At 43.0% G+C, this 288,358-nt stretch overlaps 5 protein-coding genes and 1 non-coding gene across 10 annotated transcripts; 2 read left to right on the plus strand and 4 right to left on the minus strand.

The window, feature by feature from the left end:
* Positions 1-24,253: 24,253 nt before the first annotated feature.
* Positions 24,254-24,355, minus strand: LOC147880808 (U6 spliceosomal RNA). The gene has a single exon (XR_015540613.1). It is a non-coding gene; the product is annotated as a U6 spliceosomal RNA (small nuclear RNA).
* Positions 24,356-26,480: 2,125 nt separating this feature from the next.
* On the plus strand, positions 26,481-39,441 carry LOC147880809 (uncharacterized). Of its 2 annotated transcripts, XM_087371223.1 has the most exons (7): positions 26,481-26,680; positions 26,799-26,848; positions 26,943-26,999; positions 27,156-27,253; positions 27,368-27,476; positions 38,840-38,911; positions 39,002-39,441. In XM_087371223.1, exons 1-7 carry the CDS (start codon positions 26,545-26,547, stop codon positions 39,137-39,139), a joined length of 660 nt encoding a protein of 219 aa, XP_087227349.1. In that variant the 5' UTR covers positions 26,481-26,544; the 3' UTR covers positions 39,140-39,441. The 2 variants fall into 2 exon arrangements, with proteins under 2 accessions (XP_087227349.1, XP_087227350.1); XM_087371224.1 differs by lacking the exon at positions 26,943-26,999 and having other exon boundaries at positions 26,799-26,827.
* A 24,044-nt stretch (positions 39,442-63,485) lies between these two features.
* Positions 63,486-182,022, minus strand: LOC147880810 (putative oxidoreductase At1g06690, chloroplastic). The gene is made up of 8 exons (XM_087370668.1): positions 181,920-182,022; positions 181,168-181,280; positions 123,869-124,050; positions 104,757-104,844; positions 89,853-89,972; positions 81,566-81,713; positions 81,353-81,398; positions 63,486-63,849 (listed from the first exon to the last, which is right to left on the minus strand). The coding sequence occupies exons 1-8, from the start codon at positions 182,012-182,014 to the stop codon at positions 63,739-63,741; spliced, it is 903 nt and encodes a 300-aa protein (XP_087226794.1). The 5' UTR covers positions 182,015-182,022; the 3' UTR covers positions 63,486-63,738.
* On the minus strand, positions 156,281-157,177 carry LOC147880811 (uncharacterized). The gene has a single exon (XM_087370356.1). The coding sequence runs from the start codon at positions 157,175-157,177 to the stop codon at positions 156,281-156,283; it is 897 nt and encodes a 298-aa protein (XP_087226482.1).
* A 45,556-nt stretch (positions 182,023-227,578) lies between the features above and the next one.
* Positions 227,579-242,914, minus strand: LOC147880812 (5'-3' exonuclease family protein). Of its 4 annotated transcripts, XM_087370784.1 has the most exons (15): positions 242,558-242,609; positions 242,307-242,428; positions 241,936-242,055; positions 241,721-241,844; positions 241,432-241,569; positions 241,102-241,311; positions 240,654-240,830; positions 240,231-240,302; positions 239,967-240,081; positions 238,823-239,058; positions 238,559-238,601; positions 238,089-238,387; positions 237,918-237,987; positions 228,052-228,274; positions 227,580-227,886 (listed from the first exon to the last, which is right to left on the minus strand). In XM_087370784.1, the coding sequence occupies exons 3-15, from the start codon at positions 242,037-242,039 to the stop codon at positions 227,736-227,738; spliced, it is 1,962 nt and encodes a 653-aa protein (XP_087226910.1). In that variant the 5' UTR covers positions 242,040-242,055; positions 242,307-242,428; positions 242,558-242,609; the 3' UTR covers positions 227,580-227,735. The 4 variants fall into 4 exon arrangements, with proteins under 4 accessions (XP_087226908.1, XP_087226910.1, XP_087226906.1 ...); XM_087370782.1 differs by lacking the exon at positions 242,307-242,428 and having other exon boundaries at positions 227,579-227,886; positions 238,823-239,052; positions 242,558-242,914; XM_087370780.1 differs by lacking the exon at positions 242,307-242,428 and having other exon boundaries at positions 242,558-242,914.
* A 24,670-nt stretch (positions 242,915-267,584) lies between these two features.
* LOC147880813 (G2/mitotic-specific cyclin-2-like) lies at positions 267,585-270,843 on the plus strand. The gene is made up of 12 exons (XM_087370519.1): positions 267,585-268,036; positions 268,122-268,185; positions 268,301-268,430; positions 268,559-268,615; positions 268,700-268,757; positions 268,860-269,123; positions 269,214-269,351; positions 269,454-269,543; positions 269,640-269,861; positions 269,970-270,068; positions 270,189-270,367; positions 270,468-270,843. The coding sequence occupies exons 1-12, from the start codon at positions 267,950-267,952 to the stop codon at positions 270,598-270,600; spliced, it is 1,521 nt and encodes a 506-aa protein (XP_087226645.1). The 5' UTR covers positions 267,585-267,949; the 3' UTR covers positions 270,601-270,843.
* The last annotated feature ends 17,515 nt before the right edge of the window (positions 270,844-288,358 follow it).

The following is a 288,358-nucleotide window of genomic DNA, read 5'->3' on the forward strand; positions in this document are numbered from 1 at the left end:
TGCAGCTTATACCGGATCAATGTGCTTCCAAAAGCAAAGTTGTAGTATGTTCTGTAAACTACAACTTTTCAGTTTGGAGCAAAGTGCAATTCCACACCAGGAAAGAGATATTCAGTCCTGAAAATGACTATTTTGTCATAAAAAACAGCAACAGCAGCAATTGTAATGTCCTGACCAATGGCAAACACAATGCCATAAAATCAGCCCCGAATACGGTAACAAATCAGCCCCAAAATGCTGAGCTCCAAACAATGCTAATCTGATAGGATCTCAATACATCACCATACCACCGTATGTATTTAACATAGACAAATAACCATGCATCCAACGAACTGTCAATGCATCTCAACCAGGCATGTACCACTATCAAAGCATGTGTCACTGCCACTGCCAAAGTGATGTAACTACAGATTGAAAGCTCCTTGTGCAAGACTGCAAAATGGCATATGACCAGCCCCGCAAAGTGTCCAAGCAATAGCCTCAAATCAGCGTATCCACAGCTGATGTCCATACTTCACAGCATCAATGGCAATCTGCTCGGCATCCAAGCGCATCCATAGTTCACTCTGAGTGGTCACAAGCTCGCCCACCAGAAATGACATGTTCTTGTAGCTTCCTTGTCAAAGATATATTTGCTTCCACGACAGGAAACTAAGTTTCTCCAATTGAAACAAACATTGACCACAAACTGTGCCACCACAGCCACAATATAGACTAAATTGCAATGGAAGGAGCTCTCATAGAAGCAGCCCATCAACTCCAACCTTTGTTGAAAGAATCAGGTATGTAAGCAGTGCATACGTTGGAAAACCAACACCCATAATTTGCTTTATAGAAAAAACCTGACACAGTTTAAGCACTCTTAAATATAATAGATGATAGCCTATGAAGCAGAACCAGTTTCGACCTTTGGGTCACTCAATTTACAACAATTCCTTTTACTTAGCCAACATTTGGTTCTACCAGACAGAGATGCAAGACCCAAAAGCGCAATCACTCTTCTTGTTACAGCAGTTCCGTTTTTGAAATAGACAGATTGTCCATGATGGCTTGATACAATAGTCGAATAGATTCTGTATCACAAGAAAAAACCTGTTGCAATCCCTGCCTTACAGGCCCTTCATCTACATTTTCATTAGCTATGTATGGAAGCTCTACCTACCCTTCTAGTTTGGCATTGCTATTACAATACCCATCCTTAGCTTCCGAGGTATTCAAGAGCTAAGCAGGTCGATGACAAGCCTAATGTATGCAATCTATTTCCACAGCATATCATTGGAGTTGGTCTGTAGTCTTCAAACTGCAATAGTCTATAGCCAATGCCACTCCAACAAGTTCTTGAGTAAGGAAATCGTTCAGTTTTTCCTGCTCCTTTGTGCAGATCACAATGGCAATAGCAGCCTTGCCTTCCTTTAGCTTCACCCTCAACAAACACGGGAATCTACCAAGCTCTCCTTCGGGCTCTGGGCTTCCTCCACGCTTTGATACCAGTTGTGGGAGAGGAGAGCACGCACAAAGGGTTAAGGAGACACTAAAAGTGGTGGAGCAAAAGCTACTCCAGCTTATTCCTCTATCATATATATATATGAGTATACATGGGCACTGTACAAGTGGGTGGGCACACTGCCCTTTACCCCAACAGATACCACTTGGCTTACAAGTTCTCTCGGCAGGATCCAGTTTTCTTCATCACGCAGGCCATATGGGCACACATGGAAAGCTTCCCCTGGCATCTGACAGAGACAGATGTAGGAGCGATGACTCGGCACCCAGTTTGGGAGATCATAGGGAGTATTGTAGGCTGGCATATCTGGACTTCCAGATGCATGCAGACCCTAGGAGATCAGGCTTCTTTTGCTACCCAGACCCTAGCAGACATATGGAGCACGATCATTCACACGCTCAAGGGTCAGTGGGATCAGATTCAGGGGGACTCCCGAGCAGGGAAGGAGAAGAGACGGACTTCCTTCACGACTAGGACCATCAAGAGCTTTTCTTCCAGCACTCTGCTCAAAGTCTTCAGTGGCATTACTCGCCCCCACTGTGGCTGTTTGTCCACACTCAGATGATTATGCCCTAAGAGGCTTGTAATTATTTTGTTACCACGGGCTGTTTCTGACCTGTGCATGAGTTAGGATGTAGATATGAGGTGCTCAATGCATAGAGCACAATCTAGCATCATTTTTTCTTTTTGTATCACTGCAAAAATCCTTTTGGATCAAAAGCTATGCTTATTTGAATTTTGAGACATACTTTGTCCAATGGAGTGGCCAAAATGATGAGGTGGCTTGTGGTGAGGTGGCAAGATGAGGTCACATGCTAATTACAACTGTGCCTGTGTGGTACTATGCTGAGGTAGACATGTTGACATGGCACTGTGTGCTAACATGGCACATCACTAATGATGTGGCCATGCCACGTGCCCTTTTGATGTAGCAAGAGTGAATGGACAAAATTGATGTGTCACAATGATGATGTGGTAGGTAGGCAAGGCTGCTGATGTGGTAGATGAGTGATGTGGCACTAGGGTTGCCACTAATGACATTGCAAAATGTATGTTGATGTGGTCCTTAGGCAATTTCTACTCGGCCATAAGTTTGAGCTGAAGAATGATCATGCCAGTTTGGAATATTTGTTAACCCAACCACAGTTGAACAATAGCCAACATAAATGGATGAAGATTCTTCGTGAGTATGATTTTGATATTAAAATAATTGCACGGAAGGGAAAATACTCCAAGGATTACTAAGTGGATGCTCAGTTTGCAGGAGTTTGAATTTACCTTCTTAAGGGAGGATTCTATGGCAGTCGTGCCACATGGTAGAATAAGTTGCCTTGTTGAAGTATGTCTACTTCTTCAAGATCAAGGAACACCCAATCATGGTTGGTTTCGGTACCCCTTCTTTCCCTTTTCTATTTCGGACATGCAACTATTTCAAGAACATATTTCCTTGTCAATGGATTAGCATGTGTAGTCCTAAATCATTGTACAGCAATCAAAGTCACTTGACATTCCATAGACTTTTGTATTTGTACCAATTTTACAATCCAAAATGAATGTCTAAGGGGATCCTCTTGAGCAAGAGTTGTAATCACTGATCCAACCTTCAAGTCTTGTATTAAACATGCCCACATTTCAATGGAACCTTCTCATCTTTAGCGAGATCCTCATGCATCAAGCTACATATCTCGTGTAGCTATATTGATTAACGCTTCTACCTTAGGCAGTAGCATTAGGAAAAAAGGGAGCTCACTTCGGGGCCCTGTGAGAAATTCACGATTTCTTCATTTTTCTTTCCTCTAAAATAATAAAATATAACACAACCCCACTAATGTACGGTGCAAATTTTGGTATTTTTGACATCACCAGTGCATTCAAAGCAAGCCAAAAACCTCGAAAAGGCTTTTGAAATGCTGAAACCAGACCCTTGAAGGCCCGAAAAATGCCAAAAAGTCCCAAAAAGCAACTTGTACAAATGAAAGCAATTTGACAGGTTGGACCCGTCGCTTTCATTTGTACATGTTGCTTTTCGGGATTTTTTGGCCTTTTTTTGGCCTCTGAGGGCCTGTTTTTGGCATTTCAAAAGCTTTTAGGGGATTTTGGCCCACTCTGGATGCGGTGCCAATGATGTCGAAAATACCAAATTGTGCACCGTACGTCAAATATAATAAAGTAGCTCAACTTGTGCAAATGAAAGCGATTTGACAAGTTGGACCCGTCGCTTTCATTTGTACAGGTTGCTTTTCGGGATTTTTTGGCCTTTTTTGGGCTCCGAGGGCCTGTTTTTGGCATTTCAAAAGCCTTTAAGGGGGTTTTGGCCCACTTTGGATGCGGTGCCAATGATGTCAAAAATACCAAATTTTGCACCGTACTGCAAATATAATAAAGTAGCTCAAGTGTCCTCATTAAATGCAAACTCGACTGCATTTCTTTTGTTTCATTTTTCTAAAATTTTCAATGTTACATTGGCCGTCCTTTGATTGGTGGAGGGCTATTTTCTTTCTTAGCTAAAAGGCCCCAAAATGAGCTCCCTTTTTTCCTAATGACTCTAAGATTGTACAAGCTATTTTGAAGGAGGAGAAGATGTTGACCATACAAAAGGATTGTGTGAACTAGTAGTGTTACACTTGAACTCAGATGAGGCCTTGATCTTCAAACAAAGTATTCCACCACACTCCAATATCTTGACTCCTAGAGTATGTTTTGCCTTCTCAATCAAATTCTCTTCTCAAACATGCATCTTTCATAGTCTACATCCCTTCTTTGAGCTTGTGTCTACTTTTGCTCACTATCAACCAAAAGAGGTTCTTGCAGGGAAGCATGAATTTCATGGATTAGAATGAAGGACAAAAATTGTAATCCATCCATGAGCACGCAATCTAGAGAAGATGTATATTTCTTATCATATAGATATGTTCTTTGATCAATTTTTGGCTTTATGGAAAATTGATGCTGAAAGCTCAAGTCATTCAATTTCTTGGTACAACATTCCTTGTTGTATCCACCTTGAATAAATATTTGAAGTCATAAATCTCTTTCTGGTGATAAACTCAAGCCATGGAGTATAACTTTCTTTCACTAGATCCATCATCTTTACCAAATGGAATGCATCATTTCTTCCAAGCTTCTTAGAGAATCTGATAAACATTTGATCTATTTGATTTTGAGTATGGCCAAATAAGAGGAAGAGGAATCTTATCAATAATTGCCTTATCCCAAGCATACACATATACATGAGAAATGTCTAGCCTTAATTTCTCTCACAATACTATTGAGCTGGATATATAGTATTCTTAGAAGAGGGCCTTACCATGATGTGATAATGCAATGAGTTATTGTGACTAATAGATTCAGATCATTGTGAAATTGGGATTATTGAAAAACACCTTAGCTTTGAGTTTCTTGTGATATAAAAGACATCCCACAAGATACATTTGCACAAATATTTCTTCTTTCATATCTTTTGGTGCTCTCATAAAGCATGGCAAATAGGTTATTTTTCAATCCATACCATCCATAAAGATGCTAGTATATTTATTGGGATTCTTCAAACACTTTCTTGTATGCTTCACCAACTTTGACCATTCTTGAGTTTATTGCTCTCTATAGTGCTTAAGAGCCCTATTGACTTGAGATGCATGTAAAAATGCACAAAAATTATTCAACATACTCAAAATCTTTTAGACAATCAATATGTACATGTAAAAAGATTGGTACCTCATTTGCTTGAGGTTTCTACCCTTTATTGTTGAATCTTGAGCCTTGCACGTATAATACATACTCTCATTGCAATATGATTTTTTCTAAGGGAATGCTCCTGCGAATGCTCCCAGCCCCCCCGCTCCCATCTACCTCCCTCGTGCCGTTCGGCCCCCTCCCCACTTACCTTCCTCCCCCTCCTCCGCCTCTCACCATGCTACCACCGCACCACCCTCCCTCTGCCCCTCCTTCCTTCTCCACCTCCTCCTCGTGCTGTGTTGCCACACCCCCACCTCCCTTCCTCTTCCTTCCCCTTCCCCACCTCTGTGCCACGCTGCCACCCCCCCTCCCCTCCTTCCTCTCCTCCTTCCTTCCCCGCCTTTGCCTCGTGTCGTGCTGCTACACCCTCGCTTCTCCTCCTTCCCCTTCCCCGCCTTCATGCCATGCTGCCACCACCTCCCTCCTCCTTTCCTTCCCCTCCCTCGCCACTCTCTCCCCGCTGCCATCTCTCCTCCCCCTGCTTCCTCTTGCGCCTCCATCCCTCCTTCTTTTCTTCCCCTCCTCCGCCTCCATTCCTCCCTTGCCTTTGCCGTTTCTTTTCCCCCGCCTTTTGGAGCTTTTGCAGTTTGTCGGTGCAGTATGGTGACCGTAAGCCCGAAACCGGTGGCCCAGATGGACCCCCCCCTCGTTCAGCCTATTGCATAACACTGACAGAGCATCAGGTCTCCTTGGTGAAGCAGGCTGCCAATGACTTTTCCCAGACTTCCATTTATGGAAGAGTCATTGGCTACACCCCTTCACGAGCAGACATCAGGGACTGCTGGCTGTAGTCCACCCTATACCTTGAGGACAACCACATTGAGGAGGTCGCACTCATGGGACGTGGTATCTTCAGGCTCAAGCTCTCCTCGGCGTAGGCTACAAGCGATATGGTCAGATGGTCCCCTACCTCTGTGGGTGGGAAGATCATCCTTATGGTCCCATGGTATAGGGGTTTCAGTGTAGCAGACTTCAATGCCTGCTATCGCATCCCCCGCCATCCAGTTACTCTCATCTTCCCAGGCCTCGCAACAGAGCTTCACCCAATCATCAAGGACTTGGGGGCGCACTTTGGCTGGCTCATGCAGGACATGTTCGTTGATGCAGTGGCAGCCCAAGGGGTGCCACACATCAAAGTGGTAGTCCTAGATCCGCAGAGTATCCCCTCGAAATTCGAGATTGAGACGGACACAGGTGTGGCGACGTAGTGCATTATGGTCACTGGTTACCTAGATCAGTGTTTGAGATGCTACGACTTCGGGCACCAGGCGCACGCTTGCCCTCGCTTCACAAGGACAGAACCTCTGATGGCCCCCAGCCAGGCAACTCAGGATCCCCCCGCCAGGCATCAACAACCCCTCGACTGAGGTCAAAAGGAAACAAAAAGGAAATAAATCAATAACCAAAAAGCCCGCCTCTCTAGCAGGAGACCCCTGAGGTCACCAGACATCAGCAGCCCAGTAAGGGGAAGAAGAAAGGGAAGGAGAAGGTCAGCTAGCCTCCTCCTCATCCTTCACCCCACCCCCCCCTCCTCCTCCCCCCTTCTCCTCGGTTCCCCTACCTCCCCCCCCTCCAAGACCCCCCCCAGCACATTTGGTTTCAGCCCTCCCCTCTCCCTCGAGCATGATCCCGTGGGGACCCCCCCTCCTCCTGTGGCCCCGAAGCTAGCATAAACCTCTGCCGCGCCTACCCCCTGGCCCGATGGAGGGGAGAGGCCCTTCCCTGCAGACGGCTAGCACCACCCCAGTTCTTCCGACGACCCGCACCCCACTTTCTAGTTCTGACTCCTCATCTTCGTCCCCCCACCCAAGGGCAGCTCCTAGAGCTCTACCTTTGGAGTTCTACTGAGCAGGACCTTGGGATTACTTGGATGCAGCTGGTATTGGCTCCTTCCCTGCATGCCTAGACATTAGCATCTTCTTCCTCCGAAAGGGGGCGGAGGGTAAGGTGTCCGTCCTCACCCCCCATGATGGTCCTAGTTATTCCTTCACTATCACTAGTGACGAGAATGAGCAATGGACGAATGAAAATGTTTGGGAGATGATTCATGATCAGTCCCAGGAGCAGGTACAGGACTGGATTGGTAGCAGAGCAGCGGAGCTTCTTCAGCAGCAGTGGAAGGAGGGTGACATTCGTCTCAGATGGCGCCACAACGCCAAACGGTTCCGCCTTTTGGTCATCATTCAATCGCCTCTAGAGTGGATCTATACAGAAGGGCTCCGCCCTTGGAGGACCTCAAAGGTAGTGGGCTTCTATAGTATTTCCCTGGCGGAGGCTTCGAGTTGGTTAGAGAGAGCTTACCACCATGGGATGAAGGGCCTTTCCCCTCTGCTGAAGGTTTTAGAGGATGGGTCCGATGATCCAGCCTCACGTTCGAAACCTTCACAGAAGCGCCTTCGTCTGCACACTGGACATCCTCCAACCACCTCGACATCGACCACAAGCACATAGCTATTTGTGGTCCATCTCTCCTCTTCATGAGTATACACATTGTCTCTTGGAATGTCAACAGGTTCCACTCATCAGGAACCCGCAGCCCCAAGAAGATGGTGCTCAGACAGAAGCTTCAGCCAGCTTTGGTGGGAAGGGTAGATGTGCTCCTATTACAAGAACACAAGCTTTTAGCTTCTCAGACCAGTACGTGTGGGAAGGTCCTCAGAGGGCGCTCCCACACCTATTGGGAACCTTTGATTGGCAAGCAGGGGAGGAGCAGAGGTGTCTGTACCTCCATCGACACTTCTCTAGTTCATTATGTGTGTGGTTTTGACACCTTGATTCTAGGACAAGCGCTTTGGGTGGGCTTGAATATTGAGGGATCCCGCATCGGCATCCTCAATATCTATGCCCCGATCGACCTTAGATGGAGAGCCGCTTTCTAGAGCTTTCTGACAGACTTATTGCCAGAGATGGATTCTTGGATTGTAGGAGGGGATTTCAATAACCTTGAGGCTCTAGAGGATCAGCAGGGACGGGGCCCAGAGTTCCTCAGTATAGCTCAGGCGGAGCAGGTGGAATGGGACTCTTTCTTGTTCACTATGGGAGGTTGGGACAATTGGAGAGAGCCTTCCTTTTGCAGATGAACAGGGAGCTTGGACTTCTCTTGGGGTTATAGGAGGGAGGGAGGTAGACTTTTGGAGTGGCTGGACCGTTTCTATGTCAGTGTTGTGCGATAGGCAGAGGTGGAGAGTTAGGAGTGGTTCTATGTCAGTGTTGTGCGATAGTCAATGTTGTGCGATAGGCAGAGGTGGAGAGTCAGGATTGGTTCCAGGGACGACCCTCTCTGACCATGCCCCAGTCATGGTGCTTCTCGAGATCGTACATAGCCCAGCTGAGGAGATTGGTCCGAAACTTTTTGTGGTCTGGCTCAGACGGTTTCGGCACCACCAGAGCCCGAGTCACCTGGCAGACGGTCATTCTCCCCCAGACAAAGGGCAGTCTTGGCATCATAGATCCAAAACTTTAGAGTCAGGCATTACTTGGCATGTCAGTCATCTGCGATCTGGCCCCAGGAGGGCAGACAGGGAAGCTCTTGCTTCAGCATGGTATCAGCGCGTGTATCCCCCAGAGAGGGGGTGATTGGCAGCCTTCTATCTGATGGATTTTCACTTCAGCCCCACTCCCCCTTCCTCCGTAGCCTCTTCTCGGTCTGGAGGAAGCTGCGGCACAGCCTCTCCCAGGTTCCCTCTAGCTACCGAGAGGAGATAGACAGATAGCCCCTGATTTGGAGCAGCCAAGTGATGGATGATATAGGTCACCAGCTTGGAGAGAGATCCCATATCCCATGGGTGCTCTGGGCACGTGGGCTTGCATGCTCACTCTGGGTTTAGAGGGACATCTATAGCCAATTGGGCCCAGACGAGCTGGTAGCAGTAGTAGGTATGGCACGTGGGATCCAGGCTCGGTGAGAGGAGATTGATGCTGCCATTCCTGCAGGTTGGAGGATTCCCAGGATCACCAGACATCTCCTCCCAGGAGAAAGATCTCTTACTTTCTTTGGATGGTGGTCCATAAGGGGCTACCAGTGGGGAGATGGCTAAGGCAGATGGGGCACTGCTAGATGTGTTTTCAGGAGGAGGAATCCCTGAAACAATGCCTTTGGAGCTGTTTGCATGCTCAAACAGTGTGGAAGGGAGTCATGGGGATCTTAGCGAGGGCTGCACCCGAGCTAGGACCGGTCACTTGGGGAGCTGTTTGCTGGTGCAGCACCGAGGTGGGACACTATGGGGGAAGAGGGAGCACTCAGAAAGGGATAAGAGGAGACACCAAAAGTGGTGGAGCAAAAGCTACTCCAGCTTATTCCTCTATCATATATATATATGAGTATACATGGGCACTGTACAAGTGGGTGGGCACACTGCCCTTTACCCCAACAACCTCCCACTTAAAGGCAGTGTGCCTTTAAGGGAGTATAGTACACATATAATACAATTAGCCATAGGCTGAAAAACAAGATGACCAGACTGTCATCCTATGCCCATCGGCACTTTACAATGTGCAAAGTGCATAGAGGATAAGCTGCTAGCAGACATTAGGTTTGTAGGATAGAAAATGACAAGCTGTAGATGCCTGTCAACCAAGATCTCATGCCAGATCTCACTGGGAGAGTGAACTCTCACCACCACGTGCTCCTGTGCTAAGTCCATAGCACCCGAACTGTCACTGTGCAAAGAAAATGTCTCTGTACCACCTGTGACCATAAGCACATGCCCTAAAATAGACCTCTGCTGGTCTACCCAACCTGCATCACCTGCATGCTACTCCTGGAAGCATAAGGACCTAATGTCCACAACTGCTTCCCTACTGCCAAAATCTGCCATAATCATGCTACTAACTCCCACTGCAACGGAAGCAAGAAACGGAAGCAAGAACTGGAAGTGTAGCCCCAATGGCAAACATGTGAGAAACAAGTCTCAACATAGTCATGGATGCATGAAGTACTATGGCTACCATATCAACCATAACTTGCTACTCAACTGATCTGTGATCATCAAACCTGCTGTGTTTTAAGTATGGAGCCAATATAGGCAATGGAGTACTCAGTAACTTCCCCCTCTCCATACTGAAACAACCAAGTATCTGACAAACATCATCAAGATCATGCAACTCCCACTGCAAAGCATCCCTGTCCATAAGGAACCATATGGCAAATAACCTCAGAAGGATAGCAACCTCCTGAATACTGAGACCATAACCTATCTCATTGCGCATCACATCCTGAGCTCTCATAGCAGTATCAAACCTATGAAGCCAAGCTCGAGGGGATTGCTTCTGGCCATGGAGGCACTTACGAAGCAAACATATCAATGATTCCTGCCCATGCACAATATGACCCGAGTCAATAACTACAGAAACCACATCTGTCCTGGCATAACCAACCAATGGATCATACCGGGCATCATTAGCCAAGGTATCCTCCTCACCATGCATAGCCTCATCCTCATCTGCAAGAGGCACTCCGCATCCTGGGAGTAAACTGTAACTGTCCATAGAAGATGCATCAACAATCTCCATAGGAGTATAAACCTATGGAATACTTGAGACATCTAACCATCTCTGACCAAAATCAGGAAATAATCGTGGCTGTCCCAACTTTATAACCTACCCACTGTGGGAAAAACCTCCCACTCCAAGGGATATGCACTGCCCCTGCAAAGAATTCGGAGATATCAGTGCACTTACACCCTCTTGGAATACCACTCTCCTGCTATCCACAGTCCTGGGCTGTCTAAACATAGCATCCTCTCTGAAACAGACATTATGGCTACGTATCAACTCTCTAGTTGAAGAATCCCATAACCTGTAGTCCCTACTGGACTCACTATATCCAAGGAAGATACACCTCCTCGATCGGGAACCATGAGCATAAGCCTCCAGCCAAACACACGTAAATGCTCATAAAATGGTGCCCTGCCTGTCAAGAAGTCAAATGGCACTCTACCATTCAGAGATCTCTTGGGTGACCTGTTAAGCAAGTATGCAGTTGTCTTACTTGCCTCAGCCCAATAGCATTCAGTAAGACCTGCATATGGTAGCATGCTACCAATCTTGTCCAATAGAATCCGATTTATGCCTTCTACCAAGGCATCGTGAGCAGAAAGATGAGGAGTGGTCAACACCCTCCTGATACCAAGTGTATCACATAGATGCTGAAATCTAAAAGAGGTAAACTCTGCATCACCATCAGACATCAAGCTCAATAGCTTCTTTCCTAACTGATTTTCAACATTACCCAAGAAGCGCTGAAATGTATCATATACATGATGCTTTTGCTGAATTGGATATACCCATATGTACTTTGTAGCAGCATCAATAAATGTTACAAAGTAGGAGGCGCCACCCAGTGAAACGGTAGCCATAGGCCCACAAACTGCACTATGAACCAACTGCAATGGCTCAACATACCTCTCACTGACTATCTTCCTCACAAAATAGGATCCTGACTGCTGATCATCATCACAATCATGACATAAAATTTGAGAGACATCCATAACAGGAATGTATCTCAATGTTGTAAGGGCTTCCATACCTGCAATAGACATATGTCTAAGTCTGGCATACCATAAACTAACTGATGGCTGCTTACTAATCATAAGCATCTTATCTTGGACACCTGATACATGCAATGCATAAGAGAATCCAACCCGTGATCCCCTTGCCATAACTAGATTGCCTCTAGCAATCTTCCATGCATGATCACCCAAAGAGACATGATAACCTGCCTCAACCAATTGTCCAGTATTGATCTTGCTTGTAGCAAGTCCTGGTATATATCTAACCCTCTGTAGAACAAGAATAGAGCCACTAGGCATAACAAGGTGGATATCCCCATAACCATAGACATCCATAGAATGATCAATGCCCATCAAACCACTCTCCACAATGCATTCCTGATATGCACTGAACCATGACCTATGAGGGGTCATATGACATGAAGCACATGGATCTAACATCCAATCACCGAGAATGGGTACATCAGTGGCCAAGAAGGAGGTGTCAGACATAGACAAAAGAATGCCTTCATCATTGCTATTGTCAGTGGAAACCCTGGCATCCACGCCTTGAAGCTCAACATGCTTCTTCTCCTTCTTCCTGTCATTCTTAACCTTGCTCTTCTTCTTGCATTTTCTTAGCCATTTCTAGTAGTACTTTTTCATGTGGCCATACTTTCCACAATAGAAACATCTAACACAAGTCCGAGAGCTAGACTTGCTCTTGGAATTCCCCCTTGAACATGATCTGTTTCTACCAATTGATCGACCTTTGAAGTGCATATCAAGGCTGTATTTCAGCCCATCAGGGCATTTCAACCCATCATGCTGTAACATAACACTATCATGGTCATACATCCAGCATATACAAGTATAGAACTCATATGAATGGCAGTCTACACCCTGTACACCATCATATACTTGCAAGTAGACTGACTTCGAGAGTGATGACTGAATGATAGAGCATGCTTGCTCATCCATGTCATCCCAATCACTCTGTTTAATGCTATTAGGCTTGACACCTTTGCATTGAATGGGCTTATGCTGCCTCTTCCGCACTAACACATCATAAATCTGCTCTTTCCAATACTGAAAGTTTAATCCATCCAACCTCTCAATATCAAAGAGGGCACTACCAGCTGTAGATGCCATATCTGTGGCACAATAGCTCACAACCAAAGAGCAGTATAGTGCAATAGGCAACCCAAATGACCAAAAAATATAGTGTTGTCGAGACCAACATGCTTCAACTTACAAAGGATGGACACCTAAGGAAGAAGACAATAGATATCCTCTTTGAGAAGGTTCCATCCCATGCCACACATCTTGTTGGCTCCTCTTGCAAATGAAAGGAGCATTAGGTCATCATAGGGATGAAGAAATGTTCTTATTCATAGTCTCAAGGAGGATAGGATCATCCTCTTCTAGATTGTCATACAATTATGACAATAACCTTGATCATGATGAAATTATTGATGTTGATACAAAAGAGGCTGCACTCACAAAGTGAGAGAGTACATGTACACTATTTGGTTGTGTAGATATACCAAAAACTCACTTCTTCTTTTTTTGGGTAGAATTTTAAAAAAAAATATTATGATCATCATATGATTTGTACACATAAGGTCCTCAAAAATAAAAAGTCCCTCTCAAGAGAGGAATATACAATCTGTATCCAAGATATCTCCTGATTAGAACAAAAAGACCAAAAAAAGCTGCTTCTAATGACGTCGCAGCATTCACATAGCTTTATGACAGAGGAACAAGGTGTCTCTTTAGACTATGGGTTCTTCCTTGATAGGGAAAAGGGAGGGTAAGAGCTGTGCTTGAAGATCAACACTGGAGTTTGTGCACCTCCCAACATCTTTGATGTGGTCCTCCAGTTCAGCTTATAGTTGTGAAATCTATTCATTAAAGTTATGGAATTCTTGATCCAACAGGAATTTGGCTTGGACCACAGAAGGTAGTGTTCAGTTAGTAAGAAAATACCTTCCATACCAATTCAAAAATAATTGATCAGCATGCATGACCTCATCATTAAATTGATAAGCATTTCTGGCAATCCAAATAAACCATAAAGCATGTGCCCTGATGTACATCCATGTGGCATAGTGCAGTTGAGTGCATCCCCTAAGAGAAATGACTTCCGGTTGATTGGTTCCCCTAGCCTTAACTGAACCACCTTCCAATCTTTTCTTGCCCTGAGGCATGATATAAATAGATGGAATACGTCTTCTTCTCCCTTACCAATCTTGAGGCTTCTACAATTAGTACAGACAGCTTTATGCAGAATTAGCCACAAAAGAGTGGACATTTTCTTTGGTATCCTTCTATCCTAGATCAATGAAAACCTCTTATCCCATTTCCTTTCATCATCAGATAGATTCCATCTAGCATTGAGTGTGGAAACAACCTCTTCAATGCCCTCAGAAGGAGTAGGTATAGGTAAGAAAGATGAAATGCCAACCCAATTGAACTCTCTAGTGAAGTTTAAGACCCTGCCCCCTTTCCAGGTAATGTCTTCCTCCCACAGTTGTAATTAGCTCATAACTAGCTCTTGATCTGCATTATTGAGTCTATATTCCCTTCTTATCTCTAGCCATGTCTTCCATTTGAGGTTGGTTTTGTCCCACAAATCTCCCCAGTTGGTTAGCCCCTTCTTTGAGAGATGCCATGATTTTGATCACTTAATTGTTGTTTAGTAAAGAAGACAGACACCCAGATTGAATCTAAAGTCATGAAACTCCCTTTTCTAGAGAGAACAATGTGACTCTTGATCTGTACAAAGGCCCCCCATAAAGTTTTCCAAAGCTGACTCCCCTTAGTCATGCAGGGTTCTGGGTTACTATAGTTGAGAGAAGAGGAAAGTACTAGGGGCCCTGTAGGTTCTGACATATTTAAAGTTTCTAAGTGGGAGGTTAGCCTAGTCACTATCAGGAGAGGTGATAGCTTTTATTATCCACATGGCTACCAGTTTGTATGCTGCCAACTGTATATTAATAACTCCCAACCCTCCTTCCTTTCTAAGTCTAGTACAAAAGGACCATTTGACCTTTGATATTCTCCTTCTTGTGTCACTTCCCCCCCACAGGAAGGATCTGCAGACTCTTATAAACTATTCTAATCTTGTTTTGGAGGGGCACCAACAAGAGAAATAAAAAATAGCTATTGGGTATATGCAATGGTTTAGAACAACCCTCCTCCCTACTAGATTTGGCTGCAACCCTTTGAGCCTGTCTATTTTTTTTTTAAGTCTATCTAGAAACCATTCCCATATGTCTTTCATCTTAACTTTGAAGCCCATAGGAATACCCAATAGTCTAAAGATTTGACCATGTGTAATTCTTTTGCAACCAATCTGTTCCAGAAGGTTTTGAGAGCCACCTGTTAGCAATGCATAGCCAATTTTTGTGTGGTGTGTTTTAGAACTAGATGCTAAACAAAAGATGTCCATACAATCCCCTTTGCATCTGTGTTTCTAATGGTAAGAGTGGTGTCATTTGCAAATTGCTGATTCACTAGATGCTTTCCTGAAGGGAGCTCAATACCTCTATTTTCACCCATTGACACTTGATATTTTATAAGCCATCCTAAGGCATCAATAGCTATGGCAAATAAGAGAGGGGCCAAATGGCACCCTTGTCTTATTGATCGCTTCAACATGAAGCTCTGAGACATTTCTCCATTCACACAAACTCTTTCTGAAGCATTGGAGAGTAGTAGGGTAACAAAGGAAGTGAACTTGGTTCCAAGCCCCAAACTGTTAAGGGATTGCAGAAGAAAATCCCAATTAAGCCTGTCATAGGCTTTGTCAACGTCAATTTTTATTTGACAAACCTCTTGATTACTCTCTTCAGCATGTGTGCGACCTTCCCATAAATTGATAATTGCCTCCAAAAGATGCTTGTTTTTATAAAGCCTTTCTATTCCTGCAGAATCCAATTATCCATTTTACATCTCAATCTCAATGCAATAGCTTTGGCATAGATCTTGTAGGAGTAGTTTAACATGGTGAGGGGTCTCTTTTGGAATGAGTTTTATCACACCTCCATTTAAGTGGTTGGGTAAAGGGCCATGTTTAGCACTCTCTCTCCAAACTGCCAGCAGAGAAGGTCCCAGTATGTCCTAGAAAACCTTGTAAAACTCTATAGGAAGTCTGTCCTCCCCTGGAGTTTTGCCATCAGCCATAGAGAAGGCTGCCTCTTTAAGTTCTTGCAAAGAAAGGTCATTTTCTAGTTGCAACCTATCTAAGTTGGAAACTTTATATTGTTTGACTGTTTGGCATCTGACTCTAGCCTCCAAAACTTTATCTCATCAGTTGTGTCCACTGTACTTAACAAGTTCTTGAAATGACTCACAATAATATCCACATTTTCTTCTTCTGTTCTGGCCCCCTCTCCATCTTCCTTCTATAAAAGAGGAATTTCCTCTTGGTGTCTTTTTTTTTTTATCCTCATGAAATTTTCCTTAGTTGGTCTATCTACTTTTCTTGCCCACCATTCCTTGAAATATATCTTGGCATTATGAATTTTAATCTGCTCTTGGATTCCGATTTCCTTTCTTTTTTCCAGAAGTTGTTGTTGAGCATTAATGTCATTCATTCTTGCTCTTTGTTCAACTAGTTCCACCTCCATCTTCAGCTTATCCATTATCCTTGCCCCGATAGCAGCCCTGCACTTTCTAGCCTCTTTTAGAATTGTTTGTACACCTGGTACAGCATCTTGCCATCCCTGAGAACATGATTTTGCTGCAAAGAAAGCAAGGTTCCATCTCTTAATAATCTGTTTTTGTACAATCTAGAGCTTGAAAAGAGAGGGGTCTACCTTAAACCACGAGTTTCCTTTTTTTCCATTTCCCAAATCAATCCAAGCTAGAACTTGCTTGTGGTCTAAAAGAGTGAGAGAGGAGAAAGTTCTTTGTTTGACTTCCAAAGCCCGCGATCTACCAAAGATTGAGCAATGTAAACTCTATCCAATCTAGCTTCTCTTCTTAGATTGCCTATTTGTCTATTGCACCAAGTGTAAATGCTAGGTGAACCTATGTCAATCACTTGTAGGTTTTCCTTGAGGTCTTCCCAAAGTTGAAGTTCAGGACCTCTAATTACATACCCTTTTGTAGCCATCCCCCATAATAACACAATCACTGCCCAAGTTCATCATTGAGTCTCATGTGGCTCTTCTGCCCATTGATCTAGCTAGGGCATATACTAAAGCTACAATAAAAGAAATTCTTTTCACCTTGCATTCTACAGCCAGCCATCTGTGGTTTAAATCATGATGGCATTAAGGACACAGTCTTTGTAGTGAGATAGTATTCCAATTGCAGTGCCTCCTCTGCCTACATCATGATTTGTAAAGAACCATACCCTTCTGTTATCAATATTTTTTAGTATGTTTTCTAAGATATCATTGATGACTTTAACTTCTTGCAAAACAAGAAATGTTGGAGAAAGAGAGTTTCCTCTCAGCCAATTGGCTAACTTCTGACCTCTCCATGGGCCCACAAACATTGAGTGTGAGGAATGAGTAGGGGCTATTTACCATTCTTACTTTTCCCCTTTTTTACCTTAGGGGCAGGGCTTTTGGGGGGGACACTCTAGCCTTTGACCTGAGAGATTCTTCTCTTGTTTTGAACAATGGCTTGAGGTTTGATAGGGGCTTTAGAAGCCTTTTCCTATTTTTGAGCCAAAGGAAGTTCTTCCTCAGATTCCCCTACCTATGCTAGCATCTTATTGATTGACATCCTCTTCAAACTCCTTAGACCAGCCAGGCTGAATCTCAACCTCTTCCATCTTGGCATCCTGTATCCATTGCTTAGTTTCTTGGTCTGTTAGTGCCTCAAATGCATTGTTTATGGCTAAGGAAAATGTGACTCTGTCCTTCACTTGGTGAACCTCAAGAATCTTCTGTTCCTCTGCCTCCTTGTCTAACACATTACTTGTCACTGTATCTGCACTCTTCTCTTGATTTTGACTTTTTTGTTTACCTTTAACAGCCCACTTGGGCTTGGGGGGTTGGCTGGCCTATTGTTGATTTTGTTCCTAATGTTGCTTAGGCATGTTCCTCTTCAAAGGACAACTTTTCATTGTGTGGGTTGACAACCCACACAAAAAACAAGAATTGGGAAGGTTCTTATAAACTAGAGGTTGTTCCATGAAGACACTCCTATTCCTGTTCACAATTACCAGGGTGTCTGGGAGTTCCTCAACAACATCTAGCTTGACACAAACTTGAGTGTGTCCTCTTGGATTAATAAATTGTTCCTTCTCTACATTAATGACCTGGACCTAAGCTTCTGCAAAAGTTAGGAGCTTAGTTTACCAATGAGAAGGGGAGGTTAGGGAGTTCAACCCACACAGGTACAAAAGTAGATCTAGGCTTATCAGGATGAAATCTTAAGACCAAAATTCTAAGCATAGAGGTTGATGTCTGATAGTTCAGAGGGCATGGTGAAGGGTCTTCCAAGCCATATCCTTAGTCTCAAATAAAAAGAAAAAGAAACCTCCTCAAGAATCTCACACTAGTGACCATTAAGCCTTTTCTAATCCAATAATAGAAGATTAGGGTGTTTTGCACCCACCTAAACTTGTGTGGCTCTCCCTTTGTCTCACCTTCTTCCATTCTACTTCCATTGTTGAGATATCTCAACAGGCACCTTTTTTTGAGCTATAAGGCAATACTCCTCTTTTCCCCTATTTCATGGGTCATCTCCTTAACGAAAGGTATAGCTGTAGTGTTTTGACCTCTATAGCTTACTTCTTTCTCTTCTTCTCATCTCACGTTAAGAACACTTGAGTTACAATAACATAGCAGTAAATAAAGATGGCAGGAGATCCCTTACTTGGTTCAGGTCACAATGCTCGCCATCTCACGAGCTTTGCGAATGCACATTCAAATATCTCGAACCAGGAGGACTACAGTTCAGGTGGTATCACCAAGTCAAAGTAGAAGTAACATATAGATTAGGCATGGCCTTCTTGGATATACTTTCTGCCATGCAGTTCATGCCTGCAAGTACCATTGAACTGCCCATTTCTAGGACAGATATAGTGTAATCAATACTGCTCTAGTTCATCTGCCAAACCTCGGTTGAGTACAAAGGCTCCCATCATACAACTATGGGATTCCAATAATTATCCTTGTGACCATGTCTCTCTTGCCTTTTCTTAATATATATCTATATCAAGTCTAAAGATTTCGCAAGTCTAAGGTCATGCCTAGTAGTAGCTAAATGAATCACCAAATCTTGAGGTTTTGGGGTCGAGCATTAACCCTCTCTTCAATTAATGAGCAGGTCTTCAAGATAATGAATCTATCAAATCCCGATTGGGTATGTGGATCCCATCGTCACCACTACACAAATCATGGGACTTTGACTAATAAAAAATCACACATCTATCCTCAACATATCCTCATAGTTAGAGAAATATCCACCAATAATAAAAACCATTCTATAAAGAATGTATATTCACATTTATAGAGTCCAAAGGCCATGTGTGCCCATATGGGAGGATTGCACAGGGGTGTCAATTTATAGACACATCCTAAGACTACAAAGGTCCCTGAGGAGAGATGTGTGTGTGTGTGTCCGTGTGTGTGCGTGCGCATGCGCATGTGTGTGTGTGTGTGTGTGTGTGTGTGTGTGAGAGAGAGAGAGAGAGAGAGAGAGAGAGAGAGAGAGAGAGAGAGAGAGAGAGAGAGAGAGAGAGAGAGAGAGAGAGAGAGAGAGAGAGAGAGAGAGAGAGAGAGAGAGAGAGAGATCATAGGAGAAATAATTAAGAATTTTATTAATTTAAAAAAAATTGAATTGAATCGCATATAAATTAAAACTTAGGTATTTGTGTTCTTTTCTTATGGGTGAATGATATTTTCACAATAGCTAATTTTTTCATATGTCAAGGGCTGAGATCGGTGGAGCAGAGGTCTCCACCGTCTGATCAAAGGGTCCTCTAGTTTTCCCTTAAGGGTGAATGATATTTTCATAATAGCTAATTTTTTCATATGTCAAGGGCTGAGATCAGTGGAGCAGAGATCTCCACCATCTAATCAAAGGGCCTTCTAAACAAACAAAGGGTGAAAACACAACTTGAGCATATTAAAAGCCCAACCGAAAAATTTTAACTCCAGTAAAAACTAACACATTGGTAGTTCCCAAACAAGAGAAGGAACTAGGACAAAATCACTATTGGACAAATAGAGTAGATTGATACATGTCAAAATTGAATGATGCCTAACATGCTGCGATGCCATGTCACCCCTCTTGCTAGAACACATGCCACAATATGGACTCTAAACATTCATAATTCATTGTGCCATGTCATCTACATCACGTGGGTAGAACACACAGTCATCTAACCACCCTACCCAATCCTCTAGGGGGGGTTTCACACCACCAACTTGGACACACTCAAAGTCGGGTGAAAAGATGCATCCTCCCACATGGAGGAATCAAATAAAACGGCCCAGACTAGGTTTTCCAAAAACTATCTGACGTCGCCCATCCAATGGGCGGCTAGAACTCATAGCCCATGAAACAATTTCAATGGGCATTTAAATTGCACTAGCTAGTAGAAAGTGGCCCCTCTTTCCACTTAGCCAATTGCATGTTGATGTGATAAATGGGTAGCTTTTCTTAAAACTTTTCGTCTAGGTGGTGTGAACCACCACACCCACCCGGACATCCACCAATATTTTTTCTTTCTCCATGAGTGGGCGGGTGGTTTGAACCCACCCTGACTAGCTCATCTGATTGTGCAAAATAGGTTGTGCAGTCCGAGATAACATAGTTCAACAGCACAGTCATAGACTAATTGTGGCACCCAAGGACACCTAACACTTACCCTAAATCAAACATGCTAGCCATTTTTCCATGTCACATCATGTGCTTGCTCATCTCACATAGTCAGACCCTGTGTGGTGCTCAGAATCAACTTTGGCCACACCATGTGATTTGGGTGCACTGAGTTTAACCGTGCCTCCCCAAGCCACTTCGTCTCACACTGTGTCACATCGTATGCATGCAACCTAACTACCCCTGTAGGTTGACAACACACTAGAAATAGACGATTGACATGGCACATGGGCATTGCATAAAGGGAGCATGGCAACAATGTTGACACGTGTCGTATTAAAATAGACCTTGTGGAAAACACATCCCAGCTTGCATCACTAAGATTATCACTGCCACCAGTAAAAATGAAAAAAACCTCACCGAAAACTCAAAATTATTGCCCCTTCCACCTCCCTTGGGCCCTTGATGGCTGGGAAAGTGCTCTAGTTGCACTTTCCCAATCGAGAGGCCACCCAAAAAGGTGGCTTGTGGCCTACCGGCCGCTTGCCACTTTCCTATGGCTTCTCTCCCAAGAAAGTGCACTTTCCCTCCAACCATGATGGATGTAAAGGAATCAACATGAAAGCCACTTTGTACCATAGAGTAGTACAAAAAATATTTGCTTAATGGGATATTGATCCTTGTTTTCCAAAAGGTGATATTTCGCTATCATAGATGCTTGAGAATGTGTACATGACCAGCCTAGATTAAGTTTTGAAATTCAAAAAGGAGAATAAGCCACGTGTCATGATGCTAATGGTGGTTAAAAGAACATAAAAAATAGGCCTTAGATTGAAAAGTGTAAACCTACTTTTGGATATCTTTGTCCATGTAGCACCGCTTTGGAATTCAACCTATGAAGGGGAAGAAGCATCTGTGGATTGATGCAAAGAGAAATTGCACCGTAAAGACATAAAAAAGGGAGATATTTTGATTGTAGGGCCACCCTCGAATTCGACCTATGCAAAGAAGAAGGAACACCTGATCCGATTGATGCAAAATAGCAATTGCAGTGGAAATGGCGATGCTAGCAAGGGAAGACAATAAGCCATAAGGAAAGGAAGAGTCAAAGCAATCGCTACTAGGAGGCTCATAGTGCATAGAAGGCAAGGCTACACGAGGTGAATTTTCCAAGAAAACTAATCTATAATCTAGGCTCTCAAAAGGTAGAAAAGCTCCAACAAGGAGTTTAACCCCCAGCTCTCACTTAGTGTTAGGGCCCCAACATAGTGATCCCTCTAGTTCTCGGACGAGACCGAGAGCTTGAACAAGGAAATGCAAGAACCCTCTCGCTCAAGGGTTTTCAAAGCCCCCTACACTAGCATAGCTCCACCTGATTCCCCTACTCCTTCTGTGGCCTCTAGATTAAGGGAGACTATATCCAACATGTTTGGACGGTTAGGCCCATCAGATTTAGCAAAAATGGAGAGCACTTTCGCTAGCATGCCCACAGAAAGGGGAGGCCAGCAACACCCAGTCTTTGAGCCACAAGTAGGGACTGAGGCTGTCTTTGTTGACTCAAGACCCACAGTCTTCATGGGGCACCTTGACTCAAACCGCATGGAAGACGAAGATAGTCCGAGCCAAAAGCCACTCCTCCAACCTCAACTCATCACAATCCAGTTATCTTGCTGTAGCAAGTACAACTTCCAGTTAATCTTGTGAAAAAGAAGACATTGGCGATGATGAAAGTTCTCTCTTGGTGATTGAAAATTCCTTTTTGTGATTGAGAATAGGATAAAATTTGAGATTTTAGGGACAACTTACAGCCAGGATTTCGCAGAGAGAGAGAGAGAGAGAGAGAGTGCCATCACCATCACCATAAACATGGTAGCCCTTGAGGTGGAGGGCATTGATTTTGAGCCTGACAAAAAAGGCGATCTCCTAGATGGTTCTGATAATGGTCCTAGACCGCAATGCTCTATCAAAGGATGGGATAATCCTGGCTATTGGAGTTCATGAAGATGGCCAAGAGGATGATCTACACAAAATGTTTGGGGTATTTGGAGAGATGAAGAACTTGCATTTAAATCTTTACAAGAGAATTGCAACCACATTCTACAGTCCAAGCAAACCACATTTGGATAGTTTGGTGGGTCAAGCACTATTTAGTGATAGTGCGGGGTTAGTGATAGTGGGTGCTGATCTAATTCTAGATGTGGAGAAGCCCTAGTTTGAGATCCATTGGAATACCAGTACCTTCTTGCAACACTTTGTTGGGACTTTTTTCTTCATTGACTGTCTATAGATCACTAATCTCCTTCTATTTAGAGGAGGAAGCAAAAGCAGCCTCCCAAACCTTGTTCAAAGCAATCCTTTTGAGGAATTTTCGCATCAGCATCAAAACACTGTGTCATAGTCTGTAGTCTTGCACATCCTTGTGCAATGAGACTAGAGACTCTAAATCTCTGACATTCTGAGAGTGAGATAGAGAGAGGCCTCATCTCATCATCAACCCAATTCCATGTCTAAATTAGCAATGCATTGAATGATCAATGATTGATGAGTCCTTAATTAGAACTTACTTATTTGCCATATCTCGTGTACCCAAGTGACAAAAAGATAGATGAGGAAAAAGAATTGGATGCCACAATTGAGGGAATTAACATGGCCAATATCAAGAGTAGCAAATGATTATAATCACCTATGCTAAAGAGGACATGACTTGGAAAAAAAGAAAATGTCTCATTCAAGACGAAACATGGCGGAAAGACAATGTCATTGGTGGGAACACCCCCTTTGCTACCTAATTCTTGGCTACAAGTATGTTGAACAATTTTTCCCAGACCCCCAATCTTGTTTTTGGATCATCAACTACAAGCTTTGTTGCACCCACCCATTCACTACTAGTGTATTGCTACTCCATCCAACGTCGAGGGCTGGGAGATTAAATGGGAAATACTTTTTGGCCTAGTGAAGTCATGCATGAAATTGCTCATGGAATTAGGAGATGCCCATCTCTCTTGCCAGAGCGATCTCTTGGACCTAGTCTTTGTAGACAGCAAGATACATAAGGTTGCATAGATCATGGATGAGTGCAAGCCATTCTTCATTGGTTGTGCATGAAACGATCGCCAACCTGCTTGCTTGGACGATGACATTGAGTATGGGGTGACAAGACATGGTGGAGGCAGAAGTATTGGAGGTCTGTGGAAACAACACATAACAACCAGATGCTTGAAAATCAGTTTAAGGGGCTATGCTTGCAAGTGCATTTTTGAAGAAGTGAAGAAAATTAAACAAAGCATAAGCTTCCCGTCTTTGCATACTAACTTCAATCCCATATTACTTGACTAAATTCCTTCTGAGCAAGGGCTATGAGATCTCCTGATTCTTTGATATCCTCGACAGCCTTTGCCTTACTTGGTCTACCTTGGTTGGTTGTCGCAAAACTGGAGGTCCACAAACCCCCTAGGTTTTTGTGGTGAAGATATACTTCCCACGTTCCAGGATAATCATCACTCGCATGGATATTGCCCAAGTAGTACAAGTGGTTCGATATAAGGTAGATGAACTTGCTTGTCAATACAGATATTCTCTGTAGCGATAGCAATATATTTGCAAGTTTCACTCTGGCAAGCGAAAGTCCTCTTGTCTACCTGAAAGTAGAACTAAAAACAAAAGTTGACGAGAGAGGAGCATGCTCTCTCATATTATAAATAACCAGAGAGGAAGTGTGCCACCTCTTCCCATATGATTTTTTTAATAAACTTTCTCAATTTGTGCATGTCATCCTTGTGCAAGGCCATGCTAATCTTCTTTGTATTGTTTCAATTTTATTAGATGTCTCCGAAGAGACTTTTTAAAACTTTCTCGTTTCATATTTCCTATAAACTTATGATTTTACCTAACCGGTCCTTTATTTTTTAATGCACGTTCTTGACGGTGAGCGAGCATTGTGCAATCAAACGAAACGATCATGGTGGATGCAAATTGACAAACAATAACACCAACATTCACGTGGTTGTAGTCCATTTCATTACAGTAGGCAGCCTAAAGAGATGTTTTGGTTTTCTCCCACCTCGTTTAGCCACTTGTCATAAATATGAGCCATTGATGTTCATTTTATTGTTTAATCTGAACCATCGAGGTTTTAACATGAAGCTTTCAACTTTTATCCAAAAAGCGGAACTAAAGTAAAAGCATATCCTTCCTTTTGAAACGCAAAACAAAAGAAATCTATATAAATGTTTGAATAAAGAGTTCGTTCTAAGTAATAGCAAGAAACAAGAATTTGTGACAGGAGGTGCAGGAAGGACAAGAGTCTTTGGTGCAGCTTCATAAAGAACTCTTTTGAATTATTCATCTTCTTTCTATCTAGATTCACAGTTTAACATAAAAGCTCGAGATGTATGCATGACTGATTGTTGAAAACGTGAGTTTAACATAGACGTGAGATTGAATGCGAATCATCAGTGTCTGGTGCGAATGATGAAGATCTCCTTTGCAATTTCTTTATCACATTTAGCTTCACTTTTGCACTTGGTGCACAAGCGCACATCTTCTCAATGATCACACGAATCGCTCTACAATCTGGCCGTAATTCAGTTGCAATTGCTAGATATCATGAGCTTTTCTACTAGAGCAGTAAATATTTGAAGCCTCTTGCCATTTCTTGGACCTTTGCCTCTCCTTACAACCAGAGCTACCCGTGTGGTAGAAGCCTCACTCGTGGACGGGCTGGTAGATGTAGAGGATGAGTGCTCAAACGGATTGATACTCAACTTCTCAGACGAAGGTTCATGTCGATCAGGGTTCCATATATAGCATATTGATAAAGAGAATTCAACCATGCTGCTATATTATGCAATAGACAAGAAATTCACGATTGATTTAAAATAATACTCACAAAGTCTCATTTTGTAATCAATTCTGACAAAGCTTACCCACCCATGTTCCAATGAGTGGCATTGTGCCTAGGACCAATGTTGCAGTGGGGGACTAGAATGCGGGCAACCAGCTCCAATAGGTAGCGGCCCTACTCTTGAGTTGCTGTTGCATTATAGTGCTTTCTTGTTAATCCCTAGATAGGATTCACCCCCGCTCTGCATGCACCTATTGCCTTCACCCGCCTAGAGGGCATCACTAGAACCACCAGGAGATGGCCTACAAACCCCCCTCCATGGGATGGGCTGAAGTATTCTGGAAATGTCTCAGAATACCTGGTAGTTTCTGGTCATGGTGGCACATGTTCATCCAAAAGGATATAGCCACCTATGAATGTACAAGAGATGTCAGATCATGTAACAAAGGGAACCAAGTGTAAAGCCTATCGGAAGACTTCGAACTTGGCTGCTATGTTGTCCTTTGTGGGAAGATAGGACAACTCTATGTCTCCTGCTGACAACCGCTCCCGAACATAATGATAGTGAACTTCAATATGCTTGGTACGCGCATGAAACACTAGGTTACGCGCAATGGTCAAAGCACTTTGGCTGTTAGTGTAGACAATAGCGGAGGATGTCTGGCAAATACCAAGATTTGTAAGTAACTGTCGAAGCCAAACACACTCTACTATAGCAGTGAAAGCTGCCCTGTACTGAGCCTCACAGCTAGACGTGGCAACTATTGGTTGCTTCTTGCTGAGCCAAGAGATACATGAATTGCCAAGCAAAAAACAATTGCCAGTATGTGACACTCTGGTGTCAGAACATCCTGCCCAGTCACTATCCGTGTAAGCATGCATGGTAAGTGAACCCTGATCACCATAGAGAATTTGAAGCCATTTTTTTTTTCCAAAAAAAGGAAGCTTCTATGGATGCTTGAAAAAGACCATAGAACTCATCTGTCAAAAGGAGCTAAGGAAGGTAAGTACATGAGAAACAACTCATATCCTATTTCCTAGAGAACCCAGCACACTACCTACGGAATCTCTGGCTAACAACCAAGGTGGTTGTTACATCCAGCAGATATCCCGTTATCTGCTCGGCCACAATCACATTGTCACACGTTCATAGAAAATAAGACGCGCACATAGCTATTTGGAGGATGGTTTTTCGTTTATACAGCGCTCTTCTTGTGGCCCTCTTGTTGCTTCTCTGCAAGCCCTGTGCTGCTCGCACATCTTCGCGCGATGGAGCTTTCATTGGTTACACCGAGATCATATTGCCGAATCATCATTCAGGTTACGTTTTCTCGCTGTGATTTTCAAGTTTTCAAGCATAAGTAAGCAGATCTGAGGCCATGACCTGAATTCGTCATTTGCAGCTGTTTGACAACCTTTTTGTGCATTTCTGTTGCAGATATACCCACCAAAAAGCACGAGTTCCTGGTATTTACCACCAGATACGGGGTGCGTACCTGCTGGTTCGGATTAAACAAGAGAATCTTCTAATTTTCACCGTTTGCCCACGTTGAACTTAAATAAACTCTTGCGCAATTGGCAGGATATCAAAGTTCGTCTGTTTACGAAGACAGCTCCCAAGGCCGTGCAATACTTAAAGGTGCCTTTTTTCATTCTATAGCGAAGGGATCTCGGCGTAGACAAATAGGACTGGTCCAAGTCAGTTCTGGTGCGCTTGTTTACTTTATCAACTAATGTGAATTGATTGTCCTGCTTTTCTCATGCAGGGTTTCCTTGGCCTTGGTTGGAATTGCAGTCATTAGTGGAGAAAAAGCTCTTCGATGGATGCGCATTCTATCGTGCGGAACCGCCGGGGGAGACGACGGATGCAGGCCATGCCGGCTCTAGAAAAGGGTAGTTATAATTTATCATGAAAATTGTTGTTTTTTCAACTCTTGCATCTGCGTAAAGATTCAAATATGTGCGATGCAACCACGTAGTTATTGATGGCTCTAAATTATACCTTAGGTATGCTTTGCTACAAGGAGGTCTATATTCATGTGGAAGGCAACGTTCTGATATGCTGCCAGTGGAGTCAACTACACCTAACACGAAGGGGACGGTCTCCTTAATTACTGTGAGTTGCATCGCATCAAGCAGCAACTGCGAGACTTTGACATAAAATAAGCCATATGAGAAATGCTTGTCAGTGAACGTATGTGAACGTAAACTCTTAGCAAGGATTGGCCTCACACAGAGTACAGGAGCCAATGAAGGCTTTATCCACCCACCAAAAGAGCTTTTTTGTGTCAAACCTGGTAGTCTACTTTGATTTGAGTCATTCCATTGAGTGATTCTCCTTTTACTACCCTTTATACAAAGATAGACCTGGAAGGTCTGAAGTTTATAATTAAAAAACTAATGGCTGAAGTTTTTAAGCTGAGATTAGATGCAAATTGCTAAAAGTTGAGAAAACAGCTTTATGTTCTGACATTTTGTGGCTAAACATAAACATCACGACATTGATTCTAAAATGAAAAGATACACAAAGGTCGGAAGTGTTGAAGATGTTTGCTCTTGGATAGATTTTCTTTTGGATAATCTTTACATCACAATAGGCAATTCTTTGTTTCGGAATCCCTATTGGAAATTTCTTCCCTATTCCATAGAATTTCTTGCCTTTGTACAACTAAGGAATCTTTAATCACTCAATGTAGTAATTTTATCACTTTGCCAATACACAAGAGGTACGATCCAAGAAAAATAATGACAAAAGTACGCACAATCTTAGATATGAAGTCTTTTATCTATGGTGTATCGGCCTTGGGCACGCTTAGAATGATTGAACATAAGCTGAAAACAAAAAGCGGAGAGCTGAACAGCCCGTTTTCTCAATATGCATGTGTTTTCTAAGTAAGGAATTTAATACTGCATCATTGTAGGAAGCGGTACATAAGTATAAATGGTTCCTTTATTTTTTATGTTTAAATAATTTATTCTCTTTGTCTATAGAAAAGGGGGTAGGGTTAGATTAGAGAAGGGGGATAGAAGAGTGGAAGGGAGGGAGGACGAGGGGGAGTAGGAAGGAGAGGGGGTAGGATGAGAGAGAGAGGAAGGGGTAGGATGGAGAGAGAGAGAGAGACAATAGGCAACAAGTAGGAGGAGGAAGGTGGAGAGTAGATAGATAGAACAATGGGACTGAGGTGGGCTTATATAGTCCGTTCACCACTTAGACCTAGCCCACACTAACTTGGGCTAGTTTTGGCCTTCATTACAAACCATCCCCACCAAAAACAAATTTGCCCTCAAAATTGCAATTGCTGGCTGGAAACGAAGGCCCTTGCTGCTATAAAAAAAGGTCATGCATGCCACTCGGCTCAAATGTAAAAGTAAGATACTTCTTGTTCCCATAAGCTGTAGCGCCACCGAGGTCACAGCTTAGCGCCACCGGGGTCATGTAAGTGTCTGATCCCACCTAGCATGCTGTTCATGAAGAAGCTCCAAAATCACATAGAGATTGGCTGTCTCCAAGGCAGTTATTTTGCGGACCTCTCTGTGCCTTGCTGTCCACTTTTCCTGGAAGCATTCATTGTTCCTTGCAAGGCAGCTTTGATCAGCTGTTGTTGCATTCCATTTTTATCTGTGCTCGCCTGCCCAAATGCTAAGAACTGAAAATAGTCTCATTATAGCTGCTGTATTTAGGCTCCAACAGCTCCTTTGCTTTCTCAATATTTGTTGGGAGCACAATGGCTGTAGCAATGCTCGCCTGCCCAAATGCTAAAAACTGAAAATCATCTTCATGATGGATGCTATTATCACGCTCATACAGTTCCAGTAGTTCTCGTGCTTCCTCAGCATTCCAGGGATTTCCAATCCTCACATGTAAGGCCTTCAGCCCTGGGTTGGACCACTGTAATTTCCTTCTATCCATGGCACCCATGCGGTCTTGAAAGCTGCCCATGTATAGTGCTTCCAAGATGAAGTACTCATCTCTAACCAGATGTGGGCATGGCGTAGACCATCATAAAAAATCTTGCCCTCATCATTTATTGGGATATATCCTTCCAAAGCTGAGAGCCATTCCTCCCGCTTATTGGTTTCTCCTTTGAATTTGTGGTCCATCAAGCTATCAGTGCCCAACTAGGCCCCTGGCATGATGTAAGAAATATAAATTATTTTTTACCTCAGATGGTACGTCCATATAGGCATGGTGTTGATTTGACAAGGCAACATCAATGTCCCACTCGGCCTGCAAACTCATGTGCATATTGGGCATATCACATAAATCTGTCCAGGCTGCATTTCTTGTCCAGGCTGCATTTGAGGTGATCTAGACTCAATGTAGAGCCTCTTGGGCTGCTCACTAATAAGCTTTCCAAAGATGGAAGGATCTTGCTGGTTGTGTAATATATATTCTGCTTGTTGCCCTCCTTGCATCTTATGCGGAATTGCAGTAGAATCCCCATGCAGTAGTGCATCTTATGTTCCTGGATTCATCTAGGTATATATACCTCGGGTGCTCTACCAAACAGGATGTAGCATTATTGTGCCCTGTAAGGTCACCCTCCTTGGAAAGAAGCTGGTTGCCTTTGTCCTTCACAATTCTCAACTTCGGTTGTGGTAAGTTTGCCTCATCCCCAACTGTAGTCTTACCTTGATCTCCTTCAATAGCACTTCCATGTGCATCCTTTTCATCATCTTGCTTGTATGTATTACCTTGCTGCTGCCCACCAATGTACTGATCGGAACAGTAACTGTTTAGACCAATATGGTGGTGCAAGGGCTGCTTGCCAACAGTATTATTATGGCCATTTTCAAAACTGTCATAGCAGCCATCTTCCTTATGCTGCCTGTTGTTTGCAGCATTTTGGCTGCCATTTTCAGGTTCTACTCTAGAAGTGCTGAAAAGGAGCCTCCAAAAGAATGTCCTCTGAAGATCTGTGGAGTCTGCCTCCTGCATGAACCTGAAAGACAAGGGTATCCTCATGTGCATCCCGAAAGGCTATAACCTGCAGAGGATATGGCTGCATCTATCTGCTGCATCCTGCCTGCACTTCCTCTGAGGTGACTAACTGAACGAGCTCTCTGATCCTCTGGAAGCATCCTGAAAGCTTTCCAAGCACCCACCGTGGATGCAGGTCCCAACTCCCATCTAGACCACTGCATATAGTGTGACATGCCCAATGATCTGCCATGCTCATCTAGTATGCAATCATTCCACATGTCGGGCTGCCTGTCAATTTCTCCACGAGAGGAGGGTAGAACTCTCCGAAGAGTACTTTTGAAGCTGTCCCAAGCTTTTAGAATGGCAGCCATGAGAGGGGTAGGAGATTTGAGACGGGTTGACCTAAAGATCCATCTAGGGCTGTCCATCCAATCTCCTCCCTGAGAAGGTGTGCATGTCTGTATACTGCGTAAGAAAAAATCCTTCCATGGCTCCTGACCAGGCATCAAACCTCTGACCACCATCTTGCAGAGCAAGGCTCTACACATCAATGATATTGAGACCCCCTTCCTCCCTTGGCTATCACATCTGAAGTGCCGTCTAATCCACTCCACAAAAAATTCCTGATAGGTCTCTTGAGCTGAGTGATACTACTTGTAGATCGGCACCAACAAGAGCAAACAAATCAGGCTGTAGCCAACAGTACCTGGTTTACAACCACCACTCTGGATGCAAGGTCAAGTCTGGCCGAACTCCAAAATAGGAGTTTCCTCCTGATGCTCTCCAACACAGGAGCGAACTGCCGTGCTGGAGAAATGCCCACCCCAACCTAGCATCCAAGATACCTGATGGAGACACCCCTCTGAATCCAAGTAAAGCCAATATCAGCACCCCAATCTAGAGTGTCCTCATCACTAATCCAGAAACCATTGGATTTGTTCCAGTGACTCTGCTGCCTCTCCCGCTCCCCTCCCTCCCCCTCCTGCTGCCTAACCCCCGCTACCTCTCCCTCCCTACCCCCGCTGCTTTCCCCGCCTCTCCCTACCCCCCCCCTGCCCCTCCCTCCTTACCCCCTGCTCCCCCTACCAGCCCCTCCCTCCCTACCCCCGCTGCCCTCTCCCCTCCTCTCCCTACCCCCCCACTGCCCCTCCTTCCTAACCCCCCACTCCTCCTACCCCCCGCTGCCCCTACCCTGCCTCCCTCCCCCCCCCCCCCGCCCCTACCTTTTGCCCCTCCTTCCCTCCCTCTGCCCCTTTCTCAACCTCTGCCTCACCTCCTCCATCCTTCCCTCCCCCTCCCCTCCCCCTCCCCTCCTTCCCTCCACCTCTCCTCCTTACTTCAGATCATTTTCAGGTTGTTTTGGTGGTTTCAGAGCCTTGGGTGAGAGGCCGCTCTGCCAGTATCAGAATTCCAAATGCCTTCTATGCAGAGGAGGGCCTCACAGAGGCAGTGCTACGGATTTCGGTTTCTCACCTGCAAGGTGGGCAGTCATTCCTGTCACATGTGGCTGCAGCCCTCACTGACAGCCCTTCAAAGAGAGGAGCAGAAACGGCCTACAGATGCTTGGATTCAGGAGCGCCTTGCTGCAGCAAGGGCTCATCGGCATACACTTTTAGATCAGAGAGCAGAGTATGCCTTTCACGCCAGAGAGTCTTTCTGGACACAGATCGGAGGTAGAGTCAACAAACAGTTCTTCTCTACTCTCGGCCCTAGACATAGTAGAGAGAGTGTTTCGCAGCTTGTTGACTCAGACGGGATACTTCAGACACATCCAGATGCCATCATGCAGATTGCTTCAGATTACTATGCCTCTCTTCTGACTGCATATCCTGATTCACAGGCCAGAGATGATGCTAGACAGGTTATTTGGCAGCATATTCCTATGTTGGTGGATAGAAGTATGAGAGCCTCACTTGATGTACGCTTCCCCAACATAGAGTTCGGGACTGCTCTTACTGCCCTTCAAAAGGGTAGTTGTCCAAGGTCAGATGGACTTACACCTTCTTTTTTTATTATTTTTTGGGATCATATTGGGGATTACATCACCTCAACCCACCAAGGCATTTGGGACTTGGGTGAGATGCCAGACTCACTCTCGGAGGGTCTCATTCATCTTATCCCAAAAGGAGGTTGCAAAAATTTAGTGTCTCAGTGGAGACCAATCACCTTACTGGGCACTTTGTATAAGATCTTGGTGAAAGCCATCAGCCTGCGATTGCAGCCCATCCTGCCAGATCTTATACATGACACACAAACAGGCTTTGTCCATGGCAGAAGCATTTTTGATAACATATTCTCGTTTTGGGAGGCTTCTGAGTGGGCTATGCATGAAGGCCATAGATTGGCAATTCTACTCCTGGATTTCGAAAAAGCATATGACAGGGTAGATTGGGGTTTTCTAGAGGGAACTCTTCTTCGCTTTGGATTTTCAAATTTGTGGATTAGAGGGGTTTCTGCTCTTTACAGGTCAGCCCATAGCCACGTACTCATTGGTGGAGTCAGGGGAGATAGGTTTCAGATATCCAGATTAGTCCGACAGGGATGCCCTCTAGCCCCCTTTCTATTCTTATTTGTGACTGAAGATATGAGCCTCTATATTAGAGCTCAAGCTGATATTTTTGGGCTGAGACTTCTGTTAAGACAGGAAGAGGAGTTGCTGGACAGTGAGCTGGCAGATGACACGGCTATTTTTTTAGATGCCACTCCACAAACACTTGCCTCTTTCAGGACATATATATACCTTTGTAAGACTAGAATAAGTCCAATCATACAAATTTAGAAATTTTGTTATTCTAAAGATCAAAAATCTGCGAGGACTTATGCCAGGACAGGAACCATGGAAGGACTTTCTTATCAGCAGCATACAAAGGTGCACACCTTCCTCAGGAGGAGACTGGATGAGCAGTGTTAGATGGATCTTCACCACAGCACACCTCAAATCACCTTCATCGGGAGGGCAGCGGGAGAGGCAGCAGGAGGGAGGGCAGCAGGAGAGGCAGCAGGTGAGGGGGCAGCAGCCCGGGAGGAGGGGCTGGCAGGGAGAGAGAGGAGGGAGGGGAAGGGAAGGGCTGGGAGGGAGGGGAGAGGGGTGCAGGACGGAGGGCAGCAGGGAGCAGCAAGACGGGGAGCTCAGCAGCTCAGGCAAAAGGATTTTGACATTGAGGGAGTCACATGATTTCTTTTCATGAAATTATGACATGAAGGGTACGTATATTTTTCCCCATTGGCATATCTATCCCTTCCATAGGCATTTGAGTGTCCCTTGGTGTGTAATAAAGATTTGCTGCTGTCCCACTCTCCCAAATGCATGCATATGTGATGGATTCCTGTCAATGCCATATGGCTGCCTGAAATATAAATGGAGAGGCTCAAGAGAAAGACTGATGAAAAGGCTTCCAAATGGAGCCCAAATAAGCCCAAATGGGGCAGTGAAAGGCCCTGGAAAGGGGCTGTAAAAAGTCTCTTTTTTACCTCTTCTTTTTTTTTTTTGGGGGGGGAGGGGGAGGGGGTCCTTAGTCACCTAAGACACTTAGGACTCCTAATCTAGGACAGCTAAGACAGTTAGTACACCTAAAGCATCCCTAGTTAACTTAACCTAAATCAATAAAAGATTTACCCAACCCTAGTCAGATTAGCCAACTAACCTAACTAAACCCAAGCCTAACCCCAACTACTAAGCAAACCAACCAACTAGCTAAATCTAACCCTAACTAACTAACCCAAGCTAATCTAACCTAACAAATAAATTTAAAAAACCCTATGACTAAGGATTGAAATGGCCATGGATGGTGAAAGTGATGGACGGTACAAATGTGACAGCGAATTGCAGGCGGCGCTATCACATTTGTGATCTCATAGGTCGAGGTGGGGCTTCTACAGTCGGCTACTACTAGAATTCGGATAGGCATCTCGGATGGTGGATTGGTAGCAGGTTGTCGGATGGGTGCTCAGCAGCTCAGTCGACGAGTGGCTCACCGCAAGTTGGGTTGCCCGAGCGGCAACTCCCAGAGTTTGTTGCTCTTGCCGATTCATAGGTTAATTGGCTAGAGTCGGGCTGAGCGGCTCTGAGGGCCTATCCCACGCAGATAGGAGTATGAGTATGATTAGTCAAACCACAGCTGCCCCGAATAAGTGAGTATGGCTGAGTGAAATTTCTTGTAATGACATTGTTGTTGCGTCAAATCCCAATCACCTGTTGCTGCATAGTTTCTTTCCTTGTTTGTTTGATTTGGGCCCTTTCTATTTGTACATTACCCGCTAGGAGGATAGCGCATAGGTCCTTCGATGGACCTATCAAGTGGTGGCTATGGCGCTGTTGTCTACGTCAGGCTGCATTGAATCGTCCTTGAGTCTTCCTCCAGTGTTGGTGTTGCACACTATCTGCCCCATGTTGGCTTTGGCGTTGGTGTGCTCTTGGAATTAGGAATGAAGGTGAAAAGGGGGAGCAAAGGTGCCAGGGGCAGAGCTGTGATATCAACGTAGAAAAGGGGGTAGCTGTCACGAGGACGTGAAAAGTGATGCAAAGTATCTTCATAACTCAACCTACGCTTAACCCAAGGTTAACCATGGTTAAGTGTTGTAATGGTTTGGCTGTGAGGGACTGGCTAGAGGAAGTGCACACTTCCTAGAACTTTCTAAGGGCAAAGTCTAGGTGCACCATTAGGTCCTAGGGGCAAGGCAAAGGCTTTAAAAGAGGGGTCTAAAAGTTGGGCCCAAGGACAACTAACGTTGTCCTTGGTATGGGGGTTAGGACTTTAATGAAGGGGCAAATGGCAAGGAGGAGATTCCATTTGTCATGCATGTGTATGCATGCCCTTCCCCCACCTTCCGTCTCTCTCCCCTCACTCTCCCAAAGGTGTTGGACGTTTTCAGTTGTTCTTGTGCAGTTTTTGAGCTGTTTGAGCTGTTTGAAGCCTGTTTTCAGCCGTTTTAAGCCGTTTTAACTTTGTTTTGACTGTTCCAAGGCTAGTACGCACTTCTAGGAAGTGCCAGAAGTCATTTTTGAACTTTCTGAAAATTTTCGTACGGACGGCTGTACGGAATCCGTACAGACGTATACAAGTGCCTCCAGCAGGTGCCCGGGGTTGTCTTTTGCTGTGTTGGACCTTTGTGCACATGTTTTTGGCTGCGTGGTGGCTTCTGGAGCTGTTTTGGACTAGTGTAGGCTGCAGGAGGAACTTTCCCTGTTGCTTTTGGCACCTTCTCTTAGGCACAGATCCCGAGGCAATCATTTCAGGGCAGATCTGTGAACCATCTTTCCTCTACCCCTCTTTCTTGTTCACCCTCCGCTCTCTACTTTCATTTCTCTCTTCTCCTGATTGTTGGAAGACACCTGCACCCTGCGGGGAGCCTGGATCCCAACTAAGTTATAACCTAACCAGTGATCAAGTTTTCTAATCATAATGACTAGTAAACCTACATCTAACCCCATAATCCATCAAAATCTGTGACTCTCCACGAAGATATTAGATCAAGGTGATTGTAAAACCAAAACATGAACAACTCAACAAAATCTAGAATCTTGCCACAACCTACTCCTCTCTAAAACCTATGATCATAGAGCTCAAAGAGGTTAAATTTTCTTTGTGATGATGAGCCCAACAATCATGTCAACTCAAAATCGGCATTTGACGTGTGTGTAAATATATAACCACCAAAATCATTATCCATGTGATCATATGGATCCATTCAAGTGGGTTGGGACCCTTTACCACATCTCAATGAACATCTCGATCATATATCACCAAAACATGCAAGTGCCCAATATTACATGAGTGCATAATAGAGTGAATATATCACCATAATAGCCTTCTCCTTTAGTGCTAGCCTTCATCATGGTTGAGTCTGCCCTTCACCTTCGGAGTGCCGACAGAAACTCAGTACGAAGACTTTGTATAAATGGATGCTCAAGTATGTGTGGGTGTGTGGATTTGTATGTGTGAGAGCATATTTTTATACCATGGTCTACACCCACTGTTGGGCGCTGATGACGTCAGTGGGGATGTCATAGTAGCTAGTCCCTGCTATGCATGATGGAGTTTATGGTTTTCAACCTTGTGAGTGACTATCATGAGATTGAAACTGCACTATGTTGTGTTTTTAGAGGATGAGTTTGGGAATGTTCCTGGATTCATCTAGGTATAGTGCATAATAGAGTGAAGCATGTACAAAGTATGTGACAACATCCAATAGAAATGGCAAATGCAAATGCATGGGAAATTGAACCCATAATTTCATCCATAATAAACCCAACTACATAATGCTATTATGGACAACTACATTGAGGGTAATGTATGCATGTATACATTGAGAATAATGTATGCATGTGTAATAAAAACATGAAAATCTATACATTTCCTGACTAAGGTCAAGATGCTACCATCAGCTCTCACATCACTCAAACATTCCTTCTTTTTTTTTGCAAAAATAAAGATCAAAATTTTACTATAAGTTCGCAAAATAAAGGAGACATATAGCCACCTATAACAGGTAAGCAAAAAACAAAATTTCATCGATGATTCTTCCTATCATAAGCATATTTCTTAATAATTGTATTGTGCCAGTGCATGCATCCAGCGATACCTTGAACTTCGCAAAGCTCCCCTGTTTCTATCACCTCATTGGTTGCTGTTTTGACTCCTCTGATTACTGATTGGACTCCTTCCTTCTCTTTTGGTCATCCTTCCTCTTTCTACGTTCCTTTGCAAAATGTCTTGGCTGGTCACAGTAGAAGCATTTGTTCTTCTTCTTGCCTCCACCAGATGAAGAGTCCTCCTCAGAAACCATGACGAGGAAATGAAGGGTTTAGGATGAGTACACCTGTCTGAATCTGGATCAGCCTCCTCCTCGCAAGGGTATGTGTCCTTCAGAAGTAGAATTCGAAGAGGACTCAACATGTATCACAAAAGGTGCACTCCCAAACCACACACTGTGGACAGCAGGGTGCTGCCCACTAGTGCTGGAACTCCTGCTGCTGCACACCTCTCAATGACGACTTCAGTCGCTATGGGAGGAGCCTCAAAGCTCTGTCACTGTCAATCCATTTCTGCACTTGTGTGTTCTGTCCACTCATTAGATGAGCCCTACACGTGGAACAGGGCTGGATCCACTGCCTCTTGCTGCTGCACTTCATCTGACTCTTTCTAGTTCCTTGGGTGCACTCTCAAAGCCTTGCCTGCAGCCTGCAAGGGGCTCTGCTGAATACTTGTGGCGCCCTCCAATGGGAGCCTTTTATAGGGCTGGAAATGCCCCAGAAACAGGCTGACTGGCCCTTTTGTCTGCAGGCCACTAACCTGGCGGACTGCTGTATACCTGACCAGACCAGGTTTTGGACAACCAGTATATTCTGCTTGCCGACCAGGCCAGGCCACGGAGTCTGTAAAGGCCCTGCTTACTTACACGTGTTTGCCAGGCTGAGCCCCAGCTCTGCTGCCCATAATCAAGGCCTATGGCTGGACAATGCCACAGCCTAGGGCCCATGGGAAGCCTCAATAATGGGCAGCCACATGGCAGTGGCAGTTCTATGTGGCCTGTACTGCCTGCTGTGGGAGTCCACTCCAATAGAAGAAGGGTGTTTGTATACTGCCCATGTGGCGGCCTGTCTGCTGCCGACATGGCAGCTTCTCTCTCCTTCCATGTTCCCCCTATCATGCTACAGGTGTCCCTCCCCCATGCTCTCCTCATTCGGGAGCTTACAAATGGGTAGTCGACCCTTAATTCTCTGACAAGGGGTGAAGGGGAAGCTAACATAAAGCTCCACTAAGAAGTTTAGGTTTTTAGCCCCCCCATCTGGCATAGACATAGTGTGTCCAATCAACACACATTAAACCACATGCACAAGTGACAGCTCTCATTGGGTGCATGTCCATTAGCACGTGATATAGCCACCTACCAGACTGGTGAGATAGTGCCATGTAGCACTTGTCCCCTCCATTCATGAGGGATGTGTGGGGGGACACGCCACATCATGTGGCCCCTGTTTCATGTAGACATGAAATACAGGATTCTTTATAATGGCAATGCAATAACTTTCAAAATGCATATTGAAATTAATTTATACTACACTGGGATGGGTGAAACTATAGTGCGTGTAGTCACACTGGTTTCTTTCCACGCATAATGGGGTTGGCTATTAATAACGTGCCTAAGGCTGATTACTCATTCACCTGTAAGGTGAGCCCTTGAATGAGCCAGGCCATAGTTGTCCCGTCTGTTTTTTTGGCAGACTGACTTGGACCTGTCTTGCTTAATTTGGATCTTGTAGCTCAGTGGGTGAGTGAACAGCTTTTCCGCACTTGGCCACAACCATCATTGGATTTTGTCCACTGGGTAGATAGTTCTATAATAGTTGCCTCTATGTTAACATTTTTACTTGCTACATGGCCATTGCTTTCATTGTATGTTTCATATTCATCTATTCTTTATCAAAACTCCCGAGACTAATTAATTATACACATGGTATCAATGGATGAAAAAACGATTATAGTTTCCAAATGGCTCATCACTGTAAATGAGCTTAGCTCGCTCTGCTGACACTAAATATGTCTGAACTGCAGGGAACCAGTGAGTTTTTTTTCAATCTGGAAGACCATATTGAGTGGAATGGAAGCTTTACAGCCTGGGGAGAGGTGTTTCTCATGCTTATATTGTCAATATTGTCCACTTGTTAGGCTTGCCAGGCGATCTTGTTGGCTTACGTTGGAAGGGTCTGTCGGCAGGTTGTGGATAAGCTCAGTTGGCAAGTTCTGCAAACAATCGTTTCACTTCCAACCCGTGAGGAAAGTCATCCCAGTGGTACTGTCCTGCGGATTCTACTCGAAGGAGTTGAGTTTTCAGTGAAGGTTAACTCAGAGTAATGCTTCAAAATAGTCTGATTCCTAAAGGCTACCATCGACCAAGTGAATCGAAGTATGAATGCAACAATTTACTCATGTGGGCAGACTTTCAATGGTCATTTTGTGTCCACAAGTTCCAGTTGGTTGTCTGATGTATGGTAAGCGTTTGCAAATCATCTGAAAAATGAAGTCAATCTACTTGGGTTCTGCAACTTGTATTCAGAGAAAATAAAAGCATACCTATAGAGGATGATTAATACATACTCATTTAATCTTTCAATCCATAATGAATATATGCTTGATGGGATTGTTGTGAAAGCACGAAAGACAGGTATGTGTTTTGATGCGGACTAGAGCACATACAGCTTTATGAAGCTTGCGTACCCTCATTTCAGGTTTTAAAGTAGCAACTGAGGTAGTTGCTAGCAATACAAAGTCACCATTACATTCGAATTCAAATCCACTCCTAAGCAGCCGCAAATTATTAGGTTCGAATATTTGCTTTGGACGATTATGTACTAGATACGACCGAAACCGCAGCTTATGAAATCTCTTTAAGCTAGAGCCACAGAGCTCTCTACCTGCCTGATCGCACGCACCAACCTTGAGCAAATGGTGTGGCCTACCTACTTTCTGCAGACAAGTTCCTTCTAGTTATCACGGCAGTAGGATTGTCATAAGGGGAAGTAAATGCCCATGGGTTCGCTACTCTTGCACACAAGTGAAGAGCGGCGGATAGAACGAGTTTCTGATTACCGAGATATACAGCACAGATATTATCTCCTATAGCATATATCATTCTCCGGTGAGGAAGATAAAATAATCCAAGGGGTCGGTGTCTACAGAAAAAGCTATGAATATTCTAACTAAAAAAAATTTTGAGAACTAACAATTTCTGAAAAACCCTTTCAAATATCGATTACAATGTAAGTAGTTCCCACACGGCTTCACTTGGAAGCAGAGCAAATCTATCCTCTTGTGCATAGCTTTATGCAATAAGTTGCTTTGGCTTTTTGAGCTCAACCATCTGCATGGTATTCTATTTTGCCGATCCATTTTGTGCCTATCACATTCTTCCTAGAAACAACCAATTACTATGTTCAAATTAATGCTATATATCTTGCGTGGCTTCGTTTTGGAATTTCTCTTTGCTATCTTATATGTGGCAACTAGGATGTCATGCGCCGTGTTGCTTATGCATAGTGCCATTTATAGTAATAGGCCCTTGTTTAGTAAACCCTTATACTTTGTTATTTTTAACAAATTTAAGTGATGATCTTGGTTGGTATATTATGTTGCTAGTTGCTCTCAGTAGAAATTGATAGTATGTTCATTGCAATACAAAATGCATTACCACTTGACAAAACAATTAAAGTGTTTCTATGATAATACAAGCTATCAAAGTGAAGTATTGAACTTGGACAAAATAAGGAATGCCCCTCAACTAGGATTCCATATTTAAAAAAATATGAGGTACTACAATATAAGGTGGAGGAATCCTTTGCTTTGAGTTGTCCAAAGGATTTAAAAAATATGAGCTACTACAATATGAGGTGGAGGAATCCTTTGCTTTGAGTTGTCCAAAGGACTTGAGATTCAAAGACTACCTATAAATTGCAAACCTCTCAAGCAATTACATCGATCCATTCGATAATTATGTAGAGGCTTCAAAATATGAAACAACTCCATCACATGTTCTCCAAAGTAGAATTGGGCGAAGCACCTCTAAAAGAGAAATCCCTTGAAAAAAAAGAAGAGGACAAGAAGAGGGGACACAATGTTAGCCTTGTGAGAGCACAAAACTCAGGCATTGTTGGCAATTGGGTGCATTGCAATAAGAGACAAACTCAACTAGCAAAGGGCATCAAAAGGATGACCAATGAAAACCAAACAAAAGTCAAAAGAGGACTTCATAGGCTACATGGGGGGAGATTTTGTATTTTGAGGATAAATGTGTCCAACGAGTAGTGTCAATAGCTTGAACAAATTTGAGGTGGTGTTAATGAGGAGAAAAAGCATAGCTTAAAGAGAGATGCTTGGTGATATAAAGAATACTATCCCTACGCAAATTGAATCTTATTATAAAGGTATGTATGTATATATGCATATATAGAATGTGGAGTCGCATAACAACTTGAAATATAGTCTTGTTCTCTATTGTAGAGTGATGGTTTTATGAAAGGCAAATGCATACCAAGGCAAAGAAGGATATCGACCTCTTCATCCTTATAAGTCTCACCTCTTACTGATCGTACTGTTCCTCAACTTGCCTGTTCATCCTCCTCGTCCTCCCCTTCATTGCCACCCAGGTCATCGAAATTGCTACTACTACATGTGTGTCTTTGATTGAGTTGCAAGAACACAGTGTTAACTCTCAATTTTTGCAAGAGGTTTTACTGAAAACCTTATTGTTTCTTGAAGGTAATGCAACAAAATTGTTTGTTCAAAAGAAATATTTATCTCATCATAAATGAAGGCTCTTCTCCTTTTGATCACAAGTTATAAGACGGAAAAACTCAAAATACATTTGAATTTACAATTATGTGATCATGGCAATTCTACTTCCCTTTCCTAATCGGGTTGTGATTTTTTTATTAGTCCTTCCGTTAGCTAGTTTCTTTTGATGACCAAACTATATGTATGATCCTATTTCTTCTCTCAAAATAGGCCATGATTCCTACACTCAAAGCTCTTGTATTCTTCTTCCTTGCACTTTGCCTACAATTCACAAGTAAAAGCTTGAAAAAAAGTAATATTTGTTAAAATTTGCAACAATCAAATAGAAAAAATATAAAACATATTTATTGGCATCGTCATAGATAAATGCAATACCATTTGTGTTGTGGTTTTGTAAAAAAAGTTACAAAAATAAGGAAGCAACATTAAAGAAATGTCAATGTGTGCTGTGGTAGTTTTAACCCAATGAGTATGGTAATGATGGAATAGGTGATAGCTGGATCAAGCTTGTTGTTGATCTTTTCCATGTAATCCACGAACATCGTAGATTGTTTGCCCAATTTTTAAGAAGCTAATATCAACCATTTCTTCAAACAAACACACATACCACCCTTGAAGAGATATGGCTATTTAAAAGAGGTGACTGGTTGTCTAAGCATCCATTCCATGATACTTATTCTTTGTTTTGATTGAGATGGAAGAAGGTTTAGGAGATGGATGTGTTGCAAGAAGGTTTAGGAAATTGATGTGTGAACTTATCAATTTATTTACTAGACATGTTTAGCTACATAAATTATACATTTTAGTTTACAATTAGGTTATTGCATAGTGGCTAAATTTGTATGTTTTATTTTGAAAGCAACACAATGCTTTAAAGAGTAATGTGATAGAGCAATTAGCAAAAGAGAAGATTAAAACATTTGAGCTTGTGAAGCATCGATGCCATAAGGCAAGTGTATACTTTAGTTTCTATGTCTATATTATTTTATTTCAATGGAATTATAATTAAGATCTATATGAAGCAAAAAGGTATGTATGCCTATATACATATGCATTTGCTTCTTTGTTATGTATATGTTGATGCGTCCATGTATGTATGTATATGTTATTATGATTGAGATCTATTGCACAATTATTTGTGATAAGATTGAAATAAAAGTAGTGACAAACTCATGGAAGAAGTGTACATGAAATATATAAGACCTACGTAGACCTTCTAACATATTTGTAAAAATAATTAGAATCCATGTGGTATGGTGTATGCATATGTATGTATATATGTATACATTTACTATTTTCAAGTCAGACCAGATACTTAGCCAAAGTTTGACAACAAAATAATGTTCCAAAGACGATGGATTATGGGAATGTTTAGCAACACTTGTCTTGCCACTTGGCTATCGGCATCATCTAAAACTTTAAAGCATTGCTTTCTATGATTTGTGCAAATGATATTTTTTCTTGATTGCCTAAATAAAATGCTATCATTTACCTCACATGGATCTGTTTTGTTCCATAGCAAAGCAAGCATAGAACTTGCTTTTGTCCTTGATGCTAGTAAAATTTTCCATGTGGTAATGTTTTACTATGCAATAACTTGCAATCATGGCATAACATACTGAAAAGCATTTTATACAACCTTTGTGAAAAGAATACCATGCATATCATAGAAAATCTCACCCCCAAAGAACAAGTTTCTCTTGTGCAAGAATTGCCAACACTAAGATGTTGCTCCAACCATATTCTTCTTGAATATCCTTGATGAGAAAATTTCTAAGAAGCCTGAAAATTTCCACATTTTATAGATTGGTTTCTTTGCTTCTCATCTAATTTGATCCAAGGCTTCTTGTTTCTATTTTGGTTTTGGTCATGTGCACCATCTAAAGGCTATTAATAGCTCATGAACCTATGGATCAAACCAATCATGAAGAATCTCCTTATATATGTCATCAAGATGAGCATGGTCTATGCCTTAGCATCTCCTAAAGATCAAGCTAAGAAATATGGGTTTGTTGTGAAGATCATGAGTATTTTCACGCTTTTGGTATTTTCATGAAAGCTAAGAAATATGGATATGTTATGAAGATCATGAGTAACATTGACATGGACTTGTCAACAAAATCAATGGGAAACTAGATATATCAAATACGAGAGATAAACATATGTTAGGACACATCAAACTATGAATTACCAAAAGGTCATTGTATATCATAAGGTACAATCATCATAATAAATATGAATGGAATACCATGGGAGGAACTACATGACTACCTATAGGAGGACATGCACATGATTACATGACTGCCTACGTGTTACTCGATGACTACATTACTGCACATACATATAGGAGGAACTACATGACTGCATGCCACTCTATGATGCTCATGGTCCAAACACATGTACATTTGGTGCTTTTATAGGCATTTCTAATGCATGCACCAACACATCCCCTTCCCTTATCTACATGCTAGTCTTATTGTATGGGTAGAGGTGATGATTCCGATTGTGTAGGTAGTGATAGAGGTGTAACCAATTCCATGGGTGGAGTGGACAACATTGGTGATGGAGTGCTACTACTTGGTTAATATATTAGCTCTTGAACTACAAGAATCACAAATTCCATTTAGCTATTTATCAACAATACAAGTAGAAATGTAAGCCTCCACAGTGAGGCATCTCCACTCTTGCCTATTGAAACAAAGCTACCAGAGTGTGAGTCTTATCTAATTGGGATGTCATTGTTTGATTGTATTGATTGGAGGAGCTTAATATCATTCATAGTAGAGGGTGGAAAATCAGAATAGGGAGTAATGGGAGGTACCTTCATTTTAGGTGTCAAAGTAGCAATTGAGGTAGTTGCTATACATTTATCTTTCCTTCAAGGTCACCATTGCTTTTGAATCCATTTCAGATACTGACTACAATGAAACTAGTTTCCACACAGTTTCACCATTGCGTTCAAATCCATTTCAAATACTGATTACAATGAAACTAGTTTCCACACAGTTTTACTTGGGAGCAGAGAAAATCTATCCTCTTCTAAATGGTTTTGTGCAATAACTGCACTTTGTTTTTCTGAGCTCAACCATGTGCATGGTATTTTATTTTGCCAGTTTGTTTTGTGCCTATCACATTCTTCCTCAAATTACTATGTTCAAATTAATGTTATATATCGTGCATGGCTTTCTCCGTCATGGAATTTCCCTTTGCTATCGTGTATGTGGCAACTAGAATGTCATGTATCATGTTGCTTATCAAAGCATAGTGTCATTCATGGTTATAGGCCGTTGTTTAGTGAACCCTTCCAATTTGTTATTTTTATCAAATTTAAGTGACCATCTAGGTAACCATCTTTGGGGGCTAAATGCCCTCCTTGAAGTAGTAAGCCTTTGCACCTCTTTTGAAGGTAGAATGAATATTTTAGTGGCCCTTAGGCTAGTTGGTCAAATAGGTTGCTAGTTGCTCTTAGTAGAAATTGATAATACATTCATGGCAATACAAAATGCATTACCACTTGACAAAACAATTAAAGTGCCTTCTTTGATAATATAATGGCATCAAAGAACAAACAATTAAAGTGACTTCTTTGATAATACAATTGCAACAAGAGACACAAACCAAATTACAAAATTGCATCACCAACAAAACCCACATAAAAGTCATAATACTATAAGCTACATTGGGGGAGAATTTGCATTTTAAGGATAAACATAGGCAAATGAGTAATGTCCATAGCTTGAGGTGGTGATAATGGGCAGGAAAAATAATAAAAATGCAAGGTTTGAAAGTAGAAAGCACTCCAGTATTGTAAGCTTAGGCATCAACCCAAGCAGGGTCACCAATCTAACAACTAAGTCACAGATGGGATGGCTCATGAAAGAAGAGCAAGCAAATGATAAAAACCATCAACAATGGTTGTAGTCGATGGCAAGTACACATTGCATAATGATGGAGAAGACCGAAGAAGAGAACAAGTATAGATACACTGACGAGGGCAACAATGTAGCTACCTTAACACAATGTAGAGAACATATGTTTTTTTCGGTAGTCTTTATGTTCAATATATTGTCCAAGAAATAGTAGAAATACTTGCTTGAATTTTATGAACTTTGCTCAAGATAGCTTAGTGCATAATGGGTCCGCTCGCTTCCTACAAGATCTAATGGGTCTTTGCGCTCCACCACCTGATTTCCATTGAATTTTTTATATCGTGATTGTAGTTTTAAGATCTAATCCATTGCGCATTTCAATTTTGCATCGGATCAACTAATACATAGAAATTTATAAAAGAAGTATCTAAAATCCATTGCATTAATTAAGGCTATTAACCTAAGACTATAGGGGTTATGCAGGAAAAAAGTAATCTAAGCTCATGCAAGAGATTAAGCCCCAAATCTATGTGATTTGAGCTCCTTCTTCCTCGTGGCTTCTTCTCTGGTGACTTATCACTGGGGCTCATCACCCCTCCCCTTCTCAACTTCTTCCCCTACTCTTCCTTAGGGCTTATCACTTGTCCCCTGCTGCTCCTCCTCTTGGCAGCTCATCTCAAGCTCATCTCTCTCCTCTCCAGCTCTACTATCTCTCCCTCCTTGCTCCTTCTTTCCTCGCTCCCCCTGGCAGCTCACCTCCCAGCTCCTTAGTTCCTCCCTCCTCCCTGCCCCCCTTCCCCTAGCCCCCAACCCCATCTCCTCCCACCTACAGTGGCCAAGAACCCCCCCCCTCTTCCATCCACTCCCTCATCCTCAACGGTTCCCTAAGCCCTTCTCCACTCAGCCAATTCCTAGGCCTCCGTTTGGACTCTAGAATCTAGAATCCCCCAGCCTATGTACGAAGCAATTCCATTCCCCCAACCTATGTACAAGGGGATAATTCAATGCGCAAGTTGATCGGTGAAATGATCAGACAAGAGAGATTTTGCATGAGGGGCTCGTGAAGCGATCTGTCTGTTGGTTTGATCATGTGTAGCCGTTGAGATTGGCTTTCATGCAGGGCAAGGATGGTGAAGGGGAGGGCATGTGTGTGAGCGAAGAGACATTTGTGGTAGCTCCCGAAAGTCTTGCTCCGCCGCAAAGAGATGTGAAGCTGCATTACTACAACATCTTGACCTGCGTGCCCCATCGACGCTGGTCCACCTCTCTTTATATGTACTCCGCAAGACGGTATATAACTTTTTGGAAAGGGGGCACGTGTCGACTTTTCCTGCCCCTTTAATCTATTTCTCCCCCTTCCCCTCCTTCCCCTATCTTTCATGCTTCCCCTCCTTCCCCCATCTTTCATGCTCTAATACGATTTTTTACCAACTGGGCCCCCCTATTTTGGAGGACTTACCTTCATCCTTATCCTTTTATACGAAAGGCCTTTAGTGCACATTTGTCTTACACTACAAAGAAGCATGGACCCTCAATCTTAGCAAGCATCATGTTGCTCTTTTCTAAAATTTTATTATTTAAAGCCCAACTTATACCTTGAGGATCTTTTTTGTACTCAATGGTCACATATATGGTTCATCCTAATTTTCAAGAATGACAATGATGAAGGTGGGACAAATTAAAACCCCCAAGAAAAGTCAATGGGAAATAGGCTCTCACTATTTCGTTTGCCATAGTGAAGGGCTTAGTGAGGTCGAGTATGCATTGCATGCAATAAGCGACTCCCTTAGAACTCCTGGAAGGGCGCGTACAAGTAGGTGAGGATATATTTGAAGTAGATGGAGGACGTGAGCGATGATGATTGTACTCAAATGGAGCGCCGAGCATTGTAATGCAGTAGAGCAATGAACAGCCATATCCTCTACTCAGCAGATGGTGCTGGCGCATCTAGAAAAGGCTAACCGTGACCATTCTCACGGTCTATGGGACTTGCAGTCCAGCCAAACCAACTTGTGAGCGTGGCTTTCAGCTGCGCCATAGATCATACCTTGAAAGAGAATATTATCGTCCTCCTTCGACGCTGAGATGTTAACTTGAATGCCTTCAACTCGATGTATAAAGTCGAGTGTTAGCGTGGCTGCATGTCGATTCGCCTTTTGGAATTGCTGGCTAACGTTTGATAGTTTTTTTTTCACCTCCCCATTCGCCCCATCGTTTCATTGGTTCCTTCCGGAGAGCTACACCCCCTATATTTTTGGTCGCATCACATGGGAATGCCATGAAAGACTCTACCCATTTAGCTCATCCTATTTCCATTGATCGAGGATGACAATGCCTGACAAGAATTGTCAAGGATTGTGTTTTGTGTGTGTGTGTGTGTGTGTTAGTCTCTTGAAAGATGTTAAGAGATTTTCTCTTAAACGTATTGTATTCCACACCTACGGTTATCGCATATTCTTGTATTGATCTTCTTCCCTCCTACATATGGACATTCTCTTTTATGTTCATAAATATGGAACATTGTACTGTAAACAACATGTGTGAGTTAGAATTTAGGAGTTTCTCCTATTATCCATGTGTTTTTTCTTTAAATAATTTCTTTGAACATCAATAACAAGTCCAACAATGCTACGACACATGTCTTCCCTTGTTGTTTTAGTCCTAACTTAAACTTTTTGGTTGTGGCACGTATCAGCGTTGCTGGTTGAGGTTTTGTGCAAAGGTTCTACCACTGAATTTTTAAATTGAATCCTATTTTAAAAAAAATTAGGATTCAACTACATCAACTCTTTATAAATACCTTATAATCATTTCCTGTTAAGTGGAGTGCATATATTCTTGGATCTTCTTGAGGGGTTCTAATCTAATCTTAACACACACACACACACACACACACACTTTTTTTTTGGGTGAAAACTTTTGATTGATTATATTACAAGAGTAGCGACCTAAAACACACACACGCGTGCGCGTGCGCGCACGTGCAGAGAGAGAGAGAGAGAGAGAGATTCATTATTTTAAATCATATTCCCATAAATACCAAAAAATCCTTAAACATTGAAGATTATAAGAGATGCATATATTTTGTCATCTTATACTTAATTTCTTAGATCCTAAATGGACCCCATTGATCAAATTTTTACTCCTATGCAAAATAAGGATTTTTGTAAAGTGATACCTTTGTCATCTAGCTATGCTCATTATGTCATTCGAATGGCATCCACAACTCATACTTCTTTTGAAAAACATGATATCTTAAAGACATGTAGAGTTCTGTTTTTTAAATCAAGAAGTGAATCTTCTAGGGTGAAAGGCATAGATACATTTATAGTGGATCGTACCTAGCTCAAAAAACTTTTCATTATATTCTTTCAATAAAACTTCTTTAAGAGACTTTGTTACTATGCCTATAATTGCTTTTGTCCTTGCTGCAGGTGAAATTTTCCATGTGGTAAAAGTTTGCAAGAAATCTAGCATTTGTTGAAATTTAAAAGTAAATAGCAAAAAAGCATAAACAAATTTATTGGCATTGTTTTAAATAAATGAAATTCCTTTTATGTTGTAGTTCAAAACCAAAAATGGCACAAAAATAAGAACGCAGTTTGAATGTTAAAGAAATGTCAATGCACATACCATGATACTTATTCTATGTTTTGATTGAGTTGGAAGAAAATTTAGGAGATGGATGTGTGAACTTGTAAATTTATACATGCCACCCATCCATTTACATTGAAAGTAAGACATGTTTAGCTATATAAATTGTACTTTCCAATATACAAGTAGTTTATTCCATAAGGGCTATTTTTTATTTTTTATTTTAAAAAGTAGCATAATGCTTTAAAGGGTAATGTGATAGGCCAATTAGCAAAAGAGTTGCATATGGAAGATTAAAATACGTGAGCTTCTGAAGTGTCAATGCGAGAAGGCAAATGTGTACTTTGGTTTTCTATGTTCATATTATTTTATTTTAATGGAAACACAATAAGGATCCATATGGAACAAAAAGGTATGTATGCCTATATACCTATGCATTTGCTTCTTTGCAATGTACATGTTGATTGATGCATGCATACATGTGTGTATGCATGTATGTATATGTTACTACATTGAGGTCTATTGCACAATTGTGTGATAAGATTGAATTAAAAATAGTAAGAACTCATAGAAGGAGTATACATAAAATATTTATAAGACCTATTCCTCCTAATGTAGTAGTAAACATCATTAGAATCCATGTGATATGCATGTATACTTGGCACATAAGTGCCAAAAGTTTCATGGTGTTCAAACCCTATGAATGGATCTTCTAAGGGTGGGGGTTCATCCTGTAGGGTGGCCCCGTGTGCTGTGTACCTGACCTTCCATTTACAAACTTTGTAGGTGTTGGAAGCATTAGTCTTGTTCCTACCCATCATGTTGCGGTGTCAAATGATTGGTTACCTTATGAAATAGTTCTGATGAGGGAGGCGCAAATAATGGAGACATAGGGAGGTTGGCCTCTATGTCTTGGGTAGCTCGAGGATCCCACGGGGTATTCATATTTGATCCCATGCTCATGGATTTCTTTGTATGTGACATGTAGGCTTGTTAGTGGCCAATGTTCTAGATATGAATTGAAGTCCATGTATGAGCTTCCATGTGAGTTGGTAAATCTATACAATGTGAAGCTTGGGTATGGCTTGATGAAACTATGTTTGATGTGCAATCTTTAGGTGTAGCGTCAATTCCAAGTGTTTTTCTTAACCTCAGTCGCATATGAGAGTGAAATTCTACTATTGGGGTACTGGTGGATGAGTCTTGGAGAGCTGCAAGGGTAGTTCACAAGTTCACATTGTGTACTTGCTAAGTACATGCGTCTACTTATGAGATGCACTCCTGGTTGGGTTTGATTCTGGCAATAGATGACTCCAAATCTTCCTGGACTAAAAACAAACACTTTCACTAATCAACTCACATACTTGGGAGGTCTATTTCCTCCTTGAATTTTGGTTAGTTTGTCCATAGGGGGTTCAATTTCTAGTTTACACATTGTGACTCTATGAATACTTTGGGCAATTTTATGTGTAGAAGTGACAATCGAGTTGTGCAATCAAGTTCCTAGAACATCACTTAGCTCTCAGCATGAGTGGATTTTGGCAAAATTTTCAAGTGATAGATGGTTTTGGATTGTTCTGGGGGGATCAAAACTGATCAACTATGTGTTGGGTTACTCAAGTTGGTGGAAACCTGGTCAACAACTTGTATCCTTAATAAGTAAACGTCATGTATTTAGTAAGTCCGCAGGTAAAGACTGAAGTTTTGTTCAAGTTTTAGTTTCCAGAGATCAAATAGAGTCTTAGAAAATACCTTGGGTACCTTGGATGAATCATGTCGAAATGTTTCTAAATCCACATGTGTACTTGGGATCTCCATCGGATGATGTATTTTTAGATGGATAAGTGTTCAAGGGTAGGAGGGTGTGGATGTGTTTGAAAACCAAAGTTTGTCAGGTAGATGAAGCTGACAAATCCAATGGTGGATTTAGAACTTGGGTATTTGGAGGATATATTGATGTTGTGTTGGATGTGCAACTAGTTTTACATAAATTTAGCAAGTTTTTGACATGGTTTGCAAAATTCAACATGTATTTTTGTAGTCCATAGTCAAAGGGTTCTTACACATCTTGAAATATGTGTAGTTTAGTGAGGGGGACTAGGTTTGATTACCATGAATCAACCTGACAAGTGGGTGAGATATTCCCTAAGTCCACACGTGGACTTGCTGACTCCACACCGTGTACTTAGGACTCGAACAAATTTTGGCCCAAAAAGTGTCCTCGGCCCTTTCAACTTAGATCTACTCCAAAACATGTTCTTTTTCGAATCTATGATTAGCTAGGGAGATGGTGGGTGGTCTAAATTACCTACCTCTATCAAATTAAATAATAGAAAACAACAAACTTACTATTATTTATTAGCTTGTTGGTGATTTCCATCAAGTCAAGCACTCTTCCTAATGACCCAAAACATGCTTAAATCAATTTTCATGTTTGTTTTTCTTGTAGTATAACACTACCGGGACCTTAGTAAGCAAGAGGAGGGAGGAGGAGGAGGAGGAGGAGGAGAAGGAGGGAGGAGGAGATGATGGAGGAGGAGGAGGAGGGAGGGAGGAGGAGGGAGGAGGAGGAGGGAGTACAAGGGTAGAGAGTGCAAGGGTAACAGCATGCTAGAAGACGATAGTGTAAGAGAGCATGGATGCAATGGAGATCAATTGCATGAACACAATAGTGAGCTTGAACACTGAACCCCAAAGAGTGGGAGCTTCATTCCATCGAGAGATATTTATACTGCGATCTGTAGGTACCTCCGTGGTGGGACCTCTTTTGTAGGAGACCTTTTGGACAAGAATCCCTCCACTTTTGGGGGGGACCTTTTCGGTCTCTACACAAAGTGGGGGGACCTTGGAGTCTCTACACAAAGTGGGGGGATCTTTGAGTCTCTACATAAAGTGGGGGGACCCCGGGAGGAACCTCAAAAAGTGTAGGCTTTAGTATTTCTCTCTCTAGATTTAGTCTTTCTCTCTCTAGATCCTGATTTTGCAAGTATGATTGGATCTTTTCTAGAGAGAATTTTGGCTATCCTCATCCTTTAAGATTCATTATAGCCTTCCCTATGCACGATCTTAATCCTTTCTAATGCCTACAAGTCACTCAAATAATGATTCCTTGAGCATCAAGCTCCCAAACTCCAAGCCCTTTCGATGGTCAGGCAATAGGTAGTAATAAAGGAAAGAGAACAAAAAACAAATGGCATTTCTTCATTCCTGGCAACGGCATCAAAAAGGTTAAGGTGGTTTCTACTAACCTCCTAAATGTGTCATGGGCATCTCAAAATTGTGCCGACGAGGTGCTCAACCTCACCACCAGCCATAATTCATGAAGGCGTCTCTTCTTGCTCTTTGATCTATGGCTCTCACCTCTGTAGCCTCTAGTATGCCTCTTATGTCAATCCACAAGAAGAGAAGAAAGAGGGGTAAGAAAAGAGTGACTGAGAGAGAGGATGTGATGGTGAATGGAAGGGGATGTGGCAACGATCAATAGTATGGAAAATCAAACACTCATACACTCATAACAACAAGAAGGATTGGAGAGAATAGAGAGCTTGTATTACATCAAGATTATAATGATTACTAAAAGTCAAAAAATTGTCTTTTATACAAAACCTTTTGAAGGGAGGTCCAACCCTAATTTCACCACTAGACCTAATTAAGTCCAAAATGACCCACAAAGTGGTCCGAATTGGCTTCTAATTGGCTCTACTTTGTAGTGGTAGTGGTTACAAGATTATGAGGCTCTTTGTGCTCTCACTATTTTAATTAAATGATGATCCCACATATATACCCTACAACACTTTTGGAAGAATGTCCATGAGTTGTAACCTGATGTTGATTCTTGGATAGTTGGAGGAGACGTCAACATGGTGGAGCACCTCACTAACAAAAGAGGGGGAAAAGAAGGTGGCATCCTTCCCTTTGAGAGGGCTTCTTGGGAGGATTCTATTCTCCACTTTAGAGGCAAATATTGTTGGTTTGAGAATGAGTTTCATGTAGAGTAAGATGAGGGGCACACTCCTATTTGACTGGATACAATGCTGCAGCCTGCCCCTCACCACATGTCATCGAGGCTCAAGATTGACACATTGCAATCAACTAGGACAAAGGAGCTAGATGCATACTGATGGGGCATAAAAATGAACATGAGGTCAATTGAACATGTGGACAACAACCCATTAGGAAAAAAGGGAGCTCATTTTGGGGCCTTTTACGGTTTGGAAAAATAAGCTCTCAACCAATCAATAGAAGGCCAACATAACGTTGAAAATTCACGAAAATAAGAGAAAATAGAAAAAAGAAACAATACTTTATGTAAGTACAAGCGTGCTACATTAATGAGGAGATTGGTTTTTTATTCTCAGAAGATCTTTGGACAAGAAGATAGAATCTAAACTGACATTTTATTTGACAAGATCCTTCCCGCTTCCACCTTTCTTTGAATTTTCAAATGTTGTGCCGCCTTTCGTGCGAAAGGTCTACCATTCTACACCATTGCCTCATTGTGCAACAGCCTTTCTTTTCCAAAACTGCTCCCTTGATCCTGTTTGGCGTGTAGAGTAAGATGTTTCTCGTTAACTATCTGTTTGCCCACTTTCTCTTTCTTGAAACTTCAAATTGTTATCTTAGTTACATTACTTTGCTATTGTTACAGATTCAGAAAATCTCCATGGTGAACCAAAACCACGGCCGTTCTTGTGGAAGACGCTCTGTGGATGATAATGCTACGAAGGCAGAATTATACCAAACATCCTTACCCCGTCGACCTGTTTCTTCTATTTCGTCGGTAGAGAATTCAAGTACAGTCAAAGTACAGTCAAAACGGAAGGAACTTGGGAAAGGTTTAGTGTTTCGAAAGGAGCATGGGTGCTCATGCAACCTAGCAAAAGAAAAAGACCCCAGACAAAAAACATTTTCTTGGCATCGTGGAAGGGAAGAGTACGAGATTTTAAAATCACCAAAGGGAAGATATCCGTGAAAGAAGTTTTGATTCAGCACGTGTACATGCATAAAGAACTTGTCTTGCGAGACTATCCAAAAAATCTTCCGCAACACAGGCCTAATTGTATATTTTTCTATTGTGGTTTTTTTCTTCATGAGGTGTATGGATTTTTAAGATGAAGCTTTCTCTCTTAGCTTATTGACATTCTTGTGTTGTTTTATTTCAGATTTATATCCTTCATCGTATGAGACATGGCAAAACATCGATTGTATTATGGGATTTATAGATGTTCTGCATGGATCAATAGGAGAACAACAATACCAAGGTCGATGTGCAACAGAGCTAGCTCAATCGGGTATATTTTTTACTGATCATTTTTATCAGTTGCTGGACAAAGCTAACACACATGGTGTATTAATAAAACAAGACCTTCCGGCGTGGAATTCGGTGGATTGGCCTCACCCACATTCTAGTGTTACAGAGGCATATAGGGCGAAGCTTTTTACAGAAGTACAGAAAGCTCTGAGGCCCAATATTGCCACTAGGATAGTAAAAATTTCTTTGTGCATGCCTCTCACAGTTTTTGTAAACTTGTTTAATACCTTTCTAGTAAAGGTTTCAAAAACAATGTTCACAGTTAAAGCAACAAATTCGGCATGCATGCCACAATTTTTGGATAAAGGTTGGGATAAGAAGACATGTAGTTCAGTGTTTTGTGAGGTGGTCCAACCTTCTATGCAACTGAAGTACATGGTTGCATCACAAAATTTTATTTTCTCTTTTTATTACAAGCGCAGTCGAATGCTAGGCACAAAGCTTGTCCCAATGGATCAAGATGAAGAGTCTTTTGGTGCAGAAAATAAACTTATTGATATTGATGTTGTTGAGAATGGTGATGTGGTAGCCAATATCTCATTAAGAGAATGTTGCTCCCTAGCTCAATTGCGCAGTGACATTCTGTTTTAGACTGAAGGTTCTATCTCAAACGACTTTTTATTTATCTACAACAACAGAAAGGTACACCATCTGATTTATCCTAGTCTCATTAAGCATTGCTATTAGTTTAATTTACCACTCTAATTCATATTGCTTTTTTGCAGTTACTCAGAAGAAGAGAGAGCTCAGTTAAATGCAAAGACATAGAAATTTTTAAAATTGAGATAACACAGACTCCATAAAGAAAGGTTTTGTATTCAATCAAGTAAGATTTTGTACAGAACTGTTTAGCTGAATCTGTAGAACATATTTCTAACATCCATTTTCTATTTATGTACAGTTTCATCCAGAGGCTGCTCTACATTTTCTGGAGGATCTTCTCTCTGCTGCTCCATCCTGTCCGTGCTCCATCCTGTCTCCTCCACTGCCCCAGAAGCCTCTCTTTGCTGCTTCTCCACCTTCTCCTCAACATCAGCAGCAGGTCTTTGCTCCTGTGTCTTCTCCTCCTTAGCACTCTGTGATTGCTCTTGTGGCTTCTGGTCCTCAGCATTAGGTGCTTCATCTGTGGGATCAAGGTGTATGACACCTTCTTGTACTTTAGAGCTTTCACCCAGCTCCACAGTAGCTGGTACAATAGGTTTGGGGGAGGCATAGCTCAAAAACCTCCAAATTGTATGAGCTCTAAAATTATGTACATAGTTGGGGCTGAAGCTATCCTCTTTCATCTGCAATGGCAGAGGATAATTTAGAACACTTTGTATCATTATGAATTATCTTCAAGCTAAATGAAAAGTATTTTTCCTTACCAGATCTGGCTGTTCCTTCTCAAAGTAGCTTGAAAGTATATATTTTGCATTGATCAGCACCCTCCATCCATAGCTACTTGAATCATTTTGTTGTGGTGTCTGTACAGTTAGAAAAAAATGTTAGAAACTGTGAGCATCAGCACAAAACAAAATTATTCAATAAGTTCAAAGACATAGCATTTAATAGACTTTTTACCTCTAGACTTATTGGCTCTATTGAATCCAAAAGAGAGACATTTGGAGGACAATGATCCAATGCATCTAATAGCCTTCTAATACAACTGCAATATGTATAATTTAGTTAGTATGGTATCAAAATAATGAAGTTTTAAGTTCAAAAAGCACACACAGCACTTACAATTTCAGCTCTCTGTGTGTGTTTTTTAGAGAGTTGAATAGAAAGCATTGCTTCTGCTGGATGTCAATAGACACAAAACTCCAGTGGTCACTGCATAAGGAAAAAAGCATAAGAAAATGAAAGGCTACAAGAGTTCCCAATATTAAAGAAGAATCTTAAAAGAAGTAGTCACCCACATACCTGCTATGGTATGGAAGTAGCAAAATATCAATTACTTCAAAATTGCAGTGTGTTTGAACCAGCTGGAAATACTCATGGGAGTCTCCTTTGCATCTCTTAATCTAGAAGAAATGGCTGGATCAACAATATGGACTGTATGCTGTACAGAGGGGTGAAGCCAGCTTCTCATCATGCTGCATAGGATCAGAACATAATTAGGGTAGGTTATAAAGGAGTTACAAGGAGGATTGATTTGCAAAAAATGTAAAATTTATAGACACTTACTAGAGCATTGCAAGAATGATAGTATCTGAGCAATACTCATTCTTGTTAGCCAATGCTGCTAAGCATTGTTTTGTCAAATCAAAATCATTGACTGAAACTTCATCCTCAATATGTACAACTACATCAGGGCCCATCTCCTTCAACCTTCTATGTATGTGTAGCTCCTTCTTTCCAATCTCCACATCTATAACAGATTTTGTTTCTTTTATTTGCTGCTTCAGTGAGTCCTCATAAGCAGCCTTCCTTCTGGTGTTCTTTGAGTGTGTTACCTCAACAACCTTTACCTCATCAACCTTCACCTTCCTTGTAGGTGGAATTAGCAATATATCTCTTATTTTGATGTCCTGCCATTCCACAGGATGAACCAGCTTGTCATACCTCCATCTCACTCTGGACAAAGTGTTGAAGTCTTTGGCCATCAAAGTCACCCTGTGAGCATGGGCTGCTACAAGCATTGCATCCTCAAAATATTTCTCCAGGTAATCCTCTGCCATTTCCTGTAAGGAAAGAATGGCAGTTCTATTCCACCTGAACCCAAGGTTCCAACTGTCACAAATTTCTCTCACCAGTCTTTGAAAGGGTGCTTTGGGTATTGCAAAGCCTATAGCTTTCTGTTGCCTCCTTATCTCCCTTAGCACACCTGCACCCTTATTCAATCTTTTGGCCTTTTGCTTGAGCAAGCTCATTGGCTTACCCTTCCTGCCATGTGCAGCTCTTCCCTTTGGAGGCACACTAAACTTCTTGGTACCTGCCCCAGCTGCTGTTGCTGCAAGACCTGGTCCTTTGCCAACTTTCCTTGCAGTTGACTTGGTTCTTGCCATCACTCTGAAAAACTGCATACAAAGGATTGGAAAGAGATCACAGACATGAAGAACATGTTCTAACAAAGAAAAGGCAATCACAGGGGTGGAAGAAGCCAAATAGAGAAATTTGCAATAAAATGCGATATGAGCAGTTTGGAATTTCAAACAGGTCCACATCGCATTTTGCTGCAAATTTTTGAAATGACATGCTGGTGCACTCCTACAGTGATTTCTATGTTTCTCCAACCAAATACAGTATGAATGGAGTTTATGCAAGAAGATTACAACTATGGAAGTCACAAAACCAGAACATGTTCTAACAAAGAAAAGGCAATCACAAGGGTGGAAGAAGCCAAATAGAGAAATTTGCAATAAAATGCGATATGAGCAGTTTGGAATTTCAAACAGGTCCACATCGCATTTTACTGTAAATTTTTGAAATGACATGCTGGTGCACTCCTACAGTGATTTCTTTGTCTCTCCAACCAAATACAGTATGAATGGAGTTTATGCAAGAAGATTACAGCTATGAAAGTCACAAAACCAAAACATGTTCTAACAAAGAAAAGGCAATCACAGGGGTGGAAGAAGCCAAATAGAGAAATTTGCAATAAAATGCGATATGAGCAGTTTGGAATTTCAAACAGGTCCACATCGCATTTTGCTGCAAATTTTTGAAATGACATGCTGGTGCACTCCTACAGTGATTTCTATGTTTCTCCAACCAAATACAGTATGAATGGAGTTTATGCAAGAAGATCACATGCAAATATCACACTTGAAGATCTGCATTCCTACAGTGATTTCTCTGTCTTGGTTTGAGTCTATGCATTTCCATGCAGGATGTATTTTTTCTATTTTAGGCAAGAAGATTGCAGAGACTAAGGGGAGAACCCATTGTTACTGACCTGGAATCTATCTGTGGATGTGCTATGCTGCTGAGGAGTAATCTGTGCCGAGGATGAACCTGTGCTGCTGGACAAGATGCTGATGCTGCAGAGTATGGAGGTAGGGAGGCAAGAGAGCAGAGACTGGAGGGCAAGAGGTCTAAAATAGGATACCAGAAATAAGTGCAAATAGAATTAAAGAATCACTAAATCCCACACGTGTGAAATGTAGTCATTTTTCACACATGTGGATGGGACCCAGATCTCTTGGAGTTTGAAATTTGGCACGTGTGAAAGTACACTTTATTCCTTGGAACTTGTGCCATTCATGATTTCATCATCAATACCACAACCACTTTTCCCTCCCCTGGATCCCAATCTTTCATCCCTGCCACGACCCTCGCATCTTTCATTTCCTTCTCTCTGATCCTTTCCTACCCAGCACACTCCATCCAGACTGCAACCTGCCTGAAGACAGTACTGCCAGATCTCCAGGTTACCTAGAGTGCAAAGTTCAAGCTAGAGAAAGAGCAGGAGATTTACCAGTGCAACTCAATCAGCATGGAAAAGGAAAAAAAAGGTCAGAATTCTAGTTTGGTTTCAATGTTTTTCAACATTTATTTCTTCCATCCATTGGATTTTTGATGTCCCAATGTCTTCACTCAGCTCCATCCTTCTTCTTACATTTTCAATTAATACTGTTCAAGAATGTGGTAAATCACCCAGAAATTAGATTGTAGGTTAATATGAATAGAAACAAGAAATTTGCAACAAAATGCGAGGAGAGTGGTTTATAATTCTCTAAACAGCCCATATCGCATTTTGCTGCAAATTCCTGTTGTTGACTCCTTCCTCATGAAAAGTTTCACTCATTCCATTATTTCTCTTGCATATGAGATCATAGTGTCCAGGAATCACTGAGATGAACCAAGTGCTTGATTTGACATGCACATGAACAGAACTTGAGAATTTGCAACAAAATGCGAGGAGAGTGGTTTATAGTTCTCTAAACAGCCCATATCGCATTTTGCTACAAATTCCTGTTGTTTACACATTCCTCATGAATAGTTTCACTCATTCCATTATTTCTCTTGCATATGAGATCATAGTGTCCAGGAATCACTGAGATGAACCAAGTGCTTGATTTGACATGCACATGAACAGAATTTGAGAATTTGCAACAAAATGCGAGGAGAGTGGTTTATAATTCTCTAAACAGCCCACATCGCATTTTGCTGCAAATTCCTGTGTATTATTTATTTCTCACTTCTACCTCATTAATTTGCTATCTTTAGCCCTGTGGAAATCTTCCTTGATGATGAGAAATGTTTTTGTTTTGGAACAGCTGGCTCCCAGGCCCCACCTTTCAAGAGGAAGCTGGACTTTTCTGCTGCTATTATTAGACCACAGCAATCACCAGGTGAGTCATGAGATGTCATGAAGGAATTATCTGGTGATATACAATGCATTCATTGATTGCATATGTCAGCATATAGAATTCATAGTATATAAGTTTTTGAACAGGCAAAAAGAAGAGGCTGGAGCAGAGTGCTGATTCTTCCATCAAAAAACAAATGGAACCAGAAGAGGACAGTTCTCCAGATTTGCTCCTATTTGAGTTTCTTCACAAATGCAAGGCTCAGAGTAACTTCCATATATACCACAGTATTTTCAACATGGAGTTCACAATGAGCTCTGTACTGGAGCAGCACAAAGATTTTCTTTCAGACTATTGGGATGCCTTCAAAGAACTGACAGAGGCAGGAAGAATTGTGGGAGGAGAAAAGGTTTTTGTGCACCTAAATCATATTGTCTCCAATGACAGGCTGAGGTACCATGTGAACAGAAGATTTGACAGCCTGCCTGATCACTATAAATTCAACTATACTTTGCACACCAGAAAGTGCAGAGTGCTGGAGGAGAGCATGGCATTTCTTATGTACATTGTCTTCAGTCAGGAGTCTTTGGATGAACAAGGGCAGGAAACAGAAGAAGAAGACACATCTGAAGCTTCTGAAAAGGAGGATGTTTCTTTGGTCACATAAATGGCAGAGCAAGAAGAAGATATCAACCTTCAGGATGAGGGGCTGCAAGTGGCTGCTCTTGACCTTGTTCAACTGAGGACAAAAACTCTGAGGGGAGCAGAGCCAGTTGAAGATTTTGATGTTCAGAGCAGCAACTATGCAATGCCCATGCTTCCAGGTGTGTTGATTGGTGGAAAGGATTATGTTTTCCTCCATGATATAGAGTGTATGTTTGATTTGAGGGAGGACTATGCCATTTCCCTTATTGCCCAGGCTTCAAGGCTTGACAAGGAGGTTGGCATAGAGGATGACCATTCACTACTGGCTTTGGAAACAATGTTTGATCCTGTAGAGGCCCTTTCATTTTGTTTCAAAGAGGCTGAAAAGTTCCAAGAGCCAGATGAAGCTGCCTTCCAGCTCACACAGGAAGCTATGAATCTCTCAGCACTATACACAGAAAAGCCTAAAGAAGAGGCTGGACAAGAAGGGAGAGGGATAAATCTTTGGAAAGATGAACTGCTTGTTGCTGATGAAAATGAGAAGGTACTTCAAATCATATACTTTGACTTCTGCTTAACTTTGGTTTTGTAGGTTGTGTATTGTCTCACTCCAATCCTTTGATATGTTGCAGCTACAAATTGAGGATGACACATTCCTCCAGAGATCAAGTGGAAGCAGGCAGGTTGGGTTTCGCAAAATGTCAGGCCTAGCTCATTATATTCATGATCTAGGCAGTGCCAAGATCTTGATTTACCATAGGCAGTTGAGCAACAATGGAGAAGCCATTGTTTACTTCCTAAAATGTTTGTCCAGGGCTTTAGGTGGACATGTTCTTTCATGGCAAAAGGAAAAGATCATTTTGATAGAGAGGTTGTCTGCCATAGATATATTTGGAGATTATGTGAATAAGCAGGCCTCTAGGGCCGCTTACTTTTTGTCTTACACTTCTTATGCATTAGCATGTGGTGTTAAGGAGCCCAAATATCTGGAGGGCTATGGAAAACACCAGCTCGTAAGGTTTCGAGAGCCACCCATGATTGCATCAGGCCACACAGTCCAAGAAGAGGAACAGGTGGAGAGAGCTGAAGAAAAGGATAAAGAGACAGTCGACATCAAGCCAATAAAGAAGAAAAAGACTCCAATCAAGATCAAAAAGAGAGTTCCGATCGGCAGGCCCTGGGAGAAATAGGATTTAGTCATCGAATATAGCACAAACATTATATTAAATTTGAACTGATTTGTATAAAGTCTTTGATATCTGGTATGATCTTGTATAAATGATTAATAAGTTGATGATGAAATGATTTGTACACTTTTGGAGACGCCAAGATGCCTCTTACATCTCAAATTTGGTAACTATGTGTGGGGCCAGACATACAAACTGTAATCTAACAAGGCTACACACAAACACTAATATATTAACATTTCTCTCTCTGAGGCTACATACAAGCACTATTATATTAAGAAGTAGCTACTCTAGCTAACATACATAGCTTCATCATCCCCCTTTAAACAAATAGTAGTAGCAACACAAAGGTAAGACTACTCCTTTAGCTCAAATGCTTTATTTTTCCACACATAATTGAAAAACACTCCAAAATAAAGGCAAAACTTCAAATATGCGGAGCTCTACTACATATCCATAAACATCAAAGATAGTTGCTTATAGAGGATATAAAACAAGAACATGTAGTAACTAGACACGCTAACAATGTCTCATAGCTTAACGCCCATGAGCACTTACCCCTTTCCCTTTCATATCTATCCAATATTCATTCAATTTCTCCTCTTCGACATCAACAAAAGCGTCTTCAATCCTTGCTTCATCAAATATGTCTTCAATTTCCACTCAATCAATTGACTCCACATGCTTAGCTAACATCAAATCTTACACACAAAGAAGTAAAGCTATTATCGCTATCATTTACAACAACTAGAGGCATGCAAAGAAACTCTTCCATTTGAACTTAATGCCTCTATTCCTCTACTTCACCATAGGCCAACTTGAATTCCTTTGTAGTATAATGTCACTAAGTAGCAATCTTTCTTGAAATGCCCACATAGATGGCATCTCATGGTCCTTGTTAGTATGATTGTACTTCGTACAAAAGCCTATGTCATAACTAACATGGCACTTGTTCAAGTAAAACTCTACTGTCAAACCATCCCAACCCGCCGGACTCTTCCATTTCCCACATTCTCTAATGGCATCTTTCAATTCTCTCTCTTTGAAGGAACCTCTAGCTGCAATGCTTGCTGTGGAGAGAGAATGGGAGTAACATGTCGAAGGAGCTCTTGACGAACTGACAGCATTGCATGCAAACCTAAATCAGCCCGCCCAAATGTGTAGCAAAATAAGTAACCCATGCCTCAGCAAGCTGTGTTCTAGAGTCAGTCCAAATACCATCGAGAAATTTCACCCAACAAATACTAGTAGTTTGCCTCTTATAATGCAAACTCTTAAAAAACTAGTAATTTGCCTCTTATAATGCAAAATTTCACCCAGCAAATACTAGTAGTTTGCCTCTTGTACTGCAGACTCGTAAAAACTCTTTGGAGGATCAGCCTTTATCAATAGAAGCTCTCAACCTGGCCCTGGTTTCCCATTTTTCTAACTTTCTGTGATCATTGCATCTAAGAAAGCGAGTAGCCTGACAACACAAGCAGTCTCGCTTGAGATAAATGCGAAAATAACTGATTCTATCAATTCTTGACACGTGCATTTAGCTTTCGCAACATCTTCCCTGAGATTATGCATATTAATCTTTCCATAGTCCCAAATGGCATGTTGCATGCGAGTTACAAAAGCTGTCCAGGCATAATCTGCATCAGTGTGACTTTGTGCCCAAAGAAGAGCAATGGCATGGAAGTAGGAAATCTGCTTCTAGATGGGGTGAATATTTTTTATGGTTTGCTAGTACTGCATGATTTTCCTAAGATTTGTTTGTCCAAAATTACACGCCTTCGGCTCTTCCCAAGCGGGAGGGTCTTTCTAAGGGAGTGGTATCATGGAGAACTTTTGCTTTGAAAAGTTCAAAGTTACAGGCCTCTCATGGCATTTTGATGCACCTCACGGGCTATGTTGCTTTCATTTTCAGCCTGTTTATCATTATCCATCGGGATGCTTTGTTCTTCACACGAGTTCTTCCTAGCTTTGATGTATTTGGTCATACTTCCCTTTTCCAGAAAAAAAAAAGGTTACAGGCCTTCAAATGTGAGTACTTTTTCTGAGATGACAAGAGATAACATGGGTTTTACGTTTATTATCTGAGAAGCTTAATCAATAAATAAAAGAATAGTTGTGTTTGTTCATTCACCCTTTTCAAAATGATACCTGTAGGCGAGAAATTGTGTTACCATCCACAGATAATCAAAGTATCATTCCACTCCAAGCACCTTCCAATCGACCTATCATACATCATTTGAATGCAAATATTGAATTGCACAAAACAATTATAAGATATTTTTGAATTGAAGAGAATCAGAGGAAGATCCTTGTCCAGATTTCATCCATGTTGCCAAAATGGTGCGCTCTTTCCCAAATGCCCGAGCCTGTCAAGTTGTTGAATTTCTTCAGCACTTAAGCTCCACCCTAAAGCCCCTGCATTCTCCTCTGCCTGAGAACATGAAGTAAAACCTTCCTTCTCATTAGTGTCTGTAGAGTATAATCCTCATAAGGACAAATCAGAACTACCAACAGATCTTTTCCGAGTTGAAAACTTATTAAAGCCAACAGAAAGACTGCACAAGCTTCAAGTGGTTGCTTTTTATTAGTGTCATTCTTACATGATGTGGCAGTCCTCACATACATCTATCATGGATGAAGCGGATGAGTGGCACATGGCACCAATCCAATGATCTATCTATTGTGGCCTTACCACGTCACATAGACATTCACTTGCCATCTCACCCACTCTAGGGCAGCCAATCAGATGCAAGTGATGCATCTAGTGCATGTGTTTCATAGATTTTAATTGGGCACACTGTGTCACTGTGCCACATAGGATGAGAGTAAAGCCCTTGCTTCTGTGAGAAGCCATCCAAGAGGCTTCTCCTCATCACCTCCTTAATTAGGGTTTGCTATTTGTAAGGTTCATTGTGTGTTTGCAGTTCAATTGTTGTTACATGTACAATTGCTTTTGTTCCAGCCAGTATTGGCATTTCGATTGCAGCAATTCTTGCCAATGTGAGTGGCCTATAGTCAATTCTATCTGCCATTGATCTTGTTTACTAAAGGAGATATTACATCTTTTATGTCCGCCATCATGGAAATATTCTGGCGTTTAAAGCTTGGCAGGAAAAGTTTGTGCTTGCTTCCAGTACAACAGTTATGTTCACCAAAATTGCATGGGGGGCTGAATATTCTCAACATTCATGTGCACCTTCTGGCTCATAAGGGAGAAATGATGCTGCAATTTTTACAAGGAGATCATCCTTGCGCTGCCATGATGCGTGATTTACTTCTTCAACTCACTACTACTGCATTTGGCTATTAGCAACCCGCTCAGTGGGATTTTCTATATTGAAGGCAAAATCAAAGGTTGCCCCATTGTTACTCAAATGTTTTTGGATTGGAAACATCTAGCTTGGCATGGTAGTACTAAGTCCTAAGTACTACACATAGTCATGTCGATGGTCGACTATATAAAAATCTCAGCATCATCATCAACATCCTCATCATCATCATCAGCAGGACATCAGGGTGGATGAAGCAATGGGGGCATGAAGTCGTCAATAGAGTGTTGTCGGCCACTCAAAGGTGCAGTCCTCGCACATCTCCTGGTCGTAGCTCTACGTCTAACCAGGGCTATTGTGACCCCAGTCGGTCGGGCTCCGACTCTAAACAAGAAGGGGATGTCCCCAAGTGTGATCTGTGTGTCAACCCCCTGTCTGAGCCGTTGGGTCATAGGCTCCGGGTCACGATCATGTCGAGGCCTTGTCTCGTGGGAGTCCATGTGATCTGGCTGAAAGAACTCCGTGATAGAGCTTTGAGAGGGATCAACCAAGGCAAAAACCTGCTCCTATCTCCGTGCTCGGAGTATTTTCTTGCGGTGTCTAAGTACCTCATGAATGAAACTTGCCAAACACCGTTGGTTTGGATAGGAGAGGAATCAGGCTAAAATTCCATAGCTATCTCTGAAGAGGCAGTAGAAACACCCTCGGATCTCATAGTAAACAGGACACCTGAAGATGAAATACTCCTCTGTCTCAACCTCATGCATGTCACACAGTGTGGATATGCGCCTCTCCCTAGGTAGTCGCTTTGGTCTGCCGCTCTCGATACGAAGTTTGTGTGAAGAGACCCGGAACTGCCCAAGAGAGATCCTCAGCAAGTGGGGTAGGTGAATCTGCGTGTATCCTGGTGGGTCAATGAAACCCTCCGCTGTGATATTACAGTGATCTCTGTAGAAGCTAAGATTCACTGGGAGTTCACTCGGTCCCAACCAGGTCCGAAATGTGTGTAGCTGTAATAGATCCTCACGGATAACTTGGTTGACCTCATGTAATAGGAGGGGAGAAAACAGAGCGTCCATGCTGTACTGGAAGGGAGGTAGTCTATCCATGTGGAGCCCCAGTTGCTCAAACCATCTCTCTGTGCATGCATACCAGCACCTCTGGTCCCCTCCTACTGCAAGTGCCATAGAAGAGGACAAAGCTACATGGTAGCTTGCTGCACCTAGAGATGTAATCCCCATATTCCCTCACTCAGTATAGATACATGATGACCTGAAATGCAACATCTAGCTGTAAAGGGGGTGACCCAAACTCAGCCTGAATGATCTGGTGAGGAACGGATGGCTTACCATGAATCATCCATGATAACATGAGAACCTGTACACGGGCCCACTCTGTATCCGACAAGTCTAGTCCCCAACATGGGCTGCCGTACATCCCCGCTGGGCGAACCAAGGAGTTAAAAAGAAACCCCTTAGTACGTGGATCCTGAAAGTGCGAGCGGAAGCACTGCCTCTCTAGTCTGGCCAATGAAGCATACCCTCTGCTCAAGCGTGCCTTTATCACGGGTCTCATAGTGAAGATGGGTCCAGAAAAGATAACCCCAAGATAAGTGTATGATGAAACTATCTCAACAGGTGACCCATCAAATGTGAACTGCTCCTAGCGCATGATGGCTCGAGATGTATTGAAGATCATGACCTTAATTTACCCAGGTTGACCTTCAAATCATGAGACTCACAAAAGGAATGTAGTGCATCAAGGTATCTCTTGAGCCCCTCTGCTGAGGAAGACGAGAGCCACATCCTCTGCGTAAAGCAATATCCGGATCAACGTGCCCGCAAGACAGCCTCCCTGTGTCTGCATCACTGTCTCAAGCTCGTCAATATAGCGGCCAAATAAGGTAGGCGATGAAGGATACCCTTGTTTGATCCTGATAATGCTCATGATCTCGTCTGTCCATCCAGATCCTTCTTGGACTCTGCCTGAAACTCTCTCGTAAAGTGCCATGACAACCCAAATGATCTTCTGGTCATAACCCAAGTCCTATAGGCACCATATGAGGTGGGCTCTTGGAACCGTGTCAAATGCCTTGCAGAAATCCAAAAAGCAACAATAAACCCTCTGCTTCTGTGCCCTTGCCTCCTTGATGATACATCTGAGCGTCAGAATGTGGTCCATGGTTCCATGATCGCGCCGGAATCTGGCTTGTCTTGCTATAAGTCCTCGACACTCTGCAAATTTGCTAACCTCGGAATCAAGTACTGATGCATGAACCTTAGACATGACATGTCCAATCATAATGGTCCTGTAGTTCTCCGGACTCGTGGGATCCCCTGCCTTGTGGATGGGTGAGATAGTGTTAATGGTCCAGGTCCTTGAAACCCCAAACAAACAGCTTCATTAAAGAGCTTTGCTAAAATCGAGACTAGGAGGTTAATCCCATATGCAATGAACTCAGTGCATAGCCCCTCATGATCCTTTGCTCGGCCATTATGAAGTTTCATTACGGCATCCTTTACTCCTCCTCTAGTGACGAGGGTGCAGGATGTGGGGCGTGGCATGTGTGAGGTTAGGGACTCGCTGATTTGGGATGTCATAAAGTGTGCGTGCATAATCAAACCAGATCTGAGTCTCAGTGAGTGGTGAGGGGGACCGTCCTTCTAGAAATCTCTGCTACTAAACAAAATGTTCAGTAGCTCCTCCTCGTTCCGACAAACGAAGTCTAGTTTCTTTCTCCGTACCAGTCTACAGTACTCGCTTAGCGTCTCTGGTTTGCTCGAAATACTGTTTTTGATTCCGAATCTGAGCTGACAGCGTAAAGCCTTACACTCATCATCGTACCAGCTATTACACGGTAGAGTGCCAGGGGGTGGTGGGCAGGTGGAGCGGGTGGTGTGGGGGAAAGCGTGAAGGGTAGCCTCGTGTAGTGACCAGGGCAGCACGACCCTCTAAAAGGAATATGAAGTCAATATAAGCGAGAAGTATGTTTAGACAACTACAGTAAGTAGGTGAGTGACCACGGTCAAAGCGTATATCATGGTAGTGGGGTGGAAGGTGCTATGCGACGGGGAGTGGAGATGCTAGAGAAAAGATAGGTATGATCTGCCGCTAGAGGGAGAGGTGCTACATTGAAGTCAGTAATGTGAGATGTGAAGGCAAGGGATCCCATGATGTAATCAACGCTGGAGCCTCCCCCATGTGGGAAGCACGTGAAACCACCTGAGGCGGGCCATCTGTCAAGACCATTATAGATAATGAGATCATGAATCTTGCCAAGGTCTAATAGGGCCTGCCCATAAGATGTGAATGGACCTCGTTTGTCAGCCGAAACCCGTAGCATACCTACCTCCTCAAGCTCAATGTATGGCGGTAGAGTGGAATCATCTGAAACCGGCCTCCAATCACTCAGAGGGCAGTGCAACTAAACCTTTAATCACTTCAGCACTTATTTACAGCTCACAAAGCATATATCACAACCATTAACCATTGCATGATCACCATTTGGCATTTACCCATTTGTTCACAAACAAAACCACTGAAAAAGGGATGGAGGCTAGAATGCCCCTGCTCAACAAACATAGACAAGTGCACCCGATTGGCCCCAAACACCGTGGCGCCCCTTTCGGTATTTCTTTATATTTCAAAGTGAAATGATTACAAGTTTCATCTGGGAGACCTTCCCTGCAACTGAGCACGCAGCCCCAATTCACTAAGCCTTCGCAAGGCTTTCAAGCATAGAACACCATCACATAAGTGCACTTAACCCATAGGCTCAATCCAAAGGCATTCTCTTTTCCGAGTGCAATTCCATTGGCTGTCCAGATGCAATCACACTGCACCCCAACTGCAGTCTCTTTGAGTGGTTTCTAGATGGCATTCACAAAGCTTTTCAAAGCTCCAAAATAAAATCAGCAAAGTATGCAACCAAAGAATGACTCATGTAGCACTGCCTGGGCACCTGTGAGCCAAGAAAGAGGCGGCACATGAGGCCAACCAATAGCTTATGGCAAAAAGAAATTGCAGCAGCAAAATCACAACTCACCAAGCCCTGAAAACTCGAACCAAGACCTCAATCGCCAAGAGGACATAGTAGCCAATGCCCAATTGCATTCTCAGCCAAAGAGGAGTGCAAACGCATGAAGAAAGAGCATTTACAAGACCCGAACAGCAAGAATTCCACTGAAAAATGCGAAAAGAAGCACTTCTGTTGCGAAGAAGTGGGAGTTCTTGGGCTCAAAAGAAGCGTGCTTCAGAGAGGAATGCATTGAGAAGGTTTTCGAGAAGTTTCATTGCCGGAAAGTCCTTCAAAACTGAGAAAAACCAGTCAACCAGCGCGTGGGACCACTCGAAATTCAACAGAAAGATGTAGCTTTGCAAGAGGAGAAGCCTAGGAGCCGGTAGAAGCAAAAAGGTCCAGAAAAAGCCACTTTTGCAAATTCGACCAGCAAAAGAAGTGCTCAGCTCTACCCGTTCTACCAAACGCACGGAGGGAAAAGCATATCACTAAGAAGGCGAGGCAGAGGGGAAGCAATCGGGCCAAACAGAAGTTGAAGAATCCAAACGAGTGAGGAGTTATGAAGAAAAACGGAATTCAGCTGAAGGAGGCTGAAAAACCAGTCCAAAATCTCAACAAAGGGAGAACATGAGAGAGAAAACCACACGTGTGAAGTTTAGAAGGCCCAGGAAGGTCCAAGAATGGCAAAGGAGCATGTAGAAGACACTAGAGCCACCTCGAACTCTAGGGGCGCCACTGAAGGTACATGGCCCTCTAGGGAGCCCATTAAAAATGCCACATCATCATTTCCCAACAACCACTCTTTTAATTCCTTGGAATGCCTTTGGGCCTAGGGATTAATAACGCTTATGTGCTAGGCATCATGCCGCGTTTAATTACACATTATTAAGCCCATGCTTGGACTTTTAAAACCAAAGTTGTTACGGTCTTGTAGTACATTAAAGTACTTAGAATTTCATGCCCCCGTGACATCATCCCTAAAGTCGAGGAGTGGTACCTGACAGGCGCCTGTCCTCGCGTTGAAGTCCCCCACTAGGAGGACTTCTCCGCAGCTAGAGAAGTCAACAATGGACTGATAAAGAGCAGTGAATGGAGATGTCTCATCCTCACCTCGAATATCTCTGGCAAAGTGGGAGGTCTCAGGGGGGAAGTAGCAAACTGCAACAAACAAATCCCAGCTGTCCATGTGCCGAATCTGGATCCAAAGAAACCTGGAATGCGCATCTCTCTGCTCCACTGAAATGGTCCCCAAAAGTGTGGATCTGAAAAGGACTGCAACTCCACCAAACCCTCGAACTCCCCCTGTATCCCTCGTCTCATCTTCGTAGGCAAACTCCCATGTATATCCGCTGACTATTGGAAGTGGGCACTCTGGACTCTGATTTGTCTCTTTTTTAAGACTGTCGTGACCTGTATAGGATTCTGAGAAGGTTCTGACCATAAGGTACCATTACAGTTCCAAATGGTGTTGGATAGGGTCTCGGATATCTAAGTCTCATAGACCCCGCTTCCCTATGTAGGGAAGGGGGCGGGTACCCTACGGGGGTCTATAAGAAGTCGTCCCTCTCGTACCACTGCCCACTTCCCCTCCTTCCGGGCCTGATCCCGCTGCTACAGCAAAGAGCGTCTCTCCTCAACCTGTAGAGGGGTGAGGTCCTCATCCATGAAGATCGCTGGTTGATCTCGAAGGACTAACCTACGTCGTAGAGCTAAAAGTCATGCTTGAGTGTCATGGAACCGTATGATCAAGAGTTGCTCTCAGTTGGGGTCCCTCCCCACCCGCCATGCCCTCTCTATCTTGTGCTCAGCCACACCTACAGTAGCGGCCATGAAAGCAATCGCATCTGCCATCGGTGTAGCATCAATGCGTGGGATCCCGCGTACTTTGATGTTGAGAGCTGTACTGGCTCTCTGCTGTTGCTCCATGAGGATAGCCGAAATGATTACCCTTGCGGGTTCCCGTTTGGCCACGTCAACCCATATGGATGTCTCCTCAATAGCAGATTACATGCTCGCAATCTATGCCTCGACCACCGAGGTAGTCCCATGAGGCCAGCCTGCTCCCGAATGGCCCGAGTCTGCTCTTGTATGATGCAGCTCTACTCCTATTTGAAGCAGACCTACTTCCGTGCAAATCGTGTCAGCTCCATCTCGCGCTCACAGAAACTATGTACCTCCATGAGCAAGCTGTGATGGTTGTGACATGAAAGTGTGGGGATGAGTCCAAAAGCTGGGCGGTGACTGGGTGAACTGGGTGAGGTACGGAGATGACAGTGGAATGGATGAGGCAGTCCCAATGGGATGCGGAAGCGTGCGCTGACTGAGAGGGAGACTGATAGAAAATTGATACAAATCAAGCAGAAAGGGTGGAGCTACTAAACGAGCATCATCACCCATGCTGAATGCTAAGTGCTAAGCAATACATAGTCATATCATCAATAGTGACATCATCATCATCCTCATACTCGGGTCAGTCACCATCAAAGCTCAAGTGGCCCCACAGAGGTATATGTGTGTCAGGGGGATACTGATATGTAGCTAGTGATGGAGCAACGACTATCTGTGGGTGCCGCCCGTCTCGGTCTCCTAGCAATGACTCTGCTCCAAACCAGGGCTATAGTAACCCTTGTGGGCCGAGCCCAGGCTTGAATAGGGATGGAAGGTCGCTCAGTGTGATCTGCATGTCCGCCCGCTGTCGAGTGCAGTGTGCCTCAGGCTCTAGGTCTCTGCTACGTCTGCTATTAGTGACTGTAGGGCGCGTGCGGTCTGACTAGAAGAACTCTGTGATCCTGCTCTGAGAGGGAACGGGTCCTGTATCTGAGGACTGTCTCTACGTCCTGAGTAAGTGCTCCCTATTGCAGACCGCCTCATGGATGAAGGCGACGAGGCATCCCTGGTCTGGGTATGAGAGAAGTTTGGATAATGGCCCAATACAGTCCCTAAAAAGCCAATGGTATCGACCACGGATCTTGTAGTACACGAGGCATCTAAACACGAAGTGCTCCTCTGACTCCACCTCTTGTCGATCACATAACGTGCATATGCGTCTCTCCCTGGGTATCCCCTCAGCTCGCCCACTCTTAGTACGGAGTCGGTGTGATGTAACTCAAAACTGCCCAATAGAGATTCTCAGTGAGTGTGGCACGTGGATCCGAGTGTACTCTGGTGGGACAATGAAACCCTCCTCAGAGATGTGCAGACAGTCGTCTCTATAGAAAGTGAGCTTCATTGGAAGCTCCCTCGGCTCCAACCAGGTTCTGAATGTGTGTAATTGTAGTAGATGACCTAGTTGACGTGGTGGTATCCCAGTGGGATAGATGGAGCGTCTAAGCTGTACTGAAAGGGAGGCAACCTGTCATGTGAAGCCCCAATCTCTCAAACTACCTACGTGTCTGGGCATACCAACCTCTCTCATCCCCACCTTCTGTGAGGCCCATGGATGAAGATAGAGCCAACCAACAAGTGGTGGTTTTTGATCCTGTTCTCTGGGGACTTGCGAGAGGTAGGAGCTGCTTGATGAGCTTGCCCCCCCCCCCCCCCCCGCCGCGGCGGCCTGCTGCCCTACTACCCTCTGGTCCTCCTCGCCTCCCTTCCGCCTCACTCTCCCCTCAGCCTCCGCTCCGCCCTGCCTCGCCCGCCTTCTTGATCTCCCGCCCCCCTTGCTGCTCCTCCGCCCCCGCTCCTCCCCTCCCGCCTTCTCACCTCCCCACCTCCAACTCTGCCCGCTTCGCATCTCCCGCTGTTCCTTGCCTCTCCCGCCCGAGCGCCTCCCCCCGCCCTTCCGCCTCCCCCCTCCCTCTTCCGCCTCTTCCTCCCCCCGCAGGCGCTCCCCCCCAACCCTCCTTCCACTCCTCCACTCCATCCTCCTCTTCTCCTCTCCTTCCTCTCTCCTTCCCCTTCTCCCTTCTACCTTCCCTCCTACCTCCTCCACCTCTCTCCTCTGCCTCTTCACCTCGCCTCCCCCTCGGACACTCTTCTTCCTCTTCCTTTTTCTCCTCTTCCTCCCTGCAGTGGGAGCATATGCGCTTGTTCAGGTGAAAGAAAATCTTGGTGGTGACCCTTGGTCTAGCCAGAGGGGCTCTATGGCAGCACCCTCGACTCCCACAGCCGTTAAGGTTCTTCTTTCCCTAGCTGACAAGCAATAGGTACAGTAGGTAGTTCAGTCCCTCCAAGACAAGGCGCTTATGGGCAGAATTGTGGGCCTCACGCCTACACGGAGACAGGTGCGAGAGTGGAGCAGATTTAGAGCCCCGACAAGCCTGATCAGTAAGGGGGGGCTTGAGGTCGTCCTTATCCCTCCCCCTCCCCCTCTAGACCCCTCCCCCTCTTCCTTTCCACTTCCCCCTCCCCCTCCAGAGTTCCCCCCGCCCCCTCCCCCCTCCTCAGCCCCCCCTTCTATGGTCACTCTCACCACTCGCCCCCCTCCCTCTACCCCTCGCGTCCCTACCCCTCCCTCTCCCGCCGCCCCTCTCTCCACCTCAGCAGCAAGTTCTTCCACCTCGACACCCCTGTCAGCAGGCAAGGGAACGCTGACGCCCCCTTCTGCTTCCTCATTGTAGCAGCACGTCCATTCAGGGAAGGATCCTGAGGGACGAGGCTCGTCCTCCCGGTCAGCAACTCCCAACCTCCAGCCTGGGCGTCCCTTACCGCGGGACTTCTAGAGGTTAGGACCCTGGAATTGTCTGGAGATTCCAGACTCATATCCTCTACCACTGGAGGTAACGCTCATGGTCCTTCAGCCCCGGAAGGGGGGTTTGATCAATGCAGTGGGATCTCAGACACACCCCGTTTGGAGATTTCAGTTTGCCTCCACAGGGTTGGAGAAGTGGTCCCCAAAGGTGTTCGATGCTATTTGGGGAAATCAGATTAAACTCATGATGGACGAGTGGATGGGGCCACAAGGACTGGACCTTTGGTACACCCATGGCGCGGAGGTGAACTTCCAATTGAGCTTCATGCACGAGGAGCCAGTGTGTGGTTTGGCGACAGGAGTTATCAGATTGCCGCTGGAGGCAAAGGTGGTGCAAGCATACTTATGGCCCCTCCAGAAGTGTGTGGAGCTGTTCGAAGTGGAAGCCTCCTTCATGATGAAGTGGGCACAGAAGATCGGTATTGAGCCGGTATCCACCCTAGTACGGCACCGCACAGACAGCGACTACTCGCCTCCAAACCCCTGGCAAAGTCACACAAGGCAGTCTTTCTAGAATAAGCACCCACTCATAGGAGAGCCTTGTTCTCGACACCCCCGTCCTCATGAGTTGAACCATAGTGAGTTGAACTCCACGACCGTGTTTGTAGCCAGCCGCAGTACCTGATACTCCAGCAGGAATTGCAGAGGGCAGTGGTAGGGTGAGCAGTGGACATCCTTATGATTCAGGAGCACATGTTTTCAGCCGCAGACATCAAACGACGTCATCACCTTCTTTTCGATGGAAATACCGACCTATTTTACACTAAAAAGTTTTTTTTTGATGGGCGCAAAGAGGGAAAGGTCTAGAGGAGTGGTCCCCTGCAGTAGGATGGAGCGGAGGGGTCTGTATCTCAACCTCACAGACTTTGGCTCCAGGTCTACGATCAAGGCCAGCTCATTCTAGGACGGGCAGTTTGGATGGGAGTTCGGACATGAGAGTCCAGGATTGGGATCCTGAACGTGTATGCCCAGCATGTAGACAACACCGCCCGGCCTTTTGAAGGAGGCTATCAGAGTGTCTTCCGGATGTAGACTCTTGGATTGTTGGAGGTGACTTCAACAACCTGGAGTTTCGGGAAGACAAGTAGGGCGGCGCCTTGTTCTCTAAGATGCTAGCAGCAGAGCGTAGCACCTGGGAGCAGTTCATTTTCATGATTAGTGGCAAAGACCCGTGGAGAGAGCTAGATTTAAGTAGGACACCTGGCAGCCTTCTCTTCTCCTTTGGACAGAGGAGACACGATGGATTGCTAGAGAGACTAGACCGTTTCTATGTTGGGGACTCGGACGACTCCTATCTCCCAGGTCTCATCCTAGTATATTGCCTCCCATGCGGGGGGCACTACACAAAGGCGGATCTACCAGGATTCTGGCAGGTACCACGATGTCAGACCACTCTCCAATGGTACTTCACTTGGATCAGCCCCACCGAGGTCTCCCCCAGAAGGGGGTCCGCATTCCAGAGGACCTCCTACAGGACGAGGAGATCCAGCAGGTCATGGCACGGATTTGGGAGCGACTGCATGGGTGGCCGATGCGATTCAGAGGTGATGGGATTTATTTGATCTCGAAAGGGAAAGATAGGTCAGACATCTGCCGACAGTGGAGGCCGATCACTCTACTTGATACTGCATACAAGATCCTCGCCAAGGTCTTGAGTTTGCGGTTACGGCCCCATTTTACCGACATCATCCACGACACACAGACTGGGTTTGTCCACAGGAGTGCAACATCCTGGACATCTTCACATTCTGGGAGGTAGTGGATTGGTCTAGGGAGGAGTCACAGCCGCTAGCCGTCCTTCTCTTGGACTTTGAGAAGGCCTACGACAGGGTGAAGTGGTCCTTCCTAGAGGTAGAGGGCACTATGAGGAGATTGGGTTTCTCAAACAGATGGGTCAGAGGAGTTTCAACACTATATGCAAGGAGCTCTAGTCAGATGCTTATCGGAGGACACACAGGCGAGGCCTTTCCTCTCTCTCGCTCGGTCCCCTAGGGCTGCCCACTCGCTCCCTCCCTCTTCTTGTTTGTGGCGGAGGCTTTGGGCTACTACTTGAGATCACAGGTGGCGGGTCTCATAGGGTTGAGGCTCCCAATCAGATAGGAGGAGGAGCTACTTGACTCGGAGTTTGTAGATGACACAGCCTTGACCACTACGATGCCCATGGAGGAGGCGATCACCTTTGTGACCACCACCATGGGGGTCCCCGACCATGGCATAGAGGGAGCATGGCGTGTTGGGACAGACCCCAACTGAGAGCAGCCCCTAGTCATTCGCTTCAGAGATTCACATGCTCGACTAGCGACACTTCGACGTCGAGCCGCTCTACAAGAGCATCCCACTCTGTCCATAGATGAGGATTTGACACCACTACAGATTGAGGAGCGACGCGTTCTTCTGCACCAGCCCACTCCACATCTCATACAAAGTCAAGGACACGACATTGAAACTGCACAATGGATGAGCTAAGGATCACGAGGGGCTATGCACTGAGTTTATCGCATATGGGATCGACACGTTAGCCCCGATCCTAGCAAAGCTATTCAATGACGCTGTTTGCCTTGGCTTCCCCTGCACTTGGACACTCAACACCATCACCCCCATCCACAAGGTAGCATGGACTCGAGTAACTACAGGACTATCATGATTGGGCATGTGATGTCCAAGATCTATGCAGCTGTATTGGACGCGTCGGTCAGCCTGTTCGCAGGTTGAGAGGGCTCAGAGCAAAGGGTCAGGCCGGTTTCAAGCAAGACCGTGGGACTATGGATCACATACTCACACTCAGGAGTGTCATTGAGGAGGCCAGATCACGGAAGGAGAGGGTATATTGCTGCTTTGTGGATTTCCGCAAAGCCTTTGACATAGTACCTCGAGCTTGTCTCATCACACGCCTACAAACACTAGGATTTGATCAGGAGATCATCTGGGCAGTCATGGCACTTTATGAGAGAGTCTCAGGCCAAGTTCGGACAGGCGCAGGTTGGACAGATGAGATCTTGAGTACCATAGGGGTCAAACAGGGTTGTCCCTTATCACCAACCCTGTTTGGCCTCTACATCGATGAGCTTGAGACTTTCATGGGGGCATTCGGAGGGACCGGTTGCTCACTTGCCGGGATCATCATCAGGATTCTTCTTTATGCAGATGATGTGGCACTCTTGTCGTCCACACCCGAGGGGCTCCAACGGCACCTGGATGCACTGCAGGCTTTTTGTTTATCCCATGATTTGGAGGTCAACCTTGGCAAGACCAAGGTCATGATCTTTATCACCTCTCGAGCAAACATGCAACGGAAGCAGTTCACTTTCGGTGGGTCACCAGTTGAGATCGTATCCTCATACACTTACTTGGGGGTCATCTTCTCTCGATCTTCATGATGAGACCAGCGATGCAAGCCAGATTGAGTAGGGGATACGCCTCACTGGCTCGGCTAGAGAGACAATGCTTCCACTCCCACTTCCAGGACCCTTGAACCAAGGCTCTTCTCTTCGACTCCTTGGTCCAACCAGCCGGTATGTATGGCAGCCCTTGTTGGGGGCCTGACATGTTAGAGATAGAGTGATCCTCATGCTCTCACGGATGATCCGAGGGAAACCATCTGTACCACATCACATCATTCAGGCCAAGTTTGGTGCTTCTCCACTCCAGCTAGATGCAGCCTTTCAGACCATCATATATCTACACCAGGTTAGATCATATGGGGACTGCACATCAAGGAGACAGAGGTTTCCATGGTTGGCTCTCGATTCCTCCATGAGGTTGGTAGCAGAGGGAGACGAGCGATGCTGGTATGCACGGACTCACAGATGGTTTTTGAGACTAGGGTTTCACATCGATAGGATACCTCCTTTTCAGTACAGTTTAGATGCCCCTCCGGTACTCCCACCCACCATCCCGATCGGGCCACACACCAACCAAGTCATTCGAGAGGATCTCCTGCAGCTACATACCTTTAGGACCTGGTTGGAGCCGAGGGAGCTTCCAATGAAGCTGAGTTTCTACAGAGATTACTGTCTTCGTATTTCGAAGGATGGATTCATCACACCACCGGAGTAAACTGAGCTTCATATGCCTTGGACAGTTTCGGGTATCATCACACCGTCTCCGCATGGAGAGCGGCGGAGCAAAGGGGATTCCTAGGGAGCATCGCTTATCCATATTGTGCGACTATCAGGAGGTTGAGTCGGAGGAGCATTTTATTTATAGGTGCCCAATGTGCTACGAGATCCGAGGTCGCTACCACTACCTCTTCAGAGACGGCTCTGGGCTCCTTTCCAGATTCCTCGCCTACCCAGATGAGAGATGCCTCGAGGCCTTCATTCACGAGGGGGTCCGACACAGAGAGTACTTACTCAAGCGACGGGGCTTGGCCACATCATCAGACACCTCTCAGAGCAAAATCACAGAGTTATTCCCAATCGTCCAGTCTCTAGCCGCAGACGTGACAGAGACCTCGACCCAACGACCGCAGCACGACACACGAGACATCGAGGGGACACACAGATCACTCTGGGGGACCTCCCGTCATTGTTTAGACCCAGGATACATCCCACGGAAGTCACGGTGGCTCTGGTCTTGCGTTGAGCCTCGTCCAAGAGACCGAGACGCACGGCACCCCTTGACGGGCGCCAACGTCCCATCACCGGCTATGCACCAGCCAGGGCGACATGACATACAGAGGATTCCACTCCGCTCCAGTCCTTTTCTTTTCATTGTTACATCCAGATGAATTTGATTATGTATGATCAGACTTAGGATTCAGCACGGGTGATGATGCTCATTTCAGTAGCTCCACCCTTCTGTGATTTGTATCAGGTTTTCTTTCAGTCTCATAGATCCATCGGTCTTCCGAAGACTCTAATAAAATTTCTTTCTTTCTTTCTTTCTTTCTTTACTATCCTTTATTTGCTGCGCTTCAGTTTCAAGAGAATGTATCCTGTCTTGGAGCTTGTTTTTTTCACATATCCATTTCTTTCTCCCATTCCTCCTTTTTGCCTTTTTCTTTTCTCCATTCCTCTTGCATTTTACCTCCATGTTTTTTCACTTCAGCAAGTGTCTTGTCTACATGTGCTTTCTCCGCAAGCAGGGCCACGTTTGTAGATTCTAAAATGTCAATTTTTTCTATCAATGCAAGACATCTTTTGAAGGCTGTTGAGAACATTGGATGCAGAGTTTGGAATTGTCCCTGCTGTGTAGGCTGTCATGGCCTTGTCAAGTGCTTGTTTCCCCCAAATATCCTCTACACATGCTCGCGTAGGCATTGTGCAAGTTCACTATTTTGCTAATGTGTTGCGACTGTTTACAGAAGCGTTAAAGTACAGAAATAAGTGGGTTCCTCACATATTTATTGTCCCGACTGATCTTCAGGTATGCTGGTTGCTATCTCCTGTCCAGGGCTGCATTGCAGGAGATTGACGTTGAGGTCCGTCCTTCTGGACTTTCTTGATTCTGAGGTTATCTTTCTTGATTTTCTTGCAGGTTTTGCGGCTTGTTGGAGTCGGGCAGGAGCAGGGCTGGAGCCATTGGAGCGCGAGGGGGCCTAGGGCCTGTTTACAGAGCTGGCGCAGGCCCCATGTGACCTGCGCAACTGTTTATGCCTGGCACCACTTAGTGCAGATTATTGGTGCAGCAGAGGCTCCCTGTGAGGGACTGTGAAGGGATGTGGCTTGGCCTATGCCAAGCTATAGGCTGCTGCGGGCTGCCCAAAACTGTCGCATAGCATGGCGCACAGCACGTGGCACAACAATAGCATCCTAGAGGTAAACACGGGAGCTCCAGTTGGCATTGCTGAGCAGGAGGGTCGCACAGAAGGGCGGCATATGGTGCAACAAAGCTGCCGCTCGGTGATGCAAGAGCCCATGGGGAGGGGGCTGTGACGATGGCGTAGTCCACGAGGGGGGGGCTGTGGCAATGGCAAAGCAGCAAGGGGGGGGCTCTGTGATGATGGCGCAGCCCACCGGGGGGGGGGGGGGGGGGGGGGGTTGTGGCGATGGCAAAGCAACGTGCCAAGGCTCATGGAGAGCACTGGCTCATAGGATGGAGATGAAGAGGGGCTGGCAGGATGGAAGTGAAGGGGCGGGAAAGGGCACGGGGGAGGCGGACAAACAGAGAGAGAGAGAGAGAGATGCTGGAGGTGGTGGCCTTCACCCCTCGTTTGAGTTAGTAGTTTGTTTGAAGGGGTAGCCTCGTGTGTCGATCCATGGCAATCTACATGAAGAAATCCCATAAGCATATGGGGACTTTGGACATCCTTGAATATAAAAGGCCAATTGAACCATCCGCAGTAATCCCCTCCCGGGACTTTTTGGGGGACTGTGGAGCAACACGTGGCTATGGGGCAGGGCTTGGTGATTTCCGGAACACGCAGTAGTAGCTGCATGGCCCAACATGGTATCAGAACACGTTTGAACCTGCGGACTGTCTAATGGACTGCGTGTGGCGAGAGACTGACTATTCGAGCGCATTGTTTACAATAGCGGAGGCAGCGCTTACTACGATTCGACTCCCTCTCTTTGGCGGCGGCTACCCAATTACGAACTAGCCTTTGTCTCCTTTCGTGGACTTTGATTTGTGCCACGCGGGTATTTGGTTAGGCCCCCTCTTGATTTGGTTGAGGGTCACCTTTGGTTTGGTCAAGTTGTACCTCAGGGTTAGTCCACAGGGGGGTGTTGGAGGTGGTGGCCTTCATCCCTCATTTGAGTTAGTGGTTTGTTTGAAGGGGTAGCCTTGCGCGTCGACACATGGCAATCTACATGAAGAAATCCCATACACATATGGGGACTTTCGACATCCTTGAATATAAAAGGCCAATTGACCCTCCACAGTAATCCCATCCCGAGATTTTTTGGGAGACTGTGGAGCACAACGTGGCGGGGAACCCCTGCACCTAGCGTGATATCCGAGATACATGGCAGTAGCTACGTGGCCCAACGCAAAAGAGAGAGAAGAAGAAGAAGAAGAAGAAGAAGAATATATTATCGTCCTCTGAAGACCAAAAATCGGCCTATGGGACCTGAAACAATACAAAACCTTACATACATAAAGACTCCTCCCTCAAAGGGGAGGGTAATAAGAGAAACTACCTTTATGTCTAGGTGAGTTTCTGTGCTTGAAAAGTTTAGATACAAATGTTCCTAAAGCTGAGGGTGACGCCTTATGTAGCAAATCAGCCAGTCTGTTATGTCCTAAAGCTGAGGGTGACGCCTAATGTGTGCATAGTAAGGGCATATCATTACCATGTGTTCTTCTGTTTCTGGCATACCCTGGTCACATAATTGGCATATTCTGCTCTCTCTTGGCATGTCTTTCCATCCTCCTATTTCAATTTGCAGCTGGTGTGATCGGGTGCGAAGTGAAGCCAAAGCCAGAGACAGAAAGAAAGAAAGAAAGAAATTTTATTAAAGGTCCACGGAAGGCCATACATGGCCTATGGGACACAAAATCATCCGAAAGGAAAATACATCATCAACGATGCGCCAACTAGGTGGCCTCATCGTAATACCGCTAAGATGCCAAAAATGGCTACAAAAATCCTAGATACAAAATGAAATGAAATAGAGTACCAAAATTGCCTAGATACAAAATGAGAGAGAGAGAGAGAGAGAAAGAGAGAGAGGACCATCCCTACCGTACTTATTGGGATGGACAGCAGTAGAAGTTCCAAAGATGTGACCTTGAATCATTGAGAATTACTTGCATAGCAAGGTAGTGGATTTTCAGGTAACCGGTCTACCTTTGTCCATCTAATATGTTGACACTATCGGTTAAGAATGTTTCCTTATACGATATGTGGGGGAACATAGGCAATACATTGCCATCTCATGGGAGTTTGTTCCCGCATGCCTATGATAATATTTTGATGCAATTGGGGTTTGTTCTTATCTTAAAGCGAGGGGGGAGGGGGTGGAGTGGCAACCATTATTTTTGCCTTGAGTACAAGTGCCTAAACATATATTACCTGATTGGCATTCTTTGCTCCAGGTATTGGAACTGCTCCCTTACATCTGTTGATGGCAAAACAAATATTTGGTAAATCAACATTTCAAGGATACAAAAAACTTTGATGAATATAAGACCACCATAAAGTTCAAGATCCTTTTTCAAATGCAGAGTAGCTTGGATTCCGATTCTTTTATAATCGATAGAATGAAGGTTTGATGGGAATGCTTACATGCACCAGTTTAAAGCAACTTGTGCTAATGATTTATCCCTCACAGCTGCAATGGATTTCATCTTCTCAAGCAAGGGATCCAATTTATCCATCGGAATATTGCCAAAGCGCCTTCCGTTCGGAGGAGGATTCATTGCTGAGTATTTACCTGAAAATAATGAAAGCTAAACAGAATTTGTTCACTTCTTTTGACAAGTGTAAAGGAACTGAAGTCCTCATCCACATACATGGATACAAAAAAAAAAACTATGCATGTGTGGTGTGCATGTGCTCGTGCACACATGCCAAAACTATCTATGCATATGGCACAAATGAATGCAAGGGGTGTGTATGTGCATGTGCATGCACATGCATATGTGTGTGTGAGAGTGAGCATGCGCATATGTGTGTGTAATGTTGAAGGAAGTTCATAAGAAAATCATAATTTAAAGCACATGATCTACAAAGGTGAGCACAACATAAAGAAATCATTAGCAATCTAGCAATTAGAATGCACAAAGGACCAAAGAAACAACAGTAGAATCAGATGACAGCATGTAAACATGGAGCAACCAGGCATATACTTATTAAAACATGCTTCCTTCACAATTATGACAAATTGAGGATAGGCAACTGTGAAAGTTCAAGAGTTCCTCTTCATTCTGGCCTTATGAAATGCTGGTGAGGTCCTTACTCCGTAGACATGCTCAAGGAACTAAGGAGCGTGATTTTTTTGTGAGCTTTTTTCCCATTTTCATGTATTCATGTATTTGCAAGCTTTACATTAACGCGCGCGCGAGAGAGAGAGAGACAGAGAGAGAGAGAGAGATTTATTAACATCCGCGGGAGGCCTCGCAGGTCTATAGGACAAAGTACGCAAAAATAGTAGACTCATATAGGCCTCAGTGAGCTGGAGCAAAGGGCGCGCTGCTAGAGCCCTTGCTGAGTACTAATCTATGCTAGCAAAATCATAACCATAATCAAAACCAGTCAAGCACAAGCTCAATCAAGTTGATCTCGGAGCTAGGACTCAGAATCCAAAGCCTGGCACCGTGATGGCTCTCTGGTGAGATGTGAAAATATCTCGTATCCGCATCTGCCGAGCCGTCTTGCGCTGTGGCGGGGGGCGCGGTCTCCTCAATCTCTGAGCTCTCTGGGCTAAGTCTAGGGTGACCCCTCGTCTCTGTCGGTCCCCGCTAAGGAAAGTTGTGATAGGTCCGACCTCAATAGAATGTGCTCTTGGCTCTCTCTGTCTTGCGCATGATCTCTGCATCCCTCTCATAGTGGCACCGTGTCGGCTCTCTCTGCTAATCCAAGCTGCCTTCATATCAGCTAGCTCCTCCTCCTCTACTCCAATGTGTCCTGGAGATGACTCGTATGTATAGAAGTCTATGACGTGTCGATGTGCCCGGTCAACCTCCATGTCGTTTGTGCAGACGAAGGAGGGCATTCCTCACGTTTTGCGTAGTGAACAATTGGCAAGTAGTGGGTTTCGGCATAGAGGACATATCTGGTGGCATCTAACCTGGAATGTCATATAAGGAGCATGCATATCTGTGCCAAATCTCTGGGTTTGTGATGGAAATGGGCCATTTCCCCTCTGATAGGAGTCCCCAATCGATAGTCGGGTCTCCCCCTCGAAAGGATCCGACCACCACATCAATCCTACAAGTGAGAAAAGTCTGCTTCTTACGTCGTGTCATCTGACGTGAGATGCGATGTGCCTCAAATGAGGTCAGGTGTCCCAGGGCCTGCTCGCATGTGAGGTGAGCTCTCATCTCCTTACACTCATCATCATACCAAGGGTTCTAAGGCATCTTCCAAGCCGGGGCATGTGTGGGTCGAGTCGTAGGGAAAGATATGATGGCAGTCTCGTGTACCACGCTCCGTGTAGGGTTGAACGATCTCGACCTAAGTGACTCACGTAAACTGGATCGAGAGTCAGGTCAAAGTGAACATGGGTCCGAGTGGGCGCATGGAGGACTCTCTCTGTCACTAGTGGAAATACAGAATGTCAAGTATGCGTGATCAGCACCGAGTGGGGGAGGGGGTACTACAAAGTCATGAATCTGAGATGCGAAGGCAAGGGAGCCCATCAGGTAGTCCATTGTGCTTGTCCCCCTCCATGTGGGAAACAATTGAGTCCACCGGATGATGGCCATGCCTGAAGGCCATTGTAAATGATCAAATCATATACTGCTCCCATCACAAGTAGGTGCCACCCATACCCTATCACGTGTGGAGCATCTGTTGAGTGTCTCACTATCTCGAGCTCAGTTGCATCTAACTATGGTACTATGAGGGAATCGGATGCAAAGTCAAGTAGTCCCACCTGGTTGTCCCCTTTGCATGCATTGAAGTCACTAAGGAGGAGGGTGTCACCCAGTCAAGAGAACTCTCTATGATATCATCATGTATACTCTCATATGGGCTGTTCCCTTCTGTGGCAATCTCACATACATAGGATGATGTATCCGGAGGAAAGTAGCACACCGCAATGAGGATCGGTCGTGCCAGTATTTGAACTCTAATCCACATGTGCCGTGCATGTTCCTCTTTCCTAACCACTGAAAGGAGTGGCCTGAGAGCTGATTTGAAGAGGACAGCCACACTCCCAGAACTTCGTACTCCACTATCCCTCCTCAGTTCCCTCCTATGGGCAGACTCCCATGTGTATCCTGTCACGGTGGGCAGTCCTCTCTTGGGGCTCTCGTGTATCTCGGTGTAGAAGACCAAATCTCTGTTATTGTATGCCTCCAAGAACCCTCTTGGGTCAGACCAAAGGGTGCCATTAAAATTCCACAATGCCATCCTCAATTTGTTTTGCATACTCGTCCTATTGTTTAGACACCGTCATGTACTGTCCCCTTCTCCTACATCTCGTACTTCTCTTTCTGCCCTCTCTCAAATGATCAGCTTGCCATCTCTGTAAACTGTCCATTTCCCCTCTTGTCTTGCAACCATCACCCGCAACATTCCTTCCCTTTGCGGAGGCTGCGCGAGAAGACCCCTACATGCTCGACCAGATGGGCATCAGAGTATGTATAATCTCAGTCCATAATACTGGTCAATGTGTGAGGAAGGTGAACCTAGGATCCATCTAATGCCTCTGTACATCTTGCTCGCCAGATATGCCATGCTGCAATACTCGCCGGTATCTCCCAAGAAGTGTCCACGAAGGCATGCACTGCTCTGAATAGTGAAGCAGGAACATCACCCAAAGAGCATAGCTTCACTAAGTGGCGACGAACCGATAAAACCCATGAGGAGTCGTGTCTCATGAAAGATTTGAGGTCCGGAAAGAGAGAACCATGCAACGAAGCCCCAGGTCATGAAAAAGGAGGAACAAACAAAATTGTTGAGGATCCTGGCTATCCCCCACCAAATAATCCTTGCCTGTATGCAGTCCCATGAACAATGCTGAATTGGCTCTAAGTAGAAAAGCAACAAGGACAAGTAGGGTAAGCCCCGAACCTGGATCTCCACAAGTTCACTGCGAAAAGCAACAAGGACAAGTAGGGTAAGCCCCGAACCTGGATCTCCACAAGTTCACTGCAATCCCACCATGAATAGAAAGCCAAAGGAAAAGAGTGATTTTCTATTGCTGAGGGATTTCCAGCGTCTCTTCCAAAAGTTCTTTTGTATGTCAACTGAAATCTCAAACCCCTTCCAATCGGGACTCTGGATGGCCTCCAACCTCTACAGCTCAGCTGATATCTCCTAGCATTATCTCCAAATCCTAAGCTCATCCTTAGAGCCTTCCTTGGGGATGAGCTTGATCATTCCTCTATTAACATGAGAGGGTAGGGCACCCTTGGATATACTGTCTTGCCACAGTAGCAGCAAGTAAGGTCCAATTATGTCCCAAAAGACCTTGTAAAATTCAATAGGAAGACCATCCTCTCATGGAGTTTTTCCATCTACCATCCCTATGACTTCTTCCTTCATCTCTTCAATGGTAAAAGGATTCTCTAACCATGTCAAACCTCTCTACAACTTTGCCTCTTACAACTATTATTAGATGGCAATTGTTTTGGACAAGGGAACTGTTATTAGAGGCTCTAAGCTTGATGCTTGGGAGGACCTCAAAGAGCATTGATTTTGTCTTTCCCAAGGTCTTGGCTCTTAATTATTTCTTTGCTATGACTTTGGGTCTGGATAGATAAGAACTTCCTGGATTTTGTTGTGGTTGTTGCAGTTGAGAATATTCAAAAACTTCTCAAGACAGCTAGAAAGAATAGAGCCAAATTAGAGCTCAGACAATGGACATGATTCAGAGAAGGATTAAGAGATTAGAGCAGTAGGCCAAATCACGATATCTAGATGCCCAAAGTGTATTACTTTATTGGAAGAAAAAGAGTCAATGAGGACATCCATTTGTTGAAAAAGTCTAATGGCACTTTGGTCTCATCCACAGAGGAGAATATCAATTTGATACACAGTCATTTCTAGGCACTCCTCTCTTCTGCAGTAACTCCAGATGAAGAGGTCCAGAGAGCCAAAGAACCAAAAATAATTTAGGCAAGAAAAAATAATGCGACATAGAACATGGCAAGAATGCATGGTTAAGTAGAAAGATAGACCTAAAGAGAGTTCAACATGGGAAAGTGTCAGAAATCTCCAGAGGAGGTTTCCCAATTTTGTTTTCGAGGATGTAAACCATTCTTAAGGGGAAGGAAATGTTCTGTCAGCCATAATTGTGGAAGCCCATAGTGTAATTATGGCGAGGTGCAAAACCCAAAAGGGCTTGACAGTGCTTGCAAATTTGAAGGCCAAAACCTAGCATCTCCCTCCTACACATGAGAAACCCAAATATGCCTCTGTGAGGTCCTCCTCTATGTAAAAGACATCCAAAATCCTGAGACTAGCAGATCGTCCTCTCAAATGAGGCTCCAAAATCATCAATACCACGGAAAATTGATGTGAAGTGGATATCCTAGTGGAAATACAAACTGACCCACCTCCGTCCAGAGCCCAATCATCCGCATAAAATCTATCAATCCGCATGAATAGGCATCTACAACCTCATGTTCAACCACAAAAGCAGGAGTGAATGTGGCTGAATGTAAAAGGCATAATCAAACCATGCATCTGTACCATTGAATCATAGAAGGAAGGTATCCCAGGCTGCTCTCTCCAAGGAGTGTATACCACCCTCCCTACCCCCGTTATTAGCTGAAGGCAACTCCACCATGTTGAAGTCTCCTTCAATAACCCATGAATTTGCAATGGGGGCCCAAGAAAGCAGCTCCTCCCATATAAGGACATGATACCTGTATTATTGGGTACATAAAGGAAGCCAACCTTATGCTCCCCAATCAAAAGAAGAATCCACTAAGCTCTAGAGGGAATGATAACTCTGTGTCTAACAACCAAGGGGAGAATGGAATCTAAAACTGAAATGCAAGTGCCTCCCCTAGTGCCAGCTACAGGTGACCAAAAATTATAGCCTCAAAGAAATTTACCTGACTTGGCACAATCTTTGGCATCCAATTTGTGTTCTTGGATTAGAAGAATGTCTGTGGGACTCCCAGTAACAACTAGATGAAACTAATTACGGATCAGCTACCTACGCGGGCACCACGAAGGCCCTATATGTTCCACGTGACAATCCTCATCGGTGGGAGGGAGTCGGATGGAACACCTTAATCGATCGGGTAGTGGAAACAAACCTCTCCTGAGGAGAAACCCTCCTGCTAAGACTGCCAAGGGGTGGGAAATCCACACGGAAGAGAAACCCCCACACCTGGGAAAGGAGCTGTCTATCATAAGTCAGGTATCGCTACCATATCCAATAGATGTCTCCCATATCCTGTCACATGTGATGCATCCGAGAGAGAGAGAGAGAGAGAGAGAGAGAGAGAGAGAGAGAGAGAAAGAGACAGACAGACAAACAGACAGGCTAAGGTGAGAGGAAATGATACTCAAATGAAGACATCGTGAAAGGCTTTCATTCATTCATCAAGTATTGATATGACAAGTGAAGTACAGACCTTTATAGGCTAGACACACTCGCACATATACCAAGTGCTGGGATATGACACGTGGCACTCACAAATCAAACTACTACTAGATCTCCTAGTACAACACATCACACCCAGGGCAGAGTACCTTTATTGCCTCCAAATACATTCATTTTAGAGTGACTCCTCAAGGCTGAGAACCTTTATTGACTGACCAAAAAAACACATAGCATATAGCGCCTAGAAAGCCCAAGAATCCTAGTCATAATGTTCCTCACAGAGAGACCGTGAACCTCAGCTGTGGCTGCATGTATCTCCTCAGGGGGCCCTTCAGGTTCGGCTTGGTCTTCAGCAATAAGATTGGCATGGTGCAGGATGTGATGGTTTTCATCAATAAGGAGGGCTGTCTTTCCATTAGTTGAGGTCTCTCGAGCACTTTTTCTGAAATTTAGGATTTGTAAAAATTAGGGTTTTTTGCTGTAGGTCAGAAAAAACAGTATATTCCATGAAAGAACGGCTCAGGACAGCTCCAAATGTCCTCAAAACAGATTGAAATCTTCTAAAGCAACTTTGGAGCAGCTGAACTGAAACCCTAACATCTGTCATTCTTCGAAATCTTTTGGATAGTCGACTTGTTGAAGTGCTCCTGTAGGCGGTTCCAGCAACTAGTCGATGGCCTGTGGTGCTCCAAAATACAAGCGCAGGTCCTGAAATGTGTAAGGCGGTTCACCAGGGCACTCCGAATTGCTGCAGCAGGTCACCAAAGTGAAAATTGACCAGTTTAGGTGTATTGGAAGCCTTCAAACAGCTGGGAAGTAGTTCTGTTGAAGGCGGCTATGCAGCAGCAGCAATAAGACGTCAATTTTGGCGATGGAATGCTCCAAAACGTCCTCGAATGACCACACATGCACACGCCTCTAAGAAAACGTGCCAACCAGCTATCCGAGAGGCTGTCAAGGGCGCCTAGAGCTCCAAAAGATCTTGTATGGAGGCGGCTATGAAGGCAGGCTGTGGAGAGGCTCTAAGCTGATGCAAATGGCTGAAAGGAGGCGGCGGCTAGAGGCGAAATGAATAGGGTTAGGGTTAGGGTTGAAGAGGAGATGACGTGGCAAGGTGGATTAGGGCAAGGCCGACCTGCTCTGATACCATGAAGGAAACATGGTGAGAGGAAATGATACTCAAATGAAGACATCGTGAAAGGCTTTCATTCATTCATCAAGTATCATCAAGTATGATATGACAAGTGAAGTACAAGCCTTTATAGGCTCACACATGTACAAAGTACATATGGGATAACTCCCAAGATGACACGTGGCACTCACAAATCAAACCACTACTAGATCTCCTAGTACAACACATCACACACACACTCTTTGGCTATGATTTCTCCAACACAATGTCAACGTATTCGCATGAGAATCATCACTAGTCCTATCCACGGCTGGGACAGAGGTAGCTCTAGCAGGATCTGAGGTATCTGAAGGTCCATCTTGATCTGTATCTAGTGGAATGGCCACCTCAGTCGCAACCAAGACAGGAATGTCTTTGCCGAAATCGAAGAGGATCCCGGGGCACAAGGGGTGTCCTCCTGAAAATGGGTGAGATTCTCATGAGAGCTCTCAAAGAAGATCAAATTGGAAAGTCATACTCAAGTCAACGGTTTTTTCTCTCATTAAAAAAAGAAGGGACTGATTCTAATTCCTCAAAGGGATTCGAATATTGTACTACTTCTACATCATCATTACTAACAAGTTCAATCCAGAATTGTATCTCCAAAAATACTCAGAGAATTTATGAAGTAATTTATTTCCAAGTCAAAAAAGAATTCTCTAATATTAAGCATTTCAAGTAGAAACGAGCCTTGAATAAGCAAAGAAAAAGAACATTTGATGACTTGCCATATCTAAACTCCCTCAAAAGATGCACCCATACTTGAAGTGTTCTTTGGGAGATCTCCTATTCAAGTGTTATGGATGCCAAAATCAAAGGTTTGTTTCATGTGGAGGGCTTTAGGTGGAAGTTGGTCTAGGATGTCATCAATCCTAGGAAGGGGGTAAAAACTCTTAGACAATAATTTTGTTGGGACCCCTGTAGTAGTAAATGCAAAAACCTAGAAGTCTTATCTATCTTGGGAGCCAAGATATCTAAATCTATGGGGTCGCAAGGAAGTTGGTTGTACTGAACCCTCTAGTTTTTTGCAACCCCTTGAAATAATTATTGATTCTAGCATATTGTAATGACTTTAAGAATAAAGATCAAAAAACGAGATACATTCAAGAAAATAAGTCTAAACAAAATTAATCAAAATATGCATAGCAATCAATAACCTCTCCAGCTCGATCAACAAAGGGCATAGATTGATCTATGCACAGAAGGAACCTGATTTGAAGAAAGACTGATGTTGCGTTTCAAAAGAACCTTGTGTGCCCGTTTGACCTCATCGGCACTAAAATTAGAGACTCCAACTAAGCACAGACACAATGAGGCAAAAAATACATGGTTCAAATCAGCATTTGAACCAAATTTTATCTTAAAACAATTAGATGCCCAAAAGTTCATGCCTCAACATCAAGACATCAAGATTAAAGAAAGTGTCCATAGTAGGTCCCCAAGCCTATGACAAAACTTAGTATAACCTCATTTGAGCAACCAAGAGCTTAGCCAGCATAGATCTATGGGCAACAAAGTAGAGACAAAACGTGTTGTTAGAGAAAACCTACTCATATTTACTGCCTCGAAAAGACATATCATGATATCTTCAAAGGTTGACTTTTTCGCAGCACTCCATGCATATTATGAAACACCATTGCCATTGAAGTTTCTGGCAATATAAATTGCATACTCATTCAGAGCATTTTTTCCATATCATCTTATGCTTACCTCATTGATAAGTTAATATGTTTACTTTCTGATGTCAACATCCACGGACAGGTATGGAACCAACACACCAAGAATGAGGTAGAATCCCCAATCCTTGTCATAGAGGGAAAAAGTGAAAAATGAATAGAAACCAAAGTGTAAAGCTCCTTCGTGATGAAAGTGACAAGCCACCATAACATAGGTCATAAAAAGGAGAACTAAGGGGAGCTGTTTTTGAATAATTACTCGAAGGCATAAATCATCAGCTTAAGGGAGGACAAGTAGGTGTTGTTGATCTGCTCCAAGGAGATCAATGGACATTCCCAAAAAATGAAGCTACAAGCCCATGGTGTTGTTGATCTGCTCTAGGAGATCAATGGACATTCTCCAACAAATGAAGCTACAAGCCCATGGTGGTCGAGAGATGGACTTTCACAAATAACTGAGTCTAAGCTCCTTCGGTAGATATTTGCAAGGGATGTACCTCTGAGATAGGGAGATCTGAACTCATCCACTAGACATCTCTAAGCTTTTGGCACGTAAAGGTCCAATGGTTACCTATTTTATCCCAAGTTTTTGTCTCGGATGGATGGTACAATGAGGAGGATTCGCTCGTGATACCTTAGCACATGTTACAGCAGCCATGCCTAATATTGACTAGACAGCCGATGAAGATGACAAGCCCGATAACTCTGAGGATGATGGTGAAGCTAGAGCAGTCCATACTAGTCATCGTAAAGGTCATGTTGTTATTACATTTAACTCACGAGATTTAAGACTCAAGATCCTACGAGTCATCGTAAAGGTCATGTTGTTATTACATTTAACTCACAAGATTTAAGACTCAAGATCCTACAACAGTCATATAAGCTGAAAGGAACCAAGCTATGGATAGCTGAAGAATTTACAAGAGCTCAACTTAAGGATAGAGCAACAGAATTAGCCAAGGCTGCCACGAAGGATGGAAAGTGGGCGATGTAAATCGGAGGAACAGCACTCATTAAGGAGTTTAGATCAAAACTCTCAGTCTTACAATGATGTATGGCCGATTATATATGTTTTTTTAAGGATATAATTTAGGTACTCTAAATAGCTGGAGTTGCTTTATGCACTCCTTGGGAGCTTCTCGATGCCCTCCCTAAGCTGTTATATTAGATGGATTTTCTATTCGCATGGACCTTTTGGTCTCCCGTGGATGTCAATAGAATTCTTTCTTTCTTTCTTTCTCCCAATAGATACCATGCTAATTTTTTATCTCCCAAGTGATACTGTGCTACCATTGACTACTTTCAAGGATAGTTCTTATATCAGTCCTAGAGCTAAGCTCACGACCTTAGTGGAGCTCATTTTCCTTCATTTTCTCTCCTCTACTTTTTGTTTCTCACATTTAGGATCTCATTAATTTTTTTGAAGATAGTTGCTGGAACCACTCTTACAACAAGTGCCTCCAAGTAGCCGCCCTTGAAGAACGGCGCCTCCCCCAATGTCATCCTCGCACGAGAGAACATCTTGAAGGAGCTAAGTTAATAACTCGCCTCTGTTTTCATGCCATCTCATTGTACTATGGACACAAGTTGTATTTTCACACCCCCTTGCTGGTGCATACTCAGGTCCAGCCTCCTGCAGCAGTCCTTCTCTATGAAGCTTCTACAACCCCCCTCCTTTGCAGCCCATTCTCCACGCAGTCCTGCAGTAGCTCCTTCTGCTCCGTTTACAGTAGCAGCCCTTCTGTAGCAACTCCTGCTGCTCCTTCTGCAGCCACAATATCCCTTCTACAGTTGCCCCCTGCAGCAGCTCCTCTACAACAGCTCCTTCTGCAACAGCAGTAGTCTCTCTACAGCACTCTCTCTTGCAACAGCCCCTTCTGCAGCAGCTCCTTTTTCTAGCAATTACGCAACAGCAGTAATTCCCTCTGCAACAGCTCCATTTGCAAAATAGCCTCTCCTACAAGCTTGTTCTCCACCCACTCCTACAACAACACATCTCTCTATGAAATCTTGCACTATCCCTTTTGAAAATGCTACTTCCTTCCAACAACTACACTCACAATTCAAGGCAAATTTGTAGCAGGTTTACATTGTATCCTATATAGTTCTTGTTGCATCAGAGAACTAGAAGCACAACAATTATGCTTAATCAGAATCTCTTTTCAAAGCATTGACTAAATGTGAGGGAGTAATGGTAATTTTGCAAGCATCTTCCCTCAAGATCAGAGAGGCCTTGGAGCCTTGAGCACCCTAGCTAGACTATCTTTCGAGACATTATTTATGTATATAGAATTATACCCAAACTGAAATTTTAGAATCATATGTATGAATGACCCCAAGCCGCGTTGGAGCTGCAGCTCCTCCACGTCTTTCCCTCAGCCCCCTAGCCTCGCTCAGCCCCCTCCATCCCTTCTCAGTGCCCCCGCCTCCCCTCTCAGCCCCCCCCCTCCCCCTCAGCCCCCCCCCGCCTCCGCTCTCAACCCCCCGCCTCCCCTTCAGCCCCCGGTCCCCTCTTCCTGCCCCCCTGCCTCCCTGCCCTGCCCCCTGCCTCCTCTTAGCCTCTCCACCCCCTCTCCCTACCTCCCCTTCCTTCCCCCCACCCCCCCTCTCAGCCCTCCCGCCTGCCTTTTCTGCCCCCCCGCCTCCTCTCAGCCTCCTCGCACCCCCTCCCTGCATCTCCACCCCCTCTCAGCCCTCCCCACCTCTTCTCAGCCCTCCCCACATACTCCCTTGCCCTCCCTTGCTCTCTTCTTTGTCTCTCAGCCCTCCCCCATTTCCTCTCTCTCCCCCTTCTCTTTCCTTTCTCTTATCTTTTCCCCCTCCCTCCAGCTTCCCCTCTTTCCCTCGAGACGGAGAGAGCCATTCATTTTCAGTTTCAGTTGGCCTCACACCCTCTTTGACAAATGGCACAGTCAACCCCCATCCGCGGACACGGACAAAGAATGGGCCTGCTCAAAACAACCATGACCACGAAAATTTGCTGAAGAGCTGCAATAGGATCAAGTTGAGAAACATTTGGAGAAGCAATGTGCTGAGCTTAGCAAGGGGTAGCCTCAGGTACAACTTTGGTCGTAGCTTGAGGAGGATCATGAGAATCACTAGCCGCAACCAAAATGGGAATGTCCAAAGCCTCGACTGGGGCTGGGTTTAGGATGAGTGAGGGCCCCTCCTAGCCGGCAGATGGTGGAGGGGCATGGATCCTATAGGACCAGAACCCAACTGGAGATCACGGGAGCAACAGGTAAGCCTTTCTGGCCATCCCTATTGAGCAGCCATAGGAAAAAAAAAGGTACCTTTCTTCTCTTACACCACTTGCATTGGCACGTTTGCACTAGCTACTTCTCCTTGGAGCCCCTCACAAGAGCAACATTGATTAGAGCAGTGGGTGCCGCACAAGCTTTTGGCTGAGAAAGATATATTACTTTCTCTGATTGGTGGATCACAAAGACCTCCCTATAGGTCCCTGACAAGAGCTGATGAGGAGAGACTATGCATGCCACTGTTGAAGGGTAGGGGACTTAGACCATTGCCCATGGAGTTTGGAGATGCCCTATGGCTTAGAGAATAGGGTAGTGGTCCCTAAGGATTGTTGCTAGGATGCGGGAGTCTATGAGAGAGGTGTTTCCACCACTAGGTTCGGTAAGGGTTTTCACAGCCTACTTCTTCCCACTAATGAGGATTGTTAGCTGTTGGGTATTCACTTGAGGTATGGCAACCTATTCGACAAAGGAGCAATATGTCTCTTTTCATAGAGATCATTGTCCCAGTTTACCTAGTGGATAGAAAGAGCGTTGTGAGCCAAAAGGTCCAAGATTTGATGCCTCTCTCCTAGCAATGTTCGAAATCCTTGTCGAAGGACACGGTTCGAGAGAGTGCTGGCAAGTGCCAACACCTCAAATATTTGGGTTGCACATTGCAACTTCATGATTGGCCTCAGAAGGGGGAGCAGGTTCGCCTTACTACTACCCTTGTCAATTCCATATCATCTGCACCTTTTGCATCATTTGGGAGTAAGGCACCAAGAAGACTGCCAAGAGGCAGCAACATTTCCGCAGAGAGCTTGGCCACCATGCATCTTTAAATCTCATGGATCAAGGTATCTATTGGTTGTATAGTCCACCACACTGGCTATTAGTGACTCCTTTCAGTGTACTCTTACATAGTGACGATCTATCATCTCCACATGGACTGATTTTTGCTATGATAGAAAGCTCCATTGCCTATGACTTTTCCATCTTGTGCTGCAATTATGCACAAGTGTAAGCAGCAGCATGTACGTGGGATCGTTAACTTGTTCCACCATGTTTTTCGGAATGGCTTCCTGGCTACAGCAGCCAAGTAGAGGATGCTCGCCCAAGAACCTGTATATTTTCTTGGCACCTTTTTCTTCGATTGTTGAAATCATTCAGCTGCACAAACTCTATCTCCTCATCACATTGTACCCTAATGGATAACCACAATGGTTTCCAAACTGGGATGCTAGCCCTCCACATGGCATTTTGAAAGTATCTTTCTACAGGTTTACCCCTTCTTCATCAGCCCAGCCGATTGGTGGCTTTATTAGACGTTTTGCTTAATGTCTCCAAGTTCAATTGCTCAAGGCTCAACATTCCCCTTCTCTCCCACTCCTAACTTACGTAAGCTCCATGGCTCAACCAGGGGGTTCGTACGCATTGGAGCAAGCTCCATTGCAGTTTAGTCCATTGGAGCTCAACCCCTTCGCCGCCATAGTTTCAGCCTGCCCTAGCTGCTGCCATACCTTGTTTCAGGCTATGGCATAGTTGCTAAAAATAGCTCGAGGTGTTGCAGTTTGTCTTCATCTATGCCTTACTGTCGCTCAGAAGTCGCAGCTGAGCCTCCTTGCTGTCACTCACCTGTTGCAGCTTAGCCATTATCCCCAGCAGGTATTGTCCGTTGCCATAGCTCGGGACAGAGGACAGCTTGTCCTAACTACCACCAAAGTTCAGAGGCTCTTGCAGTTCGTCTTCATCTGTATTAACCTACCATTGCTCTAAAAACTCAGCCATTCATCTAACAAGTTGCTTTCTTCAGCTCAAATCTCTTCCAGAGCTCCTCCCCTCCACACTGCAGCAAGTTCGCTGACTTCTATGCAATTTGACTCTTCAATCCCTACATAGCACAAATTTCAGCATTCAATCAAAAAGACACAACAGATAAGCAGAAGCTCTGGCATTCAAATTATGGCTGTAGAAAGTTCAGTCATTTGCTCAAGTGGTGGGTTCTCCCTCCTTGCCTCCTTCCAAAACAGGTTCACCTTACTACTACCCTTGTCAACTCCATATCATACCACCTTCTGCACCATTGGGGAGCAAGGCACAAAGGGTTCCAAGAGGCGGTAACATTTCTGCAAAAAGCTTGGCCACCATGCATCACCACGCTGGCTATTAGTGCCTCCTTTCAATGTACTCTTAGATAGTGATGATCTATCATCTCCACATGGACTGATTTTGGCTATAGTAGAAAGTTCCATCGCCTATGACTTTTTCAATCTCATGCTGCAATTATGCACAACTGTAAGCAGCAGCATGTATGTGGGATCCTTGACTTGTTTCACCCTGTTTTTGGAATGGCTTCCTGGCTACAGCCAAGTAAAGGATGCTTGCCCAAGAGCCTATACATTTTCTTAGCACCTTTTTCTTCTTGAAATAATTCAGCCGCACCAAACTCTATTTCCTCATCACATTGTACCCTAATGGATAACCACAATGGTTTCCAAGTATCTGAGATGAAGATAAGCGCCACGCTAGCTAGCCGTCCACATGGCATTTTGTAGTTATCTTTCTAGAAGTATTACCCCTTCTTCATCAGCCGAACCAATTGGTGGCTTGATTAGACGTTTTGCTTAATGTCTCCAAGTTGAGTTGCTCGATTTCAATTAGGTTCAGCATTCCCCTTCTCTCCCACTCGTGGCTTAGCTAAGCTCCATGGGCTCAACTAGGGTGTTAGTACCGAGCTTTGGAGCAACCTCCATTGCATTTTAGCCCATTGGAGCTCAGCCCATCTGCCGCCATACTTTCAGCCTGCCCTAGCTGCTGCCGTAGCTTGTTCAACCTGCCGTAGCTGCTTCCATAGCTCGAGATGTTGCAGTTTGTCTTCGTATGTGCCCTACCGTCGCTCAGAAGTTGCAGCTCAACCTCCTTGCCGCCGCTCACCTGTTGCAGCTTAGCCATTATCCCCAGCAAGAATTGTCTCTTGCCATAGCTCAGGACAGAGCTCAACCTATCCTAACTACCACCAGTTTGAGGTTAAGGGCTCTTGCAGTTTGTCTTCGTCTGTAACCTATCATCGCTCTTAAAACTCAGCCATTCCTCCAACAAGTTGCTTTTTCCAGCTCGAATCTCTTCCCACAGCTCTTCCCCTCCACACTGCAGCAAGTTGTCCTACTTCTAGGCAGTTTGACTCTTCAACCCCCACACAGCAACAGCTAAATTTCAGCATTCAATCAAAAAGACACAACAGATAAGCAGAATCTCTGGCATTCAAATTATGGATGCCAAAATGTTCAATCATTGGCCCAAATGGTGGCTTCTCCATCCTTGCCTAGTTCCAAAAAGAACACACAGGTTCACAACCTGCAACAGCACATCAGGGACCTTAAGGAGAAAAACCAGCGGCTCAAATGGAAGAGCTCCATAAGTGCCTGTCTACCTTGGAGAATCAAGTAAATGTGTAAGTAACCTCCTCCGATTGTTATGTCTACACTGACACTCTGAGGTCGGAGCCAAGCTAGAGAAACAAGTTAATTAAGCAGAAGCGACATTTGATAAAATCTATGAAGAGATAAAGACAGCACCAAGCATTGAGTGGCCAGAAGACAACCTGATTGGAATCCACTTAGATGGTACTCACGCAATGGTCAATCTTGCAACAAGAGCTATCAAAGTTCATATTCTCTACAATCCAACAAGCTGGAAGCTACAAAAGTATGGATAGCAGCATGTTACGCTCTAGCCGAGGTAGCATGACCTCGGAAGAATCTGTCGACATTTCCCTTCAAGGATCTATCTTTGTAATATATATTTGTTTGCGCTTCATATAAATGATCGGGAGGGATGTCAAGGTCCTAGGTGAGGGCTGATAGCACCAGACTAGGTAGATCTAAGGCCAAGGGCCTAATGCAAAGGTTGTGCCTAGGGGCAAAGAATTTAATGCATCCCAAGAGAGGGGTGAAATGTTGCATTAGGAAGGCCCTATATGGATGACATGTGGCATCTAGATCTATCTAGGGAATTGGGGCTTGTTGAGGCTAGAGAGAGAAGAGAAGGAAATTATTCACGTATGATTTTGAACGGAATATCTCGGTCTGCTCGTCAGCCTCAGCAAGATTTGGCTGGGAGGTTATTCATGGTGCTGCTCCCGTGATCTGCAGTAGAAATTAGATAGTTAGGAAAGTTTTACATTTTGGTATCAGAGCACAGGCCAAGCACGGGAGACGTGATGTGCAGGCGCGGATGTGTGACGTACTGCACGACGATGACGAACGGGCAACGTGAGCTCGAGGTGCAGGCCTGGACAGCCATGGTGGCTAACGACGGATAGGCAAGGAATTCGATCCTTCACGTGATCGACAACAGGCCTGGAGCGTAGCTACATTTTGGCGCAGAGCAAGCTGGCTAGCCCGTGATTTGCTGCTTTGGCACACGTGTACTCAGAGATCTCCAACGCCAAGCAACCTGCTTGTAAGCAGTGACTGGGGCGACGATCCAGCGACACTCTGGGACGCAGATTGGGCGCAGGAGCACTCGGCCTTGAACAGGGTAGGCAAGTATAAAAGGCCGCACAAACACTGATCAGTGTCGAGGGAGATCCAAGGCTGTGACTGCGGACTGTTGGCGGGATTTACAGGGAACCAAGAAGTGGTGAAATCGTTGATGACCAGGGAGCTTTCTTTGACCTCCATTAGTTTCATGTTGTTTTTTTTCCTTCTCAATTTAGTCGGGTGGTGCTCTACATGCATAGACAGGATCTCGTGAATGATCAGCCTGCATGAGGCTTTAATGTTGTAGTGGGGACAGATTATGCCTGGGCATATGCCTCTGTGCTTCAGTCAGAGTCAGTTTGCAGGAATTTCCCTAGTATAGGGAAAAGCGCCATCTGAGATATATGCATGTATTAAATGCCTGATCAGTGTAAATGTGGGATTGCAAGAATTCCCTAGTATAGGGAATTGTGTCAGAGTGTTAGTACACTGAATTGTGTCAGCTTGTAAATACAGCTTTCTAGTGGTGTTTATATTTTTTTTATTTATTTTTTTAAAACAAATCAAAACAAAACAAAACAAACCAAAACACCCATTGAACAAAATGGAAGCAGAAGAAGAAGCTTCCAGGAGGGACCCTGGTGAATCAAGAGTCCGGCCAACCCAGCAGGTGTCGCGCCCAGTAGCTCACACTTTATCTGGCAGGATTGCATTGCTGGAGGATGCCTTGCAACAGTTGTTAGCGCAGCAATTACAGGCCAATGCAGGGCAGTCCGAACTTAGGAGAGCGATACATAGTATGTCTGCCAAACCTTCTCGAGAGGAGAAGGAAAAGGCTCCAATGGAACCGGAGTCTAGTGTCCATACGGTCGAGCCTAGGAAGGCTAAAGTGCCAAATATTGCCAATTACAGACCGGAAAAGTATTCTGGTCGGATGAACGACCGTAGAGCTCCGATGTCATTGAGAACTGGTTACACAAATGGGACGAGGCGTTCGCCATTTGTGAAATCAGAAATGACATTAAGAAGATCCGTGAGGCCACCCACATGTTTAGTGAGGCAGCGGATCGGTGGTGGATTAAACAACAAAAAGATGGTATAGCATCCACTACCTGGGAGGGGTTTAAAAGAGAGTTCAGGAAACACTTCTTACCTCCTCACGAAGCATCCCGAGCTTGGGATCAATATAGGAACCTTCGTCAAAGGAATTTATCAGTGGCAGAATACACTGATAAGTTTCGAGAGAGTGTAATGAAGGTTGATGAACCCCTGCCTCAATCAATCCAAATGAAAGATTTCATATTTGGATTGAATGATCGAATAAAAATGGAAGTTTGGGCTAAGTAAGCGAACACGCTAGATGATGCAATAGCTATAGCCCTGAACTATGAGGATGCCAAGGACAGCAAGCCAAGTGGGTTGGCACAGGTCGAAATCCAGTATGGGTATCCGAAGAAATTTGGGTTTAAGAAGAAGTGGACTAGTAGAGGAAGTGGTTCTCAACCGAGTGGTCAAGCCAAGCAGGCGAAACCAGCTGAAACTCCTAAATCAAGTACCACCATTGGAGTGAAAAGGAAAGTAACCCCAATGGCAGCCCGGGCTTGGTCTAAGTCTCCCTTGAACCCAGAACAAAGGGAAAAAGCGAGGAGAGAAGGCTTATGTTTTGGTTGCCTTCAGCCTCATGAGTGGAAGGATTGTCCACGTAACAAAGATCGTCGGATGGCTGAGATGGTGATCTCAGAGTGCGACGTGGAGATGGAGGGAAGTCCCAGAGCGGAAGAGATGCAGATTCAGCTAGCGGGATCTTCTCAGAGGTTAGTAGCTTGTTTGTTATGCGTGTCTGTTGCTAAGCTAGTGATGAGTGCACCTGATAGCATCCTATCTAAGCCCGCAGCAACAGGGTATACAGCCTTTAATGATACGGAGTTAATTAAAATGAAAGGACAAGTGGCCAATCATGATGTCATTGTGTTGTTTGACTCGACGTCAACTCACAATGTGATTAACTCCAAGCTCGTGAAGAGGCTGAAATTAAAGACAAGTCCATCTGACTATGCGTATACAGTCAGGATGGCAGATGGAAGTTCAACTGAAGTATGGGACCAAAGGGTTACCCAATTGGAGCTTCGGATTCAGGACTATGCTGAGAAGCTTGATTTTGAAATGACCAAGCTTGCTCATGCACATATAGACCTGGGTATGGCGTGGCATTCTAGGAAGAATCCAGCCATTGATTGGAAAAAGCATGTATATCAATTCAAGATGAATGATGTGCTTTATGTCTTGCGAGGTGAAAAAGATATACCTCAGGGACCGTTGGTTTCTGTGATGGAAATCCGAAAAGCTCAAGTAGAGTTTTTATTCCTTTGCACAGCATCGGTAGAGCCGCTTGATGATTCTTCGGCTAGCACTGATGTTATGCAAAGTGGTGAGATGGCCAAGCTGGCTAATCTTATAACAGAGGAGTTCTCTGAATGTTTTAGGGATGAACTACCTTATGGGTTACCTCCAGAGCGGAATGTTCAGCATAAGATTGAACTGATCCCGGGGGCAGAACCTGTAAATAGACCTCCCTATAGAATGAGTTTTACTGAAGAAGCGGAGGTGCGTAGACAACTGGAAGAATACCTCAAGTTGGGGCAGATTCAACCAAGTTTCTCACCTTTTGCTTCGCCAGTGATATTAAAGAAGAAAAAGGATGATACGTTTCGCCTCTGTATAGATTACAGAGCATTGAATAATATCACTGTTAAGCATAGGTATCCGATGGCTCGGATTGATGATTTGCTAGATGCATTACATGGAGCCGTGATTTTCAGCAAGATAGATCTTAAGTGTGGCTACCATCAGATCCGGATTAGAGATCCGGATTAGAGCCAGGATGTGCATAAAACCGCTTTCAGAAGCAGGTTTGGTCATTATGAGTTTTTAGTAATGCCCTTCGGACTTATCAATGCTCCAGCGACATTCGTCATGCTTATGAACGATTTACTACGTCCGTATATCGGAAAGTTCGTAGTACATTTTATTGACGATATCTTGATATTCGGTAAAAGTATTATTGAGCATCGTGAACACTTAAGAGTAGTGTTCAGTACTTTGAGGAAAGCCAGTCTTTATGTAAATAAAAAGAAAACTATACTGTGTATGGTTAGGCTTGAATATTTAGGATTCATAATTACTCCACAGGGGGTAGAAATGGATCCGAAGAAAGTGGCTGCGATACTAACTTGGCCAATCCCTCAGAGTCTGACCGCGTTTTGTTGCGATCATTCTTGGGATTTGTCCAGTTTTATAGAAGGCATATCAAAGGATATTCCGGAATAGTATCGCCATTGACTGATCTGACCTCAGATAAAGTACCTTTTATTGGGGGACAGAATCAACAAGAAAGTTTTAACACCATAAAACAAGCTGTGGTCTCAGGACCGGTGTTAAAAATAGTTGATCCCCAGAAACCATTGTTCCTAGAAACCGATGCAAGTGGCATTGCGGTAGGAGCAGTCCTCCTTCAAGAGGGAAGGCTAGTAGCCTTTGAAAGCAAGAAGCTTTCTCCCTCTCAAAGGAATTGGCTAACTCATGAATTGGAGTTGTATGCTGTTATTCATGCTTTGAAAACATGGAGGCATTATTTGTATGGTTCAGAGTTTTATGTGGATGTGGATCATGATACTCTGAAACATTTTTGTAAACAGCCTGACTTGAGGGGCCGCCAAGCTAGGTGGGCAGAGCACATGCAGGAGTTTAATTTAACGATTCGGTACCGAAGAGGAAAAGATAATAAGGTTGCTGATGCGTTGTCTCGCATTATGCATAACATGAGTTTCACGGTATTAGAGAGTGCTCTAATGACCGAGATCAGAGAAACTCAAAAAGTAGTCCAGAGCTTATGGCCTAAAGCTCATGTGTTAAAACCAAAGGAAAATGAAAAGAATGACCTGGCATCCAAAAAAGGCCAAACTTATGCAAGATATACCATAAGGGATGGTATGCTGAAAAGAAATGGCAAGGTTGTAGTAGCTAGTCAGAATGATCTCAGGCAGAGAGTCATTCGACAGTGCCATGATAGCCCGTGTGCGAGACATCCAGGAGTCGAGAAGACATATGATCTCGTGAAGCGAGATTTCTTTTGGCCAAAGATGAAAAAGCATATTCATGAATATGTGACACGGTGTTTCTCGTGTCAGGTAAGCAAGGCCGAGCGGGTGAAGCCACCCGGACTTTTACAGCCCTTGGAAATACCACTAAGTAAGTGGGAGAGCATTTCCATGGACTTTATTGTGGGGCTGCCTACGACGCAAGGAGGGTATGATTCTATCCTTGTGGTGGTTGATCGTCTAACCAAGATGGCTCACTTCATTCCGACTAGAGAGTCTGTTAGTGCCCCGCAAGTGGCGGATTTGTTCATTAGACATATATTTCGTCTGCATGGATTGCCTAGATCCATAGTGTCAGACCGAGATGTCAGATTTACCGGTCATTTTTGGACAGCGGTATTTGAGGACTGAGTTGGGAGTGAGTAGTGGGGATCATCCTGAGACGGATGGTCAGGACGGAGAGAGTCAACCAGACTTTAGAGGATATGCTGAGGGCATATGTGTCATTGAGGCAACATACATGGGACAAGTGGTTGCCATTGTTGGAGTTTGCCTACAATGATAGAAAACATTCCTCTACCAGGTTCAGTCCATTTGAGCTGAACTATGGTTATAGACCAGCAAATCCAACTATAGTTGGAGTACCTCAGAAAGTGCCTAGTGCCGCAAACTTTGTGGTTCAGATGCGGGCGATGCTAGCACTTGCGAGAGCTAATATTTGCCATGCTATGGATAGAGCCAAGGTGTATGCGGATGAAAACCGGTCTATAAGAGTATTTAAGGAAGGAGAAAAAGTTTTTCTCAGAATTCCTTCGCACTCAAAGTCATTGACTTCAGGAGAGTGTGCTAAGTTACCACCTCGATACTGTGGGCCGTGGTTAATTATAAAGAGAATAGGCAGTGTAGCCTATAAATTAGAATTGCCACAGGGGTGTAAGGTGCACCCGGTTTTTCATGTTTCGCACTTAAAGAAATTTTTACATACAGGTGACTCACTAATCGAAGGTGTGGATTTGTTTCAGGAGATAGAGGATATTGCAAGGCGCAAACCAACAAGAATCCTGAACCGAGGAACAATGCAAATACGAAATCGGAAGATACCCACGGTGTTGGTTGCATGGCATGGTCAGCCTCTATCCAAAGCTACCTGGGAATCCGTATATCAGTTGCGGAGAGTGTTCCCAGACTTTATCATCGAGGACGCTGATGTCTGAAGAGGGAAGGAATGTTACGCTCTAGCCGAGGTAGCATGACCTCGGAAGAATCAGTCGACATTTCCCTTAAAGGATCTATCTTTGTAATATATATTTGTTTGCGCTTCATGTAAATGATCGGGAGGGAATTAATGTCAAGGTCCTAGGTGAGGGCTGATAGCACCAGACTAGGTAGATCTAAGGCCAAGGGCCTAATGCAAAGGTTGTGCCTAGGGGCAAAGAATTTAATGCATCCCAAGAGAGGGGTGAAATGTTGCATTAGGAAGGCCCTATATGGATGACATGTGGCATCTAGATCTATCTAGGGAATTGGGGCTTGTTGAGGCTAGAGAGAGAAGAGAAGGAAATTATTCACGTATGATTTTGAACGGAATATCTCGGTCTGCTCGTCAGCCTCAGCAAGATTTGGCTGGGAGGTTATTCATGGTGCTGCTCCCGTGATCTGCAGTAGAAATTAGATAGTTAGGAAAGTTTTACACAGCAGAACTCAATAGATCCCAACTTAAGCAAAAGGCCACCAAGTTTGCGAAGCTGAAGGGAGAAAGGAGGGTAAATGGGCTGTTTACCGTGAGGGCAAAGCTCTCATCAGGGAGTTCAAACTGAAACTTGAAAGACTCTCAGTCTATAACTGATGTAAGTACATAGGGTTTGGAAGTGGGTGCCCACTTTAGTAGCTTCACTCTTCAGTTTTTTCTATTGTATCTGGCTTTTTTAGTTTCATAGACCTTCCAGTTCCTGCAGACTTTAATAGACTTTCATTCTTTCTTTTTGGTGGGTTTAACATAGCTCCTTGACACAGGTTGAGCTCTGAGGTTTGAAAAAAAAATGAAACGGCATTATAAACTTCATTACTGCCAGTGGTCTGCCAATCTTACATTAGAGATATCCATAGCCACGCCCATGGTCCAGCTTTAAAGCAAGTTTAACTTCCCTTACAAGCATCCTGATTAGTTGTAACGGTGACTCTTATGTTGGATGTTAGACCATGAACCACTAACCTTGTACCATGGGAATATAAATAAAGCAAGGACAAGAAAAAGTGCATGCATATTTTTTTCACTTTTATGGGTCAACATCCAAAGTCTCCAATGGAACCCCTAACTCATCAAGGGTCAATAAGAAAAGCATTGTACCCATACATTACACAGATATCAACACTAGGAAGGTGGCCATTAAGAATAACGGACTTTGCTGAGCAGCTTTAGTATTGAAACGATTCCTTGACCATTGCAAAGGTCCTAGAAGACTTGGGCAAGACATACAAAACAAATCAAAATGGAAAATATATAATCCTTTTTTTATTTTTTAGATTTTGAAAACAAAAACTTAAATGCAATATTGCATTGCGATCAAGTACAATATATAAATCTACCTGACTTGCATAATCCAGCCTCATATGCATCTCCAAGGCCGTGAGTTAGATGTTCAATGGATCTAATTGATAAAGCTGGGCCATGGATCTGAACAAGGAAAAGAATAAACCGTCATAAATTTAGTGAATCTGTTGCGAAAATGCTTGTAATACAATGTGAGAAATGCGACAAAGTGATCAAGCAACAGCACCAAATTTTTTTTAGAAAAAAAGCTTTGATAGCAACATAAGGACAAACTACTGTATTGCTCATCTTATGAAAGAGGCATTGTCAGCCTTTATTGTTAGTAGACACACACTGTGCCATATGAATATAGCAAATATTCAAGGCATGTTTCCCAGATGAGTTTCTGTGTTGCTGGTGGTTCAATATTTAAAAGATCAGCACCCATATTCAAACCAGATATTTACCAGCAGCTGTTTATTTTTTTAGATTTTTTGTTTTAACGTTACCGAATCCAATAATGTTAAACGAGTTTCATCAGCATTTGCGACGACATCCAATGCATCAGTAATTACTAATAGTTCAAAAGGAGAAGAACAACTCCAGCATGTCATTAATCCAAACCAGCTCTGTAATTGTGATATTGCCAAAGTGAAAAATACTTCAATATACCATCATCGTGAGGTGACAAACTATGACAATAAGCAGCTTTTGGCCCCAAATATAGAGTCGACAGCCAGACAACAGTTCTTTTTCGAATGTAAGTTACTATTCTTGCAAAGAACTAGTTGTCTAATTTTACTAACCAAACCTTTTGGTTATCAAGCAAGCACACATTATGTGGCAATATCTGTTTCTTTTAGACTTGCATGCTTCTTTGATCATTTCCCAAAATCTTTTGGAACGTCGTGACCCAAACCATCTGAGCATCTGTGTACAGTAGGATGAGGCCAGAATATTTCTGGACCTTCAACTTCCTGCTGGACTGGCTTGAAGAGAAAAGACCCATATGCAAGAAATAGACATCCAATGAGTCAAATGAGAGGACTAGGAAAAGTGTGACAATCATTACTCATGCCAAAAGATGATCATTTGACCAAATCTAGCTATCCAACTAAGTAGCTATTTAAAGCTGCCTGAGATGATATGGGTGCCACATTTCAATTTGCTTCGAATTGCTTAGAAGTAACAAACACAAAAAGAAACTCTGCTTTTTCCTCTGAAATAAAGGTAGGACCAAAAAGGAAAAAGTGTTCCCTTGGTTATATGCAACTGAAAATATATCTTACTAGGGAACTAAAAGTGACAAAAATCATCCCGCTTGCTTACACAATCTCAACCCCAAAGGGCCCTACAAACTTCAGGTATTATAAAAATAACCGTGGCTGTAGGACTCTCAACCTAGTGCTCAGAATAAACTTCAGATCAAAACAACAGACATAAAATCCTAACCAACGAATGTAACACCACAGTACACCAGAAACCAACTCAATTCAATGTATCCGAAACTGGATCACCACACAACCTTTACACCCTGCACACACACCTGCTGCATCCACCCAGCTTGGTTCACAAAAATCCGTCAGACTGAAAAAACCTCACTATTTTCTTTTCGCAACGTGTGACAGAATATCCCCAACTCCCTAGAAGGCTCACTTTCTTTCCCTAGCCATTTGCTAGGTGCTGACCTCCCCCCATACATATATTAACTTTCACCCCTTTGGTTATTTCACTAATTCATTAGTCACACCTTGCCCCTAGGCACTTACCCCTAGGTGCATGGCTAACAAATTAACCCACAATAATGCACCCAGAGCCTTGTTATCTTGGACCCCATCACCAACAACCTTGACAACCAAATCCTTGACCGAAACATTTAAACACAATAAAAACAAAAAACTATTTATATTATTAAAAATACCATGGTTTCTTTAAGGACTTTCTGTCACTGATTCATCCAAAATCCTATTCTACTCTAACTGAAATGTAGCATTGCACTCACTATGTCACACACTCACTGTAGGTTTGCAACAGGACATCTCACTGTAGGTAGCAATTGACCTGCAAAGGCAGAAGAAGAAAATCAGAGGTGGTAGGCTGTGAACCAACTAGAAAGAGCCACAGAGATCTGTGGATACAGAAAAAGAGTAAACAAGCAACACAGGGCACAAAGCCCTGTGGAAGACAAATTTAGAAAGAGAGCAGCCATAGTGGCTGGAAATCAGAGAAAAGGAAAGGCAAGATTAATGGAATCATGCCAACACTAGAAAAACTTTTTTCCCGTCGACAGACTTGGATGATGTTTTGTCTTGGGCCTCTATAGGCTGTTTTCCTTCCAGAGAAAAGGAAGTTAGCTTACCATAAGCCTCACTGGAGGTATTTCATCTGTTTTGAGTGGTCATAAAGCACTTGAAACCTCGACATCAATTATTTCCCATAGCCTCTCTAATCAAAGGTGCTTTTGGTGCTTCTTATTATCCACAAGCATCTAGCAGAGAGCACTTGTGAAGACACAAATTTTATGTACTCACCTCATCTTCAACAGCTAGCTTCATGTATTTTCACACACCTATGCCATTGCTTGGTTGATTCTCTGTAGTTATAGGGAAGAGTCATATTCAATTGTGAAGATATATCCGTGGGCCATTGGGAACCGTTTATCCCACTTGATCTTTGTCATGGAGAGCTATCCTCATGCAATCAGTCTATACCACTGATTTATCCTCTTACACTTAGAGAAAGGATCACGTTAGCCACGAGATCCTCTTACATTGAGAGGAGAGCATCTTGTGCTAGGTGCTGATTTTGGGATCAAGGGGGAGCATCATCATACTGACTTTAAATAGAGGTAAGGGCTTTGGCCTATTTCTATTTGGTATTTTAATTCAATTATGCTTTAATTAGAGCTTAGGTGTTTTATTGTTTTGGATCGCCCTATTAAACACACTTTACAACCTCTGTATGATATGCCATTGAAGGCACGATGAGTCAGACCAGTGAATGCCTCCTTTTAGAGAGTGCCAAGTGGGATGAAAATGCATCTAGAAATTCAAGCTTAAGAAGATCTCAAAGCTTGAAAGTTGTGTAATATTATAGGTAGGCTTGGAAATTTAAGGAATTATGATGAGAAGAGCCAACAAGCTCGTACTCTCATAAACGTGAGCATTAAGAATAACATTATCTGTGCGCTTAGGAATTTGAAAACTCCAGCTCAAGCTTGGAAGACATTGCAAACTGAAGACAAGAATTGATATGATAAACTTGAGACTGCAACTAGTATTGGATTTTGTGTACTGCTATGATGAAAGAAACTTCCTTCAAGACAGTGTGAAGTACATAGCAAAGAATCATTGAAGATCTCCTTGAGATGTCGACTACTCCCCGTCACTCTTAGATCTTTCCCACTGTTCTTCTCTTATGTAAGCCTACAAATCATTCTCAAAAAAACATGAATCTTTGAAGATATCTATCTTGAGCTCCAAGGACCCAAATGAGAAGCTTCCGGGCCAAAATGGAAGGGACTGTCTGTTTATTAGAGCAGGGAGAGAACATATACCACCATTGGAGAAAGCTTTAGAAGCTAGAATGAATTGCACACCAATGTTGAAATGGTTTTGTAGGAAACCTTAAACACTGGAGCTAGACAAAGGCCTAGAGCGACAAGTGGCATACTGCCACTTGTACGGTGCAAAATATTTATATTTGCACCATCATCTCAAAAACCCTAGACTCTCACTGAGCTAGAATTCATCTCAACTCATTTACAACCCATTCCCATGAGGGCACTATCCTATCCATGGCAAGCATAAGCCCAACAATCCCCCCTCCCCATACCACAAAATGGTTGTAGGAGTCTTAACTTGTGCAGGCTATCTCATGGGCTATCCATAGATGCCACTTATCCCTTGGTATGAGCCTTGTAGGCCTAGTTATAGTCAGTTAGGACTATTGGTACAGTTAGTTTATGTACCATCTAGGTCAGTTAGGACACTTAGTCCAGTTAGGACAGTTAGCCCTAGGGTTTTGTTATGTTGGCTCTCCCTTGAGCCTCCACACTTCAGTTTTGCAGCAATCTATTATAGCATCTCGTTTTTCTCCATTGTGCTTCCATTTTTGAGCTTCCATTGCTTCCAACACCCAACAGTGGTATCAGAGCAGGTGGGGAATCCATTCCCTTAGCCATTGACAGCTCTCCCAAGCTGTTTGGCAGCCTCTGGAGCTCTCATTCTTGCTGGTCTTGCTGGTTTTCACACTCCCACAAGTGTTTGAGACCTTTCCAAGCACTTCTGTCACGAAAAACCTCATTTTGTCGTGAGAAGACTGCACTTTGGGTTGGTGCAGCACCGCACCTGGTCTTCATCACTTATTCGAGGCATGCCAGCAGGACCCCACTTTCCTTATCACACAGGGGACGTGGGGGCCGCTCGAGGGTATCCCGCAGCACCTAGCAGAGGCTGATACAGGAGTTCAGGAGAGGCAGCCAGTCTGGGAGATTATTAGCAGCATCGCAGGGTGGCACATTTGGACCTCGCGTTGCGCGCAGATCCTCGGTGGCACCTCCTTATCGACTGCCCAGATCATGACGGAGATTTGGAGCGAGATTATTCATACCCTCAGAGGCCAGTGGGACCAGATTCAGGGAGATTCCTGGGCCGGCCGGGAGAAGCGGAGACGCTTCCTCCGAGCTTGGGACACACAGGGCCTCTTCTTCGAGCAGACTCCGCAGGGCCTTCGGTGGCGCTACTCACCACCCCGATGGCTGTTCATTCACACTCGCCTTATCCCTCCGTGAGAGAGTGATTTATTTTCTGTTACCTTTTAGGGCTGTGTCCGATTTGTGAACGCAGCCCGTCAGCTACAAGCTGACCTTTTGTATCTTGCTCTCGAAGTAATATAATTAGCACTGTTTTTTCGGCAAAAAAAAGAAGACCGCACTTTGGAGCAACTCTCGCGAAGGGAACTGTTTTTCGGTGCATTTTCCAGCCTGCTGTAGCAAAAACGACCACACGCAAGCATTTACAGCATCTGTACGGAATTCCGAACCTATCAACCAAAAAGAGAGGGGAAAAAAAGGGTTTAAAAAAAGTACATGCGTAAAAGATTGTACGAAAATCCGTACATGCGTCAGAATGTGTACGAAAATCCGTACATCTGTCAGAAATTGTACGGAAATCCATACCTCTGTCAAAAAATTCCATACTTCTGTCTGGTTTGTCAGAATTTCAATACATTCACTGTAGTACAGGCTGCCTTGGGGTGCGCGCCAGTCATTTCTCGAATTTGCCAACATTTCGAAGCTGCCTTGAGCTGCGTGCCAAATGCCAATCATTTCTCATTTGACCAGCTTGTTGCTCTTCTTCTTCAGGAGGAGCAAAGTCGTGTGAATCGCAATGCTACTATGGCTAGTGATCAAGCATTTGCTGCCCATCATAAACACAAAGGTAAAGGCAAGGTTTCAGCACATGCCTTGATTGCTCTTTCACTGAAACGAGTTATTATCCCTCATATTCGGTCTTGCAAGACAGCTAAGCAAGCATGGGATCAGCTTGCATCTTTGTATCAGGTGCCGAATGAGGCGAGGGTTGCCTATCTCCGCTGGCAATTGAAAGATTTAAAGCTTGATGAGGGTGGTAACATAGATGCCTATCTCACTAATGTGAAGGATTTGAAAGAGCAGTTGGCCAACATTGATAAGACTATGCCTGATTCTCAGCTGGTTTCTAATACCCTTGATGGGTTTCCTGATTCATATCAAGGCTTTGCTACTACATTGAGGTTGGTTGCAGGGGGTGATGCCAATCATTTCTCATTTGACCAGCTTGTTGCTCTTCTTCTTCAGGAGAAGCAAAGTCGTGTGAATCGCAATGCTAGTATGGCTAGTGATCAAGCATTTGCTACCCGTCATAAACACAAAGGTAAAGGCAAGGTTTCAGCACATGCCTTGATTGCTCTTTCAGTGAAACGAGTTATTATCCCTCATATTCGGTCTTGCAAGACAGCTAAGCAAGCATGGGATCAGCTTGCATCTTTGTATCAGGTGCAGAATGAGGCGAGGGTTGCCTATCTCCGCAGGCAATTGAAAGATTTAAAGCTTGATGAGGGTGGTAACATGGATGCCTATCTCACTAATGTGAAGGATTTGAAAGAGCAGTTGGCCAACATTGATAAGACTATGCCTGATTCTAAGCTGGTTTCTAATACCCTTGATGGGTTGCCTGATTCATATCAAGGCTTTGCTACTACATTGAGGTTGGTTGCAGGGGGTGATGCCAATCATTTCTCATTTGACCAGCTTGTTGCTCTTCTTCTTCAGGAGAAGCAAAGTCGTGTGAATCGCAATGCTAGTATGGCTAGTGATCAAGCATTTGCTACCCATCATAAACACAAAGGTAAAGGCAAGGTTTCAGCTGGAAAGCCCTCTCATTCCCATGCTGATCATTCACATGGTGCCTCTTCTTCAGGGGATAACAAAAAGAAGAAGAGATGTAACTATTGCAAGAAACCTGGGCATGATATTTCTAAATGCAGGAAGCGCATAGCATCTGAAAAGAAAAAGAAAGAGTCTGGTCTTGCAGTATCTGGTTCTTCTAGTGTAAAGATGGACATGAGTCCGCTAATTTCGCACAAGACCACTATTGGGCTTTCTTGGTTACATGTCAGTATAATCCTGATGTTCATGATGCTTGTATGGCAGTTTCAGATGTTCATGATGCCTAGTTCTTTGATAGTGGTACTAGCAAGCACATCACTTCCTGCGGAAAGTTATTCAGCTCATTGGAGCTTACATCTAAGGGGGGCGGTGTCATATGTGCCAATAATGCATCATATACTGTGAAAGGTATTGGGCAAGTTGCTCTTACTTCTGTCTCTTGTGGTATTGTCACTCTAGAGCATGTGCTTTATGTTCCAGGCATTCGTAAAAACCTCATTTCTATTTCAGCCATTGCTACATGTGGCTTTCAGGTTATTTTTTATGGTGTGAGGCATACAGTGTATGATGTTACACATGCCTCTACCCTGGTTTTGACTGGCACATTGTCTAGCGGTCTTTACAGACTTGATGCTTATGACAGATGTTCAGATGATGATGATGCACTTGCCGATGCACATGCTTTTGCTATTGATTCTACCATGGCAGATACTCATTTGTGGCATGAGAGGTTTGGATACCTCAATTTTGGAGCCCTGGTGAAGTTATATAAGGAAGATATGGTTGTGGATCTTCCATGCTTACTTGGTAAGATGCACCGTGCTGCGTTTCCCAAGGATGGGATAGTTGGTGCTTCACGTAAGCTTTATCTAGTTCATAGTGATGTTTGTGGATCCATGAGGGTTACAGCTCTTGGGGGGTTCTACTATTTTGTTACTTTTATTGATGATTTCACCAAGTGCACTTGGATTTTCGCATTGAAATCCAAGTCTGATGTTTCTTCATGCTTCAAGCACTTTATTGCCTTGGCTGAGAATGAGAGTGGGCTGCACATTGCTCACATTAATACAGACAGGGGGGGTGAATACATGTCGAAGGAGTTTGCTGTTTTTTTGGCTTCCCGTGGCATTAATCATCGATGCACGGTGCCTTATACTCTTCAACAGAATCCTATGGCTGAGCGGAAGAATAGATCGACGATGGAAATGGCCAGATGCATGTTCAAAGGCAAACATTTGCCTAATGAGTTGTGGTTGGAAGCAGTCATGTGTGCAAATTACATCTTGAATAGATGTCCTACAAAGGCATTGCAGACTATCACATCTTATGAGGCTTGGACGGGTCGTAAGCCTCGCACTTCCCACTTGTGGACTTTTGGATGCTTAGCTTATGCTCATGTGCCTTCACAGAGACGCACTAAGTTGGATGATAAAGCTGTTAAATGCATTTTTCTTGGGTATAGTTCTGAGAGCAGGGGATATAAGCTATATCAGCTCCGCACGGGCAAGTGTTTTGTCAGTTGGGATGTTGTGTGTGATGAATCTTCCACTATGCCTTTGCTGGACTGTCAAAAACAGCCCGTTGTTGATGCCCCAGACATATTTGACAGCTTGATGCCTTTGTTTCCATCCGATGCTCGGGATGATGTTCCATCTGAGGTTGTCCCTCCTCCATCTGTTGGTCATTTATAGCCCCATGTGCATGCAGAAATTCAGCCTGATATGCCTATCATTGATCAAGATCATTTGCACCAGGCTCTTGACCAGGAAAGAGCAGAAATTCAGGAACCTAAAAAGGTTCCCTGTTGGCTCCTTGACACATTAAAAGACAGCAAACAAGACACTCCTCTGCCAGCCCATACGAGAGCAGCTGTCCGGAAAGAGCATGCTAGTTTTGTTGCTTATGCCTGGGTTGCTACAGCATGCAATGAAGAGCCATTATGTCATCAAGATGCCTTTTAGAATGATCGTTGGATGAAGACCATGCAAGTTGAATTGGATTCTATCCATCAGAATGACACTTGGGAGTTGTGTGATTTGCCTTATGGCGAGAATGCCATTGGAACTAAGTGGGTTTACAAGATCAAACGGAAAGCTGATGGTTCAGTGGACCGTTACAAAGCCCTTCTTGTTGCTAAGGGCTATGCTTAGCAACATGGCATTGACTTTGAGGAGACTTTTGCTCCCACTTCTAGGATCACTACCATTCGCATTGTTATTGCCTTTGCTGCCCACTTTCGTTGGCAGATACATCAGCTTGATATTCAGCTTTCCTTCATGGGCATTTGCAGGAAGAGGTCTATGTTTCCCAACCTCCTGGCTTTGAGGTTGAAGGTTCTGAAAGCAAGGTATGCCGCTTGAAAAAGGCCCTCTATGGATTGAAGCACGCACCTCGGGCTTGGTATTCGAGAATTCATTCTCATTTGCTCACACTTGGCTTTCAAAACAGCCCTACAGAGGCTACCCTTTACATCCGCAAGCGTGGGACAGATTTGCTGATTTTAGTCCTTTATGTGAATGACATGCTTGTAACTGGGACACATGCTCAACAAATTGCAGATTTTAAAGTTGATTTGCAGCAGACATTTGCTATGTCTGTTCTTGGTCTTCTGCACTACTATCTGAGCATTCAATTTGGTAGCAGTGAGGGGGGCATTTTAATGTCACAATCCAAGTACATTGGACAGCTTTTGCAGCGTTTTCAGTTTGAGGATTGCAAGCCAGTATCCACACCATTAGAGATTGGTTTTCACTTCTCTTCTGAGGATGGCAGCGATACATGTGATGTCACTCTCGATCAGCAGGCAGTTGGTTGTTTGATTTACCTATGCCATACGAGACCTGATCTACAGTATGCTGTCTCACAGGTGAGCAGATATATGCACAGCCCATCTATGCACCATTGGCATGCCGTGAAGCGTGTTTTCAGATATCTTAAGGGCACTCAGCATTTAGGCCTTCTTTATGGGGCTGATACTTCACTTGTCATGCATGGGTTCACTGATAGTGATTGGCCTGGTTATTCTGACACTCGTGTGTCACATAGTGGCAACTGTTTTATGCTTGGTACTTCATGTGTTTCTTGGTTCAGCAAGAAGCAGAGTACAGTTGCTACTTCTAGCTGTGAAGCTGAGTACAGAGCGGCTTTTACAGCTACATTGGAGTGTGTTTGACTTCGGAAGCTACCTGCAGATCTTTGTGCATGTCAGACTGCTCCTACTGTCATCTTCACTGATAGTCAGAGTGCTTTGGCTGTCGCACAGAATCCAGTTTTCCATGCTCACACAAAGCACATTGAAGTTCACTATCACTATGTTAGAGAGCGATTATCAGCAAGTGATATTGAGTTGTCTTATGTTCCCACTAAAGACAACTTGGCATATCTTTTTACGAAGGCTCTACCTCAACCTAAGTTTGAGGCTTTTCGGCAAGCTTTAAACTTAGTACCTTTTGTAACTTGATCTGTTGTACTCTGTAGAGCCATAGGTTGCTATATCCTACAAGACGAACATGTGCAACCATGACACTAGATATTTAGGTATCCTAAGCCATGTCCAGGATACTTCAACCCATACCATGAAGGGGGGTTTGTAGGCTATCTCATGGGCTATCCATAGATGCCACTTATACCTTGGTATAAGCCTTGTAGGCCTAGTTATAGTCAGTTAGGACTACTGGTACAATTAGTTTATGTACCATCTAGGTCAGTTAGGACACTTAGTCCAGTTAGGGCAATTAGCCCTAGGGTTTTGTTATGTTGGCTCTCCCTTGAGCCTCCACACTTAAGTTTTGCAGCAATCTATTACAGCATCTCGTTTTTCTCCATTGTGCTTCCATTTTTGAGCTTCCATTGCTTCCAACACCCAACAACTTGATCCTTCAAGATTGCATCATCACGCTTTACTTATCCCTCTCTAAAGAACAAGTTATTATGTTTACCAAGGAGGTGCTTGCATAGAAAAAATTCTCCTTTGGTACAGCATTCATGATATATCTGCTGGATGGTCCTTGGTACTTGCATAGTATGGCCTCATTCTCTACCTCTACATCAATCCTATCCAAATGTATGATTTGAACTTTCAAGGTTTCACTAAGGAGGTGCTTGCAAAGAAAAGATTATCCTTTTGTACAGACTTCATGATATGTCTGCTGGATGGTCCTTGGTAGTTGATGAATATGGCCTAACTCATAGATCCATTTTCAACCTCTACATCAATCCTATCCAAATGTATGATTTAAAAGTTCAAGGCTTCACTATATCCTTGGACTTCCGATCAACATCTTTTTTCCCCCAAATGAAACAATTATCTATTAGAAACTTTGAGAAAAACCAATATAGCGCTTACCAAGCAGCAAGCCTCTCAAAATGCCAGTTCAATGCATGGGCTATCCTGAAAGCACACGCCAATAGCCAAGGTGGAAGATATACAACTAGCAGATTCCATGATCCATGAAATGTAGAAGGTGCCTCACACATGGTATACATGATACTAGGCCCGTTATTGACAAGGGTAGTTGTAGACCTTATCGACTGCTCCCCCCTCGCTTAGCTACAACACGCTACCCATATGTTTTAGGCAAGATGCTAGCGATCTTATCTCCCATGTGATATCCTCTGGCAAACGCTTGACCTCTACTAGTACGGCGGGATTGAGTCCTGAACGGCCTAGCGGATGACATTCAGCCCATCAATCTTGTAGGCTAGAGAGATCATCTCAATGGGAAAGTATGTGACCCCTCAGTTAGCCATGCTATCGTGCCCTAGTTGATGAGTCACTGCATTCTTCAATCCTGGCCACAATTCTAAGAAAGAAAGAAAGAAAGGTCTATTAAAGTCCACAAAGAACAAAAGTGTGTCTCCCTCTGTCATCCATGCTGCCATGCCCTGGATGAAGATTCACTGCATCCTTCGCATCCTGGCCACAATCCTAAGAAAGAAAGAAAGCAAGAAAGGTCTTTTAAAGTCTGCAAAAAACCAAACTGATCTCTGGGACTATTTACCTTTACATAAGAGCTCTAGGTGGAAGTGGGTACAGCATCTCTATAGGAGCGCACGAAGAACCTCTATGATTATTTCATGGCATTTGTAGCTTCTGCTACTTTGGCAAAGACAAAACTGTAGATAGAGAGCACTGTAGTATCCTCTAAGCCGTAGGATAGCTTCGCACTTGATTACATCATGGAAAACATCTTGCTTTCCATTATGCTCCATGTCAAAGACTTTCCACTCCAAGGGTGTGAGTCAAAGCTTGACCTTTCTAAGATCTTGTTGTAAAAGTAGACCTTGTTCTTGTGGACGTAAGGCACCTGGAAGCTTGCTCACCGTCTCTGGTAAGTCATTGCATAGGGGGTGGGTGTTGGGGCAGAGGTGACGACTATATAGGAGAGTATGTTTGTTCGAGTCAAGGTGGCAAGGGTAGCTTGCATCTTCTTCTGCTTCTTAATGGCGTGAGCTGCAATACCCCCTAGCTATAGGTTAACCCCTGAGTTGGGCTAGGGGTCCAGCCCAAAGCCACGATGAGGAGGACGAGGGGAGAGTCTTGAGTGAGGCACCTGGAGCTGAGGTGGAGTAGGGGAGCTGGTTGAGGTAGAGAAGGGCTGGAGGTTGGGGAGTTGGAGTAAAGGTAGAGCGGAGCTAGAGGTGGAGCGGGTCTGGAAGCCTGAGTGAGTAAGTTAGTGTGGAGGTGGAGATGGAGCAGGGCTTGAATGAGGCCTGAGTGGGCAATTGGCGGAGCTGGAGCAAAGGTGGAGCGCACTTGGACGTGGAGCAGGGCAAGAGGCCTAAGCAAGGAAGTAGGAGCGGAGGTGGAGTGGAGCTGAAGGTGGAGAGGGAGAGGATCGGAGTGGTTGGTCGTCTAGCATAGAGATGGGCCATTGACTCCAAAACTTTTTATATGGAGAGAAGTGCTCTCAGTGACACTTATGGTTGTGTGAGGGTAGGCTGGAGAGGTGCAAAGGAATCTTGGCAAAAGGTTTTGGCCATCCTAGATTGGGCTTTCACAACAAACAATAGAGGTGCTTAACTTTTTCTACACCACCCACATTGGTAGACAGTTACAGTTGGATGCTTTTTTGGCGCCCTTCATAAGAGCGACACTAGCTGGAGCAATAGGTGTCTCATGAGGTCCTCACTAGACTTTGGTCTTGTCTATAGACTAGCCTTTGCTTGAGAAAGATTTTATTCTTTTTCTATGCTTATGGCCCATGGAGGCCTGCATATAGGACTATCATGGAAGTGTACTTATCCCAAGAAATAAGCAGAAATGTGTTTATTATTGACTCTGGTCAAAGAAAGTGGAATTTACTTAACTAGAGCAAGTTTCTTTTCCTTGGTTTGTATTGGTTAATGTGCATCATGGGGATGCCCAGAAGGGACTAGGATTAGTCCAAGAACTAGAATGCATGCCTTAGCTAAGCTATAACGGGTTAGAATGTGTTGGATATTGTTTTATTTGCTATAGGACCTTGTAGAGTGCAAAAAGTCCCTTGATTTAAGGGGAAAAGTGTGCCAAGGTGGATGACCAGCTTTAGGAAGGGGCCACATGGAGCAAAACACGAATTCCAGCTTTTGGGCGCCTTTTCTTGTAAAAAGACAGCTTTTACTAGCTGAAAACTCCAGCTTTTAGGGTAAAGCCAAAAATAGCATGGCTCCCCCCTATAACTTACAGATTTTCTAAGCTCTTTGTATCGGAACTCGGCTCGTATCAGATTCATGCTCCCCTGTAGCCACTTGTAACAGTTTTCTATTGTAATAAAGAGCTTCGGGTGGGAAGGGGGGGCAGGAGGGGGGGGGGCAGCCCTTATTTCTAGCCCCTGCTATGGCATGCTCTTGTCTCTCTCTCCCTTCCTCTCCTCCACCTACAAATTGATTGCTGAGTGAAATCATTGCCTTCCTTCTCTCCTTCAGTTCAAATTCTCTCTCCTACAGTTGTTGTTGTCTGTAGTTGATTTGAAGTTGCTGCAATAAATTCCGTCCTATTTAAAGAGAAAATCATGCAAGGGTTGCGGACAGCATGGATGCGCCCCCTGAGTCAATCCCACAAGATGAGATCAATTGTATCATACGCTTAGATCTCCTCCAGCTCCACACATCTCGGTGGGGAGGGGACCAGAAGTTCCCCACCAAGAGCCAGTTCTATCGCGACCATTTTCTGAGAGTGTCGGAGGAGGGATTGATCATTAGACCCCAATACCTCGAGGACACAGGAGTCTCACATGCACTGAGGATTGATATTAGACCGATGCACGTTTTGTCCCGTCAGCTGAGGATTGAGGTAGGAAGAGCTGCACGTATACCCAGAGAGCAGAGGATTTGCAAGCTATGTACGTTAGGGGTAGTTGAGACAGAGGAGCATTTTCTCTATACTTGCACAACCTGTTATGAGATACGGGGATGCTACCACTGTCTCTACCTGGAAGGGAGTGGCTTTGGGCCACTATCACGACTGATCCATTTCCATGACCATTGGGCTCTATCCGATGGAGATGCGCCGGCACAGGGTGACACTCTTGCAATAGATTAGAGAGCACCAGGAGGCGGCTAGACCATAGGACATGGAGGCTGACCGAGCACAGCGATGCGTCACAGACTTCTATACATATGAGTCAGCTCCAGGACACAGTGGAGTAGAGGATGTTGCCGGCTTCCAGATAGCAAGGTGGAGGGATCCTTTGGCAGAGAGTCTACATACGCTCAGTGGAGCACACGGGCTCAGACTTCTAGACGTGCTAGGCATATCTTGTCCAGTTTGTGAACGGACGGAAATATAAAGTGTTTCTTCTATATTTGTCTCTGAGCATTGTCTAGTTACTTTTGTTTAGTCATTTGCCGGAATTGTCCATCTTAGTTACTAACATTTTTTCCTCAATTGGTGGTGCTTAGGAGTTTCTTTGCTTTTTTTTAGGCCCAGTCATTGTTGGTGTGAGCTACGACTCTTAAGGTTAGGCATCACTCTTATGGTTGGGCATCATGCTAAGCGTGAATACATGTTCTTAATGATTTTGGATTTTTTCTCTAGCGTTGCTTTGTTTCTAGTGCATATGGCAGTGTTACTTAAGAGTATGCCTAAAGATTATGATCATATAGTTACCACTTTGAAAAATCTTCCTAATCCTAATCTTGAAGGTATTATCTCTGCTCTCCAAGAAGAAGAAAGGCATATGGAGCTCAGGAAAGGCAATGACACTGTTTATGCTGTAAAAATCCAGAAGGGCAAGTTTACACCTTGCAATCACTATGGAAAGACAAATCACCTTTCAAAGGATTGCTTCAAAATCAATCCATGCAAACACTGTGGCAAAAACAACCATCATGAGAAGTTTTGCAGAGCCAAAGCAAAGACAGTAAATGCAAATCTACTTTCAGTTGATGAGCCTCCACAAGATGAGGCATCCTTTGAAGATTATGCATTTTAAATCATCTCTATGTATGCTCCAGATCTCTCTTTTTATGTCAAGGTACTCAGCCTAGATAGTCCTCCAAAATGAATGAAATAAACTATTGTGTTTTGTGTGTTTTGTAAACACCTCTGGTCCCCTTATGATGTAGGCCATGTGTATGTTTTGCTCCATGGTACCTCCTGCAGACATTGTGTGCATGTACATGCAGGGGAGATAACCATTGGAAGGTCTTTTTGTATCCCTTTTTGTTTACCTTACACCCATGGGAACCCTTGCTAGCTTAAGATCCTAGCCATTGATAGATCCATGACCACCATGAGATGGCATGAACACCTTGTGCTAGCTGTATCCTTGACATAGCTTGAGGCATTCCCTTGAGGGGGGGTTTGATGGGATATCTCAAGATGTATGCCTCAGGCACACCTTGGTTTCTATGTGTGAGTGCTAGAGGCACAGTTAGGTGCCCACAAGCACAGTTAGGTGGTGGAAAGCCACATAGGATGATTGAGAGAATCTCGAAGCAGATTGAGGAGATGATTGTGGAGCTCTGAAGTCATCAGTGATGTCAGTGAGCATGTATGAGGTGCCTACATAAGGACCTCACTCTTCTTCATTCTATAATGCAAGTATTCTGAGTTTGTGTCCACTCTACTCTTTCTTTTCAATTCACCAACACTTCTTTGATAGTGTATGTCTTAGCTAGTCTTCGAGGTTCGAAGCATGACCACCTCAAAAAAATTTAGTTTACCACATGCATTTAGAAGGAGGGGTATTTTAATTCAACTTTTTGAAATACTTTAACAAGATTACAATAATAGGAGGGGTTTTTTAATACAACTTTTAAAAAAAATCACTTATTTCATAAGTAAAGAGGGGTGTTTTTATTTGTGGAAAATTTTTAGTTGAGGGGTTTTTTTAATACCCCTTGAACGCATGTGATACATACAATTTCTTCGTAGTGCACCCCCCGAGCCTGCACATACACATAAATGTTGTGAAGAAAACACACTTGGTGAAGCATTGGTTCCATAGTGAACACTTCCGCGTGTAATTCCTGGGCTGACTATCAGTCTTCCGCTGCATGCAGGATACCCTCTGTGTGAGAGAGGTCCACTTTTCTAACATGGTATCAGAGCCCTGACAAAAGTTCTCGGGGAGTGGAGCTTGAAGGCAAGGACCTTGCTGAAGGACGACCTTCATTCATTGCTCGGAGAAATTAGTTGACGGAGGCTGAAGTATTGTACCAAGATGGGAGACTCAATTTTAGACACGTGTAAGACACTCTAACCCTTTTCCTATTTCAGTTCATTATCATGGTGGCCAATAGATACGAGATCCCAAACTATGAGGAGATAGGCAAAAGCTCGATGGGACCAACTACTCCTTGTGGAAGATGAAGGTCCAAAGCCACTTCGTGTTGAGGGAATCGAGGGGAATTGCAATGGGGACGGAGTTCATACCTCGGGCCACCGTGACTACTCCAGCCACATCAACCTTAGCGACGGTGACAACACCTATAGTTTAGTGAGAGCATGGCATGTCCAGGACGTGGAAGCCTTGGCTATCATTGTGGGTATGACGGCGGACGCGGTGCTGCCACTACATATTCAGATGGCCGATACTTCTTACAAGGCCTGGACGACTTTGAGAGATATGTACGAGCTCGACAATGAGGCGAGAATGTTGGACCTCGAGACGGGAGCTGTTTAGCATGAGTATGGATGAAGGGGAATCGGTTAAGGAATATATCACCAAGATGAAGGTGGTGCGGGATCAACTCGCGGCAGTTGGTCAAAGGACGAGCTCGACTAGGATGGCGTTGGGAATGCTCCCCGAAGCTACAGTAGTTTTGTGACTACGATGACTGTGGGGCACAGGGCGGCGCCGGCGGTGACTTTCGAGGAGCTGGTTCCACTGCTGCTACAGCAAAAGACTCGAGAAAAGAAGTACGATGGTAAGAACAAGGATGACACGACCCTCATAGCTCAGGACAAGAGCAAAGGCAAGGGAAAGGGTAAGCCTGGTGAAGGCAAGCCCAAAATTGATGATAGAGCGGACTCTTCAAATGAAGACAACAAGAAGAAGAGAGAGAAAGAGAAGAAGTGCTTCTACTATGATAAGCCAAGACATTTTGTGAAATATTGCAAAAAGAAGAAGGGTGCCTGCTCAGAGTCAGGCGAGTCAGCTCAAGTGGCAATAGGAGAACTTTTCTTGGTGGCCACCCCGTGTGCTGCAGAGATCAGATACATGGACCCCGGTGTTACTATCACGATATCAGACATTGAGGAATTGTCAGAAGAGGAGTCACAATCCTTTGTGAAGGTGATGGATAGCGACGAGTACCTGGAATCATTTGGGTGCTTGCCTGGGGTTCCTACAACGGAGGGGGATTCTTCGACAGGACCTGGAGACTCAAAGTCAAACCGAACCATCGTTGGAGCCTAACGGTCCAGGTAAATTGGATTTGTGCTTGTACCTTGGATATGATGTCTCGCTTATGGTAATTTGTTGCAGACCTAGCCAGATGGAGGACGGGTTGAAACAGACCCTGAGAGCTTGGTGCCTGGAGAACTTCAGGCTGTTCACCCATCATGAGGGGGATAGGTGGAGGATACTGGTACCTTCACATCTTGAGTTCAAAGGCGGGCTCATGACTGGAGGTGGTGGTACCATTAGGTGCTACCAAAGATGGACCTGTGTACCAGACTGGTGTGCAAAGCGAAACCAGACCTGGCGGAGCAAGAGCCACTGGTTGAAAAACCAGAGGACTATGACAACATCGGACCTTTCCAGAGGGCTACGACACGGGAGCTACTGGAGTATCGTCATCGACGTATTGGTGTTGGGCCAGGATGGGTCGGTAAGAGGGGGTGTTGGAAATGGTTAGGTCACCTCCCCGTTTGTAAGCCACCATATGAGGAGAGCATTGGGGGAGGTGAACCTAGGGTTTGGGAAAATACCTAAAGCCTTCCGGGAGCATGGATCAGCACTGTGGAGTAGGCGACTGGCAAAGGCATGTCCAGGAGCAGGGCAGTGGTTGGATGGAGCTCCAGAGAAAGGCGATGAGGCTGCAATAGATGGCACCTATGTACAAGAAGATGGTGGGGCATACGAGGCATGGATTTGGTCTGGACGAGGCGGATCTAGAGCAGCACACATGGCACAGCATGGCGAGGGTCTATTGGCAGGAGTCAGCCTGGTTAGACAGGCTGGTTGGGCTGGGTATAGCCAGCCAACCAGGCCTACTTATAGGCCGGTCCCTGCACGTGAAAGTGGGCCAGTCGGCCCTAGTTTTGAGAGCCCCTAAGGGGCAATTATGAAGCAGCAGACCAGGTCGGGGCAGGCAGAGGGCTGGTTGGCCTGTTTGGGTCGGCCACATGTAGCCTGCTGGGTCGGTTTTTTGGGCAGGCCCTTGGGCCTATAAACAAGACAGCATGCATTAGGACGGTCAAGAGAAAGAAATGCCTGTTCTTGCTCGACAGGTGAAACATTGAATGCACTGCCTCCTGGTATAGTTAGTGGCCATTTTGGCTCCTGCAATTTGGGCCAAGCATGTCTAAAACTTATATGAGGCAATAAACAAAGATTTTACAAACTTGACGTTCAAACTTCATCATTTTCTGTTTCGTCACAAAAGCTTAAATGCTGAGGCCTCTTGGTCAGGTAAATTTCGTTCATCCCATCCATGAGTCTAAGGTCTCCACTATCCCATTCATCTACAGGACCATGGTGATAGGTCAGACCATGGCTAAATTGTTTAGGACAGGCTAGGATAATCACATGTGCTGAGGCCATGAATTGAGGGCATTAGGCAGATAAGATTCAGGCAAAAGCATTTCATGATGGATCAAGCACTCTTCTCATAGAAGATGCAAACCACATGGTGAGGACCACAGGTTGAGGTCATCAAAGCAGGCAATGTGTAGGCAGAATCATTCGCCCTAGATCATACACTCAGTTCATAGAGGATGCAAACCACTGCAAGCAGAAATTGTATTGCTGTTCCGTTGCTTTAAGATGTTTTGTTGCTTTAAGAAACGCCTTTCATTCAGTACCACAATATATTCCAGTCCGCCAACTGCAGAATCTATGGGAACCCATAGATAGCAATAGTTGCTCTCTAGTAAAAATATCGGGGTCAAGCAGACTTATACCATGTCCCTATAAACAGAGTGGAATGATCTGCAATGACACTTGTGTGGGATTTGTGAGCTAAGACTTTTAGCTTTGATAATAGACCATTTTCATGAAGATTACTTCAGATTTGTTTACAGCAGACTGAGTGAAGTCCACTACTGCTACACCAAAGGATGATAACATCCTGTAATGTTAATAATACCTGCATAAGATCCACTTTCTCCATTCCAAGGCGCTCCAAGCTGTGCCTCATAGAATTTAAGAGTTGTTTACGGCAGTTGAAATGCCATGGAAGTGGAGTGTACTTTGTTGCTATTACTATCCTCTGCCTCTTCTCAATAGGTACCTTCTTTAAAAACTTTCCCAGCAAACGTTCTGATTCACCTGCATTTACATGGACTAAAATGAGAATCTGTAATAAATTAGATTCAGTCTGGTAAATTGGTTTTGGTGAATGTGCATGAAGAATTTTAAATAGTTATCCAGAGGTACCATATCTTAAATGCATTGCATGGATGCTTATACTTTAAAAATTGGAGTTTACAATCTGCAGACTCAGGCATGACTTAACACATGTCCTATCACCACAGCGGAAGAACATCAAAGTGTCCTATTACAGGTAGACCCGCATCAGAACTCTCCTTGTGAATTTGTCGACATCCTTCAACAGAGGGGTCCATTTTTCTGGAAACTAATTAATATTTACGCTTTGGTACTGGCCAGATTGTCCCCATGTGACAGAGAATACAAAGCAAGAATGAAATTCAGATTGTGAAATAAGTCTTTACTGCCACAACAATCAGTGATCAAAAAACACGTGTAAACTACCAGTTTATCATCTCTTCCTTTCTAACAATTTTACTGTGCATAGAGCATGGTGTTACATAGCATTTAACCCGAAATACCAGTTTGAAGATTTGAAGTTATCCAGATTAATGGAATTCAAAAGAGCATTATCCAAAATTTATGTTGCTTCTATGTAACAGCTTGAGCCCAAAACTGTACTAATTACTTGATACAATATAATCCATTGATATTCACGCCTTTGAACACAATAAAGACCTTTACTTCCTTAAAAGACAGTTGTCCCCATCCCAGAAGTATACAGTTAGCGTAATTGACCTAACAATGTTCTTTTATTCTGGTTTTGTTTTATCAACTCACAATGATCACCGGAATAGTAAAAGTTCTAAAAATGAAGGAATATATATATATACCTTCAATAAGACTAGATATATCCAATCTTACAAATTAAAGTTTTCTTATAAAACATATAAAGAACCAAGGAAAGAAGATGGGTTGTGAGAGACTTTAAAGAAAATAAAGAGGAAATGAGAAAAATTTAATAAAAATAACTTAGTAAGCAAAGCTATGCTTATGTTCTCATCACTTCCCAAGCATAAAGAGCCATCTGGGTTTCAAAAGATTCTGAAATCTCTTGGGTAACCCAATACTTACTAAGCTTTTAAACTGCAACCCAAACAACAAAAACTTCCATACCAAAAAGGAAGATAACAAGCAAAAAATAAGAAAGACAAATGCTGAGAGAGAGAGAGAGAGAGAGAGAGAGAGAGAGAGAGAGAGAGAGAGAGAGATGATATGATGTGATTGTATTACAGTCCTCTTGAAACCCTTCAGGATCTATGGTGACCACTATTGACTACTAGTGGTCTTTTACATCCAGTGAAAGAAATTCTTACAAAGCTGGCTGGTGCTGTGACTACTTGTTTAGTTAAGTCAGGCGCTAGCTCGAGGACTTTGCTGCGGTGTTCCGAGACTTCCTTTAGGTAGCTTCCCAACTCTTTGGCTGTTGGCCCCAATAGTGTTTTCAGATTGTTCCTGCTGTCCCTATATTTTTCTCTGACATGTGCATAGGCTCAATATTTTAAGAGCACATGCTGCTTATTTTCTGCCTCCCCTGTTGGGCAGATTTTGCAAATTCTTACATCTCTTGGGATCCTGGATCTTGTCCACCTGCCCCTCTCCACCTCTAGATCATGTGAGCCGGTTCTTATTTTGCATATTAAATGCCTTTTGAACATTGATATATCCTCCCTGAGGTAATTTTGCATTTCATAGATGTCCATTAGATTAATTTCATGTTTGTTAAAATGCATTTTTGCCCCCGGGTTGCCATAGTTTCTGTAGCATTGTCTACATCAATTCTTGATTTCACATGTATCGCCTAGTAGATCAGCAACTGTTATGGCCATGACTCCATCCATTTCATTCTCTCACTGTGCCATCAATGGTCTTTGTGCTCTCCATGGCTTTGTGTGGTATCCTGCTTCCATCCATCTTCTCAAGCTTATTGAGGTAGGTCCTGTATTGGTATAGTGTTTTCCCTTCGAGCGGTGTCATAACAGCCTCAGCCAATAGGATGGGGCAGGGTGTCTATACTCTCACCCCTAGTTCTCCTATGAGAAAGCGTTTATGTAATGTCTCGATTCTTCTCCAGTAAGTTCTAGAGAGTTCAGATGCCCAAACTAGGCATCCATAGAGGACCATTGTTTGCACAAGCATGGTGCATAGAAACTTTCTCATTTCCCAGTTCCATATGTCTTCCTGCACTTATTTTGGAGGCTGTATAGAGCCTTCAAACCACCCAACATTCTTTTTTCTATGCATGTACTCCTCTTGTAGCTATCTTCAAATTCCAAACCTAGGTATTTGTATGTGATGACTCTATCAAGAGTCTCTCCTTCAAATGTGAATTCCATCTATTTATATCGAGTCCTGATTACCATTACTTTTATCTCATCTAAACAAGTATTCAAATGACTTTTTGTAGCCAGCCTTCGGAACCCCAAAAGGCGGTAAATCACAACTAACTCTAATTACACCGTCAATTACAACCACTTAGCATCCATTTAAAACATACCACATCAGATAGCATAAAAGAAAGTACAAGTGAGGCTAGAATGCCCCTGCTCAATGATCACACAGCGACACCGATTGGCCCCAAACACTTGGCACCCCTTGCGATATTTCTTTTTTCCTCTTTAGTGAAAAGTAATAGCAAAATTACAACCAAGGCGCACCCTGAATAGTTCCCACTGGCTATCATTGTTCGCCGGCCCGCACTAGGTACACACTGCATCAAACTGGCAAACCATGCATCCCAACTGCTAGAGCAAGCCATAGGCATCCTCTAACCTCAACAACCTGGTGTCAATCTGGGTTCACCCTCTGTAACTGGGTGATTGCAACAAACCCAAGGAATCCCGTAGAGAATTTCAAATAGAGAGCTAGAAATAACTCCAACAGAGACAAGGAGGGAGAAACTAGGCTGGAATTCTGGGATTGCGCGCACACAGCACGGGCTGCAACCAAAACCCCTGCTCCACACTAGAACAGGTTCCCGTGGTATCCAGAACCTCGCCAAAGACCTCAAAACAGCAATTCGCAATCTATGCAACAGGGTTGGAGAGCAAGGAAACTGAGAAGAACAGAAGCGAAATAGCAACCAGCAGCCTGGAGAAGATCTGGTGCAGCAAACAGGAGAGGAAGAAGATGGCAAATTCCAAAACTGACTCCTAAACTGGACACCAGCTCCCCTAATAGGAGGGGGATGCTAAAATTGGAGCTGATGGGCTGCATGCCTGACACGTGGCCCATTAATGCCCCTAACCCCATGTACCAAGGAATCGTTGGTTTCCTAGGGGAAACTTGTAAAGGTTCTAACCCCACTAACCAATGACAAACATTGGTACTGTCTAGGGACAACCTTTTGATCCTTTTTAACCCCTCTTCCAACGTGAAACTTGGGAATCTATCTGGGGGCAAACTTCCTAGCTCCATCACACCCCTCCGCGGGGTCAAAGTGATGTCATGCCTTTATTCTAACATTTAGGTCTAGCCAGTGTGTCTAGTTAGATGTTAACACTAGGAGCTTTCAGGAGCTCACCGCTCCTCTAGGCCACTCCCCCATGGCCAAGCTGGTTACAAACTTAGTCATAGTTTATTTGCTTACAAAATTCACGTCCCCGTGACATACCCCCCTCTTGAAACAAAAACATAATGGTTTGCTGCTCCAAATTACAGCAAATAACAATGAAAGAGATAGGGCATGAATAACCCATCCAATGATATACAATGATATACAACTGGCCATGAACATATGGTTTAGGAGAGCACGTGAATCCCTCCATAAGTTCAGGCATAACCAACTAGAGTGACTAGTACACTCATCCTAAGAGTCTCGTGGCAGAAATATTGTCAGCCAGCAACACCTCGGGTGAACATGAAGTATCACCAAGCGACCCTATGATACCTTGTGAGTTGTCTGTCCTAAGAAGGTGGAGGCATAACCCCCCTCATGAGCACCAGGTACTGCTCCGAACCGATGCTCGGCCGAACCTGTATGTCCCTCGACCGCAGTCAGCATAAGCTGGAATGCATCCAAATAGAGCTGCACTAGCTCAGGTGAATCTGCCAGTTCACCTTCCTCCAACCACTTCCTAGCCAGCGCTGAATAATCCTTAAACTTTACCAAGTAGCGACACTGGGTGCGACGCCGTACTTTCCTCTCAGAATGTGCCAAAATCTGCTCATGAACAAGTACCTCATCGAGCTCTTCAACCTCAAGCTGATGCTCATGGAGCATATCATCTGGCACTAACATGAAAGGCATTATGGATGGTCCAGTGATCCGGTAGCTTCAGCCTATAAGCTACATCATTTATCGGTTCCCACATAGTACTGCATCTTCAACTTTGTGTACACTTTATCCTTGCCTTTCTTCTTCTTTAACCATGCTTTTTGAAAACGCAGCAGCACCCAATCTCCTTCTTTCAAGATCATTTCACGGCGATGCTTATCTGCTGCCCTTTTGTGCTTGTCCTGGCTTTTCTAGAGGGCTGATTTGACCTTCTGATAGGCAACATCCAGACTTTCCACCAACCTGTCCACTTCAAAAATCTTCTCCTTCATATGCAAAATGGGTGGAACCTTGCGTTCCCCTACCACAATTTCAAAGGGTACTTTTCCTGTGGAAGAATGCACCATATTGTTGTATGCAAACTCGACAAGTGGCAAAAACTGCTCCCATTTTGATTGCCGATCTGAAACATAGCACTTGAGGAGATCCAGGGCAGTGGAATTCGCCTCTTTGGACTGCCCATCTGACTCTGGAAAAGAGGACGAAAAATTCAGAGATGTACTCATGCTTTCGAAAAGACCTCTCCAGAAAAGACTAGTCATCCTGGGATCTCTGTCACTGACAATTGATTGAGGCATCCCATGATGTTTGAACACATGTGACATAAAAAGTCTTGCCATCTGATCTGCTGTAATCTTTTTTCCTTACTGGAATGAAATGGGCTTGTTTGCTGAATCTGCAAATTATAGTCCATATCCCATCATGTCCACTAGATGTACAAGGCAAATCAAATATGAAATCCACTGGATGCCTAAGCTGCCTGGTGACACAGAGTCGCCCACGCATGATCATAAAACCATTCCTAAGGGAATAATGGTCATGCTTTTGCCCAGCCACAAGCTGTTCATGTATCCGTAAGAAATCAGCATCATCTGCATACTGATCTACCATGTCATCCAATTCATTGTGATATGAAATGGTCACTGCCGAAACTAGAGGCTTTTTAGACACTGCATCTGGATGTGGCCTCATAGAAAGAGCATTTGCTACCACATTTTTATTGCCCGGCACATGCACAACCTGAAAATGGAACATAGAAAGAAAATTGGCCCACTACATGTGCTTCTCAAACAGCTTCCTCTGAGTGACAAAATACCTCAAGGACTAATGGTCTGTCTGCACATAAAAATCAGCACCCAAAAGATAGTGCTTCCATGTGGTAAGTGCATGAATAACAGCCAACATCTCCTGTTCATAAACCTGCATGTGGTACTCTGCATCATTGAGAACCTTGCTCTCATATGCCACAACTCTTCCATCCTGCATAAGCACTCCCCCAATGCTATGTCCACAAGCATCACAATGGACAGCAAATGGTTTTGTAGGCATGGTAGAATAATCACGGGGTCTGAGCATAACTTCTCTTTGAGTTCCTCAAATGCTGCAATTTCCCGATCCTTCCATCTGAAGGTGACCCCTTTCTTTTGTAAGGCATACAGAGGTGATGCTATCTCAGCAAAATAGCGGATAAACCGCTTGTAGTACGAGCATAAGCCAAGAAAGCTTCGTACTCCATGGATATTCCTCAGAGGTGGCCAATTTCTGATGGCTTCTACCTTTGCAGGATCCATCCTCACTCCATCCGCTGAGATAATATGACCCAAGAAGTGAATTTCAGCCATGAAAAATTCACTCTTCTTGGCATTTATAACCAGCTTGTGCTTGCGCAGCTCTTCGAAAACTGTGGCCAAATGCTTCTTATGCTCTGCCTCATTCTTAGAGTACACAATGATATCATCGAAGAATGTGCCAACATACTCCCGATGATTTCTGAAAATTCTGTCCATCATCCTATTGAATGCAGCAGGAACATTCGTTAACCCAAAAGGCATCACTAAAAACTCATACAGAGCAAAGGTTGTCCTAAAAGCTGTTTTGTGGTCATCCCCTGGCCGTATGCATATCTGGTGATACCCACTTTTCATATCAATACGGCTGAATACTGTGGACCCTTCCAATTGATCCAGAATGGCATCTATTCGTGGGATTGGAAATCTATTCTTGCTTGTGACCTTGTTCAAAGCCCTATAGTCAATGCACATCCGCCATGACCCATCCTTCTTCTGAACAAGAAGCACTGGGGAGCAATAAGGAGAGGAGCTTGGCTGTATCATCCCTTTTTCCAGCAGCTCCTTCACCTAGCTCATGATCTCCTCCTGTTGGGCTGCACTAACCAATACGGAGGCTTGTTGGGTGGTGAGCTACCTGGGATCACATCAATGCCATGATCCTCCGGCCTTTCACGTGGTGGTTCCTACGGCAAAGCATCAAAAAAACAATCCTGAAATTGTAAAAGAAAATCTGTCCTATTTTTATCCAGCTCTGAAAGGCTAGGACTTTCCTCACTCAAAGAGCCCTCTTTTGCAAAAATCAAGTAAGCTGAAAGATGCTTTTTCATTATATTTGTAATAGCAGAAGCTGATACAACAGGGATTGACTCTCCCTTACGTTTTACATCAAGAACATGGGTCTTGCCCCGATGAGTAAGTGTCAGCTTCTTGTTTCTGGTGTCAAGCACACTTCCAACTCGGTAACACCATGGCATCCCCAACAAAAGGCCTGCAACAAAGGCTGATTTTGCTGGATTTTCGAACCACTTAGACGTTTTCAAATCTTCCCTGGCATTGCCTTTGTTTCCCGAGCTGCTTTCAAACCCACTGATCCATCCTTGCATCAAAGCATATGCTGTATTTGCATTCTCTATTAGCTAGGACAGATTTGTGACCTGTGTTTTTGTGCAATAATCCCTTATCTCTTCAGGCAATCCACAGTAGTATTTCTCAACCTGCTCAAAGAAGGGAACTTGACGGTAAGAGCTGACAGGTAACAAGGCATCCCAAAATTTCTTATTGTATTATGTCGCGGGAGCTCTTCCCTGCAAAAGTAAATTAGTCCACCACTGGAGGGCATTACCCTTCAAGAAAGTGGCAGCTTTTCTGCTTTTTGAGCTCTCAGTGAATTACCTCCAGTGTACGCAGCATCAAACTGTTGCAAGTACATCAAAGCTTTCAACCGGTCCTGCACCCCACTGAAAGTCTTATACTTGACTGCTGCCCCACCTTCTTTGAAGTGCTTTAGTTTGCCCTTAGGTGCCAGATTGTCATACACTGGTGGCTGCAAGTATGGGGGCTGCATCATTCCAGGTACATTAGTTCCAATTACCATACTGGGATTACCCATGCCGGGTCCCGTACCAAACATCTGCGGGGGTCCCAAGGAGCCACCCAGCATACTAGGCATCCCTGTCTGCATTCCGGGTTGCATCCCCATTTTGACATACATTATATTTGCACTCCCAGGCTGCATCATGCCTCCCATCATAGGCTGTTGTACCGGCTGCATGCCAAGATGAAATGGAGCATTCTGAGGGCCTAGCATACCCATTCCTCCCATGGGCTGTCCCACCATGGCCCGGAAAACTCATCCATTGCCAAAATAACCTGGTTGCATCACAGGCTAAGGGTAGGACTGTTGTCCTTGATGCACAAACTGAAAATTATTCCCATGCGAGGGATTTTGCTGCAAATTCGGTGGGCTGCTGGGCATTTCTCATCCCAGATCCATGCAAAGGCATCTCTGGTGGCTGTCCACTGAAAGATACATGCCTGTGAGTCTTATGCATCATCTGACTCATCAAATGACTCCTCATTCTGAGAGGCTGCATGCGTAGGCTCAAGGGGAACATGCTGTCCCGCATCAGGTGCATCATCACCACTGGCATAAAGCTGTTCCTCATGGCCATCTGACAACTCTGCTTCCTCCTACGTGGAGAGAGTCTGTGACCGCACACGGTGTGACATTGTGGCTGTAATACAGATGCAATAACTACTTCTCTTCACCCAAAGCTAACATGGCCCACCTTTTGTAGAAAGAGAGTGTGTGTCCCGGCAACGAAACCACTATAACTGGCCTTCGGAGCCTCGAAGGGTGGTAAATCACAACTCACTCTAATTACAACGTCAATTACAACCACTTAGCATCCACTTAAAACACACCACATCAGATAGCATAAAAGAAAGTATAGGTGAGGCTAGAATGCCCCTACTCAATGATCACACAGCGACACCGAGTGGCCCCAAACACTTGGCACCCCTTGCCGTATTTCTTTATTCCTCTTTAGTGAAAAGTAATAGCAAAATTACAACCAAGGCGCACCCTGACTGTTCCCACTGGCTATCACTGTTCACCGGTCCGCACTAGGCACACACTGCATCAAACTGGCAAACCATGCATCCCAACTGCTAGAGCAAGGCATAGGCATCCTCTGACCTCAACAACCTGGTGTCAACCTGGGTTCACCCTCTGTGTACAGGTGATTGCAACAAACCCACGGAATCCCATAGAGAATTTCAAATAGCGAGCTAGAAATAACTCCAATAGAGACAAGGAGGGAGAAACTAGGCTAGAATTCCGAGATTGCGTGCCCATAGCACGGGCTGCAGCCAAAAATCCATGCTCCACACTAGAACAGGTTCCCATGGTATCCAAAACCTCGCCAAAGACCTCAAAACAACAATTCGCAATCTATGCAACAAGGTTGGAGAGCAAGGAAACTAAGAAGAACAGCAGCGAAAGAGCAACCAGCAACCTGGAGAAGATCTGGCACAGCAAACAAGAGAGGAAGAAGATGACGAATTCCAGAACTGACTCCAAAACTGGACACCAACTGCCCTAATAGGAGAGGAATGCTAAAATTGGAGCTGATGGGCTGCATGCCTGACACGTGGCACATTAATGCCCCTAACCCCCTGTACCAAGGAAACGTTGGTTTCCTAGGAAGTTAGGAATTAGGACGGAAGAATTGGGATTATCTTTTGATGCAGAGCATGTTTTTGAAGGGGATCCAGTCAAAGTCACACCTTTGATTGGAAAGCTCACAATTCATGTATAGGACTATGTAGACCACGAAGAGTTTTATGTTTCACCTCTCAAGCATTATGATGCTATTTTGGGTATGCCGTGGTTCCATAATAAGGAGGTAGTTCTTGATTCTAAAGCAAGAACTCTCAGTTTTGTGCATTGGAATAAGCAACACAAAATTTTGGCCAAGGGAAAAGGCGAGACCATTCTAGTTGTAACAAATATTTCCATTGCTAAATCAATAAAGTCTGCAATTTATGCGTATACAGTCTTTGTTAAAGAGAAAGAGGGTGAACCTCAAGTGGGAATAAGTCCTTTAGAAAAAGACAAAATTCAGTTTGTAGAATCGTTCAAAGATTGTTTTTTAGATTCTCTACCAGGAGAGAGCTATTTCTAGAACGACTTGAAGATCAGTGAGCCCCCAAATCGGCTGCCTTGTCGTGTGAGCGCAGCCCAAACTAAAGAAATTATGGCAGAGGTACAGGGTTTGTTCTCCAAAGGACTTATCAGGCCTAGTTCTTCACCCTTTTGTTCACCAGTGCTCCTAGTTCAAAAGAAGGATGGCTCTTATTGTATGTATGTGGATTATAGAGCTCTTAATAAAATGACAGTCAAGAATAGGTTTCCAATCCCTCGCATAGATGATATTTTGCACAGACTGAAAGGGGCACGATTTTCAGCCGTATTAACTTAAAAAGTGGATACCATGAGATAAGGATCCACCCACAAGATGTCCATAAGACAGCTTTTCGAACCACTTATGGACTTTATGAGTTTTTGGTGATGCCTTTTGGGCTTACCAATGCAGCACCAGCCACTTTCAATCGTTTGATGGATTGAATTTTCAGATCCTACAGGCACTTTCTTTGATGATATTTTGGTCTTTTCTATGATAGAAGAAGAGCACAAAGAGCACTTGGCTATTGTGTTTCAAGAACTCAAAATTCATAAGCTTTTTATTAATGCCCAAAAGAGTGAATTCTTTCTTGACGAGATTCATTATCTTGGACACATTATTTCCAAGGAAGGGATTTGGTTGAATCCAGCCAAGATTAAAGCTATACAGGAATGCCCAAAGCTCACCTCGGTACATGAAGTATGCAGCTTTCTTGGGCTTTGTTCCTATTACAGACGCTTCATCCGACACTTTGCTGATATAGCAACCCCCTTACATGACTTGACAAAGAAAAATGTAGTTTGTAGGTGGGGAGAAAGACAAAGGACAGCTTTTAGTGCTCTCAAAGAAAAGCTATTGTTAGAGCCTATTCTATTGTTCCATATTTGCATAAACCATTTGATGTGGGCTGTGATGCATGTGGAAAGTGTGTGGGCGCTGCCCTCCATCAAGAAGTTCGGGTCATAGCTTATGAAAGAAGGAGGCTGCATGATGCCGATATGTTTTTGGGTGTTTATGAGAAAGAGTTGCTAGCAGTTATTCATGCTTTAAATATTTGGATGCATTATCTTCTTGGAGATGACTTTATAGTCAAGAGCAACCACCGGAGCGTCAAGTATTTCTTGACTCATACCAAGATCTCCGAAAAGCAGATGAGGTGGGCAAATCTTCTGTCCATGTTTCATTTTCAGATTGTTTATACTCCAGGAGCTCGGAACAGGGTTGTGGATGCTTTATCTAGAAGGCCTAAAGTGAATAATACTACCATAGCATATCACTAGGACATGGAGGCCATGAAAGAGCTTTATTTACAGGATCCAGATTTCGGAGAGACCATGGGAAATATTCAGCAGGGAGTATCCTCCAGCCAGTATACATTGAAAGACGGATTTATCATGAAAGATGATCATCTTTGTGTGACCCAAGACATGCGAGCCAAAGTTTTGGAAGAATGTCATGCTCCTCCTTATGCAGGGCATCGAGGTATTCTGTCCAGTACACAAGCCATTGAGAGATATTTCTTTGGCCAGGGATGCAGAAAGACATTCACAAGTTTGTAACTAAATGTCTTACATGCCAAAAGGTGAAGTATGATAGGCACATGCCGCTGCCCATACCGCAAGGACCATGGGAAAGCAATCGCCATGGATTTCATCTTTGATATTCATAGATCCAGATACGGGGATGATGGGATATGGACCATCATTGACAAGTTTTGCAAGCGAGCCCATTTCATTCCAGTAAGAAAAACTATTAAGGCAGACCACATGGCCAGATTGTTTTTGGCACAGATCTTCAAGCACCATGGGATGCCTAAGTCGATTGTTAGTGATGGAGACCCTAGGATGACTAGTTTATTCTTGAGAGCATTATTTGATAATATGGGGACGAAGTTGGACTTTTCATCTTCTTTTCATCCTCAGTCAGATGGACAAGGTGAGAATGCCAATTCCACGTCTCAAGTGTTATGCATCCGAGTAGAAGGTCGAATGGGAAATTTATCTTCCTCGTGTGGAATTTGCATACAATAACACTGTTCATAGCTCCATAGGAAAAGTCCCATTTGAAGTTATTTATAGAAAGGTGATTCTACCACCTATCTTCAGAACAAAGGACGAGATATTTGCAGCCGACCAGTATGTCTGAGACTTAGATACAGCTTTCTCTCAAGTACGGACAGCAACTGAAAGATCTCAGCAAAAGAAAAAGAAGGCAGCAAACATGCAGTAGAGGGAGATGAATCTCCAAGAAGGAGACTGGGTCTTACTAAAGTTTGATAAAAGCAAGACTTAGAAAGATGAAAGGGAAAGAGAAAGTACACCCAAAGTTGTCTCCCTGGTATTATGGACCATTCAGAGTTAGTGAGACCATAAGACTAGAGCTGCCCGAGACTTTGAAGATTCACAATGCTTTTCATGCGAGTCTTCTAAAGAAGTATCAAGGACCAGAACCCACAGAACCAGTTCAAGAAGAGCCACTTGAGGTGGAAAGATGGAGGAGATCCTCCAACCAGAATAAATTGTATATCATACAGAGAAGAAAGGACCCAGAGGCAAGGTTATCCGTAGATACCTTGTCAAGTTTAAGAATTATTTGGCACTTGATGCCAATTGGCTAGATGAGGAATTCTTCTTAGAGTATCCTTAAGTTCTACAGTTGTATCAAGAAGCTTTTCAGTTGAGGACAACTGTTTAGAGCCAAGGGGATGTCACCATTTGGGACTTCTCCTAAGAAAATAAAGAGTAATCTTTCTTAGAATTGACTTTGGTCAAAGAATCGTGAAGTTGGTTAACCAAGAATAAGTTTTATTGTTTTTACTTTTGCCTTGCATTGGGAAAATGAGAACTGTGGGGACGCTCACAAGGGACTAGAAATAGTCCAAGAACTAGGAATGCATGCATTTTGCTAACCTCTAATAGGTTAAAGTCTTGGAATTTGTTTGTGCAATGTGTAGGACCCAAGAGAGTGCAAAAATGACTCAATATTGAGGAGAAAAGCATAAAAAGCAGGTCTCACAAGGCTCTCAAGCAAGGACAAGGGGGGGGGGGGGGGGGGGGGGGTCTTTAAAAGAGGGCCCACAAGATTAAAAAGGCGCCCAAAAGATCAAGAGCACCAGATTTAGAAGGAAAAAGACTAAAAGCTTGGCTTTTTGTAAAAGTAGCTTTTAGAAAGTAGCCCCTTGCTTTTTGCTAGGCCTAGTCTTTAAAAGAAAGGCCTCTGATCTCCTAGATTCATTCAGAATTGTACTCAGTTCTATGCTCTTTCAAGAGCTAGTTGTACAAAGATTATTCTATTGCAATAAAGACCTTCGGGGGGGTCCAGCCCTTATTTCTGGGCCCTAGTGTTGTGTTTTTCTCCTTACCCTTCTCTCCCAACACTCTGTCTTATTGGCGACTCAATTTCCACAGCTCCAGCACGTATCTCGAGAAGTGTACGGAATTTCCAGCGCCAGGTATCCTGTCCCGGGTACCGCAACTTTGGCTCTAGAGGAGTCCCGCGTTGTTTGCAAATTTCTCCAAGGTGCCGAAGTGAATTGCAATTTTTATCTGGTTTGGGTTTCAATGCGTGTAGAGAGGCCAAACACCTTCTAGCTTACTTCTTTTCAAATTGGGAGATATGGGGGCACTCTTGCTGTAGATCCTCACTGAATCGTGGAGGCTTGAAGCTCTGCTGTAGGGATGAAGTGTTGTTGACCGATGCTCCAAGAATGTGGGGAATGGCCCCCTTTTTATAGCCTAGAAGGAACCTTAATTGCCATTTCACTAATTCAAACTGCAATTTCACAGACTCGTCTGTTACTACAATGTAATAGACTGGTCTGTAACTACTACCATTTGACAGACTGAATTAGCTTCTAACATCCATTTCTCAGAGTGGCCTAGTATGTGAATTACAGGCCACATCCAGAGCAAATCTGAGTGTTAGGCGCTTGCCTTGCTCTGAACACTGTTGGAGATTGCTGCAGGGCCTTGGGCTTATTATGGCACTTTTCTTGAGTGGATCTGCTTCTGTTCTGCCCATGCATTCTGACGTGACTGGTGCTGGTCTTCCTCTTGCTGGTGTGCTGCCCACGCAGGCTGGCACATAGGCTGCTAGAACTGTACATGGGCTAGACCTCATCAAAGTGATTTAATTTAACAAAGTGACCTCTTTGTAAGAAGTTAGGATCAATAAGAAGATGACTGTGTCGAAGCACACTGCTTTGTGAGTGCGTCCATGCTTGGATTCTGTCAAAATTTCCTAGAAACCTCGGTCTCGGATCCAGTTCAGTGATTCATTCGATGTTAAAAGTTCATAATCTATGGACTAGATCTGCTAAGCGAGTCCTCCATCTACATCTCGAAAGTTGCTTTAACCCATGGACTAGATCTGCTTGTGTTACAATTTAAGTTCCATCCTCAACCTATTGCTATTCCTTGTCCACCTGCTTCTGTTCCGGCCGGATTCTATAGTCTGGTGATGCGACATACTAAAACAACGAATGATCTTACACAGGTGCAGAAGCCCCAATAGCAAAAAATTATCAATTAGACTTTAGAACAACATAAAATCTAAATTTGTACGATTGGATACATACTAGTCTTACAAAGGTATATTTTTCTATCACCTTAGCGGACATGCAAATTTTTTAAATTTTTGTCCAAGTGGTGATCAGATGTTCAAATACATCGAATTATCTTATGCGGGTGCAGAAGGCCCAACAGCTAGAAATTCTCAATTAGACTTTACAACAACAAAAAATCTAAATTTGTATGATTGGGTATATTTCCTAGCCTTACAAAGGTATATAAAACAATGAATGATTGTGCTTTTGTCAATTTTGTGCCATCCTTCACCGGCTGCTGCAATTGCAGTCCGTGCCATGTCTGTACTAGTCTTTGGAATACTCAAAGATTTTAATTTTTAGATGGAATGCTGTAAAAGTGTCATGATCACGTGAAGACTTACAATATTTAACTTGGACTTCTCGCAATAGTGCCCCGTTTTGAAGGCTATATTAAACTGACGAATGAACTGCAAAGCATTCTGAGTGACTCCATACTTTCCATTAAAAGTAGTGAACTTGACCGACTTACCACCTTCCTTGAAGTCTTTTTTTTGAGATATGGATATCCTTCCCCTGCACTTATGACGAGAGCGTCCTCGGGATACAAAAGAAGATGAGGAAGAGGAACAAGAAGAAGAAGAAGAAGAACTAGAAGAGGATGGGATTAAACTGGGAGATCTCCTTCCATGCTTTCGGCTTCGTCTCCCATGAGGCTTCGAGCTAATCCCTCTTTTTCTTCAAGTATGACCCTTCTGGTGCGATACAAGACTCTAGAAACACTTTCTTGAAGTAAGTGAATGCTTAGAGAGGTCTTTTGATGGAGAAGTGAGAGAAAGCTCTTAATCTCCCTTTTCTTTTGGCGATATTGAAACTTGCCTGGTCATCATCTCCTCAAATAGATGCTGAAATTGAGGCTTTCACTTCAGAGACTGAAACTCCCTGATCTTTGCTTTCACAAATCCTTTACTAAGGTCGCCTTCAGATCCCTTACAATGCTTCTTACTGACGAAGCTGGATTGTCTAGAGGCCGAATGGGCGTTGTGGTAGCTGAACTCCCGTGATCCGAAACCATGATGTGGGAGATGGAGAATTTTCCCATCAAATCAAGTTGGCTGGGCCTAAAGCAATCAACTGCAAAGCCCCTAGTCCTTTCAAGGAGGTAAATGCTTACGGGGGAAGACGGGAGACTGCCCGATGCACGATGAAATATGGGTGGATGTGGCTCTTGGTTGTATGATTCAACCACTAGTCCGCGGTATGGGCCAAAATTTAGAATATTATCTGTAATTTTCAGCAAACCCCACGTCTACAAGCTTGCTCTTAGTTCCCTCCGCCTGGTGTTCCGTCCACCTGCTGAGTGCCAGGGTCTACGATATGCGCCTGCAAACCAGTGCGATTTTTGAGGTCTCCCGATATGCGCATGTTGGACGTCTTTACCAAGGTATGTGGGCCGTTGCTTCCAAGGAAAGTAAACCACACTCTCATACCACTGAAACCCAACCCAAATAAAAATCGCAATTCACTTTGGCACCGTGGAGCAATTCGCTAACGGCACGGGACTCCTCTAGAGCCAAAATCGCGGTACCCGGGACAAGATACATGGCATTGGAAATTCCGTACACTTCTCAAGATACGTGCTAGAGCTGTGGAAATTGAATCGCCAATAAGACAAAGCGCTAGGAGAGAAGGGTAAGAGCAAAACACAGCACTAGGGCCCAGAAATAAGGGCTGGACTCCCCCAAAGGTCTTTATTGCAATAGACTAATCTTTGTACAACTAGCTCTTGAAAGCGCATAGAACTAAGTACAATTCTGAATGAATCTGGGAGGCCAGAGGCCTTTCTTTTATAGACTAGGCCTAGCAAAAAGCTAGGGCTTGCTTTCTAAAAGCTACTTTTACAAAAAACCGAGCTTTTAGTATTTTTCGTTCTAAATCTGGTGCTCTAGAGCTTTTGGGTTGGGAAGAACAGATTGCGGAACCTCAATATCCACGGGTTTCTTAGCCAAGTGACGATTAGCACATACAATACGTCCAGTTGCTTCTCGTGGATCCTCGTAATTCTATTGCCAAAAATCGGATATGCATTTGATACGGATGGACGAAACAGCGTATCGGACCTGAATATGCAGGTCGCCTTTTTAATCTTGTGGGCCCTCAAAGAGGCGCCCCCCCCCCCCTTGTCCTTGCTTGAGAGCCTTGTGGGACCTGCTTTTTGTACTTTTCTCCCCAATCTTGGTCTTTTTTGCACTCTCTTGGGTCCTACACATTGCACAAACAAATTCCAACACTTTAACCCATTAGAGCCTTCACAACCAGCTATAACACTCTTTTGATATCAATAGAACGGGGCAGTTGCACCCAATGAGGCTCTCTACATCAGCTGCATGCTACACATGTGATTCAGTTCAATACAGATCAAGTCCATACTTCCGCTTAGAGAGAAAATCCTATGGACTAGAGAGATGGTGGTTTAGCTCGCATGCTAGTTCCATTGGCTAGGGAGGGTAGTGTATGGTGAAGATATGCATGGTCAAATCGTGTAAAAGAATAGTCTCTTGGTACAGCCAACTCCTATGTACTGGAATAAAGCTTTGGGAGAAATACCACTTGCTCCATGTGCATGCATGTGTAGAAAGAGAACACTTTGATATGTAGAAAGTACGCACAGATGTACATCCAAAAAAAATTATATGTAGATGTCAAATCCAAGTACAGAAACCTGACAAATCTATAGCAACATCTGTACTAACATCTACAGGAAACATACACTGAGGTAGGGCACCAAACTCGGCTCTGTTTGCTGAACCTCCTGCTGTAGATTCCTCCTAGATCACCGCATGCCTCACGCAAGCTTCAAGAGTTACCAGGTGATTCCTCCTGCTCACCCTCTTTGCTCCAGAATGTGACTCTCCTCCAGCAGTGTAGATGTGCTTCTTTGTGAGCTCCTGGAAGGTCCAAAGCACTCATAGAATGAACTGAATGCCCCCCAGGGCCTTTTATAGGGCATGGTGCCCCCTGATCTGGCTGACCAGCATGCTGAGCCAGCCAACCAGACTGATAGACTCAAACAACCTAACCACAGACTGGGCCAATCTGTGAACATCTTATGTTGTTTGGCCAACTCTGCCATGTGGCAGCCTGCCACTGGCCTGACCCTGCTACAGAACTACTGCCCCTATTCTGTATTGTTGTTGTACTGTCGACAAATACTATACCTACTTACCTGAGACTGTACTGTCGACTAGCAGTGGTCGCTGCTGCACCTACAATGTAGGCTTTTTACCAACTGTATGTGCTGTGCATTTTCCAGCCCATTGACCCTGGATATGGGCTCATGCCTGCACTGTTTGCAGCTTCATAGCCAGCCAAAGATGCTAACAAGGATGAACCCATGGGCTGCCCTAAATCTAACCCAAGAAGGACGTCTGTCGCTGCCCACGTGGTAGCCTCTCTCAATCCCCCTAAAGATATGACACCAACTACACCCTGACACAAAAAGATGTCAAACCATGTCGCAATCCTCACTTGGGGGTTAGCTAGTGGAGCATCAACCCTATTTATCCAACATATCAACCATGAGCAACAATATGTCTTCAAACTCTAGCCAAGATGATGAGGTGGTGTAGGTGACAATCAAAGATCCTCATCGCTCTAGTCTTATAGTTCCAAGATGCGAGAGAAGAGCAGGACCGTGTAGAAAGAAAGAAAGTCTATTAATGTCCACGGGAGACCAACAGGTCTATGGGACAGCAAAAAACCATCTAGTACATCTACTTTAGGGAGGGCACATGGCAGCTCCCAGGGAGTGCAAAAGCATGCTCGACCGAGCTGCTCAGGAAGACAATGAAGAATGCAATGACGAACAGGATCAAGCTCTACTCCTATCTTTGATCAAACCAAGGTATCAAAAAAACTACAGATGAATCAATAGTCAGTTACATTTTTTAAGGTAATGATAGAACAAACCCTTGCACTTTAATTACATGCCTTAACTAGTCTGAAAGGTACTTCGGAATATATCCTCTCGCAGAAAGTCATAGGCACCATTGTTCTCTCAACTTCGTTGTATGAAAGACATATCGAGAGGTCTCATCTTCAGCTCGTCGGGATTAACTTTCTTTGACCTCCACTCAATGCTACCAAATCCATCTTGAGATATGTACCTCTCAAGCAGATGTAGGTTGGCATCTATATACCAACCGCTGAGTTGCTGCGTGCTCAACCTGACACAATTTACAAAGTATAAAGAAGTCAATTCTCAAGAACTAAGACTCAAGGGTAATTTTTCAAAAAGTTATAACATATAACTAATGTTTAATAACTAAGAACGAACTTGTTTCTGTTTTTAGTGTATATGTCTGCACATTTGCTCCATATCCTCTCAGCTGGGCCTGATGACCAATCTTGTGAGAGGACGCAAAGAGCTAGATTCTGCAATGAGGGATTTTAAATCCCAAATTTCTCCCATGAAGTAAGAGCAAACAGCCTGTTCTCTCTTCTTTGGCAATTACGCAAGAGAAATGGCCCATGTCATTATGATAATCTATGATGTCCTCTTCAATGCTATTCCAATACAAAAAAAACAATTTAAAAAATTATATTAGAAATTACAACCATCATACCATGTGACCACTAATATATCATATGATACTTCATGACTTTAGTATTCCGATTCATACATGTGAGCACTAAGCACTGCAAGCTCATTGCTAATCTTAAATCACCTCACCTATTCTGATCCACTAGGGTGTATACTCTCTCGAGTATTAAGCCCATCTGCCCACAAGCACCCAATTGTTCCATTTAGCAGGCGCCTTCCACAAGGGATCAAACATACGTGCAACAATGTGGATTGGCCTAGAAAACCAATCCCACGTCTTCCTCCAGATCCCTAAGATGTCATCCTTCCTAAGAGCTTAGAAATAGATTATAGGAATCGGGATTCAAGAACCAAGAGAACTTAGCAGGGGGTAAACTTAGTAAACTTTTACATGATGTTGAAGAGAGTAAATTATCGACAAAAATAAAATCACAAATATATGCCTCGCATTCTTGTTGGTATAAAAGTCGTTTTAATTCCTTCAAACAAAGAAGTGGAGAATCAAGTACATCATGTTTCCCCTTAAGTACATAGATTATTATGAGGATAGCCCCCACGTGTTACACACAACATTATCAAAACTATCCAAAACAAAGGCTTGAACTTGGAGGGCTTGTATCTCACTCTTCAAAGCAAAGAAAAGAGGGATTTCTAGGTAGAAACAAAGCTGGCATACCACAGAAGAGCCACTGAAGAAGAGAGGTGAAATGCCATGTCGCGTTAGCCAGTAGCTTGAAAGTTGACTGGTTTTTTTGCTATTTCTCCCTCCCTGGTAGACCATTTCCCTTCAAATCTGGATAGGAGCTAGCTCATACTGTTGTGCAAGCTTGGCTCAAAGGAATTTTGGAATGGCTGCTCTAGCAAGTCGCATTGTATGAAATGGCATCATGAAGAAGATGACTGTTGCGCGGTTTGGTGGGCACCATTATCTAATTCCTCTGATGTGGAAGTTTGCCCATATGAAGGGTCTCTCCAACCAAAAGGACCCTGGGAATGGTTGTTTGTAGGTAGGGAACTCAGCCCTCCAAGTGGTTGGGCAGAAAGGGGCAAAATGAAGAGGAAGGTGAAGAAGAAGAAGATGATGTAGAAGATGACATGGCACAAATGGGCTCAAGGAGGATCATAGTGCTCTGATACCATGTTGAAGAAGTGAAAGGAAAGCATGAAGCTGAACACAAAATGAGAGAATGCTTACTTGCTTATGGAATGAAGAAAGGTGAGGTCCATATGTAGGCACCTCTACATGAGCCACCAAGCTCCATAATCATCTCCTCAATCAGCTCCTAGAATCTCTCAATCATCCTATGTGGCATCTACCACCACCTAATAGTGCTTATGGCACCTAATTGTGCCTCTAGCACACACACATAGAAACCAAGGTGTGCCTGGGGAATACACCTTGAGATATCCCATCAGTATCGGTAAGTATCATAGGCAATTTGGCCGCCCACTTTTAGTCTTCATGATTTTTATGAGGATGCATGGAAAGTAAGAATAATGGTCAATGATTGTGCCACGTATTTCTTAAACTACACATTAGTCGAGAAATTGAAGCGCCTGAGTCCAAGGCCCACAAATATGTAGTCTCTTGCAAAGGTCAACGATCAAAAAGTTTGGCACACCATGACACATGGTGAAGAGGTGGATACTCAAGGCTATAAGAATGTTTTGGATTTTCAAACTATGCATCTTGACAGAACAAATGTCCTCCTAGGTTGAGAATACAGTCTTGGAAATAGCTTGCAATGGAGTTATTGAAATTGGGTGGAGGTTCATAACTTGGCTCTCCATGGATTGCTTGGACAGCTTCTACTCTCTCCTTCTTGATAGTTTCATGAGGAAGGCAGCATAGATAATTTTCCCACGTGTTAGGTAATGGATGTTTACAATTTTTACATGTCAATGTTGCGTTCACAAATACCACAAGCAATACAAGTGCACAAGGTGAAAACAAAGGGGCCATCACATCTGTAGCCATCTATGATGTGGCCACTACATGTCATGCAATTTTCATCTTGTTACATCTATGGATGGTAACTTTCAAATTTTAACTATGCTACTATGAGGACTGTTGTCTTCATCTCCTCTTTGGTAAGCTATTTTTAATTGTTTTCTCCCTTAACTTGAGGGTGCAGATATTATCCTTTAGCTTCTCCACTCTCTACTTGCTTTTACAAATGGCTCCATTAAACTCTCCAGCTTCAAACAATTTCAATATGTGTGCAAACCTCTAAGTAGGCAATCTCTGCAAAAGGGTTTCTCAGTACCTTTAATCGGTAACACTTGCACTGCATGTGCTTGTATTTTTTAGGGGGCTTTAGCTCCCATCTTTTAATTTTTTGGGCAATTCCAAGTGGAATAGTCTTTGTCTAGACATTTAAAGCAAAGATTTTCTTGCTTAGCTTTTCATAACCACTATATTTTCAAAAGTGAATACCTTTGAGTTTGGAGTTTATTGGGCTATACCTGGGAAATTGGAATCTCGCTTTTTGTAGTGCCTCTTTCTTTTTAAGCTAGAAAATGTATTGACTCCGGGAACAACGCTACTTTGATCCACAATTTCACTTTTAGATCTTCCTATTGTATCATCATAAATATGGGCATCCTTGATAGCTCCAGCAAAGGTTTTGGAAGAATTCTTCACTCCCCCACCGTGTAATTGTATTTTAGACCCCTCACGAAACCTCTTTGAAACACATCAATGCCTTCTAGCTTGAGGACCGCTACTCTATAATTAGCCATATATTGGACTAAAGAGTTTTTACCCATACTATAACTATCCCATGCTCTCTCAAGCTCATTTTCGGGTAAATATTTCTTTAGGAATGCTTGTCTAAACTTAGCCTACTAGTTGGGACCCTATTAGTCTCTCTAAGGCTCATCCATCTTTAATATGATTTATTGCCTAGGGAAAGACTTGCTTCCACAACTTGACTTTGAGGACGTGTATCTCTAAGTCTGTGGAAATTTTGCAATTTTTGTAAGAACCTAGTTATAGCATCCTATGTAGATGCTAAACGAAGAGAGAGAGAGAGAGTGTGTGCAGTACAGGATGAGTTGAAGAAGAAGTCACGTCAACTTAGATTGATAGATAAGGTTCCTAAACACAAGTACAAAGTACTTGTATCTAGGCCTAGGACTAAGTGTCCTAGGTGTCACATAGGACTAAGTGTCCTATGTGGCATAGAAGGCACTAACACAATAAGTGCCTACACTTATGCCTACAAGGCACATACCATGGCCTATAGGGCATCACTAGAACCACCAAAAGATGGCCTACAAACCCCCCTCCATGGGATGGGCTGAAGTACTCTGGAAACGTCTCAGAATACCTGGTAGTTTCTGGTCATGGTGGCACATGTTCATCCAAAAGGATATAGCCACCTATGAATGTACAAGGAATGTCAGATCATGTAACAAAGGGAACCAAGTGTAAAGCCTGTCGGAAGACTTCGAACTTGGGACGAGGAAGTGCCTTTGTAAACATATCTGCGATGTTGTCCTCTGTGGGAAGATAGGACAACTCTATGTCGCCTGCTGACAACCGCTCCCGAACATAATGATAGTGAACTTCAATATGCTTGGTACGCGCATGAAACACTGGGTTACGCGCAATGGCCAAAGCACTCTGGCTGTCAGTGTAGACAATAGTGGAACCAAGATCTGTAAGTAACTGTCGAAGCCAAACACACTCTACTGTAGCGGTGAAGGCTGCCCTGTACTCAGCCTCACAACTAGACGTGGCAACTGTCGGTTGCTTCTTGCTGAGCCAAGAAATACATGAATTGCCAAGCAAAAAACAATTGCCAGTATGTGACACTCTAGTGTCGGAACATCCTGCCTAGTCACTATCCGTGTAAGCATGCATGATAATGAACCCTGATCACCATAGAAGAGGACTAAATCCTGAGTGCCTCTGAGATATCTAAAGACTCTCTTCACTGCCTGCCAATGCTGTGAACTGGGCATGTGCATGAATCTGCTGAGCTGAGATACTGCATACTGCAAGTCAGGTCTGGTGTGACATAAATAAATAAGACATCCAACAGCCTGCTGATAAAGAGTGATATCACATGGTGGGCTCCCATCATGAGCTGAGAATTTGTGAGCTAGGGTCCACTGGAGTAGAGATTGGCATGCAATCCTCAAACTGAAAACGATCAAGGAGCTGTCCAATATACTTGGACTGAGACATCATGATACCCCCCTCAACATGAGCAAACTGAATGCCCAAATAATAATGGAGCTGTCCCATGTCTGACATGTCAAAAATCTGCTGCAAATCAGCCTTGAAAGCTGCAATTTGCTGAGTATCTGGGCCCGTGATAAGCATATCATCCACATATAAAATCAGCACTAAAAAATCAGATCCACTCCCACGGAAATAAAGAGTAGGTTCTGTGGGACTATTCTGAAAACCAAGGGATAGTAAGTGTGCATGAATTTTGGCATACCATGCCCTGGGTGCCTGCCTCAAACCATAAAGGGCTTTTCTAAGCCGGCTTACCTTATGTTCAGAATTAACAACCTCAAAACCAGGAGGTTGTGTGACATAGACTTCTTCCTGCAGATCCCCATGAGGAAAGGCAGTCTTGATGTCAAGTTGGTGCACTTGCCAATGATGATGGGCTGCAATGGCAATGACACATCGAATGGTAGTAATCCTGGATGTGGGAGCAAATGTCTCCTCAAAGTCAATGCCTTGTTGTTAGGCATACCCTTTTGCAACAAGACGAGCTTTGTATCGATCTATGCTGCCATCAGATTTCCTTTTTTATTTGTAGACCCATCGCGTTCCAATGGCATGCTTGCCAGGTGGGAGATCTACTAATTCCCAAGTGTCATTTTTGGCAATAGATTGTAACTCAGCTTTCATTGCATCCATCCACTCTTTGCTGTCAAAAGCATCTTTATGGCACAAAGGCTCTTCATTGCAAGCTGTAGCAAGGAGTGCAAACTCAAGAAAGTGACCATGCTGTCTATTCCCTGATCTTGTCCGGGCAGCAAAAGGCTGATCTTGTTTGCTGTCCCTCAATGTATCAAGAAGCCATCTGGGAACTTGCCTTTGCTGTCTATTAACAGCTCTTTCTTCAATGACTGCATCATGAGTAATGGGATCATTTTGTGCCGGAAGAGAAACTTGCAAATCAGCATGAGGTTGAGGCTGATTATTGCTTTGTGGAGGGCCTGCAGGAGGCGCATGTTGCTGCTCAAAATCCTCTTCTGATGATGGTAGAGGTAACCAAGATTCCAAGGCATCAAACATGTCAATATCTGGCTTTGCTTTGCAGTCCACAAGAGGAGAAGCTGAATGTTCAGCAAAGATCACATCTCTACTGACAATAATCTTCCCAGTATTTGGTTAGTATAACCGATACCCTCTGCTCTCCTGGCTGTAACCAATGAATATGCATTTGATTGCCTTGTCATCAAGCTTATGTCTCAGCTGAGATGGTACATGAACATATGCAAGAGACCCAAAAACTTTCATGTGTGAAAGTGAAGGCTTCCTGCCTTTCCATGCTTCATAAGGTGTAATAGTCTTTAATGCCCGTGTAGGTGATCTATTCAGCACATAGTTGGCACACATTACTGCATCAAGCCAAAATTTATTGGGCAAAGACTTGGCCTTAAGCATGCATCTGGCCATCTCCATTGTGGACCTGTTTTTCCTTTCAGAAACAGGATTCTGCTGAGGAGTGTAAGGAGTAGTGCATGAGTGAAAAATGCCCCGTGAGGATAGAAATGCATCAAACTCCTTTGACATATACTCACCTCCCCTATCTGTGTTGAGGGTGACAAGCTTGCATCCTGATTCATTCTCAACCATATTCAGCCATCTCTGAAAGCATAAGAAAACTTCAGATTTGGCCTTTAAAGGATATACCCAGCAATACCTTGTGAAATCATCAATGAGAGTCATGAAATACTTGTATCCTCCAATGGCATTTGTCCTCGTTGGGCCACAAACATCACTGTGTACTAGCTGCAATTTCCTTTGTGAGAGTTTTGGACAATTCTTTTGAAAAGGAAATCAATGCATCTTACCCAAAAGACAACCCTCACACACATGTTTAGTAACTGTGTGAGTCTGAGATACATCATTTGCCATCTTCTGTGAATGTAGCTTTGCAAGAGCTCTATAATTGAGATGGCCCATTCTCTCATGCTAAAGATGAGTTTCAGCAAGCTGTGAATCTGAAATGGCCAATGCTTCAATAGAAAGTGCAGCTGAATGATGATCAAGGTGATAAAGCCCTTTTTGCAAAGTGCCAGTGAGAACTATGGCATTGTCATCACGGAGATCATATACTAGGCATCTGTAGCCATCAAAAATTACTCTGAAACCTGAAGTAGCAATTGCTGAAATTGAAATCAAGTTGACTTCAATGCCAGGCACAAAAAGAACATTTGTTAGAGTGACAGGATGGCTGGAAATGGATGTGAGTTGCACATCTCCAACTCCTTTTACAGCATATGAAGCATTATTGGCACATGTAACAGTCCCCCCTCGAGGTGCATCAGTTAGAGAATGAAACAACTGTCTGCAAGATGTAACATGCTTGGAAGCACCACTATCAAAGTACCAAGACTGAGCATTATTAGCAGTAAAGAGTGCATCAGCTTTGGAGGGATCAAATGAGCAATGGACAGCCCATGCCCAATCATCCTGAAGAGCATGTGCATGTGAAGCATCTGCTGGCTCATGGGATTCAATGGCATGTGAGGCATTAACTGTCAATCCTACTTTCTTTTTCTCCGAAGCAATGCGCTTCCTGCATTCTGAAATATCATGTCCAGGCTTGCGACAATAGTTGCATCTTTTCTTCTTTCCCTTATCTGCTGTATTTTTAGATGCATGAGAGGAATTGCAGCTGCTATGCGTAGAGGAATTGCAGCTGCTGTGTACAGATTTTGCCTTGCCCATAGGCTTGGAAGCCTTGCCTCTTCCTGACTGCTCTGAAGCAAATGCATGATCAGGAATAATGGCTTGTCTGTTAGCTCTACTTTGCTCTTCCTGCAAAAGCAAAGTGACTAGCTGATCAAAAGAATAGTGGTCCGGATTACCCATGGCCACTAATCGAAGGGTTGTAGCAAACCCTTGATATGTATCTGGTAGTCCATTCAATGTAGTACTGACAAGCTGTGAATTTGGCACCACCTCATCAATGTTGGCAAGCTGTTCCATGAGGTCCTTGACCTTTGTCAAATATGCATCCATTGACTCACCTTCATTCATACTCACTTCCTATAATTGCCTTCTCAAATATGCAACACGAGCTTCATTGCGAATCTGATATAGAGAAGCCAATTTATCCCAAGCATCCTTTGCTGTCCTGCAAGAACGGATGTGTGGAATAATGATTCTCTTGCATGATAAAGCAATGCATGAATGTGCATTTGCATCTCTTGCATCCCATCTAGACTGTTCTTGAGTTGGAAGAGCAGCAACAGGAGTGCTAGAGGAAGAGGCATCAGGAGAAGTACCACCTGCAGAAGGTGCAGCAGTAGAAACAACCAATGAAGGATTGGCTGGCCTCAGATCAGCCCCAGAAACAATATTCCACAAATGCTTTGCAACAAGAATATGTTTCATGAGATAAGACCATATCGGATAGTTGGTGCCATCCAACTTATCATCTTCACGAAGAACTCCAAATAAATCTTGATTGTTCCCAGCCATAGCAACTGTGATAACTTGTAAAAGACCTGAAAACCCAAAAGCCTCAAGGCTATCACTGCAATAAGCTGGCTGTCCCAAAAATGACAGCAAATATCTGCAAATTTCTGACCCAAATCAAAGGGCAAATGCAGATCTGACCCAAATGTGACTGTGACTGTGACAGGCAATGTTCACTGCAAAAACAGCAAATTTGGCAAAAGCCCCAAATTTATTGAGGGCAAATAGGCCAAAAAGAGGGCAAATTCAGAAAAGCCCCAAATTTTGCTGAAATTTTGCAAATGTGACCCAATGTATGCGAATCTGACTCAATGTCCTGCAAATGTAACTGAATGTCCTGCAATTTGACTTAATGTACTGCAATCTGATGCAAAAACAGCAAATTTGGCAAAAGCCCCAAATTTATTTAGGGCAAATAGGCCAAAAAGAGGGCAAATGTGTGAAAGCCCCAAATTTTGCAATGTCTTGCAAAAGCCCCAAATTGCAAATGTAGATATCACTGAAAATAAATTCGCACTTCGAAATTGTACAAAACACTCGGAGCAGGTACAAGCTGTACGGTCAGCTGTTCTCAAATACACGTGTACGGAATGCAGGTACAAGTTGTACGACGGCTGATCTGCAGGTGAACGTACGGAGCAGATGATCGTACGGAGCAGATGAACCTGTACAAAGCAGGTATGGTGCGAGTACACTTGTACGGAGAAGAGCGTACGGCTGTCGCAGATACTTATTCCGTACGGCAGGAACGTTTGTATGGAAGTACGATGGCGCACTAGGTACGGCGTACGGCGAACTGCTCACCGTACGTACGACGAACTACCACTGAAGGTAAGTGATGACGCAGAGTACGGAATACATACGGAAGGTACGGCGAAGCAGGAATGCAATACAGCGATGCAGCGCCCAGGTACAACGCAGGTACCACTGAAGGTACGACGGAGCAAATAACGATGAAGGGCCTCAAACCAGATCTGTCGACCAGCAGGGCAGAAAACTCTCCAATGAGCAATGGAGTACTCGGGGCTGAGGAGAGCTAGAAGGCTAGAGCAATACCTGCTCTGATACCACTGTAGATGCTAAACGAAGAGAGAGAGAGTGTGTGCAGTACAGGACGAGTCGAAGAAGAAGTCATGTCAACTTAGATTGATAGATAAGGTTCCTAAACACAAGTACAAAGTACTTGTATCTAGGCCTAGGACTAAGTGTCCTAGGTGTCACATAGGACTAAGTGTCCTATGTGGCATAGAAGGCACTAACACAATAAGTGCCTACACTTATGCCTACAAGGCACATACCATGGCCTATAGGGTATCACTAGAACCACCAAAAGATGGCCTACATCCTAATTCTCTGTTTTCCTTTCCCATTGTAAATTGGTGGTTTTAGGTCTTTCAAGATATTTAAGGTTTCTATAAGTCAAGAGGTAGAGGCTTCAATTTGACGTGGAGGATTTCTTAGAGTTATGTGCATTTTATAGTGAGTGAGGGCTTATTTGTGGATGTGCCCGCCCCGTTCAGGTTAGATTTTCCTCTAGGTAGACGCCTATTCTAGGGCTATAGGTAGGGCTGCATGGCCATACCTATAGCCCTGCATGGTAGACGCCTATTCCAGGGCTATAGGTAGGGCTATAGGTAGGGCTGTAGGGCTGGCTGACCAAGCCTTTTTAGGGCCTGGCCTTGGTCGGTTCAACTGACCGAACCTGGGTCGGTTGGCTGACCCTAGGTCGGCTAGATGGCAAGCCCTGGGTTAGCCACTGCAAGGCCTCCATTGCAATGTCTCTTTAGAGCATTTTTCTCCTCTGTGTTTGGGTGGTTCTCTTGCTATATATACAATTGTGATTGCCCCATATCTGTGTCCATTCTAAATCTCTCTCTCTCTTTCATGCTTCTGCACGTGCACCACTCTCAAATGGTATCAGACGTCTGGTTGGCGGCTGGCCAGGGACCAAGAGAGGGTACCATTCAGGTGCAAGTTTGAAGGGCATAGCGACATATGGTCGGCTGCAATACGACAAAGATCCTAAGCGCTCTGCTACTGCAGCTTCAATAGGCTATGGACCAGTCCCTTAGGGCCAAGATCAGTGGTGGTGATGTGAGCTGCAGGTCCTTGTCTACATCTCAGAGTTCATACTGTGTGTGGGCTTATTTGTGGGTGTCCCTGCCCTATTCAGGTTAGGTTTTCCTCTGGATAGAGGCCTATTCCAAGGCTATAGGTAGGGCGGCATGGCCTACACTGTAGGGCTAGCTGACCAGGCCATTTTAGGGTCTGACCCTGTCAGGTCAACTGACTTGGCCTTGGTGGGTTGATTGACATGGGTCGGCCAGATGGCAAGCCTTGGGTCAGCCATTGCTAGGCCTATATAGGACCCTATCCTCCTCCACAGTAGTGTATCCTTTGCAGCATTCTTTTGGGTGGTTCTCTTGCTATATATACAGTTGTCATTGCCTCATATCTGTGTCAATTCTTTCTCTCTCTCTCTGTTTCACACTTCCATATGTGCACCACTCTCACAGGATTTTGTAATATACCAATAAGAGTTATAGACTGAGAATTTAATAACTTGGAAATTACTTCGATTAGAGTCTTTATTGAATCATTAATTGGCTCTAAACAATATCTTAAGTGTACAGCTTTCAATTTTTCTGAATTCCAAATAGGAAATTCCATAATCGCCATAGTGTAACCGGCCTTCAGTTTCCTAAAGGGCAGTAGACCATAACTTGCATTGCATATTCATTATTCACAGCTACATTGCATCATTTCCAACCACTAACTTTAAACAATACCACTTAGAAACAACTTGAGAAATAACTGGATGGAGGCTAGAATGCCCCTGCTCAATGAAAATGATACACAGTGCACCCACTGGCCCCAAATGCCTTGGCGCCCCTTACGGTATTTATTTAATGCTTCTGAATGGAAATGCTTTACAACAAGGGTTCAACCTTGCACTGTTCCTCTCTGCAAATCCTCTACTTGTCTTCAAGGCATCTGATCCCAGTGCACCACTAGAATTCCCACTGGCAAGGCATACTCAGGCATTCACTTCTGATCTGACACAACTTGGAGGCATTCACGCATCCAAACCACTGGCAAACTGAGCTCAAGGCAGCCTCAAGGCTATCACATGCATCCACATTGTCCTTAGGCCTTCCATAGGATCACCCTTGCCTTTGGGTGCTTCCTAGAACTTGTTGGAGTCCTGAAAGGACTGCACACAACACGCATGCACTACAAAAAGCTGTAAAGCAAGAAAGAACAAGGAAAAACCGAACCTGGAACCAACTCCTGCTGACTGTGGCAGAGGGGCGAACTCCTTCCTCGCACCTATCCTCTATCCAAGCTCCCTACAAGGTGCAGGTGTCTTCCAGCAATCAGGAGAAGAGAGAAATGAAGGTAGAGAGCGGAGGGTGAACAAGAAAGAGCTGCAGAGGAAAGATGCTTCACAGATCTGCCCCGAAATGATTGCCTCGGGATCTGTGCATGAGTCCTCCTAAGAGAAGGTGCCAAAAGCAACAGGGAAAGTTCCTCCTGCAGCCTGCACTGGTCCAAAAGCCACCACGCAGCCAAAAACATGTGCACAAAGGTCCAGCACAGCAAAAGACAACTCCGAGCACCTACTGGAGGCAGCTGAACACGTCTGTACGGATTCCGTACAGCCGTACGGACGTCCGTGCAGTCCGTACGAAAAATTTTCCAAAAGTTCAAAAAAGAGTCCTGGCACTTCCTAGAAGAGCGTACTAGCCTTGGAACAATCAAAACAGTGTTAAAACAGCTGAAAACAGGCTTGAAACAGCTCAAACAGCTCAAAAACTGCACAAGAACAACTGAAAACGTCCTACACCTCTGGGAGAATGAGGGGAGAGAGATGGAAGGTGGGGGAAGGGCATGCATACACATGCTTGACAAATGGCACCTCCTCCTTGCCATTTGCCCCTTCATTAAAGTCCTAACCCCCATACCAAGGACAACGTTGGTTGTCCTTGGGCCCAACTTTTAGACCCCTCTTTTAAAGCCTTTGCCTTGCCCCTAGGACCTAGTGGTGCACCTAGACTTTGCCCTTAGGAACTTCTAGGAAATATATACAAAAAATTATGTAAACACATAAAAATTTGTAAACTACGATAAAATAATTAAAAATAAAACGGTGAAATGGTACACATCCAAAAAATCCTTCATTTTTTTGTCTTACATACATACATACATACATACATACATACATACATACATACATACATACATACATACATACATACATACATACATACATACATACATACATACATACATACATACATACATATATATATATATATATATATATATATATATATATACACATTTTAATAAGTTACCTTCAATACAAGAGTTATATATACAAACTAATGAAATAAATTCATATATATATATATACATATATATGCATATATATATATACATATATATACATATATATATGTACACATATACACATATATATACATATACAACATACATATACATATACATACATACATATATATATATATATATATATATATATATATAAGTTATCTTCAATACAAGAGTTATAAACAAATTTTATTTTGATTTAGCAAAATATTTTTCAATTAATTAAATATATTCAGTTAATTTAAATATACATTTATAATAAAATGATATAAAAATTAATTATATAAATACATTATTTAAAAATACTTAAATTTAAATTCAATAGTATATACAGCCTAATAAAAAATAAAATTATAAACTCAAAAAATTAGTTTCAAATTAACTAATAATGAATTAAACCCTCCCTCTCCCCTTTATGCTGAATTAACTAATAACTAATTGACTAACCAAGTAATTAACTAAATAAGTCCCTCACGGCCAAACCATTACAACACTTAACCATGGTTAACCCCGGGTTAAGCGTAGGTTGAGTTACGAAGATACTTTACATCACTTTTCACATCCTCTTTTCACGTCCTCGTGACATACCCTCCTCTTGAAACAGCAAACTATAAAGTTTGCTGCTATAAACATAAACCACCAGCAATGATGATATGGTCTAGGAAAGCGCGCGTGTCCATCCATATATCAATGCATCATCCGTGTGGAGTGACTAGTACACTCATCATAGAAGTCCCGTAGCAGATGTATTGTCAGCAAACAATACCTCGGGTGAAACATATAGTGTCACCAAGCGACTTTTAGATACCGTGAGTCTATTTGTTGACAAGGGGGTGGAGGAACTACCCCCCTCTTAAGCATCAGGCAATGCTCCAGACCTATGCTCTTCTGAGCCTGAAGGAGCTACAACTGAAGTCAGCTCAAAGCACAACAACTGAGTGGACTACACCACTCTGAGTGAAATCTGCTAGTTCACTCGCCTCCAATAACTTGAACCACACACACATGGCAATAATGGATCCTAGGAACATAGATCCCGGTACTCGATATCCTTTCAGACTTGCATCACCGCAAGCTGAATCGGTTCAGCCAATCTATGCTAGACTTGGATCCTTGCCTCATGGTTCAAATTAAAAAAAACCAACTAGCATGTACTAAATGGATTTACTACTCGAGCCATGCCGGGCAACAAGAGCATCCAAAACAGGCATGTGATACATGGATGTGCTGCTCTAGCCATGCCGGGCAACAAGAGCAATCCAACAGTAACAAGGACTACTTATTCTGCAATTTACCATTCAGCCTAGAAGAAGAGACTCTCCATCTTCTGACTGATACAAAAATCCACAAAACTAGCAGGGAAGAACCATCCTGCAAATAACAAAGCAGCCTAGAAAGAGGAGACTCTCCAATTTCTGGCTGTTACAATTATTCATACCAAAATTACTGCTTTCGACCAAAGGAAAACAAATCTCCTAGTGCGTGTGGCTGTCCTCTTTCACTTCATGTGCTCCCATAGGTTGTTTTCGTTTACGATTGGGGCAATCTTTGGCCTGATGGCCCTCTTCTTTGCTAAGGAAACACTTTCCAGCTTCAATTAGGGCTTGCCGTTCCTCAGGAGACAATCTCTCTTTGGAACTGGGCTTACTATTAGGTCGCAGGTCCACATCAAACTTCACTTTGGTTGTCTTGGCAAATTTCTTTTTCGTGAAAGAGTCATCCTGCTGCTTACCTTTGAATCCTGGAGTCATCCCTTGCATGAGAGCATAGGCTGTAGTAGCATTCTCAATCAGCTGAGAGATGTTGGAGACCTTTGTCTTGGTGCAATAATCACGAAGCTCCTTTGGCAGCCCACAACAATACTTTTCCACCTGCTTAGACAATGATACAGTCCTATACGAGCTGACTGGCAATAAGGCCTCCCAGAACTTTTTGTTATACTCTTCAAGATTCTTACAGTTTGTGGCATCCAGCTTATGCCATGCTGTCATTATATCCACTTCAAAAGTGGTGGTAAGCCAAGCAGATGAGAAAACTTGCTTGAACTCAATCCAAGTGTTAGGGGCTTTACCCAGCAAAAGCAAATTGGTCCACCATTGCAGTGCGTTACCCTTCAAGAAGGTGGCTGCCTTTCGTACCTTGGAAGACTCTGTGAAATGACCACCAGAATAGGCAGCATCAAACTGTTGGACAAATGTCAGAGCCTTCAATCTATCCTGCATCCCATTGAAGATTTCAAACTTCACAGCTGCCCCTCCCTCCTTATGATCTTTCAGCTTACCTTTGGGAGTAAGATTATCATAAACTGGGGGCTGTAAATATGGTGGAGGCATCGTGGATCCCATATTCTGTACCATATCGCCTGTGCCCATGGTGGGGTTGACCATTCTGTGGAAGGGAGAGTGTGAGAGCACACACACACACACAAGCAGGATTAGCAAACAAGAAGTGTGGGGATAAAAGGTATGTGTGTACCTCCCCTAGCACACAGTGAAGCTTTTATATAAAGGGATAAGGTTACAACACTAAGTACGGTGTACTTAGTGTACTTAACAAATAAAGTACTAAGTGTACTTAATTGTACTTGGGTGGCCATAGAGCCTTTACCCCAACAACCTCCCACTTAAAGGCAATATGCCCTCAAGTAAAAAAAATAAATGAGGCTCAACCTATACCCATCAACTGTCGGCAATGTGCAAACCGCTCTGCAGGCAAGCCTTTTGTCAATAGATCTGCTGGATTATCATCCGTGTGAATCTTGACAAGCTGAATCAGCTTATCATCTATCACTTCCCTGATGAAGTGATACTTCACATCAATGTGCTTTGTCTTTGCATGAAAGACAGGATTGTGTGCCAACTGAATAGCACTCTGACTGTCACAATGCAACAATGGAATATCACCTGTAATGCCCAAATCTCCCACTAGCCGAGATAACCATAAGGCCTCTTTGCATGCCTCTGTGGCTGCAATATATTCAGCTTCCGTAGTAGACAAGGCTATGCACTGCTGCATCCTTGACATCCATGACACTGCACCTCCAGTGAATGTATAAACATAACCGGTAGTAGATTTCCCGTTATCGGGATGACCAGCAAAATCTGAATCCACATAACCATGCACCTTTGCATCTCGCTTGCCAAAGCATATGCACAACTCCTGTGTGCCCTTCAGGTATCTCATGATACCTTTCACTGCATTCCAATGCTTCTTGCCTAGATTTGCCATATACCTGCTAACTACTCCCACTGCAAATGCAATATCAGGTCTGGTAGCAACCATGGCATACATGAGACTGCCACAAGCTGAAGCATACGGAATCTTGGCCATTTCAGCCCTATCAGCATCTGAGTGTGGGCTGTCCATTGCACTGAGTTTCACATACGAAGGCAATGGAGAACTAAGGGTTTTCCCCCTTTCCATATGAAACATATGCAATACTTTGCCAATATATTCGGTCTGAGACAGATACAACAAACGCTGTCCCCTGTCTCTCCGTATCCGCATTCCCAGTATGTGATTTGCATCACCAAGGTCCTTCCTATCAAAGGCCTCATGCAGTCTTTTCTTAAGGTCATCAAGCTCCTTACGAGCTGTACCAGCAATAAGCATGTCATCCACATATAAAATGAGAATGATTAAGCTGCCATTTGCAGCCCTTTTGGTATATAAGCAGTGATCGTCATCACTTCTCCTGAAGCCTTGGGACTTCATGAAGGTATCAAATTTTTTATACCATTCCCTTGGTGCCTGTTTCAGCCCGTAAAGGCTCTTTTTAAGCTTGCATACAAGTGACTCCTTGCCCTTGACTGCAAATCCTTCAAGCTGCTGCATGTAGATCTCCTCATGAAGATCACCGTGAAGAAAGGCTGTCTTCACATCCATTTGGCATAATTCCAAATTCTCACATGCAACCAAAGCAAGTACAATCCTGAGTGTGGTCATCTTAACCACTGGAGAAAAGATCTCAACAAAATCAACACCATACTCCTGCTTAAAGCCCTTGGCAACCAACCTGGCTTTATACCTTGGCTTAGCTCCAGGTGTGACTTTCAATCTATACACCCACTTGCATGGCAGTACTTTCATGCCCTTAGGCAACTGCACCAATTCCCAAGTACCATTTTTATGGAGACTGTCCATTTCAGACTTCATGGCTAGTTCCCATAGCCTTTTGTCATGCATTTGCACGGCTTCCTTGTAACAGGAAGGTTCTCCACAATCTATAAGCATAATAAAATCTGCTCCTGGAACAAATCTGTCTGGCGGTTTCATTTGTCTAGTGGACCTTCGGACCCATTGGTCTTGCTGTCCAACTTGCTGCTCACCTAAAACAGGTTGCTGTTCTAGTAGATCAGGCTGCAGAATTATGCCTGGGAGGTCTTCCAAAGGTGGCATGTCCCGTAGTACATCTTCCGCCACTGCGGGCTGTCCATTTGGACCTGCTGCAGTATCATGCATTGGCTGATTACGCTGCTGTTGTGGCTGATTTGCAGCCTGCCTGAACTGTACAGGATGTCCCGAGTCATCAATGTCAACCTCTGAAGCATCAGAAGGCTTATTTGCTGCCTTAAACATACATGACTCATCAAATAAGACATCATTACTGCATATTAGCTTCTTATTCACAGGATCCCATAGGCGGTAACCCATCTCACCACTGTCACCATATCCAAGAAAAATGCATTTAAGAGACTTAGGATCAAGCTTGCTGCGATTTTCTCTGCGTATATGCACGTACGCAGTGCAGCCAAAGACCCTCAAGTGCTTATAGGAAGGAGGTTTTCCTGTCCAAAGCTCCTCTGGCACTCTGCCATCTAGTCTTTTATTTGGTGACCTATTGATGAGGTGTACTGCTGTTTTTACAGCTTCAGCCCAAAATCCATGAGGTAAAGCAGCATGTGACATCATAGAGCGAGACTTTTCCTGTATGGTTCTATTCATACGCTCTGCAGTGCCATTTTGCGCTGGACTGTAGGGAGCAGTGAGTTCTCTTTTAATACCTCTAGCATCACAAAATGCATTGAATGCATTAGACATATACTCCCCACCGTTATCTGACCGCAAAGTCTTCAGTGTTCTGCCTGTTTGGTTCTCAACCATAGCAAGCCATTTCTGGAACATTGGAAAGACATCACTCTTCAATCGAAGAGGATACAACCACACCTTCCTTGTGGAATCATCTATAAATGTGACAAAGTACCGTGCACCTCCAAGTGAAGGACTAGGCATCTCACACACATCTGTATGCACAAGCTCAAGTTGAGCATCTTTATGTCCTAATCTCCTTTTATGAGGACACCGTAACTGTCTACCATATATGCAGTGCTCACAAAACTTTAAATCAGAAAATTTAAGAGACGGTAAGTAGCCAAGGCGAGCCAATTGCTCCATTCCACTTATGCTCATATGTCCCATCCGGCTATGCCACATAGAAATATTCGGCAGCTCGGTGGCATGAATATCAGCATGATTACATACTTTAGCATGAAGAGTATACATTGTGTCTACCTTAGAGCCTCTGGCAACAACCAAGGCACCTTTGGTGACCTTCCAGAAACCATGACCAAAGCTGGACACAAAACCTTCATCATCCAACATGCCAGTAGAAATCAGATTTTTCTTGACTTCGGGTACATGCCTAACATTTTGAATCATAAGCTGAGTACCATCAGCAAATACAAGCCTGACATCTCCAATACCAACAATACTGCATGCATGATTATCCCCTAGAAAAACGACTCCATTACTGCCTGCTGCATATCTTACAAACAATTCTTTGTAAGGTGTAACATGGAATGAGGCACCTGAGTCAATGATCCAAGAGTGCATGTCTGCAAGATCTCCTGCATGGAGAGAATGAGCATCCAAAGTAGAGAGAAATAGAACCTCTCCCTCACTGTCATAACCGTGTGTAGAATGAAGCTCTTCAATCTTCACACTGCTCTTTCCATTGCTTACTGGTACAATTGCTTTTGCATCTGACGCATCAGTATTTTTGGCTTTGTCTCTCTTATCATTTTTCAGTTTAAAGCACTGCTTTTTAGTATGTCCCTTTTTGCCACAGTAGTAGCACTCAACATCTTTGTTGGAGCGGGACTTACTCCTCCCTTTTCCCCTTTCCTGAGATTTGCCTCTTTGCTGACTTCTCCCCCTTGCATTTAAGGCATTGTTAGGCTTTACTGCATCTTGAGCTTTCAGCTTCTGCTCTTCTTGCAAAATCAGCCCTGTGATATCTGAAAAACTTATGAAAGTGTTTGCATTTGTTACAGCTGTGGTGAATGTATCCCAACTTTCCGGAAGAGAAATCAAGAGTGCCATACCCTTGGTTTCCTCATCCACCACATATTTTTGATTTGCAAGTTGAGTGACAATTGAATTAAACTCATTGAGATGTGCATCCATGGAGGTCCCTTCCTTCATCTTCACATTGAAGAACTTGCGCAGCCAATATATCTTTGTAGCTACACTCTGCTGCTCATATGTGTCCTGTAGCTTTTTCCACACGCCCCAGGCTGTTTTCTCACCATCCACATTCCAAACAACACTCTCATGGAGTGACAATTCAATTATGGACTTTGCTGACAGATCAGCTAGTGCCCAAGCATCATCAGATGTGCCAGTGGGCTTCACACCTTTGTGTATAATAGGAGCATGAAACTGCCTGAGAATTAGCACATTCAGGACCATCTTTTTCCACATTGGGTAGTTAGCAGCACCCTGCAACTTTTTAATATTGAGAAGAGAAGATTCCGAGGATGAAGCCATTACAATCAGCAAAAAATATAACCCACACTTGGGTGCCTGACTCCCTGCAAACTAAGTGCACAGATGCACTTGTAGTTGTGCTCAAAAGTTAATTCCTGCAATTTTCTCCCACTTAACAGTAAATACTGTTTGTTTCCTGCCGGCTGCAGATCCAGAAAAGTAATACTTAATGCATTAATTGAGGCTCTGTAGTACAGTACAGCAGTACCTTGATTTGACACAATGTATGTCCCTGCTGTAACAGTGAAAACAGCACTGTTTTATGCACTTTAAACTTCAGTAAAGTGACTGTTTACACTCCAAAAAATTGACTCCGGACAGTACCCGACTGTACTTTCTAGTACAGCAACAGAAATTGACTGTATAACTGTCCAAAACTGTCAGAATTAGACTCTCTCTTGCCTCTATAACTGTGTTACACAGTTTAGAACTTGAATGAGGCAAAAGCCCCTTGACTAGAAGCCAATTTTGAAGATTTTAGTGCATACACAGCTTTCCCAAAGCTCCACTGATCACATAAAGCATCCAGGTGTTTCCCCAAACACTGATATGCATAACAATGTCAAAAGCCCCAATTCATATGCATCTGCCACTGTCCCGTAAGTCATAAAATGCATCAAATCCTTGCACAAATCAACTCCAATCAGGAGGATATACGCAAATATGTGCGTGTAGAAGCCAATGCTTGGCTGTGGCTGCAAAAACCCCTTGATTCCACAGTTCAGAAATGAGAATTTCTCTCACATTGGAGGGGTAGATCTGCAGATCTACCTCACTGACAACAGAAGGAACCAAAAAAAAAACGGTGAAGCAAGCTTCTATACGATCGTGAACCAAAACAACCTGTCCCCGAGCTCTCCAGCTCTCCAACGATAACGTGAACCTGTGGCCACGTATGGCTCTAACGACGGATTTGCTGGTGGCCTTGGCCCGGGCTAGCGCCGGTGGCTGCTGGTGAGCCGATGGCGTCGCTGGCTGGCGCCGTTGGCTGCTGGTGGCCTGCTGGCCGCTGGCTGGCGCCGCTGGTCGCTGGTGGCCTACTGGCCGCTGGCTGGCGCCGCTGGTCGCTGGTGGCATGCTGGCCGCTGGCGTCGGTGGCCTTTGGCCCTGGCTGGCGCCGCGTGGCCTGTGGCCCTAGCGACGCACGGTATCAAAGGGCTGCTAGCGCAGCGGTAGCAGCTGAAGGTGTCGTTGGCTGCTTGCTGACGGCGTGGAACTAAGCCTAGCGATGGCTGGGCCTGGCGATGGCTGACCGACGAGGCTGGTAGGCGAGGAGAGCAGGAGTAGCTATCGACGAAGCTGGTACGGGCAAGTTTCTTGCAGGCTGTCGATGCTGCCTAGCGATGGCTGGCGGTGCCCCTTGGCTGTTGGTAAGACCCACGTTTGGGCACACCCACGTTTGGGCTCTGATACCAGTTGTGGAAGGGAGAGTGTGAGAGCACACACACACACACAAGCAGGATTAGCAAACAAGAAGTGTGGGGATAAAAGGTATGTGTGTACCTCCCCTAGCACACAGTGAAGCTTTTATATAAAGGGATAAGGTTACAACACTAAGTACGGTGTACTTAGTGTACTTAACAAATAAAGTACTAAGTGTACTTAACTGTACTTGGGTGGCCATAGAGCCTTTACCCCAACACATTCTAGATCCCATTCCTTGCATCTGTGGCACACTCCAAGTGTTGCTTACCATCCCTGGCATCCCTGTCTGCATACGGGGCTGCATCCCTATGTTTGCATACATCATATTGGCATTTGCAGGGGGCATTCCACCCTCCATATGCTGCTGCAAATTCTGCATTCCTGGCTGGAAACTACCCAAGTATGTACCAGGCATACCAAGCCCTTCGGTGGGCTGTCCCACCATTGACTGAAAAACCGATCCTCCGCCAAAATATCCTGGATGCTTCATGGGCTGAGGAAGGACTTGCTGAATGAAAAGTATTGACATTACCCACTACAGGGGTGACTGTGGGCATCTCTGGTGGCTGTCTACTGAAAGATACACGCCTCTGAGTCCTTGATTAACTGAATGAAAAGTATTGACATTACCCACTACAGGGGTGACTGTGGGCATCTCTGGTGGCTGTCTACTGAAAGATACACGCCTCTAAGTCTTCTTATGCTTTGTCTGCTTCTTCTCAGCTGTCTTTTTGCTTGTAGGGGGAGCATTACCACCAGGATAAGCTTGCATAATCTCCATGAAAGTCTGTTGCAGCTGTGACAAGGCTCCCACTGCACTTTGCATTTGTAACTGAAAAAGGGCATTGGGATCAAGCTCCTCTGCCTCATCTAACTCGTCCTGCGAATCCTCAGTGGCATGCTCAGGAGAAACATGCTGTCCCTCATCATTTTGCTCTTCTTCACCCTCACTGGTGTTGTGCTCCATCTCAAAGCTGTCTGCTTCCTGCTCAGAGGTAGGCAGTGATCGCTCGCGGTGCGACATGATTGTTGATGGTAGGGCTGTAACAAAAATGCAATGGGGTTGTCTTCACCCAACACTTCCAAGGCTCACCTCTGTGGGAAGATGGTGATGTCCCGGCAACGGAACCACTGAAACCGGCCTTCAGTTTCCTAAAGGGCAGTAGACCATAACTTGCGTTGCATATTCATTATTCACAGCCACATTGCATCATTTCCAACCACTAACTTTAAACAATACCACTTAGAAACAACTTGAGAAATAATTGGATGGAGGCTAGAATGCCCCTGCTCAATGAAAATGATACACAGTGCACCCACTGGCCCCAAATGCCTTGGCGCCCCTTATGGTATTTATTTAATGCTTCTGAATGGAAATGCTTTACAACAAGGGTTCAACCTTGCACTGTTCCTCTCTGCAAATCCTCTACTTGTCTTCAAGGCATCTAATCCCCGTGCACCACTAGAATTCCCACTGGCAAGGCATACTCAGGCATTCACTTCTAATCTGACACAACTTAGAGGCATTCACGCATCCAAACCACTGGCAAACTGAGCTCAAGGCAGCCTCAGGCTATCACATGCATCCACACTGTCCTTAGGCCTTCCACAGGATCACCCTTGCCTTTGGGTGCTTTAGAACCTGTTGGAGTCCTGAAAGGACTGCACACAACACGCATGCACTGCAAAAAGCTGTAAAGCAAGAAAGAACAAGGAAAAACCAAACCTGGAACCAACTCCTGCTGACTGTGGCAGAGGGGAGAGCTCCTTCCTCGCACCTATCCTCTATCCAAGCTCCCTGCAGGGTGCAGGTGTCTTCCAGCAATCAGGAGAAGAGAGAAATGAAGGTAGAGAGCGGAGGGTGAACAAGAAAGAGCTGCAGAGAAAAGATGGTTCACAGATCTACCCCGAAATGATTGCCTCGGGATCTGTGCATGAGTCCTCCTAAGAGAAGGTGCCAAAAGCGACAGGGAAAGTTCCTCCTGCAGCCTGCACTGGTCCAAAACAGCTCCAAAACAGCTCCAGAAGCCACCACGCAGCCAAAAACATGTGCACAAAGGTCCAGCACAGCAAAAGACAACTCCGAGCACCTACTGGAGGCAGCTGAACACGTCTGTACGGATTCCGTACAGCCATACGGACGTCTGTGCAATCTGTACGAAAATTTTCCAAAAGTTCAAAAAAGAGTCCTGGCACTTCCTAGAAGTGCGTACTAGCCTTGGAACAGTCAAAACAGTGTTAAAACGGCTGAAAACAGGCTTAAAACAGCTCAAACAGCTCAAAAACTGCACAAGAACAACTGAAAACGTCCTACACCTCTGGGAGAATGAGGGGAGAGAGATGGAAGGTGGGGGAAGGGCATGCATACACATGCTTGACAAATGGCACCTCCTCCTTGCCATTTGCCCCTTCATTAAAGTCCTAACCCCCATACCAAGGACAACGTTGGGCCCAACTTTTAGACCCCTCTTTTAAAGCCTTTGCCTTGCCCCTAGGACCTAGTGGTGCACCTAGACTTTGCCCTTAGGAACTTCTAGGAAGTGTGCAATTCCTCTAGCCAGTCCCTCACGGCCAAACCATTACAACACTTAACCATGGTTAACCCCGGGTTAAGCATAGGTTGAGTTACAAAGATACTTTACATCACTTTTCACGTCCTCTTTTCACGTCCTCGTGACACATAGTCTACTTCATCCAAATCCATAGAGTCCGCATGGGTATCTTCTGGACAATTGCTTTTTCCTTTCCTCACCTTGACCTCACTCCTGAAGTCAATCCTCTCAATTCTGATCTTCAAAGTGAATCTTAACCTTTTAATTTATTTCACTATTTCTTATAAGATGGATCTTTGCTTTGGAAGAGAAGGGATTGGGATAAAATGGACCTTTTTTTTTGGGCAAAGAAATGAGAGAGAGGTCAAAAGAGATCTGTCACGTTCCTTTTTGTTTTCAAAGTCCTTCAACTTTATATGACATGGCAAATCTCTTTGTCTTATATCTTATTCCTTCTATGTGCAGGTTGCAAGTCCTCTCCAATGCAAATTTATTATTGATTTTTTAAAATCCTTCCATTTATTGAATGTGTCCAATATAAGTTCCGTAAATGGCTTCAACGAGGCTACAAGGAAATAATAGTACATCCATAGTTTATGCTGTCAAAAGATATAACCACGTGGAGACCCATTGATAATGGAGACTAGCTAAACTTTCAATTAGACAACTCAAGGAACTTCCTACCCATCTACTTAAGTCTATACTTCATGATACTAAGATAGAAAAGCAACTGCCTTCTTTGTGTTGGGCATCTCTTCCATATTGATTTGCTGGGATCCTTTGCCTTCACAAATACTCCTATACCCACTCCAGCAAGTACTCATAAATCGTTATGCCTCGGTTTACCCCAAGTACTTTGTCAAATGTGCAAGTGAGGAGCGATCTAAGATAGTCCATATGGCATCCTATTGATGATAAATGAATATGTACCATTCAGAAACTAATACAAGTTGTGGAAAATACTCCTCCCATAAAATTTGTTCTTTTCTTACATAGTACTGCATATGAAACATGCAAGCTTCGCTCTATCTTCAAATTGCCCATAGCGTCTGGGTTAAATGAACCGGAAAGACTCAGCTTTAAACTGGAAAGGCTCAGCTTTGAACTGAACTTGTTGGAAACAATCTTGCAAAAATATTTGTGAGCTTCAGATTTCTATTCAACCTGATATATCATGGAAAGGATACTAAAGTAGATCAATGATTGTGAGGCAATTTGTGAAACAAGCATGTGGACTGCTTTATCAATGACACAATCTCACATAATTGCTATGGCTACAGAACACAGACATACAGAGCTGAAAACATGACAAAATGGAACAAAGAAACCAAAAATAATAATTATTATCTTTAAAAGACCAAACGGTCTAAAGCACAATACAATGCCTGAAATGCTAAAGGGAGAGCCTATGAGCTTCTCTCCTGCACTAAGATACAACCCAAAGCTGAAGCGTTGTGCTAGCTGGAACAATATACAATGTAAATTATACTGGCTTAGGTGTGTGATCATCAACTTGAGCAATAGGATAGATGTAACCAATTGGTTTGCCTTTGGATGCATTCCTATGTGTATCAAGGATCAGAGAACAAAAAACTATGGGAATTGAGTGGGGGAGGTGTGGCATGTATGTGCCTTTGGAGCATATCCATGATCCAGCACTGGCAAACCACGACTCCATAGCGCCTTGCCTAAACCAAGCTTGCAGCTGTCTACCTAACACAAACCCCTTTGATGCATTGACGCAGACCTCTCTAATCGAGTGATAAACAAGCATTCTCAATGATCTTTGGAGCATATCCAAGGTTGGCATTGGCAACCCAAGACCCTATGGCCCTCTCCGTAAACCAAGCTAGTGGCCATCTACCTACTTGGACATTGTAATTATACTGGCTTAGGTAGCCCCCTTCCTAAACCAAGCTCGTGACCATCTATCTACCACGAACCTCTTGGATGCGTCTATGCAGAGTATACATTGGTCCTTGGATCTTCATCAGCCACATCAAAGAGGTCTCACAGTCCAAAAATCCAATGGTCCTTTACCTCCAATTCTTGTGACATACAAAGCATATCCTCTACCTTGGAGGGGTACTTTCCCAGTGAGGAGGCAATTCTCAATGCATGTAACCATTGAGTTAAAGACCTTGAGGTCTCCAAATGAGACCATTCTCTAGTATTTGAAAAAAGGTATACTTGTTCACTTTGTAGGAAGCGTAGCAAGCTCAATCCAAGTCTAGAGGTGCCTGGCATCAGTAGATTAGAGGTAGTCTTTTGAGGAGCTATTCTTAGCGGTTACTCCAAGAAGCCTTGAGATCGGATATGTAGTGCCAATATCCAATATTGAGCAATGGTCAGAAGATCAAGATCTTGTGTATCACCTAGAAGACCCACCTAGATCAACTAACAATGGCATCATGCAAGTCTTTTTTTCTTAGTTGGATCCTAAAAGACATGAAGGCCCCATAGCGAAAGACTTTTCCCAAGATTCACCCAATGCATAAATCAAATCTCACTCCATCTCAAAGCGAAAGACTTTTCCCAAGGTTCACCCAATGCATAAATCAAATCTCACAGCGAAAGACTTTTCCCAATGTTCACCCAATGCATAAATCAAATCAGATCCTCGGGACACTTCGCCAGAGATTGCCCAAAGAAGAAAAAGAGGCCCAAAAGGCAACCAGCTCGTACTAGCTTACGACAGAGAGCAAGAGCAGGACCTACCACTCCACAGCCACCGCTCAGACACGAGCTCGCCCTCCTCCTAGGGCTACACGAGTCCCTCCTGCACCCCGCACCACCTCTGGCCCACGGTGGGTTCCGATCGCGGTTAGGTCCTCTACTTCAGATCACACATCCACCGCTTCGGAGGCTACCCCCTTGGAGCCTCGGGAGGAGACTAGTGTTCAGGAGCCTTGTTCGACTCCATCCCAGGATCAGGCTGTACCTTCCTCAGCAGCCCAGGTTGTTGGCACCTCATCCACAGCACTTCTTAATCAGGACTCAGTACAGGTGCCTCCTTCTGTAGATAGAGGAAAGGGGGTCTGTTCTCTCCCTGCTTCGGTAGGAATCCTTCGTACCCCCTCCCCAGGACTGGCTCAACGGAACTCCTTTTCCGCTCTGGAGGACCCCTCTGACCTCCCAGATGATGATTTTGTACCATCCACTTTCGGATAGCCAGTTATCGGCATCCCTTTTGAGAGATCTTTCTCTCTCTCACCTGTGGACTTTCCTCCCCTTGGACCTCGTGTGTATGGCAGGAGGTCAACTCCGGTGGAGGGTTCTTTTTCACCAGGTCGGGTAAGGTATTCCAACCCGCTTCCTCCCGCCGATGAGGATAGCCAGTTGGAATATACAGGGATTGGGCGGCATCCCTCATCGCCGTCGTAGACAGCTGATCAGGAATCAGCTCCATCCAGGTGTTTCAGGTGGTTCCCTAGACATGCTTTTTCTTCGGGAACACAAACTGGATGTCAGAGATTGCTCTAAGTCAGGTAAGTTGCTTTCAGGCCGGACTTTTTGGCTTCCTGCCTTGGGAACCAGAGGAGGTACATGCATATCAGTTTCAAATTCTATTCTCCCTTTGATCATTGGACACGGTACCATAACCCCCTCCAGGGCCCAGTGGATTCTACTTCTAATTAACGGATGTAAGGTTGGTTTCCTCAACCTCTATGCTCTGAACAACAGAGGGGACCGTGTCCTGTTTTGGAAAGAGTTGCTCTCGTGGGCTGACATTGAAGATTCGTGGATTATTGGAGGTGACTTCAACATGGTTGAGGCACCTTCTGATAAGCAAGGGGGCAGAGAAGGTGCTATTCATTCCCTCGAGAGAACAGCTTGGGATGCCTTCTTGTTCAGATTCAGTGGCAGAGATGTTTGGTCATATGATGCATTTCATGTTCAATCTCAGTCACTTTTGTTTTCATGGTCGAACCATAGGGTGCAGATGCCTATCCATGCCCGGATTGACAGATTCTATGTGGATGACTGGGCTCTTGATAGAGGGGGGACAGTTTGCATTGCACCTGGTGTTTCCACTTCCGACCATTTTCCGGTAGCTTTGTCCATCTCAAAGCCCCATCTGAGAGGACGGTCTCACAGTATTAGGATCCCCAATGCCTTATACACGGATGAGACCCTCACAAAGGCAGTCTTGGAGACCTGGGTTTCTCACATGCAGGGGGGGTGGCCAGTCCCTCACATGTGGCCACAGCACTTGCCAGTATCAGTGACTTTTATCACTCTGTTGCTAGTGCTCGGCGAGGTGAGGTACTCAGGCGGGAGATTGGTATCCGCCGGCAGTTGGCAGCCTTGCAGAGGGAGGAGCAGAAACGACCATCAAATGCTTGGGTACAGGAGCGCCTTGCTACGGCAAGGGCTCACTTGCAGACATTGCTTGATCAGAGAGCAGAGTATGCCTTCCATGCACGAGAGTCCTTTTGGATACAGATGGGAGGGAGAGTCAATAAACACTTTTTCTCTACACTTGGTCCCAGACATAGTAGAGAGAGTGTCAGGCAGCTTATTGACTCTGACGGCGTTTTGCAATCTCATCCGCATACCGTCATGCACTTAGCAACAGCTTTCTATGCCTCCCTTCTTTCCGCAGATCCTGAGACACAGGCCAGAGATGTGGCTAGAGTTGAGATTTGGCAGAGTTTACCTGTGTTGGTCACACCAGAGATGATATGCTCACTTGATGCACGCTTTACCAACACAGAGTTCAAGAGTGCTCTCTCCGCCCTTCATAAGGGCAAATGCCCTGGTTCCGATGGTCTTACTCCTTTTTTTACAGCCTTTGGGGATGAGATAGGTGATCATGTTACTTCAGGGCATTTGGGACTTGGGTGAGATGCCTGACTCACTGACCAAGGGACTCATACACCTCATCCCGAAAGGTGGCAACAGGAATTTTGTATCCCATTGGAGACCCCTTTTGGGCACTCTATACAAAATCTTGGCCAAGGCGATCAACATCCGGTTGCAGCCCCTTCTTCCAGACCTCATCCATGATACTCAGACAAGCTTTGTGCATGGCAGGAGCATATTTGATCATATATTTTCCTTTTGGGAAGCCACAGAGTGGGCTATGCAGAGCGGGTAGAGGCTGGCAGTTCTACTCCTGGACTTTGAGAAAGCCTATGACAGAGTAGATTGGGGTTTTCTTGAGGGCACTCTTCTACGGTTTGGATTTTCAGATGCATGGATTAGAGGGGTGGCCTCCCTTTACAGATCAGCCCACAACCAGGTTTTGATTGGAGGGGTAAGGGGTGACAGGTTTCAGATTTCCAGATCAGTTCGTCAGGGATGCCCTTGAGCCCCCTTCCTCTTTCTCTTTGTGGCAAAGCTATGAGTATCTTCCTTAAATCTCAGGCTGAGCTTTATGGGTTGAGATTGCCCTTGAGACAGGAGCAGGAGCTTCTTGACTATGAGTTGGCTGATGACACTGCTATTTTTATTGAGGCCTCTTCGCAGTCACTTGATTCTTTCCGGACAGCCTTGGATATTTTTTACTCAGCTGCAGGGGCACACATTAATTGGCATAAATCCTTTGGCTTTTGGATCAGTGATGAGGACACTCCAGGCTGGGTGTCATGTGCATGGTGTACCTAGGGTTGGATAGCAGGTTAACGTGAATACGGGATAGCATAGGGCTGGATGGCTATTTTTAGCCGAGATTGCTATATACATAGATTGACTCATATATAGTGCTCGCTTTATATGGAGGGAGCTATTCATAGCATTGTGCTATCTATAGCAGGTTTCCTTCTATATAGAGGAAGGGCCAGTGCTATTGTGTAGATCAGATGAGCGCTCCTCAACTGATGGATGGGGCTTGGACCTAGGCCGGGACTCTGGCCATCTACATGGCGGATCATAGGTGGTGCATTGAAGGTCCTCTGGATGGGCTCAGGTGGTATGGGACGCCTGGGTTAGATACGGGCCTATGGATGAGTCGAGCTATAGCCCACGTGCTCGGGGGTGGTCAAGAGGATCGAGGCACCTGCGCTATGATTCTAGTTGTATTGAGGACGAGATTCTAGGTCAGTGATAGGGTCAAATCCTGCGGGGTCGTGTCATCTAGTATCAGAGCCATCCTATCACAATTGAATTCAACGCGAGGTATGCAGAAAAGATGTCTTCCAGGTACGCTTTTTGAGATTGCTTTTGCAAATCTGAATTTCCGCTCATGTATGGGCTGAATCGTTGGCTAATGATGTGCGCTCATGATTGGGAGAGTTGTGGAAGAAATAGAAGTCCACAGGCTGTGTGCTCTCTCGGTTGCTACGTGTTTGAAAATCGTGATTCCCTGAGAAGGGTAGGCAATGAGAAGACTTGATGCTTTCAGCAAGAGATATGAGGATGGATCGTTTCTGACCTATAACTTCCCACGCTTGGGTTGTTGATGTGATTGGCTGTGTGGGGATGCGTGAGAGTGCGCTGGTTAGGGAAAGAATTCGCTCTAGGTTCTCAAGGATGAGATTCCTACCCTAGAGACCTAGATTTGCTGCAGTTGAGAAGTAGGAGGAAAGAGAGAGCGTTCATAAGCCTAGAAAGCGGCTTGTCTAGGAGATTCGGGCATCAGAGACAGGCCGATATGATTGGGGGCAGGCGCTTGGCTTTGGGAAGGAGCGTATGGCCTGATTTTAGCGCGTTTTGGCTATTTTTGGCTGGCTGGAGAAAAGCGGGACAGGATCTATTAAAAGCGAGACTGTTTTTTGGTAAAAAAAAGCAGGTTGCTTTTTTGTTTTTCTCTAGCAAGGAAAGCACTTGCTCTAAATCAAGCACCCACCCTAAATTCGCCTAGCTTTTGATGGCCCTTCCTGGCTATTTATATACCCGGGATTTCTCTCTCTTTCTCACTTCAGCACTTCAGCGCATGAAGGCGAAATTCCCACCCTCTTTCCGTCTGAGATCAGCCTATCAGATTCCACCATCTTTCTTGCTGTCCTCTACTCACCTTCTTCCTTGATTCCACGCTGCACCCGATTCTCTTTTGCTAGTGTGAAGAGCACGTGTTTGGACACAGCTGTTTTTCTTCTAGTCCCTCTCCCGTGCGAGATATTTTCCAGCCATGGAAGGACATCAAAGTAATGAGACACCTATGTTGGATTACTGTTTTATTGAGATGGAGGATGAGGCTACATCGGAGATTAATCCTCGTAGACCTCATGACCTGCTATGAGAGATGGATTCCTTGATGGATGAACTCAGGGCAGCTCTTCACTACTATAAAACCCCTCAGTACCAAAAATATATTGAAGAAGGCTCATGCTGTTCTAAATGTAGACAGCTTGTTTTAGAGTCTTTACATCGCTTCCGAGTTATTGAGAAGCGATGAAGAAGTTGAAATCATCAGTTTTGACCGACACCTAATTATTTTTTTGCTCGACTGGATCTTTTGAACCACTCTTGGTTCAAGAAGCTCCCCAATTTTGTATGAATTATGTTCTAAATTGTCTTGTTATTAAATTGACCAGGTTTTGGTTAATTTGTAACTAAGTGGCGTTTATAATTTGATTGGTTTTTTCAAATTATATAACGTGTACTTTTGTCCCATATATCTTGCAGTTTTTTAGATATATGGTACATTGAGGATGCCTGAGACTTTGTTACATCTTAAACTGGACTTAACTAAGACAATTGGATTTCCCTTTCTCGAATCTTGGTGTGTAGATTCCTGTTTGGTTTCTATTTGAAGTTTTGATCTCGATGTGATTGTGAGTTATGGTGTTTCTTCAAGTTATCGTTTGGACATATGAAGGTTCTTATTGATTAGACCAGGATGAGTCTTGTTGGATACCTTCTTTGAATCATGTCCAAAGGCGGGGTCATTCTGATTCTCACTCTTTTAGCCCGAGGTCGTGTATAGTCAGGATGTATAGTCAGGATTCAAGAGTTGTTAGGGATGCTACCTACTGGGTTTTCTTCTTTAACCTATTGGTTGGGGTATTGTAACACAAGGGGGTGATATAATCACATTAAGAAAAAGATTGAGAATGGATTTGCCACCCTGACTCAATCTGGAATCATCTGAGTTGAAGAGGGATTGGCTACCTGATTTACTCATATTGTCCACTGAGTTTTTTATTTGTAGTATACTTTGGTGGTATGGGACACTAAGGTATGTTACATTTAAGATTCTCTGATGTGGTGGTATAATCCAGCATGAAATAATACCCAAGGACCTCTAGGGTGAAGTACAAGTAGGCTGAATTGAATTGGGAGCAACCTGATTAGATTTTTTTTACAAGGCTGACTAAGATTCTTTACCCTGAGTGAAGCCATGTATTTTTTTGGGTTCAACCCTGGAGGTCCATAGTCTAGACTTAATCTCAAGGAGGGTTACCGCATATCTTCTGATGATGGTATGTCAGTGCCTTGTTTGGAACTTGATGTTCCTAGATAAGAGATCCTAAGAACTGGATGATCCTGTGATCGGAGCGGTTTATTGTGCACAAGTTTATACAGGATGTTCGATAGTGGATCTTGTTTTAAGAGATTTCAGATTGTATGTTTCCGTAGTCTTTGAATCACATAGGATGTTATTCCTATGATGGTTGACTATATTCATGTCTAGAATAGTACCATTGATTGGATATAGCCAACTGAATTTTTACTGATTATCCTCATGTAGGGGCATTTCGAGGATAGATCAAGGGGACCACCATATCTTTGGTCAGGATTTTGCCCATTGCACCTTCCATGAAGATTCTTCCATCATCAGTTATGAACGGACACCTAATTGTTCTGCGATGGAAAGTCTGTCATGTATTTCAACCCAAGAATTTGAATTACAAGGGTATTCCGTTGAGGGATTTTCTGAATACTAAGTAATTCAAGAATTAGGGTTGATAGAAATTGCAACCCAAAAATTGGCCTTGAGGGGTTCAATTGATGGGGTTGTTCAAACAATGATTCCTCGATCTCAACCTAAGATTTTGAGCTCAAGGATACTCAATAGATAAGGTTGATAGAATCATTTACCTTCAGGTACAGATTTTACCATGCTTGTGTACGGGATATGTCAACGGAACTAACTCTGAGGATTCACGCGTTATTGGATTTCTCGAGGAGAATACTCGACGATATGTAACCTTGTTCAGATTGAGAGATTTACTTTCCTTGGGTTGGTTATCAAAGATTGTGGCTTTGGCCTTAGATTCTCTTTGATTGGAATCTCATGGAAAGTATAGCACACTCAAACTGATAGTCAGAGTATAGTTATTGGCATTGACTCATCTTCACAGAGAGTTTTCGGGCTTTCTGGTGAACTCAGGAGTGAGTTCTTAGAGGAAGGGGAGTATGTCATGTGCATGGTGTACCTAGGGTTGGATAGCAGGTTAACGTGGGTTACGGGATAGCATAGGGCTGGATGGCTATTTTTAGCCAAGATTGCTATATATATAGATTGACTCACATATAGTGCTCGCTTTACATGGAGGGAGCTATTCATAGCATTGTGCTATCTATAGCGGGTTTCCTTCTATATAGAGGGAGGGCCAGTGCTATTGTGTAGATCAGTTGAGCCCTCCTCAACTGATGGATGGGGCTTGGACCGAGGCCAGGACTCTAGCCATCTACATGGCGGATCATAGGTGGTGTATCGAAGGTCCTCTGGACGACTCAGGTGGTATGGGACGCCTGGGTTAGATACGGGCCTATGGATGAGTCGAACTGTAGCCCACGTGCCCGGGGGTGGTCGGGAGGATCGACGCACCTGCGCTATGATTCTGGTTGTATTGAGGACGAGATTCCAGGTCAGTGATAGGCTTAGATCCTACGGGGTCGTGTCACTGGGGAGTTGACATTGGCTTTTCTTGGATTCAGAGGGGTGTTCCTGTCAGATATTTGGGATGCCATGTAGGATTGGGCATCTCTCCAGCACAGCAGTTTGCCCCAGTACTAGAAAGTATAAGGAAAAAGCTCCTTTTTTGGAGCTCAGCCAAACTCGACCTTGCCTCTAGAGTTGTGGTAGTGAACCAGGTTCTCTTGGCCACCGCCTGGTTTGTGTGTTCTTGCTGGTGCCGGTCTAGGGATTGCATCACTCAGCTCATTAGACCAATCATGAATTTTTTATGGAATGGACTTGATGGCATGGCAGATGTTGTAGCGAGGGTGGCCTGGGAAACCATTATTCTCCCTACTTGGGAAGGGGGCCTTAATATCATTGACCCGGACTTGCAGTGCAGGGCATTGCTTTGTAATGTGGTGGTGAGGGAACTCATGCCTGAGCAGGAACCTTGGAAGGATTTCTTTTTTGGACGCATTCAGGCTTGCACACCTACCTTAGGAGATGATTGGGTGGACAGCCCTCGCTGGATTTTTACTTCCGCCTCTCTCAGGTCTCCTACCTCTCCTCTCATGACTGCCATCCTCAAAGCTTGGGGGAGCTTCACGAATACTCTTCGAAGGGTTCCGCCCTCTACCCTTGAAGAGATTGATAGGCAGCCGATCATTTGGAATGATAGTATACTTGATGAGCATGGCAGACCTCTGGGCACTTCCCATTACATGCAGTGGTCTGGATGGGAGAGAGGCCCCCCCTACACAATAGGCACTTGGAAGGATTTTATCAGGCTACCAGAGAATCAGAGGCTATAGTCCGTGAGTCACCTCAGAGGGGTAGCACGCAGGATTCAGTAGATAGATGCAGCCATCCCGGTGGATTGGACAGTTGAGATGCCTATTACTTCCACCACTTGGATGGGAGCCTTTTCGAGGACAGCAGTTCCTCTACAGGTGATCACTCTTCGAAGTCTCGGGGAAGATGCTCTGGTCTTTGACGTTGGGGATGGAGGTACTCTCTAGATCCACGGATGATATTCTTCTAGAGGTTTCCTTTCAGCCTGTCAGGATTGCTGGTTTTGTGGACCATGGAGCGGGCTTGCAATGGTACTTAGACCACGACCCTCTGCTCTTGGCCTTGGGATCTTGGAGGTTGTGGTTATATGGAGGTGCACCTATCAAGTGCTTGCAGTGGGACCCAAGAGAGTGGGAGTGGATAGATCATGGGCACCGAGAGAGGGGGATTCCCTTCTTTTGTTTCACAGTTGGTAATGCCAGGAGATTTCAGCTGAGCAGTAGAGGTTGGATTCCCTCCAGAGCCCCCCATTGAGATAGCTTCTTCATCACCGCAGATTTGCGTAGGAATTTCTGAAGGAGGCTCTGGAAATCCCTCAAAAATAGAAAGATCACTCTTTTCTTTTGGCTTTCTATTCATGGAGGGATTGCAATGAACCTATGGAGATCACGATTTGGGGCTGATCCCACTTGCCCTCGCTGTCATTCTGCAGAGGAGTCAGTGCAACATTGCCTTTGGGACTGCAATCAAGCAAGAATTGTTTGGAAAGGAGTTGCTCGGATACTCAGCATTTTGCATACTTTCCCTTTCTTCATGACTTGGGGCTCTGTCGCATGGTTATCCCTTACTGGACCCCAGGTGTTTTATGAGGGTGAGCCTTCTTCTTGGGCACTCTCGATCCGCCGACAGGTGATAGAGCCCTGCTCTCTTCAAGATGTACCACATATTCCTTTCAGAGCTTCACATGTGTCAGTGGACACCTCTTGGGAGATTTTGGCTAGCATTTCCTCTTGGCACATTTGGAGAGCCAGATGCACAGAGGCCTTGGATGACACCTAGATACACCCATCACAAGTGTTCACGGGTATTTGGAGTGACACGGTTCACACTTTGATAGCAATATGGGCTAGCATGCAAGGCCCTTCACAGGCAGCCTCTTCTAGGAGGACTGTATTTCTTCGAGTTCTCCCTTCTTCTCGGAGGTTGCTACTGGATTGAGATGGCACTATCAGCCCCAAGTCTCTTTTTTGCCCAAAAAAAAAAATCTCACTCCATCTTGTGTACACAAGTGTTACATCTAGAGAATAGACAGCCATGTGGACAACCAACAGAATTAATTATGCTCTCACAAGAACGATACAAAATACCCTGCTCAAAGCATGCCACAAGAACAACTTGCTGCTGCTCAACCTTGCACCAAAACAGAGGGCTTCACCCACAGTCCTACTGCTGTTCACCTTCCTTCAGATACGTGGCCCAACAATGGCCTGTAGTGTCCTCCAAAAGGATCTCCAAGGTAGGACTGAATGCTGCTCCAAGAGGCCTGCATATGCTCTTCTCCTCTCCTATGCCCTCCTTGATGCTGTCCTTCCTTGTGAAGATCTGCACCCAGGAAGGTACTTGCACAACTGGACATCCACAGTAGGGGGCCCTTATACAGGGCTGGACAGCCCCTTGATCTGGTCGATGAGATCTATTGACTGGCCAACTAGATCCCTGCAGCAGCCGACCAGAAGCAGGCCGGCCATGCCCTGATTCTGCCCAACCTGTCTGTATGGTCGGCCGTACAGAGCTGTACAGCCGCCATTCCAGCCTACTGCTGCTGTCTGCTGACTGTTGCAGACCCAACTGGCCCTTGGCCTCTGCCGACTGCTGCTGCCTATAAGCAGTCCTTTGGCAGCCCTTGTTGCTGCCTCTTCCCCTGGCCCTGCAGCACACAAAGCAGCCTGCATGCTGCACATGTGGCAGCCCTCTGACATGGCCTCATGTGCTGCCCATGTCGCAGCCTTGCATACTTCCTGCATGGCATCCACTCCTCCTCCTCTTTCTCTCTCTGTTCAGCCCCCGTGTCTTCCTCTTCTTGGCCCGCCTTGCCTCCCTCAGAGCCCTTTTCCTACAGCAAGTCATCCTCCACCACGTCGTCCTCATTTGGGGGCTCAAAAATGGGGAGGCGACTGTCAACATGGATCTAGCCCAATACAAGGGCTGTCATGCGGACTGCTTACATGGGCAGTCACATGTCTGTCTGTAGTGGCAAGAAGAGCTGCCATGTGCTGCAGCATAAGAGAAAAGATGTGCAACGATATGGCCCATATGCTGCCTGCATGGCAGCCACTCCTCTCTCTCTCTCTCTCCATCTAGCCCCAGTGTCTTCCTCTTTCTCCGCCCGCATGGCCTCCCTCAGAGGCGTTTTCCTACAGCAAGTCATCCTCCCCCATGTCCTCCTCGTCTGGGATCTCGGAGGTGGGAGGTGACTGTCAACATGGATGTAGCCCAATACAAGGTATGCCATGTGGATTGCTTACATGGGCAATCAAATGGGCTGTCTGTAGCAGCAAGAAGAGCTGCCATGTGCTGCAGCATAAGAGAAAAGAAGATGTATAAGTATGGCTAGCAGATAAGCAGCGGGAGTGACAAATGATATGGCCACATGGGCAAAGCAGACAAGCCAACAACAGTGGCAAGATACAGGCCTGGTTTGGAGCAGGATGGAGCCAGCAGAAGGGTCCAGAAAGTGGCTGGAATACGCCTTAGATAGGGACTGGTCTCGTCAGCCAACCATCAGGTCGGCCAGACAAAATAACCACAGTCTGGGGGATCAGCACACCCACAAACCAGTCAACGATTTAAGGTACCATGCAGACAGCTAATAGGCTGGCACATGGGCTGTCTGTCACAGAAAAGTGAGCTGCCATGTGGGCAGCATAGGCTGCAGCATAACAGAGCAGAAGATGCACAAGAATGGCTGGCACATATGAACAGTAGTGGCAAAGAATATGGCCACGGCTGGAATGGGTCTTAAATAGGGCCTAGTCTGGTCAGCCAGATGGGCACACCCACAAACCAGTCAACGATTTTAGAAACCAGAGGGTCTGTTAGAAAGGCTCATTGGCCAGCAAATGGGGGGGACAGACTGAGGTTCCCTCCCTTTAATACAAAGGGCTGTTGAGCCCATGCCAATGAGGCTTGCAGAGGCCACTGACACTCCACAACGGAGCATGCAGCTGAGCAGGGTTTGGAAGTTATCTGAGGATCCAGGCTTAGGTGTTTTGGTAGCAAATCTGCTGGTCTATTGTCCTACCTCATATAACTGCCCCAACATATTTACAAAAGCACTTGTGAGAGGAAGCATTAGGACTCTGCATGGGGACAAGGCGGTTCATGTTCTGGACATTGAGAGAGGGCATCAGAAGTCAACACACCAACCCATGTGTGTCTAGATTTTAGTCACTGTACTATCCGTAAGAGCTCACATGGGGGGAACCAAAAAGATTAATAGGAACCCCAATTCTCTCGAAAGTGACTTTCATTAACTAGCCATGCATGAAAAAGGTGGAGAGGACCGAGGTGGAGAAGAAAGAAGCTTTATGGTATCCTTGCCTTAATATCTATGTTCAATACATATGAAGAGGAGCTGCACGCTTAAGGCTCTTGAAGGAGAAGATCAACATCTCCCACACAGCCATTCTATTTTTCCCAGTATAAACAGATCTTATTGAGTAAAAAATAACTAAAGAGAGAGCAACAAGCAACAAAAGGCTGGATGACAGCAGTAAATATTAGAAATCACTGACATAAAGGGAATGCATAAATTGAAACCAGAAGAGTGAATCTCGAATACATGCACAAGTCTAAAGCTGAATTTATAGACAACAAATGCAGCAGCCACATCAAATACACTCTTCACAAGATGTTCACCATAAAGGAGGCTAGAGAGTGAAGAGAGTAGAGGGCCAAGGCCCCTCTAGAGAAGCGGCTACCCAGAAGGGCTAATGAGGGGACTATGGGATGTTCAATCGGCCCAGCCATCGAGAGCATCCCCTCCCATAGTCTCTAGCTTGATAGATGGCCTCGGCAATGTGAAAGGGGTGCAAAGCTTAGAGGGTGCCATTAGCTATGTTATTTTCCTTCATGGTCGTCATCCTGGCTAATCATCTTTGTGCAGCTAAAATTTGAATGAGAAGGATCTGCAAAAGCCTTTCTGATTCATCATCCAACAAGGAGAATCATCCGTGCTCATCCTGCAAGTGAGAAGATGGTAAAGAAATTCAAAAGCAAGAGGAAAAAGGCTATGGCAGGCCATATTACAGCCTGTAAGCAGTAAATATCTCGGTAACAAGGCCAAAAATGAGGCTGAAAGCAATAGCTGGCCATAGAGCAAGAGCAGGTCGTTGGAGAACAGCAATAACAAAGCTCTATGATGGTGGCATCTTTTCAGCAACAAAAGACTGCAGACAGATGGCTCATAGGCACTCCTCAAGGTTATAGCTGTCTAGAGAAGCATGTTCATGCAGCTAGTGCTGAAACGTGCCTTGACACAAATTCGTGCACATATGCACAAGCAAAGCTTTGCATTCCGTTTCTCTTGCATAGGTGCCAATGCATGCTAGTTGTATGGCCATGCACGCAATTTATTGTACTTGAATGCGGGTTTTAACAAATGCATTAACTACATGCAAACCAAAAATCCCAGTGCAAGCTTACACATCATCAATGCATGATGCATGCATCCACATGCAAGGTCACCATGCAGATATCCTTGCAAGCCAACTGTGAGCTCCACACTGCAATTAGGGTCCTTGCTTGTGCACGATCCAACGCTGCCTGACATGCCAATTCCAGCAACTTGACAGGAATTGCAATACAGGGGGAATCTGCCTTGAGTAACTAATGTTCATCTAAGAAAGCAAATCCATTCTTGCTTTTCCCCTAGCACCGGTTATATTATATGTCAACAACTCCACAAGCCATGAAATAAAGCGAAATTTTTAATTCAAGATGTGAGGTTGCCAGCATGAAGCACTTGCCCACGTACCATTCCCATATATAGCGGCAGTGTCAAACATTGTAATGCCAGACTCAATTGACTTGTTAAAGGCCGCTTCTGCTTCAGATTCCATGCTTTCAGGTTCATAACTCCAAACTTTCCTGAAGATTCAAAGTTTTTCAATCAAACGAGAATCAATCTCTTGAATAAAGCCCCGTACAATCAGCACACACCGATCAACACAACAGATGTTTATCATTATCTTGCGAGTTGAGACATTACTCTCTGAACAGACACAAAATTGTTGCTTACGCCATAGATTTTCACTAATATGGGGATGGCCGGCCTGAAAGCATAGTGAAGGCCACCTTTTTCAAAATAGGTGAACACACAAAATCATTGTGTGAGCAAAGCAATACGTCAGCAGACAACTTCTCGTCGAATGAAATGTCCGAGGCAGGATAAGCTCCATTTTACAAGTAGGTGATAGTTGAAGAGAGGAAAGAGTTGCTCATGATATTGTTCCCGTGCCAAACTAGAGTGTACCTAGTAGACAATTGAGCATATACAACTCGGCACAGCGCATTCAACATTCCACGAAGCTATCATTGAGGCAATAGACAGAATTGATATTCAACACTCCGTTCACTTTGCCAGCTCATTCCGCAGGGCCACGTAAAACTTGGTCGCAGTTTAAACATTTTCTTGACGGGAGAAGACGTCAGATGTTTCCTTCGATCAGAGGAGAGGATAGACGCATTTCACATTACGTAAGAGAAAAGAGCCATAGGCAGACGCACCTATCTCCCCAAGCCCAAGTGCCGACACCCATAACGTGCCCTCGAATAACATTAACGGTTGGCTGTGTGACGTTATGATCCAGACTTCGAGCCATGGCTGCTGAGCTCTAGAGCTATGTACTTTTTCCCCACCCCAACAGCTCGCGTATAGCTATTTATAAGCTTGCGTATAGCTCTTTATGTTCACATAAGGCCCTTTACACACCAAAGAGTGCCTGCCCATCGTAAGTGGGGGCAGCCAATCAAGGATGTTCCATTGGTGTGGATGGGCGCGCAAAAATTTGGGGGAGTCCAAAAGCTGAGTCAGCTGCCACCTCATGCCCATGATAAGAGATTTCTTGGGGAGGCAACTTTGGCTGCCCAAGTTTAGTAGAGGATCGTTCCCCATTAAATGCTCCATTTTTATAAGGATTCTTGCTTGGGCGGTGTGTAACACCCCTGCCCATTGAAGACTCTCCAAAGCTTTTCTTGGCTGCCCATAAGTTGGGCACCTCTGGGGCACCCTTTGGCTATGTGTAACCACCCTAAGAGTGCATTCCCATAGGCATTCCCAGCATTGACATGGCAATCTTCTTATCTTTCTTATTCTTGTCTTATCTTACTTCTTCTTATCTTATCTTTATCTTACTTCTTATATTATCTTACCATCTGATCTTATCTTACTTCTTATCTTACTATATATTAAGGAGGGAGGAGGCCCACTTGGTGCCACCTGTCATCAAAGTGAAGCTTCCACATATCATCGAGTGGAGGAGGGAGAGGGATGGCAAAGCAAAGGACAGATTGCACGACTTACATGACGATGACTCGTGGCAAAGGCAAAAGGGCAAAGCAAGGAGCAGACTACGCGAGCAGAGGGCAGACAGACATCGTAGACTGCGCGGTTGAGGTGAAGTGGCATAAGTTACGGAGCCCACGGGGGATCGCTTGAGTTGGCCCATGCTGAGGTGGCGGAGGTGGGGCAACTACAAGTGCAATTAACCATAGTGCGGGTCCTCGATGAGGACAGCATACATTGGTAAAAATAGGGCATCGGTGTGCCACATATGCAGATGCAGCACGAGAGTCAAAAAGGTGGTGAGCAGGCGGATTTATGGGGGAATAGCCATGTGGCGGCATGCTATAGGACTGCCAGGGCTCAGGGCATCACATTGCCACATGGCACTAGAGCATTCGGCACCGTAAGGAACAAGGGGCCATGGGCTAGGGGGGAGAGAGAGAGAGAGAGAAAGAGAGAGAGAGAGAGAGAGAGAGACACACACACACACGGAGAAAAGTAGAGAAGAGAGAGAGAGAGAGAGAGACTATCACATGTATATATATAGATAGAGAGAGAGAGCGAGAGAGAGAGAGGGGAGAGAGAGTGAGAGCACAGAGAGAGACACTGGGACAAAGAGAGAGAGAGAGAGAGAGAGCGTAGAGAGAGACACTGAGAGAGAGAGAGAGGGAGGGAGGGAGGGAGAGAGAGAGAGGGGCAGTAGAGATACACACACACACACAGAGGAAAGAGAGAGAGAGAGAGAGAGAGAGAGGGCAATAGAGAAGAGAGAGAAGAAAGAGAGAGAGAGAGAGAGAGAGAGAGAGAGAGATTCATGCTCCTACCTCGGAATAAGTGTTTAAGAGTCTGGCCACTGATGTGGGAAAAACTATGGCTAGGTTACATAGCATAATCTCAACAAAGGAAAGCACAAGCTCGACATCCATTTTGTTCATTGATTGGAGAGTGAACCTTACACCTTTAAATATCATGGAAGTATGTGGTAGATTAACACATGGAAGATTAACGGAGGAGAGAGAGACGGAGAGAGAAAGAGAGAGAGAGAGAGAGAGAGAGAGAGAGAGAGATTTAATATTATATATAAGATATTTATCTATATTTTTTCATTTCATCTTTAGTTTTTTTTTGTGTTAAATAAATATTCTTTAATTTTAATTTCTTTTTGGGAGCTTGAGAGAGGAGGGAGAGAGAGAGGTTATGTTTATGTGTGTGTGTGTGCGCACGCACGCGTGTGTGTGTGTGTGTGAAATACTTTTTTAATACTTTGTATTTAATTTTGATTTTTCTTTTTGGAGGTCAGAGAGAGAGAGAGAGAGAGAGAGAGAGAGAGAGAGAGACCTAAGGTGGCACATGGCACTCGAAGGGCGGTGCAATATGGCATTGCTCATTGAGGGATGGATGTGTTGGCTCTCTCTAAACTCACTTTGCTAAGTCGAAGTGGAAAGGGTAAGCACAAGATGAACATTCATTTCGTTCGTTCATTGGAGAGAGCAAACCTTACGTCTTTAAGTATCGTGGAAATATGTGATATGTGATCCATGTTGTTGTCTCTTTTGCTCCATAGCATTTTGATGCGAGTAGAAAGTGTGTCTGCCCTTTAAAGTAACAATCCATACCTTAAGGCTAGAAAGCCTAAACATGACACCTTCCAATATATAATCATTTCTTCTCTATCTTTATATTCCTTATTTGTGAGGTTGCACTAAAAGGGCAATGCCATGTGGCACCCATCCTTGCAGCCTCTCTTATGAAGGTAAAGAGCAACACCTACCACTATACAATCATCTCTTCTCTATATATTCCTTATTTGTAAGGTTGCACTCAACGCAAACGTGGGTGTGTGATGAAGAGAGAAATATCATATGTGGACTAAGAGAGAGAGTGTGTGTGAAAGATAGATAGATAGTAGATAGGGCGGGAGAGAGAGAGAGAGAGAGAGAGAGAGAGAGAGAGAGAGAGATTGTACATGTGTGCTCAAGTTAAAATACTAAGGCATAGAGTAAGCTGATCATAGAGCCAAGGCCAGCGACGCCTATGGTAGAGGGGGTTTTCAAGGTTAAGCTTGTACACAATAGCTTGTACACAATAGACAGAGCATTATAAGGTGACTTTGTATATCATTCCCAAATTTGGTAACAATGAAAAGTGCTCAATTGAATTAATAGTAGTTGTTGACTTGCTCAATAAATATGTGTACATCCTAAAGACAGTGTAGGAAGGGGATCGGCATCACCCAATTTGATTACATCTCCATGCCAAATATAGTCCTATATATTGGAGATACTAGTTAAGAATAGATAAATGTCATGAATGGCAATGGACAAGGTATAAATAATCCTCCCTTTTCCATTCCCCAATGTGTGTGTTTTGACATACAAAAGCAACATTATCTATTAAAATCTTTTACTAGGCATGAAAATACAAGATTGGAAGACACTTGATATGCTTGATGAAGGTTGTCCAATAAAGTTATAAGAAAAAATGCACAAATTTAAGGAGCTCCACTCACTTGCCTCCATCCACAAAAAGGATATGTCAGAAAAAGTTCCTCTTAATGTGGGACTGCAAGCTTCAATGCATTGCTCCACTTGTTATTGCAATAAGTACTAGTAAATTCTATAAACTTTAGTTGGTGGTGCATCATGTAGCACTTCTGCAATAGATTCATAGGCTTTGAGATGCTCCATAGTTTGTTACACTGTCTCTATAAAGGCTTTCCCATATTAATCCTTGTCTTATATGGCATGTAGACCTTTAAAACATAATATTACCTTAGTAGAAGACACTTCTTTTGTTTGGTGTGAAGTCTATTTATCACCTTTATAGGGCCGCTTATTTTCACAGGTTATATACTGAAATACTTATGATCGTGAAAATTTAATGAATGACATGTGCATGGCAATAAGTTAGTCTAATGTCATACACACATCTAGTACTTATAAAGCATGTGAAGAATCATATCTAGAAATAACTTGATATGTACATGTATCAAACTTTATGCGACCATTAAGAAACTCTTACCTATAAAGAAGACATAGTGCACAACCACCTCTCAACAAGTGATTAATCATAGTGATCCTAGATCAGTTGTTGTCAAGCTAAAGCCAATAAAGGAGTAATTTAACCTAAAAAACTCTTTGGTTGACTACCCTTGGACAACTATCCCAGGTGATAACCTCTTAGAAAGGTGGAATACATGATATTGTAACTACCCTAATCAAGGAGTTTCATATACGACAATAGAAGTAGAAGTAGCCGAATCTAGATCTTCTCCCTCCCTCCCTCGTATTGTGATGCTATGCCTTTATCTTAACAAAACAAGTATATGCATATGAGAAAGGTGCGTCATATTACATACAATATGTTGTAACTAGGGATATGCTAGTATACTAACCTGAGCATCACGAGGTCCCTCCAACTATGTACTAGTAGTTAGCCAAGTGGATATAAAGTAGTGGCTTTAGATTTCCTCCAAGTAGTGCTCACAAGTATCAACACCAACTCATAAGGCTTCATGGAAGGGAGACGACCTTCAATAGTTCTATTGATAGCCATGGAGCATGTTGGCGGATCTGGCGCATCCAAACCCAATAAATTTTGAGCCACAAACGGCTCAGGTTTGAAGTAGTCACCCAATCACCCAAATCGGCAAGGATAACACAAGAGCCATTTGGAGACAAAGGGAAGATTAAGAGAATCAACATATGCCTTGGTGCCATATGGGCCCAAGTGGTTTTAACAAAAGAGAGAGATAGAGATAGAGAGAGAGAGAGAGAGAGAGAGAGAGAGAGAGAGGTACAAGGAATAGGGTGGCCCTCCCTTCAAAATGTGACATGTATAAAAGGCCGAGTAGTTGAGTTTGGTCTTCATTGTGTAGTTGCAGCAGTTGGAATTCAAACTCTCATTCTCTCAACTCTTGTTCAGTCCTTGTTCATGAGTATGGTTATTTGCTTTCTCGGTGTGTTGCCTTGTGATTGCCACTCATTCCCTTACACTCCCCCTTTTCTCTCCCACCCCCTCCCCTCTCTTTTATTCCCTTATTGGTCATCGTCGTCTAGTACACAAAAGAATTACCGGGAAAAGTACGACAGTGGGGGTGACTCACGAATACGAACAATTGAAGAGCGACTTTACACTGCAGGCTACATTGCTGAGCTCCAAGTCCTGAATCATCTCATATTGGAGAGCACCATTATATGGTTTCTTGGGCTAATATCGGCATCACTCAGTGCTGGCCAAACGCCCCACCTTTTAGAACAGGATCCAACCAATCCATTTAAGCTCTAATTTACTGTACTTTTCAAACCCAATTCAAAACAAAACGACAATGACAAGATGACGACCTCTTCTGACTTCATTGTAAACTCTAGAGATAAACGCCAAAATTTTGTAGTGTATTCGCTCACTATCTCCCTATCAAATTGTCGTAGTTTCTCCGATTTAAACATTTGGTCCTCCTTATACTTAAGCGAGAGAAACGTTGTCTTTAATTCTTCCAAGGATTTAGACCACTCATTCATTGGATTACTTTCTGATTCGCATACGGACCACCAAAGTAACGCATCCTTCTCCAAATGTAGAGTAGCTAGTGCTAACTTCTCATCTTCCGTACGATCAAACTGTACAAAGTACAATTGGAAATGTCTAATCCAATCGAGGAGTTTCTTTGGATTCCTAGCCCCATCATACTTTGGAAACTCAAGCTGCTCCTTAGGATCAAACCTTCTTTTCTTAGTCTTTTCTAAAGGGTCTGCCTAATCCTCAAATAATTTCCTTTTTAAGGGCATTTCCCTTTGAATTGTGTCACTTATGACTATCGACAATCCTTGAAGGAATTCTTGGATTGCGTTGTCCAAGTAGTGTGGTGGTGATGGTGTCCTTGGTGGAGGTTCAGTAGGTGGCTGAGGGTTATCGGATGATGGATCAAATAAATTTTGGTAGATAGGGCTGTAAGGTGTTGTTCCCATGAGGTTTAATGTGAGTTTAGGAACGTTGTCAGGTGTGAATTCTTGATAATCTTCCATGTTTGGAAATACAAAGTGGAACTAATCAAGTTTTCAATTAAGCTTCATGATGAGCTAAGAGTGTGTGAAATAAATTTAAGTGTGATAGAAAGAGGAAGTTCAAAAAATAGAGGTACTTCCCCTCGCTCGTTTGATGAAGCGCCCACTCTATGATCTTTCGGTGCTTCTACGACCCTCGAAATGTACAAGGGTCCCTTCCCTTTCTCTTTCTCTTTCTCTTTCTCTTATTATTATTTTTTTGTTGAATAATAAATTTTAGAATGACCATGTAAGGGGGAAAAAGGGTGACAAAGGGTGGGATGAGAGTAAAAATAAAGGGGGAAATTTTAGCAATACTAGAGGAGGGAGTGTTGCAAGTGGGGGGGGGGGGGGTTTCGAATTGCAAGGGGAGGGGGGGGTTTCTTTTCGAAATGTAAGGGGGAAATAATCACAAAATGTAATAATGAGGGGGGGGTTTAATCAAGTAATGATGAAGGGGGGGGTTAATGCGGACTAGGGCAAGGGGGGGCAAAGGCAGCTGGCAGTAGAGGCTGCACCGTGGCGGAGGCAGCGGCGGTAGGTGGCAGCGGGCTAGAGGCGGCGACTGAACGAGGTACAGAGGGCAGAGGGGCGGTTTCCAAGGGCTACTGCCACACAACAGAGCAGCATGCCACGTGGCTAAGGCTGCAAGGGCTGTAAGGCAGCTCCGAGCGTGGGCCACGGCAGAGATTACAGTGCCGCATGCCATGCAAGCACTTGGCCGAGCCTTACACAAGGCACACGGGGCCTTACACAAGAGTCCTCGAGTCGAGGACTGCACCACGATGGGAGGGGGTAATTAATGAGGTGCGCGGGCTCCTTAAAAGCCTGAGATTGGCGGTGTAGGGCCCATCGCCCCTTTTCTTCCAATAGACTGATAGTCTACTTGTGTGCAGAAAGAAGGTAAGGATTTAATTTTAACTGAATTTCAGAGGGGAAAAAGAGAATGAAGCCCCCTGGTAATTTCTTCAACGATGACTTCTCGCTGACATCAGTGACTATTGCAACTTCCACATGGCAGGCTCTCACAATCAGAGGATCTTTGCTTTGATACCACTTGTCACGTTCTTCAATGCAGAAATGCACATGTGTGTAGATGATGCGTAAATTGAGAAGTATTGGCCCTCCAAATGGGGTGGAAGGAGTGCCCACGTGAGTGTGTTTTTGCTAGACTCTTCTCTACATGCTCCACACAAGCCACAAACCATATGCATGCAAATGCCCATACACACACACCATGAATGACACGAGAGGGTACAACCCTCATGCCTCTTGGAATCACATCCCTTGGGCATACCCCATTATTCTACCCTTAGCCTATGACTCTTTATGCCTACCATTGATTAATGCAATACCCATGCACAATGGTACCCTTTCCTAACCATCCTAGGACCTAATGCATACGTGCATATTTTATTATATTCAATTGGCCAATTTACAATGTTACAACCATAGGGTAATCACCAAATTCCCTAGAATGATCCACAAGGATCTAATACAAATAATCATATCGTGGCACTTGCCAGCCCATGCCAAGCCCACGTCAAGCTTGCCAATCTCTATTTGCAGGTTTTTGCTCAGCCCATGGCGGCCTGACGCCAATCTCTGCACAGCCTGCTAGATCTCTTCACCTCGCCATCTCAGCCTACGAATTTCAAAATTTGAAGCCTGACTATTGTCTTCTACCAACTCGACATCAGGACCTTCTTCAACTCGCAATTGTCTTCCAGCCCGAAGCCCACCGTTGGTACACGCTTTTCAGCACAGTCTGGCAGATCTAATCTATTCCAGGTGGATTCTTTCCATTCTATTTCTAAGGATTCTCTTTCATATTATTATTTGCTGCTCATTATCAAATTACAGCAAATGAAAGCCCCCTCCTTAAAGCATGAAAACCCCTGGTAATGCCCCAGTCCCTTCAAGGACACCTCAAGCATCATCTATCACACAATATCGTGTTCAGATTGCACAACCAGCCCATTTTGGAGCTTTTGCATCATGGGTCTTCTGTGTCACGTGCCCTTCCAGTGATTTGGACCACATCCTATACCTTCTGCATGAGGCACCTAAATTACATTACTTCCTCAGCACAGTCCAAGTTGTGTTTCATGAGACACGTAGATACCCAGAACCTGATATTCCTCACGAGTTTGCTGTCCATCTTTGGAGAGACTTTTACCCCTCAGCTTCAACATCTCCAGGGTACTCTCCACCTCCTTCAGCTCCCAAATATCCTCTTGCATAGGTTTTACCTTCCCCAAGACATATTTACACTCTGAAGGTACTCCTCCTGGATATCCTCCACTCCTGACAGCAGCTCCTTATCCCTTCTTAGATCCGTGGACTCTACAACCTACCCCTGTACTCTCACGAGCAGTAACACCCACTTCGGCATCACCAGTGGTATCTCAGATAGGACCTCCTTTGCCTCGCCTGCCCCCTCCAACATGAGCAACCTCAGGGAGCAACCCAGATCTTCTTTCAGGAATCGTATAAACTAGAGCGTAGGTTCGTGCTCTTCTCAAAGGGACCTCAGATATGTCGCAACGCTCGCATGAAGCCTCTCCGGAGATTAGCGACTCAAGTCCAAAAGAGACCCCTGAGGTCAACTTACAAGGCGAAGCACTACTTCAACTTCAAATATCCCAGCTTCAGGATAACATCTCCGACTTGGTCCAGAAAGTCCAACAACCCAGGATTCTCGCAGTACCACACATATAGAGGATGACGTGACGCCACCGGATGACTATGTGGACTCATTCCCACCACAGGTAGAAAACACTGAACTCCGTGTCCTCTACCACTTACTCCAAGCTTCCAAAACTAAAAGACTTGACATTAAACTTTCGCAAGCCTACACTGGTCAACGAAATCGCTGAACAGTTGACCAATGGCTCACAAAACTGCACATGTACTTTTTAGCCAGTAGCAACGCTTGTTACAAAGAGTAGATCCAAATCATTAGCTGCTAAACCCGATCTTGGTGGACAAAAAGCTAGCATGATCGCCAATGCCGTTAATACAGTATAACCCAGGTACAGGGCAATTGAAACAGGCCCATTGAGGCTTCGGAGATCCACCACCAAATAATTGACAGCATATAGGAAAACATAAAGGGCAGCAGAACCTGATGTAAAGAAGGATTTCCACCACCAATGCCAATCCTCCGAACGCAAATGAGTAGCATGAACATAACCTGCTGGCTGCTCCATAAATACCTCTTCTTGCAAATCACCATGCAAGAAGGCATTCTTTACATCCATCTGATGTAAAGACCATCCCTTTGATGCAGCCATAGCAATGGCTGCTCTTACGGTTGCCATCCTTGCAACCGGGCTGAAAGTTTCTTCATAATCAATGCCATATGACTGTGCATACCCCTTGACAACTAATCTTGCCTTGTATCTATTCACAGAACCATCTGCATTGTGCTTGATCTTATAAACCCACTTACAGCCAATTGCATTCTTGCCTTTAGGCAAAGGCACCAATTCCCATGTAGCATTAGCATCCAAGGCATCCATTTCTTCATCCATGGCTTTCTCCCATTTTTCATTTCCCATGGCTTGCTCAAAAGAAGTGGGTTCTGGTTCCTGTATCACTTTGACCATATAGGCATAGTGAATGGCTGTAAATCCATCATATTTTAGCCTATCCACAGGATACCTAACCCTGGTAGACCTGCACAAAATAGGCTCACTTCCAGGTGCTCTCAAAACATCCCTTGTCTATTGACCTCACTGAAGGCGAAAAGATTGCCTTGGTAGCCTCCCTTCTCAAGGATATAGGTTTCCTATGGTGGCAACGACGCTTAAAGGATGACAAAAGTGTGTTAACTTGGGAACGTTTTGAACACGTGCTCCATAAGCAGTTCATACCTGCCAATGCGGACTTATAAGCACGTTCAAAACTCCGACAGTTGGAGCAAACGGGCTCCTTGTCTTTACATCTCTTAGTTCACCACATTGGCGCTGGAGATCGATGGTTTAACTTATGATGATTGCCTTCATGCTTTCATCTCAGGCCTAAATCCCTCGTTACGCATTGATGTCCTCAAAGCAAACATCACCACCACAGCTGGTGCTATTGCTTACGCAGAGCGCATTACCGATTTCCAAAACACAGGGAAGCAGAGTTTTAATAGAACACAGAAAGCTACTATGGCCAAAGGTGCTCGCCCTCAAGATAATCCCAAATTAAAAAAAAACTCGGGTAATCAAGGTCAGCGACAGTCTCAAGATCCCCACGTCTCAGAAATCATACGCTAGATCCCAACAGAAGCACTCCTCTAAGGATCGCGCCTCTTCCTCTTCACAAAGTCACGACCGTCATCACCAACAGAAAGGTGCGGCTACTAGCAAGAAAAACAACTCCAGCACAAAAGGACTTTGTACCATCTGTACGGGCGACCATAGATGGTTCGATTGTCCCAAGCGACCAAAGAAAAATTCCAATATGGAACCTAGCACTTCCCAAACAGAAGATGCTACCCCCGCACAAGACAAGAAAGGAAAAGCTGTTCGAATAGCAAATACCATCCACATGAGCCTTGCCAGCAACCCCAAACCTTCCCTGGCCACTCAAGTACTTTGTGTCCAAGGATTGCTTTGTGGAACAACCGTCACTATCCTCATCGACAATGGCTACTCTCATAACTTCCTAGATAGTTCTATGGTCAAAAAACTTCGGTTGACCACCAGTCCTAGTCCCATGGACTATCAGATTGAACTCGCAAATGGAACTACCTTCTTATGCAACACCAGGATCAAAAACTTATCTTTTCGCATCCAACATTATAGGGACAAGTTGAACTTCAACATCATGCCTCTTTCTTGGTACGATGTCATACTCGGACGATAGTGGCTCTACAACTATGATCCATCAATCAGTTTTCACAGGCATACTATCCAGTTTGTCCACCAGGGAAAACTTATTGAGCTAGCTGGTTCTAGGGACTCTCCTTCAATCCCAGTTGCCTCTGCCCTACAAGTAAAGAAGTGGGTTCATAAACGTCAAGTAAAGACTACTTCTGTTGGTTACGGCAGTAGAGGGGACACCAACAAAGGATCCTCCTAAGTACCTCAACCAACCTTTTTTCCAGCCCTACCTGGATATTTTTCCACAGGAATAGCCAAAGCAGTTACCACCTCGACGACTAGTGGATCACCCAATCGAACTTATTCCCGATAGTAATCCACCATCGAAACCTCCTTATCGGGTTTCTTACACTCAAAATGAAGAAATCCAAAGACAGGTGACCGAACTACTCGACAAAGGTCACATTCGGCCTAGTCGCAGCCCTTTCGGATCTCCTGTACTACTTGTGGAAAAAAAGAATAAGTCAATGCGCCTCTGCATTGACTATCGAGCCCTCAACAAGCTCACTATCAAAAACAAGTATCCATTGCCTCGTATCGATGACCTCTTCGATCAACTTCTACACACAACACAATTCTCAAATATTGATCTTCGTTCACGTTATCATCAAATTCGCATACGAGAAGGCGATGACTACAAGACAACTTTTCAAACAAAGTATGGACATTATGAATGTTTGGTCATGCCTTTTGGGTTAAACAATGCCCCAGCCACATTCATGACACTAATGAACCACATTTTTAGGACTTTCCTCGATAAGTTCGTCATCATTTACATCGATGACATCCTTGTTTTCAGTAGATCCCTACATGAGCACAAACAACATCTTCACCAAGTTTTTGAAGTTCTCCGCGCAAATTCTCTCTACATCAATGTTGAGAAGAGTGAGGTCTTCAAGACCTAACTCGAATATTTGGGACATGTTATTTCAGCTCAAGGCATCTCTGTGGATCCCAAGAAGGTCGAGGTAATCCGAAACTAGCCTACTCCTAAGAATGTTCATGATGTCCGCTCTTTTCTCGGATTGGCAAACTTCTACCATACAAAGGTCTATCAGTTTTTCGAGATCGCAGCTCCTATGTCCAAATTATTGAAAAGCACAACAGTTTTTCAGTGGCTTCCCAAAACAGAGTATAGTTTCCAACAACTCAAGCAAGCACTCACTACCACACCAGTTATGGTTATTGTTGACCCAAACCTTCCATTTGAGGTCATGACCGACACTTGTGACATCGCTTAGGAGCAGTCTTGATGCAAGAAGGCAGAGTTATTGCTTTTGACAGCCATAAACATTCCGATATCCAAACCTGATACCCGGTTTATGATAAGGAGTTTCTTGCGATTGTACATGCTTATCGCTCTTGGAAACATTATCTCATGGGAGCCGACTCGGTGGTCAAGACAGACCATCATTCTCTAAAGTATATCTTTACTCAGCCCGTCATGAACTCTCGACAAGCATGCTGGGTTGAGTTTCTGGCCAACTTTCACATGACCATCGAGTACATTCTAGGACTACGCAATGTAGTTGCAGATGCTCTCAACACGTTAACTCTAGCATTAGCTATGGTAATCTCTACATTATCTGTGGATGTTTTGAATTCATTCAAAGGGAAGTATCTCAATGATAAAGACTTTGGCACACCAATACAAGTTCTTTCAAAAGATCAACCTTCGACTTTCGAATAGAAGATTTTCTCATCCTATTCTTATACAGACGACCTTCTGTATTATCAAGATCGCATCTACGTACCACATGACAAGGATGTTCGATGTCTTTTGTTAAAAGAGCATCATGTAGTTCCTTATGCTGCCCATCCAGGCATCAACAAGACTTATAGGTTACTCAGTGCAACATACTACTGGCCTTAGATGAAAAGCGACGTCATCAAAATGGTCACATCTTTCTTATCTTGTCAACAAATGAAAGCAAGTCGACGACTTCCAGCAAGACTTCTTCAGACTCTTCCAGCTCCAACTGAAAGGTGGGAAAGTATTTCCATGGATTTCATTACAACACTGCCACGATCTTCCAGAGGTAACACTCAGATTATGGTAATTGTTGATCGATTGTCCAAAATGGCACACTTTGTTGCTTGCAAAAGAAGTGCACAGGCTCTGGACATCGCCAAACTCTTCATACAACACATCTTCCGACACCATGGATTGCCCAAGAATATCGTATCCGACAGAGATCCTAAGTTTACTAGTCACTTTTAGATTTCACTGTTCGAATCTTTGGGTATAACTCTACTGTTCAGTTCAGCCTACCACCCAGAATCAGATGGCCAGACTGAAAGAGTCAACCAAGTTCTGGAAGAAATGCTTCGACATCATTCAGTCACACCTAGCAACTTGGGAAGAGTGGATCTTGCCAAAGAACAAGGAATTCCGTGATAAGTCGATGTCGAGTCTCTCGCTCTCAATGGTCTAGAATACGCTCACGTATAAGAAGAACATAATCGTCTTCGATTTCTGGGACATAATCACACGTAGGAGGAACTGCTTTATCGCCTGGAATGTACGTCTTTGGCCAAGAAATATGAAATGTCGAATGGATTTTACCCCATGATGGTGGTAAATCCAATTTGTAACTTAAAGGTGAATTTTTCTTGACGATCCGCAAAGGTCGATAGTATCTTGGTCGCAACTTAGGAAACACGGACTTAATCGTCTTATAGCGATGTGGGGCTACAAATAATAGTACCATGTCACCAGTTTCAAATTCCAGGTGACATCTATGTTTGTTAGCAGACCGTTGATACTGCTCTTGCGCTTTTCGCATATGATCCCTGACTTGGAGCAGAATGTCTTGCATTTCTTAAACCAATTGATCAGCTAGGGCCACTCGATGTTGAAGTACAAAATTCGTTGGTACAATCGGAGTGTGTCCATAAGCTGCTTGGAATGGAGTCATGCTGATGGCACTACGGAAAGAGTTATTATAAGCAAACTCAAGGAGTGGACGACTCCGATGCTACTTGGCAATCTGATGAAGACTTACAGCAGTACCCTGACATTTTACAGCAGTATTTTTAGAATTTACCATGATATTTTCTACATCAGTTCATTATCTCCACTAGGGTCTTATTTTGAGGGGGAGGGCATGTCACGATCTGTGACGTATTCCTTTTTCTATACCTTAGACTTATGGATGGTTTGATGAATGGACAATTGTGGGAGGGTATGCCCTTTCGACGGGACACTTCCTATGAGACACAACCTGTCACAAGAGACATTCTATTGAAGAGACACTCCCATTGTCCTCTCATCAAGGGTCGCACCCTTCACAAGGGGTACACACCTCTTCATGCACATACACTTTGGAGTACACACCTTTTCATGTGTGACTCTTCACTCTCTATATAAGAGAGGCCCAACTGTACGAATGACACACTACAGACATTCAAGCAATACAAATATTCCTTGTTCTCTGCTATTTCAGTCTCCTTTTCTATTCCTTAGCACATTTCTAAATATAGTAAATCTAGGATTTCTTAGAATTACTTATGGGATGTGAACAAAAGCTTTGCAATAACACAACCTTGAAGAAAACCCATGTAACATTTAGATTCCGATAGCCAAAGCAAACTTACCCAAACAATCTTGCATCAATTGTCACACATTTTTGGGGCAAACTAGTAAAGTAGTGACACTCAATCGATGTTGTTTGCATCAAGTCATTAAATCTCAGTGCATGACTCAACTAGTGCAACAGTGTAGCTCCTCTTTTTGTTCTTTTCCCCTTAAAAGCAAACTCATTGCTAAAATTGAGACTAGAGTTTGTCTATCCATGGCAAATCACTTTACATTCAATTATACATAATGTTCTACTTTGCAGCTATTGTAATCTACTAGCATCATTCTCTCCAACATGAGAGTCTATCTATTCTAACATGAGAGAGAGAGATTGCACTTTAGCCAAAATTTGAGAATACAATTTGACTATCCATGGCAAAACACTTTACATTCAATTATTCACCCGAGAAAGTTATGACATAACTGCATCAACCTCCATATTGATTTCTTGTTCTTGCTTGGCAACAAAGGCTAGCAGAGCAGGGAGCTTCCACTTCAGAACCCTATCCCCAAATATGATTCGTGCTATGCCTGATACAATGACCATAGGTCTTCTAGCAGGAGCCCCGACGGAGAGAGCAGTAGGAGCCCAAGCACCATGCCACTCGCCAGGTCTTTGTCTCAGTGCGCAGCAGGAGCCTCGATCGACAGAAGCACCAAGAAGATCTATGCAAATACCTTGGCTGCGAGCAAGCTTGGGTTGCATGAATTTGCCATGCGACAACCACTATGAGACATAAGTGAAGGACTTGTGGGCAAGTTTGAGGATGGCAAGGTCTTGGATCGTGAAGTGTGTGATTACTTTCTTCGCGAGGTCATTCTACAAATGTAGACCTTTGCGAAGTGTTATGCCGTGGAAGGAGATATCACAAGTAAAGAGTTAAACTAGAGGCCTATAATATGCGCATTGTTGACTGTTTTAACTTCTTCCGTAGCTTGAATGCTTGAATTCTCTAGAAGATTGGCTCCTGCCAAGGAGGAGTAGCTTGATGGTGAGGATCCTAGTGATGAGAAGGACGTGCCAGTGGGGTTCGAGCATACAATGACACATGTGGGCTTGACAGGAGATGATATGGAGACAAAGGTGGGCTCTGTCGTGTCAGACAGGACTGATTTATCCGGCTGGAGCTTCATTAACGATCGCTTCACTCTTGAAGATGGCACCAGCCTAAAAGCTCATGAAGCAGTGGACGTTAGAGGCTACATTATTGATATGGAGTTATTTGGAAATCCTCGTTTACCAAGATCTCTCTTTGAAATGAAAGCACAGAACACATGGCCCTCGTGCCTGTATCAAGCGATCTACTACGACTGTGGAGCAGGCGTACAAAATATTAAGGCAGGAAGATACAAGACGATACACATAGTGATTCTCGGCATAGGATGGGCTAGCGTTGCTAAAATCGACCCAATTGGTCGATTAGATGTCAAAAATGGAAACAAGATCACAACTATAGCTGTTGCTAAGTTCAACGAAGATGTGAAGGGAAAATGCATCTACCTTGAGAAAGAAGGAAGGCACAATGAGAGCAAAGAATCTAATGACCAAGTACCGCAGCAAAACAAACCAAGTTTAAAAGCAAACTTTAAAGTGGAAGCTCCCTGCTCTGCTGGCCCTTACTGCTAAGCGAGAACAAGAAATCAATATGGAGGTCGATGCAGTTACATCATAACTTTCTTAGGTGAATAATTGAATGTAAAGTGTTTTGCCATGGATAGTCAAATTGTATTCTCAATTTTTGGCTAAAGTGCAATCTCTCTCTCTCATGTTATAATAGATAGCCGCGCAGAGGCAACCCCCATATTGTAATTCATCTCTTTCTCAAGGGTTGCTTTTGAACTTAGTTTATTTTGCTGCAGCACTTGGTCGTCAAATCTTTGCTCTCATCATGTCTTCCTTCTTTCTCAAGGTAGATGCATTTTTCCTTCACAACATCTTTGAAATTAGCAACAGCAGCAGTTGTGATCTTATTTCCATTTTCGACATCTAATCGACCAATTGGGTCAATTTCAGCAACGCCAGCCCATCCTATGCCGAGAACCACTATGTGTATCGTCTTGTATCTTCCTGCCCTAATATTTTGTACACCTGCTCCACAGCTGTAGTAGATCACTTGATACAGGCATAAGGACCATGTGTTCTGTGCTTTCATTTCAAAGAGAGATCTTGGTAAGCAAGGATTTCCAAATAACTCCATATCAATAATGTAGCCTCTAACGTCCATTGCTTCATGAGCTCTTAAGCTGGTGCCATCTTCAAGAGTGAAGCGATCGTTAATGAAGCTCCAGCCAGACAAATCGGTCCCGTCTGACACGATAGAGCCCACCTCTGTCTCCATATCATCTCCTATCAAGCCCACATGTGTAGTACTATATGCTCAAACCCCACTGGCACGTCCTTCTCATCACTAGGATCCTCACCATCAAGCAAGCCCCCCTTTGTAGGAGCCAATCTTCTGAAAGCAGTCAACAACGTGCATATTATAGGCCTCTAGTTTAACTCTTTACTTATAATATCTCCTTCCATGGCATAACACTTCGCAAAGGTCTGCATCTGTATACTAACCTCGCGAAGGAAGTAATCACACACTTCACGATCCAAGACCTTGCCATCCTCAAACTTACCCACAAGTCCTTCACTTATGTCACATAGTGGCTGTCGCATGGCAAATTCATGCAACCCAAACTTGCTCGCAGCCAAGGTATTTGCATAGATCTTCTTGGTGCTTTTACCGACCGGGGCTCCTGCTGCGCTCTGGGCACTGAGACAAAGACCTGGCGAGTGGCATGGTGCTTGGGCTCGTGCTGCTCTCTCCGCCGGGGCTTGACATGGTCGCGAAGGGAGATTACAAGTGGATATCGGAGGTTTTAGAGGGGATATGATATAAATCTAAGGTGCGTAATTCGCTTTATTTTTTGGGATAGGCTATAGCAACGAGAAAGTTGCTCTTTTAGGACGGGTCTAAAGCGGACTTGCTAAGGTGGATTTTGACATTGGAAAGCAGACTTCAAAAAAAAAAAAGGGGTAAGGTCTCCCTTCCTCTTTCCTCTCTTGCAAGCTCTTTCCCTCTCCGCTGTTCGATCTCCTTGCTCCTCACCACATGCAGAAGAACTACCTGTCCTTTGCTGTCTAGTGGCACACGACCCCCTATCAGATATGGATCCGAGAGCGATGTAAGTATGCGAAAGTAGTGCAAGCACCATCTCCACAAAATCTGAGGTTCTTCTTTGCTTGCTGCCTCATTCTTCCCATTTTCTCTCTCACTTCCATCTCCTTTTCAACATCCCCCTCCTTGGACGAAAACAGTTGCCCATCCGCTCAGAAATTTTCATCTTCGAGAGTAGAACATACCATACGGTTTTTAGTTCAATTATATTTACACTCCATCTTTTAGAAAAATCTTAAGAACTTTTTTTATGAAGAATTTTGTGATCGCCTACCTGTTCTTGTACCAGTTTGTCTTGTATGTTGAAAACTTGTTCATGCGTGCCCAAGGAAAGAGCTCACAATCAAACACAACCCTGAAAGTAATCGTGTCTGCAATGGAATGAAAATACCTCTGCGTCCTCGCTTTGCAATGATGGGACTCCTGTCTCTGGGAGAATGCCAACATTCAAATGAAGGAATGTTCGTTCTCCTTGGATCAGATTTTGGTCTTCCCAATCCAACCAAGCCTCTTCTTCGTCTGTTGCCGGCCTCACGGTTTCAAAGTCCTTTATTATTTCTGTTTGCCTATAAGCGCAGCTACAAACTGCATCCATTGTCAGGTGAAGTTCGAATGTTGAAGCAGGTTGAGTACCTTCTCCTTAGAAGTTATCATCTAGCGGGGCAAAAGCATCTTCATCTTTCGTGTCGGTGGAATCCGGCAAGAAAGGGGAGCGACTCTGTAGGATTTGCTTGCATTAAATAGGCACATGATAAGAGCAAGGGATCTGCGACCGCATAGCTTCCTCCATAAAGCTGAGTTCATTTGTAAATTAAAAGAGCAGAACCAGCATGAACTTCTCAAGCGTGCAAGCGCAGGAGATACTCGCCGTCACCTTATGATGAGGGATCTAATGCAGGGGTAAGCCTTTACGTCCTCTCTTTAGCCGCGTACTGATCTAATCCATGTTTACGTATGGTCTGTTTGAAACGGTTCCAGTGTGAGGTTCCTTGTCAATGAAGAATCTGCGAAGAAGGCTGATTACCAAGTACTTGTCTCTATCCAGTAGTTTCAAAGGCACTTTTGGAACTTGTAGACCGAACCATTCATTTTAAAATGGAAGGGGAGCGCTTGGTTGCCAATCTGTTACTCTTCTCACAGTCCCAACAGTAAATTCATTCTGTATAGTCCTGCCTTTGTTTCTCATCCTCTTTTGCTTAGCATTTATTGTCTAGAATCCTTCGCATCTGTTAATCCCCTTTCATATTATTTACTAATGTATGACCATCTGTTTCTTGATAGTGCACTTTGACTGTATTGTCACGTCTATCTTCATCAGTATCAGGGAATACGCAACCTACTTGCAAGAGTCCGATCAACGGTGTCTTGAAATACAATCTTGCGATCTGCTAGGCCAAGCACTAGTAGGCAAAACATAGTTAGAAAAATGTGAGCCTGAGCCGTTGCCTTACGCTTCATCTCTCTCTCAATTCTTCACAATCTAAGGTGTTCTTCACATGCACTCCCACAGTACAGTACATCAGAAATTTAAACACTTGGAGCAGGTCATCAGAGTAAGAAGGAGATAGGGCAGGAGAAGGTAGAAAGGAGAGGAGAGGGAGACAGAAGAGGGAGGCGGGACTGAGCGGAGAGAGTTGGGGAGGGAGAGGGAGGTTGAACACCGGGAGGGAGAGGGAGACAAGAAGAGAGGGGGCCTTACTAAGGGGCTTAGCACATTGGAAGAAATTGGATGGGAATGGGAAAAGGTGGTCCCAAGTGGACCCATGCATATTTCTATCCTATTCCCATCCCACCATGTGCTAACAAAAAAAGAACTAGGGATGGATTTAGGAGGAAGGACACATGGCATCATTTCATGTGTTTAAGAGGTGGGGACCTTATGGGGACAAGGACACATGTCATCCTTCCATGTTTTTGAATCCCTAAAAAAGGGGAACCCATTCTGGCTACCAGGGTCTAGAGGCCATGGTCCAGGATGGGTGAAAAAGTGGCTACTCCCATTCTAAATCCATCCTAGACCACTTGGTGTAGGATGGGAGTAATGATGACAAAAATATTCCCATCCTAAACCCATGCTGCCCCATCCATGTGCTAAGGCCCTAAGTGGGGAGATGGAGATGGAGAAATGTGAGCACGAAAAACGTTTTTTTCTAATTTTGCAAGGACAATGAGCCCGGCATCCTATGCCTCTTGTTTGATATGGAATTAGTGACACTACAAAAATGGCAAAAAAACCGAGGTGAAACTCAATGGCAAAACAGATCTGATTCTTTAAGACATTAAAGCGACCATGAGGAAAAAGATGAAATAGGTCTCCATTGGACTAATGTTTACAAAGCCATGAGAATGAGAGGTGCCAATTGTGCAATAGCTAATTCTACTATGATAGACAAATGGGACAATAATGGTGGGATTCATAGAGGTAGACACGGATGTGAAGCACAGTGTCAATGTAAAGCAAGAAAACAAAAAGAAAAGTAGACAATGGATCCAAAATAACAAAGCTAGATTATTAAAGAGAATGGAGAGGGTCCATTGAGGGCGAGGGTTCAGAGGGAGAGGGAGAGGGTCTTGAGTTTGCCTCCTACATCTAGTGGAGTGGGTTGGTGATGGGAGGATTGTGCAATTCTCAAGAAGGGTGTAGTGTGATAGTTACCAAAGCTCAAGGCATCGTAGCCTTGAAGAACCTGAAATAAGAGAAGGAATCGTAGCCACATCATTGATCCATGTCAGCATGTAGAAGTCCTTGCCACATCAGCATCTAGCTCAGCTACCACATCACTATCCTAACTCACCTGTCACATCAGCACCGAGGGTGCAGATCCATGTCAGCAAGGCCATGTCACCCATGTGAAATTTTTATCTATTTCTTGAACAACAATCTGTTGTATGGTGACATTTCGGGGTTGTGACTCTAGAGTCATGGAGTCGTCAATGTTGGTGACTTATGATTCTTGAAAAGGCATGCTATTTGGCTCACTTGCAAAGTCATTATGTGGCATGATTTCCTCTTGGATTTCCACTCTCGAGTCCTTCTATTGTGGTAGCAATATTGAACTGAGTTGGAGGATTCTTTGGCACAATTCCACATTGTCATTCTCTGGAATTTGTTTGGATTGCCACCCTTCCATGTTATCCACACTGAGAGTAGGTGGAGGCTCTAATTACCATTTTGGCAATAATATCAATGTTTCAAAGTCCTCTATATCTTGTGTTTAAAGAGGTGTAGAGTCTTCCTCTTGCTCTATTGCAAACCCAATTATAATGGCCAATAGATGGGCAATGTAGCTTTTGCCATTATGTGTAGAGGATACATAATTGGTTAGTAGCAAGGATATGTGTTGAGCCCAATCTTGTAGTTTTGCTCTACAAAGGAGTGAAAGATTTTTTACTAACATGTAATATTTTCTCACTCCTGTATGATTGAAAATGTCAGCCAAAAACTTAGATGCCTCTTTGCATATGGGATCCATAATCATATCATGGTGTATCCTCCTGCTTTGTGACTTTGTGCTAGGTGGGAATAAATCCTAAATCTAAGACAATCTTGCATCCAAATGTTTCTTTGGATATTCTTCTTGTGCCTCTGGGAATGAGAAATTTTCTACATAGTGGATGTACTGAGGTAGATCTATAAGGGCTTTTCCTTATATGTTATTGTGTTATCTTTCTCCAACTCTCTACTTTTCAACTCTCTGCTTTTATGTGATGTTATGAATTGACAACTATATATCCTATCATAGCAGGTGTTGGTAAGAAGGTTTTTATCTTCTTAAAAGACTTCCTAGACCCTTTGACTGCAAGAAGTTGTATGCATCAGGTGACATGGAGAACGTTGAGATTCATGGCCATACAAGCTATATTGTTTCATCTGTTGCTAGCTCTTTTTTGGTTTGGCCATCAAGGTGTTTTGTACCTACATCCTACATAGTCAATTGCTCTGCCTCATTTTCTCTTGACTCTAGGGTCCTTAGGTTCTGTGGCATATCTTCTTGGCATGTGGCATTTATTTGCTCATTAGCATCACTACCCAAAACCATTAGCCATGGTTGTTTTGGTGTTGACCTCTAGGTTGGTGATTCTGAATCTTGTCCTTCAGGTTTTATGATTTGAGGATGGCTGTTGAGGTTGAGGTTTGGGCCGTTTAGCATGGTGTAGCTTTGTCGATGGCGTTGTAGGCATTTTTCCCATCTTATTGGACTATCTTCACCTTGGCATTTCACACATGAATTAGGTCCCAATTTGATAGTGCCAATATAGTCTTGTGTGCTAAGAGTGCCTGTTTCTTTTTTGTGAGTAGCTAATGCATTTTACTCTTGTGATGAGGGTGTTGTGTGTGTGGATCAAAGCAAGTATCTCTTGGGGCTTTTATTCAAGGAATTTATATGTGGTGCTCGAAATGTGTGGGTGCACTATGCACGAGTAGCCAGGAGGGCATTCCTCCTATATGCTTAATTTGCTAAGGGTATCATAGGGCAGCTCTAGGATATCACCTCTAAGCCCTAGTTTGAAATCGGTTGAAACTACCTATATGTGCAAAGTCATACATATGCTAGTGAGTGCTCATGATACAATCCAGTCCTAACTATGGAAGACTTGGGGCCACCAAATCTTCATTATTGTCAGGGATGGATTGCATGTTGATGTAGCAGTGCTTCAGTCGCCTCCTATTTATTGTTGTTGTGAACTCAACTCCATTCAATGTTTCTAGTAGCACAACTCCGATGAGGTTCATCTTTTTGACTCTAAGGTCCTTGACCTAGACATTTGAGTTTGCCCTTGTGGACTTTGGTATTGTACAACAAATCCAAGTCACCTTCCTTGATGTCTTTGTCTTTGTGGTTTTTGTCAAATCATGCCTTCCTTCTTCATTTTTATATTATCATGGCATGGTAGGCAACTAATCTGGTCTCTGTATGGTTCTCTAATTGGTAGAGTGTTTCTTTTAGGGATGCATAATCTCCCATATGTTCCTGTACTGGTATACGTAGGCTGGGTATTACAAATTCCAATGGAAGTCACCTGAAGGTACGGTCAGAGTTCCTTCAGGCTTTTCCTGTTGACATCGTTCAAAGACAATCAGTTGGATAGCGCCACACAATCTGGACAAGTGCATATGCAGTGACGAGTGGGGTGTCTCAAAAGCTCTAGCTCAAAATCCACAATCAATGCCCATACAAACGGATGATCACGAGGATATTTTCCACAATCCTGATTACACACCAAGTGGAACCAGTTATTCCGACAATTCTATGCATGGCACAGAAGTAAGTGAAGTACAACTCAAACTTACCCAATTGATGGTACAATCACCTTTTGAAGAATTAATCAAGAGGAGTATTGCAACAAATTTTGTAGCACAATTGTTTGTATGAGCTCAAAGAAAACTCAACTTCAATTCTCTGCCTCCACCTCTAAAAGGAAGACAATAAGTTCCACCTCAAAGACAGCAACAATAGCCAAGGATGCATAATCCCTTGGTGAAATCAGCTTAATTCACATGCAAGAAAAGAAAAGATCTCGATAGTCATGTTAGACAGTTTGAGACAAGATGGGTTGCAAGCGGATTCAAAAAATTGCCAAACCTCACAAAAAAGGAGTAGTTTGCAGCAACATTTAATGGTAAGGCAATGAATTGGCTTATGCATTATGGTGTAGCTCATTTTCGAACGTATGATGATTTGAAAACTACCTTTTTAAGTCATTTTTGTAAAGAACAAATACCTAAATACATACTCAAGAAACTTTGAAATATGAAGCAAAAACATCTGTTAGTTGAGGACTATGCACATATGTTTAGAAATCTGAAGAGGAGGCTGACAAACACTCAAAAACCCACTGATGAGTAGTTGGGAGATTATTTTTGTAAAGGAATCAACAAAGAATTAAAGACAGCAGTAGCTGGCAGAGATCAGCTCGGAGGAGTAAATGATTTCAATAACATGGTTGATGCTGCACAAAGAGCAAAAAGAAGACTTGGCACTAAGTCAGGGTCTAAAAAACAAAAGAAGAAAAGACATTCGGACTCTGACACAGAGTCTGAAAGAGAAACAGATATTGATGCAGAGGAAAAGGAAAGTGATGCAACAACAGATGACACATCAGATGAGGAGAGTGATGAGGAAGAGACCTCCAAGAAAAAGAAAAGACAAAGCAAGGACAAAGACAAATCAAAAGGCAAGAAGAAAATAGACAAGCTCTCTAAGTTAGAGCAGATGATCAAGGAGCAGTTGGATACTTTGAAGACAACCCCACCTCCACCTGAAATTTCTTGTGCATTTTGTGGGAAGGACAATCATGAGAAAGAAAGATGATGGTACAATCCAAATTACAGAGGGGAAGAGTTCCTTCTCACGTACAAAACTCAAACAACCAAGCCCCACTTGTGGCAACCAATCAGATTGCAGTAAGCAACCAAGGACAACAAAGATTCAACAATCCACAACAAAGAAGACCCAATCAGCAGAATTGGGGAAATCAACAAGGGCAAAACCAGAATCAACTTTGCACATACTATGGCATGGAAGGACACTGATAGGGTCCTCAATGTGAACTTTGGTGCAAGCACTAAGGAGAAAGAGGAATATCCATTATCAACTATAATGCATGTGGTAATTAGAATCAGTAAACAGCAGCCACCACCAGGCATTCACATGGTATGCTTGGATCCTATAAATGAGGACTACAAGCAACAAACTCCAAGAAGCCCACCAAGGGGGCCGTTGGCCCCCAGGCCCCAGCAAGAATAAGGGGCTCCCACACAATCACCTTTCTACCATCAACGGTCTCATTGATAGACCTCATCTGACATGCAACATCCAATGTCCCAGGCTCACACATGGCTTCTCCTCATATGGGGGCCTTACAACTTGAGCACCTTGGACCACTGGTGGTTACTAGGAGGGTGGGGCGTTGAGCATATCTAACATGTGATGCGTTATTGTAATTATGATTATGTTATATTATTGACATGACTTCTTTGTTGCTTGCATAGTTCATCCTCCCAATTATAGTGAAACGGTTCTTACAAGAAGATGTTAGAAATGCTATATTCAAGATCAGTGGTATTGTGAGGTATGCTTACTATCAACATGCATTGATTGCATTTTCTTCAATTTAAGTTGAATAATCTGTAGACTGATTATGAATATATCTTACACAGGCACACAAAATAGGTGGATATCTCAAAAACAGATCTCCATATCAAGCATAGAGAAGGCTAGGGTGGACTCCATCAAAGACGTATGCTTACTTGAGAAGCACTTTCCCTCGAGCATTATGACAACTCAAGTGCACTTGCATGTGCACATAGTTGATGAGGTGGCCATTGCCGGTACCATTCATAGTCAGTGGATGTTTTTTCTCGAGTGGTTTATGAAAACTTTGAAGGGATTTGTAAGGTAGAGAGCAAGACCAAAAGCAAGCATGGCAGAGGGCATCCATGGATCCCGATATGCCACAGGCTTGTCAAGGAATTAGATAAAGTGCATGCAATATGTAATAAAACAACTAGAATAATAAATTAAATGAGAAGAACTAGACTTACCACCCATGCCTCGAATGCCAACCGTCCGTTTGCACCAAAGTGCGAAGTACCTATGGAGTCTAGACGTCTCCTCGTAGCCTTCCTATGACTCTCAAAATTCTGCCCAACTAGGTTTAGCCTTCCCCTTTGCGATGGAAGTATGCAAGGTTGAGCTACAATGCTTCAAGACAAAACACGTGCATTCTCGCATGTAATCCTCATTGAACTCCCAATTTGGGGGGTTACGGTATTGTCTTTTCAATTCATCAATGACTGCTTGCTTCTTTTCCCCATCCTAATACCTCCAGTTAGTAACTATGCCACTCTTGAAGTGGTGGCTCATCAACCACCTCATGGTGGCTAGCACTTTTGAGCCCTTTTTATTTTTTATTATCTCTCTAGTCCTAGTGATTTCATAGTATAGGTCCTTGAGTAGGAAAGGAGGAGTCATGGGAGTGGCAGAGCTAGAGTGAGGGGTAATACTATGTCTGCAAGCACTTACAAAGCGAGGAGTAGCAGAGGGACTGGGAGAGGGCAAGGGACCTGACTGGTACTAGGTCTCATGACCAGGTGGAAACCTATAGGAATGTGAGTGTGCTAACTCGTCTACCTCTCTCCTCCCTCTCTCGAGTCAGCACAATAGCTTCAACCCTTCCTACTCTTCCTTCCCTTACGATGGGTACACCCGGGTAATGACCCCTCAGTCAAAGGGGCTAGATGGGATGGCTGTTAAGTAGGTCCAATCGTCAGGGTAAGAGAGGGAAGAGTTGAGGTTCTCTTGGATAGCAGAGAGACAAATCTCGATGCCTCCACAACTATTTGTGACAAACTCGTCGGTACTCCTGGTGAAGCCATGCGATACTATAAAGGAGTTCCCCAAGGGGTAGTCATAGTCATAGGCCCGAGAGGAGTTTGACCAAGGGTAGTTGTAGGGGTAGGCCCCCGAGGAGTCGGCTTAGTGGAATCAACATCCTCTAGAGAGTAGAGATCATGAGGTCTCCTCCTATGATGGTTTTTGTACTCATCAGACGTGTGACAAGATCCCATGTCTAATTTGGGGGGATTGGACAAATGTAGACACAAACACAAAAACAAACACAAGAGCAGGTAAGAAGCAAAAAGAGAATTAATTACTTAAGACAATTATGAAATTCAGACTCAAGAAATTATGAAAAGACAACTAATCACTTAAGAAAATTATGAAATGATATCAACGCAGAAAGACAATTATGAAAGGGCTTAAGACAATTATGAAAAGCCAGATTTGAAATGACAAATATTTATGAAAGACAAGTGCAATCCAAGAAGGTTTTCATATAAAAAAATATTACCAAAATTACTATTGTTAAACAAGAGTTCTCATGTACAAAAAGAGAGTGCAAAATCTATCTCCAAAAGTATGCTTAAGTAAAATCTATCTCCAAAAGAGACATTCTCCAAAAATGCCAGAATAGTAGAGGAGGTCTACTGCTCTGCATTACTGTCCAAGGTACATTCCTCCTTCGAGCCGCTAGGCGAGTCATTGGGGACCTCATCCTCCATTTCTTCTAATAGGCGATCATGCTCTTCAGGGATTATGTGCTGGCAATCCAAGAAGGCCTCCACACAACCCATTATGTCCTTTATACAATCATCTTTGGTGCTCGAGCAGTGGTCGTGGCAGTCTCTCCAAAACCTACAGAGATCTCGTAGGTTGTGTCATGCGTTCCTCAATCGCCTCTACTCCACTACCCTTCGGCTTGGACCCCACCCATGTGCATACACCTGGACATTGTACTTCACCCAGTCGCTATCATGTGCATTCTTCTCTTTTACATGATCTAACAGAGAATCTATGTCTATAATCCCCCAACGTGGGAATCGAGTTGGGTTTTTGGGAGGACAGCTGTGGGTGAGGGCATGGTTGGTCCATTTAGAATCTATTTGAAAAAAAAAAGAACCAAATATGGCTAAGGAGCAAAAGAAAAAAGAGCCGAATTCGGCTAAGGAGAAAAGAGAGAAAAAAGAGGGGAAAATAAGAAAAGAGAGGGGAAAAGATAGAGGGGAAAAGAGAGAAAAGAGGATGAAAGAGAGGGGAAAAGAAGAAAAGAGAGGGAAAAAGAGAAGGAAGAGGGGAAAAGAGAAGGAAAAATAAGAGGGGAAAATAAGAAAAGAGTGGAAAAGAGAGAAAGCATATGGTTATGCTTATGGATGAGCATATGAGCATATAAGCATATGCTTATGAAATGAGACAAAAAGAGATGAAAGAGAGGGAAAAGAGAGGGAAAAAGAAGAGAAGGAAGCGATTGAAAGAGAGGAAGAGAGAAGAGAGGATGAAAGAGTAGAAAGAAAAGAGAGGAAGAGAGTAAGCATATGCTTATGCTTATGCATGGGCATATGAGCATATGCTCATGCATAAGCATATTAATCATATGAGCATAAGCATATGTAAATGCAAGAGAAGGAAAAGAGGAGAGAAGGAGGCGATTGAAACAGAGGTAGGGAGAAGAGAAGATGAAAGAGAGGAAGGGAAAAGAGAGGGAAAAAGAAGAGAAGGAAGCAAAGAGAAGGAAAAAGAAGAGGGGAAAATAAGAAAAGAGGGGAAAAAAGAGAGCAGAAAAGAAGGAAAAGAGAGAAAGAGAGTGGAAAAGAGAAGAAAAAAGAAGAGAAGGAAGTGATTGAAAGAGAGGAAAAGAGAAGAAAGGATGAAAACATAGAAGGAAAAGAAGGGAAGCGGGGAAAAGAAGAAAAAAGAGGGGAAAAGAGAGAAAGCATATGCTTATGCTTATGCAGGAGCATATGAGCATATTCTCATGCATGAAAAGAGAAGACAAAAGAGAGGGGAAAAGAAGAAAAGAGAGCAAATGCATATGCATATGAAAAGAGAGAAAAAGAGATGAAAGAGAGGGAAAAAGAAGAGAAAGCATGTGCTTATTCTTATGCATGACATATGAGCATACGCTCATGTATGAGCATAAGCATATCAGCATATGGTCATGCATCTACTTTAGCATATGAGCATAAGCATATGCAAATGCATATGCTTATGAAAAGAGAGAATGAAGAGGGGGAAAGAGAAGGAAAAAGAAGAGGGAAAAATAACAAAAGAGTGGAAAAAAGAGAGGGGAAAAGAAAAAAGAGAGAGAAAGAGAGGGGGAAAGAGAAGGAAAGAGAAGAGAAGGAAGCAATTAAAAGAGAGGAAGAGAGAAGAGAGGATGAAAGAGTAGAATGAAAAGAGGGAAAGAGAGAAAGCATATGCTTATGCTTATTCATGGGCATATGAGCATAAGCATACGTTAATGCAAGAGAAGGAAAAGAGGAGAAGGAAGAGGGGAAAAGGGAGGGGAAAAGAGAGGGAAAAAGAAAAGGAAGAAGGGAAAAGAGAAGCATATGAGCATAAGCTCATTCATAAGCATAAGCATATGAGAATATGCTCATGCATAAGCATAAGCATATGGGCATATTCTTACATGAGCTCATGTATAAGAATAAGCATAGGAGCATATGCTCATGCATAAGCATAAGCTTATGCTTATGAGCTCATGCATAAGCATACACAAAAGACAGGAAAAGAGAGGGGAGGAAGGAGAGGAAATACTAGAGGGAGGAAAAGAGGGAAAGAGGGGAAAAAGAGGGAATAAGAGAAGAGAGGGAAAGAGAGGGTTCCTACACCCATCACTATAGCTAGCGCTTAAAGCGCTAGCAACAAGCCAATGCAAATCACCGAAATAAAAATAGGAAAAGAGAGAAAGCACTTTCTTACCTGAAAAAGTCTCACTCGGTGTTTCATGGACTGGCCCTACAAAAGAAAGGAAACATACCATTTTTCAAATAACTAGTTAGAGAAAGGAGGAATTTGGAGAAGCAACTTTCCAAAGGGATTGGATTGAGGGGACAAGCATAAGCCTACAAACAAAGCACAAAAGGAATGGAAAGAGGAGGAAGAGAAATACCAAAAAGAGAAGAGGTGAGTCTTCTTTCACAAAATCTCGTTTTTTTCCTTAACCTCTAAAAATCAAGCATGAAAATTAGCACATAGGCTTAACAATGCAAGGAGAAACATGCTTCAACACTCACAAAACGAAATCTCACAAAAAATGAACCTACATTTTTTAAAGAGACACACCTTCTTGAAAAACTTCCTTTCACACAAGCAAAGAGGGAGAAGGGTGGAGAGGGAGCACAAGTGTTGGGAGAGGGGCTGGGTAGGGGTGAGGAGTGTGGTAAAAAGGTTGGAGGAAAGTGAGAATGCCGAATATAAGGTTGGAGGAGAGATTTTTGCTTTTCCCGCAACAGAGTTGTGACAGATGACGTTGTGCAAGGTTTCGGGTTTTAGCCCACAACGTCGTTATATAGCGACATTGGTCAGTCACTATATAGCAACACTTATATACTAGATGCATCACTATATAGCAATGGAACAAGGCAAAGCATTGCTATATAGCAACAGTTCAAGGCGCTTAATCTAAGTAGAGAGGGATAGAGCTCATGGGTGGTTATTTTTTGGATCATAATGAATTTCTTTTCATTTTGTGTTGTGATTTTAGAGGTGTGCAAATGGAAGGGAATACTAGAGCTTATCAGATGATGCGCCAACACTCGAGAGCATAGAGTGGATTATGAAGAGGTTTTATTATCATTGCACTCATTCCAAGCAAGAAGTACGACATCAATGCTATATTGTCATGCGCCACTTGCGAATGTATAGGGAGGAGCTTGAACCTGTACCCACTGTTGGTGGTACATGTGGTGATGGATCCTTGGTAAGTCAATGCTATTTGAGTTTGTGATTAATATTACAGGCATACACGACACAAAACCTTGAGACAAGATCTTATATTTACACAAAACCTTGAGACAAGATTAGGAGGGTAGTGAGGGTGCACATATACCTTCACACTTTGAGCAGGAATATAGTCTCTCAGATGTGCCAGATGATGACGAGGGTATGATGGACATGATGGATTCTATTTTTAGGGGCACTACATCACATGTACACGCGATGTCTAAGTCTAAGGCCAATATGCAAGAGTTGCAATCAACACAGTTGTACGAGGGTGCTGGGTGTCAAAACTACGGGCTTGTCTCTCAACCTTGAATCTGCAAGAAAAGTATGGGTGGTCAGATACAAGTGTCTCGGCCTTAATGAGGTTAGCTCTTGAATTAATTTATCTCATTATTTGGATATTGTTTGTTTTGAGAATCATCATAGTTTCTCATTGTTCAAAGCCTATGTATGTTTGAATTGCGATAGGTTGCTCCAGAAGATGTTGCCTACACCAAATACCATGCCCCCATCAAGAGGAGATGAAGCGAAGAAGATTCTAACAATGGTGGGTATGGATTATGATACCATCCATGCTTGCCGTAATGATTGTATTCTCTTTTTTCGTGAGCATGGAGATTTGGCTAGTTGTCCAAAGTGTGGGAAACAATGATATAGAGATGACTTGCAGGGTGAGTAGATCTTTGTAAAAGTCTTGAGACACTTTCCCATCATTACTAGAATATAGCACATGTTCTAATGCAAATCCATAGCAGAGTTGATGACTTGGCATGCTACACATAGGTCCATTGATGACACATTGAGGATTCCTATAGATTGTGTAGCTCAGAAGCACATAGACAATCAATGGCTGAACTTTGCAAGGGAGCCATGCAACTTACATCTTGGGCTCACCATGGATGGCGTGAACCCATTCAAGTTACACTCGACATCTTGGTCCACATGGCCCATAGTCTTGGTGAATTACAATACACTGCTTGTGCCAAGGAAGTATAAGGCCAAAAATATGGACATGTACATGGCACCTTTGATAGAGGAGTTACAGATCTTATGGAGAGGAGTGCAGATCTTTGATATTTCTAGAGCTCCTAGACAAACCAATGACATTTTGGTCAAGGGAATCTTGATGTGGACAGTGCATGACTACCTAGGATATGGAGAGTGCACAGGTACATGGTTGTTTCTTCAAATGTATAATATATGATTATGCTTTTATGACTCTCTTTCACACGCATGTCTTATACTAACACATTCATGCACAGATGTAGGAATTGTTACAAGTGGGTACCATGCTTGTCCTTTTTGTGGGCCGTGTTTGCAACTGCTTGCACAATACTCCAAACATATGAGGAAAAATGTTTATGAAGGTCATTCTCGATACCTTCCGTTGGACCATCTCATGTGTGGAGGCCAACTTGATCCACCACCATCATATTGTTAGATATCAATGCTCCACTCTCGCGTAACTACACGGGAACCAGCTAACTCTACTTGTAAGCCCCCCATATGAGGAGAAGGCATTTGAGTAGCTCGGTTATCTGGTAGGTCCTGGTTTGGACACCAGATGGGGGCCATGTGTGGCCTAATGGGCTAGGCGGCTTCAGATAGAGTTGGCACACTACCAACTAGGCTACATGCAAGTGTGGGAAGTCATCCCTTGATTAACCGCACTAAGGGTAGATGGAGCATTTCTTGGGGTAGCCCACTCTCAGGTTGCGGGGCCAGTTTGGAGCCTCAGATGATCCCAAATGGCTGTGGGCCGAACGGACACCGTAGGTAAGTTACTCTGTTTTATGCACCGGTTCTATCGTATGGTCAGTGGCCTATTTCAAGACCGTTGACCGTTTTGGGTGGACTGGGTTAGCCACCCAATTGAGCCTAACTGACTACGATTGGTGGCTATATAAGAGCAAGCCCGTGAAGCCCATTTCATCATTGGCTACAGCAACCTTGATTCCTTAGCTTTCATCCTCTGTCTTCTACTATTTCTAGCACACCATCAAAGCTTCTTTCACAGGAGTGCATGGCTGGGATGCAGCACCATCTATTGTATCAATTCTACAGTGATCAAATTTTTGATTCTCCATACTATCTTGTTTTCTCTCTTGCGTACGAGATCCTATTATCTGTTGAGCATAGACGTTGTATTATTTTCTTACATGGTATCAGAGCCTGGACTCTAGCAAGAAGATTTGGTAGTGTGTTTCTGTTTGTGAGCAGATTATGAGAGATGGCCCAGCCCGCAAGACTGCGAATCCCACCATTCGGCAAAAGCAGAAAGTTGGATGGCTCTAACTATCCTCTCTAGAAGTTCAACCATCCTAAGTGCATATGAGCTTTGGGACACTACTACTGGGGTGGAGGTGAGGCCAGTTCCGAGACGAAATTTAGCCAATGCAGGACAACATATAGTACCAACTGCAGATGAGATTCTCGCATGGACAAGAAGAAATGCAAATGCGCTGTGTTCTATTGTTTACAGTGTTAGTGATTTCGTCATGGCATAAATTCAACATGTCACCACAGTGGAGGAGGCATGGATGGTCTTGAAAAATCAGTACGAGACAACGAATCAAACGCGGATTCAGAATCTAGAGACTCAACTCGCGAATGAAAAGTTATATGAGTCTGAAGCGGCAGAGAAGTTCATCGCCAGGGTGAAGAATCTACGCGATCAGATGTGATTGCAAATGGCATCACCATCAGCAGCGAGAATCTAGCACGAAGGTGCATATGGATTCTCCCACCAAAGTACGACGGTCTTGTTACGACGCTGAATACATAGAATAGAAATCTGCCCCTCAACTTTGAGGATTTCAGTGTGATGCTTCTGGAAGAGCTCTTGAAGTGATGGCTCATCAACCGCCTCATGGTGGCCATCACTTCTTTGCCCTTGCTATCTTCTATTATCAACCATTGGAGGGCAGGGATGCGGGTGCTAAAATACATCAAAGGCACACTTGATTATGGCATCACCTATACCAAGGGCAACATCTTGACCGGATTCTGTGACTCGGATTGGGCAAGAGATGTGGACAGCAGGAGATCAGTGACAGGGTACTATTTCTCACTTGGATCTAGAGTTGTGTCATGGGTCAGCAAGAAGCAACCCACAGTTGCTCTTTCTTCTACCGAGGCCGAGTACAAATCTGCACGCTTTACTTCTTGCGAGGCAGTGTGGTTGAGGAGGATTTTAGGGGACATGGGTGCAGTGCAGAACAAGCCTACGTAGTTATCATGTAACAATCACAGTTGCATGGCGATTGCAAAGAACCCGGTGTTCCATGCTTGCACAAAACACATTGAGATTCAATATCTCTTTGTATGCAAGCTGATCATGGATGGAGAGGTCGACTTGGTGTACTGTCCGACTACAGAGAATGCTGCGGACATATTCAGCAAGGCTCTTGAAAGAGACCTGCTGGAGAGGCATCTTCATCAACTTGGCATTGGGTCGAAAAAGTAAGTTCACTTACGGGTGGACATTGAGGGGGGGTGTTAGATATCAATGCTCCACTCTCGTGTAACTACGCGGGAACCAGCTAACTCTACTTGTAAGCCTCCCATATGAGGAGAAGGCATTTGAGTAGCTCGGTTATCCAGTAGGTCCTGGTTTGGACACCAGATGGGGGCCATGTGTGGCGTGATGGTTGGACGGCTTCAGATAGAGTTGGCACACCGCCAACTAGGCTACATGCAAGTGTGGGAAGTCATCCCTTGACTGATCGCATTGAGGGTAGACGGAGCATGTCTCGAGACACCCACCACTCTCGGGTTGCAGGGCCCGTTTGGAGCCTCAGATGATCCCGGATGGCTATGGGCTAAACGGAGACCATAGGTTAGTTGCTCTATTTTGCACACCGGTTCTATCATATGGTCAGTGGCCTATTTTGGGACCGATCCCCAGTCGACCATTTTGGGTGGACTGGGTCGGCCACCCAATTGAGCCTAACTGACTATGCCTAGTGGCTATATAAGAGCAAGCCCGTGAAGCCCATTTCATCACTGGCTACAGCAACCTTGATTCCTTAGCATTCAGCCTCTGTCTTCTATTGTTTCCAGCATGCCATCAAAGCTTTTTTCACAGGAGCGCACGGTTGGGAGGTAGCGCCATCTATTGTATCAATTCTACAGTATTCAAATTTTTGATTCTCCATACTATCTTGTTTTCTCTCTTGCGTACGAGATCCTGTTATCTGTTCAGCACAGACATTGTATTATTTTCTTACACATATTTAAAGGCAAGTGACTATGGATTCAAGCTTGGAGGGCAAATGGAGAGGAGCCTCTTGGTGGTATGAAGAGGCTATCCATCTTTCACGAGCTTCCTTATTGGGGTCAGTTACAAATCAATCATCTCTAGGATCCCATGCATATCTTCAAGAATGTGGGGGCTACTATTTGGGCACACTTGGTTGGTTCCAAAGACTCGAGAGGAGTTCAAGAACACTTGCGCGCTATGAATAGGATGCCTCATTTGTGGCACCAAGTGTGTGCTCATAAAGTTTTCCTCTTGCCAAAAGCAACATGATGGAGAGACAATAAATAAGCGTGAGCGAGAATTATCATCTGGATGTATGATGCATGTAAGTTTCTTACCTCTTGATGTAATTAAGTTATTATTTGTGGCAATATACAATGTAATATAGATGCATCCTCATTGTTTTAATGATGCTCTTTTGCAGTACTAAAAGTACAGTGCATTATGGTCATATGGATGACATTTTGATGTGGAACGCATCGATTCAAAGAGAGTCACGTATGATTGTGGAGTCATGGCTAACTTCACACAAGATAGCTGTGCAAGTGCTTCGGATACCAATCTTCTCTCCTCGCAGTTGGATTATTGTGGGACCATACGCGAAATCTATGAAATTGATTTTAGACAATTTAGTATTTTCATTCTTGATGTGAAATGGTTTAGAACTATTTATAACGGTCCCCATGCGACAGTGAGGAAAGATAGTAGTGGTTTCTTTGCAATTGACTCCACCAAACTTTGGACCAATGAAAGTGATACTTTTGTTCTTCTCGAGCATTGTGAGTAGGTGCATACTAATTATTTAATTAATCAAAGATTTCATTTTTAAAGATCAATTGGTACATGTACTTAAGCATAATTTCATATAATTGATGGCATTCGGCACCCATCTTCAATATAGGTGGTTTTTCATCCAGATCATTTTGATGTGATCCAAGTTGCACCACCAAGTAAGCAAATTTTTTAAGATAGAGATGTAGATATGGAGATCCCACTACCAATGCCGGATCCAATTGATCGAGATGGATCTAGTGACAAAGATGAAGATCATAATATGAGCCAAGAGGAAGATGCGCATAATGACATCGTATGGAAGGAAGATGGAGATCACGATATTAAGGAAGAAGATGATGATCATCAAGAATCACCCGACTTTATTGAACAAGATGATCAAGTCTTAGGTAGACATATAATGCCAAAGTACGATGATGATATAGGAGATCAACTGGGTATAGAGTTTGAGATAGACTTGTTTGGCACACTAGGACTTGGCTCAGGATGAAGCCGTTGATGTAAATGCTCTTCATTGATTTTTTTCATCTCAAACTTGGACATGAAAATATGAGCTTCAATGTTGATGTACATGCTCTTGTACTTTTATTCTTTCAAAGGATCAAACATGTATGAAAAGAAAAAAAATTGTCATTGGGAAAAACTATCTTTAGAGGTCGATATGGGAAAAAACACTCTCTGTAAAACATCGCTATGGGAAAGTTCCTCAAAGTCGCTATATAACGACCTTCTACAAGTCTGGCAAGTGTCACTATATAGCGACGTTTTATATAGAGTCGCTATATAGTGACACTTTTTTAAACCCGCTTTGCTTATCGATGATTAGCACCCTGTGCACGCTAAACGTCGACGCTTAACCATCGAAATAAGGCCCATGTGTAGTAGTGAGATGACGATGATCAAGAATCACCCGCGTTTATTGAAGAAGATCAAGTCTCAGGTGAATGTATGATGCTGGAGTACGATGATGATATAGGAGATCAACCCGGTATAGAGTTGGAGATAGACTTGTTTGGCGTGCTAGACTTGGCTTAGTATGAAGCCATTGATGTAAATGCTCTTCATTAATTCTTTTACATCTCAAACTTGGACATGATGATGAATATATGAGCTTCAAACTTGATGTACATGCTCTTTTGCTTTTATTCTTTCAAAGGATCAAACATTTATGAAAAGAAAAATTTTTTGTCATTGGGAAAAACTCTTTAAAGGTCAGTATGGGGAAAAACACTCTTTGTAAAACATCGCTCTAGGAAATGTCTCAGAGTCATTATATAATGACCTTTTACAAGTCTAAAAACATCGCTATATACCCAGGATTTATAAGTCTAAGAAACATCACTATATACGAACGTTTTATAAAGGTCTCTATATAGCGACCTTTGTAAAACATTGGTATATAGCGATCTTTAGTCGCTATATACCAACCTTTTTAAACCCACCTTATCTACCGACGATTAGCGCACTGTGCATGCTAAACGTCGACGCTTTACCATCGAAATAAGGCCCATGTGTAGTAGTGAGATAAAGAATCTATGTGATAGATTTATTCTCAAAAGTAGCAATGCAATATTCCATATAGCATGAGAAGAGGAAGAGTAAATGCATCCGACATAAGAGAATCATGTAGAGCATAGATAAAATATACTGAAGATGAGCTACTTTATCACAAGAATGCCAATCAATAGAGTCAAATTTCTATTGCTCAAAGAGAGGGCCCTCGGTCACAAGAGCATGGTTCACAATTGCATCCACAGGTTGGGATTGACAAATGAGATCACGAAGAACAATATTAGAAAGATTATCACCTTTGAGTATCAATAACATCTTCACTTTCTAGACAGAAAAGCCTTTTTCTTGAAAAAAAGGAATAGATAGTTGGCCAGAAGGAAATCCGTTGATGATTATAAATGCTGCCATAGTGGGTTGGCAAAATACCTGTGTGTCACAGCTTGCGATAATGAACAAGAACACAATTGTCGCTTGGACAATATAGAAGTCAAGATATGCCCAAAAAAGATAAGACATGTGACGTGAGTTGGCTAGAAATAGCATACACGTGAACAAAAGCACTATGAGCTTGTTGATCATGAAACCAATATATTTTTGGAGAAAAGCACTACAAGTGTGCCAAGACAATGATCACAAAACCAATATCTTTTTGGAGAAAAGCACCACGAGCATGCCGAAAACAATGTAACTTTTTGCTCGGGGCATGTAATAGCTCAAAATGAATAGCACGATGAGAGCTACGATTTGCAAAGGCATATTTGATCCCATTGCCCCCGATAAATTTCTCAAATTTGCACTAGAAGGTCTCCAAAAAATCACATCAAGTTAGAGATGTGAAAATCGACAAGAGAGTAAGTGATGAGATAGTGAAATAGCTATGTAATGAAATCAACAAGTAATACTTCTTATCTTTCTTTGTTAGAGTGAGCGTACAATAGAAATACCATTTTTGCTCTGATACCATGTTAAGAGAGAAGAAGAAGAAGATGATAGACACACCAAATAAACTCCCAAAGACTATTTCATATTGATCACAAGCTACACATATATAGGTGAGACCTAGTTCCAGTTAGAGCGAGCTATATTTAGCTCTAACAAAAGTGTGTTGTGAACTTAGCAAGTAATTTCCTATAGGATTGTAGTTTGATGGACTAAAAGCATTGATTATTACTAATCCTGTAGGTGGTCAAACCCTAGTCCAAATGGTGGAGCACACTGAGATGGAGGATGCTTTACATTTCATTGTGGATTCACGCTTTGCTACTAAGTACGTAGTGCCTGCAATGAGGCCATCCTCACCATGCAAGGATAAATGTGTTATAGGCACCATCTATGTAGAGGATGATAGAGACAGAGACACGATATGCTTTGGAACTTTTCAGGTAGATAAGGATGACAGCATGCAATCCACAATGGACTGGAATTGACATTATCAAGGCCCTCGCCCCACACTTAACTAAATGTGTTGGAATCTCCTCGTATTAAAGGGCCCATACTCATTGGGCATGGATCTTATTCAAAGCCTCCATATAAAAAGAAAGCACAGACACTGATCGAGTCATCAAGGAGGATGCCTTTTCCAATTGTTGATGAATACCCTCCAATGCTTTCTATAGTAGTGTTACGTCATCCATTATCCCAAAACCATGTATTGTGATTGTAGTTAGGTGGGAAACTAGAGGGCTTGACGATGCTTACATACTATGGGACCTAGAGGGTTTGGGTCTAAGGTCATGCCTAGGCCTAGACATTAATTGAGAGGTGCAAAGTAGAGCCCAGGAGGGGGCTAGAAGGGTAAGGTACCTTGTGGGACACATGGACCAAAAGAGGAAGCCGCATTGCAAGCATTGGGCTTGGGGGAGGTTTCCAGAGAGTGATCTTCAAGAAGATAAAGAAAAGGAAAGTATACTTACGGGATCACTACGAAACTGTGGCAGGGAGGAAATGAGGAGAAGCCCTCAGATTAGGAGATGTAATATTGGTATCAGAGCGAAGGGGATGAGATTCACGAGAATTATGGCTGCTGGCATCAAGAAATATAACAATGCAATGATTTTTAAGTGCTGGCAATGGAGAGCTTGAGCCGTGCGTGCATTGTCTATAGTGTAGATTCATAGAATTGAAGAGTCGTGCAACCTACAGCGGGTTTCAATGGTGCAGCAGCAGTTCAGTGGTGCAACAACAGCTCGGGATGATGGATTTGAGAGAACCGTGCACATTGTAATCTAGTACTAGTAGAGCACTAGTACTAGCCTACTGTTATACAAAGTTGCACAGTGGGAGTGCTGCTTTGAAGGTTTCCAAGGCTACCGTGCGGCCATCATCATCATTAGAGCGGGACCAGAGCGGGCATCACCAAGTCAGAGCTACAGCTTTGATTACCCAGGCTATGAGAGAGTCAGAGATTTAAATCTGATTCCTTACGAACTTATAGACATTGGAAGATATGGAAGGAGTATCGACGAATTGACACCTTCATTCATTCGTCGACCTGCAGGCTGCACACAAAAAGCTTTGTTTAAAAAATCCACATCATCTAAGGTCTACAAGACCTTAGAAAAAGCCACATCATCAACACCTTTTCTACCCCTCTTCTTCTTAAGGTTTTAAAACCCTTTTTATCCCCTTGTTCCTCCCAATCTTCCTCACCTCGCCATTTTCAAAAAAGAAGATTGGAGATCGATTCGAGGAGTTCGAAATGTAAAAGAAGAGGAAACTAAAAGCGGGATTTCAGAGTTCAAGATCGTGAATTAAAAGAGCGTGAGGACGACTCGATTCCAAAGACAAATCCAATGCCTCAAACAAATATCAGGGAAGTGGGCATTACATTTTTTTCTCTCTAACATAAAGCGCTTTGCTTTATAATTTTTGAAAAAAATACGTCTTTAAAATGACAACTCCAGAAAGGGATGGTATGATTAGGGAGGCCGAGGAAGGCGCTAGAAAGAGAAAAGCAATAGTTCGAGAGAAAACACATGAGGAGGTACAAACTGAAATGCAAGAGGAAATGTGGAAATGGAGGATATTGATTACGGTGATTATGGAATTCCTTATATAGAATTCATTAAATTTTAAACTCGAATGCAAAATATAGAAACACAGTTAGGGGTTATTAGTGAAACATTTATAACTAAGATAGCCGATTCTCAATCGGTATCTATTACTAAAAAATCATTGATTCCTCCTAATCAAGTTGAGAGGTCTACCTCTTGACTTAGAGAAACCTCGAATATCCTTGACTTAAAACCGCCAATTTTCAATGGGGAAGGAAAGGAGCATAATAAAGATGTGATTAATATGTTCTTGCAAAAGTGGCAAGACTTCCACCGACTCAGGAATACACCTCCTGAAAATCAAGTCGTGGAAGCAACTCTTTCCCTTGGAAATAAAGCCTATAAATGGTGGATGAGCCTCAAGGAGAGTGATAGAATTCCTAGGTATTGGACTAAGTTTGAACAAGCCTTCCTAAAAGAGTTTTTACCGGAAAATGAATTAGAAAGAGGATGGGAGGCTTGGGACAATTGCACTATGGGTAAAAACACTATAGTCCAATACATAGCAAACTATAGGGAGGCAGTCCTTAGCTCTTGGGTATAATGAAAGTTATAGCCAAGGATTGTATACTGGTTCTTTGCAAGCAAGTAATCCTTTGTGGATACTCTAGGATTCGTGGCTCTCTATGAGCATTTTATATTTATTGATTGTTAGTAGTTCATGATAGTCTTTATGTACAGGCAACAAGCCCAAGAGGGATGAGCCTTGTTCTTATCTCCCATTTTGGTCGAGGGAGGGTCTATTGGTAATTAGCTAGAGTGATCTTGATTTGCCTTTATGGGAATTAGATCATTGCTGGTAGGATAAATCTGATTGGCACATGCAAGTCTGGATAGTTCTATTGGGCAAGGTCTCTCATGGGAGACACTTGGTAGCTCAAGACTACATGGTGACGCATGGTGTGGTGTGGCGGTTCTCTGGCTCCTACTTTTACATTAGAGCTGTGACTATGGAGCTCTGCTTTGCCAACCTGAAGGACTGTGAGTAGCTCATGAGAGTCGACCGTGAGCACATGAAGGATTTAAGCCAGGCCTTCACGGCTGAATAGTGATAGAGACAAACCGTCTTCTCAGCTAGGTTGATTAGTTGAAGGCTAGGGTCATTCATTGAGTCGTTCTCTGAGTTTTCTTTGATGTATTACCTACAACAAGGTTAGTAGAGAGTTGGCGGTTAGTGTTATGTAATAATTTGCTGAGTTCATATCATATGTGAGAGAAAGCTTGTTATATCTTTATCATTTAATGTGGAAGAGTGAGTGAGCTTTGTGCTATGTGCATACTCTATTTACCTTCAGTAGCAGAAGGAATAGTATTGGTATTTCAACAAGTGGAGTGATTGTCACTTGCAAATATGAGAATAATGAAATTCATTGATGATGATATGGAGGTGGTTTGATCCAACTTGAGACTAAGACAAACATCTTTGAAAGCAAGAGTAAGTGATTCAAGTGCATCATAAGGATCCAAGGGGGTAATGGGAATGTGACTAAGGCCAATAAGTATGTGAGAACAGAGATACGAATGATGAAAGAAGTTAGGGGGTCAGACGTGCAAACGTGAAATTGATGATCAAAAAGTTTGAGAAAAGGTTTCAATCTCTTTAGTGAGTTACAACGACATGTGGAAGTAAAGGAATTAGCTAAGAAAGTGAGTTTGGGATTATAAAGTAAGGATCTAAAGGGTCGAGTATACTTCCAACTAAAGGAGAGAGTTGAAAGTGTGGAGGATCTAAGGGGTGGAGTGTACTTCCAACTCAAGGTAAAAGAGTCAAAAGTGTGGAGGATGTCAGAATCAATGCTAAAGTATAAAAGAAGTGTATCTCTGGAAAAAGATTTAGGGGGAATTTTTGTTAAAATTTTGCTTGAATAGAGAACACAAAAATACTTCAAACTTTTCTCCTTTGGAATTAACTGAAAAAGAAATAACCCATTAATATTGAGTATTTTGGTGGTACATACCTCAAGAATGTCAGAGGGAGTGATCTGCAAAACCACCAAGTCAGAGATGACCACTGTTTATCCTAGCCAAAGGACTAAACACTCCTTGGTTATCAAGGTCATAATAAATTGGAAGCTTAACCAAAAACTTAAGCAATTGGATGTAAAATTATCAGTGTAAACAGATGTGCTTTAAGAGTTTAAAATGGAATAAGAGGGGCAAATAGATGTTTAAAAATAAGAGAATTGGAAGGTAGAAGATAAAATTAGAGTGTTAAGTGTTTGAAAGAGGGGGATGGAAAAAAATATATAAAAGGAAGAAGATAGATTAGGATAATAAAGAATTAGAGACGAAAATGAAAGAATTTTAGGGGTGATAGATAGGTTAGGAAGACAACGAACTAGAGGACATTGAAAGAATTTAAGGGGGAGGGAGGAAAAAAAATTCAATTAGTAAAGGGTTTAAAAAGTAGAAATAATAATAATATAAAGAAAATTAATAAGTGTATCTATAAAGGAAAAAATTAAAATAAATAGAAAGGGGGTATGTTCCATAAATAAAGAGGGGGGTTGAAAATAAAGAGAAGGGGAAGTAATGAAAATAGAGAAGGGGGAGAGAAATAATATAAAGAAAGAAGGGGGAGAGAACTAAATAGAGAGGGGGAGTAAGTCCTCATAAATAGAGAGGGGGGGGAAACGAAATAAAGAAGGGGGAATAATGTATATAGAGAAGGGGGTGATAAATAATTAGAGAGGGGGTTAAGTCCCTCTAAGCAAAATAGAGAAGGGGAGATAATAATGTAAAGAAACATAATAAATGTATTTATAAAGGGAGAAATAAATTAGGGGGGGGGGGGATGTTGTAATAAAGAATGAATTTAAAAATAAAAAACAAGACCTGTGAGTCCATAGTGGCGAGGTGACAACCGAGTCATTAAAGGTAGTGAAGACTGGGGAGCAGGACAGATGAGATGTGGCTCAAAATCTGAGACAATGAAAGGCTGTCAAAAGAGAGAGCCAACAGACAGGACAACAAAGTCCATTCGAGTAGAGCTTGTTTGACAGCTATGAGCATGAGCAAGGGAGTCAATGAGGGGATCAGAGTGTGTGAAGGTGGCACACAAATTGCACGAGTAGCGTACGATTTCCATGCAAGGATGAGGATGATGGCACAGTAGGGGGCAAAGGCATAGGAGGCAGTGAAGGCGTAGAGGAGGCGAGGGAGGCAACAAGTAAGCAAATTGCAAGAGGAAAGTCAACAGAGGTAAAAGGGAGAAGGTGGGAGCAATCTAATAAGCAAAGAGTGTAGTGAGGGCTTTGGAAGTGGGTAGGAGAGATAAGAGGTGGGTTTAAATAGATGAGGGGAGAGGGGGGGTGTGACCAATCTGGGAGGTTAGAACCAAAGAGTCAAAGAAACAAAAAAGAGTGGATTAAAACATGAAGCGAGAAGGTCGATAAGGCTGAAAGTCAAGGGGGTCAACGCTAATTGCCAATCATGGGGGTTAAGCACAGTTTACAAAATGGCAAGGCAACATTAAACGTGACGAGGGCCACAAGTGGGGAGGGGAAGGCGGGCTAAGTTAGGTGGGAGGGGGAACAAAGGTTTCAAAAAATCAAGAATGGAAATGGTAAAAAATAGGAAAATTTAATGAAAAATAGGAGGTTATTAGGATCAACAATTTAGAAAAAAAATTGGGAACTATTAAAATAAGTGTAACTACATTAAGGAAACCAAAATAGAAAGGAAACTAAAAAGGGTAATAGGAGAAGAGATTTATAAATTGGACAAAAATAGGAAATATAAAAAAGCATCAATAAAATGGGGAAAAATAAATGGAAAGGAAACAAAAAGGAAATAATTAAGAGTAAATTAGGAAAAAGTAAAAAATAAAAAATAAAAAATGGGAAACAAGAGGTAAGGAGATAGGAATAAAATAAAAAGGAAGATATAATGAAAAAATAAGAAAAAATAGAGAACAAGAAAAGACAAGGAAAATTTAAGGAGATAAAGGAAATTTTAAGGATAATTGAGTTAAAGAAAAAAAGAAAAAAGGAAATTTTATGAAAAATAAAGAAAATTAAACATTAAGGAAATTAAGAAAAGAGTAAGGAAACTAGGAAAAAAATAAGGAAATTAAGGAATAATCAAGGAAAATAAGAAGATAAGAAGAATAAGAAAAATAAGGAGAAATTTAAGGGAAGTAAGGAAAATAAAAAAAGGGAGGGGATGGGGAGAACTAGAGGAAAAAAGGAGGAAGGGGTAGAAAGTGTGTGTGTGTGTGTGTGTGTGGAGGGGGGAGAGAGAGAGAGAGAGAGAGAGAGAGAGAGAGAGAGAGAGAGAGAGAGAGAGAGAGAGAGAGAGAGAGAGAGATGCATGTATGCACAACTATGTATGTATATATATATATATATATATATATATATATATGTATGTATATATATGTATATATATGTATATATGTATATATATATCTATATATATATGTATATATGTATATATGTATATATATGTATATATATGTATATATGTATATATATATGTGTATATATATGTATATATATAAATGCATGTATATAAATATTATAAGAGATGACATGAATAGTAGAAACTCCCTCTTTTGTCCATAATTTGTCTTCCTAGTACTATTTCTTACCAAGACTATGTCTAACTTCGAACCTTTTTGAATAGCTAGGACATAATAGGGGATTTCAAAGATCCCTTTAAAATTATAAGTGGCATACCAGTCTTTTTATGACAAGCTTAAAATGAAAATGGTGTGCAAGATTTGTATATAACTATAACCTTTCTAATCCCTTCTCTTTTTAACTACTACATTAGGTATAACACCACCATACGCATACAAACATCCAAAGACATAAGCTTTCAATTCATAAATTTTATGTTTACTTAGTGTATTTTTTTGTAGTTTGCATAGTGTTGTTGTAAATCAACTTGTTTTTTTAGAAGACATCCCAATCACTTTGGTTTATGTGCAAGTAAGTCACTTCCTACGCCATATTAGTCTCATTTCTTACCATGTTGAGCATGACTACTTCCACCAAGAGGCCCTTATGTATTTTATTGTACTCTAGTTGTATTGCATGCCTTTTTTTCAATGTAGGTCTCTATTGAACCTCACTTGTACTTCAAAGTCACCCTAAACAATAACAAGCAAGATAGACAATAAGTCCATAACCACTTAAGCAAGGCTTGGAATGACTAATCAAGATTCTAAGGTAGATGGAAAAGAGTGCAAACCATCTGGTTCAACAATGAGGGCCATATAAGAAGTAAAATGGATAAGCAAGGACTTACGACCAAGCAAAAGAGATGTAAATGCTTGATGTCTATTATTTTAAAATGAAGAGAAATGATAATAGGATCCACTTTATTGACATTCCTTCAAGCAACTTATGAAGAAGCCATACATTGGATGAGATGACAAAGGAAGTAGAGTTCAAATTGCAAAGGCAAGGAGATCTAAATGTGACAACACAAGGAGGTAGAGTTTATATGGCACAACTATTATGTCCCCCCGTTTAGCAATGCTTACTCACCTCCAACACATAGGTTGAGAAGGTTTCTAATAAACTTCACCTACTGATGCCGTGCATAGTTATAATTATTCACAAGCCACCTTACACATGCTATGTTAATATTCAACATAGTACAATTTGTTCCTACTATCCAAAGCCTTAGCCAAAGAATTTGATATCCCCTTGCTTCCTAGATCTCCTCAATCACAAGACCTTAGCCGTAGAGTCCCAAAAGGTTCACTATTCTTTTCTTCTTCTTCTTTTATTAAAAAACTCACCCACCCAACTCACACATTTGAGGCGATTGAGGGGCAGCCGCCTTGCCTCTACCTCCCATGGGGATTTAACGAGGGCAACCGCCCTCGTAGGCTGGCAACCCTACCACTGGGCTGCCGTGGCTTCCTCAAGTTCGCTATTCCTAAGATGGTCATTGTGAACTTGATTTAAGACTACTTTGCAAGACGGATTTGGGCCATAGGTTGTGACAATCGTATAAATTTAAAGCATGGCCATAAATTAGCATGCTTCTTTGAAGACTAAACTTATCTAACCTTTGACGATTTAGTGAGTCACATGAAAACATGCGCTGAGTCAGGTTGCCAAAGCATGCCCATTGTTTGGTAAAGCATGAACTGAAGAGCAGTGTTATGATGTATCGGATTGGAGTACTCTTGTAGCCTAATCGAATTGGCAGATACGGTGGCGAATGGTCTGAATGGTTGAAATTAAGGATGCGAAATGCTAACTATATAAGGGATGGAGATTCATCTTTTCATAATTAACTAGTGTTAATACCTTCAATCTTAGGCTTCTTGAATGTTGTCCCGAAAGCAAAAATGAGAAAAGTGTTAGTACATAGACAACAGACAACTAGTGAAGGAGCGTGTTTTGGACGATATATTGCTTTAAAAAAATTATCATCTACGCTTTCTGCTGCAGGATCAAGGCTTAAGCCTCATCCTTAGAAATAAAAATTATACAATATTATCCTCAATCCCAATCAGCCAAAAAAGAATCATTCCCTCCTGCAGCACCCACTGCACCAGGTACAGCTTCTCCTCGAGCAACAGATGATCTGCAATTGGATGGAACGTAAGCAAACTTGCCTAAGTCTTCAGCTGATTTGCTCTTGGAATTAAACCTGAAGAAAAGAAAGAGTCCGATAAGATATAGTAACACAATCATCGAGATCTCTTAACGATCAACATAACACTTTTCCTTGTATATGATCTGAAACATCACATGGTCATGTTGAGAGGATGCACAGAAGACGCCGATTTAGTCAAGAATAGAGAGCCAAGCATACCTGCCAGCCTTTTCCGTTAAAGCTGATTTGACAGGCCGTCGAAGGCCACTAGCACGAGCACCCGTTGAAGAACAACGGAAAGGAGCAATGGCCGAAATAAATCTGTCCATGGACTTTCGAGCTATAGATGCATAATGTTCAATATGAGACGTATCTGATGCAAATGTCACTGGCTGGACACTCTCTCCCACAAGATTGCTGGTAAAGGACGGAACGTGCTTCTCTGTCAACGTTCAAAGTTACAATTTAAGTGTGCACTCTTGAAACTAACGTTCATTTATCGGTAGAAACGGATTACGAAAAATTTATACATTCAAATTTTTGTAACAAAGAAATGAGGCATCATTGCATTTTCAGATGCTTCTACCCTCTACATAAACAACAGTCTTGACCCAGCATCACAGACAGATCATCTCGAGGGGGAAAAGTAATCCTCAACCACAGCTTTGATATTTCCAGCTTCATCCCTCAAAACTAGCCAGGCATGTTTCCAAACCAAAGCACTGGGAGACACTCAACTGAAAACAGATTTCAAGGAGCATTTAAGTGTATATGTCAGGAGTCTTATAGGCTATGATTCTGAGTCATAGGAAAACGATGCCGTGTTGCCAGGAGAAAAAAAAAATTCTGCAGACGTAATGACAGAGCCTTTCAACAGATACTACCTTAACAAGAAAATCCCTAAATATTATCAAGTATATTGCACAAGTTGGTGTTTCCTAGAAGCAGCACTTACCAGCGAGCATGTCCTAGGGGGGGGCATGTCCTCCTCCTCCAGAATACCCTTGAGGGCTAGGGGGACGTGCATGTCCTCCTTCGGATGGGTCATCGTAAATGCTCCCCTTCCATGTGGTTCACCGTTGATGCAGATCTGGGAATGCCTGTGCTCAAGCCTCTCCCAAGCTCGCCCACAATTAAAGAGGACAGTCAGAGGCAGCCCCTCCTCTGCATCCATAGCTGTGATTCAGAAGGGAGATGCTTTGATCCTGCAAGCACATCAGTTGGGCTGAGTGGGAGCAGAAACCAGTCACGTTTCTTCCAAGCAAAGCGCAAGACTGCACTCATTAGAGGAGAGCTTCAAGTGGGAAATGGTTTCCCTTGATCCCGTGGAGCCCTATTCCAAGATGATATACCAAGATGAATCCAGGAACATTCCTCTAAAAACACAACATGGTGCAGTTTCAATCTCATGATAGTCACTCATAAGGTTGAAAACCATAAACTCCGTCATGCATAGCAAGGGCTAGCTACTGTGACATCCCCACTGATGTCATCAGCAACCAACAGTGGGTGTAGACCATAGTATAAAATAATGCTCACACACACACACCCACACATGCTTGAGCATCCATTTATACAAAGTCTTCGTACTGAGTTTCTATCGGCACTCCACACGTGAAGGGCAGACTCAGCCATGACAAAGGCTAACACTAAAGGAGAAGGCTAATCAAAAAGTAGCCCTAGTCCAGGATGAAGCTACAAATGAGCTCTTGGTATTGATATAGTACTAGACCTAGGCAAAAGTACGTTATGGGATTATTTCTAGCATAATGCAATGTGGCAGCCTAGTAGTGTACGACACTAAAATGCCATACAGCTGAGGTTTTAGAGCTCAGAATAGCACATGTAAACATTTGAAAGAGATCTACTGAATTATACCTAACTATCTACGCATTTAAAACTAAGTTACACAAGCCATCCCAGCTTAAAGAGACTGCGTCCTCAAAATGCTATGATAGCATGGTCTCGCTTCAAAACAGCTCTTTGCCCCTTCCACTAGCATCTGATTGGCCTTGCCCATTCTCCAACCCAGATACAATAGAAAAACTAAAGAGTGGAGCCACTAAGGAAGGATCCACTCCCAAACCTACCTATTTACATCAGTTATAGACAGAGTCTTTAGGTTTCGATTTGAATTCCATAATGAATTATGAGAGCCTTGCTTTCACGATAGACAACCCGCTATCTTCAACTTCACTAACTCAATGGCCTTCTGCTCAAGTTGGGATCTATATCCATACTTTAGTACCTTTCACTTTGTTGGTTTGTCTAAGAATATAAACTCTGCTAGCTCTTGGTGCCAGATTGAGTATTGCTTCAATACCATCTAAATGGGTTTTAATCAAATTGTCCTCTAGCCATTCAATGCTTGGTATGGCTGTCTTTATCTCTTCATAGCTTTCATTGAATGGATACAAATCCTTAGGTAGTCCCCCTACTCTGATTTTCGACGTTTCAGCTTCTCTTTTCTTGTCTTCTTTGATTACTAAATTGCTTGTTTCTCTAGCTTTCTTCTGACCATATGAGAAATTAGAGTGTCAAACTTAGAGATAACAAATGCAGGGGGGGGGGGGGGGGGGGGGGGAAGTGTGCTGCTTTTATCTATTCATAGAATTGCTATCAATCCTTAGGTATTCCCCCTACCTTGATTTTCAATGTGTTAGCTTCTCTTTCCTTGTCAGTTCTTATTTCTAAATTGACTTGTTTCTCTAGCTTGTTTCTGATCTCATGAGAGATTAGAGCGTCAAGCTTAGAGATGACAATCGGATGTGTGTGTGTATGTGTGTGTGTGTGTGTGTGTGTGACTGAGGAAATAGTTTCTCTTTGCTTTTGATTTCCTGTTGAGGCTCTCTGTTTTTTGAGACCCTCATGTAAATCTTGCTGATAATATACCTCTCATGGGTTTACCCAAAAAAAAAAAAAAAGTGTGTGTGTGTGTGTGTGTTTGGTTAGTCTCAAAGGAGGATATTTGCACGATCAAGAAAGATGATGGCACCTGGACCACCTCCAAATCAGAATTGGAATCGCAATGTTCTAGTCATTTCCAGCATCTCTTTTCTCTTCAGCCTGATCATTTGATGCAAGTGAATGCAGCCAGGTCTCAATTTCTTATGCATGTCCAGCCCATATTGTCTCGGGAACAGGCTCATGCATTGGAGCAGCCTTTTATGCTTAGTGAACTGGATGATGCTTTGAGTCATCTACGCAAAAGCAGCTCTCCTGGTTGGGATGGATTGACTGTCGAATTTTTCCGTGCATTTTGGGGTGATCTCAAGAACACTCTTCTTCTAATGATCAATCATGCTTGGGCAGAACAATCTCTTCCTCCATCTTGGAAACATGGCCTAGTCAAATTGATTGCCAAAAAAAGGTTGTATGAGACTATGGCTGACTCACGGCCTATATCTCTTATGCCTGTTATTTACAAACTCATTGCCAAAATGATTGTCCTCAGGGTTTGCTTCTTTTTGCAAGCAGGACTTCATCCTATGCAGTATGGGTTTGTCCCCAGAAGGCAGATCACTGACAATATCTCCAATGCTTTGCTTGCGATTGAGTATGCCAAATATTCCAAACAAGATGTTCTCATTCTACAAGTAGACATTGCGAAAGCATTTGATACTGTCCATTGGGATTTTATTTCTCAGACTATGCATAAATTGGGATTTGGCCCTCGGCTGGTCCATATTATCTACTGGCTCTATTCTCATGCCACGGCGCACTGCTTGCTTGGTGGTGGGTTGTCAAGAACCTGGACTATGACCCGCTCAGTGAGACAGGGTTGCCCTCTTAGTTCCTTACTGTATGCCATTGCTACCCATCCGTTACTGTTGCATATGGACCATCTTGCAGATACAGGACAGCTTCATGGCTTGCAAATTCCAGGGGCACGGTCATTTCTTGCACAGGCATATGCTGATGATTCATACTTTATGCCCAGGAATTCTCAAAGTGACCTTTCTCATTTGATGCATACACTGAATGACTTTGGCATAGCTGCTGGACTGCATATCAACTTTCAGAACTTCTAGCATTGAAAGAAGCTGATTGGCATGCACTTCTCTGGCCACGCCAAATTATCTCTTTCCATACTATTGTGAGGCATCTAGGCTACCCCATTGGCTAGAATATTACCCCGCAACAACAGCTCAAATGGGTGCTTCAAAAGATCAACAAGAAGCTGGAATACTGGCATTTGTCCACTTGGCCTCTACATGTTCGACTTCGGATAGTACAGTCCATCATTATGGCATATGTGCAATTTTATTTGCCTCTTCTTCCCTGGTCTTTTAAGCATTTGGCTTCCTATATGTCCCAAGCTATGGAGATATTTTGGAAAAGCAAATCTCATTAAAGGCTTTGCGACTACTACCTATGCAGTCTATTTGTTCACCCAAGACTCATGGGGGGCTGAATATTCTCAATCTTCAGGTTCATATGTTGGCAAGAAAGAGCACTATGATTGCTGATTTTTTTCAGCAAAAACAACCATGGGCTATTATGTTAGCAGCTCTGTGTGGAAACATGACGTCCCATGCATATGGGCATTGGATTACAGATCACTGGGAAGCACTCATGACCACATTTTAGGGAAAAATTCCTAGTTGTCCTGTTTCTACTGCTTTTATTCATGATTGGAAGAGAATTCTCTCTTATGCTAAATGGACAGGTGCTTCCTCTCATCATGGTAATTCTTTTCTCTTGGAAAGCATCCATTGGAGCAAGGTGTTTGAATCGCCTCTCGCTTTACAGGCACCTATTAAAGCATACAATCTTATGAAATTGGGCATAAGATTTGTTGGTGATGTTGTGGATCAACAAGGTTATATGCTTTCATTTCCACAAGCTTGCAGGACATTCTCCTTGGGTCTGCATCATAGGTCCATTTGGAGAATACTTTCAACTATGTTACAGCCATTTGTTCCAGTTCCTCCACTGTTTGTACAGGACAGATTACTGGACTGGAATTTGACTTCCTTACCTCCTGCTACCCATTCACTTTCAATGCATAATCTGGCCTCCTCGAAGGTCTACAGATTTCTTCTTCCACCGCCATGGATTGATAAGCATGCCAACACTCTTTGGAATTTGGATAGGCCTTTATCTTGGTGGCAATCACGACTCATGAAAATCTGGAAAGCCAAATTGCCATTGAAACAGAGGCTTTTCTTTTGGAGATGTATAGTGGGAGCTTTTTCCATTGGGGTGAAATTGGCAGCACGCCGCATTGCTTCCCCTTCCTGCCCCCGTTGCTCTCATCACCGCGAGACAGTTCCTCATCTATTATGGTCTTGCCCGCACTCTCGCATATTGATCACTCATGTTTCTCATTTGCTGCGGCTTCGGTTTCCCTCTATCAGATTTGGGAAACTCTTCTGGATGTTTGGATGCCTCTCATCTCAGATGTCTCCATTCCTCCTCTTCTTTCACTGGACTCGCTTTTGGGTACTATGGACCATTTGGACACAGAGATTGCATTCTAGGATGGGTCAACAGTTTCCTCACGCATATGTTTTCTTCAGAATGTCCCTCAAGCAATCTTTATATGATAGTTTTGCTGCAAGGGACTTGGATGCTACTAGCCTTGAAGTGTTTTCTGCCTGTTTTTGAGTTCTTCCATTGGGCTCTCCTTTGGAGTCTAATGTCATGTACATTGATTTCATGTTAATATAGTAATGTGCTTTAACCAAAAAAAAAAAAGTGTGTGTGTATGTGTGTCTGTGTGGGAAAGTGATGCTATGCAACATATTATGGGCAAGGTTTTATATTCAACTCAGCTTCGTCATTGGGCTGATGTTGCAGTGGGTCTGGATTGTATTTCTTCCTTTGTCTTTCTTGGCAAAGGATTTTACTATGCCCGCTGCTCTTCGACTGAGGTGGTAGAGCGCCTTGTCAGTCATGCTAGTGTTCTTGGAGCTGGCTTTTTTGCTTATGTGATGCCCTAGGATCCCTTATTTGATCCGTCTGCCTCTCTTCTAACCCACTATCCGGTTTGGATTACCCTCAAAGCACTGCCTGTGCCTCTTCTTCAGCATCTTCCTACTCTTGCAGCTTTTTTAGACAGGCCTCTCCATGTTCCAAGATAAGATTTCTTACAGGCTACCCATGATGTTAGGCTTTGTATTTTATGGAATATGATGCAGCCCGTGCCATCTACTCTGGATCTTGATCTGGGATTTGCTCATCCAATAAGCATCAAGCTGCATTTTGCTTCTTTTCCTACAGCTTGTTATCGGTGTCGTCAGGTTGGTTATTTTGCACGTGCTTGCCCTTCTGCTTCCATGACCACTCCTCTTGCTCCTTCCTCAGCTGTGAAGGTTACTCCTCCTCCTCCGGTTTCTCTGCTAAGGCTTTACTGGATAAGCCTTCTTTTACTACTTCGAAGCATTACTGAAGGAAGGTAGAAAAATCACACGCCAATCTTTCTCTTGTTGAAGAAGTTCAAGATCCAACTCCTGTTGAGCATCATCAGCCTCCTTCTCCTCAGGATATGGATGTGCCCCTTGCAGAGGGGATCATACAGGATGTTGCACATGCTCCTTCTCAAGTTGATCCTCGAAATGAAGCTGAAATGCTGAGTCCTGCTTTATCAGATGGAGCTTTTTCATCGGAGGATACAAATGTTGATCTAGCTCCTTTGCCTCTGATGCCTGTGCCAGAGTCTTCTTCTGTTCGGGATGCAGATGTGCCAGAGTCTTCATCTGTTCGGGATGCAGTTGTGCCACAGTCTTCTTCTGTTCAGGAAGCATTACTGAAGGAAGGTAGAAAAATCACAGGCCAATCTTTCTCTTGTTGAAGAAGTTCAAGATCCAACTCCTGTTGAGCATCATCAGCCTCCTTCTCCTCAGGATATGGATGTGCCCCTTGCAGAGGGGATCATACAGGATGTTGCACATGCTCCTTCTCAAGTTGATCCTCGAATTGAAGCTGAAATGCTGAGTCCTGCTTTATCAGATGCAGCTTTTTCATCGGAGGATACTGATGTTGATCTAGCTCCTTTGCCTCTGATGCCTGTGCCAAAGTCTTCTTCTGTTCGGGATGCAGATGTGCCATTTTCACTAGATTCTTTTCATCCCATGTTACAACAGGTTTTTGACCCTGTGATTCAGAAATTTCGGGTGCCTGCCTATATTAAGAAGAATCACAAGGGCAAAAAACAGCTTGTTTTTATTGATGGTGTGGTTTCTACACTGCATCAGTTTTTACAAAGCAATAATCTAAAGCTGGAGGATGTTGTGTTTGATCCTCCTCCAGCTTGATATGTAACTTTTTACTTGGCTGCCTCATGACTTTTGCTCTGAGGCTTTACTTGTAAATTTTTCCTTTGTACTTATTGGTGGGTTTTTACCTCTTTTTTGGGGTTTCCCACACAAAAATATAAGATTTCACCCAAAAAAAAAAAAAAAAGTGTGTGTGTGGTGGGGGAGGAGGTACTCATGCATTGATGCCCCACTTCCCAGATTGAATCAGAGCTAAGCCTCTTCTTAATTTGATTATCCAAGGTAGACAGGCGCTTCTCGAACAGATTGAATCAGAGCTAAGCTGCTTGTTGATTTGATTGACCAAATGTGCTTGCATTCTCTGCTTGCTCTTTGTGAAGAGCAATAGTAGAGCATACCCTGCTACCTGGACACCTCTGCTGTGTATTCTCATCCAATCTTCCAGGTCATCGATAAAAAAAGTTGGCGAGAGGAAAATCCCTGTTCAATACCTATGTGACTGCTTATGACAGCTTTCCCTTTGGAGCATGACCCATCTACAAGTGGTTGTGCTAGCTCAGCTAGTACTTTCTCATATAGACGGTATGTAGCCTCTCTAAGTTTGTGTGGGACTTTAGCTTTTCCTATCTTTCCCATAGTTTCTTGCAGGGAACCATGTCAAATGCTGTCTACAAAGCAACAAAATACAGCCTTTGGATGCAGCCCTTATGGCGACCAAATGGTCTACTGTCGAGTGGTGGGGCGGAACCCTGCCTGGGATAGTGCCCTGACCCCCTATGTCTCCGCCCATTTTTGTTGATTTTTTGCTCGATTCCATACAGCTTGGCCATTAGGCTGCTCACCACGATTGTGCTGTATTTTTTTCCCAACTTGTTGTCCCCTTCCTTTTGGATTAAATTCTGTTAAGCTGCCATTTTGGGGGAAACCCATCCTCTAGTGCCATATTCATAAGCTTGGTAACCATTTTCTTTGTCTTCTATCCCCCGCATGTGAGCATCTCCTACTAGCCCTTGTGTGTCTGGAGCTTTCCCATTTGCTAGCTTTTTCAGCCCTTTCTCTACATCTATTTCCGTTATGATGTTGTTTGCTGCTTTGATGGAAAATTCATGCCTTTTGTAGAGGTCTTTGACGGACTGTATCATGTCTTCCCATGTTGCTTTCCTCTCCTAAGGTTTATTGCCATTTAGTTTCTGAAAAAACTTCTTGGAGTTTCATTTTAACTCTTCAAAACTTTCGAGCTGCTTGCTTTTAAGAAATAATCTCTTTTCTTTTCTCACAACATGTTTGTATGCTCGAGCTTTGTCCTCCTTTTCTATCTCTGCTATTTTCCAAGCCGTATTTGCATTTTAACACTCCTAGTCATACCAATGGTTACATGGCATTCCCCTACTCCTCTTCTTGCTTTTATAAAAACATTTTTGGGCTGTTTTTTGCAACAAATCTGTTATGTGTTCATTTTGTGGCATGTACATGACATTTGACCTTGTGCTAGTGATGTCTCTATTTCCCTCTCATAAATATGTGCCTTTTTGTAATTTAATCTAAGCATTGGTTGTGCAATAACGCTCTATTTTTTTATAACATTTCTTGGTCCTATGATGCCTAGAGACATTGCTCTATGGTCCCACCCGCAAGTCTCCCCTTTGATCTTGAGGTACTCCAGTATGTGTCTTGCATGCAAGATCACAGTCACATAGTCAATCACATGATCCTTGAGGAGTTTGCAAGTGTATCCTTCTATTTCTTTATTTTTTTGCCATTTGTGGAAAAGGGGATCAATAGCCCACATGCAATTTTATCATCATGATTGCAACAAGAAAGGCCTTTGCTGTCCCATCTTTCAATTGCTACCACTCTTTAATGACCGCCATCCACTTTGTCATCAACACGGGAGGCCATTATCTCTTCAAAAAGGAAAGCAAAGCTGTACCATCAACGCCGGCTTTGCACCAATTCATTTTCATGTATCATATTATATCTTACATTTTGAGCATAGGCATGCTCCTTACGATTTCGAGGAATCCACAAGCCAATCTTACCACATATATCTCAAAGATCTCTTGGCAATTATACTACTATATACATGCATGTTAGCTTTGCTTTAGGGGACAGCTCTTTATTCTGTGGCACCATATGCAATGATGACCACCTCTCACATCCTCTACGCTATGGTTGAGATTATTTGCTTTTTACCTGGATTTGGTGAAAATGCATGATGAACAAGATAAAGGGTAAAGACTCATTCAACTTCAGGTTAAGGTTAGGGTTACCTCCCTACATGCTTATGATTCCTCTTACAATCCCAAACTTTCTTGAAGCTGAATAAATTCCCTACTCAAGCTACCGTACTACCTAGGTAAGTGTAAATGCTGTCAACTTTTCAAAACGGGCATTCGAGCTTCAAGCCCTCCCAGACATCAGACCATTTTAGACTGGATTACATCAAAGGGTTAGGCCTAATATTCAGGAACGTTTTCGTTTCGAGGACTTGAAATGTGTTTGAAGGCACTTCATGGGTACCCTGATCAGATCTGTCCTGCATTCCAATCATTTGAATCGTTCACTGGAACACTCCTGTTCTTCCCCTCGTGCTTCAACTCCCTTTCAATCATACAATGTACCTGCTCTACCTCATTTCTTCCTGCCTGTCTTCTTGGTGAGCTTCTCCCTTTCTTCTAAGTCATCCCAGGATATTGCTTAACCTCTTAGCATCATTTTGGCTTTATGGATTCATTACTACTAGGCTTCTCATTTTGGAGGTTGCTAACAAATTGCCACTATATTGTTGGTCAAACAGTGCACTGGAACCTGTTCAAAGAATCCATGGTGATTACGCTTCTACAAACTCAAAATGCAAAAACTTACTTTCACCAGCAGCAATGAAATCTACAAATCTGCCACCACGTTTGGCATGTGATCCAGAACAGGCACCATCCTGCACAGAAGTATTTAAGCCAGCAAGTTGAAACTGAGTTCTGGTTTGAGGGGTGTGTTGTTTATTCACTTACACACGAGTATACACATATGTGAGCTTACACTGATAACTTTGTTATGTATTAGCCTCGTCTGTTCAGGTGTAATGTCAACATCATCAGATACACAGTTCATAGGACTTCTCTCTGCAGAACTGTCCTGTTCTGCCAGAGGAGTACGCCATTTGGAATGCCAGTCAAAGGTGTCATCTTCATTCGTAATAGGTCCTGCCTCTGTATTTGTAGCATGTTTTTGTGCTACTTTACTCTTTGAGAAATATGCACTTCGGACAACACAAGTCCCTGCGACAGATTTCCGAAGAGACTCTTTCCTTAGGATAGGGGATGTTGTCAATCCATGGCCTGACGATGCAAAAAGGTTTGAGTCTTCAGTCAGCTGAAGAAAAGGCAAGCCATAAAATGCAGCCCTTTGAAACGGTCATATCCACACAATCACCAAAGCAATAAATAATAACAGCAGAGAGACACTCGTCAGGATCAAGTGACCCCGATAAATGTCATTAGAGAGAATACCTTCAAATTCTGTATCTGCTGATTCCATGGAAACAGTATGAGCCTGCATAATCATCCGAAAAGCCATCACTTCATGATGATTTGCAGGAAGGTTGGTTTGTAATCTTGTATATTTTGTGTCATTATTGATATTTGAAATTTCAGAACCCCATTCTTCATCAGCATTTATCGCAGAGTCTTACGTGAAACGCTTATCCCATTCATTTTCGGAACAGCCTTCCCTTCAAACAGAAAAGTAAAAAGGTGTGTTCTAGAGTATCTCACCATCTCAGAATCCAAAAATGTGAGCACTTGCTGCTCTTCTTCAACCAAAAGTGAAAAATCCTGACTTCTGAAACATTGTGTGACATTTGTCACAGCTCTCAAATCTAGAGGGCCAAGGGGAAGCTCAACTGTCTTCATTTTATGGAATCGGTCCTCTTCTACTTCAAAAGAGAATTCCTCAGATGCCTTGTTCCTTGGAGCCTTAAATTGGCGTTTCGCTTCCTCAGAGGCTGAAACTTTAGAGGGTCAAGAATTCAAACAAAGGATGAACAAACACCCGAGACACATGTTAGCTTCAAATTTTTGGACTCACAAAAGGGATAAGAACTGCCTGTACGATAAATACAGTACAAAGCCAGAGCCAGAAAGCATATTGTGTGCACATGTGTGCTTGTGTGGATGTAAAAAGATGTGTGCACATGCACATGCATCAGAGAGGGATGTACATATTTTTGTTTGTTTTTGTTTTTTTTGGGTGGGTGGGGTTTTTTTTTTTTTTTTTTTGGGGGGGGGGGGGGGGGGGGATTACACATGCATACTATGCGTTATGCCTATATAGATGTTCTCACGTATATGTACACTTTGCACTGTGCATGTATGTGACATATGTGTGCAAACACGTAAGTGTATGTGGCATATGCATGCATAGACATACATACATGTATACTATGTGCTATGCCTATATGGATGTTCTCACGTATATGTACACTTTCCACTGCGTAATGTATGGGGCATATGTGTGCATTTACCTTTGTATGTAAATTTGTGCGCATGCATGTTATTTGCATGTTTAATTATGTGTATAAATGAGCTAACGTTTGCATATCTGTGCATGAGCATGTTTATTATTATGCTGGAACTGAAATGGCATGTCCTCCAACATCAGATCTCAGCTAATTTTGACTGCGACATCAACGACACGTTATATACCATTCCCATTGCCCGCAGAGAGCAGATTTTCAAAATGCCAAGCATTGCTTGCGTCATTTGTGTTAGCACTTTTGTGGAGGATTTATCTGGCTAGGCCAGGGATAGGCTTGATGGTATGAGAGCTCCATGACATCATCTTCAAAACAAGATATTCTGATGGCCATATTTTGCACAGCTCAAGAAGTGTTGAAAAAGCATTGATTCACAAGGATACCAAAGTAATTTGTCAGCAGATTCTTCTGAACAGGCAAATCTAAATGCCGCTTTCGTGCTGCACTTGAGATTCCTGTTTTCAAAGGTATTGACTTTGATATAGATTGCTCTTCTAACTGTTACAAGACAACACGATTCAGACTCATTAAAACATACACCACCGCATTTTTCAAAACACATTGAACATCAATTGAAACCTTTGGCACCAGAAAAATGCAAACTTATATGTTCAGAAACAACAAAAGATTTCTTTTAGATGTCACACCTCAAATGGCTCCCTTGTGATTGGATCAATTTCACCCCTGGCAATGGCTTGTCCAAGCTTCTGAGACATAGCTGTTTGTGGAATCAAAGAAGAATCTCTTGTGTCCACAAGTTACGTCCAATTCTGTGCACTATCAAGTGTCAAATGAGGCGCTAACTGTGTTTCTAATTTAGGAACAGAAATGTTCAAAGTTGCATTCTTATGATTGAATCGATTAGAATCTGTCGGTGCTTTTGTTCATGGAGATCTTTTATGCCCTGAAAGATGCCATATTCCTCAGTTGTCTTTTGTATTCAAGTTCACATTCAAGTTCCTTTTTAACCTATCATCTGATGTAGAAATGCATATCCCCAAGTCTCAAGCATACAAAACAAGCAATTGAAATATCATGATTGTCCAAGCTGCATTGCCAGTATCAGGATATGGGCCCAAAAATCCAAGATCCAGATTAAGGTCTGCTGGCAGCTGCATTAAATGCACAATGTCTTTCTGAACTGGGTCATAAACACACTGATGCCGAAACGTCAAGACTGCTTTTGTGAAGCTTTCCTCGTAGCAAGGTGGGACACACACACCATTGTATCGAAGATGTTTAATAACCTGTAAGCGACGAGAAACATGCACATAGAATAAGGTTTCCTTAGAAACAAAATATTCTTAGACTTGGACATCTAAACAAAACATTTAAAATGGGAAATTCAAGAAACAGAAGGGCAAGACCCAGTCGGCAAAATAAAGGTAACACCTCATCCATATGGACACTGCCATTTGGTTTCAAAGCAATGGAATTTGAGTAAAGAACATTAAAGAATTAAGTCAGTGCATGGAATACTGCTGGACAAGACGTGCAATAGCAGACTTAGCTTGCCACCTTATGATAGTTTCTGAATCTCTTTATGAGGCCATGAGCTCTTTTAACTCCCATTCCTTGCAGTGATTGTAGGTAGTCACAGCCACTCAGGATGCACATCTCAAGGAACATCTGCTTTGTAAAACTTGTAAAATTCAGATCTCTGTTTTTAGCAAGGTCATCATATTGGAACTCAACGCCTTGTCCAAACTTGTCCATCTTAAACAGAACCTGTTCAAGCAACCCGTTTGTTTAAATGGAGGACACAGTTTACATTTAGGCCTCCTGTTTTAATGGACAGCACAGCAAAGAAACTCTGCTGACAAATGCATGGTTTGGTGGGTATCTCACCTTCAAACATCCAAAAGGAATCAAGTCAGAATCTTCTGTTATCACTACATCCACGTGACCATTTAAAGATAAAAAGGTCATTTGTGCATCAGCTTCATATGGAGCTACAATATAATCGATGTGCTCCTCTCGCAAAACCTTCAGGAGGCAAAAAAGATGCTCAGCCACAGTTGCCCAGAGAAATGCAAGTCCACAAAAATATCCCCTCGCCTAGGGTCCATTGAAAAACATTAAGCCACTTGTTGCCTGAGATTCAACCTCAAGTTTTTCCTAGCTCGTGTTAAATTACCTTAACAAGTTGAAAGGCTATTAGAGGAGTAATGTCAACAGCTTTTTGATAGCAATCATAAGCAGCAGCATGATTCCCAGCCAACTCGTGCTCCAATGCCCGTTCCAGATTGACCTTCCTCACCCTGAAGAAATCAAAATTGCAAATGACCAGTGAAAAGGTATCGTATTCATTGGGAAAAACAAGGGAGAGAGAAATGGAATAGGGAATCAAACCTTGCACGCTTGATCTCTTGTTCTTCCTTCATGGGGAGGAGCCCTCCATCAAAGACAAGGACAGGTTTGATACCATGTTGGCGCAAAAGGATTATTCTGTGCATACAATAATCGATATACCTGCAAGACATGTAGAGGTAAAGAGAAGGGCATTACAGTAATGAGAGAATACAATGACGTGATCGGATTGAAGATCGGCACAGGAAAATGGAGAAAGGCAGCGACATTATCTGCACCAAATGAATCAACTCTCAGATCGCCATTAAATTTAACCAATACCTATCCCTCTCATCGTGTTTAGATAGCTCTTACAAGGGCAGCAGCTTTATTCTCAGATTAGAACTCCAGCCCTCGCTGAAAGATGCTCTCACCTAAACTCAGGACTAAAACCATCCGCCGCATTTATCCTCTCCAGTCAATGTCCCTTGTGCAACTTCATTGGGTATTTTCTTCAACCTTTTAACACGAACCCTGACAAATTCTTCTTATTGACCTTTTAATTCCCGCTTCAGCTTATCACATTAAATAGCTTTGGCAAGTTGAGAAAAACCAAAGGGAGTCGACATTGCAGTGAGCAACCCCACGAATACGTTCACATCATTGAAAATGATCGCTCACGTACTTGGTAGTGGGCAGGCCTTGACAAAGCTCCTTGCTACAAGTTATCGCGCCTTTGTGCAACCACGAGTATGTGTCCACGGCGACAACCTTGCCGGCGTACTCCCTTATGTGCACTGGCGTGGTCGTAGATTTCAGCAGCGGCAGAAGACCATGGATGCCCATCCTTGTGTAGGGTCAACGTCGTCGACGCTGTGCAATTCCGATGGCCCCTGCGCCAAGGAGAGACGCCGAGCAGGTCATCTGTGGAGTTGATTGCTAAGCTTGTGGATTTCGACCAGATTTGAACGGAGACAGAGAAGGCATTGCTGCCGAAATGCTTTGGGCGTGAGAAGAAGAAGCTGCTGGCTGTTATTTCTTGTTCCCGGCATTCCATTCAAATCGTAAGCTACTGCGTTTGGGTGACCATACCATGGTAATCTTAACGAAACACGTGGAAACTCGACCTGCCCAGCTCTAACTTCTTCAGCTTGGGGTGTTTAGTTTTGCAAACGGACAAATAATTCTTTACATCTTTTTGGTTTTGTCGATTTATTAGCTGCGTAGAGGCTTCAACATTGCAGTTTAGGTCAGGTGAGTAAATGTCAGGTCTGCAATGCCCGATTTTGAAATGCACCAATGAATCCTTGGGGAGTGTTTCGTTTGCCGTTTTGGTGAAATCGCTTCCCTCTACATGTTGTGCATTCATTCACTCTTTATGCTTTCTTAGGTTCTGGTGCATATGTCCCCTTAGAGAACAAAATATGGAAAATCTCAATAATAAATCTCCGTGTGAGGAAGGAGTTACGATTAAGCTACGGTTGAAAGGCCTCTAAATTAACTTAAGGCTCTCCCTCGCCATTGAATTAAACATTACAACTATCGATTTTTCTAGCTCCTTCTACTGGCTCTCTCCTCCACCTATTTAAGGATAATATAAGCATGTCAACCACACATACGATAGACTTTTATCAAGTAGAAAAAATAAGTAAGGTGCTTTATTATCACAAAGTTGTGGCTTATGGAATAGTTGAATCCCAAACTTACTGTGGAGCATGGAGTAGGTATGACAAGATGATTAATATCAACATCTTTCAAGACAATGTCACTATTTACTATTTGAAAACTCTTCTTATCAATTATATCACCGTTGAGTTGTGGTCATTATTTTTGTGTATAACCATTTACAATGCAAATAAGGTCATTGAGAAAGATCCATGATCTACTAAATATGAACCGAGTAAAGATTTGACATAAAATAGAATTTTATATTTTGCATTACTATGCCTCAAGTATCAAAGTAAACTATGACTCTTGAGTCTTTCCAAATTCAACCTTCCCAACCATCTTGCAGTGACATCCTTGGTAGCCCATTGTTGCATATGATAGCGTTATATGGCTAGGTCCATTTGTAAGCTCAAATAATGTCACCTCCACATCTCCACTTTGCATATGATAGCGTTATATGGCTAGGTCCATTTGTAAGCTCAAATAATGTCACCTCCACATCTCCACTTTGCTTAAATCATAAATTCTATCAACTTTAAATAGAATAAGATGAATTTGACATGAAAGAGTGTTTGATAGCTAGTTGGGAAGTCTTTGAGGTAAATCGCACTTGTTTTCTCTTTTCTTTAATGTCTACCAACATTCTAAAAGCCAAAAGATGTGAAAATTTTCACTAGGTCTATAGAGGAAATGTTGTGGATTCTTTTGACAACTTTGGACTTAGGATGTAAGTGCTGGAATGATCAAACCAATAGAATAAGTATGCTTCTAATATGGTGTTATCGATGTCAATGTTCGTCCAAATCTGGTCCAATATCGATCCATAAATTATTGTTGGTTGATTGATTGTGTTTAAGCGCACCATGCCTGTCGAAGAGTGTTTGCAAGCATGGTGGATGCATGTGACATGCCTCTTCAGTCAACGTTGAAGTCATCAATGATGATGGTTGGATTAGTTGTATCTATTTTCTATAGAAGATCTACAAGCGTTCTCATGAAGTCTGTGATGGTCGTTCTAGGTGATTTATGCAATTACATGCATTTTGTCAAACGTCTTGTTTTTTAAGGTGACACTTATTAATTCAATGCCTTTTTCTACTATGATTGTGCTTGTGAGCAAATGCTCTATTTCTTTTATAAGAGCAAGAGTCCATAGTTGTCTAAGCACCATAGCTCGTTGAAGGCTTGTAGGAGAGATTGTCTTGTTCTATGGTTGTTCTTTTTTTCTTGGAGGCATAAGATGTAGGCAATGATGAGGTTATGATCTTCAAATGTATCTTCTTGGTGTGCATTGAATGACATTGTGTTTAGGGATTGGATGGTTGTATTGGACCTCTTATATTTGGTATGTTCTTTTAGAAGCATTCCCATCTTGTGTTGTTTGTAGCGTTGATATATCTTGGAGGATAGTCTTGTCAATTCTAATGTATTTCTTTTCTATTTTGCCAAGCAGGAATAAATTGTTTGAGGATGTAAGACGAGAAAGTGTTGTCTATGTGAGACCATGCGCTCCAATGTTTTGTTGGTCAAAAGCGACGTTTGTCATCATTAGCCCTTGTGATCTATGTATCGTTCTTGCATTTGTTGATTATATTGGGAATCCATACTTGCCACAAAGCTCGGGCCCATGACTATGTTTAATGAGTTTTTGCCTACTTGAAATTCCATTGTGGTTTGTTATATTTGTGTCTAAGTTGGTGGTATCATTGCATCATATAGGTATTCATTCTCATATTGAGTTTTGGAACCAATGTTGTTGTTTTGGGAAACTACTGATTAGAGTTCTTTGGTGCTTGCATCTTGAAATACGCCTCAGTACCATTGACGGCACCATCAACAACGTCGATGTTTCCTTCACATATTTGTACTACCATGCCTTTCTTTAGTGCTAAGGTTGCGTGTAGTCCGGAAGTAGTAGATTGTGTGTCTTTTGTAGTTTTGATTTTTGTATTGCATTTCTTATGGTTTGTATTAATTGGTTGCACGATGTGAGATATTCTTGGTATCTTGTTAAGTATACGTTGGTTATGCCTGTCTTTTTGGACGTTTGAAGAGCAGGTGAGCAATCTCTATGTTGTCGAGGTAGGGCTTCCTATGGCATGTGCTATTTAGGTAGTCCAAGTCTTCATCTATTTTGTTATGCAACTCTACTTCTATTTAGGAAGGCTCGGAATTTGTTATCGCTTTAGCACATTTTTATCTTCAACTCATAGTATCAATTTTTCTTTTGCTAGTAAAATTGCTTGATAAGGCTAGTTGAGTGTGTTGGGTTTTTGAAGATTCAACGACCTTTGCATGGGCTTACTTAGCAAAGGTCGCCACAAAATATGATGTCTAGCTCACCAAATTCCCTACTATGAACATGTTTGAATGAATGAATCCAACATCGATTAAGTTTAGACTAAGTGATGCCTCGTCAAAAGCCACTAGTCTTATGTTTTTGTATGACCCACTAAGACATGTTAGAGCTGTTGGCATCTACATTACTAAAGGAGGGCATAAAGCTGAGGTGGATTGTTGTGCTGCCGATATTAAATGCAGATTTGCTTATGCAAGCCATCAATAGAGTTGTTGGTAGTTCACTATCATTGTTGAATGTTTGTGCATGATTTTTCTTGTGAATCTTCTATCTTTATTCATCAATTCCCATTTTACAAATGTTTGGTTATCACATTGGCATAGTTGGTGGTATCTCCTTTGTTTCCCAAAGAACAATGTTGGGAATGACATATCTTCACAAAAGATGTATTTGAATAAACTAAGTGATGAATGTCCTTCATGATGGAGTTGTGACATGTACAGTCCCTGAAAAATTGAGTCTATTTTGGATTCATTATCATCTAGGCACTTGTCAATGTTGTAGATGAACGGTTGATCTTTGGTTTTCTTAAAGTGAAGTAATGTGGTTAGTTCATGCATCATTGATGGCAATGCTATTGTCTTTGTAAACAGGTGTTACAATTGGCTCTTAGGGTGCTTTCATTGTTACCAGTGGTTGAATGACCCCAATGATGTAGCAATGCTTGTATTCAACTCTTTGTTTAATGCCTACTAGCATAGACTCCTCATCATTCAAGAACCTTGGTAGTACTTGTTGTGCTTTTTGCACATCTGCCATGACATTTATCATGCTTCCACACAATCCATATTGTCGTTTGTAATTTAGTTCTCGAATTTGTGTGAATGGTTGGAAACCAACTGCTCTCTCAATTGTATTAAGCTTTTGGATGTATCCAATAGGGATATTCATTTGTAATAAGAAATTTGCAAATAGCTTTGATATTCTATTAGGGTTGAAGGATTTAGCATAATTCTTACATACAAAAATTATTTGTAGGCTAGAGCTTTTACTCATGGAATTACACGCACTATTGAGGGTATGAATCCCAAGTTGACTTAGTCTTTGTAGTCATTTTTTGAAAAATAAGTTCTTACAAGAGCAACATGCATTGGAAGGTGTGTTGAGTATAACATTGAAGTACTTCAACTCCTACTTTAGGTCTTCTGCATAGTTATTTGATCTTGGGCAACCATTGTTGGGGTGATGTCTAATTTTCTTTGTTCTTTACACTTTTTCTTAAATTTGTTTGTCTATCATTCTTGTTTTTTAGCATAGTTCTTTAAATTGTAGAACAATCTCTCAGGGGCGATTGTTTTCCAGTGTTTAGCAAGCTATTGAGTGTGTCATTCTTCCTTGAAGCCAATGTGCATGCTTTTGTAGACCTTGGATATTGTTTCTACTTTAGAACAAAATAAGTTGTTGTCAAGCATATCAATATTACAATGCCTTTTGGATGGCTCGTGCTAGCATTTGCATTATAAGCTGTACAATGAAGCATTTGAAGGCTTTTGTATGTTACTGTTAAAAATGTTAAATTCATGAGCTATTCATGAGCTTTGCAACAATGTTGGAGATATGATGGATCAACATTATGGAGTTTGAAGCTATTTGAATAAACTAGCTTGGAACTTGGTTCCTTGTCTTTGAAAAAAGAATGCCATACAAACATGCCATCATCTTGCCTAGGTCTAATTCATTCAATCAACTTTGAAATGATCGTGCTTTATAAGTTTCGCATGGAAAGTTGATAATCTTAAAATTGTGTTAGAGCCAAGCATATGTTCTTATTGGAGGGAAATGATTGAAAGAATTTGACTAGAGCACTCAATTCTTCTATTAACAACATTGCCAAGACATAGTAGTGCTATGAAAGAACTTAAACTAAAACTTTATATAGTAGCTATTTATATAGTCAACATTGCCACGACGTAATAGTGCTATCAAAGAACTTAAAAAACTTTATGTAATAGCTCTTTCAAAATAAAAAATGTCATTCTAGGGAGAATGGGTTAGGCAACTTGATAATATGTCAATAGAAGCAATGTGCAAAAAGCCATAGAGCTTGTGAATTACGAATCTAAAGCTCGTTGAAGTTCTTATCAATTGGTCTAATGACCTTTGAATACAAGCAAATTTTCAAAAAGCTTCCTCGATACTAAAAGTGTAAAGTATTTTGTTATTGTTTGCAAATTTCATTTTGATGATGTAGAGAGAGGGGAAGCTATCAGAAAGCACTTGTGCTATCACAACTTCAAGATTATGAAAACTTATTCTATGATCTACAAAGAAAGAAATCTGTGAAAAAACTTCCCTAGCCCAACAACTTCAAAGGTAGAAGGTATCAGTAGTCTTACTCACAACAATGGTTCAATAATGTACTAACAAAAGAAAGCTTTAAGAAAGCCTTCTTGATATTACACAATTAGAGATATTATTACAAATTTTAGTTCACCATGTACAAAGAGAGCAAGCTATGAAAAGTCTTTGCTATTGTTACAACTTGAAGCTTTCCAAAATTTATTGGATGCTATAGAAGGGATCAAGCTATCAAGAAGCTCTACTACTATTACAACTTTAAGACAATGCCTTTAACACTGCATCGATATTCACAATTGCAAAAGCAAACATCCTAAGCTCAATTGATAAACCCCGTGTGCTCACATTGGATGAAACCTCTGCCAAAAATTTTGATGATCTTTTTCTTAGGAAAAAATGAACTATGACAAGGGAAAGGCTCATCTTTGATGATGTTGGTTACTGCATTGACATGCAATGAGAAGTCGCAGGTTCCACCATCATTGTAAATTTTTGCCTTTATGAAAACATCTTCTATGTCCAATAAGCTGTTGACCTCTAGAATATCTAAGAACCTTGACAAAAACACCTTGAAAACAACCAACATAAGAGTTTTCTCACATGGACATCTATCAAGTTAGCCTTCATAAGCTTTGACTAAGGACCTCTCTGTGCACAAAATGTACCATATTTTGCTAGCACTTTCTCCTAAAAAACAAATCTAATGGAACTTTCTAAGATGTATTTTATTATAGCAGCTATTGGTAATGCATCAAGCCCCTCTACTAATTCATTGCAAAAAATGATAAATGTTACTCTGTTGTGTCAACCATCTTCATCTTACAAGACACTATAGTAGAATCTACTATTTCTTCGAAGACCTACAACCCCTTTAGTTTTGTGAGTGTCTACATCTAGCTAGCCTCAAGGCTAGGATCTATGAATTTATAGACATTAATATTAGACCTTGTTTGAGCCTCTCCATTCTCTCTTTATATGTTGTAGCAAGACTAATTGCTTTCTTGAGTGAATAATTTTTGTAAATCTTTCCCTAGGTTGCTAAATTTCAAAGGCATTTTTTGTGGAGTAAGAGGAGAGGCAGATAATTTGCTACATTTCAAAGGCATTTTTTGTGGATTAAGAGGGGAGGCAGATAATCCATTAGCAGATATCCCTGGGGCGCCAACTCAATATGCAATATGTTACTACCCTCATCCAAAATCGAGGGTATGGAGGGACAAGGTCCACACATAATATGCATGGATTTTCTTAAAATAATTCAAGTATACAAGGGAAAAATATGAAATTTTCATGTCCCCCCTCCCACAAAATATAAGGTATGTACCTTGAAAAGTATGCAGGATTTTAAGATTTTTACATATTTTTCATAATATGTGAGGCCCAAGGGGGGGGGGTCTTTTGGATGGGGGGGGTAGAACAAAAATAACACTAAAAAATGAAAACCCATCTTCTTTCAAATTAATGTAACTTTTTCATGGGTTACCCAAATTTCAAAGTGTAAAGACATATTTGAAGCTCTTTTAGTGTAGAACACAACCATGTTAATTTGAATAATTTCTACTCATGGCATATTCATATCATACTCAAGATTTTGATAGGTTTTCTTAACCTAAATAGTACCATAAAATTCTAGCGAGCCTACCCTCTACCCCCTTTTCCTTTAAAAGAATGTAACGTACTTTGTACACTTCTTGAAGATAACCAGAAACCCATCAAATGCTTAGACCTTGCCATGGATAGGCCAAAATAATAAAGTGTTAAAACAAGTGTTTTCTCACATCATAGCATGCTAAGACTTAGGCAAAAAAGGAAGAAGATCATCATACATGTATATGCATCAAAAGAAGAAGGAGGATATGGATTCACTCTCTTTGTGGCCCTACATCTTGTATAGAATTTATAAGAACACAAATGTGTACATACCATAGTCAATCCTACATATGCAAGATTACATTATGGGTGATAACCATCTCCAATATCATTATAGCATAGAATTTTCCCATCTCTCTCTCTCTTCTCTCTTTGCTCTCATCTTCTAAGTTACATCTCCTCTCTCATCTCTCCTAACCCCCAATCGAAAAGTCACTCTAATCCTTGCAACTTGTGATGCATTTCTTTGATAGACCCCTCTTTGTATGTGGTTTTTCTTACTCATTTGCTACACTTGAGCAACACAAATGCATAACAACACAGTCCTTATTAACATGGCCTTGGAACTTGTGATGATTTCATTCTGCAAACCCCTCTACATATATAGTTTTTGTCATGCATTTGCTGCACCAATTGAGCAACACAAAAGCATACCAACATGGTCCTTGTCAATACGGCCCTTGCAACTAGTGATTACTTCCTTTGACAGACCCTTTACGTATATGGTTTTTGTCACTCATTTGCCACACTTGAGCTTGACATTCATGGACTATTGAAATAGTGCCAACTCAATTTTGAGGATATGCTAGGATTGGAAACACATGATGTGAAGGAAGATTTTGGTGGATAATATGGCCAATATATACAAAAAAATGTCATCATATGCCAAGTGGACAATGACATAGGTGCTACTAGGATACCAAACTAATGGTGGGAGTTGGGGCAGTAGCTTGGCCCACTGGGTCTGGATGAATATTTGAAGATGGACCTGGCTTAGAGACTACCACATAGACTATGGACTCCATGAAGATTGTTGTTGTTGCCATCCCATTGGGTGCAAGCCCATGCACCTGTTGCTCTTGGTAGACCATTGTCTCAACATGAAAGAGAGGGGAAGGACCTATAGGGTGAGGTCCAAGAGAAAATGCTCATGTCACCGGCAGAGGTGGATGGAGACTACTCATAGCTAGCAACTCTAGCAAGCACAGTAGCAGGCACATTGGCAAAGATCATGGTAGACATGCTGGCAAACACAATAATCATAGAAGAAGTAGCAGTGGTAGAAACTGAGGCTAAGGCTGATGTAGATGCTCAGGCACTATTGAGAACATAAAGATGGGGCAGTGTAGGTGGGGCAAGGTTTCGAGCAATCCAGTGGGTGGGAAGCAAGGGCCACGCAACCTGGCTAGAAGCCAAGCCAACTAGTACTTGATTATGCATAAGTGAGGCCAAGCTTGCAATGTGGTTGCCCTTTCGCTACCTAATTAGTCTGGTGGTTGAACATCTTTGTGAACATTGTAAGCCAATCAACTACCTGGCTAGTTGAGTAGCTGAACATAGTTTTGAGAAATATAATCTGGACTCTTTCTAAGTCCAATGAATTCTAAGACAAACTAAAAAAATAGGTTAACCTAAGGATCAATGGACTTGTTGATTTTGTACCCCTGTGAAGATGAGTAGCTTCATTCTCAAAGAGCCTATCCACAATGAATATTATTAGACAAGGGAGCTACTATTGGTCCTAGAGATAGTAGGAAGGCAGCCGTACAAGTCTTGTGTCAAAAGAATATAGTGGCCATCAAAGAAGACATTGTTGTCGTTGGCCATATATGTGTCCATGATACCTTTTGCAACTACAGAGTTCCACGCTCTGGCCTAGGGTACAACACAAAGTGAGAGATGTGATTTTGGTAAAGCTATGATCATGTTGGCTCATGGGAAGTATCAATGGGGTGAGAAGCTTGGACACAAGGAAGGACATGGTGAGAGGACAAAGGAGCCAAAACGGGTGGAGCATTAGTGACGGGAGTGGCAATGATGGAGGAATTGTGCATGGACTCATACTGGGAGGACTAACAAGAGACCAAGGATGCCATGGCTATGAGGATGAAGAAGGAAAAGCATGTAGAGCCAAGTGAAAACAAAAGGAAGCTAGAAAGCTAGAGGCTGGTGAGTGGATTGTAGGAGATGAAGAATACAATTCGTAGAGGCCCATGCATCCAAAATGCTGCCTTTAGTTGCATGGTGCAACATGTCATCTTGCACCATAATTTTGCTAAATATAACCATGGTGTGGGAGTTTGTGAACCCCACATTAATCCCATAATCCACCATAATCAGTCCACAAATAGGGCCACTATGTTGCCATGGACATTGAATAGTCTGATGGGACTGCATGGAAGACTGAGGTGCAGTTACCAAGTAGGTGTAACTTGGTACAATTTTACTCAACTTTCATTGAAGAGTTCTATGATGACCTGTCCCTAGAGGTCAGCCAGTTGAATTGTCCCATTATTGAATATTCAATAAGGATGTATGGTCCACTCCATCCGAGCTTCAATTGGTTTTAAAAGGACCAATCTTGTCATTACATAGTAGGACAAGCATTTCCTTTTTCAAGGAGCTTGGGCACAATGTGCCTTTCATGCCAAGCTTTTCGTGAGATCGAATTACTTATTGAGACCAATCTTCTCACAGCTATAGCTCGTCCATCCAACTTAGCAAAGTGATGTCATTTTTGAATAGCTTCGAGCTCACAAGGTGATGCTTGGTAGCAACTCTAAAGTTTGTACACCAAAATTTCAAATGACACCACTACTTCCAATCCATAAGCCTTGCAAAAAGGAGTGAGATTAGTTGTTACCTTGTATGCCATCAGATAGTCCCACAATGCTGCATGTAGCTTGGTGTCCCAATCACACCTAGGGTACTTGCTATTTTAGTTGTAATCCATTTGATTATCTTGTTAGAAGACTTGGCTTGGCCATGACACCAAGGATAGTAAGTTATTTCAACTTGGTGCATCACGATGAATTCTTTGGTTAAAGATTCAAAAACTTCATTCATAAAATGTGATCCTTAGTCACTAACAAATTCAATTGGACAACCATAATGAGATATAGCATATCCTTGAATGATCATTCGGTTGATCAGATGTAATATGGCTTGGTGGTCTAGATGAAAAATGAATTGATTTCCATGCAAATAGTATTGAGATTTGCCCACACTATAGACCCTACCAAGGGCCTCTTGTTTGGGAGTACTTAGTTGCACTCATCGGGGTCATCAACCTGCTTGCATAGTAGACCAGGTAGTCCAAAATGAATTGATTTCCATGCAAATAGTATTGAGATTTTGCCACACTATAGACCCTACCAAGGGCCTCTTGTTTGGGAGTACTTAGTTGCACTCATCGAGGTCATCAACCTGCTTGCATAGTAGACCAGGTAGTCCAACCTGGCCTCTGGGTAAGCCAAGATAATCCCAATGGCATAGATGCATCAACATGAACATGAAAGATGATATCCCACCTTGGTTGTCATAGAATATGTGTTTCAATGGCCTACATCAACATGAACATGAAAGATGATATCCCACCTTAGTTGGGTGTTTTAGTGGCCTACTTCTTGAGTTCGTGAAATGCTTCAGCCAACTTCTTGGTCCACTGCAACTTCATATCTTTCTTAGCCACCTCGTACAAGGGATCTGCAATCTTTGCAAAATCTTCTATTTAATGTTATAAACCCACAAAGAACCTTAGTTGTGTAAGGTCCTTGAGCGCATCATCTCAAAAACCTTGATTTTGCCTGGCTCGATGCGAATGCCTTCTTTAGGAGGGTTACCAAAAAGTGAGCCATGGGAAGTGAGCCAAGTAGTAAAAGCGAGCCACAAAAAACTCGAGACAAAACACAAAGTAATAAACTAGTCCAAGATAATTTAATTACTATAAGCCAATAAAGAGGCAAAATCACCAACCCATAGAAAAAATTTCATGAAACATGCTACTAATTCATATACAAAAGTAGACGACAGACTGCAACCCTAACCATTTCTCTTTCAGCTTTAAACTGTACATCAAAAACTCAAAGCAGTACCCCAAACATATGTAATTATCTTTCAGACGTGTCTCTTAGATCCCAAACATTGAAACAACTCCACCTTTGTGAGAGCAGCCTGATGTATAAAGTGATGGATTGCAGCACTCATTCCTAGCACGACAATGAAGATGTAGTATATATGTTTGCATGGCATATAAGCTATCCTATTTATTTCACATTCAGTAAAGTCAGGGCATGTGCAGCATGGGAACTCTATAATTGTGACTGAATAACTTAAGCCTCTTGAAATTGACCCAGGAGTCCGTAAGCGGAAAGCATGAACCTCATGTGGGGTAGATCCTCTTTCATAATCTCTGCATTTGTTGCCATCGCTTTCTCAATCCTATCTTTGAAATCCTTACTCAGTTTTGATCTCCACCTCACCACCTTTCCATCATGAATCCCTACCCGAGCATGACTTTGTGTGTTGTTTCTATGCGGGATTGAAGGTTGCCTAATGATGGAGCTACCTATACCATCTTCAAGGACAAATCCAGCCTTCATCAATTCAGCTCTCTCTTGCATTGTCACAGAGGTACCCTTAGCAATCTTCCACACTCCAGGTGCAGTTCCCAGCACTCCTTGAATAGAGCGATCAACATTCCATGTATGGGTAACTGTTTTATTGTAGAATCAAACTACTTGTTCTATGATTCCATTGGGATGTTGTCTTCTGCCCTTGAAGCATGGAGCTGGTACTTTTGTAGACCTCCTGCCCAACTCATTAATCATAGCTCCACACTTCTATGCATATCTGCCAAGTATCCAAAGCATGCGACTACACTATTGGCATTTGTTCTTCGAATTGCCCAATTAGCATCATGCACATCTGTCTCTTTGCAAACCTTATGCTCAATACCTCCATGCATACCAACATGTCTTCTTTTTCCTACTACTCTCTTTGTTGTCATTGTTATATATTCAGGACGATGACTATCCACATCACGCTCCCCAATAGGCAATCTTAGGCCTCTCTTTCTTCTTACACTCATGGCTCTGTCATTGGTCTATTCATCTTAGGAGAGTTTATGCCAGCCTCATCAAGGACAACATCTATTAAATCTACAAGCTTATTTCTTTGTGCTTTACTTGAACCACCCTACAAAATCCTATTTTGCAACACATCTAGATCGGGTCCAGTCCCCAAGTGTTGTCCTGACATGTAGGCATTGCAAAGCATTCATTGCTAGATCAGATGCTGAAGCTTCATACAATGAAACATATTTTCCCAATCCATGGGCCACCCTAATGCTAGAATGCTTGCTCTCAGATAGATTCATTGTAGGAACAAAGCTTGCATTCTCGTGTTGTGTCAAGAACAAAGTTGTAACTCTGGTAGTTCATCATCCTTAACGTGAGCAAGGGACCAAAACTTGATTATCTTCTTTTTACATTCATTTGAAGCTACTTTTGATGTTGCATTCCGCCAATTTCTACATAGAAGTTTGTGATCCTCTTGAAATTAAGGTCGGATGCATCATCTCGTGTGTTCCACCATGCTCATCTCCCAATGGAAAATGCATGTTCTCTCCTTCCCTTCCATTCTATTGTAGGGCCCACCATTGTACACTGTTCTCACAGCCATCTAATTTGCACCAGCACTATCTGCCATGAACCCTCGAAACTCTAGTTTCTCAAAACCATTTTTTTGCATTTGCTCATTCAACACCATCCGGAATTGTCTTGTGCACGTGTGTTCTGCACTCACAATGTTGCAATAGTTTGAAGCTTGCACACAAAAGGATCGTAGACATGAGCTGCCATAGTAACCCATCCTTTGACATGATGTATGTGGTCAAAATGCACCCATATATTACCAAGACTCCCCCCTGGCCTCATTCTATTGACAAGGTCCACGCCCGAGGCAGGACCAATAGTAGACATCTTGAAAATGTGAGGTTGGTTTCATCTTGCAACTGTCCTGGAAAAAGTCTGCTTTGAATGAAAGGATATCTACATCTATTGTTCAAAGCCAAAATTGCATCCAACCCTCCATCAAGTAAGATAGACTCCTTTCTTGCACATTGAACAAACCTTTGAAGGCGTCTTTGGTGGCACAATGGAGTGAGTGTTTCAAGAACATCATGTAGCTTTGTCTCATCCAAGCCTTCGTTCTGAACACCTTCCTCAACAAGCAACATATCCATCAACAAATCTCGGGTCACTCCCATCTCTATGTTTTTGCATGAGGCATATGGAGCTAGCTTAGCACGCATCATTACCATTTCCTCTACCTTCTTAGTTTGTAGTCCCGATGGTCCAAGCTCCACAGGATGATTATGTGTACCCATATGAATTGCACATCTGCTTGTTTTTCCACGATCGTGAGGTAGGCAATAGTAAATAAATGCACTACATGTTGCAACACACTTAGGATGCTCTCCACAGTGGTTACAGACCAGAGACCCACTCTCTCTAGTTACAAGCCCCACAGGGGGAGCCCTCTTCAACTGACCTTTCCATTGTGTTTCATTGATCATTCCTATGCGCTCATTGTATGCACAGTAGGTGGCATTATGGTCAAGGAGAAAGAATACTAAGGGTTCACTAGAGCAAAGTGGTTGGAATAAGAATGGCTTAAGCAGGGGTAAGTGATTCAGAGACAAGTGCAACCATCTCTACGGAAAACTACACTTTACATGAAAGGTGGTAGAAATGAGCTGCCTTATGTCACTCAAACCACCTAGCAAACTTTGACTGCAACTAATTTGTAACATTTTGCCTTATGTATAGTTCAAGACAAACCAAGACTATAACAAGATGGAGTTATTGTCAAGTATTCCTAGTTGAAATTACGTGACACCAAGATGGATAGAGAGAATTCAAGTATTTAATGGACGCAAATGCACATATAGCACTCATTTTTGTGCCATCATACATTTGATGGTGTGGAGTAACACCTCCACTCTCAAAATCAGTCACACATAGCACTCATTTTCATGCCATCATACATTTAATGGACGCAAATGCACACATAGCACTCATTTTCATACCATCATACATTTGATGGTGTGAGAAGCTTGTCCATCAAGAGCAAAAGAGGCTACAAGAGCCTCAGAGACGAAGAGATTGCTTCTTTTCTTTCTCTTCCTTGTAGCTCAAGTTTGCATCTCTCCCCTTCTTACTCACATTGCCTATGCTACACTGCTCCCCTTCTCACAATGCTAGTTCACACCCCTCATGTTCATTTCATCTATCAATTTCCTCACACCCCTCCTCTTCAGTTGATCTCTCGCGAAAGTTGGCCAGCAAATAGATACCAGGAATAGCGAAGGGAATGATATTGAGAGTTGCAGAAAACTGCTGATGTGGGCATCAACGATAGATGAAAGTCAAGAAGCTCGGTTGCCTTCTTTGCCATAGCCACACACAGGGAGCTTTTTCTTCACTGGTAAGTCGTTCTTTCCTAGCTCCCATATACCAATGCAAAGCATGCACTTTGAGTGAATTTAGACCGTGTGTTAACACGCGGTCCAAATGTACTCAAAGTGCATGCCTTCCCGATAGTGCAAGCTCCCTCTCCATAGCCTCCAAAAATCTGCAAAGCCCAATCTCCATCGCACATGACCTTAGTTTCCTCGACCAACACCCCCACTATTACGGCCTCTACCTTATGGATGTAATGTCCCGCTATGGCGTTCGTGCCCTCGACTCATGTACATCTCCGACAAAACAATAGCTCCATCCAAATGTTTGCACGGGGTCAAAAACACGTGGTCCAAAAGCATGCAAAGAGCATGCTTTTGACCCCGAACATTGTAGCATTTCTTGTCACATACACCTTCAATGACAACTTCTCACATATACTTATAGACCATCGAGCATTGACTTGGCGGTGGCGAGTTCCAATGATTTGCTCATGGGCATGATCATATGCTCAAATGTCTCGAGTCAAAAGCATGCTACACGCGGTCCAAAAGCATGCAAAGAGCATGCTTTTGGTCAGTTAGTGCCCAAGCCACTTGGTAGTTTTAATTGCCTCTCAATGTGACAATTTTCACATCCATGCCTCTCACTATGACAATTTTCAATTTTGATGTTTTTGCTATTGGAAAAGAACCTTAAACGCTTTGTAGCTTAAACTTTTGTCAAGAGAATATTATGCATATCTTGGTAAGGTGGCCTTTAGTAGAGAAAGGATGTAGTAGTAATATGTGCATTATTATTTGAATGTAAGTGCACTAAAGTTCTAAATAAGAAGTATGGCTCTAACGTCAAATGAATGCCCCAAGTTGAAAAATACATACTTTTTTGATATTAAGCTTCATTAATGTTGAGGCCATAAGCATGCAAAGTAGTATTCAGGTCTCTACATTACCTTCAACTCACTTTTGGTTCATGCTAATTTCCTTCCTTTTTAGTTCTTGCATTGGTTTAGGTGTACTCTAATTAATCATTGTTTTTTCTATACTTCTTGTAGCAATGCCGCCAAAAGGTTCAAGAAAGAGGGTACTAAAACTGGGACATGCTCTTATGGAGCCAAATGTTCATCCTCAAGATGAGGAAAGGGGGAAGCAAGTTGTTTTGGGCTCAAGTGTTTAGCGTCCTAATATCCTTGTAAATGAGGAGAAAGAAGTGTCTGAGGAAAATTCAATCACGAAGGTTGGGCATTCAGGTGAAGCAAAAGAAGATGATGATGAATTTGCTGAGATGGACATGGAGATAGTAAGTCATGGAGATGTGACTGGAAAGTGCAAACTACTTGGTTCTGATGAATGTCCACGAATCCCACTTTGTAGATTGATTCCTTATGCACGGGTTACGGGTTTGAGAAACGATGTATTTGCATTAAAGAGCGCTTTTTAGTATGGGTTACTTGCCTGAGAAGGGGGCATTCATTGTATCCTTGTGTAAGTGTGATGGAGAGGAGAGTCGTGTTACAAATGCAATTGTGAATACATGGTGAAATTGCATTGTTGGCTGGATTGCAACGAATGAATTCGTAAGTGGTCTTTCAACTTTTTGGGTTTCATATTTCAATTTTTTGGGATTCTAGAGTTGTATTTCATTTTTTTGGGATTTGTGTTCCATTGAAATGCATTCCTTTCTTGTGGAATTTTAGATTGGATGAACATGCATTTCATTTTCTGAGATTTATGTTTACGTGAAACATTTTTCTTCCTCCTTCCAATTTTAGATTGAATGAACATGCAATCATTAAGCCGTCTTCGGGATACCCTTATCAATACAAATAACATTTGCGCGTGTGATTCAACATTCTTCATGAATAGTCTGACAAAGGAGCAACAACAAATGATTAAAAAGTCTAGATCAAGGGATGCATTAGAGAAGAAGCAGTGGTTTCCTTTGTCATGAGGAATTTTGTCTCGTCTTGTTTTTCAGGTACTTAGAATACACTTGATTCAAGATCATCATGCTTACTTTACTTAATCTTCATGTGAATTCTTCACACTTTGTCTTTCTACTGAAGGTGGAGTACACTTTCTGAGTTGAAGCAAGCATTGGATACTGTGGCAAAAAAAATACCACATGAAAGTAGAGGAGAAGCAGAACGCAAGGAAAGAGGGAGAATTCATAAGAAGCTTTCTGACAAGATGGGAATGGTATGTGAACTTGTGATTTAATTTTCTTGTGAGTCTTGTACTTTGTAAATTTTCTTACATTCAATATTTTGTAGGTGCTTAATTATCTAGATCCAAAACTGGGAAATGTGTGGAAGACAAGAGTCTTCAATATGAGATATGAGAGTCATGACTCCATTGTAACTTTGGCAAAGCTTAAGAGTATAGCAAATGCAGATATGAGGATGGAAAAGAGACTAATGATATTGTCTCTTTTGGAAGCAAACAAGAGGATGAGGGATATGTATTTCATGCCCTCAGGAGACAATGACTTTAGAGGGTAAGGGTGTTTCTTTATGCTCAATTTCTTGTGTCGCCCATGTATAAAGCCTTTTTGCTCCTCTCTAATCCAAACTTGCATTTTCCCTTTTAGCCTGAGTGCCAAAGCCATGGTGAAAATCTTGGAGCAAGTATTAAGCATTGTGAGTGGCCTCAAATTCTCCTCCTTTCGGGATTAGCTTAATCATTCTTGTGTTAATTCAGAGTGAAGAAATCCTTTCGCTACTGTTTCTTGCCAGAGCATCATGAGGAAGGGGCTTAAAATCTCCTAGTAAACTTGAAATTTTTTGATTGGAAGGATGTCTTCTCCTGGTTTCTTTCCCTTGGCCATTTGATTTACTACTGGCTTTAATTCTTCCACTGTGACTTCCCTTTGACCTCCCTTTCCAGAAAGGTCGTGTCAAATCTTGCTACCACTTTTGGCCAAGCTTGATTGTTGAGAGACCACGCTCAACATCATGTGATTATATGTGCATAGCAATAACACATATAGAGTGCTATAAAGGAAAGGCGTATATGCCCTAACCCTAACCCTAACCCTAATCCTAACCCTAACCTAACCCTAACCCTAAATGGAATTGTATATATTCTATATTTCCAAATAAATCTAGAGTACTGTTAGTCATTTTGGTGTGCTCTCTAGCTTTGCCCTCTCTCCTCATCTCCACTCTTCTCCTCTTCCCCTCTTCATATTTTGTCATGGTATCAGAGCTCCCTTGCCTTCCGCTGAGGCATTGAGATCTGTATGCGAGAGTGAGTTCCTTCTGTTCACTTTTGTTGAGAAAATTTCCGTCCATTTGGTGAGATATTTCCATCATTCTTTTGAGAGAGAGATTTAGATTCATTCTTCAATTCATTCCGTTGAGAGATTGTGGAAGTGAGATGCTTTGAGAGAAAGATAGGGAGAGTTTGAGAGTGTTTCTAAGAGAGAAATTTTATTTCTTCAAGTGAGAAAAAGAGAGAGATTTCCTCTCTGTGAGAGAAAGAAAGATATAGATCTTCTTTCAGATCTACATGTGACTAAGGCACCTCCAAAGCTCTGCACACAAGCAGCTGCAAGCAACCAGTGAACCAAGGCTCGAACCAAGGCTCGACTCCAACAAAGCCCTCAACCAACCAGCTCCAGCAACTGCGACAATAAGCTAGCTGCTTCATGGCTCCAATCAATCTTTAAAGGCCTTCTACTCCAACGCTTATGCTTGAGCGTGCCAATCTACAAGCTCCTATGCAGCCTCCATCAAAATTCGTGGCACCTCCAAAAGCCAGCGTAGACTCCAACAAGGCAACCTAAAGACTTCTTCAATAACGTAACGCTGCTCAAAGTATTACTCTTTCATCAGGTCCAAAGGTCCAAAGCCAACCGCTTCCATTAAACAGCCTCCCACGGGCACCCTACATGTGCATCTGCCTACCACATCAGTACATTGCTCCATTGGCACACCTCTTCACAGGCATAGTCACTACATGTGACCCCGTAAGTGCCACATCATCATTGAGCACTCCACACCCTTTTTTGCCCCTCAGCCTAGATCAAAGCGTATCTCTTTATCCAGGAAGAATTTGAGGACACTCCAAAAAGAAAAATCGCTTAATTTTTTGTGCTCTACGTGCCCATCACATCACGCGCACATTTTTGGTGCAAGTATCACTCACTTTTGAGTCCCATTGACAAATCCACTTTCTACATGCACATCAGTCTACATCAATGCATCTGCCCCAGCACATAAAAAGAACAAAAGAAAAATAAATTATTTGCTGTTCTTTTCTTCGATCGACGGTTCAGAGACTAGATCGCCATAATAGAGATGATTTGAATTTCTCCAAGTTGCCAATCTAATCCATGCCCAAAATTCTCGACTAGTTCCTAGTCGAAGTCAGTCCCTACGCTCACATGCGGTTTCACGTCATCACATTACCTGAAATGTGACGTTCATCAGTTCAGTGAGTAGTCTTCAAAGGTAGTCAAAGAAACACACAGCAAAATAGTCAGACTTAATACTTTATCACTCTAAAATATTTTGCCCAAAGAAATCGACATTTAAAAAAAACTGAACGAAACTCAGAACAAGAAAATAAAAAGTGAAAGGAGCTTATTTTCTTTAATGTTTAAGAGCATCACAACAACAGTAATGTAAGGAGGAATGCTTGTCAAAGAGAGAATGGAATGGCTCATGGCAAAAGTAGAGGAATGCTTGTTGAAGAGAGAATGGTGCCTGAGAACAAGAGAAAGTGGATGGTTGTTTTGGGTCACCCAGACTATGAATCTATTCCTCAAGAAGCATCCATTGGTAACTACTAGGCCAATTTGCGACAAGAGTTTCACACTCAACCCTTTAGGGAAGCTATTGGTGGTCTCGGACCATGGATGTAGCCAACCACTGAGCAAGAGCTAATCCATTTCGTTGTTTCATTCAGCAGACCAGTGTGGACTTTAACACAAGGAAGCTTACTTGACCTTCTTTCTCCATCTGCCTTATCATTTTCGTGAGCTCCTTGACTCTGCTATTCGTCTCCATCTCTTTTGGAAAGACCTTGGAAGGTCTTCCTTGTTGTTGTGTTTCGGCACTGGGGGCCTTTAGAGAAGCTTCAATGGCCGCTCTGAATTGCTCCGATATAAGATGGTTTTCCTTGCAACTTGCATCCCATCCCCTCAAAGTCTTTCGTTGGCATTTGCACTGTTCCATTGCTCTTGCGGGTGTCTGTGCCATTGCTCTAGGCTTGCGAAGGCTAGTTCATTCTTTGCGCCTAGCTTATTTTTGTACCTACGATACCTTCTTAGTCTGAGCGTCGGTGCTTATCTCTGATAGGAACCATTGTATAGCAATCGCCTCTTTTAACCTGTTAGTCAAGTCTTTTCCTTCGAGGTGAAGTGTAAAGTCAGGAAAGGATACGAACTTGCCTGGGATGTCTTGGTCATCATCCTCAAAGGTTCATTTCAGCGTCTTTTCTGCCACTAGCAGTCCCCTACATAATTGGCATCGTCGGACCTGATGCCATATTCTCTTGCATGCTCTCCATATCAGTCATGTCAATGTTAGGATCTAGTAGTGGAATGGATTTGGCGATGGCGGTAGCCCTAGCTTGGCCATCAAAAGAGGAGGTCATCTATCTCCCCGAAACTTCTTGTTTTTTTCGTGTAAAAGCTTATGCACGGATATCCATTAGGATGAATTGGGCAAATCTCCAAGTGCCCACCTTGGAACCCTTTCTACATACATTCTTTCAAGTGCTCTTCGTCAAACCATTGACCATCCTTTTAGTAAGATAGATCTCTATCTATTCCTGGTACTCCTGATCTCATGGAATAGTATACGTTTCGAAACCCTTAGTCTTGGTCTGATTAGACCAAAAGCTATCAAGATCGCCAGATCTTGCTGAGATATCTCATGAATCCACAAGCCTGCAGGTATCCTCACCTTAGTGACCATGGGCACATGAATCACTAGTTTCCCAGGAACATATCGTTTCCTCAGAAAGGACTCTACATACACAACAACCAACTATACTACATCTTGGTCCCCCTCTTGCTTCACTAGCATGGTCCATCTAATCTTCAAATAATCACTAACCCTCTTGCCTCACTAACAAGCCCATCTAAACTTTGACTAGACATTCACTCCCTCTTGCTTGGGAAAAGCCAAACTAGTACAATGGCTTTACCCATCTCAAAAGTTATTCCTCAAGAACTATGTCTTATTAGCATTTCAACTCCTCAGAGTTTCAACATACTACTTGCCTTAGTAGTGGATATCAATTGATATTCCAAGAGCATTGCATTAATGGTCTCTTTGAGAGATGTATTTATCTCAACATTTGATCAAGGTTGGTGTTGTTAAGGTTGACATTATAGATGATGACATGTATGCTCCTTAGTATTGAGACAATGGAACTAAAGGCATATTGTATATTTGTCTCTTTACTCTGGTTGCATTAGTGTCGTTCATGCTCTTACATATGTAATGAAATACAAGATCTAAATGTTCAGAAAACTCCCTTGGTTTCCATGTATCCTTTGTGTTCATCATTACCGTATTTTGTCTCCTTCATTATGTACCATTCATCATGTTGCTTTGAATTGGATCTTTGTTGCTACATATTCCCTTGACTTGTCATTGCCTTCACTGATTTATGGGTCCTTCAGAGGCATCTACTAGAGGAAGCCTTCATTATCGATGGCCACAAACATCAACAAGGCTCCTTCCTCATCTACCATGTAAATCTCAATTTTTATATAGTCAATGCTGAGCATTTCATCTTCTTTGGAGCGAGATCCAAATGTTCTCATGCCAAATTCTCATAGCAATCTAATGTCTAGATGTTGTCCATGTCAAATGGGCTGACATTGTGTGCAATTCTGTGCTCTAGCAAGCCAAGACTTCGTATTTAAAGCTTGTCGAGCCAACGGGGACAGAGCACTACTTGGTTCTTCTACTATCATGCTTCTAGATGTTGCATTCTAGCAAAACTCGGCTATTTTTCCTTTGCCCTCCCTGAATGGTAGAAATTGCGTCTACTTCAATGTTCATCAATAGGTTGTGTCCTCGACTATCTCGTAGAGATAAGGATCTCGTACCCATCTTTTGCTCCTCCTTTCTTGGAATTGTCCCATCGGGATCGCCACACCTTGCTCTTTATCCATAATCTCTCCGTGAAAACTATCACCTACATTGCTTGTTGTTGCTTTTGTTTGTTTGTTTGTTTGTAATGGAGAATGTAGTTGGTTGCTATTGCTTCTTGGCTAGACTGGTTCAAAGTAGAGCAAAGGGCGATGGTGGTAGATCATGATGGCGGAGAGGCGATCGACTCTAGACATGGGCGATGGCAACTGAGCAAGGGTTGCTATAGATTTCAGTTGGGAAGGTTGAATACCAGCATGAGCCCTTCTGTCATGCCTATTCATCGACGTGCACACCACCAGCTAGGAATAAATTGACGTGATTTTTGTAGGACTCAAAACTTTTACGATCTCCTTGATCTCAAATCCACAACTTCAATGCTAACTGTCATTGAGTGGAACCCCATTGAGGAAGCTAACCGTCTGAGATGTTCACCAAAGATGGTCCGTGTTCATTGTGGATTTGAACAAGAAATGGACCTTGAGGCATAGTCTAGCTTGGTGGAGGAATAGATTTCGGGGCGTTGGAAAGGGTGCTTGGCTGGGAGGGCCAAGTTCATCATGTGGAAAATCACCAACCAATGGTGGTCGATGAGAAGCAAATTGGCGAAGAGGATGCTAGTGAATACAGTTTGCCCATATGCAGTAAATCAATCATGATGTGAAGTGGCACGAGGTGTGGCGGAAGGTAGAAGCGGTAGTCTACTTTTCGGTGTTAATGTCCAAATTTTATATGGGGTCATAGTGGCAAATTGTGATTATGAGGGACACCTTTGGACTCCCATCCACGTTGGTGGTGAGCTGGCAAGATCTTAGGCTAGCAGTGCTTCTGGTTATTTGGGATATCCAGAAAAGGATAATGCTTCAGCATAGGGTGGGGGTAGGGTACGAGGTAACTGCAATGGTGACGGTAACTAGAACTTATAGTTGAGACTTTAGTCGACTCCTTGGGTGGATTGACCTAATAATTAGCCACACCCTAGTGGAGGTAGGGGTTTACTTATAGTGAGACAGTTGGTTAGATAAAGCTGTGTGAAGCATAGGCCAAGGGCAAACTGCCCATGGGATGGCCATTTTTTGTATTCAGGCCTGTTTTTTAAGGACTTTTGGCATTTATTTATTTTACTTTATTTTGAAAACAATTGTCTAATAAAAATGTTTGATAACATTTGCATCACCAAACATAACACTTATACAATTCAAATGTTATAGGTAAATTTGATACCTATGTAAAGAAGTTCAAACATGAAAAAGTAGAAATCGTATGACATCAACTAGCAGTGGCACGCACAATTCATAGAACATAAGGAACACCGTTTTTCGAGAGCAGCTCTCAATCAACAAAGAATGGAGTTAAATGCATAGCACTTTCATGATATGAACTAAAGAAGAATTGTATTTTCCTAAACCATTTGAGCTCAACAACTTTTGAATTGATAAATGCCTAGAAAGAAATGCAGCAGTGGCATGCACAATTCATAGAACATAAGGAACACCGTTTAGAGAGCAGCTCTCAATCAACAAAGCATGGGGTTAAATGTATAGCACTTTCAAGATATAATTCAAGAAGAATTGTATTTTCCTAAACCATTCGAGCTCAACAACTTTTGAATTGATAAATGCATAGAAAGAAATGCAATAGTTACTTCATTTGCATGGAAATTTTTCATACCATCTCTCCTAGAATACGAGGACATAACGATTATACAATGTCTGCTACAACTCCACCATGCATATGTTCACACACACACACACACACCCCCAAAGCATTTGCATAAATGAAAGAAGGATAAGAAATTGTGAAAGATATCTAAATGCAATGTATTGACAATCAGAGAGAAGTTTCAAATTAGATGCACTTAACAACTCCACCATGCATATGTTCACACACACACACACACAAAGCATTTGCATAAATGAAAAAAGGATAAGAAATTGTGAAAGATATCTAAATGCAATGTATTGACAATTAGAGAGAAGTTTCAAATTACATGCACTTAACAACCTTAGGCCCTACAACAGATTATGTCAACCTTAGGCCCTACAACAGATTATGTCAACTAACGAAACAACATTGTATGCACTTAACAACCCTAGGCCCTACAACAAATTCTATAAACTAATGAAACAACATTGTATGCACTTAACAACCTTAGGCGCTACAAGAGATTATGGATCACAATTAAATCATATTTGGATAAATACTTTGATGCAAATTTGTTTCATGGAAACAAATATTGATTGCTCACTTTCTTGTTTACATAGTGTATTATTTGTCTCCACAAATGCCAAATTTAAATATATCTAAAGTATAAATTTAAAAAAATAAATAAGACCTTTTACTTTCAATTATTCATCCAAAAGGCTTTCTTTAAGTTTTGAGAAAATGTAATATACATCCACACAATATTTAATTTCAAAGGTAAATCATGAGATGTACTTTTTTCTTTTGAAAGTAGATATCTAGTAAACAATATAGAATAATGTGATTTGTATCCTATGTTGTAATTTTACATTTTCTATAATTACACAATAAGTATCTTCTAACAAATCAACATATAGAAATATACATGTATCTTGAATCTAATTGAAGTTTTTCATGTTATAGGTCCTTTTGACATACTTATTAAATATAAGTTTTGCAAGACAACTTTTGTAACTTAATTTTACATGTTAGAAATTAATTATGTTAATTTAACCTTCTCTGTGCAAATATAAAAATACAAATTTTCTTGTCTGTCTAAATGTTAAAATCACTAGATCTCATACACTCAAATCATATGTCCTCTTCAATTGTCCAAGGCAACTTTCATTCTTTTATTTTCAAAAAATTTTTTAAATGAAATACTATATAGACATCCTTATATAGAGAATATGTCCCTTCTTAAAGTAAGGTCTGCGGGGAGCCAGGTGGCATGAGGAAAGCATGCCGACATGGAAGGTATGCCAGGTGGCGGAAAGGGGACTGCCACGTGTGAGACGGTAGACCACAGGGGAGCCGTTGGGAGGGTGAATCGGGGCCGCAGAGGGGGAGAATCGGACGGCTGGGAAAGCGTGACCGTTAAAATGGGGATTCGGGGAGGCCATGTATCCGTTAAAGGACAAACAAACACATACACACACATACTACATACATACATACGCCCTTCTTCTTCCTCCTCTTCAACCTCTTCTACTTCTTCTTCTTCTTAGCAGAGCTCTCTGCTTAGCCTCATCTCCGATCATGCATTTTGCAGCACCACCCACCCCTCTCTGCTCTGCTCCAAGCTTCTTCTTCCTTCCAGCGCACGAGCTTCTCTCCCTCCCCCAGCCCTGAGAACTCCGGCGATCAAGGAGCTACGCTAATTCGTGTGCTCTCCTCGTCGTATCCTCAGCGGCTTTTACGTAGTATCATGGATTTATCCGCTCACCCGGCTCTACCACGTAAGGGAGCAGTCGACCACGACAACGAGAGTTTGCGCAATGTTGCCTTCACGCAGGAGTCAAGCCCAGATATGTGAGCAAGCCAAGCTCTGACTGGTAGCCTTTCATGCTCATGTATTGCGATAGCAGGTGCGACCGCAACCGAAGCATTAGCGAGAACCAACGGCAACCCTCCACCATGTACGAGACCAGGGTAAGTCCATTTGGATCAGACGTAGCTTCTGTCGATTATCTACTAAAATCAAAGGATATAACAAATCTCGTGCGCATCTTTGCAGCTTCAGGCTGCTGCCCAAGACGAGAACAAGCGACCTGATGCCAAGACCCAATTGCTCCCCAAAGGTGATAATTTGGGGTGGCTTTGATGCAATTCTCTGGTCTACATCTATATATGCCTGATCGAGAAGTTTTATGTAGCGATCTGGCTTTTGCTATCTATAATTCTTCTTTCTTGCAGGCTTCTCGACCATGGCCAACGTCAAGGGTCCAATCCTTCAACCTAACAACCGCAGGGCTCTGGGGGACATCGGAAACCTTGTGGGGGCTCTCTCTGCCCGATGCATCGTCAGCAAAGAAGGCATTCAAGAGTATGTTACGGCTTGAATTGCCTTGTGTTATCCATATTCGCAATTACAATAATGTACAACGTCTCCCTTGTTAGATGTCCTGTCTAGACGCTCCTCAATGTTCCGTTTCTCTGTTCCTTGGACAACAGAAACGCAGCTCCAGCTGTTGACGCCCAACCCGCTCGGGCGGATCGCCCCATCACAAGGTTTAGCTCTCATTTGTTTCTTTACTTTATTTACCCAAATTCTGGAGCCATCGTAAGCGGCTAACAATTGCTCTCTTCATGCAGAAAATTTGGGGCCAACTTGGTGAATAATAATCAGCTTCTTTCCGATGCCACAATGATGGTAAGGATTTTCTGTCTTTGGCGCCAGCTTTACTGTTTAAATTTTTACATATTGGTTTCTTTCGAGCTCAAACTGTCTCTCTTGTGTTCCCTTGGGAAACAGCCCTTAGTTGAATCTGAGCCACCTTATGTCGAAGTTCCGCTTTCATGGGGTGCTAAGCAGCGCCGAACGATGGGGCACCCTAAGGGCCGAGAGCTGACGACGGTAGCCGTAGATGCAAAGGCGTTCGCGTCAGCTGCGATGGAGGAAATCAGAGCCTTGCCTCCAATCGCTGATCATTCAAGAATGAAGGTTCCCTTAAACCGTGGATTGATAGCTGTAAAGAAGAAGCAAACCCTTACGGCAACTCTCACAGCACGAAGCGAGGTTCGGCAGTGCTATCTGTCTAATTTCATGGAGGTCAATGCGTCAAACGTAGCGATCAGAATTTTGAGTCCCTTCAATTGACGCTGGCAGGCAGCATGTGGAGGATTTGAAGTGGAAATGGAGGAGGCGGAGGAGCCGTTGCCCAATATCGATGCTGGTGATATCGGAAACCAGCTAGCTGTAGTAGACTACGTTGAGGACATTTATGGCTTTTATCGGAAGACAGAGGTACGAAGAGAACGCAGCTGTCGCTTCTGTTGATAAGCGGTACCATCAATGGTACGCTGTATAAACGCTTGCCCTTAACATTTTACCATGATCGTCCTGTAGATTCAAAGCTGCGTGGCCCCGGATTATATGTCTTGCCAGACAGACATCAATGAAAAGATGCGAGCAATCTTAATCGATTGGCTTATTGAAGTAAGCATACTCGTCTACGAATTGCTGGCAATTGGAATTACTTTGGTTGCAGAGCTTGGGCTGTTACTCAGGCAATTTGGGTGGGTGCCTTCGCAGGTGCATCTGAAATTCAAGCTCATGCCCGAAACTCTCTTCCTGACCACCAACCTGATCGACAGATATCTGGCCTGTCAAAATGTAGTCAGGAAGGACCTACAACTTGTAGGTGTCACTGCCATGCTTCTGGCGTCAAAGTATGAAGAGATATGGGCTCCGGAGGTTCAAGACTTCGTATTCATATCCGATAATGCATATACCAAGGAGCAGGTGCTAGAGATGGTAGGCACTTTGGCAGTGGCGGTGATGTTTGATTTCACTCTGTTTTCTCTGACTTAAAAGGAACTGTCGTGGGTTCTGAAACAACACTGTTGCCGTGGAATGTGACAGGAAAAGCGAATGTTGAATAAGATAAAATTCAATTTGACTGTGCCGACCCCCTACATGTTTCTAGTGCGGTTTCTCAAGGCAGCTGCATCCGATACTCAGGTGGGGTGCGTGAGAATGTGAAGTAAAGGATTAGTCTCATTCTCAAACAAGAATGTCTATTTTGTCCTCTTTGGCTTGATACCTTTGACACAAGGTGCTTTGGTGACCGAGTCTTTTCAGTTGGAGATGATGGCCTTCTTTCTGATAGAGCTGTGCTTGACGGAGTACTGCATGATGAGGTACTCCCCTTCGCTCCTGGCGGCTGCTGCTGTGTACACGGCACAGCAAGCGCTCAAGAGGCCCCCCCATTGGAGCACTACTCTGCAGCGCCATTCTGGCTACACAGAGATGCATCTCAGGTAAGAACTGGTGGATCGCTTACCTCTTGCCCCTTCTTAAGCAGCGGTTTTAATCCGTCCAGAAAATCGTTGCTACCCTGTTGTCTGGGCTTGCATGCAGGGATTGCGCCATGAAGATGGTGGGTTTTCACCGCACAGCCAAAGAAGGAAGCTTGACTGTGGTGCACAAGAAATATTCCAACGCCAAGTTCCATTCTGTGGCAAATGTGGTGCCGGCAGTGTTCCCCATGTAGTATGAAGTTATTAGTGCACGCCGTCTCTTGTCATTCTTTTATTCTTTTCCAATACGCGAGTGGCTTTTCGCTTCCATTTTAAGGATACTACGCTGAACACACAAGCTTGAGGAAACAACCTCGAATGAAATCTGCTAATGCTAAAATGTATAAAACACTTGATCCGCTTGATCAGCTCAATAAATCACAACATTTATTCTTCAAGTTCTCTTTCATTCAAATGCTCAAGACATGTATTTCTATTCTCGGGAATAATTCATTCTATAATCTTTATTTCTATTTGAAGTTGTGTACTAGCTCCTTGTCTATGGCGAACTTCTCCTTCCCCTTCTAAAATAAAATGGTGTCACCTTCTCCTTCCCCTACTAATATTGTGGGATTTTGGGGAAAATCACAAACATCTATGAAAAAGTTGTCCATCCTACTAGGTTGATTGCTTAAAAGTAGTAGAGTTTGTCCTAAAAGTAAGCTGTTGGAGTGACATGTATATCATGGATTCAGTTGCACATGCGACCACTTGCTCATAAAATTATAGTCTTGTCAACTATGGCAAAGTACTCTCTCCACACTCGATAGACGAGGAATTGTGGTGGTTAGTTATGGATGCCTAGCTAATGCTTATCTGAACTAGTGTTTTGTCAAGCTAGATGGTTGGTATTCTGAGTGAATACGTGTGCGTGCCCCTAACAAACTTTTGGTGAAAATCCCAGTTAATCCTAGTTTCAACCCTACTATTGATTGTCCTAAAAGTAGACTTGACTACTAGAGTTTGTCCTAAATGTAAACTATTGGGGAGACATGTACAATCCTTGGATTTGATTGCACATGCGACCACAGTTCAAACAATCTCTTGTGCCAAATCAAACGACTCTTCTTGTTTCTTCATCACTTACTCAAGATATGGCAAAGTACCCCCTCAGATCTCCTAAATGTAAACTATTGGGGAGACATGTACAATCCTTGGATTTGATTGCACATGCGACTACAGTTCAAACAATCTCTTGTACCAAATCAAACGACTCTTCTTGTTTCTTCATCACTTACTCAAGATATGGCAAAGTACCCCCTCAAATCGAACCACTCAATTTAGTGGTTGGGGATGCCTTATTGAAGTAGAATCCTAGCAAACTTTTGGTGGAAATTTTGCGTCTCGTGGGCCAAGGCCACATGCGACCACAGCCCAAACAATCTCTTGTGCCAAATCAAACGACTCTTCTTGTTTCTTCATCACTTGCTCAAGATATGGCAAAGTACTCCCTCAAACCGCGCTGTAGTGGTTGGGAATGCTTTATTGAAGTAGAATCCTAACAAACTTTTGGTGGAAATTCTACTTCTCGTGGGCCAAGGCCACCACAGTCCAAACAATCTCTTGTGCCAAATCAAACGACTCTTCTTGTTTCTTCATCACTTGCTCAAGATATGGCAAAGTACTCCCTCAAACCGCGCTCAATGTAGTGGTTGGGAATGCTTTATTGAAGCAGAATCCTAACAAACTTTTGGTGGAAATTCTACTTCTCGTGGCCACATGCTATTAAACTAAACTTGTGTTTTGCCATGCTAGATAGTTGGTATTGTGGGTGAATATGCATGTGCCCCTTACAAACTTTTGGTGGAAATTCTAGCTAATTAGTTTCCCCTACTAGGGTTGATTGTCCTAAAATAGGGCTTTACTACTATAGTTTATCCTAAAAGTAAGCTATGCACATGTGACCACAATTCAAAACGATCTCTTGTACCAAACCAAGCGACTCCTTGTTTCTTATATATCGCTTGCTTAGGATATTTTTAGTCTTGTCAACTATTGCAAAGTACTCCCTCAAACTACACAACCGCATTCGATTTAGGAGGGATCCTAGTGGTTGAACGTTAATGTGGGATTGATTGTCCTAAAAGTGGACTTTACTACTACAGTTTGTCTAAAAAGTAAGCTATGCACATGCGACCACAATTCAAACGATCTCTTGTGCCAAACCAAATGACTCCTCTTGTTTCTTATATCACTTGCTTAGGATATTAGCCAACTATTGCAAAGTACTCCGTCAAACCGCACAACCGCATTCGATGTAGGAGGGGTCCTAGTGGTTTGTTTATGTGGTACTAATTCCAAGTATTGGACGATAGTGTTTTTCCATGTTAGATGGTTGGTATTTTGGTGGAAATTAGTTTCCCTTACAAGGATTAATTGCCCTAAAATAGAGTTTGTCCTTAAAGTAAGCTATTGGAACCGATTTCAATGGCAAAATACTCCCTTAAACCGCACAACCGCACTAAATGTAGGAGGGATCCTATCCTAGTGGTTGGTTTATGAGCGATACTAATTCCAAGTATTGGAGCAAAATCCTTTCCCATGGACCACATGCTCTTTAACTAATCCTTTGTTTTGCCATGCTAGATGGTGGGTATTCATGTGTGTACCCCTAACAAACTTTTGGTGGAAATTCCAATTAATCAATTCATGTGTGTACCCCTAACAAACTTTTGGTAGAAATTCCAATGAATCAATTTCCCCTTGCCCAAAACGAAAAATTAAAGAACTAAGTCAATGGCCCCCAAGAAATTTAAAAGTTGTGAATGAAAAATTAATCTAACCCCTTTCAAAAAAATTAAGCTCTCTCCCTCTACCATTTTTGCCACCTTTCAATCTCGCCCCCCTCCCTTTCACTACCTCACTTGAACCTCCACCTTTGAATTCATTATGAGGAGAGTCAGAGACTTCATCAAGTCTAATATGTGCAGAATAGTGGTAACTTTAGGTCGCTCGACGTTGTTGCTTTGTGCTGAACGATAGGACGATAGTAGTGGTAACTTTGCCCTTTAAGTTGCTCGATGTCGTTGCTATGGAGGAGGATGTGTTTAACCCATGCATGCCTTGTCCCTCTTGCTACCTTTCGCCACCTTTGAATTTAGCGTGAGAGGAGATGAAGACAACAAATTTCATCAAGCTCGAGTATGTGCCTCTTACCTACTGAACATGTTCAAGCTCCAATTTGTGCCTCTTACCTATCACTATACATCTGCTTCAAACCCTTACGGTTGAAGACCATTGATTGTATTTCGCCATTATTTTTCATAGTTTTACTCCGTTAACTTCCTTTCTCAATGGTTAGACCTTGTTCAACCTGAACTTTCTAATCATTTTGTATGTAACAAATTAGGTATTAGTTCATTCACATACCTTCCTTCCTTTGTTCATTCAGTGTCCTTCGATTAGGCACAAAACACCTATGCCACAAAGAATGGAGCCTCTATACAGTATAGGATAGAGTGGAACCATGAGTTAATATGTCCTTGCCTTGTCCCTCTTAGTACCTAAGCTTAGAGCTCCAACTTTGAGTTCACCGTGAGGAGAGTCCAAGGACATGACTTCATCTAGCTCTATAATGCATGCTGGAGGACAAGATGATATAGTATTTGTTTCACAGTTTGAGTCGCCTATCATCACTTCTATGGAGGAGGATGCCTTTGAGCCATTCCTAGTCCCTCTTGCTACCTTAGCTCAAAGCTCCACCTTTGAACTCACCATGAGGAGAGTCACATGGCAGGACCCCCATCAAGCTCCCATATGTGTCGGACAATAGGACGATAGTAGTAGCTTCACAATCTAAGCTGCGTAACATCGTGTTTTATCCAAATTTGGCATTTGAGGGGATTGAGAGATATGCGGTAAAGACAACATCTCTTTAAGACCAACTTGAGGTATTTTAGATGATCATCCCACTTCAAATTGATGCATAGATTGTCAAGGAAGACTTCTAAGAAGTCTCTCAGTAGATAATCCTTATGTCATGATCATGGGCCATTGGAATGTGGTGGGAGCATTGATGAGTTCAAATATCATCACCTTAGAAGAAAAGACTCCTCATTCCATAGCAAATGCCATCCTATATTGATCCTTAGGAGTGATGGACACCTGGCATTAGGAAAAAGTGGAGCTCATTTTAGGGCCCTGTAAGAAATTCATAATTTTTTAATTTTCTTAGCTCAAAATTAAAATTTTCTAGAGTGAGAAGCACAAATTTAAATGGTCGAGCATTCAATTGGCAATATAAATTGCGAAACAAGTAAGCTGACATTTTGAAGTTCTTGCTCGAGCATTCTTTAGTGTGTCATAAATACTATGTTCAAGGAACCAAATGGTTTTTTAGTATTTTGGTGCAGAATTTGGTGGTTTCAACACTACCACTATGTTCGGAGTAGATGAAAACTCCCAAACCGACATTTAAATCACTAATTTGTCCTCCTGGAGGGGTCAGAATGACCAAAACAGGCCCCTGACATGATTGTGCTTAAGAAAGCGATTTGGGCACTTGGCCTTGCTTAAGAGAGCAATTTGGGCACTTGGCCAAGCTTAAGAAAGCAATTTGGGCACTTGCAAGGCCAAGTGCCCAAATCGCCAAGGCCAAGTGCCCAAATTGCTTTCTTAAGCACATTCTTGTTAGGCACCTAATTTGGTCGTTTTGATCTCTCCGAGAAGACATTTATGACACACAAAAAAACGATCGAGCGGTAACTTCAAAATGTCACTTTATCTAGCCAAGTGCCCAAATCACTTTCTTAAGCACATTCTTGTTAGGCACCTAATTCGGTCGTTTTGATCTCTCTGGGAAGACATTTATGACACTAAAAAATGCTCGAGTGGTAACTTAAAAATGTCACTTTATCTGTTTCGGGATTTGGTGTAGGATTTATGACACACTAGACATGGGAACTTCAAAAGTGACCTGGTTGTCATGCTCGTCTTCGGTATCATAAGGATGAGAATGGTCAACCACCCTTGTGGTGCTCTCCATAACCTCTGCTTCTATATCACGAGGCCTCGTTGTACTAAAGGTATCCTCATCCTCTATGGATGCCGAATGGCCCTCGTCAGGGTTGCTGCTATCCATGTCATGTGTCATCATTGCCTCATCATGCTCATCTGCCCTGGTCACACTGCTCACCTCACCTCCACCTTCCTGCATACCTGTGTGGACACCACCCTCCTATATAGGTGGGGATTGTTGCAAAGACTGAAAGACATCCTATCATAGGCTAGTTCACCTAGACCCTGTGTAGCACATATTACATCGGTGATTTCCTGGGTCAACCCATCATGAGGAGGAGTGTTAGAGTTTCAAGGACATATTTCTACCATATTGACTGATAAGGAGCCTAAGGCTCCCATCTAGAGTCCAAGATAACAGCTTCATCTTTATTTGGGGAAGCCTGATCTAACAAGTAGGTCAAGTGCTCCAACACCCTCTACATCATTTTCCTCATCTCTTCCATCTTGGTTACCTTTGATGGGCCTGTCTCCAAGAGCCCACAGCGCTCCTCCTTTGCACCTGCTTCCTCTTCAAAATCCTCTTCCCCTAGTTTTATCAGTCTATGTCGAGCATCGTTGGTAATCATATCTATTTCCAAGGATGTGGATCCTAGGGGCAATCAAACTGCATTAGTGGACCAATGTTGGATGGCCTTAGCTGATCACAACCATGGTCTACCAAGAAGTAGGGGATAGGTCTAGAATATCTTTAGTCATGTCCAACACCACAAAATTGGATAGGAATGTCACTTGACAAATCTTCATGTTAACACCTTTGACCACTCCCATGGGTTTCACTCTGTAGCCATTCGGATTTGGAAATGCACCTCATTTGTCAACTTCAAACCAAGCTATTGTAGTGTACACACCTTTGGGCATGATATTGACTACTGCATCACCATCCAAGAAAACATCCTTTAGTTGCACTCCATTTATGTCCATGGTGAGCCTGGGACTTTGTTCACAAGTGAGAACGGTGTATGCCAAGTAGTGATGTGCTGGTCCATCTTGTCCAATGCCATCCTGAATAGTTCCCTTGGGTCATCCTCCTGGCATGTGGTTAAAGAACGGAATAGTCTGGTGATTGACTTGTGGAGACAACAGACAAAATTGTTGCAAGGTAATGTTGGGCCTAAATTCCATTAGGTCGTCCATCAAGGAGTACTAATGAGTGGTGGACTTGTGTGACCTAATCCTCCGAGCTTCAGCCCGAGGGTCAAAAATTTCCCACTCAAGGTCGATTCCAACCATGGAATCCTGTAAGGCCACCATTGCTAACGTAGCACTCCCATCTACTCCAAGTCTCAAGGTAGTTGGAGGAGTTGAAGGGCCTCTAGATTGTGCAGTAGTAAGTGTCAACACCACGGATTCGTGTGGTGGAGAGGATTTCAATGCAACGCATGGAGAGGAATACAATGGTGAAGTCACAATGATGGACCCACAGAGGGAATAGATGGTATTGCATGCGCTATAGTCATTTCCGTGGTGGTGAAAGTAGATGGTGAGAACATAGAAGGCATGGGGGTCAATGAGGATGCAAGGGAAGTTGGCAAGGAGAAGGATGCAGTTGAAGCCATGTATGATGGATAAAGAGTAGGAAAGGAGAGAGACAATTGGTAAGGGCAGTTGGTAAGGAGAAGGATGGAGTTAAAGCCATGCATGATGGGTAAAGAGTAGGAAAGGAGAGAGAAAGTGGAAATGGCATAGTAGATGGGAGGGACATGAGTGGAGCAACCTAAGAACCCACAGGTGTCATGGATGTAGAAACTAGGCTCGATAAACCAAGGTTATGCCTAATAGATGAAATGACAGCTTTACCTCTCAATGTCAAGTCTAGTGCTGAAGCACTCACTACTCCTATCGAGGTGGATGTTGATGATGACGTAGCTGCAAGGGAAGAATAGAGGCTGTCTTGGCCTTGATGAGCTTTTGATGATCCTTGGGCTTTGCACTTCTTCTTCTTCACCATTCAAAGTCGAATCCTGATTTGACTGCCAAGGATCCTATTGGTCCAAGTCAATGAGAGTTTCAATGAAGTTACTAACTCTAGCGACTGCGCCAATGGTTAGCTTTGTACTCGGCTTGAGTACTTCCCCAACTTTCTTCACAAGTGGTGCTTCTTATGCATGGTTGGGTTTGCAGAAAGCCCTCTCTTCACTCTTCTCAAGTACCTCATGGTTCTCTCACGCACTCCCTCAGTGTTTCAAAACTGCTTAGCATAAGATCTCCCTCCCTTAGGACTCTAGGATACCACTTCACTCTTTGCTTCTCAACACCAACACTGTCTCACCGTGATTTCCATAAATTATCAGGGGGAAGTTTTAGTGGAGGCCTAAGGCCACTAGTGTGAGAAGCTGGTGGGATGTGATGTTGAAAGCACGGAACGAGCAAGGAAGATTGTGTAGACGATGGTGTCAACAATGATGCAAGCAATGAACTGATGCAAGAAGCTGGTGGGGTGTGATCTTGAAAGCATGGAATGAGTAGGGATGATGGCGTCAACGATGATGCAAGTGATGGTGGTTATGATAGCATCAATGATGGCGTAGACGATGGTATGTGTCGAAGTTTGCGTCACTCCACTAACTAGGATGTGACACAAGTGTGACCGAGGTGTGACCTAGGTCTGAACAAGGTGTGATTGAAGTCTCTAACCGAGGTGTGTCCACGATGAGTACAACATGCTACTTGTTCCTAACATTATAGATAAGATCTAGGTGCATGGATTTATGATTTTTGTCAAACCACTACTTTTTCGTATCTTCTCAATCATGCCATGTGCTGCTCTCAATATAGATATATCTAGTTTTTCTAGGTCAATCAAACTTTCCATGAGGGAATTTTGAATCATCCTATCCCTTGCAAAAATTCTTAGGTTTGTTAGATTCCATTTTCATCATGACCTGGATCCCATATACTAAATAGAAGGTAGTGCTATTTGTGGCTACTTTGTTGGCAGTGTGGTAAGTCGAGAAAAACAAAGAGCCTGTGTTCCCAATCATTGTGATTGCCTTCTCATGCCTTAGTCATGATCATAGTCTATCATCCACACAAAGTAGTGGTGAGCTTGTTCTCTCAATCACTGTGACTAGTTTCCAACATCCTAGTCATGATTGCATAGAAAGTCTTGTTTAGAGATCTTTTCTTGGCCATTTGCCTATGGGCAGTAAGGTGCTGACTTCCTATATGAAATAAAAGTTTGGCCAATAAGATTGCTATCATGTAATTGATGAAGGGGGACTTGCAATCGCATCACGAGACATCCAAACTTGGAGATGCCATTTTCATAAAGAAACTTTGTGGTTGACCTATCATTAGCCTTATATGTAGCATGTGCTTTTGTCTATTTTATAAAATAATTTATTACAAAAATAAAATAATATTTTTTCTTGTGCTTAGTGATTGGATTGAAGCGTCCAAAAAATTAGCTCTCTACTTCTCAAAGGGTTGATGTGAGATTGAAGTTTGTTGACATTCATCACATTTTTTCATGAACTTGATAACATCCCAAAAGATACACAAGGAATTTCATGTACCCTTTCAACAAGGTAGCAATTAGAACCAGTGCAACAAAAAGCATGGTGTAGCTTTCAAAAATGGGTTGTGGACATGTCTTTAGTTGAGATAAAAGTTACTTTTACATGAAACCTCTTCTAGTGTGAGTTGTCTTCTCTCAAGCAAAATGATTTCTTGGTGGCCATGATTGCTAAGCCCAAAACTTTCTCATACTTAGAAATGAATTATTTCATTATGTTATAGAGCCCTAAGGATGTGAGGAGAAGTCTCTCTATATATACACAATGTATGTATGTATGAACGTGTGTGTAGATATAAATCTTTATGTTTTACAATCTCTCTCTCTCTCTCTCTCTCTCTCTCTCTCTCTCTCTCTCTCTCTCTATCTATCTATCTATCTATCTATCTATCTATCTATCTATCTATCTATATATACATCTCTCTCTCTATACGTATGTATGTATGTATATATATTAAAAATATAGCGATAGGCATTGATACGTGTGTGTGTGTGTGTGTGAGTGGGTGGCTCTAGGTCTGTAATATATAACTTTTAGGATTTTAATAGTATGTGGTGATGTGTGGGTATTAAAAAAAAAAAAGGGATATGTTTTAATTGTTAGGAAATATATATTTTCTACGAACCCCCTAAAACATTATTAAGGTTGATATATGGTTGGATTGGAGCCCATGGTAGTCCAAGAGCAAATGGTAGACCAAGAGTCCAAGTGTGGTAGATGCAAAAACAAATCATTGCGCCAAATGATGCTTTGAGCTGTGCTGATGCTTTGGCAACTTAGCATACTTAAATTTGTGCATCAAAAACACCAATTTTTTCCTTATAAAATTTAAAAGCGGCTGCAAAGAAACCTAAAAACACCCAGGAGCAGTTTTAAATGTATTTACAATAGTTGGGAAATATTGCACTTGGGAGCACCAAAATAGTATTACACAAACTTTTGCATCATGTATCTATTGCAGTTGGAAAAAATTACAATTCGAAGGACCAATAAAGTTTTGCATAACCTTATACATCTTGGAAGTTATCATATATATTATGAGTGAAATATTACAACCTTGGAGCACCAAAAATGGGTAAGCCAGAAAATGTGCTTGACAATCAACTTACAGCAACCCAAAATAGGCATTGAAGCCATGAAAATGATGTGGAAAGTTACATGGACAGGTAGCAAAGGCCATTACAAAAACTTGAAACATCTAATACCTAAAACTCATCTTTCACTTTAATCAAAGGTGAGAAATTTTCTATTGCACCGACAATTTGGAAGAGCGCTTGATTGCCCTCCCTCTCAGTCTCAAGGCGTGCTTGACCAACCTGTACCCCTTCCTCCAACTCTTCTCGTGTCCCAAAACAACTCCATGGGTGACCATGAATTAGCATTTTGTTGGATTTAGGGAGATGCCATCACATGAGGTAGAAAAGAGGAATAATCGTTATACAAATTTACAAATGCTTGTTTTTTACCTCTCGTGTTTCCTAATCTGTTTTCGGCCACCCAGACTTGTTAGATATCTTTTTGAACCCTACAAAAAAGCACATAGCACGTCTTCTTCCCTTGATGAGACAAAAGGGTAACAAAACAACAAATACCTTTTCAATGGCTAATGGCTATTTTTTACCTTGATTATTCTATTTGTTTTCTTGATCGAACTTCTTTTGACTTAACCTTTCTTCATTTGACGAGTAGCATGTCACATTGCTTCTACATGGAAAACCTTGAGAACTCAAAAATACATTGCTCAATTACTATGTTCACAACTAATTTAACATGGACACCTCTGTAATATAACATTATAATTTACTTCTCGGGAGTTTTTTTAATTAATGGTGGTGTTACGGAGGGACAAAAAACTCTACCTTGTTCATTTCAAACTCCACATTTTGCTTATGCATGCATGCAAGTCAACCATCAACATGAGGCACTTCATCTACAATAGCACATATTGATTCTAGTGATGTACATCCATCACATGTATGCATGGATCACTTGAAGAGGGTAAGGGAGTTTCTTAGGATGACGAGTACAAATAAGGCTTTGAACAAATCAAGGCTATGCTCTCTTCCTCCCCTATCCTTCAGAATAAGGATTGGTCCAAAAATCTCTTCAATCTTGGTTTTAAAATTCAAATTCTTGTAGGAATTCTTTTGCAACAAGGAGAGGACACGTTCATGTAACCAATCATGTATGCTTCAACACTGGGTAAGTAAAAAGAAAAGTGCATAGAGTGGCAAAATCAAAAGGCAATAATTTCCAAGTCGAAACTTCAACTACTAGGTCAAGCCTAACAAAATATGAAGAGAGGAGAGGAGAAGAGTGGATATGAGGAGAGAGGGCACAACTAGAGAGGACACCACAAATGATTTAATGTACACTAGATTTAGTTGAAAATGTAGAATATATGCAAACCCTTTTAGAATTAGGGTTAGGGCATCTAACCCTTTCCTTTATAGAACTCTATTGAGTTAGTGCTATGCTCATATGATCACATGATGTTGATCATGGTTTCTCAACCCCTTCCCTCAAGATCAACATCATGAAGTAGGCCTTCTCTCAAGATGATAATTCTAGGGAATCAAAGAAGGACTAAGCATTACATTCCATCACACCCCTTTAATGGAAATGTCCTTCCTCTGCCACATTAAACCAAGAGCTTGTTGGTGTTTCTTGAAAAGCTCTTTACCGAGTGTTTGGTAAAGATGTCTACAACGTTCTCTTTGCTATCACAATGTTGTAGTGTGATGTCATCAAGTAACACTGTTTCTTTGATGAAGTCTTCTCTGACATCAATGTGCTTTGTCTTGGAGTGATATACTGGATTAGTGTCCAATGCTTGAGCCAATTGATTATCATAGTATATTGTTGTTAGCTTTGATTCATCAAAGTAATCTATTTTTGACGATAGTCTTCTGAGCCATATAACCTCACATGCACTTGTAGTGAGTGCTCTATATTCTACTTCAATGGAAGACAAAGAAACAGTTGGATATTTGTTTGACAACCATGATATAGCACCTTGACCAAGGAAAAATGCATATCCATGTGTCAATCTCCTAGTCTCATGATCTTTGGCATAGTCACTGTCATAGTATCCATGCAACCTTGGATGAGTTCCTCTCTATTCTATTCCAAACTATCTTGTACCTCTGATGTATCTCAAGACCCTTTTGGCTATATTCTAAAGAGACTATTTTGGATTTGCCATAAACTATGCTAGTGAACTTATTGCCATGTGATAGTAAGATATATAAGAGATATGATGAGTTGCTGATAGTACATGTTATTGATGGTAGGATTTTTTGAATATTTAGTAAGTTTCAAACTCTGTTCCATGGGAGTGGCTGCAATATTACAATTTGCCATATGAAACTTCTTCAGGAGACTGTCAACATATTTGAGCTGACTCATGAAGGTGCTGTCTGAGTCTCTCTAGAACTCAATACCAAGACAATAGTGCATAAGTCCAAGATCTTTCATGTCGAACTGTACAGATAAGTCTTGTTTTAATTTCTTGATGAAGCTATCCTTGCTTTCAATCAGATTATCTACGTACAAAAGAACAATAGTAATGTCTTCCCCTTGAACTTTGTGGTAGAGAGTATTATTTGCATTGGATTTTATGTATCCCAGATTAGCAAAATACTTGTCGATTCTATGGTATCAACTTCTGGGTGCTTGGCTTTAAGTCGTAGGGACTTCTCTTGACATGGCAAACTTGATTCTCTTTGCCTGATTCAACATAACCTACTGGTTGTTGCATGTAGACTTCCTCGCCTAGGTAACCATTGAGAAAAGCATTCTTGACATCTAGCTGGTACACATTCCATTTGCTGCTGAGTGTTGCTAATGATATCAATAACCGTATGGAATCCATCTTTGCTCCTAGAGCATGTCTTATCATAGTCTTGACCATATTGCTGTGCAAATCCTTTTGCAACTAGTCTGGATTTGTATCTTTCAATGCTTCCATATGGATTGTACTTCACTTTGTATACCCATTCATTTGGCCTCCTTTCGTGGTGGAAGGTCGCATAATTCCCAAGTGTTGTTCTTGTACAAAGCTTTCATTTCTTCATTCATAGTAGTTTGCCATTTTGGCTTGTCAACTACATCTTTGAAGTGCACTAGCTCTTCTGTAGCCATGATGGTACTCATAGGAACATAATTGGTGGTTTCAACCTGAATTGCTTTGCCTTTCTGAGCATATGTCAATCTGGCAAGTGGTCTGCTTTCCCTAGTAGACTGTCTGAGTTATTGTGGCTCTTTCAGGGTGCTTCTGGCAATTCTTACTCTTCTTCATCCACCTTTTCTATAGATGACTGAGTAATTGGTGCGTCTATCTCTTGTGTATTTGAGGTTTTCCATTATGATTCGTCATCAAAGATTACATCTCTAGAGATAATGGCCTTTTGGTTGATGGGATCATACAGCTTGTATGCTTTGTTTTCTTCATTGTTGTAGCCAACCATGATGCATTTACGTGACTTCGTCATGTATGTGGCTCTGACAAGCATCCATTACAAAGATTTGATTTAGTTGTCAGACCATTTATGTTGTGTATAATAACCTGTCAAGTGCTGTATGCATTGACTTTCATTACCTTCATTCCCACAACCATCCCTCATCTTTACTGCTTCTTGGATGGTGTCTAAAAGATGATACAAATTGCAAGTTTGTGGTGCTCATTTCTTCACCTACTTTTTTGACCACTCTCTTCAACATGTCATCCACAGTGGAAGCACTATCTACCCATCTAGCCTTTTGCTTGATATTTTCCTCATCTTTCGATTGGATTCCCCCTTCTTCCTTTGGTAGGTTTGCTTGAACTTCATTTTGGTATGAGCTGAATCTCAAGGTTCAATAGAACTTAATTTCTGTTTGTTGGTATTTATTCTCTTTTCCTTGGTTCTAACTATCGTAAATTTTTTCCCCTTATCATGAAGTTATTTGACACTCTTGAGCAAAGGCCTACCCAAAAGTAATGGATAGGCATTCTCTTCCATGTCTATAAAGACTAGGCTCACTATGTAATGGACTCCCCCTATTGTAGTTACATAAAAAATCATTCGATGGTCTACTATTCATACTTGGGAAGGAGATGGCTTCATATTGTTAAGCTTCAACCTTTTGAACAGAAATCTTCTCAGAGATAATGTTAAGTCCTGATCCTCCATCCACAATGACCCCTTGTATGTTTTGCTTCTTTATTTTGGCTAGACTCTTTGAGATAATGTTAACTCTTTCTCCTCCATCCACAATGACCCCTTGTACGTTTTACTTCTTTATTTTAATCGTAATGACAAGTACTTCCTTATCTACCACAAGGTTGTTCGTCACAAGATTGATGACCAATGATTCAATCATAGGTGTACTTTCTTTCTGGCCTGGTGTGAACATGGTAGTTTGGGGTCACATGTGACAGCTCATCCAATGTCAAGCTTGGCTTCAGACCTTTGGACATTTACCAAGACTTTTTTTTCATGATTATCTCCTTGACCTTGTTTGGATCTTGGCTATGTGCAATACTTATCCTAGGGCAACTTTGCTCGTATTGGATTCTATTAGGAGCCTTCCCTTCAGTTCCTTGGCTATTTTTGATGCCACCTCAATTTGTTCCTTCCGGTTGATGTCTTTTCCTTTTAGTTGTGTCTTTTCTATGCTTGTTGTCAGTCCGTTAGATTAGGTCACTACATTGGCATCTCATGTTCTAGGGTTAGAAATCAATCTGCATTCCACATCCAAGTCTACTTCCTTTCTTTCTAAGTTCTTGAAGAGGATTCTGATGTGTTCCTACCATAACTTGCACTCGGTCGCTTCACATGGCCCTCTTCTTCATGAAAGTAACATCTGACCTTTACTTTGTCTTTATCTTGGTCTCCATCTGGTCTTTGATCTCCTCGACCTCTTGGTCCATAGCCTCTTCCTTGGTTTGTATAAGGTGGTTTGTCATCTATTAGCTGCTGTGCTTCTTGGGTGACCTGGTTGATGTCAACTATCTGCTCATTATTGTATCATCATTCTGAACTAACATAGCCATGCTTAACACAAGATTCACAATATCTATGGTATAGTATTCCTTTCTATGAGACTAATTGTCACACTACTTCTTGCTAGCTACCGGTCTTCCTCAAATGCATGGCTCTTATAGTGCCCTTTTTAGTTGGGTGGTTAGTGATTACTTCTTGTCTAGGGTGATTTATCCCTCAATTATCCTCTGCTTTTCTCTCCTTGGCCTTCTTCTTTTGCTTGTTCTTGACTGCGCCACTTTTCTCTACAGTAATAGCTCTATCAAGGAGTTTGCAATTTGTTGTTAGATTGACTATTTCCAATGAACGAAGATCCAAGTATGCATCATTTTGTTATTGGGTGGATTGGGTTTTGACATCTTCCTCGTTGATCTCTTAACAAAGCCGAAGGCTTCTAATATGTGATTTGAATCCTAAAAAATGTTTAATGGAAACTGATTAAAACACCTTTGTGCCATCCTCACCACCATGCAAGGGAAGTAGTTCATGTACTTATCCTTATTTGTACACCCATTCATGATGCACACTCAAAGAAAACTCTACAAGTGGTTATACAAGTCTTCATCTTTTGCTCCAAGTTCAAAGTCATGGAATTTCACCTTTATTGTTTGGGATCCTTTTTCTTGGTGCCTTAATGTCAAGGATCTCCTCAACTGTGTCATCTCTAGCTTTATGCACTCTTTTCTCTTGGGCACCATCCTTTGATTGAGGCTTTTGCATTAAGGATTCTCATGCCATGGCTTCTTGGCTCCTTTTTTTTCCTTGATTCATGGTGTGTCTTCGCTCTGGCTTTATCTTACATCCTACCTTCCTCATAGCTTGGCTCGTGCATTGACTCCTCATCGAATTATGCATGCCTCAACTCTTAGCTTCATCTGCCTTCTTTTGGACTTGCATGGCACTCTCAATTGGATAGCATGTCTTGATTTGGGTCTTGATGTCCTTTGCATTTGTATGGCCTTTCTCTTAGCTTGGCTTATCCAACGGCTCCTCAGAATCTTTACTTTTGAGGTGTACATCACAAAGGTATCATTTGTGTTTCTAGACAACCTTGCTCGTAGCTTGGCTTGTTCAGCGGATCCTCCTAGAAGTAATCAAAATCTTTTTTTTTTGTAGATGATACCTTGGGGTCTTCACCACAGAGCAATCCTGAGGTTGCTGTAGGTTCGGGTTCCTTGGTGTGCCTTGGTGAAAATAGGGGGTTGATCCATAGTCAGAAGATGCGTCTTCTTTTTGGGTCAATACTCCTTGTACCTCATGTTCTCCAATGTCGGATGCCACCCTCTACTCCCATTTTAGTTCAATGCTACTCTTCTACTTAGTTAACCTTGCCAATTCTTTTTGCCTCAAAAAAGGTACTCCTCTCACATGGTAGCATAGCTTGTTGATGATTGTCAAATCTCATCTCAGACATCTCTTATGAATTCAAGTGTTTTGATGATGTCTTGCTCGCACTCTTTTGTCTAGACCCCTATAGATGCATAGGTTTTGAGAAGACATAGACTGATACCCGCAACACTTAATTGTAAATAGGATATACTCCAATTAGCTGGCAGAAGTCAAAATGAATCCTCATTCAGTCTCACTGACTGTGCTCTCATGCCAAGGGGCTTCTAATTCTAGCCTTTCTTAAATGCCTAGTAGCTCATCCAACCTACTTCTAACCTGAGGTGAATTTCAACTACTAGTATTTGAAAGAGTTTATAACCTAAAATACATGGCTACTTTCCCTTGTGAAAATTGATTATCATGACCTTAGTGTTGTCAATGTTGCCGTGTAGCTCATGAAAAGGGAAAAAAAGATTAGGCTCCTCCATCAAGGTCTACATTTTATTAAAGCCTAGCACCTCATCTGTGTATAATAATAGATAGAGTGCTTGTTTGCCCTAGTATACTGATGTGAGCATTGTCAAACCTTTAATGCTTTTGTCAAATGTATCCCTTGTGAAATGTTGTTCATATAATGAGACTCTATAGTTGCAAATCTAAGAACTAGTTCCTCTAATCAATCAATACATATTCCAAGCATAGTGGGAGAGGTTCGACAGCCCTATTTGACTACACTAATGTCATTAGAAAATTTTTAAATAGTGTGTTTCCCAAGAATATTTTACATTTGACTTTGCTCATAAATTCTAAAGGCTATCCCAATGTCAGCATTGCCTTCCAAAAACCTACAAAATAACATATCAAAAAAATTTCATGGAGCCAACTTTTCCCAATACCTACTTCTAATCTAGAGTGCCATTCAAGCTCAATTGCAATTTATTGCACTAGCCCAGTTATTGCACAAGCCCAGTTATTTTCTTAAGCAATATGTAATCTGAGTCTAAATTTGGATGAAGTGCTCCAAGGGACATAAATCTAATACACATACGTGCACTACTTTGTTTGTAAAGCATGTATAGTCCTATGTCTCTCCATCTAGGGATACCATTTATGATTATGATGTATGCAGTAGACATCCTAGCTACTACTGTTGCTTTAATTCATGTGATGGATCTATGGGTGTGTGATTTTGTTTGTGTGGCCTTAGGATCTTATCCCAAGGGGGGAGGTTACTATGTCTTTTATTCCCATTAGTGGGTGCCTATATAAGCATTTAGGGCTCCCATGATTATGGTGTATGTGTATTGTTTATAATGTACAATGTCCATCCAAATCTTTGAAGCCATGAACTTGGATGAAGAGAAATGAGGGCCATATGTAGGCTACCTCTACATCCAACTGACATCATAGATGACCTCATACCAAAGGCCACCAAGCTCCTAGAATCTCTCCCCTATCCTCTAGGAGCATCTAGCTCCACCTAACACACCTAACTGCCCCTCTAGCACACACATAGGATCACAAGTGTGCCTATGGAGAGGCAGGACATTGACAAACCCCAACAGAGTGTCCCCATAACGTACATGCATTAGGCACAAGACTGGCCAGTTAGCTTCTCAAACCCTTCGAAAAGGGTGATACAAAATCGCTCAAATGAGAATAGTCCTGCTCGATGTTTTGTGGATTGGCCCTACAAAAGAGAGGAAACATACCATTTTTCAAATAACTAGTTAGAGGAAGAAGGAGTTTAAAGAAGCAACTTCTCAAAGGGATTGGATTGAGGAGACAAGCATAAGCCTACAAACAAGGAGAAAGCATAAGCCTATAAACAAGCAAAGTAGTAAAAGCATACCAACCAATCATGCTTATATCCACCACAATTGATACCTCCTCTCCAATTGGCATGCATGCCCAAGGATGTCAACCATCCAAGTGTAGTGCTCAATAGTTGGAGGGATGCCAGTCTTTGATCATGGCCTCAAAGTACTCTTGGCTCTGGGCACTAGACCTATGTGATTGTAAGTAATAAGAATGCTAAGGAATGTAATTGCATTTGGCTTCAT

Source organism: Dipteris shenzhenensis, chromosome 32, assembly GCF_047967505.1.
Source record: "Dipteris shenzhenensis isolate YYH24624 ecotype China chromosome 32, Dip_SZ_1.0, whole genome shotgun sequence".
NCBI lineage: Eukaryota > Viridiplantae > Streptophyta > Polypodiopsida > Gleicheniales > Dipteridaceae > Dipteris > Dipteris shenzhenensis.

Excerpts from the sequence above, each read along its gene's own strand:
- LOC147880811 (XM_087370356.1), bottom strand. The coding sequence starts at position 157,177 with ATGGGCACAGGCGATATGGTACAGAATATGGGATCCACGATGCCTCCA.
- LOC147880810 (XM_087370668.1), bottom strand. The coding sequence starts at position 182,014 with ATGGCTCGAAGTCTGGATCATAACGTCACACAGCCAACCGTTAATGTT. Across the intron at positions 104,845-123,868 it reads AGAAAGTGGATCTTATGCAG|ATCCATGGCCCAGCTTTATC; the intron begins GTATTATTAACA and ends TTCCTTGTTCAG. Across the intron at positions 81,399-81,565 it reads GTTGCTTTAAACTGGTGCAT|ATGTAAGGGAGCAGTTCCAA; the intron begins GTAAGCATTCCC and ends TGCCATCAACAG.
- LOC147880812 (XM_087370780.1), bottom strand. The coding sequence starts at position 242,718 with ATGGGCATCCATGGTCTTCTGCCGCTGCTGAAATCTACGACCACGCCA. Across the intron at positions 228,275-237,917 it reads TTTCATTGCTGCTGGTGAAA|AGAAGCACGTTCCGTCCTTT; the intron begins GTAAGTTTTTGC and ends GAACGTTGACAG. Across the intron at positions 227,887-228,051 it reads TTAACGGAAAAGGCTGGCAG|GTTTAATTCCAAGAGCAAAT; the intron begins GTATGCTTGGCT and ends TCTTTTCTTCAG.
- LOC147880813 (XM_087370519.1), top strand. The coding sequence starts at position 267,950 with ATGCTCATGTATTGCGATAGCAGGTGCGACCGCAACCGAAGCATTAGC. Across the intron at positions 268,616-268,699 it reads GCGGATCGCCCCATCACAAG|AAAATTTGGGGCCAACTTGG; the intron begins GTTTAGCTCTCA and ends CTCTTCATGCAG. Across the intron at positions 270,069-270,188 it reads CAGCTGCATCCGATACTCAG|TTGGAGATGATGGCCTTCTT; the intron begins GTGGGGTGCGTG and ends GAGTCTTTTCAG.
- LOC147880809 (XM_087371223.1), top strand. The coding sequence starts at position 26,545 with ATGGTTTTTCGTTTATACAGCGCTCTTCTTGTGGCCCTCTTGTTGCTT. Across the intron at positions 26,849-26,942 it reads TATTTACCACCAGATACGGG|GATATCAAAGTTCGTCTGTT; the intron begins GTGCGTACCTGC and ends CGCAATTGGCAG. Across the intron at positions 27,477-38,839 it reads GGACGGTCTCCTTAATTACT|GGAACCAGTGAGTTTTTTTT; the intron begins GTGAGTTGCATC and ends TCTGAACTGCAG.